This window comes from Mixophyes fleayi, chromosome 6, assembly GCF_038048845.1.
Source record: "Mixophyes fleayi isolate aMixFle1 chromosome 6, aMixFle1.hap1, whole genome shotgun sequence".
NCBI classification, from domain to species: Eukaryota; Metazoa; Chordata; class Amphibia; order Anura; family Limnodynastidae; genus Mixophyes; species Mixophyes fleayi.
The window spans coordinates 152,446,041-152,734,398 of record NC_134407.1 but is presented as its reverse complement, the minus strand read 5'-3'; the positions used below and the strand labels follow the sequence as shown (position 1 = coordinate 152,734,398).

General features: G+C 40.0%; 3 protein-coding genes and 1 long non-coding RNA gene across 5 annotated transcripts; 2 read left to right on the top strand and 2 right to left on the bottom strand.

Moving 5' to 3' along the window:
• The first annotated feature begins 87,695 nt into the window (after window positions 1-87,695).
• STX16 (syntaxin 16) lies at window positions 87,696-98,681 on the top strand. Of its 2 annotated transcripts, none has more exons than XM_075176807.1 (8): window positions 87,696-88,128; window positions 92,532-92,639; window positions 93,270-93,410; window positions 93,484-93,646; window positions 94,039-94,130; window positions 95,305-95,448; window positions 95,537-95,617; window positions 96,419-98,681. In XM_075176807.1, the coding sequence occupies exons 1-8, from the start codon at window positions 88,003-88,005 to the stop codon at window positions 96,521-96,523; spliced, it is 960 nt and encodes a 319-aa protein (XP_075032908.1). In that variant the 5' UTR covers window positions 87,696-88,002; the 3' UTR covers window positions 96,524-98,681. The 2 variants fall into 2 exon arrangements, with proteins under 2 accessions (XP_075032908.1, XP_075032909.1); XM_075176808.1 differs by having other exon boundaries at window positions 87,698-88,083.
• Window positions 98,682-103,648: 4,967 nt separating this feature from the next.
• LOC142094543 (uncharacterized) lies at window positions 103,649-107,532 on the bottom strand. Its single transcript, XR_012677676.1, has 2 exons — window positions 107,446-107,532; window positions 103,649-104,264 (listed from the first exon to the last, which is right to left on the bottom strand). It is a non-coding gene; the product is annotated as an uncharacterized LOC142094543 (long non-coding RNA).
• A 68-nt stretch (window positions 107,533-107,600) lies between these two features.
• NPEPL1 (aminopeptidase like 1) lies at window positions 107,601-118,908 on the top strand. Its single transcript, XM_075176805.1, has 12 exons — window positions 107,601-107,875; window positions 110,960-111,145; window positions 111,697-111,864; window positions 111,944-112,033; window positions 112,519-112,597; window positions 114,090-114,232; window positions 114,818-114,895; window positions 115,766-115,866; window positions 116,780-116,903; window positions 117,069-117,245; window positions 117,709-117,819; window positions 118,292-118,908. Exons 1-12 carry the CDS (start codon window positions 107,726-107,728, stop codon window positions 118,442-118,444), a joined length of 1,560 nt encoding a protein of 519 aa, XP_075032906.1. The 5' UTR covers window positions 107,601-107,725; the 3' UTR covers window positions 118,445-118,908.
• On the bottom strand, window positions 117,490-225,146 carry LOC142095363 (piezo-type mechanosensitive ion channel component 2-like; the record flags this gene model as incomplete). The annotated part of the gene is made up of 52 exons (XM_075178314.1): window positions 117,490-119,626; window positions 124,567-124,795; window positions 131,443-131,522; window positions 134,803-134,919; window positions 137,300-137,469; window positions 137,775-137,867; window positions 139,235-139,423; window positions 142,869-143,016; window positions 144,335-144,493; window positions 152,034-152,248; window positions 152,386-152,533; window positions 152,688-152,817; window positions 157,923-158,124; window positions 158,336-158,524; window positions 161,485-161,743; window positions 163,172-163,396; window positions 163,873-163,998; window positions 164,186-164,379; window positions 164,510-164,676; window positions 164,757-164,825; window positions 168,468-168,582; window positions 176,087-176,199; window positions 177,597-177,665; window positions 178,527-178,636; window positions 179,180-179,269; window positions 185,810-185,972; window positions 186,059-186,155; window positions 186,395-186,638; window positions 187,406-187,571; window positions 187,869-187,970; window positions 188,090-188,294; window positions 188,426-188,626; window positions 189,357-189,500; window positions 190,519-190,695; window positions 191,753-191,910; window positions 195,964-196,064; window positions 197,545-197,577; window positions 198,197-198,238; window positions 198,361-198,534; window positions 199,264-199,412; window positions 202,862-203,043; window positions 205,432-205,537; window positions 205,627-205,890; window positions 208,829-208,941; window positions 215,359-215,488; window positions 216,176-216,259; window positions 216,342-216,504; window positions 216,921-217,134; window positions 218,732-218,939; window positions 221,413-221,575; window positions 223,995-224,032; window positions 225,030-225,146. Coding segments are annotated over 52 exons (7,800 nt in total), but the record flags the coding sequence as incomplete, so codon positions are not given.
• Between the last annotated feature and the right edge of the window lie 63,212 nt (window positions 225,147-288,358).

Sequence of the window (288,358 nt, the reverse complement as noted above, 5' to 3'; positions counted from 1 at the left end):
ATTACAAAGTTCACTGATTCAGCAGTATAAGTCCAGTGGTACTGCAATATTACAAAGTTCACTTAATCAGCAGTATAAGTCCAGTGGTACTGCTATATTACAAAGTTCACTGATTCAGCAGTATAAGTCCAGTGGTACTGCTATATTACAAAGTTCACTGATTCAGCAATATAAGTCCAGTGGTACTGCAATATTACAAAGTTCACTTATTCAGCAGTATAAGTCCAGTGGTACTGCTATATTACAAAGTTCACTGATTCAGCAGTATAAGTCCAGTGGTACTGCTATATTACAAAGTTCACTTATTCAGCAGTATAAGTCCAGTGGTACTGCTATATTTCAAAGTTCACTGATTCAGCAGTATAAGTCCAGTGGTACTGCAATATTACAAAGTTCACTGATTCAGCAGTATAAGTCCAGTGGTACTGCTATATTACAAAGTTCACTGATTCAGCAGTATAATTCCAGTGGTACTGATATATTACAAAGTTCACTAATTCAGCAGTATAACTCCAGTGGTACTGCTATATTACAAAGTTCACTTATTCAGCAGTATAAGTCCAGTGGTACTGCTATATTACAAAGTTCACTGATTCAGCAGTATAAGTCCAGTGGTACTGCAATATTACAAAGTTCACTTAATCAGCAGTATAAGTCCAGTGGTACTGCTATATTACAAAGTTCACTGATTCAGCAGTATAAGTCCAGTGGTACTGCTATATTACAAAGTTCACTGATTCAGCAGTATAAGTCCAGTGGTACTGCTATATTACAAAGTTCACTGATTCAGCAGTATAATTCCAGTGGTACTAATATATTACAAAGTTCACTGATTTAGCAGTATAAGTCCAGTGGTACTGATATATTACAAAGTTCACTGATTCAGCAGTATAAGTCCAGTGGTACTGCTATATTACAAAGTTCACTGATTCAGCAGTATAAGTCCAGTGGTACTGCAATATTACAAAGTTCACTTATTCAGCAGTATAAGTCCAGTGGTACTGCTATATTACAAAGTTCACTGATTCAGCAGTATAAGTCCAGTGGTACTGCTATATTACAAAGTTCACTGATTCAGCAGTATAAGTCCAGTGGTACTGCTATATTACAAAGTTCACTTATTCAGCAGTATAAGTCCAGTGGTACTGCTATATTACAAAGTTCACTGATTCAGCAGTATAAGTCCAGTGGTACTGATATATTACAAAGTTCACTGATTCAGCAGTATAAGTCCAGTGGTACTCTACTGTGCCGCATATAATTTTTAAAGGCTTTGCCGAGTGTGTGTGGCTTAGGGGTACGCTCTCTTGTGCTACATATAATGGAAAACAAAAATTTGGAGGATAAAGTAGGGAAAGATCAAGACCCACTTTCTCCTAATGCTGAAGCTGCTGCCACTAGTCATGACATAGACGATGAAATGCCATCAACTTAGTCTGGCAAGCCTGATGCCCAATCTCCTTGTACAGGGCATGTAAAATCCAAAAAGCCCAAGTTCTCAACAAGTAGCAAAAAGAGAAACTCAAAATCATCTGGGGAGAAACGTAAAGTTGGCAATATGCCATTTACGACACGTAGTGGCAAGGAACGGCTTAGGCCCTGGCCCGTGTTCATGACTAGTGGTCCAGCTTCACCCAAGGATCTAAGCCCTCCTCCTCCCCCCCCTACAAAAAATTTAAGAAAGTTATGCTGCTAGCAACAACAACAAAACAGCAAAGAACTCTGCCTTCTAAACAGATGACATCACAAATCCCCAAGGCGAGTCCAAGGGTGTTGGTGTTTGTGAAGCCTGACCTTCCCATCACTGTACGGGAATAGGTGACTCCATCCAGCATTTGCAGCACACCCTCTGCATATGTTGGAAGGATCACCCACAGTGTAGATCCAGATTTGGATAATCAAGGTGTCAATGTTGTACACCGGGAGGAGGCTATTGATGTAGCTGGCGCTGTGGAGGAACTTGATGATGAGGATGGTGATGTGGTTATTGTAAATGAGGCACCAGGGGGGGAAACAGCTGATGTCCATGGGATGAGAAAGCCTATCGTCATGCCTGGTCAGAAGACCAAAAAATGCACCTCTTCGGTCTGGAGTTATTTTTATCCAAATCCAGACAACCAATGTATGGCCATATGTAGCTTATGTAAAGCTCAAATAAGCAGGGGTAAGGATCTTGCCCACCTAGGGACATCCTCCCTTATACGTCACCTGAATAACCTTCATAGTTCAGTGGTTAGTTCAGGAACTGGGCCTAGGACCGTCATCAGTACAGGGACACCTAAATCCCTTGGTCCTGTTGGATACACACCACCAACACCCTCCTCGTCAACTTCCTCCACGATCTCCATCAGATTTAGAACTGCAGACCATGTCACCAGCCAGACTGAGTCCTCTTCTATACGGGATTCATCCGAGGAATCCTGCAGCGGTACGCCTACTACTGCCACTGCTGCTGTTTCTGCTGTTAGTCGGTCATCTTCCCAGAGGGGAAGTCATAAGACCGCTACGTCTTTCAAAAAACAATTGACCGTCCAACAGTCATTTGCCATGACCACTAAATACGATAGTAGTCACCCTATTGCAAAGCGTATAACTGCGGCTGTAACTGCTATGTTGGTGTTAGACGTGCGCCCGGTGTCCGCCATCAGTGGAGTGGGATTTAGAGGGTTGATGGAGGTATTGTGTCCCCGGTACCAAATCCCGTCGAGATTCCACTTCACTAGGCAGGCGACACCAAAGATGTACAGAGAAGTACGAGCAAGTGTCCTCAGTGCTCTTAAAAATGCGGTTGTACCCACTGTCCACTTAACCACGGACATGTGGACAAGTGGTTCTGGGCAAACGAAGGACTATATGACTGTGACAGCCCACTGGGTAGATACATCCCCTTCCGCAGCAACAGCAGCAGCTGCATCAGTAGCAGCAGCTACACAACGTCTGCTCGTGCCAAGGCAGGCAACATTGTGTATTACAGGCTTTAATAAGAGGCACAACGCTGACAACCTATTAGAGAAAATGAGGGAAATTATTTCGCAGTGGCTTACCCCACTTAGACTGTCCTGGGGATTTGTGGTGTCAGACAACGCCAGTAACATTGTGCGGGCATTGCATATGGGCAATTTCCAGCACGTCCCATGTTTTGCCCACACCGTTAATTTGGTGGTGCAGCATTACCTCAAGAGTGACAGGGGTGTGCAGGAGATGCTTGCGGTGGCCCGCAAAATTGCTGGACACTTACGGCATTCTGCCAGTGCCTACTGCAGGCTCGAGGCACATCAAAAAAGCATGAACCTGCCCTGCCATCACCTCAAACAAGAGGTTGTGACACACTGGAACTCCACCCTCTATATGCTGCAGAGGATGGAGGAGCAGCAAAAGGCCATTCAGGCCTACACCGCCACCTACGACATAGGCAAAGGAGTGGGGATGCGCCTGAGTCAAGCGCAGTGGAGACTGATTTCCATGTTGTGCAAGGTTCTCCAGCCGTTTGAACTTGCCACACGAGAAGTTAGTTCCGACACTGACAGCTTGAGTCAGGTGATTCCCCTGATCAGGCTGTTGCAGAAGCAGCTGGAGAAAGTGAGGGAGGAGCTGGTAAACCATTGCGATTCCACCAAGCATGTAGCTCTTGTGGATGAAGCCCTTCGTACGCTTTGCCAGGATCCGCGGGTGGTCACTATTTTAAAGGCAGAGGAATACATTCTGGCCACCGTTCTCGATCCTCGGTTTAAAGCGTATGTTTTGTCTCTGTTTCCGGCGGACACAAGTCTGCAGCGGTGCAAAGACCTGCTGGTCAGGAAATTGTCCTCTGAAGAGGACCGTGAAATGCCAACAGCTCCACCCTCATTTTGTTCCACATCTATGGCTGCAAGGAAAAAGCTCAGTTTTCCTAAAAGAGACGCTGGCGGGGATGCTGATAACATCTGGGCCGGACTGAAGGACCTGCCAACTATTGCAGACATGTCTACTGTTGCTGCATTGGATGCTGTCACAATAGAAAAAATGGTGGAGGATTATTTTGCTGACACCATCCAAATAGACATGTCAGACAGTCCATATTGTTACTGGCAGGAAAAAAAGGCAGTTTGGAAGCCCCTGTACAAACTGGCTCTATTTTACCTGAGTTGTCCCCCCTCCAGTGTGTACTCGGAAAGAGTTTTTAGTGCAGCGGGGAACCTGGTCAGTGAGCGGCGAAGGAGGTTGCTTCCTCAGAACGTTGAAAAAATGATGTTCATAAAAATGAATTATCAATTTCTCAATCAAGTACAGCACTGCCCTCCAGATAGTACAGAGGGACCTGTGGTTGTGGAGTCCAGCAGGGACGAATTGATAATGTGTGATGAGGAGGAAGTACACACTGTAGGGGGAGAGGAATCAGAGGTTGAGGATGAGGACGACATCTTGCCTCAGTAGAGCCTGTTTATTTTGTACAGGGAGAGATGAATAGCTTTTTTGGTGTGGGGCCCAAACAAACCAATCATTTCAGCCACAGTTGTTTGGTAGGCCCTGTCGCTGAAATGATTGGTTTGTTAAAGTGTGCATGTCCTATTTCAACAACATAAGGGTGGGTGGGAGGGCCCAAGGACAATTCCATCTTGTAACTCTTTTTTTTCTTTGCCAGCTCTTTTTGTGGGGGTCCAAACAAACCAATCATTTCAGGCACAGTTTGGTAGGCCCTTTCGCTGAAATGATTGGTTTGGTAAAGTGTGCATGTCCTATTTCAACAACATAAGGGTGGGTGGGAGGGCCCAAGGACAATTCCATCTTGCAACTCTTTTATTGCCATTATGTGACCATTCAACAGTCGTTTGCCATGAGCACAAAGTGAAACAAAATTAAAACAAATTCAACAAATTAAACCAAAAGTAAAATGCCCTGTCATAATCAAAAACAAGAGGTATTGACGTGCTTGAACTACTGTAGTGTTTATAACTTATAAACACTACACTTGAAAGCTTGAGCCTTTAATAGAAAAAGTCACTCTTCATTGCACGAATATTTGCAACAGCGACAATTTTTTGGTTAACAAAGTCAACAAATAACACTTCGACCCTGTCTGTCTTTCACATACTTGATGGGATCTCAATGATGAATGCTCTGTACCATGGTCGTCTAAAACAAGAGGTATTGACGTGCTTTAACTACTGTAGTGTTTATAAGTTATAAACACTACACTTGAAAGCTTGAGCCTTTAATAGAAAAAGTCACTCTTCATTGCACCAATATTTGCAACAGGGACAGTTTTTTGGTTAACAAAGTCAACAAATAACACTTTGACCCTGTCTGTCTTTCCCATACTTGATGGGATCTCAATGATGAATGCTCTGTACCATGGTCGTCTAAAACAAGAGGTATTGACGTGCTTGAACTACTGTAGTGTTTATAAGTTATAAACACTACACTTGAAAGTTGGAGGAGGTATTGTGGCCCCGGTACCAAATTGGGTACCGGGGCCACTCCACTATGCAGTCCAGATAGAGGCGTATCAGATATTAAACAACGTTGACTGTTGCTGCCAAATCATAAATTAATGAAAATGACCTGTCATCGTCAAAAACAAGAGGTATTGACACGCTCGAACTACACCCTGTATATGCTGCAGAGGATGTAGGAGCAGGCAGCTGTGCAGTGGAATTCAGACCATTTGAAGGCGGAGGTATTGTGGCCCCGGTACCAAATTGTGTACTGGGACCACTGCACTATGCAGTCCAGAAAGCTACCTCGGTGAAACGTTTTGGACTAAAAACAATATTGTGAGGGTTGAGGTGTTCAGAATAGACTGGGAATTAGTGGAAATGATTGTTATTGAATGTTATTGAGGTTAATAATAGCGTAGGAGTGAAAATAAACCAAAAAAACTTGTTTTTAACACTTTTTATGTTTTTTTCAAAATAAATCCGAATCCAAAACCTTAAATCCGAACCAAAACCTTTCGTCAAGTGTTTTGCGAAACAAATCCGAACCCAAAACCTCAAGCAAATCCGAATCCAAAACACAAAACACGAGACACCAAAAGTGGCCGGTGCACATCCCTAGTAGTTAGTGATGAGAGTTAGAGTGGGTTAGGTAATGTGTGGTAGAAATTGGCATGTTGGTGTTGACTTTCTTTTCTTTGTAGGCACGAAAGTCTCCCATATTTGCCGAAGTAGAGATTCCTGTTTTGTCTGAACAAATTTGGCATGCCTGCTGCAACTGAAGAAATGAGACATCTGGTTTGCAGTGCCTTCATCAGGGTCATCACATGGTGCAGGTGAACTCACTGTCAGGTCAGGTAACACCACTTAAACATTTGAAAATACATTGATGGCATTGTTGGTTCAACATGGGGTGGCAGATGATGATAGCTTGCCAAAGTACCTCCTCTTGATAATTAAAGTGTTTAAAAAAAAAGTCTGTGGTCAAATTATGTCCACTGCTAAGTTTTCATGTAATTTTTGGATTAGTTACTGCTTATGGACAATTAATAGGACACTTACTTGGTACAGAGGGGCAAGAATCTTTACTCAAGCTTTTCAGTGCTACAAAAATGAAACACAGTAACTTCAAGAAAGAACTGTTTGGGGACGCAGTGCATTTTGGCATTCGGCATGGAATCCCATTACACGTGATTATGAAGCCATACATACACATCTTTGACTTGGTATAATTTTTTTCGCCTTACTGTTGTATTGGATGTTTTGCTAATTACTCATTTTAAAACTGTATTGCCTCTACCTTGCTTTTATGGTTAATATTGTTTGACTGTTGTGATAATGAATCACTTGAAGTTTTGTAAGTTTTAAAATGTTTAGAAAAGTAGAAGGTAAGTGTAAAGGGAAATATCACCCATACATTAAAAAGCCAAGCTATATATTTAATGCAATAAAATAAAACGCAATCTGCACATTCCAAGTTGGAAATGGCAGCATATGGCTGTATGTGAGTTGTAAATGTGTCACATTATCGATTCACCTCCAATAATATATCGCACTCTTGGATCCTGAACGTTCCTGTTTTCAGTTTGTTTTCAGTGCCTCCTGTCTGCACACATTAGATATATCAATCGTTTTTCAGTGCAGGGGGGTCTTATGGCTTTAAGTTTTAGAAAAAAAGTGTAAACTTTGCTTAATGCTGCTAGTAACGCATACTGACCTTCAGGGAATTAGCTTTTTATTGTACAGGATTAATATGGGGGCTTGAATACAGAGCAAGGGTTTACTTGGTAAATTACATGTTGAACAAGTCTTGTTATGAGGGGGGCGTACAGTCTCTGTTTGTGCTCAAAGATTCTTTAGCCATTTGATTCTCTTGAATCTCATCCAAACAGCTCCACAATGTTTAGATTTTCTGTCTTTATCTCGCCCAAGTCTGAACATAATGGTGTCTAAGTGTGGTAGGTTGAAATCATTTTAAAACAGGAAGTTACCATTTCATAAACATAATTATTTAATAGAAGAAAAGGGCCGCTAATCCTTCTTTTAAGATCACACAGGATGGAGCTCATTCCTGAAATTAAAGTGGATAATTCACCATATATTAACAATTTGTAGCTCACATGCTCTGATACAGAAAGATGACCTAAATTCATAATAACAGTGCCCCGCTTCCATTAATTTTAGTAAGATTAGTATGTGAATAAAATTAAGATAAAGCAGTTGATCCCCTGGCCTAGTTAGTCTGTTAATACAGCAAAGAGTAGATCACAAAGTGTCATTTACAAACCGCAAAATCAAAAATTCTTCTTTGAATGATCAAGTTCCAAGTCCATTTCAGTCTTTGGACACAATCCTTTAAAATGATTCTGTGCCTAGCTTTGTGGGATGGTGAATGCTGAAGTCCAACCTACAACCACTTAATGACCAATCCTTCATTAATTTCAACTTGTCAGTTTTTCTCCTAAAATACTGATCGGATTAGTTAGTATGTAGTCAATATTTTCTATAAATCAACGGTAAAAAGTAGTTGTCATAAGCATAGTGATGAGACTCAGTCTCCGAAACTTCAGAGCTGGCCAAGAAATCTTTTTTTGAGGAAGGAAAAGACTGTTTCACCTCTTGAAAAGCAGGGTTCACCCCTATATAAGGCCCATCTCCACCTGTTTTAAATAAATACTGTCCTTCAAAGGAATGAATCTGCCCAACATGTCCCATCAATTGTTCCAAGCTTGTTCACCCCATTGGCAGATACCGCCGTCTTGGCCAGCAAATTCTTGCCATTCCCTGTGCAAATGTAGGTGTGTTCTCACAAAAGAACATTCACTTTGCATATTATAAATTATTGTTTTATAAATACCTTTCTAATTTAAATGAGCTGGCCAATCCTTACAAGTTAAGTAAACTGCTATGTAGCCCTTTGGGGGGTGTCTACTCACTTTAGCTACTTTAACCACCATTATATACAATTAACCACAGATCCAGCCTCTCTGACAGCATGAAAAGGAGAGCACTATCATCACTGGTATCTTCGGATGCAACTTGCATTTAAATAACGAGCACAGAACTCGAGCATATTACTGACCGCTTGAGTGAAGTTCCCACCATATTCAAAAACAAGTGGATCTCAATATCAGTTTCCATCTGAATATGGGTAGAAGTACGTTCTTCCTAAATGTTACTTTTCACATGTAGATAGACAGAACAGACTGCAGGATACGCATAAGCAAATATATAATATAAAGTCCCATAAGAATGCATGCAAACAATATATTTTATAAAAGAAATTAACAATTCTTAATACTATAATCATTAATAAAATATTTCTAAAAATATTTTTTTTAAAACAGTAAATACATAATTCAGGATGTTCTTAATGTGTACTATATATACAATGTATTTTTATAGTCTACCTTTCTTGCATACACATGTTCTCTGCTATCTAGTGGCATGCATGCATGTAATTTTTACTACAAAGTATATGCCGCGATAGTCATCACTATCAGTCGGCACTTACACCTGCCCTGGAGTTGGAGCAAATGATATGTCTAAAGAACCCATATCTTATATAAACCCAGGACTTGAATCGTCCACATCTGCTTACTATGCCCTTACTGTACACTGTCCATCGGCTAAAGCGGTGGTGGATGAAGTATAGAGTGGGTCAGAAGGGCTTATTTCTAATTTCTGCACCGATATCCTATTTTGGTTCATTACTGGCAAGACATAGCACTAGTTGATACCTCACTGTTGAACAAGGATCTTAAGGAGACACAGTGGATGTGTATAAAGGCTTTAACTCAATAAAACATTGTTCATGATATTGCCCATATTATATAGGCTTTAGTTCACCATCATTTAGATTTGCATATTTTTGTCTCACCCTTGAATAAGAAAACATCTATTGTAGTAGGCACAGAGTTAATATGTAATTTACTTGCTATGTGCCTTTAGCAGTTAAGGGGTTATTTTATGGTTTGCCTGTCAGCTAATTAAACTTCTTTTGCTTCTGCCAGGAGAACTGGCTACATATTGTACTCCATTTTGGCAGCAAGAATAATAGGATAGGATTGTTTATACAGTGTATGAAAAATGAGTTACTTGGTTGCTGCTTAGTATCTTACACAGTACAGATTAGACATAGAGTAAAAATACTTTGTGAGGCACTTGACGTTAATAGCTAATTCTGGCACCCAGTTGCCTTAGCTGCCGATTTCTCAATTCCTCTGTCTGCAGTGACTTAAAAACTTGTTTCTCTTAATGGGTGCAGACCACTAGTATAGGGCAGAACCCCCAACTTTTTAAAGTATTTTTATACTGTGCAGTTACCCTATTTTTCTGTCACCATTATCACTTTCTACGCTCCTGCAATATAATATTTCTGCCGTGTGTAAGTCAGGAGAGTCAAAGCTGAGACCACCTCTACAGATCTATTTCCTTCTACTAAGTTCCTGAAATTGACTCCCTTCTGATATTACTTTCAAAGACTCAGCATTTCTTAGGAGATCACATGAAAAGCTTTTAGAGCGAGTTGGCACTCTAGTGTTATCTATAATAGTTGTCCATGGGTCCTCCTTTGCAGGCACAACCCAATTGTTTGAAGATTTGTTGCTGGAATATCTTGCAGCTAACAGCGTTTCCATTAAATTTTTGGTTTGAATTCCCAGCACCTGTTCATGTTCTTCTATGGATCTTGCACAGAACTGTTTCCTGGTCTGTATGCCATTCTCACTCTGCACTAGCAGCTGCCTAGTCATAGTTCTACACAGGGTTATTGTGTAAAATGTATTAAGGCTGTCTTATATCTTGTTTTCCATGTGTGATATTAATACATCCTTTATTAGTTGTTTTTTTTTTATTTAATTTCATACTAAGCTAAACCCACGCAGGGGCACCGACAGTGTCATGAAAATCAACATACACAGAATAATGACAGCATAGAAAAGAATAACATTGGCAATAAAGAATGCAGTACATAAACAGAGGAAATGATAACGGAGCAGGGAAAACATTGTCCTCTAACAGCCTCTGCCCAGCAATGACCCACTACAGAGTAGGAGACATATATTACATAGTCACCACACATGCCTAAAGTGAGGGATCTTGTGACCTGTATACCGTTGGAAAGCTGAAAATAAGTAGCTGTTGGGTGTCCGCCCGGGGCAGCTGCCTTAAAGGACATCCACATCCCGCAGCTTCCTACCTACATAGAGGAGAGGTCCTCCATCTATACCATATCTCCTCATACTTGTCAACCAAATTACTACTAGTATACATAAATCTTTTGTGCCCTACCGTGCCATTGACAAGTTCTATCCAGTCCCTTAGGGAGTGGCCCTCAGTAGCTATCCATTTCTAGCTATTAAGAATATAGATTAATCCATGATGACGGTCTGCACCTTGATTATATTGTTGGGAAACTTTTAACAGGTTTTCCTTTGTTGAGGTCCAGATACAGGCAAAATCCCGAACCAACGAGTGAGCGGCTGGAACAGTGGGCGCCAATGGAGGAAAAAAGTCAGGTAGATCAAACCGGAGAATCAGGATGGGTCCAAGGGAGAATGCAAAAGAGTAGTCAGACAAAGCAGGGGTCAGGAATCCAATAGACAGTGCTGGAGCCTAGGAAACTAGATACTGGGGCACCCTAGTGCCAGAGTATCTAGTCTTGTTTAAATACAAGCAGCTGAGAATTCATTGGTGGATGTGGGGTTGGTGGTCAGCTGATCTGACAACCAGAGAAAAAAACAAGCCTGCGCTCGGTATATCCCATATTATATATGGTACCAGTTGCATGACAATAAGCCCGAGCTCGGTATATCCCATATTATATATGATACCAGCTGCGTGGCAATATAAATGCCCATATATGTATACAAAACAAAAAGACAGTTGTCAGCGTTTATTCTTTATATGGGATATACCGAGTGCGGGCTTGTTTTTTCTCTGGTTTTGTTTCAAAATATTGCCTTATTGTCATAGCAGCTGTCCATCAAGCTTACTTAAGGCACATTTGGGTGTGGCTCACAAGCCAACCCTTGCTGGATGTAAACCCTTATACCTGGGGGGTAAGTGTATGTGATTTTAACTGCATTTTAATGGTGTTTAAAGCATATAGGTCAATGTAGGACCTGCATTTAATAAGGTGCCCTTGACACTTGGTTGCAGACTTAAATGTTTTGATCAAAATATGAACTAATACCTCATGCTTTCAATTTATTAGATACACAAAGATACGCAGTGTAAAGGATAAGCGCTGACAACTGTCTTTTTGCTTTGTATACATATATGTGCATTTATCTTGCCACGCAGCTGGTACCCTATACAATATGGGATATAATGAGCGCTGGCTTATTGTCATGCAGCTGGTTTCATATATAATATGGGATATACCGAGTGTGGGCTTGTTTTTTCTCTGATTTTGTAGCAAAAAGAAATCAAATGAATAAATATAGCTAAGTGCAAGTGACCCCCACCCCACCCCACTCCCAAGATAAGAGGTCCAGTGCTCACTGTCTTATAACCTGGTCTGGTTATAGATAATGTGGATGGAGGATAGTGTGGCGTCCACTTGCAAAAGTCACATTCAGCACCAGGATGGGCCAGTCACACTATAACAGGGAAACCTGCAGCACACACTGACAGCCATTAAATGAGAAAGCACGGAATATACTAGTGTGTGTGTATAACTACAATCACCAGCATGCCCTGGAATCCAGGGCTCACTGGGACCTGTAGGGCCACATAGCAAAGTACAAAGAAATAACTCCTTCACTCCTTATTGCTTAGGGATATTCTTCCTTCTTCTTTTCTTCTCCAGTAATCCAGTGACTAAAACAAAAAAAAATCTCTTGGTTGCTGATTTATTTGTTTCACTAGGAGTAGCAATGTTAATGTCAGGCTGAGAGTCTGTCCTCAAGTAATCATACAGAGCAGCCTTGATCTGATTGGCTAGAACATGGGGAAGTCACTACTGCGTATAGACTCCCACATGAATCAATGAATTTCATTAATACACCACATAGTTTCTGTTATAGTCTGTTTATATCTCCATAATAGCTGTAACCAGACCAGGCTAAGATCACTTGTGCTAATTTTACTTTGGAGTGTGGGAGGACTACACTGAGCTTTTTAATTTATTTATTTTCTTTATTTCTCACATTTAAAACACCAGCCATCCTCATCAAGTTAATGGTGATGATAGTGCATAATATAATGTACTGTCATTTTATACAGGTTACAGAACTAAAGTGACTTTTAAAATCTTTTTTATTTTACAGTAAAGAGTGCATTATTGTTTACAATACACATGCTTCAATTTGTAACAGACCAAGTTATCTGTATGAGAGGATCCTCGATTTCTGGTGTTTTTTTCCTTCATGTACAGTTATACATTGCATCAGGTAACACTTTCACAATGAGTCATGTAACAAAAGTGACATCACTACATTCCAAATAAAAGTGATGACATACTCAATGAATAAATGTATATATTTTACAGGATATTTTGCATGTATTCATGCCATTTGTGTTTAGTTTTTGAATAAGGTAATACTAATTGCAAAGGTGGAATTATAGGGAGTGCAGTGGTTGCGGTCACTTTGGGACCCAGTGGTTAGGGGGGTTTGACAATGCAGAAATTCCACCCTTTACACCTCTGAGACCTATTCTGAGCCACCGCAGGTACAATGAATGCATGAGTCAAAATGTGTATACTCAGAGGCCCCGCTCTGCTCTTTAGAAGATGCTAGGGTGGCATTTCCAGGACCCTACCTAAATTTTGTATGGGGCCAGGCTATGCGCTGTTCTGCCCCTTATTAATCATATTGAAACACAATTGGCGCAAAACATTCCAGTGTGTATATGTATTTTCAAACTATATTACCACATTCCCACTGTGTAATATATTTTAATAAAAAAATATCAGTACACAAACTGTGAATAAGTTGAGATTCTCCAGGCACCCTCAATTGTCTGGCCCAGCACTCTTTAGATGTAAAATGAATAAGGAGTCAATTTAAAGAATGGATACACTGCGAAGGTCCAGATGTAGCCCAGTCACATACTTCCAGAAATATCTCAAGGCTATACAGAGGAATATCAGAGTGTCTAGCACGGCTCTTTGATCAGATATTTTCCTTCTCTGCTTAGAGATGGAGCCATTAATATTAATGCAGGAATGGGAAGTCTGGCATTTTCTTTCTTGTGAAGCTTTCCTTATTGTCAGAGAAGCTTTCCTCAGTCAGATAACAAGTAGAAAATTAGGTTTTAGATAATGTAATGCATAAGTGTAATACTGTTTGTTGAGAATTACCTGCACATTTTAAATGTCTTCACTTTAAGAATTCTGCCAACGTCACTCTGGATGTAAGCGAGATTGTCTGAACTGCTGGGAGTACAAATTATTTTGAGATCCAGCAATGTCCTTGGAGCAACTCAATGGCACAATATTATTCAACAGAAAGGATCTCCACTGAACTCTCTCAATTCTTGTTACAGCAGATATTTGTTTGGTGCCCATTACTACCTCCTACAGTAGCTTACCAACACTCATTGGAAAAATAATGATACTAAAAGAACATAAATATACAATAACTATACTAAGCTTGTAAGGGATATTGCAAACATCTTTAACCCATCAAAATATAAAATGAAAAATACGGTAAATAAATTAAAATCTGATTACCATTCAAGTTTTGCACAGGTGCTTATGAGCATAGGTGGACTTGCCCTTTCCTCCTCCTACCCTTGCATCTTTGTCCGTCCTAACCTCCCCTTAGATTGTACGCTCCTTCGAGCAGGGCCTCCTCTCCTCCACCACTTTAACTCTGCTCTCCAGCTTGTTGCCTCTTGCGTGAGGTCCTTCTGCCCTTCTACCCCTCTCTCTACCCCGCTAGGGTCTCGCAACTGTCATCTAGCTGTACTTTGAGCTTCTGAGTTACTGTGCTTTTTGTTAACTGTACCGTGCTGTCTCTCTCTGTACTGTGATTCTGTCTGTCCCTGTACGGCGCTACGGATACCTAGTGGCGCCCTATAAATAAAAACTAATAATAATATCAATCTTAACTTGAAAAATGTCTTATTTCAGTCTCCTGGACAAAACCATGTTACAATGCAAGGGGTGCAAATTAGTATTTTGTTTTGCACATAAGTTAAATACTGACTGTTTTTCATGTAGCACACAAATATCAACTTTAAATTTCAGTGTACAAATAAGCTATCAAGTATTTGTGTGCTACATGAAAAAACAGTCAGTATTTAACTTATGTGCAAAACAAAATACTAATTTGCACCCCTTGCATTGTAACATGGTTTTGTCCAGGAGACTGAAATAAGAAGTTTCTCAAGTTAAGATCCTTAATGAATCAGGCCCTAGGTTCCATCTTTGACAGAAGTCAAGTAAACTACCCCAAAAGGGCTGTGGTAGGAAACCAGAACACCCGGGAGGAAGGCCATACAAACACTGGGAGAACACAGAAACTCCACACAGACAGTGTCGGAATGGAACATAAAGGGCCCACTGGGGGAATGCAGTGATAGGGGCCCACTACATTGGGGTGTGGCCAACTGCAAGAGAGGGTGTGGTCAGTCATTAAAGGGGGGTGTGGTCAGCCCATGGAGGATAACGTATAGCACCATAGTGTGGTCTATAAAGAAAAAGCAGATCTTGCAAATGGGGTCACAACCATGAGGCATAATATGAACTGAGGGCACAACTATGAGGAATTATATGAAATGGGGGCACAACTATGAGGGATTATATTAAATGGGGGCACAATGTATGAGGGATAACCTGTATTGGAGCAAGAACTATGAGGGATAATATGAAATGGGGCCAGAACTATGAGGAAAAATGTGAGTTGGGGGCACAACTATGAGGGGGAAATGTGAGTTGGGGACACAACTATGAGGGGAAATGTGAGTTGGGGGCACAACTATGAGGGGAAATGTGAGTTGGGGACACAACTATGAGGGGAAATGTGAGTTGGGGACACAACTATGAGGGGAAATGTGAGTTGGGGATACAACTATGAGGGGAAATGTGAGTTGGGGGTCCAACTATGAGGGAAAATGTGAGTTGGGGGCACAACTATGAGGGAAAATGTGGGTTGGGGCACAACTATGAGGGAAAATGTGAGTTGGGGGCACAACTCTGAGGGAAAATGTGAGTTGGGGGCACAACTTTGAGGCATAAACTGGGGGTCACAGTTTTGAGGCATAATATGATCTTGGACACAACTATGTGGCATAATATGAACTCGGGGCACTATTGTGTGGCATAACATGAACATTTATTTGTTGGTCCCATTAATTTTAATATTATCATGATATTAGCATTATAAAATAAGAAATAAATATATGTATATTTATACAGATATATAGCAGCAGTATGGAAAATGTAAGTGACTGGAGTGTGATAGTGCGGTGGATGGTGCCGCTGGGTGTAGTTAATCACCCCCTGTATAGGGATGCAGCCTGTACATTGGTCCCCGGGGACAGCAACAGTGCCCCGGGGCAGCCAAGAGAATTTTGAGCCTGGTACAGCAAATTCTTGGAGCCCCCTTTATGGATAAATAGGACAGACTTTCTGCACCGCCCCACCACCAAAAGGGAGCGTTGACACATATAGTTAGCTGCACACAACACATATCTTTTGGCACCCCGACATAACTTCGAATATTCCATCTCGATCAGGACAAAGCTGGCCCGGTTGGGATGGCAGGACTGAGTGCTCAATAGGGACTGTCCTACCTGAATTGGCACAGTTGGGAGGTATGCAGTAGTTCAGTAATATCTGCACATCTGATAGTAAATATGGGCAGCACGGTGGCCTAGTGGTTAGCACTTCTGCCTCACAGCGCTGTGGTCATAAGTTCAATTCCCGACCATGGCCTTATCTGTGAGGCGTTTGTATGTCCTCCCTGTGTTTGCGTGAGTTTCCTCCGGGTGCTCCGGTTTCCTCCCACACTCCAAAAACATACTAGTAGGTTAATTGGCTGCTATCAAAATTGACCCTAGTCTCTGTCTGTCTGTCTGTGTGTGTGTGTATGTTAGGGAATTTAGACTGTAAGCTCCAATGGGGCAGGGACTGATGTGAATGAGTTCTCTGTACAACGCTGCGGAATCAATAGCGCTATATAAATAAATGATGATGATGATGATGATGAAGATGAAATCGGTTATATTGGATTAAGTGAGGTGTCAACGCCACTCTGGGTCAAAAAAAGGGTTGATAAACTGAAAAAACATACACATAATACAGTAGATGATTTAACATTGAGAATAAAAAATGTACCACTTTATCTCCAAAGAAATACCCTGCTATAAATTGTTTGAAGGTTTTTCAGGGTTAACTACTCTCCATGTCAATTATGTCAGTGGAAAAATCATATCAATACCTGTATTATTCTTTGCCATTTTCCTAATAGTAATCATACCAAAACAAAACACTAACAAACATGCAGAATGTAAATTACCCCATAAATATTTGTTCCATTCATAGCTAACACAAACAGTAAATGTATGTATATTTCTTACAAAATGTGATGCAACCTGTTAATATAAACGATGCAAACCCATTCCATAACTTTGCATGAATATATTTCTTTTAATAATATACAGTGGTGGAAGTGCGGTGTATACGGTGGTATGCCATACCACCACTTCTCTTACTGCCTTCATTGTAGCTCCTCCCTCTAGCTCCTGGTAGGAAGTGTGGTTAGTGCTTGTCTGATGTCTGGTGAGATACAAATTTATTTTGGACTTTGGTGACATTCATTTTGGGATTAAAAGCTGCTGACAACAGATGAAAACTTAATTGGTGAGTATAGGGGATTTATTATTTTTAATAAAAAATATGTGGTGTAAATGAGGGTGTTTACTGTCATTATTGTGGGTTTATTATTTTAAATAAATGTTAGTGGTTTTAACCAGGGTGTTGTGATTTTGTTAACATTTTATTTTGTGGAACTACAGGTCCCAGCCATCTGTGGGTGTCAGGGTATGTTGGCACTTGTGGTTCTCCAAGTGCCAACAGGCCCTGGCTGCCGTGGGTATCCTGGTGCTTGTAGTTATACAAGTAGCAGCATGCTCACACTATTTATGGCAACCTGGCTGGGACTTTTGGTTCCACAAAACAAAATGGCGTCCGTTTGGTTTTTTAACAATTAAATCGCCGTTATTACCCTACAGCCCCCGCGCAGGGGTGTAGGAAGAGCCCTAGTGCTATCAGCACTGGGATGGGTGTCCCTGGGGGGGATGCTGCTCGTTTTTTTCGGCGGACCCCACTCCCTAGGGAATCCAGCCCAGTGCTCAACAGCCTGGGGTTGGTTAGTCATTATGGCAGGGGTACCCCTGCCGCGTGTCCCCCTTCAATAGTGCCTCCAACCCCGACTGGTTTACCTAGTGCTGGTTCCATGAATAGGGGGGACTCCACGCAAAATTTTCCCCCGATGTTCACGGAACCAGCAGTAGTCTGGCAGCACTAGGGTTAATACTGAATAGAGGGGGGACCACACACTTTTTCTTTTTAACTTTTATCTATTCTTTACAGTTTTTACAGCTGCCGGAGCCCCGGCAGCTGTATGACAGGACAGTGTAACAGTGATGTGTTTATAGAACTCGCTGCTACAACATAGGAGAGTTAGCTAACACGGTAGTGTTTTACATCGCAGCAAATCGTCAGAGATGACCAGCGATTTTGAAGATAAGGGTCAAAATCGCAGCTTGATACATTTGAGAAAATTTTGACTAAAATCGCGGGTGATAGATTTGCTGTGATTTTAACACGCTGAAAAAATCGGACCTTGATACATTTACCCCCTTGGTGTGCAAACGCCCCCTCCCTCCCAGAGACAGAGCAGAACATCTCTGGAAAGACAGACTATGCAAGAAAACCTGTAACAGCAAGTACTTGTAACCAGCCTGGTGCATCCAGGTTGCACTCGATCCCAGTTAGGTGGAGGTGATCTTGGGAACACTAATAAAGTGACAAAGCTTGTGTCAGTGGACCCCCCTAAGCTGTAATCTGCAGAGAAGCCCTTGGTGCCAGTAAAGCAAAGTGCTGGTAAATCTGCAGCTATGACACACCCAGGATCCAAGCTTCAATCTGAAGATTTTAACCATCCAGGAGCAGCAGTGATAGCAATTACAACTTGCAAAACTCAGCAGACTTCTATACCTGTCACTGAGAGAAATGTGGCAGGAAAGAGCAGTGATATAGGAAAAATGGACATTACTAAGGGAAGACATTCTCCAAGGCCAGAAACATCAAAGGGGCTGAGTGGTTTTAAACAGTCAGGAGAAGTCTCAAGGCAGACTCAGAGTCTTAAAGGGGCAGAGCGTGCACCTGAGCTGCACCTAGCAGATAAAATCCCTGCACTTGTAAAAAGAATGGAGGCTTTAAAGAAAACAAAGCTTACAATACAAAAGCAGATTGAATGTGTTTATAAAGACCTTGCAATTGTTGTAAGAGACATTGATTCTGTCTTAGAGCAGCTGGGACCTGTTGGAGAAGTATATAAAAATCAGGAGCGTTTTGATGCATATAAAGAGGTGTCAAACTAAAGACAGAAAAGCCAGAGTCCAGGGGGTAAATGTATGAAACCTCCAAGATGATGTGCAGCTGCTACAGAAAAGACCAGTGTTGCAGGAGGCCAGTTTTTCCTTTAAGGAAGGAGACTTGTACAAGAAGGGACAGACGGTAGTGGTAAAGCAGCAGAGAGAAAGTGCAGGTCAAGTACAAACACCTCCGGTCCCGAGGGAAATTGTTAAACAACAATAATTCAAGTAAATGAGGGTGAGGAAGGTTTACAATCAATATGGGATGTTGAAACCTCTATAAAAATAGAACCATCAGTGGAGCAATCAGGGGATCAGAATACTGAGATAGATGAGATGGAAGTCTCAGTAGAGAATACTACACTAGATTTCCCTGGTTTATCTGGAGTGGGACACTCTCAGGTATTAGCAGATATGCTCACAACAGTGAGTGGTCAATCTGCACTGGATCATACTGTAATGCACGTTTTGTCGCTATCCAATAACGATTGTCGAATCCTGAAGTGTGGTTCCAAAGCACAAAGTAATTTAATAGCCAAAAGTAGCAGAATAACAATGCAAAATAAAACAAGTACAGCCATTACTTATCGCAGGCGCTCTGGATCCAATGAACAGTCATTCAGGTCTGAAGGCTGTGGTCAAAGAAGACTGGTCACTAAGCCCAGAGCCCCTGCTTATATGCAGTCAGTGAATACAGTAAAACAATGCAGTTGCTTCTATTGGTCCAGGCTTCAGGAAGGTCCAGTGTACTGCAGGTCATAGGCCAGTTCAAACCAAAATATCCAAAGGTGGGGGTCATCTCTCCAGGGGATGTGCTCCGACTTTCCCGCCAAGAATCCAGTTTCAACTAGTCTATTTGCATTTTACAGTCTGTATCATTTTAAACATTTATTCCCTAACACCGCTAACTAAAGTATGCAATGTGCGATCTCTCCGGCGAATGAACCGGACAACTGCTGATGAATAGGGGATCAAAATGATACTAAACATGAAATAGTTCCTGCAACCTGAACCTTTGATTTCACTTATATGCATATAACTTATAATATTAAACATAAAGCTGCTCTATTTCAACATAAATAACTATGTGTTGCAACTACAATTAATGTGTACTAATTACAAATGTGTATGTTCGTGTGAATGTGTGTAAAAGTGTAAAACCTGTTATTGCCACGTGTTGCGGCTGGATGCGCCCTACGCATAATTTCAGACAAAGACAATCAAATCTGCTCAATGTTAATTGAAATGACTTTATCCAATTAACTGACTTCGACAATACAAGGAAATAATACAAATAGTGGATCTGGCCAGATTCCTCCTAGGAATGCATGGAGCCACAGGGCATCATCATTTAGTTCTAATACGAACTATACAGGTCAGGCTTTTAGGAGGAGGAATGTGGTCAGATTCAGGAACAAAGGTACCAGAGATGAGTTGCCAGACAGACGATTGTCATACGAGAGTTATTTTGTCACCAAATGGGGTTTGTACCAGCAAACATATTGGCATTTTATTCCAATCTCCAAGTCAGACACAGTCAGTGTAACGAATGAAGCAGTGCCTCCCAGGACATTGTGATCTGGCTCAGGAGGCATTGTGATCTAGTGTCAGACCTGACAAAGAATAGAGATACTGATGGTGTCTGTACTGGTGGTTGGAGAGTTTTGGCAAAACTGCGGCAGTATGTAACCCACCAACTGCCAAATTCTTTTTTTATTAGACGTGCGAGAGGGGTATATTTTTATGCGGGTCAGCCCAGGATATGTTTTAAATGTGGGAAGTCTGGTCATGTGGCCAGTGTTTGCACAATCCTTAAGTGTAATCTGTGCAGTGAGGTTGGCCATGTAAGTGCTACCTGTGTGAATGTTAGATGCAATTTATGTGGAAGAATTGGCTACCCCCATAAGGATTGCATTGCATAACATTTGCAAGGATTCTCCAGATGAGGGTTTGGTGGTAGAAGAAGAGGTTTTGGAAGAGGAGACATTAATGTCAGTGTCAATACTAACACAGCAGGAAGTTCAGTGGGAGATGGCTGATACAGGGCAAGTGCATCACCAGCCAAGTAGTGGCTAACAGCCAACAGAAATGGTTCTTCAGGTTGAGCAACAGCCAGTTGAACCACCTTCTTCTACAACAGTGTCTGTTTGTGAAGAGTGTAAGGGTATAGGGAATAGGAGGAGGAAAAAAGATAAATACTCTCGTAAGCCTGAAGATGAATGAAGTCTTGTTCAAAAACCAGGGAAAAAGAAAAAGGTTCAGAGAAGAGCAGGTGCAGAAGTAACAGTTACTTCCAATAGATATGAGCTGTTATCTGAGTCTGATACTGATGCTTGTTGGTTGGATGCATTAGAATTGGAGCAGGAATTGAAAAGAGTGGCACAGGAATGTGATGTAGAGTCAGAAGATGACCTACCAACTAAAAGAAGGTCTGTTCCTGAGAAGGGGCAAATAGAGTCCGATATGGAAACGGGAGGTCGGCAAGGTGGCTCTGACTCTGACTTATAATGATGAGACTCATTTTGTTGCTGCTCTTTTTGTCTCTTGCTATAATGACAGATTTTTCTTTACGAGTGATCTCCAGTAATGTGAATAGCATTAAGGTCAGGCAGACTAGGCATGCAGTCTATGACCATCTAAAATATTTGGATGCAGATGTGTTCTTTTTACAGGAGACACGCTTATCTACAATAGGGCAGTTAAGGGAAGCTCAGAGAGACTAACAAATAGGACCAACTTTCTGGTTATTGGCTGTGGAGGAGTTGCAATTCTGTTTAACACTCAAGATGTCATTGTACATAGATTGACAGAGGTGTTGATGGGTAGATGTCTGCTTTTGGAGGTAACACATCAGGGCAGGAGGCTCAAGATCATCAATGTATATGGACCCCAGACAGTGCCAGAAAGAATCAGTTTATTCCATGAAGTTAAGCAGTATCTATTTACATCTGTTCCAGTGGTTATGACTGGGGATTTTAATGTAGTTAGGATGCCAAGTGACCGAACCTCTGGTAGAATGTTGAATAGAGATTCTAAGGTCCTGAATAGGATTATTTTGCAAGCTGGCTTATTCGATGTTTTTGAACAAGATGGTAGGAAACCTGGCTTCACTTACTTTTGTGGTGGAAGGAGTAGTAGAATAGATCTGGCTTTTGTGAGTCCTACAGAAGCTGTTAATAGGATGAGTGAAAAAGGAGTTCCTTATTCTGATCATGTATCCTGTATTTCTGCCTGGGTCCTATAAAGTGCCCAGATGTGGGTAGAGGGCTGTGGAGACTTAATGCTAGTTTGTCAGAGGATTCTGTGGTACAGGGTCAGGTAAAATCCCTCTTAGAGCGACAACAGGAAAGATTGGGTTTTTATGAGAGCAGTGCTGATTGGTGGGAGGATGTCAAGAAGAATATTGTTTCTCTGTTTAAGAGGCTGTCAGTTAGTAGGGGAAAGAGTAAGTATAGTCAGTATCTAAGACTTCGTAAAGAATTAGAGTCACTTTAGTCTAAAGGGAGGGATACGGGACAAAAGATTAACCGGCTGAAGTCTGAGATAAGGCACCATCAGTACAGCAGATACAAATCATTGATCCTGGAAAGAGATTATGGGTCCCAAGGGGCACCTGATCCTTTTGAAAATTGCAGAGAGAGAGTTGCAAAAAAATTAATAACAGGATTCATTGACTCCCAGGGTCATTTACAAGAGTCTAGGGTGGGTATTTTGGGAGTGGTGAAATCAAACTATGCTGACTTGTTTCAGAAAAAGGTTTTGGATAAAGAAAAGATGGCTCAATTCTTGAAGGCAACTCCTAAACCTGATACTGACAATTTGGACTTCTCCCCCTTGACAGCAGAATTAACAGTGGAAGAGGTTAAGGCGGCGATTGATAACTTGCGTCAAAAGAATGCACCAGGACCAGATGGTATAGTAGCCGAGTTTTATAAAAAATGTAAAGACCTCCTTGCTCCAATTCTGGTGGAGGTGTATAAAAGCTGTTTTGAAAAGCCCTGGATGCCTCTGTCCATGAAAGTATCATCATTGATTCTGTTGTCCAAAAAAAAAAGAGCCTGGCGACATCAAGAATTGAAAGCCAATAACTCTCTTGAATGTCGATAGGAAGATTGCTGCAAAAATCTTGTTTTCTAGATTAGTGTGTCTGTCCCCAGCACTGTTATCAGGCTGTCAGTTTTGCACAGTAAAAGGGCGGAACATCTCTGGAGCAGTCATCTCAATAAGAGAAATGTTTGAGAGATGCAAAACCCTTGGGTGTGGCAAGTATGTTGTTGGTCTGGACCAGGCTAAAGCCTTTGAAAGAGTAGACCATGATTATCTGTGGGCAACTTTGTCAAAGTACGGTATCCCGGGTTTTAGGCTGATGGTCTGATTACCAACTCACAGAACCAGTTGGCGGAGATCTTCACTTATAGCAACCGCCTCTCCCTTACAGCTTTATACTCTCCCCGTTACTCAGATGTCCCCAGAACTTAACTCCAGGCATAGTGTGAGTTGGTAATACAGGCCCGTAGCGGCAGGCCAGGAGGCTGAATAGAAAGCAGCGGATAGTCAGACGATAGCCGAGGTCAAGGGTCACAAGCAAGCAAGATAGTCAGAAAACACGCCAAGGGTCAGGGTCACAGGCAAACAGGCAAGGTCCAAAGTACAGGCAGAAGGTCACAACAGGAGGTTTAATAGCAGAGTATCCACAGGAACTGGGTCCAGCAAACAAGACAGGAGCAGCTCAGCAAACTGGTAAGTAAGCTCTATAACCGGCAGGGAGGCTAAGCCCTCCCTGCCTTAAATACTGAAGCCAACCAATCAGGGCATTGCCCTGTAATCACACACAGGCCAGGTTAATTACATAATGAGGAGTCTAATTAGCCCGCAGACTGCAGCGCGCGCACCCGGTTGTATTGAGTGGCCGGGACGAAATAGTAGCAACTTCGGCGTCCGGCTGTTGCCCTGGCAACGGTCGGGTCCAAGAGACAGGATGTGATGTTCCGGTCGTCATGGAGATGGTCGGGATGCCAGCACTGGAAGAACGCAAATCGCGGCGGTGTCACCGGGACAATTTGTTGATTGGTTAAAAACTTTATATAAGGAGGCAGAGAGCTTCCCTCTAATTAATGGCTGGCAGGGTGACACTTTCAGAGTTGAGGCGGGGGTGAGACAGGGTAGCCCTTGGAGTCCGCTCTTGTATGTCTTTGCCAATGACCCATTTTTGAGGTCATTACAAGTTTGTGGTTTTTGAGGGTTGCCGGTCCCCCACTGCTTGCCTCTGACTGTAGTCGCATATGCGGACGATGTGATAGTGGTAGTGTCTGAGCCTTGTGAGGGTCGGAGGCTACCTTCAGCCATCAGAAGCTATTCAGAGGCCTCAGGGTCTTTGGTCAACCTTGACAAGAGTGAAGCTTTTTGGACACTGCAAGGTGATCCTGATTTTGTTCTGCCTGAATATGCAAAGGCCTCCTCCCATATTAAGATCTTAGGGGGGAAATTTGTTAGGGAACAAAATGCCAGGTTAAATTGGGAGGACAAGTTGGGAATCGGAAATGCAAAGGTTCAGCGGTGAAAAAACTGGAGGCTGGCCTACAGAGAAAAGATTACAATGTTAAAGACTTTCCTGGTTCCTGTTTTCTTGTATGTTGCAGTAATTTTTCCTTTGCCAGAATTTTTTACAGCCAGGCTCACTAGTCTGTTCTTCCAGCTCTTATGGGGCAACAGACTGAATCCTATAAAAAGAGGGATCACTTACCTACAGAGAAAAGAGGGTGGTTTCGATATGTTGAATCCAGGGGTTTTCTTTGTATTTAAAAATACATTTTGGAAACTTGGACTCAAATGTTGATTATCTGTGGGTAAACGGTATCAGGAATTGGATATTGCCTTTTGCAGAATCTTGGATGCAGGGTGGTAGTCTCAAGAGTGGTAGATGGATGCAGAACTACCTCCCACCGTATCTGGAATCTGGTCTCAAGTGTCTGAGGAAGTGGGAAATAGAGAAATCTTACATTGAGAATAAGTCCAGGAAAGAACTATACAAAGTATGCAGGATGTTCTTTTGTTCCCAGCTTGCACTCAGAGACTGTGTGGATAGAACTTTGCAAGAAAGTTTAAAGTTTTTTTGCCAGCAAAGTTTTTTTACATTGTTTGGTTATCATTGCATGGAAAAATGTTTGTCAGAGGTAATTTAAAGTTCTTAAAAGTCTGATAGAAATTGTCCTCTTGGTTGTCATCAGGAGGAAACAATGCAACATTTTATAGTTGATTGCTGGGTAAGCAGAACATTCTGGAAGGAGATAGCAGATAGACTTAGGATCAGGAGATTTTGGTCTCTGAAATACTCTGATATAGTCTATGGAATTCCATCAACTATAAATGGTATAGACCGAGAGTCGTTATATATGATAACAACTGTAAAATATTACCACTGGCATACAAGAACTAGAGTATCGATTAACCATGAGCCTTTCTTATATCTGAAGGCCACAGATCTAATTATGTCAAAATTAAGGTGGATTAAGTCTCTAGAGGTTAAGAAAAATAGGAAAAATGCAAAACTATGGGAAGGCATTTATCTGAATGAATAACTTCATATAGATCACACATTTTTTTTCCCCCCAACAGCTTTTACAGTTTTCTTGTTGTGTGTGTGTTTATTTTGTTTTTGTATTTTTTGTTTTAATATTGTTATTGATATTTTTAAGCAGGTACCCAATTAGTAAATAAGTAGACATTTGTTGTAATATGAGTTGATTATGGTTGTTCCATTGTATTCAGTTGGTTTTCATCAATAAAAATCGCCTTCATTGTAAAAGTATCAAATTCCATTGACTTACATTCTCCTTACATTTTTCATACCACTAGTTCTAAATTTCTATACCGCCACTTCCTAAATTTCCACTTCAATCGCTGATAATATAAATACAGTATATATAAATACCGTACATACTAAATAAAAGTTACCATTATCCTTTCTGTCTCTTCTGTCTGTTCTTTCCTCCTGTAGGCCCAAGTTGGTAGTAGTGAATGATCCAACCGCATAGGCAGATGTGACTGATGCTGCCAGCCACACACAAACAATTGGGCAGTGGGGCAGTGGGGGTGGGTGGTGGGCAGAGAGAAATACACATGGGGACACAGACAGATGGACATTGGTACACGTACAAAAGCATGGAGCACATACAAGGAGACAGAAGTGGGGAGGGGGCCAGAGGCACGCATAGGGAAACAAAGAGAGGTGTAGAAACAAACAGGATAGGATAGACAACCATGGAGGAATTTGACTGCTGGGACTGAGAGATTTAAGCAGCTAGGTAGATAGAAATATAGCAGATTTCTAAGTGAAGCAGTGCATTTGTAGTGTCCTTTACAGATTTAAACATTTGTGAGGTGTATAGCCATATTTATTGTTGGATAAGGAGTATACTATTTCAGTTAATTGACCTGTTGTGGACATACTAAAATGCAGAAAATAACAATAGAACTCTGACTGATCTATAAATGCCCAGCACACTGTGTGTTTATCTTAGAAGACACATTTGAACATTTATATATAAATGCTGCTTATACAGAGCATCTCAAGACTCTGTTAGAGAAACAAACGGGAGACAGGGAGTGATAAAGAAACCAAATTGGGGATGGGTGGGGGGGTTTGATAGAAACAGAGGGTAAGTCAGATAGGCAAATATGGAGGAAAGGAAAGAGTCAGGGGTGGACCATACCTTGCACATCAAAGACCCATTCTTTCTGGAGAAGCCTCTGAGCATTTCCTCCTCTACTGCACAGCGCAACTCAGATGAAGCCACTCAATAATAGTGCCGGGCAATACAGGAAGTAGGAGGAGAAGCTCTCTTGTGATACATGTCATTTTGCCACATAGAAGGAAACAGAGGTGGAGGCGGGCATTCGCATGTGCACAACAGAACACTGTGCCTGTGTAAAGTAAATAGCCGTGCGCTGCCTAGCTATGGAAATGGGCAGCGTACAGCTGAAGAGTGCAGTCTATACAAATGTCTATGGCCCAACCCCCCTGTTGATGGCAGCCTCCTCTGCCCCACCAATGAAGAGGGCCCACAAGGGAATACTTTGCCCCTCAGCGGGCTAGTCCGATGCTGTACACAGATAGTGCCCTAGTTGGAATTTAACCCATGATCCTAGCACTGTGAGGTATCCATACCCATAGATATGACATAGATGGATAGATATGAGATAGACAAATATTATAAATATATGATCTAGCTATATGATGGACAGATAGATGACTTTGCTTGTGCAAAGATTGATAGGAGTGATGACCTTATAAAGAATGCATACAGGTGAGGTCTCTTAGTCTTAATTGACTTGACCTTTAGCAAAGTGCTGATTGCAGTAAGTGAAAATGTATGTTTAATATCAGTGCACTGTCACCTGTCATCGGTAACTGGTATTGAGGAGAATCCTTACCCATTTCTCCTGCTAGCTGAAGCAAGAGATTTATCCTGGTCGCACACAATATCTGCCTGTCAGGATCTGCTGCAGCTCTCTGCATTACATGCTGCTTTGCTTGGCAGCTCCTGCCTTCTGCACTTTGGACTTTATTATTGTGTGCATTGTATATAGTATGGCAGTACCTCTAGTCACCAGATGTGCTGCTATTGTGCTTTTCCTTTGTTAGTACAAGGGGTTAGTCTGTCTCATTTATTATCTCATGCACCTGGGTGTTCCCTACTTATACCTGCCTCTCTCTCTCCTATGCTGGTCATAGTTGTTTTGCTGTCTTCCCCTTTGGTTTGTTTCCTGGTTCTCCTGTGGTTTTGGACTTCATATCTCTACTCCGAATCCATCTTCATCTAACCATTCCTCCTGTATCTGCAGTATTCCTTGCAACCAGTATCCAGTCATCTCAGATAGTCCTGTGCAGTTTCAGCATTATATGGTTTGTACTATTTTTCTGCATTTTGACCAATAATCACCTATATTCTTTATCACATCCTGTGCTCCATAGCTGTTACTTACTTTGAAGTGTGACACTGCTCCAATATTGGACCACTTTCCTGATTTTATAACAAGCTTGGTCCCAAAACAAACCTAATAATAATCTATTAAAACTAATGGGATGAATTTTGGACTGTGCGCAGCTATTTTCTGACCACACTAACAAACCATTCTGGTGATACCAGAATCGACTTGCACATTCCTGTGGTCAAATTATACATGGCCAGTGTTGTTTGAGGCTGGGGCCAGCGGCAGTACTGAGCTTTCTGTGCCTATCATTAGCCAATTAAGAGATGGCAGTGATTATCTCACCTAGGGCATATGCTTTGGGCATGGACCTCCTCTGCTCTGATACTTGTACGGGTTGTTTTAATATTAACAAAATGTATTGGACAGCTCTTAACAAGGGGCAATTACAATATATTAAATAGTTCATGCTGCACATAAAGGGTTATTTAATGCAGTCTGCTGACATGGTGTGTGTGTGTTTTGGAATGAGTAAGTGATGCTGCTAGTACTTAATAGAAAACATCTGTGTTCCATGGGTTAATGGAGCCTCTGATAAGTAGAGCATGAAACCAGAGGAGTCTGATGGTAATGGAGAGGTTGTGGTTTGATCTGCACTAGTTATTAATCATGTACAAGACCACACTTTGATGCTTACTGTCACCACTAGAGGCAGACAAGATTATATATGATAAACTTTCTCTCTTTCCTTATGCTAATGCAAAGAAAGGCAACCTCTGTCTCTTTAGCTTTTGAGGAACTTAAAGTCCCAGGGCCTGGTACATTAAGGCACACAAAACAAACGTATGTAAATATACGTAAGTTGATGAATACGGGTCTAGGTCCACTATGCTCTAATAGACAAGACACTGCAGAATACGTTCAATACAAATGTGGAAAATAAAGTCACAAAAGTACACACAGAAAAAGAAAATAATACTGCCTATTAATAATATAGTTATTAATGACAAAATATTTCTTTAAAAAAACTTATTTTTATTTTTTTTTAACATAAAATATATTAGGATGTTCTGAATGTCTACTGTACATAAAATGCATTTTCACAGTGCGTTCTGAATGCAAACACATGTTCTAGCATGCATACGTGTCCGTTTTCACTAGTAATTGGCACTTAAACCAGACCTGTAACTGATGCAAGTGATATGACTGAAAAACATGTACCTTAGCAATGCCCAAAGCTTGCTGGCAATTAACTTTACTGAAATAATCGTTCTCTGGTATGGTGATGAGAGAACACTGTACTCGGCCTTGTCTATCACCTAAGCGCACCCTTGTGGTTTAACCTTAACTGGGACAACCATCCCCAGGCTTCCGGAACATAAACCCTTTTGAGCTAATTGTAATGTACCACAAGCCAGCCCAGAGAGGCTGTGCTTGCACTGAACCTAAGCCAAGTCTTCGATGGGAACAGGTTCTAAACGCCTGACTACCATCAATGTGCGCTTCGCCAACCTTGCTTATTCTGTACAGTGTACTTCTGCCACACAAAAAGGCTGAACCATCTGCAGGACTTTAGTCCTGCAGATGGTTCAGGACTAAGGTGTGCCTACGCACCAAGTGGCTCCAAATACCTCTGGGGCTGAACAAGCACACCCGTACCATACCCAGGGCCCACGAACCAAGGGGCCCATCATACCTCCAGGGCTGAACCAGCACACCTGTCCTCTACCAGGGCACGTACATCAAATGGCCAATCATACCTCCGGGGCTGAACCAGCCCACCAGTACGTTACCACTAGCCTGCAAACCAAGAGGCTTCTCATACCTCCGGGTCTGTACCAGGACCTGTACTTGGAAAACTGAGCCTGCGCACCAAGTGGCCCATTCAAGACTTGGAAAGTACCCCCTTACCACAGGGTACATCAGCAGGAAGGTTGTACACAACAACCAGCTAGCGGACACTAAATCCAGGAGTCGGGAATTGGAGGGAGGGATGCTTTCCAGGAAACAAGAGACTGATGCCTCCCTGCTCTTTTATAGCATGTTTTCCTGTTCCTGCCCCCTTATGACACTTGCCTAAGCATCACGACACCTTAACTGCTTTGTTAATACCTCGGGGAGGTGGGCGTGTGGGGCCGGGACTCGGCAAATTGCATCTTTTGACCCCGCCCCCTAAACGTACATAACCATTTGTAGCCTATGACAACAGGGGGTGGGGTCACGATGACGCGAGATTCACATCACTAAGCCCTGCCTCCACCCACTTCACTAACAAAGTGGGCAGAATCCGCAACATTGGCCTGCTCTCCCAGGAGTCCCAGAAGACTCCCAGAAATTCGGGAGTCTCCCGGACGTTCCAGGAGAGTAGGCAACTATGCCAGTAATAACATAGAAATAAAGCATTACTGTAATTTTTTTTTAATTACCATTTTTTTAGTTATAATACAGGTATATTGCCCATCCCTTGGGAGAGTATTAACAGAGGAACTTGCTTCAACTGAAAAGGGATTAAATGTTGGGGGTAAATACAATACATTCTACTGTGTATGTTCTATGTAAAAGGGGTGCTTAGGGCAGCAAAGTTTGTGTGTCTATCAATTCTAGTTAGTTCTGCTGATGACTCCTATTTTCACCTAGACAATAACTATCATTATATTTTATGTCGCACCAATCTTGTTATATAGCGCTGTACAGTGAACAAGTTATTATTCGAGTCAGTCCCTTCCTTATTGGAGCTTACATTCTAACACTTCCCACACTTGTATTTAGAGGGTTAACACAGCCAATCAATCTCTTCTAAACAGCCAGTGAATTTGTTTAGAGCTATAAGGACAGCACTTATTAAATTTTCAATTTAATATACAAAAAGTACAATGCTGAGAAGTTATAAAATAATTAATATAAGATGACATAAGATACCGGAAAAGATGTAAAATAAAAGGATAAAGTTTCAGAATATTCCTTCACCAGATATGTGGTTGATCACTAATTATATTGATTTTAAGTGCCATTTTGGAAACTGATTATATTTGCCTTTATAAAATATAGCAAGTCATCATGTTGTCTCCTGCTAGGAGTGGCTCCCTAGCGTCTCTCTAGGTGTCAAAAAACTCTCCTATGCCAGGATGTAGCTCACCCCACGGGGCCTTTGAAGCTGCTCAGCTTCCCCTAAAGGTGATGCTGTTATATTGTAACATAGAAGTTTGCAGAGCCACAGAATAAACACAGGTACTGGCCTCACATTTTACACCTTAGCTTACAGAGAAGCTCAAATTATGAATGGGCTCATTTAATATACACTATTTACAATGTAGTTATGATTATGCTTTATTCCCCACAATTATCTTATTTGTTAATCATTATAATTGTAATCCATCCCTGTTCACTACAAGAAATCATAAAAAAAATCATATTATAAATTAGACATTTTTTTTTTACTCTGAGAACATATTGGTATTTTAAAAGTTTGGCCAACATTTAAAAGTAAAGCTTTTTGCACAAACAAAATGACAAGAGAGGTCATAAACCAAATGCACTTAAAATCATGTGTGTATGTGTTCTGTCATGCATTTATTTACCCATTCAGGGTTAAGTCTTCTGCATAGCCAGCTAATAATATTCAGAGGGAGGGTCCATAGTCTTTCCTATATATTCTCCCTTGCAAGGCATGCTGGGATTCTTGGTTTTCTTCCCCATGTAGTAGTAGTACAGAATTTGTGTCAGGCTGAGTATAGCTTTACATTTGTTTGTTTTTCTCATATACCTCTATTTCTTTCTTCTGTCTATTTCTGTTCTCTGTTCACCCCTCTTTCACTTTTATCCCTATCTCTTTTTCCCCTCAGCATGTCTACCCTCCCCCCTCTCTCTATCCCACACTTATTCCCATGTCAGTGCCATCTTTTTCTTTTATCCCCTTTCCTTTGTAATCCCCAGCTGCTTTAAAATGCCCTGTCCCAGGCAGCATGTTCCTCCGCTACCACGTTTTAACAATGGCTCCCTTCTGCCAACAGGGAGCCATAGCATCATTTCCCCCACATCTCCTACTGATGCAGCCGCTACCCCCGACACAGGCACAATGGTGAGTGCCAGCAAGGGAGCTGCCACCTACCAGATTGGCCCGGACCCCCTCCTCACGCTGCAGTGCCGGAACTCAGTGAGAGTTCCAGGCGCTGCAATAGAAAGCAAGGCTCGGTGGTCGCTTCCTGACCGCCGTCCTCTGCTGTCAGTAGGAGATTTCATGCTCCAGAATGGGTGTCATGCCTGCGCAGCTCCAGAATTCCCCTTACAACTGCACTGCAGGAACAGCGGAAGAGCCCACACAGCACCATCCATGACTAGGTCCCACTCCTCCTCCACATCCACATCCACGGAGGGGGGGATTCAGGCCCCCCCCCCACCGCACATTTGAGCTCATTCTAAGGGGACATAACCCTAGTATTTTATGCACGTCCCCACCCCCTCAGAGACATGTTTAATAATATGGGGGACACCCAACTCACATCGCACCCCAGCCCTGTCCTTAGACATTCTGTGTTGACACACACCAGGTTACCCTATATTCACCCACCCACCCTCATATCCTTATGGTTGACCAACCCCACCCCTGCCCTGTCCAACATGGCCACATGGATACACCCTGATGACCACCCCTGCCGTCTCAGGTGTGCCCCCTCCTCTTTTCCCTGGATTCTTATGCCACAGCAACTTCCAACCCCAATTCCCGGACCACCGCTTAGAACAGGCACTGCAAATCCATAAGGGTCACTCAATCCTCTTTATCCGGCACCTGACCCTAGCCAGCACGTTTCACAGACTCATCAACCCCCCCTCACTTACTCCTCATATACGCGGCTCTTTCCACCTCCAGTTGAACCCAGTCCCCAAGTCCATCCCCTCCAACTAGGCCCTCCCATACCCCCCTCTCTGCTGAGACAGTGCCCTTGGGATCCCACAGTGGTCTGCCCCTTACCCCGAACCCCTTCCTCACTCTGCTTATATTTTTACGTCCCCACCCACACCCACACCCATGCCAGACAGGGGTTATCAGCATTTTTCTGAGCCCTTTCAGTCAACCCCTCCCCCTCCTTGATTGAATGTGGTGATTTTTCAGCGAGCAGTTTCCAAAACAGGCACAAGGAGAATAAAGGATGCTGGGCAGAGCAGTCATTAAGAGGTCCAGTCAGTGAGTATGACCAACAAGCACTACACACTACACACATGCACAGCACAACTATTTCTATGACCAGCGAAGACCCATCTGAGTCAGACCAGGGCCCGCGCAAGCTCTTGAAAATATTACACGAGCGCTTAAGAGGGAGCACTGTTCCAAGAGTGGCTGATGTAGCAGCTACGCGCTTTGCAACGGCGGGTGGCGAGTTGGTCTAGTGCGAGAATACAGCACTATACAGCGTTTAAAATGTACTGGAAAGAGGCGCTTTTACTGAAGCTAGACATAGAATCAGCCTTTTACCTTCTGCTGCGCCATCAAAATTCATTTAACTACATGGGTTGTAAAATATCAGATGGTACTGTATTGATAGGTGCCTTCCCATGGATTGTTCAGTCTTGTGTGCATTTTTTGAGTCGTTCAGCTCCTTCCTGCATTGGTGTGTACAAGAAGGAATGAGACATCGTGGGATAGCACACTATCTGAATGATTTTTTGTTTATAGGGCCCGCTTAATCCCCGGTTTGCACGGACACTCTCTTTGCAGCGTAAGCCTTGTTTTCTGTCATGGGAGTCTCCATTGCCCAAGACAAGACAGAGGGGCTGTTGCCCTGCTTGTCTTTCCTGGGCATTGAAATAGACACTGCGGTGGGGTACTGCAAGTTACTCATGGATAAAATTAGGACAATGAAAGCATTAATATTAGAAATACTAACACTCCCCACTAGCATGCTACGGCAAATTCAATCACTGTTAGGTTCCTTCAATTTTGCTTGTCGGGTTATCCCGATGTGTAAAGTATTTTGTAGGAAACTCCAGTTATCCACGGAAGGTCTCAGCCAGCCACACACGGGTATGTTTAAACGACAACATTAAAAGTGACCTGCGGATTTGGCTGGAATTCCTGCAGGAATTCAACGGAATCCGCATATGGCCTGGCCCCCAAGTATCTAACTTGATATTAGATTTTCACACAGATGCCTCCAGTGCCCACGGCTTTGGGGCTTACCTCCAAGGGGAATGGTGCACTGTTTCTTGGCTGGCCTTGTGGTGGCACAGTGGTAGCATTAGAATTGTTCTCTATAGTGGTGACCATCGAACTGTGGTCTTGCCGCCTCCATAGCAGGAATGTGGTGTTTTGGTGCGACAATCTTGGAGTGGTGCAAGCGATGAACCGCCAGAGCGCCACCTCATTTCCCACAGTTAACCTCCTGTGTAAGCTGGTTCTGCACTGTTTGGAATACAATATTACATTCCGTTCCCGGTACAGACAACAGTGTGGCTGATGCACTCTCTCATTTTAATTGGCGCCTCTTTAGGGAATTAGCCCCTTCCACAGAACTAAACGGTCTCCCCTGTCCCCCATACGTTTTGCAGATGGTCAAGCCGGCATAAGAGGACTCACGGAGCCATCATAGGCCACCCCTACTGGGGGGCTTACCGAGCATCCTGGCACCCCTGGGTTCCAGAGTTCCCAACTCTTCAGGAGGAAGCGAAAACATGTCTGAGTTCATGTGTCTTTCATATCAAAGAAGGGCAACAAAAACTGCTATGGTCACCACACTTGCAGGCATCTCATTCATGTCCCGCCTATAGGGGGGTGTGGACCCCATGAAGTCATTCCTGATAACAGAGGCCGTCAAAGAATGGGCTAAGATCCGCCTACAGGGATAAGAGGAGACTCATAGACACAGACAACTTGGCCCAATTGACTCGCTGTTTGCCAACAATAACAACGGATAAGTATGAACCACTTCTATTCAGGGCTGCCTTTTCCCTTGCTTTTCATGGAGCCTTCCGGTTCAGCGAGTTAGTTGCACAGTCCAAAAAGTGCTGTGAACACTATTATTTCCTCTTCAAAATTAACATGTAAAAATTGTAAAACCAAAACGGATCAATCTGATAAAGGTTAGTAGTTGAGATTACATGCCCAGGACGACCTGGCTATCTGTCCAGTCGCTCCTTGTTCAAGATTGGCGGGGGAATTCTACTGGTTGGGGGGGGGGTCATTTGTTTGATTACAGTTTAATGCACTGTTGAAGCACTCCTTGGCTTATGTGAGTTTAGACCCTACGCAATACGGCACCCACTCCTTTCGGAATGGGGCAGCTACTGCTGCGGCTGACAAGGACGCTTCCACCGTGACCATTAAATCTTTAGAGCATTGGAAGTCTGCCATGTATAAGAGATACATCAAGCCTCAACCATAAGTTCGATCAGGTGCCTGCCCTCCCCCCTTACGGTAACCTAGCACTATGCTGCTCATTGCTTTTAGTGGGGGTATGAAGGGAAATTTTAAATTTTTTTTTTTACCTGGATCCTGGCCTGATTTGCTACGTGTCTCTAGGGTTTTATGGGCTTTCACCTTCATATGGGTTACCTTTCCCCTCCTCCACCCAGGTTTCCCCACTGCTCTGGCATGGGAGTCCCCCCTGCTGTGCTGTCCGCTACTCTGTGGGTACCTATTTATTATGGTATGCGACCCACTGCTCTGGGGCCTACTGGTCGATATGTGACCGACTGTAATCCAACCTCATACCACGTCTCTTATGGAGACCCAGCATCCCCACCAGTATAAGTACTCTACTCAAAAAACTTAAAAGGTCCATGGACCAAGTCATACAGCCTCTGGGGGGGCATAGTCGTCGACTATGAATTAACCCGTTAATTATGGTGGACCAGGTGCAACTGTTTCGCCCCGACAGCATGAACTTTACTGACCGGGTACTTGGGCTCTCCATAGAGTGGATTTATCATATAATAGGGACGGCAGTGAAGTCTCTGGGTGGTGGGCTGTGATCACCTTTAAAGGATCACAGCTGTGATAAGAGAGCACTGCAGACAGCTACTATTAAGCATATGGTGTTACCGGTGATTGGTAGGGGATCACTGACTCCTTAGAAGCAACATTACTCTTGGGTTTTATGTGTGGAGGACCCCTTGACCTGCTTTGTGTGGGCACGTGATTGAAGAGGTGTAGCCTCTCTGTTTCCAGAAGTTTAACACCAGTCAATCGTAAGAGATAACATCCTGGGACCAGTGGGTAATGGTCTGACCTTCCACTGATTGGCTTTGCATTTAGATTGGCTGTCTGCCCTGCTTTCATCGCCACCTTTTGCTTTTCATACATTTAAATCAAAATAAAACTGTGACCTTTGCCAAAGTTAAATCTAGTGTCTGCATGGTTATTCATATGGTAAATACAGTAATAATAAAAGAACATCAGAAGGAGGTTGGGTACATGAAAAGAGAGACATCGATACTATACAGTTTAAGACTGTGGGGCACATCTGCTGATCTGTTCAACAAATCACACAGCAGGATAGCTGCGCATCTGAGCAGTTTTCTCATGTCAGACCTAAAAGCTGAAATCGCTATAAAGCAAAAGTTTATGTCACTATGCAGATGTCCATATGTAGAGGAAAAAAACTCACATTATCAGCTCCATTGCACAAGCCCCATTACAATTTTCTTAATTTTCTTTTCTTATTTTTGTGCCCACCTCCACCTGATTTTTTTTCTTCAGTTTGATATTGCGTCCTCTTTCCAACTTGTCTTCTCTGTGTCCAGAGCTCTTGCTGCCCATCCCTACTTGCACCCCTGTCTACCATAAAGGAAGAGGTTGCCATGGCAATGCAGAAATGTTGATATTTGCTTTCTTTCCTGCTTTTGAAGAAATATAGCCCTCTACTGTCATTCCATGGTGTAACTGGCATACAGGTGTGTTATTTTATATGTGGGTTTTCCAGATGAGACAGACAGAAGTTGGTCAGTTTATTTTTACTTGCTGTTAGCTGCAGCCAGATGCAGTTCCTGGTTCAGGCTGGGTGGGCCTGCCCCCTCTTACTGCTGCTCCAGGAAATTATTATCACTCTTTGTCATTTCCAAATGCTGGTTCCTTATTTCTCTGTTACCTTTTCCTCACAAACTTTAGATTTTGTTTTGTATAAAATTCTAATTATATGGCAATTACATTGGCTGCTTGTTTGTTACATGGCAGAATCCATTGATTACTGCATAGTCAAATTAGGTAATCCTTTATATAGTGTGTAACCACTACTTAGAAAAGCACTATGGAAACATTTACTATTGTTATGTTAAATAAAACTAGACCCAAATCTCATTGTATTGTACACTTCACATTTGCTGTATTCTATCTGACAGGGGATATCAAGGTACTACAAGTTGGCTTCATGTAACTGTTAGAATGCCTTAGTCTAGTCACACTAGAGAAATAGATTTGAGCCATGCGACTATAGAGCTGATTTAGAATTAGGTGCAAATGTTGCCCCAGGAGTTTGCAGGTGAGTAAAACCATAGTTGCCTACTCTCCCGGAAAAGTCATGGAGACTCCTGAATTTCTGGGAGTCCTCCTGGACTCCTGGGAGAGCAGAGCAATCTCCCGCTTCCCGACCATTTGTTAAATTAAGCAGTGGGGGACGGGGTTATGACGGTATTCGCGCATCATCGTAGCCCCACCCCCTGCTGTAATAGGCCAAAACGTGTTATGACACATTAGAAGGTGGGGCAAAATGATGTGATTCAGATAGCCCCAGCCCCACACCTCCCACAGTTGCCAATTCTGCTTATAATAAGCGGAATTGGGCTTATTTTTTTCCGGAGTTGCGGTTATTTTTTTTTTGGGGGGGGGTGGGGTTCTCTGTTACCATCTTGTGATTGGCGCATTCATTTTTTTATTTTTTTTGGTGGGCGGGTTGTGTAGAGAATTCCTCCAATAAAGCGGCACTTTTGTGGGTGGGCGGAGTCAGAGGAGGACGTGGAATAAATCACAGGAAGACGGATCTGCAGCAATCTACTGAAATAAGTGGTGAGTCTGGTGACAGACCCGATCGCTGCACTTATAGCAGGTAACACTGCTATATAACACCCTCCCCTCCCATTCAGTAAGCTGCTCATGTCAGAAGACTGCTTTCAGTGCCCTATTTTATACTGTTATATCATGGGGCTGTGTGGTATAGACATACCAGTGTCCTAAATTACAGCATTTGCGTTTTCATTTCAGTGTATAAATGTGTCCTCTTGTGTTTATAAAGGTTTTCTAAATGGAGATTCAGTGTAGAAAAAAGTGTTATAGAAAAGGCCGGTCCCCTGTAAGTTGGGCTTTTTAGGATTGGTTTGGGCTTGTTTTTCACTAAGCGGTTGCTTGTTTTTCATTTCAGAGTTGGCAACCCTGCCACCTCCCCGCAATCTCCCGGAGGCAATCTTGCCAAAGTTGGCAAGTATGAGTAAAACATGTTACACTGGAAGGAGTGTAAATACAAGCTTCATCATCACATTTCCTTATCTCCACTACCTCCTTGGTTGCAGAAGCTGCCGCTGAACATGAGGAAAGTTCTGGCTCTGTTTCCAGCAGCGAGGATGATACTAAAGAAAAACTCCAGGCTACATACAGCTACAAATAACACCAAGAGTGGCCATGCCGCACAAAAGCAAAGTCCTGTTACAGGACCAGAAAAGGAAGGAGACTAGGTTAAGATAAATGGTGAAGAACAGTTATGGTTGGCAGAAGCTGACTGTTTTACGATTTCTACAGTGTCTAGTTTATGTTTCCTGTCTCCACCTTCCATTGTTTCTCCTCATATCAAACAAGATGCACCACTGGTAGCTGCACAGAAATGCCAATGACTGATTTAGTATTAGCAGCTGATAATGTTGCTGTCTTACAGTAGCCACACACACTTTCCTGACCAGCAGCTGCAATTGTTATTGTAATTCATGCCATGATCCTCTGTACAGCACTGCATCATATGTCAGTGCTTTATAAATAAAAGATAATAATACAGGGTAAATCCTGCATGCTGCACACACATACTGCCCAGCTCTATTTTACCATGACTCAGGTTGTGCCTTTTACATTTTCTGCCTTGAAGCATTACCTGGATTTGCTCCTAAATGTATATCAGCCCCTATAAGATTAAACTACTTTTGATGATGTGGAAAAGGTTGAATAATATTTATTTGAATGGTGTACCTCTCCACTGTAAGGCCATGCCGTCACACAGACAGAAAAGTAATAGACAAACAATATGCCAAAAATTCACGCCTGCTTTTCCGCTGGTTCAAGATCCGTGGTGATGATGATGACCATCAACATGGACCTTGCAGTAGTAAAAGTAGATGACATACATTTTAAAAAAACAGCATCTCCTCCCAAAATTAGATTAACCAGCCCTAGTGCTGCCAGTCTAGGCTAGTACTAGAAAGACTCAATGATTTTGCTAGTACTGGACTTTGGCTGGTGGCACTATAGCAGGGAAACCTGAAATATGCCCCCCCCCCGTCATAATGCCAAAGCAACTGGTCAGCACGAGATCGGACCCACAAAAATACGGGCTTAATCCTTGGTATAACCAGCTAATTGCTAAAAAGCAATAGGGTGCTTCCCATACCCCCGTTGCAGTGGGTGTGGGTCATTTTTGAAAATTTTTTAGGGGAGTGATGCACTACAGGTCCCAACATGCCCAGCCATTGCTGGAACTTGTAGTACTAGAAGCGCCAGCATACCCATGGCTGCCAGGGTAAACATGAGTGCAGCATGTCCTGGCACCCATACATGCAGCTCAGAGTTCGTATCACACATCTCACCAGTTTAGTTCAATGCAGTTCATTGTGTTCATTGGTTTCCCTTGGTTACCGCTATCTGCTGTTCAGCCTGGCGTTCCTCTATCATCGAGCGCCATCTTACCTAGTGGTCTGCACATGCGCAACCCCGGGAACCTTTTAAACCTCTGCTCCGCAGTGATTGGATCATCGCCAGTTCCCTTTATAAGGGCCCTCCTCCGTTTCATGGGTGTCAGATCATCAGGTCTCCCTACCTGATAGAAGGCATCTATCTGACTTCTGTTCATATATTTCCGGTGCATGTCACCGTTTCTCAGTATTACCTGTGCAGCTCATCGCTTCTCAGCATTACCTGTTCAGCTTTTCTCAGTCAAGACTTGTGGCTTCACTGCAGAGCATTGCTTATCATCGGTCCTGTTCCAGAGTTATAAACACCTGTGTGGATCTCAGTGCTTCTGCTCTCTGCAGTTCATCTCCTCACGGCTACACCTATTCTGCCTTACAGCTATTTGGTGGTTCAGCGCATTATTTGCTCGGCGACCCCTAGAGGACTGCGACCTGGGGTTGAAAACAGCCAATGACATAGTGGAAAAAAATAACAAAAACTGTTTTATCGCTAATGCCTGTATTATTACCAGGTGACATTAATTTAATATATATTTGTTTCTGTGTTCTTTAGTGAGTTTATTTCTTACATAGGTATTGTACGTATCTTGCAGTGTCTTGTCTAGTACAGCAGCGTAAAACTACACCCATAGTCATCACAACAGGTATCTTCACATCTGCTCCACTCGAGGGTTTTCGAGCATGAACTGTCCGTTTAAAACCTTAATTTTGTTTCTATTGAACCATTCAGAGGTGGAATTGCTCTGGTGCTTTGAATGATTGTCTTGCTGCATAACCCAATTGTGCTTGAGCTTCAGATCAGGTTGTGATGACTGTAAATTCACTCTCTGGTAGAGAACATAATTCATGATTAGATCAATTATGGCCAGTCGCTCTAGGTCATAAGCAACAAAGCATTACCATGCCATCACACTACCACCACCATGTTTGATTATTGGTATGATGTTTTTATTGTGGAATGTTGTGTTAGCTTGTCGCCAGAGGTAACGGTACCTATGTCTTCCAAAAGGTTCAATTTTTGACTCATCAGTCAACAGAACAGAACAACAGTCAACAGAACATTATCCCAAAAGACTTGCAGGTCATCAATGTGATTTTTGGCAACTGTGAGACAAGTCTTTATGTTCCTCATGGTTAACAGTGGTTTTCGCCTTGTAACTTTCCCATTTTTGCCCAGTCTCTTTCTTATGGTGGAATCATGAACGCTGACATTAACTGAGGTAATTGTGGCTTATAGTTCCTTAGCTGTTCTTCTGGTTTCTTTTGTGACTTCCTAGATGACTCGCTGATATGCTCTTGGAGTAATTTTGGCAGGACGGTTACACCAGGGAAGATGTACCACTGTTACTAGTTTTCTCTGTTTGGAGATAATAGCTTTTACTGTGGTTCGCTGGAGTCCCCGATCCTTAAAAATAGCTTTGTAACTCTTTCCAGACTGATACATTTCAATAACTTTCTTTCTCATCTCTTCTGGAATTTCTTTTCATCGTGGCATACTATGCTGCTTGTTGAGACCTTTTAACCAACTTCACATTGCTGGAAAGGTTCTATTTAAGTGATGTTTGGATTCAACAAGGCTGGCAGTAATCAAGCCTGATTGTGTGTAGTCTAATTGAACCCAATTATCAATTCAATTTGGTTCATTGAATGAATGAGTATCTAAAGGGGGAATTACTATTTCACACATGGCCAGTTGATGTTGGATATAATTTTCCCTCCAATAAATGAAATAACCATTTAAAAACATTACTTTGTGTTCACTCAGGTTGTCTTTGTCATATATTTTTAGTTTTGCTTGAAGAACTGAAACAATTAAGTGTGACAAATATGCAATAATTGAAGAAATAAGAAAGGGGGCAAAAACATTTTCACACCATTGCAGGAGTGCAGTATAATAAAATGTGTGTATGTATACGTGTGTGTGTGTGTGTATCTAATATATATAAGCCTAGTGGCGTGTGTTAGTCTGTGTGTGTGTGAAAAAAAACAACCAAGCTGTAGCGCCACCTGCTGGGCGGAGTTATACACTGACCTACTAAATTCTTAGTGTGTGGGGGGAAAAACTCAGAAAGGGCTGAAATTTCGTATACTAAGATGTTTTTAATTTGTTAATTTAATTTGTTAATTGGTAAAAGTGTTTATAAAGATTTTAAAAAAATATATATTTCTTGAAGGAGAAGTGACAGTTGGGAGTGGTTGGTGGTTGCCAGGGGTGACAGTTGGGAGTGGTTGGTGGTTGCCGGGGGTGACAGAGCGAGAGGAGTGTGATACTCAGGACCGCTGAGAGAGATCCCTGTGTCTGGATAGACATGTGGATAGATGTGGCGATAAAGATGAAGGATGAGGTGATGGAGAAAAATGATGAGGTGGTGACATGTGGACAAAACCACGTTAAAAAAGGGCGCTTGCGTCGGGAAGTAACGCTCTTCCCCTGAGGAGGCCTGGGCTAGGCCCAAATGCATGACAAGAACCTTTTTAACACCTTAAGTAGCTTGATTTTACTAGAATGCATGAGTATCATGCACGGGTTAACTTGTGTATATATATATATATATATATATATATATATATATATTGAATATTTAAAATAATATCTCTTGTTTCTGAAAACTGGGGATACAACTTTGACATTTGTATCCATTCAATATGATCCAGCCCAATAATCAATATCAAACAGTACTTCCTGATTGCACAGCATGACTAACCTGCATCTCTTCATGGTAGATAAATTGTATCCACAGGGATCTGCAGAAGACAAAATGGATGCCTTAAATGTAGATAGCTGTGGAATGACCAGTCTGGTTCTCAGCCTACAGAGAGATTTGCTGCTCTCCATAGACAGTGAAGCTGGCAGACATCTGGATTAGTTCCAGTTTTTTAATCCTACAGGGAAACTTGATAATAACTCACAATAATATGATTCTAGGAACACCAAAGTTTATTTTTTTAGTACAGTTTTGTCATAAGTTGAAGCAAATAACTTGTAATTATAGATTTCCTGAGTTTGAAGTGAATGCTTTAGATTGGACACTGTGGTGTCTATACTTTCTTCCCACTGTAAAATGTTACAAATGCAAAATAAATTGGAATCCGTACACTTATATCCATGTATATCTGACAACAAGACATTGTCCCTACGCTATTATTCCATGTATCTTTCTGCCATATCAACCTGGGTGTTACCTTTGTAAAATGACCAGATTTCACCCCTTTTTCACCTTAGATGCAAATGTGTTGGGACAAGAACATAGAAGACGAGCAGATGTTTCACAGAAGCCCATGCTGAAATCATTACTGATTATTATGCTGTGAGTAGCAAGATTGATAAATATTGATCATAAAGCAGTATAACTACTATTGTATTAAACACTGCTCAAGTGATTTCATTAATTTTAACTTAAATTAAACCTATAGACAAAACAAGGCAGCTATTTTGCAGGCTGAACAATTCATGAGAATGCAACCTATCACTTTTCTAGGAAATACTGAACAACATCCTAACCAATAGTTATGAAGCACCTATTCCCAGATAGTGTAGGGCAGTGTTTACGAACTCCAGTCCTCATGGACCCCTAACAGTGCTTGTTTTCCATATCTCTTTGCTGGAGCACAGGTGTAATCATTACTGACTGACACATTTTGAAAGATCCACAGGTGGTATAATTATTTCACTTGTGACCTGGAAAACCTGTACTGTTAGGGGTCCCTGAGGACTGGAGTTGGGAAACAGTGATGTAGAGGCTACATGCTGAGAAAAACAAAATGGCTGTCTCCACCATGTGTAGTCCATTCTTGCCAACTCTGATGATCCTGGAGGGTGGCTGCCACTGCAAAAAAAATAACCTCACTCCTGAGTGTATTAGTCATGAGAGGGTGGGATCTTATGCTATGAATGATCAAAATCCTCCCTGTTCACAACATCATATTTCATGTGACTGATGTTAGTATGCTAATCACACTGGGCCTGATTATCCAATAGGCAGCTAGGTTGCATCCTAGGTTGTGAGGCACAGGATTTTTGGGGGTGCAAAATTGTGCCAGGGAATGGTATACACTGAAATTCATTTTAAAATATAAAAGAATAGTTGTTCTCTAAAAGTGAAAAGAAAACATGAAAAATGTAGTATGAATTTAATCATGAAGTATTCCTATGGTAAAGGCTGAAGATGAGTCATCCTTGGGCGGGCACTTGAGTATAAGTCAGTAGGGGAGACAAGGATGGTGACAGGGCAGATGTGACAGCCTCCTCCCACTTCACATCGTCACCTTCAGTATCACTCATTCTGCTATATAAGTCTGACTTTAATGAAAATGAAATGAGCGACAAGGATTGCTGTGACCATTTTAAAAAGCGAAGTAGAACTGAGTTTGAAAAACAAGGGAACATAAACATAGGTGGGGCGGGGTGAATTGAGCCGGATTTTAAATTTAGGACAAGTTCTTTTTTGCCTATCACAAATTATCCTGTCGTGGAAGGTGATGAGGTGCTACAAGTGTATTAGCCTGGGGTGGCCTGAACCCTTAAGCAGACCCTGTAACCACATGATAATTAGCAAATTGCAAATCATCCAAAGCAGTTAATCAAAAACCCTTACAAATAAAAACTCAATGTGCCTTCTTACAGAGTCATTTATGATAAAAAAAAAAAACATTTTTACAGGGGATAGCCAAGGTGCATGTGACTATGATCATATTGTATTTTGTATTTGTAAATACTTTATAGATATCTCCACCAAATTAGTCACAGTATGAATATGTATAAACACTTGTAATAGTCACTTGTGAAAAATTCTATTAATAGACCATTGTCTCTTAGCTTTGGTATGGGATGACAAAAGTCTTTTGTGAAGCTTTGCATGATTTTGGCTTGTTTTGGAAAACAAAATGGCCATTACCATCACTAAAGTTTTTGGTGGGCAAAAGAGGCTACATTTAAAGGCTCATGACTATGTTGAATATTAGTTCATTTTACAAAAGAGCTTGGGTTTTAACAAAACTTTGTTAGCAAGTCTAATTTGTCTATCTATTGTACTAGAGTGTCTAAATACAATTTATACATTCATAGTCAACATACATGTGGAGCACAATATGTAAAACTTATTTAAAGCTTTTGGTCTGAATTCTATTGCATGAGATACATTTGTCTCACACCTCTAATACTACTGACTATTCACATGTGAACCCCTGTTGTATGATAGTATTGAGGATGGATACCAGACTTTGTCAATTCTCTAAAGGAAATTAAAGATCCACATGTGATCAAATTCAGTGGAATTGGAGCATTTGTTGGGTTGTGGGGATCTGAACACTGTTAGAAAGAGACCCCCTGACACTTCTAAACCTTGATCTATAATTCCTTGACCATTATTATAAGTACTATTATAAAAAGAAATTCAGAGGTAACCACTCAATTAGAGATGAGCGCACTCGGATTTCTGAAATCCGAGCCCACCCGAACGTTGCTGATCCGAGTCGGATCCGAGACAGATCCGGGTATTGGCGCCAAATTCAAATCTGCAACTGAGGCTCTGACTCATAATCCCGTTGTCGGATCTCGCGATACTCGGATCCTATAAATTCCCCGCTAGTCGCCGCCATCTTCACTCGGGCATTGATCAGGGTAGAGGGAGGGTGTGTTAGGTGGTCCTCTGTCCGGCTATATCTCGTGCTGTTCAGTTCTGTGCTGTGCTGTGCTGTGCTGTGCTCAGTCCAGTGGTGCTGTGTCCTGTGCTCTGTCCTTCTGAGGTCAGTGGTGCTGCTGGGTCCTGTGCTGTGTCCTGTTCAGTCCAGTGGTGCTATGTCCTGTGCTCTGTGCTTCTAAGGGCATAGTTATTTCCCCAATATTCCCAAGTGTTTAAAAAAATTAAAAAAAGTTATTTTAAAAAATACAAAAAACTAATTAAATTTTTTTTTAATTACAACAAAATTTGCACAACCAATCCTGCAGTATAAGCCCATTGGTACTGCAATATTACCAAGTTCACACATTCAGCAGTAAAAGTCCAGTGGTACTGCAATATTACAAAGTTCACACATTCTGCAGTATCAGTCCAGTGGTGCTGTGTCCTGTGCTCTGTCCTGCTGAGTTCCGTAGTGCTGCTGGGTCCTGTGCCGTGTCCTGTTCAGTCCAGTGGTGCTGTGTCCTGTGCTCTGTGCTTCTAAGGGCATAGTTATTTCCCCATTATTCCCAAGTTTTTAAAAAATAAAAAAAAAGTTATAAAAAAAATTAAAATAAAAAAAATAAATAATAATAATTATAACCAAATTTGCAAAACCAATCCTGCAGTATAAGTCCATTGGTACTGCAATATTACCAAGTTCACACATTCTGCAGTATCTTGTGCTACATATAATGGAGACCAAAAATTTGGAGGATAAAGTAGGGAAAGATCAAGACCCACTTCCTCCTAATGCTGAAGCTGCTGCCATCAGTCATGACATAGACGATGAAATGCCATCAACGTCGTCTTCCAAGCCCGATGCCCAATCTCGTAGTACAGGGCATGTAAAATCCAAAAAGCTCAAGTTAAGAAAAAGTAGCAAAAAGAGAAACTTAAAATCATCTGAGGAGAAACGTAAAGTTGCCAATATGCCATTTACGACACGGAGTGGCAATAAACGGCTTAGGCCCTGGCCCGTGTTCATGACTAGTGGTTCAGCTTCACCCACGGATCTTAGCCCTCCTCCTCCTTCCCCCCCTACAAAAAATTGAAGAGAGTTATGCTGTCAGCAACAAAACAGCAAACAACTCTGCCTTCTAAAGAGAAATTATCACAAATCCCCAAGGCGAGTCCAAGGGTGTTGGTGGTTGTGAAGCCTGACCTTCCCATCACTGTACGGGAAGAGGTGGCTCGGGAGGAGCCTATTGATGATGTAGCTGGCGCTGTGGAGGAACTTGATGATGAGGATGGTGATGTGGTTATTGTAAATGAGGCACCAGGGCGGGAAACAGCTGATGTCCATGGGATGAAAAAGTCCATCGTCATGCCTGGTCAGAAGACCAAAAAATGCACCTCTTCGGTCTGGAGTTATTTTTATCCAAATCCAGACAACCAATGTATGGCCATATGTAGCTTATGTAAAGCTCAAATAAGCAGGGGTAAGGATCTTGCCCACCTAGGAACATCCTCCCTTATACGTCACCTGAATAACCTTCATAGTTCAGTGGTTAGTTCAGGAACTGGGGCTAGGACCCTCATCGGTACAGGGACACCTAAATCCCGTGGTCCAGTTGGATACACACCAGCAACACCCTCCTCATCAACTTCCTCCACGATCTCCATCAGATTCAGTCCTGCAGCCCAAGTCAGCAGCCAGACTGAGTCCTCCTCAATACGGGATTCATCCGAGGAATCCTGCAGCGGTACGCCTACTACTGCCACTGCTGCTGTTAGTCGGTCATCTTCCCAGAGGGGAAGTCGTAAGACCGCTAAGTCTTTCACAAAACAATTGACCGTCCAACAGTCGTTTGCCATGACCACAAAATACGATAGTAGTCACCCTGTTTTCAAAGCGTATAACTGCGACTGTAACTGCAATGTTGGTGTTAGACGTGCGCCCGGTGTCCGCCATCAGTGGAGTGGGATTTAGAGGGTTGATGGAGGTATTGTGTCCCCGGTACCAAATCTCGTCGAGATTCCACTTCACTAGGCAGGCGATACCAAAAATGTACAGAGAAGTACGATCAAGTGTCCTCAGTGCTCTAAAAAATGCGGTTGTACCCACTGTCCACTTAACCACGGACATGTGGACAAGTGGTTCTGGGCAAACGAAGGACTATATGACTGTGACAGCCCACTGGGTAGATGCATCCCCTGCATCAGTCGCAGCATCTACAAAATGGCTGCTCGTGCAAAGGCAGGCAACATTGTGTATTACAGGCTTTAATAAGAGGCACAACGCTGACAACATATTAGAGAAACTGAGGGAAATTATCTCCCAGTGGCTTACCCCACTTAGACTCTCATGGGGATTTGTGGTGTCAGACAATGTCAGTAACATTGTGCGGGCATTAAATATGGGCAATTTCCAGCACGTCCCATGTTTTGCCCACACCATTAATTTGGTGGTGCAGCATTACCTCAAGAGTGACAGGGGTGTGCAGGAGATGCTTGCGGTGGCGCGCAAAATTGCTGGACACTTCCGGCATTCAGCCAGTGCCTACCGCAGACTAGAGGCACATCAAAAAAGCATGAACCTGCCCTGCCATCACCTCAAACAAGAGGTTGTGACGCGCTGGAACTCCACCCTCTCTATGCTGCAAAGGATGGAGGAGCAGCAAAAGGCCATTCAGGCCTACACAGCCACCTACGACATAGGCAAAGGAGTGGGGATGCGCCTGAGTCAAGCGCAGTGGAGACTGATTTCCGTGTTGTGCAAGGTTCTGCAGCCATTTGAACTTGCCACACGAGAAGTCAGTTCCGACACAGCCAGCTTGAGTCAGGTCATTCCCCTGATCAGGCTGTTGCAGAAGCAGCTGGAGAAAGTGAGGGAGGAGCTGGTAAGCCATTGCGATTACACCAAGCATGTAGCTCTTGTGGATGTAGCCCTTCGTACGCTTTGCCAGGATCCGAGGGTGGTCACTCTTTTAAAGTCAGAGGAATACATTCTGGCCACCGTGCTCGATCCTCGGTTTAAAGCGTATGTTGTGTCTCTGTTTCCGGCGGCACAAGTCTACAGCGGTGCAAAGACCTGCTGGTCGGGAGATTGTCCTCTGAAGAGGACCGTGACATGCCAACAGCTCCACCCTCATTTTCTTCCACATCTATGGCTGTGAGGAAAAAGCTCAGTTTTCCTAAAAGAGGCGCTGGCGGGGATGCTGATAACATCTGGTCCAGACTGAAGGACCTGCCAACCATTGCAGACATGTCTACTCTCGCTGCATTGGATGCTGTCACAATTGAAAAAATTGTGGAGGATTGCTTTGCTGACACCATCCAAGTAGACATGTCAGACAGTCCATATTGTTACTGGCAGGAAAAAAAGGCAGTTTGGAAGCCCCTGTACAAACTGGCTCTATTTTACCTGAGTTGTCCCCCCTCCAGTGTGTACTCGGAAAGAGTTTTTAGTGCAGCGGGGAACCTGGTCAGTGAGCGGCGAAGGAGGTTGCTTCCTCATAACGTTAAAAAAATGATGTTTATAAAAATGAATAATCAATTCCTCAATGAAGTACAGCACTGCCCTCCAGATAGTACAGAGGGACCTGTGGTTGTGGAGTCCAACGGGGACAAATCGATAATGTGTGATGAGGAGGAAGTACACACTGTAGGGGGAGAGGAATCAGAGGTTGAGGATGAGGACGACATCTTGCCTCAGTAGAGCCTGTTTAGTCTGTACAGGGAGAGATGAATAGCTTTTTTTGGTGTGGGGGCCCAAACAAACCAATCATTTCAGCCAAAGTTGTTTGGTAGGCCCTGTCGCTGAAATGATTGGTTTGTTAAAGTGTGCATGTCCTATTTCAACAACATAAGGGTGGGTGTGAGGGCCCAAGGACAAGTCCATCTTGGAACTTTTTTTTTTGCATTATATGACCAATCAACAGTCGTTTGCCATGTTCAAAAAGTAAAACCAAATTTAAACAAATTCAAGAAATTAAACCAAAAGTAAAATGCCCTGTCATAATTTAAAACAAGAGGTATTGACGTGCTCTAAAACTACTGTATTGTTGTTTATATTTTATAAACACTACACTTGAAAGCTTGAGTCTTTCAATGAAAAAGTAACTCTCCATTGCATGAATATTTGCAACAGGGACAATTTTAGGGTTAAGAAAGTCAACAAATAACACTTCGACGCTGTCTGTCTTTATAAACACTACATTTGGAAGTTGGAGGAGGTATTGTGGCCCCGGCACCAAATTTACTACCGGGGCCACTCCACTGTGCAGTCCATATTTAGGTGTATCAGATATTAAACAACGGTGACAGTTGATGCCCAATTTTTTAATTATATTGTTGGCGCTGTAAAAAATTGTGTTCCGGGCACACCACACTACGCAGTCCATACCCTTTTTTGGTGGTATTCTGACCCGTGGAGGGTTTTTAATTATATTGTGGCCTCGGTACCAAATTGTGTACCGGGGCCACCACACTACGCAGTCAAGAAAGATAGATGCGTATCATAGATAAAGTACATTCAGTGTTGTGGGGCAAATTGAAAAATATTCAAAATGCACTGACATTATCAAAAACAAGAGGTTTTCACACGCTAAAACTCCAACATGTATATGATGGAGAGGATGGAGGAGCAGCCGTATGTGCAGTGTAATGCAGACCTGTTGAAGGTTTTTTATATATTTTATTGTGGTGGCCAGTGCCCACTACTCTACGCAGTCCAGATACTATTTTTGGGTGTAATGCAGACCTGTTGAAGGTTTTCTATATATTTTTTATTGTGGTGCCCAGTGCCCACTACTCTACGCAGTCCAGATACTATTTTTGGGTGTAATTCAGACCTGTTGAAGGTTTTCTATATATTTTTTATTGTGGTGCCCACTACTCTACGCAGTCCAGATACTATTTTTGGGTGTAATGCAGACCTGTTGAAGGTTTTCTATATATTATATTGTGGTGGCCAGTGGCCAGTCCTCTACGCAGTCCAGATACTATTTTTGGGTGTAATGCAGACCTGTTGAAGGTTTTCTATATATTTTATTGTGGTGCCCAGTGCCCACTACTCTACGCAGTCCAGATACTATTTTTGGGTGTAATTCAGACCTGTTGAAGGTTTTCTATATATTTTTTATTGTGGTGCCCAGTGCCCACTACTCTACGCAGTCCAGATACTATTTTTGGGTGTAATGCAGACCTGTTGAAGGTTTTCTATATATTATATTGTGGTGGCCAGTGGCCAGTCCTCTACGCAGTCCAGATACTATTTTTGGGTGTAATGCAGACCTGTTGAAGGTTTTCTATATATTTTATTGTGGTGCCCAGTGCCCACTACTCTACGCAGTCCAGATACTATTTTTATGTGTAATTCAGACCTGTTGAAGGTTTTCTATATATTTTTTATTGTGGTGCCCAGTACCCACTACTCTACGCAGTCCAGATACTATTTTTGGGTGTAATGCAGACCTGTTGAAGGTTTTCTATATATTTTATTGTGGTGCCCAGTGCCCACTACTCTACGCAGTCCAGATACTATTTTTGGGTGTAATTCAGACCTGTTGAAGGTTTTCTATATATTTTATTGTGGTGCCCAGTGCCCACTACTCTACGCAGTCCAGATACTATTTTTGGGTGTAATTCAGACCTGTTGAAGGTTTTCTATATATTTTATTGTGGTGCCCAGTGCCCACTACTCTACGCAGTCCAGATACTATTTTTGGGTGTAATGCAGACCTGTTGAAGGTTTTCTATATATTTTATTGTGGTGCCCAGTGCCCACTACTCTACGCAGTCCAGATACTATTTTGGGTGTAATTCAGACCTGTTGAAGGTTTTCTATATATTTTTTATTGTGGTGCCCAGTGCCCACTACTCTACGCAGTCCAGATACTATTTTTGGGTGTAATGCAGACCTGTTGAAGGTTTTCTATATATTATATTGTGGTGGCCAGTGGCCAGTCCTCTACGCAGTCCAGATACTATTTTTGGGTGTAATTCAGACCAGTTGATGGGTTTTTAATTATATTGTGGGGAACACTCCTCTACGCAGTCCAGAAAGATACCTCGTTGCAACGTTTTGTACTAAAAAAAATAAATATTGTGAGGTGTTAGGTGTTCAGAATAGCCTTTAAATTAGTGGAAATGATTGTTATTGAATGTTATTGAGGTTAATAATAGCGTAGGAGTGAAAATAAGCCCAAAAACTTGATTTTTACACTTTTTAGTTTTTTTTCAAAAAAAATCCGAATCCAAAACCTTAAATCCGAACCAAAACCTTTCGGTAGGTGTTTTGCGAAACAAATCCGAACCCAAAACATCGCGAAAATCCGGATCTAAAACACAAAACACGAGACCTCAAAAGTCGCCGGTGCACATCCCTACACTCAATATGAGACAGCAGCTGTTGCCTTCAGATAGTTATGGCTAAACCTATTTCCTATTTCAAATTTCAATAGCAATAACAAAATATCCACTACATTGGTTCAAGAATTACACAAGGTAATTTCCACTTCAAATTAGTCTTGTCAAAATCCAAACCCCAGAAGCTTTTTTTTTTTCATGTACAATTTGGGGTTCATTCCATTTAACTCAGAAGCATGATAACCTTCTCTTGTCGGCTCCTGGAGACCCTTGTGTCAGCGTAGGAATTATATTTAGCTTCAGTAAAAGGCCTGATCACCTCACTACACTATCCATGTTTTTAGAAACTTCAGATAGGAAAATATCACACTGTGTGCAACAAGACCCTGGAATGTTTCATCAACCGACCTTTCATCTTCCAGCCATGATGTCAGCTTACTTTACACCACCACATAACTCACATGACGTAGACACTACAATAGCCGTCCGATCATAAAACATATCCAATAATTACAAAAAAAACACTGGCTTTCCCTTCCTTTCATTTCCTGGATCCTGCTTGGCTATCAACAGATGCCCCAGATTAGCAAGAACTTACAAAGTGCTCTGGTACCTAGAGTGACAATCTAGGGCTTACAGCTCTCCTAAGTGCCAAAAATCTTTGCTCATAGATTTGGTTTTCTTTTAACTTGATCAAATATTTATTTTTCAGTTTCCTGTAAATCCTTTGCATGACTTGCGGCCTGTTATTCTAAAAGTAATTATTGTTAGAAAACATTGCCTTTCAGGAGAATTTTATAGGATTGTAAAGTCACAGGTTACTCTCCAAAAGGTGTTTATTCCATTCTGGCATTGAGAAAGAAATTCTTTCAGTTAGTGAAGGTTGAGTCTCTTGGCTGCCGATTTTAACCTTTCTACAACCTTGTGATTTGTAGATGTACTTTGCCACAAAAGCCAGTTTTATTTCTCATACTTAAGATAGTGACAGTGTAGCTGATCCGAATGAATTCCATGACAACCGATTTATTTAGCTTGTATCTTGTTCAAGAAGCTATTTGATATTGGGTTTGTCCTGTTGTAAGACTACTTTGCTACTATAGCTTAACTCCTGGGTGCAAAAAGCAATGAGTTATAAGGGCCTATTTAACAAACATTTGTAAGTCTTAAATCACACAAAACGTTTGCGTATGATTAAGGCAGATATTAGTATTGTTGCTATTTAACAATGGGCTAAAGCAGGAAATATTGTACATATCTTCTGCTTTAACCAAAGTAACACTCAATACTGTTATCCCCATAATTCTCTAAGGAGACAGCTAACCGCAGTACTTTATCAAGCTCCAAAAAGCTCACATTGTTGGAGCTTGTAATCGATTGCTAATGCCATCTGTGACAGGATGACCGCCTATGCCACCCTGTCTGCTGTTGCTGGGAATCGGCTGGGCTTACTTTGCCACCGTTCCCTTTCTTTATCCCAATTGTGCCCTCGTTGGAGTAGGAGGGGCTTACAATGCTGCCACCATTGGACTCCTTAATGGCATTTCAGAACCGCATTCCTTCTGGGTAACTGTCGCTGCTAGTGCACCCCCTTGCTCATGCACCTGGGCCCCTGACCTGTTGCTCTAGATCAGGGTTGCTGTGGATGGATCCCTGGCCTATCACAATGGCCAGAGCTGCTGGATAGCGGGCAGAGCGGTGGTACTAGGAGCTGGGTCCAAACTTCAGAAAAGCCGGAAAAGGATTAGAGTTGGATGTAATCTGTAGATCACAGGAAATTACAGCAGGGAAGAAGTTGTCAAGCAGGTCTTGAAGCAAGTGATGTTTATTTAGCTCCAGTGTCCTGACAAGGACAGTTCACACTGTTTGAAGGTACCAGTGATCAGAAAGTCAGATGGAACAATAATCATACATTTCAGTACAAATCAGTGCTGTTTTATACAGTTTTGGACACAGCAGGGGGGTAAGCCTGCCCCCTGATCTCTTTGCTTGCCCCAAGAGTTATTTTTAGTATCAGGATGCAATATGTTTCCCAAAACATGGATTTAAATGCAATTTACACTTAACAAAATTGTACACTTATCTGTGATATCCTACATCACATGCTGTTTACAATGTTCAGACAGGTTCTAACAAACTGGACAAAAGGCCACTCAGGAACAAAGGTAACAACCTCATGTGGTGCATTTAGACTAAAAAGGACATGTTGGTTACTCACATGAATAGACTTAATTTGCCTTAATGAGGGCTTCCTTTCAAAGCTACACAACAGACTTCCTCAACAAAACCTCATAAAGGAATGCATTTTGTGTACAAAGTGCCACACAATATAGTAAAATCAGTACATTGCAATGATATAAATAAGCACCCTGCGCTATTTCCTTTAAATAAATTTAAAACCATAAGTTATTTATAGTTGATCCAGCCACACCATCTGAAGGCTAAAATGATGCCACTCTAGCGGGTACCTGACCTTATATGTTCAGTTAGATAGCAAACTCATTGGAGCAGAGAGCTCCCCTTTGCGTTACTGCTGAATTAATTATCCTTATATCCTGCACTATTCCCATGTCTATATCTTATATGCCAGCCACAGGTGGGCATTATGTTTGCTCCCAGGGCCAGATTTCTAAAAAGAATACATAGGCTCAGGCCTAAGGATGTTTGGATTTATTTTGCTTCATGAACTTACTGTATTGTTTCTTATGTATTTTCATCAACAAAAACATAAACAATGATCATTTTATAAAAAATGTTTTTGTTATAGAGGTGGGTTATGTTGGCCATTCAGGTGATGGAGCTCTGGAGGAACTGAAAGGTCTTTATGGGAGGGGCAGGAAAATCTGCCTAGGTTGTGACAAAAATGTTAAATCTGGGCCTTCCTGTCCTCTCATATATTTGTGGCAGAGTACACTTATCCAACCTCTATTGGATAAATGTACTCTGGAGGTAATTTAAGTGCACCACCAATGCAATTTCCAAAATGACTTGTAGGGAGCGCACATCAAGGAACATGCCCCATCAGCCTCCAATCACTTTAGTACCACCCCTCATTGATGACTAAAATTAATCATTAGAGTGAGGGGACATAAGGACTGTCTTTTTAACATGTACCAATTGTGTGTTTGTGTGTCTGTTACATTGTGTGGACTGCACCTGGAAATGCTGAAGTGCAACATGGAGAATAATAAAAATAATAGAATGATACTAGAAGATCAGTTGTGAACCAATTCAGAGCTGGTGAAGTTTTTTTGCAGAGTACAAATGGCCGTCTGCTCCTCCATTCAACAAGAAAAACACCCATAAGAAGTGTCTTTTCCACCCCTTTAGCTCATTACAATAATCTTGTCCCCAAAGCTTCTCTAAATGAGACTCTTTGGTGTGCCTCTCCACACTCGGGAATATAGACCCACTAGCGCAAACTGAGGCATGCAGCGTGCCGAAGCCTCCAATGCACTGCATGGCAGACAATTTACTCTTTGCAAATGACTTTCAACGAGTATCGTAAACAGTAAGATAGAAAAGGTTAATTTTTCATTTGCTGTACATCACATGCTCACTATGTAAACTCCACAACTATTTATCTTCCAGTACTTTCCCTATCTGATCTATATGTCAGAACATGATCATGTGAAGTCAGAAGGACTTGATTATACAGCTCAAATAAAACAGAACCAGGTGAAGTCAGTGAATAACGAGGATCCAAGCACAGCTATCAGAGGGCAGCATTGCACAGCGCTCTAAAAAGCATAGAAATAGGGGCAGCACAGTGGCCTAGTGGTTAGCACGTCTGTCTCACAGCACTGGGGTCATGAGTTCAATTCCCGACCATGGCCTTATCTGTGTGGAGTTTGTATGTTCTCCCTGTGTTTGCGTGGGTTTCCTCCGGGTGCTCCGGTTTCCTCCCACACTCCAAAAACATACTGGTAGGTTAATTGGCTGCAATCAAAAAAAAAAAAAAATTGACCCTAGTCTCTGTCTGTCTCCCTCTCTGTCTGTCTTTGTGTGAGTGTGTGTATATATTAGGGAATTTAGACTGTAAGCTCCAATGGGGCAGGGACTGATGTGAATGAGTTCTCTGTACAGCGCTGCGGAATTAGTGGCGCTATATAAATAAATGATGATGATGATGATGATAGAAAGATAAGTCAAATATGTAACATATTACAAGCACTATTTGTTATTAAGCAGCTGCTGAAACCCTCAGAATTTTTAAAAAGCATGTTGTCATTTCAGCCAGATGGCTTATGTGATTAGTGCATTACTACTTGGTAATTCATTAAATAACTAGTATAATCGGCATAGTATGCTCAATATGATTATCTCTCTTATATAAACATTATTCAGTCTTCACTCTAAAACCAAATCAAACTTACTTCTGGAGAGATGTGTAACTGTACTATTATTTCCACTTTTAAACAAATATTTTCAAATTAAATTTTTTAATATACAGCTTGAAATTAAAATTTATTTTATTTTGCAATTTATTTCATTATTATTTTTTGTTTTAGGCTTTTTAGCGCTAAAAAGGCAATATCGCCAGCGACTTATCTCTCAGCTGCTCCAGCAACAATCTGATGGTAAATTGAAGCAAAAAGAATTATCGTTGCCTGATAATAAATAGACCCCTAATTATCAATTTATTCAATTGTGTAGTTGAACTCCTAGTAATTTTATGTGACATTTACAAAAGTTGTTGACACTTTTTCTTTGGATTCCAGTAACTCCTAATGAAAAGATCAGGATCAAATTTGGTCACCCCCCCCCCCCCAATTATATGTGGCCACACCTCTAGTAGACCACAGGGGCGGATCCAGAACTTAATTGTACAGGGGGAGGGCGATTTAGCCCCGCCCCCTTTTTGCCACCTAAGGCTGCCGATGGCTGCACACTATGTGCAGGTCTGTTCAGCAGAGAGAGTTAGGGAGGGAGTCCTGCCCGGCTGCTCTGATTGTGTCAACCAGAGCAGTTGGGCAGGACTCGCTCCCTAACTCTCTGTCGAACAGACCTGCACCAAGTGTGCAGCCGCCGGCAGCAAGCCATTGCAAGGGGGGGGGCCCGGTTTGCTCCCCCCTGGATCCGCCACTAGTAGGCCATGCATTTTTGAGAGTGGGAAATCAGGGCTATCATTCCAATTAATGTTTTTTATACGGGTATGTAGGATCCTGCATACCTAGTTTTACAAACACACTTCTGCTGCTAACTTCATTAATCACAGGATTCTGATTCAACACATCATGTACTTCACTTTGTGAAAGTACACAGTGGTGCAGTTTTTTTTAGCATATGTGATGCAGAGATTTCAGGTCACCAGCATCTTATAGGGGCCTATTTGCCATGGTTCACACTTTAGCCCTTGTAAGTATCATCTGTCATCGCAGCAATGACAGATGGATTAACGGAGCAATTTATTATGAAAGTCATGTAGGGACAGCGCTCCAGATTACCTCCTTCAATGCATTGTCACCTACTCAGTGAAAGTAGATATTCATTAACACTTGGGAGTGTTCGCAATGTATAGTTGGTTCATATTTGTCATCTCCTTTACCTTCAAACACCCCCATCCATTTAATTCAATCATGCGGCTCTCTGCTTGCTTCTAGAGCAGTACCGAAAAGATATATGGCTGATTCCTTTCAGTTCCTCTAGTTCCAGACAACCCTTTCATTAATATCACAAGTCTAGAAATGGTCTGTGGCAAAGGTTGCAAGTGTGTCTTGACTGTTGAGGAGGAAAGATGCACGACTTTGCTCTGCTAACTATCCTCAAACTTTGGATATTTTAGGGGCATCTCTCACTCTAAATCACCACTTGCCTCCTGCCTACAGTTAGTTTGACTTCTCATACTCAACAAAAACCATCTGTGTAGACCAAGGCCTATGATCCCTCACACAGTGGGTATTACGTGGATTGATTGTTGCCTTCTACAGTTAAAGCTTTGTGGACTATCTGTTCCGGCCTGCAAGTGTTATACATCTAAGGCCAACAATATCAGTTCTACATGTCTATATCATCCTCACCTTTAGTGGTAACAACAATCATGCCTCCTACGAACCAGGGTATTCTAGGCAGCCCTTCATATCAGGAGGTCATGCCCTGCAGATATGGCCCACTTACAATACTCAGCTAGCATCACTCTTTCTGCTCTGCTCACCACCCCTGCCTGTGAGGTATACCTACCTCACTCTAGCCATTGGTTTGGCCACTAGGTGGACATTACTGCTTGCAATACAAACTCTGTGGATCTTGCTGCCTCCATCTGAATACTAAATAATGGTACCCCTAACACCTCTGTTAATAGCGGTGCACCCCACAAATCCAACTAAGGCTTCTCTGACCTTGTTACCTTTGTCGGATCATCATAAAGCGACCCCCATATACAGTAAACATAACTGTCTCTCTGACTAAGCAGCTAAACGCTCTCGCCACTGAGCTTGCTGCACTGGCCTTCAGGTCTTCACTAAATAGGGATTAGGTTCAGACATTATTTCAAGCTCAGCAGCGCTCCCAACTGGAACACCAAGCTCTACGGCAGCCTGCACAACCGCTATTTTCATTGTCCATCTAGCGGAGGAGCGCCATGATCAGAGACCTGTGTTCTATGTATGTGAGGGCCAAAGCAATCATTTTGTCAGAAAAAAAAAAACAAGTGGAACTGATTAGGTTGCTTACCAAATTAACATATCTGTGCAGTATAGCCCACCAATTTGTGTAGCAAGTAGCGGCGTTTGTAGTTAGAACTAGTGTGTTAAGCCCTACAGCCAATAAACTTATATCTGAAACAGAAAATTTGGCCAACCACCCACTACACATTATTCTGTGTCTATAGGGAATAACGTTACTATTTAACATACACATCCAATATACTACATACCTGAAGGGGACATCTACCTAAATGTATGTTTTTCATTCCTATCCCACACCTTGGGTGGCTGTTTACCTAGCTGCATCCCTTAAACATGTTAATGTTTTTGGGTCTACCTGTTAAATAAAAAATGATCTTAAGGAAGGGATATGAGAAAGTAAATTACAGTAGATATTATTTTTTCTTTCTATAAAACAAATACACATGATGCTGCTTTCGTGTGCTAATAAGCAAAGCTTATTGTAAATTATTTGTGATCTTTGTATAGACCATACATTACCTTGTGCTGCCACCTAAAGGCAAAACCTAAATGTGCAGAAAGCGATAATAGAAACGAGGATGAATATATACAGTAATAAGCCATTATTTCACCATATGAACTAACATTTCTCTTGGGAAATTAATTGGATAAATCACCACTTAGATTATCTAACAGAATCCTAAAAAAAACTAGAAATAATGTATCTATGGGAAGACATTTGATTCCATAAGGATGCAAAAGGAGAGGTTCGTTTCTGCAGGCTACCTTGGGCTTGTACCCAGAACAGATCATTTTAAGTGTTTAACATACCTTCATAAAGCCTATTATTTGCATTTTAATGCCAATAATCAAAAAAAATAACATAAGAAAATGGATGTGTACATAACCTTTCTGACAAACATTCACTTCTTTTTGCTTCGTGTCAATTTTTACAATACCTGCAGCGTTCAGAAGTGTTAATGGTGTTCTATGGGAGTGATCATTAAGTACATAATACACTATGCTATGGGGAAGCTTTGAGAGTGAGCTTCAAATGTTCTGTTAAAAGTACAATGTACAAGGTTTTCTGTTCGCATTAACAAATAACTCAACACAGCTACTGGGGTGTCCATTAGCGTGGGCGCAATTATTAGGTTTAGAGCCACTGAAAGAGGTGGGAAGACGATGGAGTGGAGTCAACGGGCAGAGAGTCCAAGGAGGAGGTGGGCAGTGTAGTCTGTGAGCAAAAGTTAGGTAATGAGAACAGAAGGGAAGAGGGACCTGCTCACTGGAGCTTACAATCTAAAGGGAAAGATACAGACAAACAGTTGACAGATGTGAGGCAATCTGAGGGCAAGAATGTGAGAGATGGAGGATGAAAGACGGTCATGGTATACTGCATGATGAAATAGAGGGCTGCTAGGGTTTTGTAAAAAGGTATGTATTCAATAACAGTTTGAAGCTATACAGGCTAGGGATAGTCTGATAGAGCGAGGGAGATCGTTACAATGGTAGGGGGCAGCACGGAAGAAATCTTGGATACAGGTTGAGAGGTGACTACCAGAGGGGAGGAAAGGTGACAGTCAATGGCTGACCAGAGAAGAATATAATATAATGAACATAAATATATAGGATACAGTATATCCTATAGTATATCCAATATACTATACACCAAAGAGGAGATTAGTGAGGCCATGGAGGATAGACTGACCACATCCCTGGAACCGTGGTATATTAAAGAGTTTTTGTTTAAATGGGATGCCTGATTGTAAAAAAAAAAAAAAGGAATTTTTCTTGACCCTTTTCGGGTTTTATTTAGTCATGTGTTTGATGAGTTGTATTATTTAATGTTTCTTTAATTTTTAAACTTCCAGTAATCTTGCAAATTGAAAAATAAAAGTCAGCTAGATTTATTGAAACAATATTCTATGAACTGGGTCAATAGTGAAGAAAGCCCATATTAGTAATACGTCTGCCTCAAATAGCATAGTCGGGGTGTCATACTGGAAAATGGAATGAAGTGTAAAAAGGAAGAGCTGGTATATATAAAAGGGTTCAGAGGGGCAGGGCCAGATTAAGAGCCACATGGGCCTGGGCCTGAAAATTATTAAGGGCCTATTATGAGAAGTGCCATCCCACCAAAGTGTGGGTGTGGCCAGTTGGGTGTAGTGGGCGTGACTAGCTCCATGTAGGGCATAGCTTGCATTTCCCTCCAACCACCTACATCTCCCTCCCATCTTCCCTTATATATAGAGTGCACCACTAACTGGTTCACACAGCATGTATGTAAAGTGAAGAGTGGAAATATGTGCCAGCTGTCCGTCATGGCGGGACAAGTTCCTAGCTGATCAGGATAGTCCCCTAAAATCAGGACTATCCTGATGGAATTGGGACAGTTGAGATGTAAAGGTATGTTATTTTATTGACTATTGAAGACAAAAATATAAACAGTGGTTGATTAGAAAAAAAACATTATTATTCTTTATAACGTGCTTTAACAGAAACATACCTGAAAAATTTATATTTTCAGGTTTTTAACAATGAACAAAGTACAGGGTGCATAACATGAACTTAGAAAACTAAAACTTGAATATAATATATATATTAGAGATGTGCGCTGACCCGGTCTCAAAACCGAAACCCTGTCGGCTCTAACCCAACTTTGTGTTTTGGCTTTGCTACCGGTTTTGTCGAATGTTTTGGTTTTGGATCCAGAATTCATTAAAAATTGTGAAAAATAAATAAAATGATGTTATTTTGAGCTGTTTTTGCTCCTATATTACTATTTATAGCATTAACATTCATTTCCAGTCATTTCCAAGCTATTTTCTAATTATCCCGTCACAACTGTCCCAATTCTCAATTGACTTAATGAAGAATTTCATTTTGCTTTCTCCAATTCAATTCAAACAAGAATAATCTGCGTAGTGTTGATATCTCCCTTTTATTGCACCCAAACCTCCTTCCCATGTTCAGACTTACTATTACTGTAATTGAATAAATAAATAACCACTCGGACACCAATGTAAATTTGGAAAAGGTCAGTTCTTGTTTAAACAAAAACGGTGGCGGAGAGAGCAGTGCGAGTCAACTAACAACTAATAGCAATACTAAACAGTGGAAGGTCAGATTGCCATTACACCACTGGCCCCAGGATATAATCCTTTATGATGTTACAACTTCCTAGTAACTGTCATAAGCTTTTAGAACTAGCAGGAGAGGTCTTCACCTATAGCAGCCGCCTTTCCCGTAGAGATGGACGCACTCACAGATACTCGGATGTTACCAGCCGAGAAGCAGCCCTGGAGTCAGAGTAAGTACACCACTTCTTGGGGACTCTCTCTCTGCTACAAGTCTCAGATAGCCCCCTTTTAACCAGGGGTTGGACGTAGCTTACCCCGGGGCAATGATTTCTCCGCCCTCCCTCCCACATAAATGTTTAAGAGTCCCCTAGTTTAATTCAGAAGTGCAGCATTACGGAACAGAACATATAAGAAAAACAAGTTAGGAAAGCCCTTCTCTTGGCTACCGATGAATGCTCTGGCAATTTATTGTGTGTAAATTTTACAGGTCCCCTAGTTTAATTCAAAAGGGCAGCAGTATAACACAGATGTACCTCACTCCAAGGATAATGCCATCTTTTACTTGCACCATTTAACATTGTGCCCTCCCATCATCTTTTAAATTTTTAAAAATGCCGCTGTCCGTAGTTGTCCACTGTTGTCTTAATGAAGGATTATGCAAATTTGCCACTTTGCTTTCTCCAATTCAATTAAAAAATAATTAATCATACTTTACGGTTCTCTAACTCCATCACATAGCATAAATCATCAGGCATCATATTTCCTTCTATACATGTATTCTTTGCAAGCTCCAAAATCTGTCCTGTTAATTTCTCAGAATGTGGACTTCCAATTGCATTGTGAAGACATGTTTTGGGCAACCAAGTCTGCATCAATGTAAGTATTATACATACTTGCATGTGTGGGAAGAGCGACTATTGGCCTATCTTATTTGTCTATTTTACATATTTCTATAACCAGCAAAGGAGCTGCCATTTCTACTTGTACATAAAAATACAGAAGTCTCAGTTGTACACATTTGTAAATGCATGGAAAGCCACCTGCCACTTCACGGCACTTCTGCTAATAGGGTAGTCCTAACTCTAAACAGTGAGAGTCCCTATATTGGGCCATACATATATGTGTTTTTAAATTGAGAGTGCGGTGGAGTGGCCATGAACCTATAAATTGATTGAGCAACTTCCACTTCTGTAATCTTTTACATATTTCTTACACATCACTGTAAGAACTTACCTGCTCTACGCTCCTGTTCCCATCCAGTCTGCCGCGCGGGAACTTCAGGATGTGCGGCTCCGGCAGTCATGAGACCTCCAGCGGTGAGTTTGAACTTCCCCTTCCTATATAAGAATCATGTGATTCCCTGTGATTCGTGCCTGCCTCATTGCTGATTCTGATTAAGTGTACCGTACCTCGGCTTATCCTCCGACTACGCTCCTGGGTTCTCCCTGTGTACTGCTGTCATATGGTTTTTGTACCAGACCTCGGCTTATCCTCTAACTAAGCTCCTGGATTCTTCCTGTGTAGTGCTGTCATCTGATCTGTGTACCAGACTTCGGATAGTTCAGATACAGCACATCTCTACTGTACTTCTATCAGGTACTGTTCTTTATTCATTGGTCTCTGGTAGTTTCTTTCTCCTATCTGTCTCTAACGTCAATGGGCTGAACCAAGTGCTGTGACCGGCGGTCTCACAGCCACTAATTCCATCATGCGGCGGTTTTGGTGAAAACCAGGGAGGCCATTAGACTCTGCGCCTAGCTAAGCCAGCGCTAACACTGATCAGGAGAATATCCTTGCGCATAACAGTTTGCTCTGACCTTAAATTATGGAGGAAGCTGGCAATCCATCTCCGTGAGATCTTCTGGGACGTGTCGAGGAACAAGAAAAAAACCTGGCTCTACTCCTGCAATATCTCTACGCGCCTTGATACATTACAAAACACCTTGGCTACCCAAGCTAATTCTCTGGCTTCCGTTCCCCAAGCGCAAAGTTCTGCAGTAACACCATCTTCTGCATCACAGCTCCGGATCCCTAATCTTCCAAAGTGTGATGGTGATTCTAAGTCCTGTCAGGGATTTTTAAATTGGTGCGCTATACAATTAGAATTGCAGCTGGGAAATTTTCCTACTGTTCTTGGTGAAGACCAGGGAGGCCGTTAGACTCCGCGCCTTGCTAAGCCGGCGCTAACACTGACCACGAGAATATCCTTGTGCATAAGTTACTAATAGAACATATAAATATTATTTATATACATTCATGGGTCTTGGGGACCACCTCCAATGCAAGTCTTGGACAGTCCCCTTTACCCCGGGGGTTGGACAAAGCTTACCCTGGGGGAATGAATTTGCCTCCCTCCCTTCCCATAAATATACACAAGTCCCCTGGTTTGATTCAGAAGGGCAGTATTATGGCACAGAGCATACAAGTAAAACAAGGTAATAAAAGGCATGCCCTTGGCAACCGATGAAGACTCTGGCAATGTATTGAGTGGCTAATCTTTGATTTGGTGTACTATGGGTGCAGGACATCTTTGTCTCTCAGCACCCTCATTTATTTATATAGCGGCAAGGTAATGAAAGCCATGCTCTTGGCAACCGATGAAGACTCTGGCAATGTATTGAGTGGCTAATCTTTGAATTGTTGCACTATGGGTGCAGGTCACATATACATGTCAGCATCCTTATTTATTTATATAGCGGAAACAAATTAGGTTGCTCTTTACCATTAGGTATATGCTTGTGTAGATATCTACTGATGCCTCTGTCCAATTACAATTGTTACTGTATCTACACTCTCCATAATGCCTTTATAAAGTTTCAAGCAGCATTTAAACACCTTACACTAATTTTTTTCTTATTTAATTTATCAAATGGGCTTCCTTCAGTTGCTGTAAAAAGAGATAGGGGATCTGCGCTTCCCATATGAGGGTGAAATGAGGCAGCCAGGGAAACAAAAAGTTAGGAGTTGGTCTATACTCCTAGATAGGCCATAACAATTATACATAATTCCCAGCGCAATCAAGAATAAAAGTGATATCTAACTGAAACAGAGTAAGTAAAATAAAGTCTGTATTAGGGCATCAAAACAGGAATATTATGAACATATATCAAACAGACAAAACAAAAATGGCAAAAAACAATATATAGATATCCAAACCCTCTCGATTGGAATATGTAGATATACCAATGGAGGCTTAGATGTAAAGCTGGAGTCCATAAGTCTTTGATACCAGAAGAGAGCCACCAACCACTGGATATCGGTGTATTAAAACAACAAAGATAACAAAAATACCAAGGCAAGAGTCCTAGCTGCTAACTGGGAAGGGTGGGTAGTGCACTTACCTTCCTCCCCAGGTGGACTTGTCCCGCTGCCTCCGTTGAAAACAACTTTCCAGGTGTAAAGGTCTCCCACAGGCGCTGACCGTTCCTCCGGACCCGCTGGAATGGTGCAGGTAGTTCGCGCGTGCGGCTTGAGTAGCGTTGGCGATCCTATCTCTACTGGGGAGATATTTGATTGAAGCAGTTTTCTTCAGTGGAGTTCGGGAAGCACACCTCTCTGTGAACTTCTTGCAGCCTGGAGCTCAGTGCCGGAACCTGCTGTGGCGCTGCGATGTATTCGCGCATGCGCCTAGGGTAATTTTCGGCAAAATGTTCTCAAAGGAATGGTGGCTGGTAAAGAGTGTCCAACAGTGAAATAAGTATCAATAAAGGTACCTACGCGTTTCACCCCACTGGGGGCTTCCTCAGGGATATTATGAGAGCACTAAAGACAGCAGTGCTTGCGTTATTGCTTAAGTACTTTTTCCATTGATGCCCTAATACAGATTCTGTTATTATCCTATATTACTCTCTATTATTATTATTATTATCATGTGTTATTATTCTTCTATTACCGTATTATTAATCTCTTATTTCCCTTTATTATAATTGCTTCTAAGCTCTATTATTACCAAGTTGTTACTACTTTCTGTTATTATCTTTTATTATAGTTCTATATTAATCTGTTATTTCCTTTCTTGTTATTTTTCCCTTTCTACTTCCTTCTCTGTTAGCCTTTATTATTATTATCTTATTGTGCTGTGTTATTATTACATTTTTACTGCCCTGTTTTATTGGTTTTCTCTCAGTTATTGCCCTTTTTCATTATTCTATTATTATCTTGTTATAATTTAAAATTTTTACCCTGTGCTATTATTCTGTAATTACACTGTTTTAATACCTACTGTTACAACCCTGTTATATTATTCTGTATTACTCACTATTAATATCCTGTATTTTAATTGTTATTACTGTGCTATTTATCTTTGTTACCCTTTGCTATTATTCTGTTAGTATCCTTTTTTTTATAATTCTGTATTCATCTCTGCTATTTTCTTTCTTTTTATTTTTTTCTCATATCCATTATTACCCTGTATGATTATTTTCTTACTATATTATTTTTACTGCCCTGTGGTATTATTGCTATTCTCTCAGTTACTGCCCTTTTTACTAGTCTCTAATCATCTTGTGTTATTAATTTCAATCATTACCCTGAGTTATTATTCTGTTATTACCCTGTTTTAATACTGTTACGACCCTCTGATATTATCATGTATTACACACAATTATTATCCTGTTTTTTATTCTCTTATTATCATGTTATTTTTTCCCTTTTGCGATCATTCTTTATTACTCTCTATTATTATTTTAAATTATTATTTTAATCTCTATTATTACGCTGTGATATTATGTTCTGCTATGTTCCTATATTAATCCCTGTTATTACACTGTGTTATTATTCTACTATTACCCTGTGTTATTAATCCTTGTTATTTACCTCTATTATAATTGTTTATACTCTCTATTATTACCATGTATTACTACTTTCTGTTATTATCCATTTGTTTTATAATTCTGTATTAATCTCTGGTAATTCCCTTCTTATTGGTTTTTTTTTTTTATTATTCTGTCATCATCTTCTGTTATTATTTTCAAGTTTTACCCTGTGTTATTATTCTGTAATTACCCTGTTTTAATACTTACTGCTGCAACCCTGTGATATTATCCTGTACTACTCACTATTATTACCCTGTATTTTTATTCTGTTATTGTCATGTAATTTTTATTTTTTCCCTTTAGCTATTATTGTGTATTACTCTCTATTAATATTCTATATTTTGATTTGCTCTCTATTATTACCATGTGTTATTATGTTCTGTTATTATTCTATATTATTCTGTTATTCATCAACGTTTATTTATATATTGTCAGCAAACTCTGTAGCACAATTGGGGACAAACACAATAATAAACAAACTGGATAAAACATAGAAAGAGTTGAGAAGGCCCTGCCCGCAAATTAATAATGTATGGGAGACTGAGAGTTGGATACGTGAGGTTAAGTCTACATATTGCATTTCGGTCCAGCCATATTGCAAAGATAAAAAAACAAAACAAAAAACCCCAAAAGGGATTATTATGCTACATGATCCAGCCACACAGCAATGTTTGTTAAAGGGTTGTTGTCCTTGTGTAAATTGTGAAACAGGTGGTAATTTAGTGAGGTTAAGAAGGTGGTTGAGGAATATTATAAGCCTGCCTGAAGAGGTGAGTTTTCAGAGAACGCTTGAAGGTTTGTAGACCAGAAGAAAGCCTTATTGTGAGAGGGAGGGAATTTCATAGAGTGGGTGCAGCTCTAAAGAAGTCCTGTAAGTGGGAATGGGATGATGTAATGAGAGTGGATAAGAGATGCAGATCTTGTGCAGAACAGAGTCGTCGAGTTGGGAGATATTTTGTGACAGGTGAGGAAATCTATGTTGGTGCAGCTTTGTTGAAAGCCTTGTAACTTAGTAAATTCTTTTATATTGGATTCAGTAAAAAAACAGGCAACCAGTGAAGAGACAGACAGAGTGATTCAGCAGAGGAATAAAGATTAGCAAGGAAAATTAATCTGGCCGCTTCGTGCAAAATAGATTGTAGGGTAAGACCAGTAAGGAGAGAATTGCAATAGTCAATGCGGGAGATGACGAGTGCATGAATTAAGGTTTTTGCAGTGTCTTTTGTAAGATATGTGAGGATTCTAGAAATGTTTTTTCAATGTATGCAACATGATTTAGATATAGAGTCGATAAGGGGAACAAAGGATAGTTCTAAATCAAGGATCACACCTAGGCAGCGAGCTTGAGGGGTGGGGATTAAGGTTGTGTTGTCAACAGAAATAGAAATGTCAGGTATGATTCTGTTGGTGGGTGGGAATATTAACTGTGTTAGAAAGATTGAGTTTGAGTTAGCTAAAGGACATTCAAGATGAAATGGCAGACAGACAGTAACACCGCATACAGAAGTCGAGAGATTAGGAGAGGCGTGGGAGCTGAGATATGGGATGTTAATTTGAGAAGGAGTATGGGTCAGAATTTTGTTGTTTTCAGAATAGGAGTGCTTGTATAATGACAGGAAGATACCAGTAGAGAGCGAGAGATTACAGATTTTAGTTAGAGGTGGAATGAGCACAGAAGACAGGGATATACCTATTTGGGAGGGAATAGGATAAGGTAGAGTAGGAAGATAAGAACAGAGTAGATATTTCATCTTCATTTGTGAGATCAAATGAAGAGAGGGTGTCAGAAAGTGCTGGGAAGGAATTGAGCTAATTTCTTGTCGTTATTACCCTTTGCTATTATTCCACTATTCCCCTGCGTTATTAATCTATGTTATTTCTCTCTATTATTATTGTTTTTACTCTCAATTTTTACCCTGTTACTACTTTCCAATGTTATCCTTTTTTTATTATTCTGCATTAATCTGTTATTTCCCTTCTTGTTATTTTTTTCCTTTCTGTTATTAGCCTGTGTGACAGGATGGACCGCCTATGCCACCCTGTCTGTTGTTGCTGGGAACCGGCTGGGCTTACTTTGCCACCGTTCCCTTTCATTATCCCAAATGCGCCCTCTTGCCGCAGTTGGAGGGGCTTATAATGCTGCCACCACTGAACTCCTTTATGGCGCTCAGAACCAGTTTCCTTCTGGTTAACTGTCACTGCTAGTGTACTCCTGTGCTGGTACACTTGGATTGGTAACTCCGGACCTTTTACTATGGATCAGTGTTGCTGTGGATGGATCCTCCCTGGCCTATCACACTGGCCAGAGCTGCAGGTAGCAGGCAGAGCAGTGTTACTGGATAAGCTTGGGTCCAAACCTCAGAATCAGCCAGAGAACGGATTAGATTTAGGGTCTAATCGGCAGGTCACAAAATTACAGCAATATTGAAGAAGTTGTCAAGCAGGTCTTTGAAGCAGAGTGATGTTTATTGCTCAAGTGTCCTGACAAGTACAGTCCCACTGATTTAAGGTATTAGTGGTAAGGTCAGATGAAACTTGAGAATGATACATTTCAGAGTCATTCTACATCAGAACACCCAAAAAAACATGAAATGTCCACCACCCATCTCAGATTTTTTGAAAACATTTTAGTCAAGAGAGGAGGTCAAAACAACTATTTCTGCCAAATATCTAGACTGTCTGACAATTAGTTGATTAAATATTGATTTTTCAATTTATTAAATAATTTACTAATCGCGGCTTCTTTATCCACTTTATTTGAAGTACCGCAGGTGTTTATTAAGGAATCACCACACAATTTGGACCCTTAAGGTAACTCTTTCTCTCGAATCCAAAAATCCAAACCAAATTACTTTATCTGCCTCATGTTTTGCGTTACGGCAAAAACGCACGTTTTTCTAATAGAATTAAAAACGCTAGGTTCAATTGACATTAGGGATCCCCTTTTTGGGGGGCTGTTTAAAAAAGGTATACATTACTACCACAAAAAAAATCAGCTGGATACTCTGTTTCATAGTGGAGAAAAAAATAATAATACTCTATTTACACAAACATAGATTTGCATGCATTGCAAAGCCACTAATATTTATACTTAGCTATGAAATTCTTAAAACTCTTGCTGTGATTTCCTGGATCTTATTTCAGAAGCAGGAGACCCACTAGCAAGACTGGCATGAATACTTCAGACAGTCGCCGAATACCAATTCCCACAGAACAAAAAGAAACCCCAAAACAAGCTACTTCCCCACATCACAATACACCAAAGGTTTGGTAAACACAGGCTCATTGTATCAGATATATACATCAGAAATAGGCATATCCTATAGCAAGGTTAAACAAGAGACAAATTTCTTCCCCTGGTTTCCTATGTCACAATGTCAAAAATATATCAATATCAAAAATACATGCACTGCAATTACACAAATAAGTGCTCTGCACTATTTGCTTTAAATAAATTTTTACCAAAAGTTATTTAATAGTGATCCAGTCACAGCCTGTTATTATTCTCTTATTACCTTGTGCTAGTATTATATTTTTACTGTTATTTTACTGCCCTGTGGTATTATTCTCTTATCATATAGTGTTATTACTTTCAATTATTACCCTGTGTTTTTATTCTGTTATTACCCTGTTTTAATACTTACTGCCACGACCCTCTGATATTAATCTGTATTACACACTATTATCCTGTATTTTTATTCTGTATTTACATAGTGTCATTAATAACTTTTATCATCCAGTGTTATTATTCTGTTATTACTCTCTTTTAATAACCTTGGTGGTGGGAATGCCCAGCTCCCAAGAAGAGGTTCCGCCCTCATTACCTCTTTTTGGAAGCAGGGGTGGCCTGTTACTGTTATTACTGTGTATTATTATTCGATATTACTCACTATGGCCCTCATTTAGAATCGAACGCAAGTCCTTCTGAGAAATGCAAAAAGCAATTTTGGCCAAAGATCAGTCTTAGTTTGCACTCCGACTGAGACGGATCTCCTGTTGAACCTCTCTGCACTTAGAGAGGTGGAACGGGGTAGGTAGTGGGTAAGGCTAGCTATGTAAAGGCGTGTTCACACTCTTTATATGTTATTTTGAGTTGTAAGCAACCGCAGATATGCCTTTAGGAGACTTATCTTTTGCGGGTGCTTTCAGCTGGTGCAAGAGACCTTGGTGTATTAAAAAGCAAAGTAAAAAAATAAAAAATTTAAAAGAAAAAAAAAAGGTGTGCACCCCCTCCCAAACAGCATAACCAACCCTTATGCTGTTTGGAGGGGGGCATTTTTTTTTTACACTATTTTTCCCAATTTAATTATCTGCTTTACAGAGCGCTGTGCATGATACACTTGCACGACGGCCCATAAGGCAGATAAAGAGGCATGTTTGTGCAATTTGAACATTATTCTAAGCCGCGTGGATCTAAAGATCCATGCCACTTTAAATCCTGTGTAAATTACGGGATGCAATTTACACTTATGATTTCAGTGTAAATTGCGTCCGACTCTAAATGAGGCCCTATATTATTATCCTGTATTTTTATTGTTATTTTCATGTTATTTTTTTCGCTTTTCCTAACATTCTGTATTACTCTCTATACTATCTTACTCTCTATTCTATAGTATTATTTTTTTAGTCTCTATTACCCTGTGATATTATGTTTTGTTACTATCCTATATTATTCTCTGTTATTTCCCTGTGTTGTTATTCTACTATTACCCTGTGTTATTAATCTCTATTTCCATCCATTATAATTGTTTCTACTCTGTTATTACCATGTGGTACTACTTTGTTATTATCCTTTTTCCATAATTCTGTATTAATCTGTTGTTTCCCTTCTTGTTATTTTACTTTATTATAAACCTGTTATTATTCTCTTATTGTCCTGTGTTATTATTACATTTTTACTGACCTATGATAGTATTGGTACTCTCTGTTATTGCCCTTTTTAATAATTATGTTATCATCTTATGTTATTAATTTCACCCTGTGTTATTATTCTGTAATTACCATGTGTTAATACTTACTGTTTGAACCTTGTGATATTATTCTGCATTACCTACTATTAGTGTCCTGTATTTTTATTCTGTTTCTTTTTTTCCCCTTCCATATTTTTCTGTGTTAGTCTCTGATATAAACCACATTTATTACTCTGTTATTTTGTATATTGTTATTTTTTCCTCTCTATTATCATGTGCTATTTCTCTATTGTTCCTTAGCTATTATTCTGTACTACTCTGTTATTAACCTATGTTATTACATTCTGTTATTATCCTATATTATAACTTTTTTACTCTCTATTATTATAGTGTGTTATTACTTTCTGTTCTTATCCTGACTTACTCTCTGTTATTAACTTGTGGTATTATTCTACAATTACCCTGCATTATTATTCTCTGTTACTTCTCACTATTATTATTATTATTGTTTTTACTATCTATTATTACCCTGTTACAACTTTCTAGTATTATCCTCTATTAGTTTCTGTTACCATCCAGTTATAATTATCTGCCATTTCCCTCTGTTATTATTGTTTTTACTGTCTTTTATTACCCTGTGTTATTACTTTCTATTATTATTCTATTACCCTGTGTTATTATTATATGGTATTTCCCTCCTTTACTATTATTATTATTATTATTATTATTACTATTATTTTTAATTTCTACTATTACCTTGTTTTTACTTTCTGTTATTTCACTGTGTTATTATTCTACTATTACCCTGTGTTTTTATTCTCTGTTACTTCCCTCTATGATTATTATTGTTTTTACTGTCTCTTATTTCCCTGTTATTTACTTTCTGGTATTATCTTGTATTAGTATCAGTTATTATTGTGTGTTTTTTTCAGCTATTACCCTGTTATTATTCTCTGCTATTTTCCTCTATTATTGTTTTTACTCTCTATTATTACCATCTGATATATATTATTCTACTCTTACCCTTTTTTATTACTCTGTTATTCTATATTATATTTTTTTTACAATCTCTGATCTTATAGCCCTGTTAAAACTTTCTATTATTATCCTGCATTACTTTCTCTTATTGTCTCATGAAATTTTCTACTATTACCCTGTGTTATTATCTGTTTTTTTTCTGTCCTATTAGTCTACCATTATCCTGTCTTATTATCTGTTATGTCCCTCTATTATTATTCCTTTTTACAGTGCTTTTTTTGTAAGAAAAAAGGTGCTGTAACTCACATCACGTAGTCAATCAATGTACATACACCCACACATGTCAGTTGTGTAACGAAACATAACGGTAACCACCCGCAGTAAGCTCTCAGCGCGTGACCACATGACCAATCACAAGCTGAGCAGCGCCACAAGCCGAACAGTGCTATCACTACCAGTGCAGATGAAGTACGCATGCATTGGACTCGACACAAGCAGCCCACATGCACCGTTCTAATGATTTTGCGCCGACCTGCTACGCTCGACATTGTGATTCAAGTCCACGTGGACCAAACATCAAAAGTTACTTTTAAAACTTGGAAAATCCATTGAAAAAAGGTGCCGGAACTCAGTTCTGTGAGTTCTATAACAAAAGCACTGCCTTTTTATCTCTATTATTTCCCTGTGTTACTACTGTCTGTTACTATCCTGTATTACTCTCTGTTTAATACCGTGTTATTCTTATTCTATTACCTTGTGTTATTATTATTTCCCTCTATAACAATTTTTTAACGGCCTATTATTACCCTCTGTCATTACTCTCTATAATTAGCATATTTTTTTCCTACTATCACCCTGTGTTAATTCCCTCTATCATTATTGTTTTTACTATCTATTATTAGCCTGTGATATTACTTCCTGTTATTTTCCTGTGTTATTATTCTACTATTGCCCCATGTTATTATTCTTTGTTATTTCGCTCTAGTAATATTGTTTTTCCTCTCTATTACTACCCTGTGCTATTACTTTCTGTTATTACTATGTCTAATTTATTCTATTACACTATGTTATTTTTAACAGTTTTTTTCCCTCTATTATTATTGTTTTTACTCTCTTATTTCCTATATTCTTACTTTCTGTAATTATCCTGCATTACTCTCTGTTATTACTCTTTGTTATTATTCTACCATTACCATGTGTTTTTGCTCTGTTATTTCTCTCTATTATTATTCATGGATGGAACGAACAGAAATAGATAAGCGATATACAAATATCAATCAAAAATGTCCATATAATGATCTCTGATCCCAAGTGAAATGAGAAGTAATTGTTCCACAGCATAGATGATATATTTCAAAACAATGTGCAACTTACCATCACCTAATCGTTTATATGCCTTTGTGACCCAGTGATCTGGTAGGAATCCATCTAATATTACTACCACGAAGGTGATGGGAAGTTGCACATTATTTTGAAATATATCATCTATGCTGTGGAACAATTACTTCTCATTTCACTTGGTATCATTGGTGTTGTCATCTCTATGAAATGTCCACTGACAGTCTCATTCATTGGTGTTAAAAACAATAAAATATTATATTTAAACCTAATAATTTGGGAGTGTTCCCTTTAGGCTGATGATGTTAAACTATATTTTCATACATATTGCAGATGGGCAAATTATATTAATTTGAACAGTTTTCATATAACATTTAGTATAAAAAAATCTTACCTTATAATGTGAGATGTAAGCAATGTGTGTGTATAATACACAGCTCCTAGTCAGCTGATAACTGACTGTCCTGTACCAAGCAGTGACTTATATACACAGCAGAGTGACATTACAAAGGCAGGTTATGATGTCAGTCACTCACATGATCAGCCTGGTCAGCTGTTACATCTCACCTGCTGCATTTCACTGCTCTGTAAATCTGAACCTGGGCTCAAGATGTTTTGGATTTTTACTGCCAATTTTGACCTAAAAGAGCTACCAGCGTGCCCCATTTCAACTTGCTATCTATATACACACACACAAATATCTAATTTTGTTGGTTCAGACAATACATAGAAAAAAATGTAAGAACTGCTTTATTGGATTTTTCAGTAAACTTACTAACTTTTGGCACATTTTAACTGAACATTTCTTCCATCATTAAGAATACAACAGGCCATCAGATCACTCCCTGCTGCTTCTACCTTAATATGTAATATGTCAAGAAGGCAACCATTCTGGAAATTTCAAACCATTCTGGCTAGCATTGATGGGAGCAGGATCTGACATGGAAGCACAGTGCGAGGGGATACTTCTCCATGAATATGCAGTCACTGGTTCTACCTGTCCTCTGGGATGCATTCCTAAAGGTCGCCCTGATTAACAGAGTGGCAGCCATAAAGAATATTTTTTAAAAAAAAAACGCAAGGAGCTACAGTAAGAATACCTTTCAGCACACTCTGAAATGGCTTGGGTCAATTGTCTGGCAGTTAGAAAGGAGTGGGCAGATTACCTCCTAGACATGTGTAAGAGCAGGCTACGTTTGTACTAGGCATGACCAGTATGTGCAAGCAGACAGGAATGGCAGCTTCCTATAGACCAGAGGAACTGCAATTCCAAATACAATATCTGAAATTGTCAAATTTAAAAAATCAGACAAATAATGTGCTAGAGGACTTACTTTAATTTTCAAAAAAACTAGGCTATATCAATACCCTCATAAAAGCCATCAGGGATCACGCGATGAGCTCATAGATCCAGTAAGATTCCCTTTTGGATAAGGCACAGTTAATGGTTGCCTCAGCTACATACTAACTGTATTTCTTCAATTCCCTTAAAACTAAAGTTATCAATGTTCCTACTATATCTAGACAAAGTAATATTCTTATTAATCAGCTTTACCGATATAAGTGAGTCCACAGCCGCAGTTATATAGGGTGAGCATACGAGCGGCAGTTCAACTGTCATTGCAGTCAACGGTCATTGGTCTCTGTGAAATGTTCCGTGACAGTGTCATTCCTTAGAGTTAAAAACCTTTAAATATTTAATGGGATTGTTAAGCCTAATAATTTGGAAGTGTCCCCTGTAGGCCATGTTAAACTATATTTTCATACATATCGCAAATGGGTGAATGATGTTAATTTTAACATTGTTTTCATATAACATTTAGGATAATATGAGCTTACCTTATAATGTGTTGTATGATGTTATATCAGCAGGCACAGCAATAAGCAATGTGTGTGTAATACACATCTCCTAGTCAGCTGATAACTGGCTGTCCTGTACCAAGCAGTGACTTATATACCACAGCATGGTGACATCACAAAGGCTGTTTATGATGTCAGGCAGTCACATGATCAGCCTGGTCAGCTGTTACATCTTACCTGCTGCATTTCCCTGCTCTATAAACCTGAACCTGGGCTTCATCAAGGTGTTTCAGATTTTCACTGCCAACCTTGACCTAAAAGAGCTACCAGTGTGCCCCATTTCAACTTTCTGTACATATACACACACACACATACAAGTATCTACTTGTCCTGGTTCAGACACCACATAGAAAAACTGCTTGGTTTATCAGTAAATCTACTAACTTTCGGCACATTTTAAGTGAACATTTCATCCACCAATAAGAAAATAATTATGATAATTTTACTATGGGATATTTAATTTATTGCTTTTTAAGAAATATTGATGTTTTTCTGATGCTGGTTTCTGATTTGCATGGATTGGGCTTATATAAGGGTACTCTATGCATAGTACTGCCATTAATTATATATAGTGATATATATATATATATATATATATATATATATATATATATATATATATATATATATATTTATTAGAGATGAGCGCACTCGGATTTCGTGAATCCGAGCCAACCTGAACATTTCCGATCCGAGTCGGATCCGAGACAGATCCGGGTATTGGCGCCAAATGAAAACTTGAAACCGAGGCTCGGAGTCATAATCCCGCTGTCGGATCTCACGATACTCGGAACCTATAAATTCCCCGCTAGTCGCCGCCATCTTCACTGGGGCATTGATCAGGGTAGAGGGAGAGTGTGTTAGGTGGTCCTCTGTCCTGGTAAATCTCGTGCTGTGCTGTTTAGTTCTGTGCTGTGCTGTGCTGTGCTGTGTTCTGCAGTATCAGTCTAGTGGTGCTGTGTGCTGTGCTCTGTCAATTTTGAGTTCAGTGGTGCTGCTGGGTCCTGTTTAGTCCAGTGGTCCTGTGTCCTGTGCTCTGTGCTTCTAAGGGCATAGCTATTTCCCCAATATTCCCAAGTGTTTAAAAAATTTAAAAAAAAGTTATAAAAAAATACAAAAAAATAATTTGAAAAAAAATTAATTACAACAAAATTTGCAAAACCAATCCTGCAGTATAAGCCCATTGGTACTGCAATATTACCAAGTTCACACATATAGCAGGATAAGTCCAGTGGTACTGATATATTACAAAGTTCACTGATTCAGCAGTATAAGTCCAGTGGTACTGCTATTACAAAGTTCACTGATTCAGCAGTATAAGTCCAGTGGTACTGCTATTACAAAGTTCACTGATTCAGCAGTATAAGTCCAGTGGTACTGATATATTACAAAGTTCACTGATTCAGCAGTATAAGTCCAGTGGTACTCTCCTGTGCCGCATATAATTTTTAAAGGCTTTGCCGAGTGTGTGTGGCTTAGGGGTACGCTCTCTTGTGCTACATATAATGGAAAACCAAAATTTGGAGGATAAAGTAGGGAAAGATCAAGACCCACTTCCTCCTAATGCTGAAGCTGCTGCCACTAGTCATGACATTGACGATGAAATGCCATCAACGTCGTCTGGCAAGCCCGATGCCCAATCTCCTAGTACAGGGCATGTAAAATCCAAAAAGCCCAAGTTCTCAAAAAGTAGCAAAAAGAGAAACTTAAAATCATCTGAGGAGAAACATAAAGTTGGCAATATGCCATTTACGACACGTAGTGGCAAGGAACGGCTTAGGCCCTGGCCCGTGTTCATGACTAGTGGTCCAGCTTCACCCAAGGATCTAAGCCCTCCTCCTCCCCCCCTACAAAAAATTTAAGAGAGTTATGCTGTCAGCAACAACAACAAAACATCAAAGAACTCTGCCTTCTAAACAGATGACATCACAAATCCCCCAAGGCGAGTCCAAGGCTAATGAAGGTGTGAATGTTGTACACCGGTAGGAGGATATTGATGTAGCTGGCGCTGAGGAGTATGTTGATGATTATGATGCAGACAGATACCAAATTGCCTTCTCAATTTCTATTTATATTCTAGATTATATAACGGCTGAATAGTTTTCTATTTTACTCCTAGTGGAGACGGTATCTGATGCAGACAGATGCCAAACAGCCTTTGTCCATTTCTTTGTATATTTGAATTTCTAGTTCTACAGTCTATGCAGGCTGCTTTTTTTATATTCAACTACAAGTGTAGGGCGGGGGGGGGGGGGCATAGATAGCCACCAAAGTAACGTGGTCCATTTAATTTCACTTTCTAGCTCCACAGTCTGTGCAGCCTGCTGTTTTTATCTTCAAAGTATTTACAAGCCTTGCAATCTAAATTAACTAGAGGTAGTGACATGCTAGAACTCCACCCTCTATATGCTGCAGAGGATGGAGGAGCATCAAAAGGCCATTCAAGCCTACACAGCCACCTACGACATAGGAAAAGGAGTGGGGATGCGCCTGAGTCAAGCGCACTGGAGAATGATTTCCGTGTTGTGCAAGGTTCTGCAGCCATTTGAACTTGCCACACGAGAAGTCAGTTCTGACACTGCCAGCTTGAGTCAGGTGATTCCCCTGATCAGGCTTTTGCAGAAGCAGCTGGAAAAAGTGAGGGAGGAGCTGTTAAACCATTGCGATTCCACCAAGCATGTAGCTCTTGTGGATGAAGCCCTTCGTACGTTTTGCCAGGATCCGAGGGTGGTCAGTCTTTTAAAGTCAGAGGAATACATTCTGCCCACCGTTCTCGATCCTCGGTTTAAAGCGTATGTGTTGTGTCTGTTTCCGGCGGACACAAGTCTACAGCGGTGCAAAGACCTGCTGGTCAGGGGATTGTCCTCTGAAGAGGACTGTGACATGCCACCAGCTCCACCTTCATTTTCATCACTGTTTGTGCAGTTCCAAAAAAAAATAACTGCCATTTCTAGTACTACCTTCTTTCTTTCTCTATTTAAAAGAAACTAAATAACTGCCATTTCTAGTACTACCTTCTTTTTTTCTATATTTAAAACAAAAAAAAAATGCCATTTCTAGTACTACCTTCTTTCTTTCTCTATTTAAAAGAAACTAAATAACTGCCATTTCTAGTACTACCTTCTTTCTTTCTATATTTAAAACAAAAAAAAAACCTGTCATTTCTATTACTACGTTAATTGTTTGTGCAGTCACAAAAAAGAGGAACTGCGCCCTTAACTGCTATGTTGGTTTTAGACGTCCATCCGGTGTCCGCCATCTGTTCCCTGGAATTCTGACCAGTTGAGGGTGTATTTATTATATTGTGGCCCCGGTATCAAATTGGGTACCAGGGCCACCCCACTACGTAGTCCAGATACTTGTTTGGTGGAATTCTGACCAGTTGAGGGTGTATTAATTATATTGTGGCCCCGGTATCAAATTGGGTACCGGGGCCACCCCACTACGCAGTCCAGAATTTTTTTGGGGGGAATTCAGACCCATGGAGGGTTTTTTATTAATTATATTGTGGTGACCACTCCTCTACGCAGTCCAGATACATTTATTGGTGCGATTCAGACCAGTTGATGGTTTTCTTATTATATTGTGGTGACGACTCCTCTCCTCTGGAGCAGAGGTGGCCCCAGAGAAATTAACAGTGGAAGAGCGATTAGAAAGGTAGGCTGAGAACCAGGATAGAACAGTGTCTTGAAGACCTAGGAATTGTAGCGTTTGTGTCACGACCCAGAGTGGTTTTGTATATCCCTTGCCTCTGTCTATAGGACTTGCCCAGGAGTGCGGAGTCTAACAGATAACAGATAGGAGGTATTCACCAGGGATCCCCGCAAGGGGATATGGACTCTGCTGCTCCTATTTCGCAGGTCGCGGTCTCCCAGGCAAGGACTGACAGAGGATAGTGAAAGCAACACACAATGACACGGTGGATGAGATGACACAGAGTAAAGAGTTCAGGATTCACAGGCTTCAGCAATAATGGTAATAAAACACTGGAGATAGTAGCAATGCTGTAAAATAGTATATTGATTGATGGTACAAAGGAAATGGTAGAATATATATATCGGCATGTATTGAATACACGGCAATTAGGACAGAAGCAGGATGCAGATCACATTATGCCACTTCATAATTGGTAACTCTTGACAACTGCATGGGATGAATAAACAATAGTTCAAACATAAGATGACAAATGGAGAATATGTGGATCCGATAATGTAACACACAGCAGATAGATGTTAATCACTGGTCAACAACAGTTCCGAGAGAATGAAAATGTAGAACTGTTGATCCGAAGATAAAGATGATTCTACGTAGCAGGTGGGTTACAGATATCACGATAATTCTCAGAATAGAAGAGCAATAATTGTTGAACTAATGTTCTACTAATAACAGAGATATAGTTGAACAGAAGAAACTACAAACAGTTCATTACCTAGAAGTAGCAAGAATGAAAAGTATCCTAGCCGAGTATAGGACTGCAGATGACTGATGTCTTCCAATAAACATATGAATAAAGAAAGCAGCACTATTGGGTCAGCAGGGTAAAAGCAGAAACTTGAACCATAGAACTAGCTGCAGGCTGTAGTACTTCAGCGGGTAGATTAATCACAAGGAAAGTCTCAATAGAACCCAGCATTGGAAATACAACAGCAGGTGTGCAGGTTTAACCACAGGTGCAGCAATCAACTCACAGTGAATGTTCAACATGAAGCTTGATAGCAACCGAGGAGTTCAGCCGACCAGCGTGGAACTACAGGTACCAGGTACAGTGATGGTAGATTGCAGAAGTCCAGCGAGCAGGTAACAGCAACGAGAGGTTCAGCGGGACAGTGTGGAACTACAGGTACCAGGTACAGTGGTTGTAGATGCAGAAGTCCAGCAAGCAGGTAACAGCAGTGGGAAGTTCAGCCGGACAGCGTGGAACTACAAGTACCAGGTACAATGGTTGTAGATGCAGAAGTCCAGCAGACAGGTAACAGCAGTGAGAAGTGTCGAAGTCGTATAATTGGATGAACGAAAGTATATTGGTTTAATATTGTTTTGCGTGCGATTGCGATCCGTACGCCACGTAACACAAAAAAGTGCAGGAACATTGATGTCAGAGGCATTTACCCAGGAACGCTCTTCAGGGCCAAAACCCTTCCAATCCACTAAGTATTTAATTGTTCCTCGAACCATCTTGAATCCAGAATCTGAGTAATCTCAAAATCCTCTAGTTGAGAGAATTCCGGTATTATTGAAGAAGTAGTAGAAGAAAAACGATTTATGGTCAATGGTTTCAATAACGATATATGGAACGAGTTGGAGATATGTAGTGATGAAGGAAGCTTTAATTTGAAAGAAACTGGATTGATGACCTTCAAAATTTTATATGGACCGATGAATCTAGAAGCAAACTTCATCGAGGGAACTTTGAGACGAATGTTCCGGGTAGATAACCAAACTCTATCACCCACCTTGAGGGCAGGTACGGCCCGGCGTTTCTTATCTGCCGCTACTTTATAGCGGGCAGAAGTCTTCCTGAGCTGAGATGTAACTTGAGTCCAGATAGAAGAGAAGTTCCGAATAAGTTTTGCTGCAGCAGGAACATGGTTGGGCGGGAGGGCTGAAAACTTAGGCAATGTAGGATGTAAGCCATATACAGTAAAAAATGGAGTGGAGGAAGTAGACTCATGAAATAAATTATTGTGAGCAAACTCCGCCCAAGGCAGGAGATCCATCCAGTTATCCTGTGTGGCAGAAGAGAATATACGAATAAACGTCTCAAGATCTTGATATACTCTCTCCGTCTGTCCATTAGATTGTGGATGTTATCCTGATGAGAAGTTAAGTTGAACTCCCAATGCCTTGCACAAAGCTCGCCAGAATTTTGAAGTAAACTGTACTCCTCTGTCCGAAACAATTTCTTGAGGACACCCATGCAGTCGAAAATTCTCCTGAATAAAATGTTGTGCCAAAACTGAGGAAGAAGGCAGACCCACAAGTGTAACAAAATGAGCCATTTTTGAAAACGGTCTACCACGACCCAGACGGTATTATGACCTTTACTGGTAGGAAGATCAGTTATGAAGTCCATGCTAATATGAGTCCATGGTTTAGAAGGTATCAAAAGAGGTAATAGAGGTCCCATAGGAGCCAGACAAGAGGACTTGTGCTGAGCACAGACATTACAAGCAGCCACAAAATCTTTAACATCAACACGAAGAGATGGCCACCAATAGGAACGAGAAATTAATTCATAGGTCTTTAGAAATCCTGCATGGCCAGAAAACTTAGAAGCATGGTACCAGCGTAATATTTTCTTTCGGAGTGTTTTGGGGACAAAAGATTTACCAGGAGGAGATGGAGTAACAGTAGAGACCTGTAGGCACTTGGGTTCCAATATGGAACGACTAGTGGATGGATCAGAATCAATCGAAGTAACAAAAGCTCGGGATAAGGCATCTGCTTGTCACACTTTTACACAGAGAATATCACTGACTGGTATTAGCGCTACTAACCTGAGAGGCGCGGAGTCTAACACACCACCGGTGTTCACCGGGGACCCCACGCAAGGAGGTTTGGGCTTTGCTGCGTGCGATGTGCAGGTCGCGGTTCTCCCAGGAAGTCACCAGTGCAGCGAATAGAGGGTAGTCAGTCAGGCCGAGTCGAAACCAAGGAAGCGAGGTACCACGGAGAGTAGGCAAGAGTAGTCAGGGACGGTCCAAAGGTCAATACCAGTGCGGGCAGCGAATTACAAAGGAAATCCGGAAGAGAGGTCAAACAAGCCAAGGAGTCTTAACACAGGAGGTCAGGAACAGGAATGCAACTAAATGCTGGAGCAGGGTAGAACCAATACCCTGGCACTAGACCTGTGTCAGAGGCTGCCTTATATACCCTAATGTGCCTCCTGATGGGGTTAGGGAGATTTAGGCAGTTTAGACATGCTGGTTGCAGACAGGTGAGTAGAGAAAGAGTTCTGCTGCTAGGCAACAGGACGTGGATTACGGAGAGAAGGTGTCCATCTACGGCGCTTGTGGAGAGCGCGGAGACGGCAACTGACACTGCTCTTTTATTTAAATGTCCAGGTTTAAAGGTGACATGAAGATTAAAACAAGACAACAAGAGGGACCATCGAGCTTGCCGAGGATTGAGACACTGTGCCGTTTGTAGATACAGCAAATTCTTATGATCTGTAAAAATGGTCACTACATGTTGAGCTCCCTCCAAGAGATATCGCCACTCAGATAATGCCAACTTCATTGCTAATAATTCTTTATCTCCAATAGTATAATTCTGTTCTGCTGGTAAACATTTTCGAGAGAAAAAGGCACAAGGTAACAAACGATTAGTAGGAGACCGTTGAGAAAGAACTGCGCCCACACCAACTGCTGATGCGTCTACTTCCAAGAAAAAAGGTTGAGAGATTTGGTTGTTGAAGAATAGGTGCTGAAGAGAAAGCCTTCTTGATAAGAAAAAGCCTCCAAGGCCTCTGCTGGCCATTCTTTTGGATTAGCTCCCTTTTTGGTCAGAGCTGTAATAGGAGCCACAATGCTAGAATAATTCAAAATAAACTGTCGGTAATAATTTACAAAACCTAAAAAACGCTGAATGGTTTTGAGAGTAGTTGGAAGTGGCCAGTTTAGGATGGACTGAACCTTCTCTGGGTCCATTTGCAGACCTGAACCGGAGTCAGTCTCTGGTTGAGAGAGAGGATATACTCGACCTTTAGGTGGACTCTTTTCAGGTAACAGTTCTATGGGGCAATCCCATGGACGATGAGGCGGAAGAGTCTCTGCCCGAACTTTATCAAAAATGTCAGCAAATGATTGATATTGCGGAGGTAACGGTGAAAGTTCCAAGGATACAGCAACTTTAGAGGACCGAAGTGGTTTCACCTCGGTTAAGCATCCCGAATGGCAATGAGGGCCCCAAGACAAAATCTCGGAAGTATTCCAATCTAGTTGTGGAGAGTGGAGTTGAAGCCACGGAAGGCCCAGAATAATTGGAGAGGTAGTACAAGGCAAAATTAAAAAGGAAATATTTTCGGAATGTAAAGCACCAACACGAAGAAGAAGGGGCTTGGTCCGAGTACGAATTACACCTTGAGGAAGCTGAGATCCATCGATGGCTGTGATGACAACGGGAATCTCCAAAGGAACAGATGGAATTAACCATTTATTAACTAAAGTCTGTGAAATAAAGATCTCAGCCGCACCAGAGTCCACCAAAGCTTGGGTAGCATGACCTACAGAATTATACAACAAAGAAACAGGAAGAATACAAGCAGCAGAAGAGGAGGTTTTCCTAGTCCCCAATCTGACCTCTCCGGAGCAGATCAGGGTTTTCCCGGTCTCTTACAACAGGAATTTAGAAAGTGACCTGAGTCACCACAATAAATGCATAACTTGTCCTGGCATCTCCTGTCACGTTCCTCTGGAGTCAGCCGAGATCTCCCAATTTGCATGGGTTCGTCCGGTGTAGAAGAATGTGACACAGGGTGCGGAACTGGCCTATGTATTAGGCAACGAGCTACCTCTTTCTCCATAATTCTCTCTCTGAAGCATAAATCTACGTTATTACACAATGAGATAATGGCATCCAAGGTGGTAGAAAGTTCATGAGGGGCTAAAGCATCTTTAATGCGGTCTGATAACCCTTGCCAGAACGCAGCCACTAATGCTTCATTGTTCCAAGATAATTCAGAGGATAATGTGCAGAATTCAATGACATATTGAGCCACGGTACACAAGCAGGTAGTCAGACGTTTGTCGGGTCGGTACACAAACAGACAGTCACAGATGCAAGAAAGTGTAGCAAATAGTAGGATCCAAGGTGGTTTCTCCTTGATGCCATTCTGGCTATCTTGGATAAGGGCAAATCTAAGGGCAAGTTACAAACACAGAGACCTCTAGTGGTCGGAGGTGGAAATATCAGAGTAATTCCTTACAATGACTGACCGAGACCCTTAGAACAAATCACTTTGCAGAAAGCGTGCAAGGAGTTCTAATTACGGAATTACAGACAACAAATTGGGTGAAGTAGCCCAAATATCCTTTGTATTGCAGTGGCAGATCATAGGGGGCGATCGGGGCTGCTTTGATTGTGTTTTAAAAACAATCAGAGCGGCTGGGCAGCACACTCTTCCTGCCTGTCTCTGCCAAACGAACCTGCACAGCAGTGGCGGATCCAGGGGGGGGGGGGGGGGGCGATCGCCCCCCCTAGCAGGGGCTAGCTGCCAACAGCTGCACACTGTGCAGGTCCGTTCAGCAGTGACAGTGTGCTGCCCGGCTGCTCTGATTGTGTTTTAAACAAAATCAGAGCAGTGGAGCAGCACACTGTCACTGCCGAGCGGACCTGCACATAGTGTGCAGCCGCCGGCAGCCTTAGAAATCAGAAAGGGGGCGGGGCCTACATCGCCCCCCCCTAAAATTGCCCCGGGTAAAGCAGTTGTCTAGATCCGCCCCTGCTGCACAGTGTGTAGCTGTAGGCAGCCTTAGCTGTCAAAAAGGGGGCGGGGAATAAATCGCCCCTGGTGAAATTATTTTATAGATCCGCCCGTTGTATTGTGCACATATATGAAGGAAACAAAACATCTTATTTTGCCAACTAGAACAGTATCTATGACTTGTCACAGCAAGTCTCCGGACGATTAACTACACGTCAGGCAATTCAAGTTCTACATTAATGTTCAATATCTGATTGGAACTGGATTATTATATCCTATTTAAATACTTTGTATCACTCATCACAAAAGGTGCACCTTTGGATAATATTGAAAGACTTTTATTTATTTACATCAAAATGCCACGACATTCCTTAAGAGTCTCTACATGTAATTTTTTTAGTTGAACTTACATTAGTGATCTTGGAGATTACAAAATCAAATGAGTTTTTAACTTGTATCATTTTTCAAACCTATTGGAACAGCGTTGTTATTACAACTTACACTTGTGTTCATTTTTATCATCTTCAGCTCAGATTCAGTCATTTTTTATATGTGTTATATGTGTATTTTTAAGATACTTTTTCATCTATTTAGATGTGACACTGTTTATATATAAATAAATTCTATCTAATATACCTTTTTAGCATTGTGTTTGACATGGCTATATTTTGACCAGTTGCAGCGCTGTTATAATTTTTTTCTTTATTTATAGTTTGCTTTTATTTAGTGGGGCCTTACACACCCCGTATTACAAAAAACAAAATGTGGTCATTGCAATAGGTATGGAACCATCCTCATTACAACATGCATATAGTTATATACTGAATAGAGTTTTGAGGGGGTGCTCTTTCAATATAGATCATAGATATCTTAAACAAGCAACCGAAGAGCAGTATGAGTATATGTACAAAAGGCACTCCAGTTCTCTGATGATCAACAAATTGTAAATTATTCAAACATATATATGGTGACCAATAACTAACTATAGAGATTCCAATCATTGGGCAATAAGCCTTTATAATTTGGATCCCATATAGGCGATATATTAAAAACAAAAATGATAAAAAATGAATAATAAAGAATGAAAAAATAAAGAATTAAAAAATAATTTTTATATATAAAATTCATCAGACCTTAGGAAGTAAAAGCCAATAAAATTATATAGTCAAGGGGATTCGTGAGATATGGAGTTGCTCTATATTATTTATGATTTTATTATACTCGAATGTATACTCCAATTATATGTATCTCATATAAATACATTATCCCAAAGATGTATTGATATGTGATAGGAGCCTAAATAATAACCATAAGGGACATGTCACCTAATTATAGGAAATAGAAAGCTGTAGATGTAAAACATTGCTAGTGAATCATATCACATAGGAATGTAATAGCTATTAGAAGTAATGATCCGTATATACCTCTTATATGATAATTATAACCAGTGTACCTACAGCAATCTTGGGTTAACTTAGGTGATCAAGGTAGGGATAAAGAAATTCCCTCATATGTATCCTGCATGTAGCCTCTCTGCTAAAGCGGAAAAATATCCACATCCATATCAGACAACTATAGAAAGTAATGATAACAATTTGTATAGCATAGAATAGAGAAATCAACCTTTCTATTTACTCATTCTATATAATATATCAACTACAATTTCATTAGGATGTGAAAATATTATTGTCAAAAAGCAGGGCTGCATGCACTTTGCAAACATCACATTGATATTGCTCACCAATACGAGATAATCTCAGTTGTCAATTAGTAGGCTCATACATGTAATGGAAAAATCTTGTCATGAGCCATCCATGTATGAATGGAAATGTTCTGCAATAACGTTCCACTGTAAGTGGGAGTGAAACTACATGTCCCTGGTATGAAAGTATACAAATTGCCCCCAGAAAAATAAAGATTACCCTAATGTAGATGCACATCAATACCGAGATCAGCGGTAACGCGACCGCTCTCGGCTAGTACTTCCGGGTCTGTGACGTCATTGCTGACGTCAACACATCCGACGTACGTTTCGCCTCTAGCTTTTTAATAGGATCGTATGAAAAAGCTAGAGGCGAAACCGGAGCACCTGGAGGAAACCCACGCAAACATGGGGAGAACATACAAACTCCTCACAGATAAGGCCATGGTCGGGAATTGAACTCATGACCCCAGTGCTGTAAGGCAGAAGTGCTAACCACTTAGCGACCGTGCAGCCATATTCAAATGGAAATGTTTCTTGAGATTCGCATATACTTGAATACAGGCGCACGTGTGCATGGTTCGTCGACTTCTTTTTAAAACGCGCGTTGCAATGGACTGCAATGAAGCAGAGTCTAAAAAATTACAATGGAATCCCAAGTATGAATGCAACTGGTTATGGTAACATAATATAAAATGGGGGTTATTTTCACATTTATACATACATTTAAACACCAGTTGGTAAAGGACTAACTCAGCTCAGGTGACAGCAGAGGGAAATCAAACGAGTAAAATAAGCCTTTAAAACGGTGACTGTCACATTAACTGCTCGACACCCAGCTAAATATACTGCTGTAGCTAAATATAATCTGGAAAGGACAGAAACAGGCTTATATCTCAATGTGAGAATGGGTCAATTTGTCAAATATGGATAGTTGGAAAATGCTTCCAATCTTTGTAATATACGTTTTCCCTATAATAGGTTCCGGTTCCGGTTCCGGCACCGGCTGCTGTGGATCACCCCCAGCACGACCTGTCAGAGAGCCGCTGGAGAACCACAGTACCTACGTCTGTAATAGGACTTTATCAGCATCACTGACAACGCTTACTGACCAATCAGTGACAAGGGCGTAGTTCATGCCATATGTTTTCATTGTCTATGTGCAAGAGACAAAATGGTATCAATTGCTAAATGACTAAAATGTGTCCGTACTCTATTTCCATAGCCTACATTATGTGTCGGCGACCATATTTCCGAGCTGTGGAAGAACTCAACGAACGGTCTCCGACAAAATGGCTACAGCAGTAACGCCATTCTATGTTCCAGAGTGCTTGGTGTAGTTGTCGGAAGTTACGGATATTATTCTTAGTCATACCCCGGTTCTGGCGGAAGTGGCGGAGTAGAGCGCTCGGTGCATGTTCCTGGCGGAAGTCCTGGGATGCGGAGTGTCGGTGTCTGTGCCGGCGGGTCCGGCGGGTATAGGCCGCGGGGCCTGGGTATGTGAGTGGCGGGTATCGGTGGGTAAGGGGAGTTCGGTCCGGCTAGAATCATGGCAACTCGCCGCCTGACCGACGCCTTCTTATTATTGCGGAACAATGCCGCCCAAAACCGGCACATTCTGGCCGAGCAAGTGAGTAATCCCAGCCGCACGGGGAGTGCACGGAGCCTCGGAGCGGTGAGTCTCCGGCCCCGGTGATCATATAACATACAGTGTAATCTATAGCACCTGTGAGACCTGTGTAATATTATATACCTGTATATGAGGAGTGGGGATCTCTGACCTCCTGTGTAATATTATATACCTGTATATGAGGATGGGGATCTCTGACCTCCTGTGTAATATTATATACCTGTATATGAGGAGGTGGGATCTCTGACCTCCTGTGTAATATTATATACCTGTATATGAGGAGGGGGGATCTCTGACCTCCTGTGTAATATTATATATACCTGTATATGAGGAGGGGGGATCTCTGACCTCCTGTGTAATATTATATACCTGTATATGAGGAGGTGGGATCTCTGACCTCCTGTGTAATATTATATACCTGTATATGAGGAGGTGGGATCTCTGACCTCCTGTGTAATATTATATACCTGTATATGAGGAGTGGGGATCTCTGACCTCCTGTGTAATATTATATACCTGTATATGAGGAGGTGGGATCTCTGACCTCCTGTGTAATATTATATACCTGTATATGAGGAGGGGGGATCTCTGACCTCCTGTGTAATATTATATACCTGTATATGAGGAGGTGGGATCTCTGAACTCCTGTGTAATATTATATACCTGTATATGAGGAGGTGGGATCTCTGACCTCCTGTGTAATATATACCTGTATGTGGGAAGTGATGTGTCTCTGGCCCAGGGATGGTCATATAATAAGTAACACCTCTGTGATTTATATATATATGTATGTGAGGAGCGGTGTGAGAATATCTCTCTGGTGATGGGTGATGTTACATCTGCTCTCAGTATATTTAAATTATGTTTTTCTGAAAAATGACACAAGAGCAGCTATATTACTTGCTTAATGTAGTATCCTTGTATTAATGGGCAATGTGCACATATTAAGTATTCCCATTACTGAAACAATAGTAAGAAAGCACATTTCCATCCAGAACAGCATTATATTTCTGACAAAATAAATAAGTTGGCATTAAACTGTAGTTTCAGAACATCTGGATAGAACACATGTTTTACTTTAACTTTATAAAACTACATGTGAAAAAGCTTGGCAGCCCAGTTGTATGCTTGCTTGTCACATTGCTTCTAGACCTATTGATTCTATTCACCAGTTTGTTAAGCATCCAATGGAGGAGAATGAGTCTCTCTTCAGCCAGATTATAATATTGGAATCTCTCTATGTAGCAGTGGTTCCAGGTTGCATCTGAGCCCATCTGTAAGAAAATATATTAATTTTTTGATGGCTACTTTTCAGTGTTATTTTTTTTTGTGCTAAATATTTGTCCTTCTGCATGTATCAAATTTCATAATGTCAATTTCATAACCTTAGTTGTCATAAATAATAACATTGCAAAAATATTTAGTGGGGGGGGGAATTTTAATTTGCAGCCCACAAGTTAAGGTGACCCTTTTTCTAGCTGTATTATTTATGTTTGTTTATATATCACCAATCATATTATTCAGCGCTGTACAGAGGATCTGTAGACCTTCACATCATTCATAATGATTCACAATAGAGAGCTGGGCTGTATTGATGTTTAGGCAGCTCAGACATGGTTCTATAGAGTGGATTAAGCTTTTATTTTTCTACTGGATGTGCACTAAATTCTCTCCAGTCCATATTATGATGCAGAAATGTCACAAAATGGCTTTATTTTTTTTTATTCAGTCTGTGGTTAACCCAGTTGCATAACTGACTTCATCTGTAACACCTAAAAAAGGTGTGATCATACAGAATGTATATACTTTTTACTCTGAAACGGTAAATAGGAAATACTGACATTACTGTGTTCTCAGTTTTGTTTTGTTCCATATGCTCCGTAGTCTGAGGCATCCTTGCAGCATAGTGTATTATAGAACAGTAGGAAGTGTAAACCCATCCATCAACAGCCATTCAACTTTTATTTTCCATTTTCATTGCATTGTCTGCTGACGAAGTGTATGTGAAATACAATGCTCATTTATACTTCTGAGTAGAGATAGACTGAAGGAGACAGTATACTGAGGGAGCCCTGCAGTTCTGTCTTATTTGATAAATCATAGCACTATATGATATACATATTTCTCTTGTATACATGTGTAATGTTTACAATAAAATAGGTAAAACATTTCATATATATTTTAAAGTGGAGTGACAGGGTACATATGTCAATTTTCCAAGTCTTTTTCAAGATGTAGATGGCACTGCTACTTTTTACTTTGAAGTGGAACTAAACCCCTAAAGTGAAAGTACATTATATTAAAGGTTCATGTAATAAGCATCTATTCATACTTTGAAAATGTGTAAACTTAAGCTCCACTACATTCAGGGCTGGACTGGTAGTAAAGTCACCCAAATTACTACAGGCACCTGAATTATGTGAGTGTGTCTTCTCCAAGTGCTTGCTTGATTTTCTTTCCCCTTTGAAAGTGAATATTTTTGGCTAAATAATAGTAGTGGTAAAGTTATTTAAAAAAGTCATATCTGTTGACCCTGATTCAGTTTTTTTCATTTGTTGGTACAGTAATTTAGATTGCAGCTTATTTAGAGAAATTGTAGCTCGGTGTAATTAAATATAAAATCTGAAAATCCTAATAGGGTTACTAAATTGTATATGTCATGAAATTGGCATGTTAATCTATAATGTTATGGAAGCTTGCATCAGTGTGAAAAAGACAGCTGTGAAATATTGCTTACTATTCTATCCAGAAATCATGATCTTTCCTAACTAGACATGGAACATACACATAGTGAGGAAAGTCATTTTGTTTTGTGGAAAATAGTGCATGCCTCCGTGCTGTCACTGGTTCCTATGGAGTTGATAAAGCTACATTCTCATGAATATTAGTTAAGCCCACAAAAATAGCTGTTTTCACTTTTGTGTAGGCAATTTTGATGCATGAATAAGGCAAAGCGTTCTCCTAATCTAATTGAGTTTTGCAAGTATTTGCATTTTATAAAACAATAAAAATGTACTATTTTTCATGTTACTTAGTCCTGCTTCTCCTTATGCTGGTCTCTGCTAAGTTTTAATGCAATCTAAAGGCATTTATCCTTCTCGATTACAATGCAGTAAACCTAAATTTTCCAATAATTTGTAAACAATATCTCTTCCAGTACTTGGTGTACTGTTCGTTTAATCAGTAGTAAGTATTTACACGGATATGTTCTTTTAATAATGCATGCTAAGACATAGTATTGGTGATTGCTACTAATCAGCATTGATGATCTGTATTCTGTCTCTCTCTCTCTCTCTCTCTCTCTCATTACTCCTGTACTCCCTTGCTCTCCCTGCCTTCCATCTGATGAATTGCACCCCAGGAACTTGATGAGGTACAGTCTCTGCACCCTAATTCAGTGATTTCCCTAGTTGGTCTTATTCTTTAAATGGTATTTTCAGTGATTTGCTCCTGTTATCTAAAGTACTTGTATAATTTTTAACTTTTGTTTTTATTGTGTTTGGACTTTTTGTTCGAATGCTCCTCTTCTAATTTATATTACTATTTGTGTAGAGCCTTTAGCGAAAACTCTCTAGTGTTACTTTAGCAATAGTGCCTGCATTTGTGCAGCTACTTTACTTCTGTCTTCTGTTTTTTTGTGTTTTTTGATTAGGAATCGCTAACCTAGTTGTTCTGTTACATTGTCAAAACTTTATCCCACTAGATCTCTGTTTGAAAGTTATATTACAGAATAACAAGTGTAGCCTATCGCTTAGGAAATCAGAAGGTCCACATAAAGGAAATAGAGGTGGCAAGTGGTTGTGGTCACATGCTGCACATTCACCGGCACTATAGACCACGTAACAATCAGCTGGTGGTGTCATTCATTAATGTAATGAAACTTTTTTTTTTTTTTTTTCCTGGAGCAATAAATAATCACTTTTATATGCAAGTTCCTCTGAACCCCCTAACTTATATAGCTGTTTATTGGTTACCCCAACTGCCGCAATCACCTGCACACAGCTTTTTGTCTGCTCCTTTGGCAGCAAGATGATGACAGAGCTGACTGAACCCAACCTAGCCATTCAGGCAAGGATAGCGTGTGTGTCATGTATGTGGCCCCTCTGTCAGGTGATCTGCTTTATGCAGTTAGCTGTGCCGATAACGCTCTCCTCTACCTGCTATCAGCATGTGTGGACCAGTATTTCATTACAGTTAACTGTGAGGATTGGGGAGCTACCTATCATTGAGGTTGTCCAAAAGGAAACCATTCCTTTAGCGTACACAAGGGTCCAATATACAAGTTCAATAAAGTTACCTTAGATGGGTATTCACTAAGAAAAGCAGTGACCAGTGTGATGATTTGAGACCATGCTATATAACTGTCATCTGCCGCATTGCATTCTTCCCACGTGACATTTGTGCACTGTATAGTATTATTTTCATACCCGATTACCTATTCTTTTCAGATTGCAGATGACCGCATGGCCTTGGTGTCGGGCATTAGCTTGGACCCAGAAGCTGCCATTGGAGTCACAAAGCGTCTAACTCCCAAATGGGTGGATGGAATAGAAGAAGTAAGATGCACGATGGGGGGGATGGGGCGGAACCTTTCTTCATCTGTAGCAGGGGGGACACCAGTGTTGGGCACTGACAAAAGAAGGATTCTTTCTCTGTTGGGCACTGACAAAAGAAGGATTCTTTCTCTCCCCTATAACAGTTTGCTCTCCTGCTCCTCCAAGTTGTTTCCCAGTGCCAGTACTTTTTTTTTCTTTTTTGTAGCAAAAATAAGAACAAAATACACTTTTTTTTTTTTGCAGTTTATTGGAACCCCACAAATATATTGCTACATTTATTCTACATAATGTTTATAGTTATAATATAATTTTATGTATGCATGTATTTATTGTCTTGCGATTGACCTCTTGCAGCGTCTAGCAAGTACTCTCAGTGTATTTTCAGCCATATATTTATCTGGCAAAGTGGTTTATTTTTGTTACTCTAGATTACAGTGCTGTTCTGTGGTGCCCTTTATATTGGATGTAGTTTTGTGTTGCATCCCAGGATAATAAAAATTAACATGAACAACTCAGAGGACAAAAGGGAATACCACTTTAAATAGCTCTTTGTTGAATCTGATAGTCTTGTGTCTTTAATCTGCTTTCTTATGTATTCTACTGGATGTTCTCAATCATCTTATGTTCTAGATCCAGTATGATGTCACACGTATTAAACAGAAGATGAAGGAGCTGGCCAGTTTGCATGACAAGCACTTAAACCGACCCACGTTAGATGACAGCACAGAGGAGGAGCACACTATAGAAATCAGTACTCAGGAGATCACACAGGTAACATTGAGTGATAACATATAGAGAAAAACTGTTGCTTGCGCTTGTTCTAATGTCATGCACTGTCTTGTAGATGTTCCACCGCTGTCAGAGGGCAGTGCAGACCTTACAGAGCCGAGCACGGAACTGTACAGAGCAGGAGGAGCGAGTGTTACGGAACGTAGTCTCTTCACTGGCACAGTCTCTCCAGGACCTCTCCACAAACTTCAGACATGCTCAGTCTGGTTATCTCAAAAGTAAGGATTGTCTCTTCCATGTCTGAGTGTTTTTTTATGTTTACAATCCATAACGAACATATCAACAAGCTTGCCATCTAATTGGGTAAAAACAACTCTAAAACTTATTTTTAAAGCTTGCAAAAGTGTATTAAAATAATTTTTTGAAAAGTTGCAGACTTTTTAAAGGGTTACAAGAGTAATATCTACCTTTTATACAGTCACAGTGGTTACTGGCTGGGAGCTGCCATGATGGTTTATCTGAGTGTGTGTTATCTGTCTTTTCCAATAACAAGGGATAAGACCAGTTCACTATTTACCACACTATATGACTTTAGTTATACTGTGGATGATCTGGCTCTGGTGTCATTTGTATTGCTGTTACACAATGCTAACCATTATTTCATCTGTAGGGATGAAGAATCGAGAAGAAAGATCTAAACATTTCTTTGACACCTCTGTTCCCCTAATGGATGATGGAGAGGATAATACCTTGTATGATCGGGTAAGAAACAGCTTGTATCAATTGCAGTAGAAGTATAAAATCGCCTATATGTAGTGGAGCCAGCTGTTGTGTGAGCTAAATTGGTATGCAGATTAATTCACTAAGAACAAATTACATGAGTCTGTCATATGATTGGTGCATTCTTCTATTCTCTTGGTGCCTCTGTGAAATGGCCATTATTAGAGAATTACATTCTTAGGGATTTTGGTTCCATCTACAAAACAATCTGCTGCCTCGTGTGTAAGGAACAGGTGCACTTTAATTGACCCTAACTTCTTTAGTCTGATTAAATGACCGCTTTGAAAGACACACTCTTAGGGAGGGTAGATATAGACTGCTAGATAGATAAGTGTAATGAATGAAGTTTAATGGGGAAGTATGTTTTGATATAAGGATTTTAAAGTGTAAATGTATTCTGTAAGCAGGAATTATTCTGTAAACTATATTTATAATTTATGCAACACAGACCTTTGTCTCCTGTCTTTCACTTCATAATAAACCTATCTGTCTGATCTAGTATTCATCTGCATTTTTAGACAATCATGTTCCTTTTTTATAAGGATAGAAATGTTTTATTAAAAAAGGTTAAATATATCCCACCCATATGCAATTGTGATTCAAACATTATCAAATATGCCACTCATGACTTATATATGCATTATTTTGTTTCTTAATTTCAGACCAAATTATGTCTAAATTGCTGTGTGAGGCTTTCAGATGACCGATAATCTTTGATAACATCTGATCAGGATTGATGAGATGTTGATCCTTACTGCCTGCAAATTCAGACTGCTGATGATTGGTGCATGCACCTTTTCATCTGATCCTTCAGATCAGAGAAGATTTTATCTTCTGCATCGGAAAGGGTTCTTTACAGTAACAGCAGTACAGATAATCGGCAAAGATCTATTGACATGGTCTGTTTTATAGTATAGTTGGCATGATCTAGTATGTGTTTAACCTAGACAACAAAAGGCTTGGGTCTATCTGGGATTTTCTTCTGTTTGTTTTGTTTTTTTTCCTTCCAGTTCTTTAAGATCTTTGAAAAGCATGCAGACATGACAGGTTACTTGCATTATACTGCTGTCTGTAATTGGTGCAGCCATTGAGTGACTGCAGGCTGATTATACAATACAAAACACCTTGCTCTGAGTCTTTTCTTTACTCTGTCCAGGAATTCACAGATGATCAGCTTGTTCTAGTACAGCAGAATACATTAATGGTGGAGGAACGGGAGCGTGAGATTCGTCAGATTGTACAGTCCATTTCTGACCTGAATGAGATCTTCCGGGACTTGGGAGGGATGGTGGTGGAACAGGTACCTGGCATTCCTTTCTGTTGTCTAGTAATTGTGATACCCTTTTAATAGACATCCTCCTGAAGTGACTTCTAAATATGTTTTTTAGGGAACTGTTTTGGACAGAATTGACTATAATGTGGAGCAGTCCTGTATTAAAACAGATGATGGGCTGAAACACTTGCAAAAGGTACGTAATCCTTGTATATCTATTGGGATACATTGTATGTTAAAATATTTTTATGGTAACTGACAATCACATAACTATATTTGCCTCACTGTTACTGCCAAGAGAATTGCATTGTTTAAAACGACTAAAACTAGTCCGTTTCCAAGGGGAGGCTTGAAAGCCTTAGGGGAAAATTCAATTCCCACCAATACAACGCTTCGCTAAGTCTATTACTTATTATGTGGTAATTACTGTATTAACGGTAATTATGCACTCTATTAACGTAATATCGGTAATCGTGCGCATGCCATGTTACTTTTTACAGGAACACTGTCAATTGAATTACACCCTTAGAGTTCAAGTCATTGTTCAGATGTTTCTCTGATAACTCTTATCCCAACCGTGTCTAGTGATTTACTCAATCACCAGGAAGATTCTATTTTCTGAAAATTGTGGACAAAGTTGTTATGTCGGGCACAAAATTGTAGAGGATATAAATTCTGAATTGTTTCAAAAGCACTCTTATTGCTTTTACTTAAGGAAAAACACTTTTAACACACAACATTATGAGTAAATGCATAATTGATCTCACTGGTTTGTAGCGAGTCTACTGTCTTGCTGGTACTGTGTGTGTGGGTTGGTGCTGCATTTCCATCCTTCCTCATTGTAAATGCTGTAAAAATGTCTGAGTCATCTGTGCTCATGTAAGGATAGATGCTTAGAGATTTCCCACTTTTTGGTGACACCAGATGGCATGCAGGGTAGAAATGCAGGATTTTTTTCTCAGACTATGTTTAAATCCATTTCTCTCTTGTTTTGCAGGCAGAGCAGTACCAGAAAAAGAACCGCAAGATGCTTGTTATTTTAATTCTATTTGTCCTTGTTCTTGTCTTAATTGTTGTGCTAATTGGTGTAAAGTCTAATTAGGTCATTCTTTAATTTTATTATTATTAGTTTGGACTTTTCTGTGAATTTTTTTTGTTTTGTTTTTTTTGTCGACTTTACTTTCCTTCCCATGTGTCCAGGGAAGAAAAACAAAAATTAAGTAACCATTTTTTTCTCCCAGGGAACCTGAAACTAGTTCCAAGCACTGCTGATGCTTCAAGAAGTTAATGCACATATCTGGGTATCCTTTCCAGATTTGGATACAAACACATTATGGACCAATGCAGTGCTGACCTTAGTATTGTGCACTACTTACTTGTAATGAACACTATTGTTTCTCAATGCTTTGAAAATGAAGGTTGTGGGCCGATGATGATGTACGCTTTAATTGTTATTTGTACGTTTAAGAAATGGTTGTGGTCTGAACTATGGGCACCAATATGTTGTCGATACAAATTCGGCAAGGGGGATCTCTTTAGCATAATCTAGAAAGGCTTTCATATTCATACTTAATCTGTTTTGTTAATCAGTGAAGGGGAGGGGGGGGATTAAAAAAATCCCCGCTAAGTATTGAAGTGTATTGTTGCTTACACGCATTGGCGGTAGTTATTTTGTTGGCTGCATCAATATTCATGAAAATGCAGCCTATTGATTTGTTAATAATTAGTGATATCACGGAGGCATGGGTATAAGTTCTTAGTGAATTGAGGGGAAGAATATTGGTTCAGTCCACTTGGGTAGGCAATGGGTGCACTTTAATTTGGAAAACATGTACCCTGATTATTGTAAGAAAGAGAGACATTTGTAACATTATAAAATGTATGTAATTGTACCCAGTTATTGATGAGCTTGTTATTTCAGTGTTCTCTTTAGAAAATTTTGCCAGCCAGGTGACATTAAAAAGTAGCTGGTGTGGGTACAGTGTAATACTTTAATTATTATTTCAATCATGTTGGAGGTTATTGCCCACACCTGTCAGGACTGGTCAGACTGGTGGTCAGTGGTCTAACACACACACTGCTGGCTGTAGTGCTCACATAGTGCCTGTTCTAATAGGAGAAGCAATGTTCTATTCTATTAAAATAGGACTCTGTTGGGCTCCAAGAGCCCTGTGGAAAGTAAAAACAGCCGAGTGGAGCACCTGGGAAATGGGTGCTGGGGAGAACACTGTATTTAAAAAATGAACAATTTTCTTATGCACTCCTTATATGTAAGCCCACCAGAAAGATAAATTGCTTTCACTCTGCTTACGTGCACAAACCATGTAAAATTTTATATAATGTATGAAAACGTTTTACATGTGTTGGTGAATATCAGGAGACAGGCAGATTGATGTGTGTTCACATGTATCTAGATTTTGAATCTGGAAAGTACATAGAAATCTTACCAATCCGTTTAAAGCCCTTTTTAAAACATATCTTTCACCTGTTTGTATTGGAGGCAGCCATTTAGCGGACTGGAGTCAATATTCAGATTATCAGTTCACTAGTTGGCTCAGTGATTTCACCAATTTCTAATGAAGTGAGTGATGCGCCGTAACTTCATGGATATTTAGTTCACCAAACAAAATGGCTGTCTCCACTGTGAATAGGCAGGTTTGCTTTATCTGTTCAAATATGCATTACTGCATCGGATTCATTCTTGCTACTGAGGTTACCCCCATCAACTTCAGTTCAAATCCTAGAATTTGTGGAAATATCGGTTGCTGATGTTAACACTTTGTAAATACTGTTATTATAAAAGAGAGTTCTATTATTTATCATGAACAGGACTAGTGCAAGCCAGTACGAGTTATGTTATATTTTATTGTAAAAAAAAACTGCAGGTCCGTTAATAAAAAAAATCATTGCATTTCAGTAGTTTTTAAATCTGCTCTTTGTGGCTGCAAATAATGAACTAAACAATTTAATTTGTATCTTACCATTATCATTCAGATATTGTCTTCTCTTGCTAATATCAGAAAGGAGTAATTTATAAGACCCTTATTTTAGTGGGAATAGCTGTAGGTCTGTGTCTCCTCTGTAAAATATGTACATTATGGGAAAATTCTCAGTGCATGGTATAATGTCCTATGCAGCTCAGCCCTGTGCAGTGCATGTTATATGATACTGATTGGTTTGTTTCTTAAACCCGCTTCTTTACTGTCATTCTATTACAACTCATTTTTGTTATTAAACTGTTGGAGTGATTGTCTATTTAACGACTGTGTGTTTCATTTTGATCACAACCCGTATTAATGAAACAAAGGAGAGCCTGAGACTATTTCAGGATACAGGAAAGTATGGGTGTTAAGATCCATAAGGATATTTGATTATAGGTTATTCCCTGCCTTTTTGATATGGGTAGTGGTGCTGGATCACTTAAAAATAACTTGCTGTATAAATGTATTTAAAGGAAATAGCGCAGGGCACATATTTATATAATTGCGTATTTACTGGTTTTTGTTGTATCGCGTGGCACTTTGTATAGGAAATGCATTCCTTCGTGAGGTATTTGTCTCATGCAATAAGCATTTGTTTGAGGAGTCTTGTCTTGCTTCTAGAGGCAGTCCTCATTAAGGCTAATTGAGTCTATTCAATGTGAGTGACCAACACTTGAATACACAACAGGGAGTTGTTACCTGTATCCTGCCTGGATAAAGGGAAAGAAACCTGTCTGAACATTGTAAACAGCACGTGATGTAGGATATCACAGAGAAGTACATTTTATTCAGTATAGATTGCATTTAAATCCATGTTTGGGGAAATATTGCATCCTGATACTGAAAATAATTTAGACTTCTTGGGGCCAGCAAAAAGTTCAGGGACCTGGCTTACCACACTGCTAAGCTGTGTCCAAAACTGTACCAGCAAGGGGTTACCCTAGCAGCGACCGTTACGCAGAAGGAATGTGGTTCTGGAAGCCGTGAAGGAGACCAGTGGTGGCTGCAGCTTAAGTCCCTTCTACTACAATTAGAGGGCGCATTTGCGATAAAGAAAGAGAATGGTGGCAAAGTAAGCCCAGCCTGTTCCTAGCAACAACAGACAGGGTGGCATAGGCGGTCCATCCTGTCACAGGAAGGTTGCGTGATGTTCCAGTAGGGTGAGTTGAAGGTCTAGCAATAAAATTAACCAATACGGTCTGCTGATTGAGAAATAGACTTGTGATACTCCTCAGAGATTAGGTACACAAGTGCAATGATGCGCCAGGCCACAAAACCCTTCAACTTTCTAGTAAAGAACAACAAGGTAAAAGTTACTCATTGGTTTCTAGTGTCACAGCCTGCTGTTTCAGGAGTAGAGTATCTTTGTCTGGCATTGTAAATAAACGTGGAGAACTAAGCCATAGAATGTCTGTGGCTGATTCGGCTACACACAAGTTGAACAAGTCCCAGCATTGGGTGGGTGAACAGAATGATAGGTTGACATGTTTGTCAGCTAATGAACATGTGTATATAAACAGATATCAGATTGTACAAATTATTGCATGCCCTGATAGCTGTAGTAGTTGTAGTTACACAACTGCTAGATAGCAAGTTAAATGATAAGCCATATTTGGTAGACTTCTCAATACTCCTATGCAACCAACTGTTTGAATTTAGACTAAAAGAGATGTATCAGGAAATGATTCAGAGAAGTTCCCCTGAAGAAGCAGCGATTTGAGACACACCACTGGAAAAACTGCCAGAAGAAAATAGGTGGTTGTGAGAATGTGTTTGTTTACATTTCCCATTGTGTATTGTATGGGAGGTGAGTTAGGGAACACAGATGTGAAAAAAAGAATACAACAGAAGTTGCCATGGAGAAATCCATTATAATTTCTATTCATAATAGTGGTCAAATAGAAGATTGATCCAGGATTTGTCACTCCATCTGTTATCAGCCCTATGTGCAGGAAGGGGAACGCAAGTGTATGTATTAACATATTTTTGGTGTCATAGGATTTTGATCATTTGATCAGACTGCATGATCAGTTTGAGCCCAGACATCGGGCATTCAGGACAATGCGGTTGAAAATTGACAGACTGACTAACAAAATGACTGTCTGTACTCTGCATAAAGAAGAAGCATTAAAGAAATCCTAAATGTACAAAATGCTACAGTAAAATGTGTAGCATCCACATGTACTGAACTAAAAGTCCTTATCTGTGTACTTCATGTATTACATGTGCCTTTGTTCTCTGAGAAAGCAGTGTGCATTATACACACTTTTTGAGCTGCTATATGTAAATATATTATGCTGAGGAGGTGTTTAGGGAAACTGTGGCTTTCTAGCTGATATGGAACTGCAAGTCCTGTCAGCACTTTTTTTTTTTATTTATTTTTTTTTATTTTTTTTTTTATACACGAAGCCCGAGATGTGGTGCTCCATAACATCCAGTGCTGGGGCCTTGGCCCTTTGTACCAATCCCAAAAGGCCCCTTAAGGAGAGAATAAAAATAAAAAAGTGCCCATAGATCCCAGCCTAATGGCCAGGGGGGGTTAAAAAATGTTTCTGGTCCAGCCAAAAGGCCAGAACCAAGAAATAAAAAGGTGATGCAAGGCACTGTGCTTGTGTCTTACTGTGCCCAAAATATGACTGCTGCTGCCACCATCACCGGTGCATTTTTAGGGCACCTACAGGCCCTGTCCCCCGGAGCCACAGGCACCTCAAGCTCCTAAAACCCCCGGCCTTCTGGCATCACACTAAGGTTTCACATGGCCCTTTCAGGGCGGCCGACAACCCCTTACTAGGACAGGTATTGCACTTGATCTTAGCGAAAAGGCTGAGAAGAATTCCTCCCCCCCCCCCCCCATCAAATACATTTATTAGGATGTTCTAAATGTCTACTGTACATAACATACATTTTTACAGTTGCTCTTGATTGCAAATGCAAGTGTTACGACTAAAAATCATGTACAATTGATATGCTCAAAGTTTGGATTGTATGCTGCTCCATGCACTTGGCAGCCCTTACTAATACATTGACTATGGGCCCAGTCCCCTCCCTATCCCACCCCTGAAATTGTAGGCGGTGGTAGGAGTCCTTTGTGTTCGAAGATGAATTTGATTCTGCATTAACTGGTGTATGGTCTGGCTCTGGGCAGATACATTGTAATTGTGTGCAAAATAGGTAACAAATAACCATTTTACGCTCCTTAATTAATAAGGCCTGGTGAGTGTAAGCACACAGCCCCAATTTATTGGAATCTGTTCTTGCTGATGTCCAGCCATTCAAATATCCATGGAGCAGTGTGACCTTTTTCTTACAATAGTGAATCTTCCTGTAGTTAAAAGCATTTAATTTAAATATAGGAATTTTTTTCTGGTGCATGTAGCCACTTTCTAGTGAAGAGGACAGGGTGGTGTCCTCCATGACGTGAGTCACGGCAAACCGCGTAATGTAGGCTTTGCCACCTGCGTCATATTGATGCTGCTTCATAAATGCATCGTTGGGGGCTGTGCCAAAATGACATGATTCCCTGCCCCCCTTCGTCCTCATCCTTAACCATCCCTCCAGGATATGTACAGATTTTAGTGTTAATCTGCATTTTAAGTTAAAGTACTTTGATCTACCCATGGTATATATATTGCTCAAGGGGTGGCATTATTAACCACTATTAATGTGTCTGGTGACTCCCTAGTCAGTCTCCTGTCCATGTGCTAGGATGCCTCATCCCTATCCTTAATCCTACTGGAACCATAGTCAAGAAGGGCACTAGGAGTAGGTATAGCAATTATCATAACAAGAGTGCAGAATTGTGAACAATATAAGTTTAGGCAGACAGGAGGAGAAATGATTCCGAGGATGATCTATCACAATAAAATCTTCTATATAAAAATCATTGGTCTGCTTGTCTGTCCAGTTATGCATTCGAACACCCCTGCACCGTGTGAGATGGTCCAGTTGGATCCTGGCCAGGTTTTAGAGAGGTTAGGGTTCCAGTCGAACCTCCCGTTGGTTTATGGTGGGCAGAACTTTGACCTGGTGAATCTGTTCTGGGCCTTCCACTAGATGGATTTCAGTGACATTTAATATAAAAACAAAAATGACACTGGGCAACCACCTAATGGGTATGTTGGAAGACTTGCTAATTATTTTTAAAAAGTTGACAGTTACATCCAGCTCATTGATTATAGCTTGAAGATTTAAACCCAGGCACTGCAGGGTACTTCAGCTAGTAATTAACAAAACAGGATCTTTATTCTTAAGATTATTTGCAGAATTATCTATATTTCAATGCCACAGCTTTTGTTTCTCAGGACTTATTATGGTGGGCACCAACTTACAATGAAAATTAGAGAGCACAGCAAATTTAGAATCAAACACACCTACCGGTAATTTAAAATTACCTGCACTGAAAAAAAGATGTAGTTAGTGGCACACTATACAATTAATCGCCAGTGGGATTATGATGGATCAATTGCAAATCACATTACAAGTTACTTCTTGCTGATATAGGTGCAAAATTAAGTCTATTATGCAGGGACCCTTATAATCAGATGTGGTGCTAAATGCATTTTTTCCCCAAATGTGGACATTTTTCCCCCAAATGTGGACATTTTTTAATCCTAACTGTGTATGTAATGATTGTCAGGAAAAAAGAAATTGTAGGCATTCAATAAAACAATCCTAATATGTGGCACATGGTTCTCATAATATATAGGCAAATTATGTAACTTTAAAAAAAAAAAAAAGATAATTAAGAGAATAGATAGAAGTATATAATTTGTTTCACAATTCTTGGTTCAGCGGGTATATTTTTATGCATTTAACTAATATTTTGACATTCTTTTAGGACAGAAGAGGAAAGCGTGAGAGTCTCTTTCACACTGGTCACATATAGACATGTAACAAATAGCTAACATACATGGGGGGTTTAAGTTGAAACTTATTTTCCAGGTCTGGTGGCTTGTAAGCAAAAGAAAATGTGGTACAAAAATAGCAGTGTGTCTAAGTTGTGGCCAGTGCTCCTACCTTTGTAAGTTACTGTACATTGTGAATTATTGTGCACCATTTTCACAGAGGCTTATGGCATGGTATCATCACTAAACAGAATATTGAAATAATTAGATAACTTGCAGTGCAAGACAATGGGGGGGTGGGGGTGGAGACTTGGTTGGCATGGCAATTACAGGTAAAGTACAGACTTGATATACTACAAATTGAGATGTTTTTGAGAAAGTATAACTGGCAAGACAACAATAGAGATGTAGTAATTTTAATGGTGAAAGAAATAACTAGTTTATTACAACACTTACCTTTCAAATATGCACACAAAAGCTGCTTTCAGCAGGTTTTGTTTACATCACATTATGTATTTCTTACAAAATATTCAAATATTTGGTATATCAAAGTTCAGTTGTCTACAATATTTACTAGCACACACAAATGTTTGAGGACGTTCATTTACAATATCAGGTAATATATTCCACTTGCTGGTCCTCCTCATAACAAGTGACAACATAACTATCACTCTACTTTAAATTCATTAGGCATTATCAGGTGGGGTAATAACATGAAGTTTGAGAGTAGAAATAAAATAAACTGTCAGTGTTAGGTTTCTTGCTTCTTTGTTAATACCGCTTGATAAACTGACACTTTAAAAAAGTACCCCCATAACAGTCCACTCCATAATGTGTCCTTTTACCCACTGGAGCACAGCTCTGGGAGAAGCAAGTCACAAGCACTATTTGAACACCTTAAACAAATGAGTTTTGAGCAGGATCCTGCCGTTAGAGACAATACTTGACAGACAGATTCTGTTGAAGATTTCCAGGGACAGCATTCAAGAAGGGTCGTAGTTCCGAAAGCAGAGGTAACCTGGGAGAAAACAACAAATATCAAAAAAAAAAAAAGCGTCAGCATGAGCAGAGGGTTGGTATGTACAGAGAGTGTGATAATAGATATAACAAGTGGAAATGGATAGGACAGAACAAAATACTTTTGTAGTGAATAGATAATTAAAATGGAAAACAAGATTAATTTGGTAGGACGACAGTAATTAATGATGGAGAGTAGAAAGGTTATTCCTACAGTGGCTATTTGAATGGATTGTAGGGGACCAACATATCATTACAGCAAGATGGAGGTTGCAACAGTCTGGACAGTATGTAACAAAAATTGCTTTGTAGTACAAGAAAAAAGGTTTTATTTCTGAAAAAGTAATCGGGGAAAGAAAACACAGAAGAAATAATAGGATTTTTATATATCCGTTAAATCCTTTTATCTTAGTCCACTGGGAAACATTGCAGTATAGTGTAGGGACCAGTCATACGGACACTTTAAGACAATGTTTCCCAAACCCAGTTCTCAGGGCTCCCTAACAGTGCAGGTTTTCCATATCTCCTTGCTGGAGCACAGGTGTATTCATTACTGACTGACACATTGTAACAGATCTACAGGTGGTCCTAATTATGTCACGTGATCCGGAAAACCTGCACTGTTGGGGAACCCTGAGGACTGGGTTTGGGAAACCCTGGTTTAATTATATCACTGGTCACCTGGAAAACCTGTAATATAATATAAACCTAGTAATATTGTCTAGCTACGGCCCAAATGGGACACCCAAAGGAAAAGGAAGTGACTCAAGAGTCTTCTTAGACTCCATCTCAGTTTCCAAGGACTAAAGCCAGAGAGTCCAACAAGCCAAAATCACAGAGGCAAATATCCATGCCCCAATCAATCCATTGTCCAGGTACTCCGTAGCTTTCTAAATTTTCTCCACCAACAGGAGCAATTCAGATCACAGATTGCCAGCTAATAAGCCCTCAGTAAGCTGCTCGGACCAGCATTTCACAACCTTGGTCACCCAAGCAGAGGCCAAAGTGGGCCTTAAGAAGGTTCCTGCTGTCCCAAAAAAAAAGGACTTAAGGTTGCCCTCAAACTTATGGTTCGCACCATCCTTAAGCATGGCTGCATTAGGATTTGGGATGGTAGTTATCTTGGACAACCGCGCTACAGGTGTGCCCATCTTAGGAGGGGTTTTGCATTTACAAATAGCCTCAGAGGGAAGTAAACAGAACTGTAAGCTACAGGGAAATCTGGAATTTCTGGTCCGGCAAGTTACAAACCTCACCCAACAAATAATCAGAAGAAAATACAAAAATCCAAGCTTTTCGACCTCCGCTTAAACAGAGAAGGCTTTGCAGTCTCAGGGACTGCTATCTCTGGGATATCTAACACCTGGTCCACAGCATGTATCAGCTCCTTCACCCCTAGACAGGAAGTGGTGACTTCCTATCCAAAGCAGGAGTCTTACATATCTAGCACTTTGCCCTCCCTATGGAGAGACTAGTCAGAGTCTGGCTCATTCTAAGGTTGGGTTGTCACCGCCCTCCTGCACTTACGTAGCGGATTCCAACATCCTCTCCAAAATGGTGGAAACCAAAACCAGGCTGCCGCCACAGGACCTTGGCCCAACAGTACAGACACCGAACAAGCTAGACTCCCGGAAGAGCCAAAGGGAAATTACGAGCTGAGCAATTTAAGCCAAAGAGTTTCAGATGAAACAGGTAAACTTCGTCATATAAGTTACCCCAGCAATAGCCTACGTGGATCAACCCCCAATCTGACATATGCACAGACAGAAGCAGCACACAATTACAAAAAAGGGAGCCTGCAAGGCAGCATTAGAGCCCAATAAACCTTTGAAATTAACCACTTAGTAAAATCCGAAAAACCGATTACCTTAAGAGGAACAGAGAAAAGGAGTGCTGGTGACTGCACACATGGAGTGACAGACCACAGGAGAGAAAGTGCAGGGAAAGGAAAGAAGCACTCCCTCCAGAAATGCATTGGTAGCTGTTCAAAAGGACGCACCCTCCACCAGTTCAGTGCCTAGTGGGGGCTTACATATACCCAGTATCCCCCACCTGACCCAGGACTCTTAATGAAACATGAAGCCTACCCAAATACTAAGAGGTACCCATTCCTGTGGCCCACAGCAACTTGCTAAACCTCTCTTCCAGCACTGTGGTGGGAAAGGTTAACACTCAGTCTTGCTGTCCTACAGAGCACTGTGAAGCAGTGACTGCCATTCCTGCAATCACTGCCTGGGAGCCCCTGTAGCGACTATGGCCAGCTCCTCTAGAGAAATCCAGCATTGTGAGTCGGGGCATCAGCGTAAGCACCACCTCATTACCTTCGATCTCCTGCTCAGAGCCTTACAGTCATCCGCTTGGCCACTAAAGTCGCAGACTTTGGAGACCACACCAGTAATAAAAAATATGCCCTTCCATGCTGGGCAATTAATCTAAACTGAAGGCCTAACAGGAGAGGGGTATAGAGCAGGAGGAGTGTCAGTGGACTTCTAGGATGACTTAAATTGGCCTTACACCTGGTCCCTACACTATCTTTCAATGGTTCCAGTGAATGCCTGAAAAATATCAAAATTTAAAAGTTATGGAAAAGTGATAAAGCTGAAGTATGCCACCTAAAAAAAAGTGTGTAGAAAACTGGATGTATTGTTATTTTTGTGAGATAATTAAGAAAAGTCTTATGTACAGTGTTGTGACAAAAGCAACTATACTCAATGATAATATCATCCAAGTAAAATGTGACTGGAAACAGTATTTTTAAAAAACAAAACCACAACATCTATGGCAATAATGATCTCTGTATTATCTCATTTGCTGGTAAGACTCTACTCCTCTTTCAAATAAAAGGTGTCTCTTTTCATTTTGAAGAGAGGTGTCGGGATTGAGGCAGCATGTGAGGGAAAAGATAATGAACATGGGGAATATCAGAGAAAAGCTGGTGAGTGTTGTCAGGGTATTGTTGGTTGAGGAGAGGCCGTGTGGGGAAAAGGCTTCTCCCCCTCTGCCCACATGCCCCCCGTATGCCCTGCCGCTTCAGCCACACATGTCCCCCATATGCCCTGCTGCTTCAGCCACACATGCCCCCCTTCTCTGCCCAGCACCTCTAGCCACACATACCCCCCTATGCCAGAGCAAATTCAATCCCACACACTAGCTCCCCATCACATTACACCCCTTCCTCTTACTTTTTTCTACAGGAGTGACTCCAGGAACAGAAAGAAATGCTTCAGGTCTGGACTGACAATGTACCATGTGACTACAGCGGTCACATGATCAGGTGATGTCACAGTGACGCTGAAGGGGATTTAGCCACTACCCACAGGGATATCTGCCTTCGGTGATTGGTCCTAGGCTTAGTGAGTGCTAAGGTCAGACTGGAGGTGTTAGAGAACAGTGATTGGCTGCGGTGTGCAGAGGGTGACAGCGAGCCTTACCGCGCCGCTGCGAGGGACAGAACTGCCTGACATGGCTAATGTACGGCTGGAGTTCAAAGCGAGCGCCGGGGACGCTGACCCCCAAACTAGGCCTGTGCTGATCCTGGGGCAACTGCCTAACCTGCAGCGAGTGCTCTGGAGCAATGTGAGGGGAAAGCTGCAGCCCAGGGTCACCGAGGAGGTGAGACGATATTTTGCAGGCCGCAGCCATTACAAGGCAAAACTTAGCTCGTATTGTCCCCAGTACTCAGGCTCCACCATGTGCAAGTCATGGGGATACAATATGTATTATACTGTGCAGGGTCCCTCCAAGGGTGGGTATGAAGTCACATCTCCGATACTGTATTGCTAGCCATATTTATGGTAGACCAGGACAGATGTTACGTACTTTATGCATGAACCACACCTATGTGGAAACTCTTGCTTTTAATGTTTGATTAACTTCATTTATCTGCAATTATATTTTATTTTTTCTACTATCTGTATACACTGTAAACCCACGATTACCTGGCTGCCATCTGAAAATAGGCAGAGGAATCTCCCCTTATTTCACCCAGCATACTCCTAGTTCGGGACGTACTAAAAGAAATGACAGCTTCAGTCTGCTAAAAGGAATGCCAATTGACTTCTGTGATAGCAAATTGAAATTTTATGTATATTTTAGAAAATCTTATACTTCTTAAATATATCTTCCACACACTTATTGCTACGGTATTTACTTGGTGATGTTTTACATGTGGAATGACGGACAATTACTATGGAATGACAGCTGTTTTATACGCCATGTCAATGCAGAAATATCAATTAAAACTTGCATTTCTCCCAAAAAAAACCACCCCTACAGCGCATATGCAAAGGGATTAGTGTGTGGGATTAGGGGATATGGGAGAAATAGGGGTGTGGTTTTTTTTTTTGAGAAATGCAAGTTTTTACTGATATTTCTGCATTGACATGGCGTATAAAACAGCTGTCATTCCATAGTAATTGTCCATCATTCCACATGTAAAACATGACCAAGTACCTTAGCAATAAGTAGATGTAAGATATATTTAAGAAGTATAAGATTTTCTAAAATATACATAACATTTCAATTTGCTATCATAGAAGTCTATTGGCATTCCTTTTAGCAGACTGAAGCTGTCATTTCTTTTAGTACGTCCCCCTAGTTCTAAACTACTGTTAGGTCTACATTAGTAGTGGTACACATCCAAGTTTAATGACATGCAGCCTAACGCTGTAATTGAGATCTAGATGCCAATCTGCCTTTAAGCCCCAGGACCACTTCAGTCATTGAGTGGATGGTCATAGCTTTGTTTATATTCTTGCTTGCTTCATCAAACAGGTACATTGTGGGGATTTTTAGGCAAGCCCAGTATTCACTAATGTGCGCTACAGCAAGGTATATCTATCATGGAATACGTGGCCTAAGTGGTGTATGGAATATATTCCTGTCATTCTGGGCACTTAGTACATGAACTCTAATGCGCATAGAATATACTATTTTGATCAAGCAGATGTTATCTCATATCTTTTAGTTGTGACAAGCTCATGATCCTTTTTAATACAGAATTATCAATGTATGAGCCAGTTTATATAAGTCACATATTTTAGGCTTCATTTTTCTTCACAAACAATTGATTGCAGTGTTGGTTAATAAAGAGGTTTGTTTTTTTATTTATCTATGTAAATATTCCATGATTGAGAGAAATTTGATATTTATAATTGGTTTAATTGGTTTACTACTCGGTAGTAGAGTAATTACCCCCATCTGTTCCTACAGAGATCCTGGACCCTTGACTTATTGGGTTACATCAGAATATACCCTGCCATAAACTGTAATATGGAAATTAATCTAGAACAGATCTAAATATAGTCAAAAGTATAATGAATAATATTTTAATTGGCTGCTAAAAGGAGGGTAGATATGGAATATGGAATAATGTACCCTGTAATGTAAATAATAAAAGTAGTTCTATGACATTATATATATATATATATATATATATATGTATATATATATATATATATATATATATATAGCTGCAAGCCATGGATTTTTGTGGTGACTTGTAATCCCTAATGATTTGCAATAAGGGTTGCATTGTTCATTATAATACACATTTTCCTAATGAACACTGAAGTGATGATGACAGAACTCGCTGTTTTATATAGATTTTTTTTTTTTTTTTTTAAAGAAACTTAGATATATTATGTAATTAATTTAAGGATAATAAACTAGGGTACGCGATGGAAAATGGGCAAGTACTGCAGACCTGCATCCATATTCAATGACCATTAACACCTCTGATTATTAAAGTAGTAAAATTGCTTTTGTGTGTGAGCCTTAAGTGTTCTGTCAGAAGGAAATATTTATTACATGAAAAATGTTAATTGCAATAATAAAGGTAAATGCCCTCAAAGTTGGGAAATTTTGGAAAAGCTCCAGATGATCACAGTGGATTCTTCGAATGCATAAAGAAAATTGTAAACGCGTTTTGTAATATACCAACGTCTGCAATTAAAGAGGACTTTTGTAAATTAAATTTACCACCGAAAAAAAATAGCAAAGCAAACCGGTTTCACACTCCTAACTGACCCCCCTCCACCTCACCCCCCACCACCATCACCCACTTAATGGCTTGAAATATATTTGAGGAGCCTCCTTTGCCCCAAGCCAAAAGTGTCATAATGATAGCTGCTGTAGGCTTTACTGAATACTATTCTTCTACAAGAATAGCCGTGCTGGGAGCATAGACTGGAAACTGCCTCTTCATTCTTGTTTGAAGTATTTACGCACTGTGGGGAGAGGCTGCAGTGGACAGGTAACCACAGATGCCATGGAGGAGCCATGATAATAGGTGAGTTTAGATAAGGCCTGACATTGCATTACTGACCTTTAGTGGCAGCCTTGATAGTTTCCAAGCCAGCTCCACATAAGTAACTGATCCTCTATAATAAAAGAAATAGGTGGACCATTTGGTCTGTATCTGCTGTTGGTATTCTGTGGGGGAATTCAATTGCTAGTGATGTGCTGTGGAGTATTTTCAGAACAATCGCAAAGGTACTCTGTAGTGATTTGACATCTCAGATATTTCCTTGCACCCCATAGAGGTGCGCAGGAAAATCCACAATGCTCGGGTACTGTAGTGCCAATATTGAGCACAGCCTGACATGGTGATATCAGATGGTTCATCACTAGCAATTGAATCCCCCCTATGTTTGTTTGTTATACAAAGCCTGTTTTGTTTGTATCTGTTCTCTCCAGGTATGGAAGGCAGCTTTAAGCTCCTTAAGTCCAAATCCCACAGACAACTGTCCGCTTTACCTGAATCTGGCCACAGTAGCGGCTCTTCCTTCACGTGTCAGCCGACACAACAGTCCTTCCGCTGCCCATTTTATCACACGTCTGATCCGGAACTGCCTACCAGCTGGAGCAACTAGATGTATACTTGTAAGTTGTCAATGAAATGAGTTGGTCACAATGGGTCAGGTATGACACGTAGTTGTCAAATGTGTGATTATAAACCTGTTATTGGCTCACTAGAGTAATCATGGAAATTGTATTTGTATGTATTATATATAATAAAATTACAATATTGTATATAAATAAACAATGAGCAATGACTTGTTATTGAAGGAAATGTTCTGATGTCAGTCATTAGTTGAGGACACAAGAACTGGTGCTGACTTACATGTTACTGATGGATCAGGACATTATGAAGGAGCTTACACTGTGTCCTGTTCATGATGCATATGTTTATATGAATCTCTTTACCCTGACCTATCGTAGTGGAGTCCCCCATGCAGTGTGGATAATAAAACTATTTGAAACATTTACAAAAATAATAGACTGATTTTAACTTTTTTGTTTTAAAACGAAAAAAGGAAAGTATCAGCAATCGGTGAAGGCATTATATAGTATTGTACAGTTTTACAGCATCGCCCCAGCTTATTGTTTAATAAACAAGTATGGTCAGTCACAGTGAATATGATCTTCCATAGATGGTGTGTGAACGCTCGGAAGTCTTTGCCAGTGCTTGTGCCATTGCTCGAGCGTTTCCGCTGTTTACCCGGCGCTCTAGTGCCTGCCGCCGTGCAGATAAAAAGTGTGTTACAGTTGAATTTCTGCTGATTGGACAGAACAATGGACCTATGGAAATAACCCTGAAGGTAGTATGAAGTCCATTGTCTAGATGCACCTTGTGTGGGTTTGGCCTTTCTAGTCACGTTCTGACGCTTTTCATACCAGTGCCTGGAGAGTGCGACCGAGGGTGTGAGGCTGGCAGCTCGCATTGTGGATACTCCATGCAATGAAATGAACACAGACCACTTCATTGAGGTTTGTCATTGCCTTTCATAACAGTAAAACATAGATACAAAAGTATTTCTGAAATTGTCCATGTTGAAATGTCTTAATTCACGTTCTGTTCCAAGTTTTCAAAGTGCAATATACTCAATTGTAATTATAGTAAATGGCAATTCACTTAACTTTATAGATGTAATGCAGTGTTATGCTAATTCGTAGGTAAGGAATAGCATGTATAAGTAGAAAGTATGTAGGAATTAGTGTGTGTTTAGCATAATGTTTGCATAAGTTTTCCCTAAGCCCCCTTTACTGCAGGAGGAATGTATGTCTGCAGTGAGCTCTGTTTTTGTTGCCTGCATTCTCCTATGATTGTGATACAATAGTTCAAAATGAGTCTGTAATAATCGCAATGGCATCCTGATGCGAATATTATGCGTTCACGTCAAAGTAAACTGCAAAATCACAAATGGCCTCGCTCTCCTTTAATTTAGAGTATAATTTGAGCATTCATTTTGCAGGAGATTTCAGCCGTTGGAAAGGAGCTTGGTATTACTCCAAAGATTATTCGAGAGGAGTTGAAGGAGAGAGGATTTGGTGGTAAGCATATTGTAAATTATGGCAACAAACTGAAACTACCTATTTGAAAACTCCATGTAAGACCCTTTAAGATAAAAGGATTTAGCACAAGTATTAAAATCCTGTTTTTGTCATCCTATAGTGGTGGAGGTATGATTGTTGCCAAGGGAAAGCTCTTTTTCCTAGCTTGGCACACTGGATGCTACTTGGTTCTACTATAGTGGGTGGAGGAGTAACATGATGTCTCTTTAGACCAGATAGCATGCAAGTTTTTTGGTACAAGCAATAGGAGCTTAGTGCAGATCTTTAGGCTCTCTGTACTTAGTGCAATAGTGCTTAATGTCCACCAGATTGTACAACTCTGTATAAGGCTGTATACCTTGAGACAGACAGGTTGTTCATTATGGTTGACAGACCTAGTTCTTTGATTATCCTAACCCAGGAATTGTGGGGACTATAATTACTCCTGGTAACTGTGGTAAATCCAATTAAATTTACAAAGGATCGGGCAGCTCTTCCATTTTTTAGAGATTTGACATTAAGTGAAAGGGCAATTAGAGACACTATTTTACATTAATATGTATGTGTTTATGTTGTGTGTTGCTGAGTTGAAAAACGCACATGGGGCCTGATTCATTAAGGAACTTAAATTAAGAAGTTTCTTATTTGTGTCCTGGACAAAACCATGCTACAATGCAGGGGGTGCAAATTAGTTTTCTGTTTTGCACATAAGTTAAATACTGACTGTTTTATCATGTAGAACACAAATATCAACTTTAAATTTCAGTGTACAAATAAGCTATCAAGTATTTGTGCGCTACATGAAAAAACAGTCAGTATTTAACTTATGTGCAAAACAGAATACTAATTTGCAGGACATTAAAGATGTGGCAGGGGCTTCAGCTATCTGATAGTGGGCAGGTAATACTAGAAGAACTGCAGTGGGATGGCACTAGATTGTAAGCTGTAACTAGGGCTGTACGATAGGGGCGACTGCCCAGGGTACAACGCTGAAGGGGGGCACAGTTTAGGAATGTTTTAGGTTCATTTGGTTAAAATTGAGCGTTACGGGGGTGGCATTTGTCTTTCTCTCCCCAGGCGCTAGAATTCTAAGCTACGGCTCTGAGCTGTTGTGTACAGGGCCCAACCTACACTGTTTTCTCAAGTAAACTTATTTTGTCTACTACCTTGTACGTCCCTGTTCTGTGTATGTTCTGCTTTCCCCACATCTGCTGCTTTGGTGCAACAGCGCCTTACAAATCAATCCTTAAGGCAGTGTAAAACTGAACAAAGTATTTTACCTTCATGGTTCACATATGAAATCTTTCAATTTGGGGATTTAGTGGCCCTTTTTAAGGTATTTATAAAATTGGGTCATATTATGTTTTTGTTTTGTTTTTTCCTAACACAACCGTATTAATATGGGATTCATGTCTCTCCGTGTCTATCCAGTTGAAATCTAGTTGTGGTGACCAGAACACATGAAAGCAGTTTTATTTTTAATGTTTTCTAGGAATATACGGTGTGGGCAAAGCAGCAGAGCACCCGCCTGCCCTGGTCATACTAAGTCATACCCCAGAAGGTGGCACTCAAACCATTGCCTGGGTTGGTAAAGGCATTGTATATGATACAGGAGGACTAAGCATTAAGGGAAAGGTATGCTGTATGTTTCTGCACATAGCGGGGAAGTGAGATTTCCTCACATCAGATTTAGGAGACCCTCTGTGATACATCTGCAACCATTGCCTCATTGTATTTCTAAAATGCAGATTGTGTAAAGGGAAGTTCTAGTTACAGTAGATCTAGGTTGTCGTTTTTTTTTTTTTTTTTTAAATAATTTGATGGATCGTCACAATACCCGAGGACCATTAGAGATTCTCTATCCTTATGGGTTTCTTTTCATGTGCCTGTTCATAGGTAAGCAAAGTTTGTTCATAAAAGCTGCTCCTATGTGCAAACTCTTAAAGAAACAATGTCACCATTTATGGAAACAAGGCATTTTCCTTTTAAGAATTTACCCTTTGTGTATGTACATCGGAGGCAGATATTTTGTGGACTATTCCTAAGCTGTTTTTTTTTTTTTTTTTTTTTTTTTTTTTTTTTTTTAACCTATTTATGAGCTAAAGATATCAAAACGCATCTAATTATCTGATTATTGCTTCCACTGTGTAAAAACTAGAAGTTCAGTAACTATCCTAAAGAGAATGTTGCCCTTCACTAATTATTATTTTTTTGTAACAGACCACAATGCCGGGTATGAAGAGAGATTGCGGTGGTGCAGCCGCAGTCCTGGGAGCATTTAAAGCTGCAGTAAAACAGGTAATTTTAATACCATTGGAGTAAAAAAAATCTACAACTTCTCCCTTGTATAGTATGTGGAGCCCTCCTTCCCTTTTCAACCTAATCATTCCACATTTGGGCTGCACATCTTGTTTTGAAATTATACTAATACATCACACGTGCTAGTCGGTAAACTCTTCTAGATTCCTCCACCCTTTGAATGATGCAAAACGATATCTCCAGTGTCGAGGCTTGGGGTTGAGCATTTCTGTTCTAGGACTTTTGTTTGTAAACACCCAATCTTGTTTTATCACTGAGGTTTATTCCCAAGTGTATAATAAGTTAATCCTTAAATGTACTTTTTGTATTGATGTGTACGTGATCGTTGGGTAGGCCTACATTTTCAGGAGTTTCCAAAATCATTGCATTATTCCACAAGTTGATCTGAAAAGGAGATCCAGCAAACAGTGTTTGCTATGTGCAAGTTTTTTTGTTATAGTTTATACATAGAGCAAAAGTTTTTTTATGCAGGCTCTCCTGTGTCTGACTATTGACAGTTTCCAGGATAGTACAGCCTCTCAGTGTATGGTTACCACACTTTTTGCATACATTTTTAGTCTCTGGTAAATGAAGACCTTAGAGCAAAAAAATTGAACACCGTCGCCAGTTAAAATGTGTAAGTTGCTTATACCTTGTGCCCTCAGTGAGGTCACTGTTTCCTAGTTAATAATCTGAATTCTAAACAAAAGTGACACATCCCACAGAATGCCTGCTCCCAACTGTATGCAATTGACGGATCCACTATAAGTTTGTCAGTGCACTCTGTTCCGAGCTGCTTCCTGAGTTAAATTATCCCTATAAATTAGTTTAGACTTCAGTAGGTTTTCTGCTTTTGTTTCACAATTCCAGGGTTTTAAAGACAACCTCCACGCCGTGTTCTGCTTGGCAGAGAACTCTGTTGGACCAAACGCAACACGTCCAGATGACATCCACTTACTATACTCTGGAAAGTAATAATCCCCTTTTGTTGTCTCTCTGATGTATATGTGGTTAATCCTGTTTGAATACACTTTTAACCTGCTCAGGGATTTGCTTTATGTAAATGTCAACTAAAATGCCATATACACTTTGCATTTGTGAAAACCATTGCATGTGAACAATGTGGAGCAAGCAAAAAAAAAAAATCTTAACATAAAATACCCAATCTAATTTATTATCTGTGATCAATGTAGTACAAGGTTCATAGGATACAAGTTTAAAAAAATATTTGGATAGTAAAATATAGAAGCCTGTATTTGTGTAACACTAGCTGAGCTGAACAGTTATTTGAGCATCTTATTGGACACATTTTGTCAGCCATCTGTTCAGCACTGTTGATGATTTAATTCAGGCTGTGTATCAACTTTTCAGGCTATTATACCTGGACAAGCAATCATTATCTGTGTCTTCCAAGCCACAGGGACCCCAGCATGGGATCCCTTTGAATGTACTTGGGAGTGGTATTGACAATATGTTTCTCTATTTTATCCTTCTAAGTATTTAAAGAGAAAGACAGTCATCATTTATTAATTTTATTTTAATACTTGACAGACATAATATGAAAGTAAGGAGATTCTCTTATATTAATCAGGGTGGTATTACAGATTTATAAAAGCACCAAAAACATAAGCTTTAATACCATTCAAATTATGGTCTTATCTATAGGCTTCCCCATCGATTATACACGCACAAAAGCTCAGTGGAACATTTTTCTGCACGCCGATATATGCTATCATTCACATGTACATTAAGAAAACAAACCAAAATAGTGCATTCACTATCGGTTTATACTTATAATCAGTTGGATTAATAATTGCTGTGCATATAGCAAAAATGCTCTTTATGAGCAAACATTACAAGTGACTCTCCTGTCTACCTTTCTAGAACGGTTGAAATAAACAACACTGACGCAGAGGGAAGGCTGGTGCTGGCGGATGGCGTGTCCTATGCTTGCAAGGATCTAAATGCAGATATCATTCTGGATATAGCAACCTTGACTGGAAGTCAGGTGTGATTGGTATAAGCCCTTGAAGATGTGGCTGCCTGTCCATATTTTAGTTATATTTACAATTGCCACTCTGTGTTCCGTATTCAGATGTTTGGTTCTAATGGTCTGTTGCTTGGGTTGGGAGAGTATAACGTCAGTGTTAACACTGCACACTGTATCTTTCAGGGGATCGCAACTGGCAAATACCATGCTGCAGTACTGACTAATAATGAGGAGTGGGAGACAGCCTGCGTGAAAGCTGGCAGGAAGTGTGGAGACCTGGTTCAGCCGCTGGTTTACTGCCCCGAGCTGCACTTTAATGAGTTCTCTTCGGCTGTGGCAGATATGAAAAATTCTGTGGCAGTGAGTGACAAAATATTGTGTCCCTTTTAAAAAATCTGATTTTCATTTAAAGGAGATAAAAGTTGCCTAAAAACATTCACCTATAGCTCCCATACTTTAACCAAAGTTGAGATATTTCATACTGTAAGTTGACTGATATACTACTTATATTTGCTATGCAGCGAGTGCTGGCTATTCTTAGCCATTTTCTGAGGCTTGTTATCTCTTTAGTAGGCTACCAGACAAGACAAGACAAGTCCGCCACAGCTGTATCACAAATATATTTAATTCTGGCAAGTTTCTGACATTGGTACTTTAACATTTGAATATTATTAGCCCTTTTAGATTAGCCAACTTGTATTTTAACATTAGTGAACATTTAAATTACAATAAACATCAAAATTGTAATGTATGTTGAGTTGTTTTCAGGACTGTTGTGTGTTCTTATATAGTATAATTCCCTAATCTCTTGTGATGTCCTCAGGATCGGGAGAACGCTCTGAGTTCCTGTGCAGGGCTTTTTATTGCTTCTCACATTGGTTTTGATTGGCCAGGGGTCTGGGTGCATGTGGATATTGCATCCCCCGTTCATGCGGTCAGTATTTGCTCCCAACATACTATAAAATTGCTCCTTGTTCTCTAAAACATTTTACATCATTGACCTTCCATTTGTTTTTTTTATAACGTATAGTCTCTTAAAGTGCACTTGTTGCATGAGTGAATTATCATTGTGGCCATTTTGAGAATGCAGTCTGTGTAGGTGTTATGAACTTTAATAGGAAGGCTTCTCAGATGTCTGTACAATACTGTGTTTATATCTTATTATGAAAACTAATATGGAGAGAGGTGCAAACATATACAGCAGCTTATTACATACACAAATGACCTGTTGCTAGATAAATGCAATGCTTTGTTTCTGGCTTTTTTTGCTCAGCTCAAGGCATTGGATACAATTGTATCCACCAAGCAGATTGCAATCTCCTGTTTAAAGAGACAATTGTCATGTCATAGTGCCTTGTGATGACAGCACTCCTAAGTCTTATTTAATTCCATATTGTTTCTTGCAGGGTGAGAGGGCCACTGGCTTCGGGGTAGCACTACTGCTCTCCTTGTTTGGTCGTGCCTCTGAGGACCCGCTACTCAACATGGTCTCTCCTCTGGGGGAGGACGACATGGTAGAAAATCCTGATAGGGATACCAAAAGAAGACGTCTTGTGTGACCACCTTATCTTTTTGTTCACTCTGAAAAATGGAGCTGGGGTGATCAAGCACAGAGGTTACCTGTCTTGAGCTGAACCTGTAATGAAGCCGATACTCGTTAATGGAAGTAACTGTTGTGTGACTGGAATTTCTGAAGTTGAGTTTAATATGATGATGTGCATAAGGGTCTTTGTCATTCTTTCTAATTGATGCTTTTCTTCTGGAGTAGTTTACGTGGGGCTCGGAAGGCAAAAGCTGTTATCCAGTTTATTGAGCAGAAGTTCTTTCATTCCTCTGTTATGTAACAGCACAAACTGTTTGTCTTTTTCATTGCACTTACTGCTTTTAGTAAAATTCTTTGCATACATCATTTGGCTTTAACCTTAAATATGATTTGCTCCCTGAACTCCAAATGGTCTTTTGATAATATTTGTATGGAATATGTTCATGTTGCAGGAATAAAGAATCTTGAAGAGCTCCCTAATTAGACTGTGGACCATTTTGTGCACTATGACTAATAGTTGTGAGTCACTGGTTCTTAGAGAATGGATAGGCTGGATTCTCATGAATTTTGTTTCAGCCCATTAAACAACTGCTTCGGCTGTGTTTAAGTTACAGGTCCACCTGCTCTGAGCTGTCATATATATAAATCTATCCGGATGTTATTTGAAAACCAAGACTGCTCCCATCAGCCTTTATCCTGAAGAGAAAGCGCAGAGCTATTGTTCCCTTGTTACAGCAAACGTCATGTCTTTATAAACACTCTAGCAATGATTAGTTTGTGTTACAAACAAATTACTTTGCATTATAGCAGCATCCTTGAAAGACATACCAGCAAGTTAAAACTGTATTAATAAAGGTCAGTTCACAAGTTTGGAGATCTGCTCACATCTAGAATCTGCTGTTACGAAGTTACCAGGTTTGCTTCAATGGTTATTTACGAATATCACTCATCATGCCTTTCCCTTGTCCATTTGATCATAGTTTCAGGAGATCGATAGAGGAAGATTAATTTTGCAAACAGTTGTTCCTCTAGGTCTAAGTCTCCAGTCTCTCGAACCAGAAAGATGTCTGTACAGAGTTTTAAAATACGGTCAACACAGGGTAGCTCTTCAAACATGATGGAACGTGAAATACCATTAAAGAATTCTCGGATGAATTTGCCGATTACCAGGACAACAGACATGTAGAGACCCACAATGCTGTAAAGTTAGAGAAAATTGTTATATTTACAAGAATTAATAAACAGTTGACCTATATTAAGATACTATCTTCTCACTAATACAAATGTCTCTTTTTCTGCTCTGCAAATACAATGTAAAAGGGGGGAACAACCCTGCCCTAGTAAAATATAGGTTTCTGTATTTATTTTATATCCATTTTTCAATCTATTGGAACCATGGGTTATAGAGGTGCAGCATGGAGGTCAGACACTTTAAGGAACAAACATATATGAGCTTTACCCCCTCTATATCCCTTAGCCTGTGGTTATTCTAACTAAGCCCAACCGAAGATGAAAGAAAAAGGAAGACTGTTCTCCCACAGCTTATAATATAAAGGGAAGAAGCAGCGTGTAAAGGGTGAGTGTCAATTACCTCCCAATGGATTTTGAGAACTATTTAAGGGAAGTACAAAAATCTATTTCTCATACATCCAAACGGTGGCATCATGGGTGTGTCTGAAAGCTGCTGAGCGCAAAAACCAGTCCAAAATTATCTTATTTTAATAAAAGACTATTGAATCTGAAAATATTTGTAAACCTCGACAGAAGACCAGGTGGAAACTGACACAGCTGAGGCCCTCTGCCCGGATATCTGGTGGTAGATTGTGCTTACAATTTGAGGAATAGACTTCTCTGCTACTATGTAAGCCTAATTAATTGCTTAAGTGATCCATCTAGCACTAGTCTGCTTGGGTGCCGGCCAGCCACTCTTCTGAGCATCATAAAGAACCCCAAGTCCATTTGTTTTTCGTAAAAACCTGAAGTTCTATCAAAATACGTCCTCGGGCCCCTAAAAACATCCAATGGGCTTCCCTTCATTGTAAATCCAACCACGACCCATGGTCAAAATGATTATATACAGAATGAGATGAAAACTACCACAGGTTGAAAGTTTTGTAGCCCTGTCTTTATGAAAAATAAGATATGGCAATTTGAAAGACATAGTGAGAATATTTTCAGAGCGCATAGCTGTCAAAATTACAAATAATCAACATGGTAGAAAACCCTGACTGTGTTTACACGTATAGAATTTCAGCCAACTCTAATGGTTCAAAGGGAGGGTGTTGCAATGCTGTCAATAAAAAAAATTTGGCCCCAAGAAACTACAGGAGGAATATGTTTGGATTGCACATGCATCGTTCCCTGCAGAAAAGTCTGTACTTCAGGTATCCATGCCAGTTTATTCTGTAAGAAAGTATACAGGTGAAATCTGGACCTTTAAAGAACCATGTCTCAGACTGCTGTCTAGATCCACTTTGTAAAAAAAAAAAAAAAAAAAAACCTTTTCACACTAAGATTAATATTCTCCTTTTCTGCCTGGTAATGTGTGACAAACACTGTTTTTCTGTTAGAGAGGCCGTTTGCTTTAAGGATCATGGTTTTGACAGTCACACCATTATAGCCAGCTGAGCTAAATCTTGATAGAAGAAAGGTCCCTGGCTTAACAGGTCCTGTCTTAGTTGAAGCCGCCATGACTAGACAGTTGCCATCCCGAGAACATCCGTGTACAAAAATATTCATGTAATTCTTTTAGAACACCTTTTTGTTTACCTTTAAGACTGCTCGTGAACCCAGGCCCTGCAGGCATGTCTGAAGAGCCACATGCTCTCAACCCTGAAAACATGGCATCCGATGTCACAATTGTCCAGTCTCAAATGGTGAAGGGGCCACCTCTGTTATAATTTTCGATTCGGAGCCATCAGAGAAGTGACTGGTTCCCCTTTGAGAAAACCTGATGATTTGACTTGTTTCTCTTTAATAAGTATTGCATCTGGAACTCCCTCGAGTGGAACGATGCAAATTGTACCACTGCTACTATTGAGACCATCTTCCCTAAACCATTTATGCACAGATAATATATGTACATCTGAGAGCCAATAGATACTCTTCAAAGAGATAATCTTGTTTTATTGTAAAAAAAAAAAAAAACTAGTGTCAAATAGGCTATTGAACAAGTACTAGTCTTGATTTCTGGTAATTGATTGTCCACCAATTTGGCTCTAAGGTCTGAGCCTTCATCTGCATATGGGCCTGTAGTAAAGTCAGTCATCCTGCCTTGACTAACAGGTCATACAACTAAATTCTAGTCCTTTTATTTGGAGGGGTGGGGGGCACTGATAACCACACCCAAGGAGACTGAATGGCCTCCTGTAGGGCAGGTCTTTTTATTTGGTCTCCAGGAAGAAAAAAGCCTCTTAGAGAAGATATCTAAGATGTTATCCTGGTCTATGATTCCCCTCACCAAGGTATCTGGCATGGAACTGAAGCACTGATCTCTGAATAGAAGATGGCCTCCCACCACAGGTGCTCCAGGATGGGCAGAATGTACATCCTGTTGATTTTCTGAAGGTTTCAAGGCGGGTTTTTTTTAGCTGTCCATGCCCGTCTTCCTTCTTGTTGTCGTCCACAGGCTGTGAAGTATTGCCGTCTATAATTGGAACCCCAACATGAGCGTGAAAGTCCCAAAATCTAGGAACTCTTGAGCATTAACGGTGGCAAAAAACGATCCCTTTTGTTAATCTGATAAAGTTCAGAACCAAATGGCACATTAACCACGAATGTAATGAACGCGAGTCTTCTTGGACGCTACATCACCCTCCCCTGCCTTAAGTCAAACTACGGAGGCAGAAATTGTGGCCCCAATGACACTCTCATCAAGAGTAGCATCTCCCAGATACTCTGATGCCTCTCGCATATATGGACAACTATTGTCATTAATTCTAACCACTTTGATAACTCAGGCTGATGCTAAGATGGGTCTGAAGAGAAGCCCCAGCAGCGAGATCTATAATTTTACAATAGATTCACATTTCCTATCTGAGACATCTTTTAGAGTGACTAAATTAGAAATTGTGATTTGCATCCACCTACAGGAGATTCACATTTATCCCTATCCCCCCCCCCCCCCCCCCAGAAAAAGGATAAAGAACTAGTCGATGTGAGTCCTCAAACATCTTATTCAGTTTGGTTCACGCCTCACAATGCAAATTTTTCAGCTGTGGAGAAGAAGGGAAAGAAACTGCCTTTTGAACAGTTACAAATCTGGAGAAACTGGCTGAGAGCCCATTTCGCGGCCCAAACTAAGTCTTCAATGCCGTGTTGCTTAGAGGAGTTTTCAGCAAAATATGAGGAATCCTTTATGTCCAAATACTCAGCAACTTAGTTCTCCTGGGCAGTCGATCCATCCCAGGACTGGGCCACTAGCGGGCTATGGCACTTGCCTTGTCTTGTAGACTTAAAATTCTCTAATGAAGAGGACACCTTCACCAGGCCTTTTACAGATTTGTCCAAGCTAAACGTCCCCACTGGCACAAGTTCAGTACCTGAAGAATTGGGGAAATGGAAGGACTAACATCCTACCTCACCACCCTGAGACGAGTTGCAAGTTGAGTAAGCTCAGCAATAGACTAGACCAGTGGTTCCCAAACTGTTCGCCGCGGCTCCTTGGGGTGCTGCAGCGATCTCACATGGGTGCCAAGGCCATGGCTGGTGGTAAGCAAGGCGGGGGAGTATAATTTTGGCTTAGGGGTGCCTTAAAAAAATTATGGAGACCCTAAGGGTGCCTCAAACTAAGAAAGTTTGGGATCCACTGGACTAGGGTAAAGATTTTGCCCAGGCTGGTGATGCATACAGACATATGCAGCAGGAGGTCCTCAGTCATGCATGCTGCACATAGACCAGACCGTCCACTCAGCGTGGCATCTTGAAAGACTATTTTTTTTTTAATTTTTTTTTTTTAAATAACAAATGTCATTCACACCAGTTCCAGTTCTTGACCACACCCCTTATCAGACATGACAGGGTGAGCAAAGTAAACAGATGTAATACAAAATGTTGGTAAGTAAGAGTGAAAACTACAACATAGTCAAGTGCCCACATAATAAAATAGGGTAACAGGCAGAAAAAAATGCAATATTCATCTCTTCTCTGACTAGGAGATATAGAGGAGAACAGCAGCAGAGGTGGGTTCTCAGCATCTGTCCGCTTTATGTGGGTTTTCCTGTGCGAGAAAAGAGTTTTGTCAGCTATAGGCTACTCCCCTTCCTCGAGCTCAGCACTGTAAAGACTACAATCTTTCAATGAATGGCTCCCTGCCTTGTGTCTAGTGTATAAACTGTTTTATTACAGTCCCTCACCTATCTCCTTACCCAGCACCAGAGGCTGTTTCACTTCCTTGGATGACAGCCCCGATCACTGAAAGCAGACCGCAATTCAACACACTTATCTTCCTCTTGGGCAGGGAGAGAGGAGTGGAATATGAACTACCTTGCCTCTGGGGCATGGTCTTGTCTTCATATGGCTATTTGCTGGTAGGGCAGGTACCACACAGGGTCCCCGTTCCTAGCACACACTGTGTGCCAAGCTTCCTCTCAGCTGTTGCCATAGGCACCCCAATCGAATAAAGTGCCCTGCTTCTGAGACACTTAGAAAATCCTGGTGTCCTGCAGGCTAGGGGATATAAAGAAGGAGGAGCTCAGTCTCTTCTGCACCTCTATACGCCATGGTTCTAGTGCCCGCCAATTGGATGTATGAGAAATAGTATTTTTTTGCAATAATATTTGATGCATGGAACAATTTTACTGCAAATTTAAATTAACATTATTAATATTGATACATATCTATTGTGACAATAAACAGTAAATTGGACAAAGTTGATGGGCTAATTAAGTAGTGGTCAGTGCTCTTTTCAACTGTAACTGCAGCCATGATAATAGTTACAGGCCATCATGTAATGTAAGGTGTAACATTAATTGGCAAAGCCCTGTTTGACAACATACTTTTTAGCATTTTATAGCATCATAGGTCCTGGAACACTGGACCTGCTCAGTCTGTATGCATAACAGATGGATGCACAGTGAAAAACAAGATTGAGGGTAAAACTCTGGATGGATATTGTAGTGATATAAAGGAATTTCTTACCCGTATCCAGCTAGAAATCCCAGACTCTGAGGGCTGGCTTTATCGTTGTATATAACAAGTTCAATATTCTGACTACATCCATTTGGGCTGCAGGCTGGATTCCACTCCTGAATCAACCACCACTCTGTCACTTGGTTTGAGGTGTTACTAACAGATAACTGCTGTAATTTTAGGGTTAAGTTACGGAAAAAAGCATATTTGTGGATGTCTTCCGGTTTCTCTGAATACTCTGAAAAAAGGGACACATGAATAGTCATTTAAGAATGCGCAAGAGTATGGGTCTGCAGCAAAATGCGATTGCACTGCATCATGAGTCTATTTTTTCACAAATGCACCAGTTTTATGGGGAAGTGTACAAGTTAGTGGGATCTGCATGGTGCTTCTTCTGATTGGATGGGCTGGTTGTATTGAGTTGTCAATTTTTAGTGCAGATTATGTACATTAATCCTCCTAGTTGTGCACCCTCATACACACATCCTCTGAGAGAGTGCAAACCAGACCTATAATTTCAATGGGATTCCTTTTGCACCGCCATGCACACTTTTTTGACCAATGTGCGTTTTGACCAATGTAAAAAAACAAACGAAAGTGTCACCTAATAAAGAAACTACCTCTGAATAGTTCCCTCACTTATGATTCACCAAGCAATATTTTAGGTGAAAATGTTTAAATAAAGGGGGAGGTCCTTAATTATTTGTAGGATGAGCTGTGAAGTGCACAGAGTACAATTCTGTTTCTTTGTGCGATCCAGTTGTCCTCCATATAGCACTGTGCTTGTTTAGACCAAGTATAATCTACTATTACCCAGTGGTAGCTCAGCTGAACTGTAATCTGCTAGTAGTGGAACTTCAGGAATGTCACCCTCCATTTAAGGAAATTACTTCTGCTTAAGGAAGCGCTGTACTGTCAAGATTGTGCTGGGTGGTATGTTTTGCCAGTTCCTGTTGGGAGGGACATCCTCTTTGTCCTCCCACACAAAGAAAGACATGATATTTCCTTCCCTTTGCAAAGAGCAGTTAGAAATCAAACCTGCAACCAGCCACACAGCTGCTCTGCTTACAGGCAGAGCCTTCCAACTAAGTTCTAGTTTGCTTGTAAAATCACTTTTTTTATTTTAATTTGTTTTTGGAACTACATGCACAACTATAAGGAGCAGTTACCACCCAAGCCAAAATGACTCTGCTTTACACAACATTACTGGCTATAACAGGCAAAATAATACCCCCTCTGGCAATGCTGCTTCAAGGGTGACTGATTATGCCATGTGGCTCATCTTCATGCACAGGTGTTCTCTCCCCAAAAGCCCATGGAGATGGCCTGGATTTGTGCAGTTTGCTCAGTCTCCATCAATCTATGCTCAAACAGACACTGCCAAGTACAGTTTTGCCTTTTTTTCAAGGATATGAAAGCAATTGGTGAGTAGGCTATGTGAGGATACTAAAGATTAGTTGATGGCGTGGCAAGGACAATAAGGCATACATTAGACTTCAAGATCTTGGTGATTCCTTCATCTTTTTTTGCTTTACCTAAAGAGGGTAGTCTGGGTAGGAATATTATCTGACATTTCCACCTCCAGCCAATAGAGGCTGCCACTTACCCTTGAACTTGCCCTTAACTAGGATGGCCATTATTAATTCAGAAGAACCAATCTTGATTCCGGTTTCTTGTATAGCACCTCTTCAGTAAGCCTTTGAGTATAGGATTTGCTTTGCTTCTGTTACCTGAACCTGCTCATGTTGTATTCCCTGCTACTGTGTATGACCCAGCTTACTCTTGACTACCTGCTTTGTGTGCCAACCCAACTTACATCTTACCGGATGATCCACAGGTCACAGGATTCCAGGTTAGCCACGAGACACAAGGCACTGGATGATCCACAGATGCCAGGCAAAAGAATGATCAAACAGGCCAGAGGTCAGAAGCCATAAAATCCACAATGCCAGGGAATGAGCTGGAGCACGATCAAAAAAGAAGTAGGGGTCTCAATTACAAGACAAGGTGCAAACCGGAGGGACTAGCAGGAGTCAATACCAGGAAGCAGGTCAGGATCAGGTCACAAGAATGCACAGAGAACTTGCAGCAGCAATGGCAATTGATGACTTGCTCAGACTGCTTGGAAAGGCAGTCTCTTAAAGGCCTGACACTGGTGGCTGGGATCCAGAAGTTATTATGAAAGCTTTACCCCTTGCAGGCAGGGTCAGACGTGGCAAGGGCCTCTAAATATATTGAGACTAATAGTCTTGATGACTTCTTCAAAGCAATGAGCCAAACTTTAAATGATCTAAATCAGAAATATTCTGCTATCACAGAGGAAACTCTCCATAGCACAATATATTACATCCTTTCGAAGATGCATTATTGACACCTTATACAATTCTGAGGCACAATTATCTGTTTATCATAAGGGACTGTCTGATATGATATTATAATGAGATTGGCTTAAGCAGATGTACCCACTGAACTCAAACCTTTTATTAGCCATTGTATTCATATTGGTGCTCAATTAAACGAGAGACCACATGAGAAAGTGGGTTAAATCTAGATTTACCCCGATTGTCAGTAACCTACAGCCTCAAATTATTCATGGAACTCTGGGGTTAAACCAACTAATGAATTCAACCCTAAGCCTATGCAGGTAGAAACACTTCACAAAGTCCCAAAGAAAGAAGGGAGCAACAATATCAGGAGCACCTGTGTCTATATTGTAGCTAACCTGAACATTATGTACTAAAATACCTTATAATACAGTGGCCACTATGGCAGAGGTTGCCTTTTCCAATTAGGAGTCTGTGATTTCTAATATACCTCCTCAGTTGAATGCAATTATCTCTAATATTTATTCAGCACCAACTGAAAAAAAAAGGGAAATAATAGCTTACATACTTCCATTCCAGTTCTATTCCAGATCAGTTCTCCTTAAATTCCCACTTCAGTCACGGTGGATTCCCAGGGTAAATGACAATTTTATGAACAGTACATTTGCTCATAGAAAAAACAAGTATTTAATGGCAACAATGATTGGTTCACCTTTGAATTCTGGTCCACTTGCTCATGGAACAGAGCTTCTGAATATAGTAATTTAACTGAATCAGCTTAACTTTTTGCTTATTTTGTCACCTAATTTTTGTGAATTTCTTTGTTGGCTGTAAAACAAAACTCATCTGTAAACTGACATTTCTTTCCCACAGAAGATTGTTGCTTCCAATATGAATTCTGAATCTGCTAATGGAAATTAATGAATCAACTCCACACCATAAAGAAGTCTATGAAGTTTGTGATAAAGAAAAATGCTAAGAAATGACCACCTTATTGGTTTTATGATTGTCAGTTGGATTTGTTACCAGGGGCTGTCATGCCCTTCAAAAATACCTACACATTACCTGAACCTGGATTAAAGGTGTTTAAGGATTAAGATTACAATTAAGAATGATGATATTCTCCGACATAGCTCAGAATTCCTAGAGAGGCTAAACTAGCCTGAAATTTTCACTAAATTAGATTTGAAAAATGTGTACAAATTGATCCACGTACAGTCTGGTAATGAATGGAAGCCTGCTGTTTGGACATTACGAATGTCTGGTGAAACCTTTCCAACTGTGCAATACATTCTATAGAACAGGATCAAGAACAAGTCAAACTGTCCTAGAACATGAAATTGGAAAAGTGTGATAGGTTCACTTTCTAGGCTAATTCACCTCGCCTCAAGGTCTACAAGTGAATCATTGCAATGTCCAGGCTGTAATAGATTGGCAGAGTTCTAAATAAATTAAGGAGATTCAGAGCTTTATAGAATCTTCCAAATTCTATGTATGCTCCATCAAAGACTTTTCTAAAATTGCTGCTCATATCACTCAATTCACTAAGAAGGAATTACCTTTTATTTGGCCCCCAGGAGCTGAGAAAGCTTTTTCTTTGCTGAAGACAAGGTTTACTACAGCTTTTATATTGATGTATTCCAACCCAGATCTCCCTTTGCATCGTCCGAGCAAACACTTCAAATTCTGCTGTTTGGTAAATATTCTGTTCGACAGACTAGTAGAAAAGATATTATTGCACCCTTGTGTCTTTTTATCTTGTGAAATGACTGCCACAGAAAGGAATTATGATATGGGTACTAAAGAACTTCTAGGTATCATGGCTGTTGTTGAGTGAAGACATCTGTTAGAAAAAGCTGCACACCAAAAAATTGTGTTGGAAGACCACCGTAGTTTAGAGATCCTCAGGTGTGCAAAAAGACTGACCTCAACAAACCAAATAGAGTTTATTTTCTTAATCATTATGACTTTCTTATTTCTTACAGATCTGTATCTCGGAATGAGAAGAGTGATGCTCTGTGTAGATAGTACAGTCAGGGGCAAAAGTTTTGAGAATTACACAAATAATTGGTTTTCACAAAGTGTTCTTAGGCAAAATTGTGAGTGAGCCCACTCCCACCAGTGCAGTGCTTGCTCAGGAATGGCAGCAGGCAGATGTGAGTGCATCTGCATGCACAGTGAGGCGAAGACTTTTGGAAGATGGCCTGGTGTCAAGAAGGCCAGCAAAGAAGCTATTCACAATTTTGCCTAAGAACACAGCCATGTATAAAGAATGATACCAAACATCCTCCAAGAGCAATTTCTCCCAACCATCCAAGAACAGTTTGGTGACAAACAATGCCTTTTCCAGCATGATGGAGCACCTTGCCATAAGGCAAAAATGTTAACGAAGTGGCTCTGGGATCAAAATATCTAAATTTTGGGTCCATGCCCAGGAAACTCCCCCGACCCATTGAGAATTTGGGGTCAATCCTCAAGAGGCGGGTGGACAAACAAAAACTCACAAATTCTGACAAATTCCAAGCATTGATTAGGCAAGAATGTGCAGCCATCAGTCAGTATGTGGCCCAGAAGTTGAATAACAGCATGCCAGAGCAAATTGCAGAAGTTTTCAAAAAGAAGGGTCAACACTGCAAATATTGTCTTTGACACTTAAGAAATGCTTGTAATTTTACTTCAGTATACCATAGCAACATCTGACAAAAAGGTCTAAAAACACTGAAGCAGCAACTTAATGAAAACTAATACTTGTGTCATTCTTAAAACTTTTGGCCATGACTGTATATCAAGGACTCTCCTCAGGCTGAGTCAGAAAAGACAATCCAAGGCAATTTTTTGGAAGCAATTGGCTCTGGTGAAGTGTTTCCGCAAAGCTGCAGCAGTCTTTAAGATTGGCGATGAAGTTTGGTCTCTACTTAAAATCTGAAAGATAAATTAAAGAAAAAAAAATCATAGGCCCTTTGAAAATTTTGACACAAGTCAGTCCATGTGCCTTCCAGCTTGCGCTCCCGGCTTTTCATGTTTTCCTACTGAAAGAGATCCCAAATCCAATTTCTGGTTGGAAGTTGACATGAGTTTTTCGTAGAACGCAATTTGGTTGCGATTTTCTAAACTAACTCCACTATTTGAGAAAACCCAGTCAGGCACTGTCAAGAGGACATCATTGAGAGGAGAGAATACTATTAGCAATATTATCTTACATTGTCATCTCCAGCCACTAGAAACTGCCATTTACTCTTCAAATTGCCCTTAACCATGATGGACAATATTACCTCATTCAGGAAGTGCATATTTGTTTGATGCATTCCTCTAAGACTTTGCTTTGATATTGTGTTTGCACTGCTACTATCCATGTGCATATAGTCCTTTCTGTAGGACAAAAAGTAATTGTTGACATTATGACACATTTGTTTGAGTCCAGTTATTACTCAAGCCTCGACTTGATGGATGTTTTCACACAATCCTGGACTTCATAGCTCTTCTTTTTTCTGGAACCCATTCACAATAGAAATCCCTGAGGTCTGTGATCCAAATCTTATCTCTAGAGGAATACATGGCCTTAAAAGACATTGAGGATGCCAATCTGCACATACAGTACTCATCTGGAATGAGCATTTGTTCCTATATTTAGATATTGTTAACTATTACCAAAAGTGCTCCTCTGGTTTGTCATCTGCCACATGGCTAAATAATGACTGCTCTTGTTTGTGTATTTTCATCACCATTGTTCCCAAGTTTGATGATCTATTGAAGAGTTAGCCCTGAAATGTCCACACAACATTTCAGTAACTGGATAGGCACAGCTAGGTGATCAATCAACCAAAGTAATCGCTGCAGTCTAGCATTCTGAAAACATTGTTGGTCCTTACTGACTTATCCAAACTTTCTTCCACTAGAGAACATTTACACACTCTAAAACCTTGTACTTTAAAGCTGAGGAATATTTTTATGCGGAATTATCTGCAAATAATGATCTTCAAGAAGACATCCCTTCCTAATTAAGTGGCTTTGGGACATCCATATCACTGTGTCAAGAACCACAAAACGGAGAGTGGGGGGAAACAGACCTTCTCTGCCTTGGATGCCTTACACAGTACTGTTGGTCCAGTTGACTTTGAAAACACTTATTTTATTACATTAATTTTTCTCATTAGGCATAACAATTATTTTCTTAGTTCCTTATATTTATTTGTAAACTGGTGCTCTCCAGCAGAGAAGTAGGTTAAGTATAGGGAGGGAGTAACAACCTGACCTCTTTTCAAAAGAGCCCTGCCTCCTGAAAGTGCATTTCCCACCACCTTCTCGGTGCCCCATTGCCTTTGGAGAAAAGCATTCTTAGTCACTAAATGAAATGCCTTTTTCACTTTTCAGAGTGGTTGGTTTTACTGTTCAATATAGTAATGCCCCATAATTCTGCAACTCCCACCACAAAATAGTCAACAAATATCCTGTATACATTGTGAGATACTTGGTGTGATATCTGGGTTTGGTCATAAAGATCCTCGAGTTGTAGATTATGCTTAAACTCAAAACTGTGAATCATGATCTGGATTAATCTTACCTGTTTGAAGCCTGTGGGCAATTTTAGCTTCAGGTCCAGCATTTGCTCTGAAGTGTTTTGGCAACATTTTCTTCAGCATTCTAGCAAAAAGACAGTGACAGAGAGCTGCATTGCTTATAATATGTATTTACAGCAACCCATATGAAGCTATATAAACTTAAAATATATATTTTTCAAAAAGAAGTAATCTTACTTTACCTGTTGCAATATAGAGGGATTGATTAAACTTTTTCATGTACAACAATTATTGCTGCAGAGTGTACCAGAGTAGTATAGATGGTAGTCGGGTAGACTCCTAAAAACATGTGGGTTTTCAAAAAGTGCTTAAGGATTTTAATGCCGGGGTAGGAATTCCAAGGATGGGTGACAGCACAGGAAAAGTCTTGCAGATGGGGGTGAGAGGTGGCGGTATCTGAAAAGAGGCACAGCTCAGAAGCAGTGGGGGAGACTATTTTGAGATGTATGAAGTGGTGGTATTGTTGAGGCAATTGTTAGTGAGGTTGAATAATGTGAATTGGGGTCTGAAGGATATGGGGAACCAGTGTAGGGATCTACAGAGTGGTGCAAGGGTTTGTGAAATAGCGAGAGAGGAAAATCAGTCCAGATCAGATAGAAGTGGGGATAGATGGGTAATGAGAATGCCAAATAGAAGGAAGAGGATGAAAGAATGTATCAGAGTTTTGGTTACATATTGGGTAACAAGAAGTCATATTGTAGCAATTTTATGAAGGTGCAGGATGAATGACTCAGACAGAGATTGTACTGCATGTGGATATGTAAAGCAGAGAGCGTCAAGAGTGATACAAATGCAGCAGGCTTGAGAACTAGGAAATTGTGGTGTTGGTTATAATAAGGGAGATTTGAAGGGAGACTTGTGACTCTGTAAGGAGGAAATATGATATGCTCTGTTTTGGACAGGTTTAGTTTCAGGCAGCGTACAGAGATCCATGTGAAACTAGCAGAGATACAGTTGATGATATAAGATAGAAAAGACAGCGAGATAAGAAGAGGAGAAACACTTTTTGGTGGCATTAGCAAGAAGTGGGACTAGAGAGCAAATTAACAAAATAGTTCACCCAGAGAACAGGTATACAGTGATAAAAAACAGAGAGCTGATAACAGAGCCTTATGGGACCCCAACAGATAGTGAAAGTGGACAGGAGTTATCAGAGATAGAGACACAGAAGAAGTCGTTGAATAAGGTAGAAAATTAACCAGGACAGAACTGTGCCACAAAGCCCAGTGGAGGAAAGGGTATATAGGAGAAGAGAATGGTTAAAGTTGTTAAAAACAGCATAAAGATCTAGGGGGATGAGTGTAGAGAAGATTCCCTTAGATTTTTCTGTAGGTAGATCATTAAGCACCTTTGTAATGGCAGTCTCAGTGGAGTGTTGAGGGCAGAAGCCTGATTTCAAAGAGTCACGGAAGTGAAAGGAGCGAAAGTTGGGGCAATAGTTGGAAAAAGATGTTGCGTGAAGAAATGGTTCTTTAGGCTTGATGAGACATATGTTTGTGTGTTTAAATAAGGATATAAATGTGCCAGTGAAAAGAGACAAGTTGTAGATGTAAACTAGAGGCAGGCATGTAATGGGGAAAGGGGGGGGGGGGGGTGGGAGGGAGTGGAGCAGGTTGTATCGTGAAACAATGACATGAGTTCAGAGACTTTGTCCTGTGTTACGGATGAGAGTGGATTGAGGAGTGTAGGAGAAGTTGGGTGAGGAGTTGGGTATCTGGCATGAGGAGATATCTTGTCAATTTTGTCTTTCAAGTTGATGGCAAAGTTATAGGTTGTGAGGGAGAAAAGAGTAGGTGATGCAAATGGGCAGAGAAGTGAGTTGAAGGTAACAAAGAGGCTTTGAAGTTAGATTTCCCCCCAGTGGCATTCAGCAGTGCAGAAGCATTTTTTGCAGGTAACCGGTATGTTTCGTGTGCCATGATTAAGGTTGGGATCATCAGCAATTGTAAGTGGTGGTTGAAGTTTCTTTGTGTAGGGCTGAAGTGAATGTGTCGATTTAGAAAGAGGCGAAAGTTCAGGGCAGGAATGGATAGTATAGGAGAGAGGAGTATCTTTAGTGAAGATGAAAAGTGGAATGGGCCAAGAGCATATCGGTATCGCTGTGTGCATGTGGATTTCGGTTTAATGGGGGTACATGAGGTAAGGTGATGCTTAAGAAAAGGAGATTGTGGTTGGAGAACAGGGAGGCTGAGTTTGGAGGCAGAGGTGAAAGAAGACAAGGTCAAAGAATCATCCATCCAGTAAGTGGAAAGAATAGATGGATGGTGTGGACTTTAAAGGAAGAGGAGAGGGAAGTTTCAGGGGTATGACTTAAAAAAGTTACTTTGCAAGGTTGATGGAATTGATGTATGTTCATAGGCTCTATTTTAAAGCTGCACTACTACCTACTGTAAAATGGTCCTAACAAGTACATCCCCCTATCTGGAGCACAGAGGATTGCAACATGCAGACGTTTTCCCTCAGGGTTCTATAATTTCAGTTTGCCTTTTAAAATGCTGCACCAGACAGAGTGTTTTTTTGTGTAAGCGCAGGAGACTCAGTCACAAATTGCATTTACATGTAGTAGCCCTTGGACATTGGTTAGGAGGATTAGCACTAAATACACATTTCCATCTCCACTTGCACATTTAAGCAGAATATTTTCATAAGCACAAAGTGATCTAGCTACAAATAATTAAACTGGAAACAAAGTAGTTGGATATTAAAGAATACCTAGAGGCTGAAGAAGAATGGGGTGTATGCCAGTACATATAGCGCATCTTGTGTGACATTGCTCTACAAATGCCCAGAAAGTGGATACGCACGTATGCACCTATGCACCTATGCAGATGTGCAATACTGGCACTTGCTCATCGAGAGGCAGGGCAGGAAAGGGGAGTACTCATAAGCAGAGTACAGTAAAGGCATGTTTATGTAAATGTATTATGTAAATATGTTAGGAGATGTATCTTTTGTACCTGTGCCACAGGTCAGGCGCAAATACATGATAATCATGATGACTTATAGTAAACTGGGCCCATATGCTGCCAATGTAGACATATCTTGTGATGTGTACAGCTTTACATATGGAAATACGCTATTTTTCTGTGGTCTTGTTTTAGAGTAGTTTATGCCTATTTAGCCAACAACTCTGCATCAGCCCCCCAGTATCTACACACATTAGGAACAGCTAGTGACATTGTTAAGGCAAGAACGCACTTTGTGCTGTGATGTTACTGATTCCTACTGAATTAATAGGCTGCTTTCTCCTCAATATTGGTTCAGCCCAATAAATGGATTTCCATACTGTATGGGCAGCACATTCCCTGTAAGTAAACCTGTATATAGAAAAATAAAATACATACACTGGCTCTTTCCTCTCTCCTCTTAACATCTGAACTATATGATCACGGGTTTCAGTATCCTTATAGCGCACTGTGTGTTTCCCAACACTCTCTGCACTCTTTACGATAGATGCATTCCTGGAAAATAGAATATTACAATACTTGAGAATATCAGTGTATGTATAAAATTTAAATAATAATCATATAAATAATACATACAGTTGATGCTAATATAGGTATACACTCTGTAGAAACAACGAGTTCTGAAGTAATCTCTTCATTATGAAAAAATGTGTATTTTAAGGAACGATGTAGCCCCTACTGTAAATTATTCTTTATAGTCGATGTTCTCTCGGAGATCCATGACCTGTTTAAAAGCATGCAGCCTTGTTCCTTGGTGACATCTAATATCCTTATAAGTAAATAAATGTTTTTTTTTAAAAAAAAAAGTCAATCTGTCAGGGGAAGCATCAGTTGTAGGGCATACCTGTAGGGGAGTGGGCTATATAATTCTTTTTTTGAAAGTCTGTTTGATGTAACTAAGAATATCAACAACATGCTTGTCAAGCACAGTAGAGATAATGGATAGCTGAACAGAGCAAGGGACTGAATTCCTATTTTGATTCAGTTTAGCTGATTACAAACTCCCCTTTAAGGAATAAACAGCGGAGGTTGAAATAGAACAGTGTGGCTTTACTATCTACTTTGGGAGTTCCAGCTGTCCTTAAAAGGTAACTTGCTTCCCTGCTGCTGTGGAGTCTACCATCTGCTTAAAGAACGTAACTAGCATATAGTGAGGTTAGCTGGCCACTGGCCTCCTCTATTTAATACTGATCTACCACTTACCACTTCTGTTACTGAGGACATTGTGGATGCTGTGTACATCCAGCTGTGGATTGCAAGCAGCAAATTAAACTATTGGTCTTACTCATTTCTATATGTTTGGACTATCTCTCTGAGCAGCAATAGTATTTAGTTGATTATGTATGTAGGAGTATTCCTATGATATGATGCTAAGTTATTCCTGATCTCAGAGCGTGATTTCTGTATTAATGCAAATGATTCATTTGCTATACTTCCACTAATAATGCAGTTTTAGCCCTCATGTTTATACAACTTTGGTTTAGGTTTTTATAACATATACTGTAAATGGTTTCAAATAAATTACTTTTTTTTTATATTAAACTAGGAGCCTTGTTTTTCTGCCATATTCATCAGATATAATTATATTTAATTTTAGCTAATTTTACCTTTGTTACTTGGCATTTATTTTGTTTGGTTTAGTGTGGTCTTTTACTGAGGGGTGGGAGACTCCCCTCCTGTAAGGAGCAGACTCGTAACATTTAAGAATATAGATAAATCTAAGATTCAGAAGCACCTAGAAATATTGTGTTTGTGGTTTATTATTTAGTAATATATGCTTTTTACTGCCCATTTTAGAACAATTATCTGTTAGTGACCTCTAATATCATCTCTAATTTACAATTTGTAAAATATATTGCGTGTGTGTTTGCTTGAAAAGCCCCAGCAGCAGAACCTGTTTTGAATTTGGCCACATGAATGAGCAAATGGGTCACATGAGGGCCTGTTACCTTGGTTAGTAGATGACTGCACACACAGACAGATCATCCTCTGTAGTTCAAATTTATGAACATGCCTAAAATCCACTTTATTTCAATCGGATTTCTCTTGCATATCTTGATGGGTTACCGATGCAGCATTATGAGAAAAGTGTGGCAATACATTTGTTAATATCCACTATAGCTATTGTATTCCTGAAACAGCTGCAATGAAAAATTATCCAGAACTGCCTGTTTTGTCAGTGCTTTTGCAAATTCCTACTGCTTTGGCATACAGTTTTTGCAAAATCCTACAGTATGAAAGCTCCTTCGTAGGTTTGTTGATATGACTGATATAAGCTTTAACCTCTCAAATCAGACTGCGACAATTCCCAGACACTAGGGGCCTGGTTTATCCAGGACCATAAGTCCTTTTGTGTGCCGTATCTTGGGTAAAATTGCTCTGCGCATGCTCAGAAACTGACTTTTTATACCAGTGAATGCAAGTGCACGTAATTAATTTGTGAACGCAAATTACACTTCCGACTGCCTACAATTTGAAGGGTGGAACAGGGGAAGGGAGGGGCATACGCACATTAGTAATGTACAGTAAGGGCTTCCCAAGGTCAAGTGCATGCACATCTGTGGTTTTCAGCCATATCACTCGCACCAGCTACAGGACAGGTGTAAGACACAATTGATAATGATGACGGATGCATATGCATGTCAGTAATAGTTGTGTATGTATATCAGCTTTATAAAAATGATTGTACTTCAATCTGATTCCTAATTTATTTGGCTGACTCCTAGATTCCAAAATAATTGTCAAGACCTGTCTTACTCTTAACCAATTGTCTGTATTGACCTAATGACTTCATGAAAAGGCCTCATTGTTTCTTTTAGTCTGTGCTAAATGCTGTACATTAGGTATCTTCCTACATGCTGTGACCCAGCTGTACCTGAGAATGCTCCAGTGAATGTCAAAGTATATTTGAGAGGATTTGGACAATTCCTCTATCATCGCCTCACGGCTTGCTGGGCTTATGGTCCATAGGAGGCTGGCATTACTCTTTATCTTGGCAGTAACAATGTCCTCTGGCATGTAATTAGCAATGAACTGCATGGCCGACTGGGGAGAGAATAGGAGAAATACAAGATATGCAATGAGACCAAGATGCTGACCTTCTACAAGGCTTTAATGCATACATTTTGCGTCTAACACAGCAGAAAATATTCCCAAATGCAGTCAATTCCCAAATATCACACATTGTGAAGAAGAAGTCAATTGGCTCTGCAGCTTCCAATAGAACCAGAAGGATCACTGGGTAAAAGCTGGGCACTTAATCAGTAATATTACTGCAGAATGAGTCAAATGTCTTATTTTGCTCCCTGTTCCATGTACACTCCACTCTTTTCATATGTCCATATACTCACAGGATGTAAGGCGTATCTATACGTCAATTCATCATATGCTGCCTGGGAATAGGGGATGAGATTCTGTTGCTGAGCACTCATAGTGAACAGCGGCTGAAAGAGAAAAATGAACAAATAAAGAAACAAATGTTTCCTCTTGTACGCAATGTTCTTGTAGTATCAGCACACACCTTAAGGGCAGCCCAGCATCATTAGCAAAGTCACTTAAGCGCTATCCAGTGAGAGCACCCTGATTGTAGCACATGGAAAACATTTTACAAATCATTATATAAAATGAGCCCTTAATTAAAGGATGATGTGTGGTTGTTTATTCTTCCGATGGTGGTGTTATAAGACTGCTCTACTGCCAATGAATGAGAAATGACACATAAGAGCGGTCAGTATAACGTTACAGCAGTATGATGATTCACAGCACTGTATACTGAACATTACCATCTCCACTGATGTCCAGAATACTCTAAGCATGTTTACAAGCTGTCCAAGTATTTGCATGTTCACTTAATACCTGCATGGGTAAAATACTTTCTCAAATAATATTTGATGACAGGCAATATTCAGACTTGCAGTGCACAAATTGTTAATCAGTGTGTTTTCTTGTGTGTATCACTATATTAAGGTGGGTGTATTACCAAAATCAGGGGTGATAGGGGGACTGTAGTTTGATTGGATTTATGAATAAATGTAAAAAACGTTCAAGAAAATTATAAGGTTGCTTTTTAAATTGCAATTGTAATATTTTAGCAGCTTCATTACCAAAAAATTTAAATAATTAGCAGGTTTATCATCTGGTGTTTAACAATATGAAAAAGTGGGAACCAATATACAAGTATGTCAAAGTTCATTTCCTCCTAACCTCACATTTGCCTACACTTCCAGACTGTCTGAGAGACTCTAGAATTATTGGGAGACCTCCTGATCTCCCAATAGAGCAGGTAGTCCTCCCGCAATTGCACTTTCCTGCCTACAAGGTGGGCAGGATAGTGCCATTATGACGCAAGCTGTGTCATGCATCACCCACTTCAGTGAACATTGAGCATCATCATACGATTTACCCCACACACTTGATGATGCGTGTACTGTTGTCAAGTTGTGCACACATCTTTCATAATGCCCATCCGCATTCCCAATACAGGAGGTATGAAAGCAGGCAATTATGCTTAACATTATGAATATACTGTACTGTGCTACAGATTTTAAACAGGTTATTCACATTTGGACAACCCCTACTTTTGTTATCCGCTCCATTTTTATGGAGATCCCCACTGTTAAATGGAGTGAGCTCGGGGGGCGCTGAGTTTGGTACCAGACACAGCAGAGCTGGTGAGCTCAACCTACAACTACAACAGTACCTTATGTGGTGTTGTCCATTAAAAAAAAGAACAGTAAAGATGGAAGTCCTATGGAAAGAAGAACTAATGCTTCGAAGTATGATACCTGGTGCCTTTTTGAAACTTTGTTACCTCATAGCCGCTAATGCTGATCTGAATGGAGACATCCAAGGGCTGATTGGTCACCCCAGCCACAGACTTCACCAATGACATAAAAAGGAGGGGGAACCAGACAATGCAAATAAGGGCAAAAATTATCACTCCGCCCATTCCATACTTGACTATCTTCTTCTTTTTCTGTCCTGAAGGTTCCGGGTATTTCTGCAAATTTTAAACAAAAGCAATCCTGTAATTACAGCAGAGGTAGGCGACTTCTTGTCCTCAGTTGTTTTAGAACTACAAGTCCCAGCATGCACTACAGAAAATATTTTAGGGAACATATGGCTCTCCAGCTGTTGAGGAACTAAAAGTCCACAAAAGGCTGGCATGCCATGCTGAAAAACAGATTCAAGCAGATATCAAGCCACAGGTTTCCTAACCCTGCAGTTTCAATAAATAGCTCTACTGATTTTGCAGTAGAAGAAGCTAAAATAAATGTGTATTACATTAAGAAATAATGTTTTTATCTACTGTGAATTCCTTTTTTCATATGCTTATAGGAGCACACAGGAGATGGATAAAACTCCATGCTAAAAGATGCAGGGCACTGAGCCACAACAGGACCTTCTCACCCCTCTAACACCCCTTTATCCACAGCTCCTAGTTTACCATTGGCCAAGCACGGAACTGCAGATCAGCTGCAGAAAAATACAGGTAACAGTATTCCTGTAGGAAGCACTGTGCCACACTATAAATTTCAGAAGAAGGATTTAATGAAAAGGAAAATAAACTTCTTTTTATATTTCAGTTCAAAGGTACACAGATTGTGATATATCCAAAAGCCACTTATTATGCTAAATGTAACCTCAACAGATACCCAGACTTATGAACTTGCTTTTCAAAGCTCCTTGAGGAAAAGCCCCAGAGGGCCTAACAGCACGAGTAAAGTGAGTCATAAGACAGCAGCTCAGTCATCATCTAAAATGCTACATGGAACTAGTACAATATGGACTGCAAAATTGTTTTTGTGGGTCCCAGAGACAGCCTTGGGCTGAAAAGAAGGAAGTGTCAAAAGTTCAACTTTGTCCTCATGGAAGGCTAGAGACCCATTTCACTATCACAATCACCAGAAAGTAACTGATATTAACAAAATAAAAAGGAGCAGAAAAGAATTCAAATGGAGCCCCCAGCAAATATTAAGGTTCCATGAACATTTTCACAAAAGGGAGGTGAAATGTGACACATCCTTGAAGATATACCTTAGTTTCTGGCATGTGGCCACTCTGATGTTTCATATATGCCATTATATGTAGTACTAGCACAGAACCCGAACTATGGAGCTATAGAGAAGAGGAATACATGCACTCAGTGCTAGATTACAGTATTTAATAAGCAGAACAGATTCCGCCAACACAACCCTATGCAGAGGGACATTTTGCCAATCTGAGAACACGAGAAACCTGTACCAGGTGAGAAGTCGGTATCCACACCACAGAGAGGTAATCGTCCTGGGAGAGTGGAATGAACGGTGAAAGCTAAAGGAGAGATTTGTTCCAAGTTCACAGAAAAGCATTTTGTAAAGGATACATATGGAATTAAGCATATGGGACCACCCCCATGCTAGAGACAACAGTCTTCACTATCCTCATGAATCATTGTGCATGGGCCCTAAAGAAGTAAAGACACTAGCCCTGAATGGCATGGAACATTTCCTCCACAGAAAAAACACCTTCTTTTGAACAATATTGAAACTTAAACCCAAAAATATTACAAACTACAAATAACTTGGTTTGGTTTATGATTTGGCTATGCTGTTACATAAACTAGATAATCACCGGAAGTTGTATAACATATCTGAAAGAAGAAATGAGAAATGCACCATAATCCATCCATAAAAACCATAAACTTGGCAAAGACCCCCAAAGCTAATAAAACCATGGGGGAGGTACTGAAAATGGTCATGTTCTCCTTGGAAGAAGAGGATCTTAAGGAGCTTTGCTCACCTTCTGTGATGGGGAAATGCTGGTATCCAAGGATGTCTGAAATGGTCCCACCCTAATTGATAAGATTACCAACCTGACCTGATATCTTGAATTACTCCTGCTTTAGAAACATGTTTAGGCCTTAAGGTCCAGGGATTCATCCTTCCTGATCACTGGCAAAAAACTGTAAAGAACTCTGAGCATTTCAGAAAAGTTTCTGATGATCCCAGTTTTTGATGTTTATGGTCCATGGTACAGACACTAAAAAGGACACAAGATAGAGAAGAGGACAGGTTCCCACAATTTCCCACTCCAAATTAATTGGTACACTAGAGGATGTGAGAGTTTCTGAGGATTTTAAATTAGAATATTTACTAGCATAGAAAGGTTTCTTCAACTACTCCACAGAGATGCTCACAGCTAGGTAGAAGTACTATTCTGCAGAGCAGCTATAAACAAGAAACCAAGGAATGGACAGGTTAAAATGCTTATGTGACTCTGTCCATGATTTCACAAAGGGATAATTTAGGATACAAATGGGAAGAGGCCTGTTTTCACACTGTTTTCTAAATCTCCCATGTCTTTAAAATTCAGTATCAGTATCTTTTTGATAATAGACGCTATGGACATTAAATGGTTTCAGTCACTCTTTTTGAATCAGAAGAGTTCCACATCGGCTTCTAAGTCTTTCATTTCCCTGAAGTTCACCCTCCTTATCCATAAAGGAATGATTCTCTACTGACTTGTTCAGACTACTTGTCAGGGATCACACAAGTGACAGGTGGGGATTTTTTCAAAACATGTGGATCCCTGACTACTTTAGGTATGTCTGCGCTAGACTGGTTAGTGGCCACAGAGATAGTAAAGATATGATAAAGTTCAGGAATTTAAGAGACCAATATAGCTTAATGGCACATTCTGGAGAACAGTGTGAGTGGATAATGACCCTCCTTTTGTAACTGACAATCAACCCATGGAAATTCCTGCACCTGATGTACAAGCAGACAGGAGCCATCATATTCCGAGAAGTGCAGAACCATTCACAACTCCAGTACAACGCATTACTGTGTTCTCCAGCAACTTCAACTCTAACTAATAGCACTGAGCTCGCTGAACATTTCTATTTCACCTGACGCTAGGGGATGCATTGCTGTTGTTTAGCATTGCCTGCGCATGGTACCCAGTAACGGAATCACTTTAGCAAAAGCTGCCATAGCAAGGGTAGTCTCGCTCTTACTCACACTGGGAGCCAATGCTTCACATGGCTGTGGACAGAGCTTGGGATGAAGGAATCCAGTGATAGAGAAGCCAGGCAGAAGTGAAATAGACAAATCCCCTCACTAATCACTAGGAACAGTTGAGGATGTCCTTTCAGTATACAATGAAAAAGATAAAATGTAAATTACATTATTAACTAAGAGCAGAAATCCCAATGGTCACTTCCTTACAAAGGCACTGAACACGTGGAAAGGAGCTGTGGATGTAGTGACGTTATTTTCTCTGTGTCCTGCCCCCTAGAGGGTAGAGACTTACCCACCCTCTGTGTTTCTCTAATGCAGAAGAAAAAAAAACTTTTTATTAACAACTGTTAATAAATAATACATATTTCTTTTGTTCTTGTCATGTCATTACAGCATGTTTCAGATAAGTCAGGAGTTTTTAACCTAGGCAGTTAGAAATTATACCTTCTCAGACTCCCGCCAGCACTTCATAATGAAGATATTAGCATAGATATCCTCCACACATATCCAGCTAGACAGGCTGAGAGTGGTGTCTGTCCATATCCAATCCATGACAGCCCTCATTTCAGTCAGGAAAGGGACCATGCGGAAACTATGGGATGGAGAAACGTAATATTTTAAAAAATGCACTGCAGTATATTTTATGTATCAAATGGCTGTTAAAGAAACACTGAATATATTTTCCTCATGGTTAAATACAATGCTTCACCTATGTTGACCACCCTGAAAAGAACAGAGAAAAGCTTAATTTAATGAGAACTGCAACCTGAAGTGCAGCACTGAGAATATGCTGCACTATGCAACTATGTACCATGTATCTTTTATTTAACACTATAATATCCAAATCACTCAGCTTAGAGAAAACAGTCACTATTCTCAAGTCAACAGTGTTCTCGCTAAGCTGAGTGACCTGGAAACTGTAGTATGAAAGAGTTTGTTAAAATTTTAAACCATTGTTTAGTATTTTTAACCTTGTTTCTATTATTACAGCATTGTCTTACAAAATAATTAGAGCCTGATTCATTAATGAAAATAAGGCCACAAAATGAGTAAGTTTGCTTCTGCACATACCATGTTACAATACAAGGGTGCATATTAGTTTATTATTTTGCACATAAATTAAATGATGGCTATTTTTTCATGTAGTACACAACTACTTAAAAAGTTTTATTTTTACACTGAAATTTAAAGTTGATTTAGGACATGCCCTATCCCAACTATAAATCTGCCACCACATTTTAAATTTACCTCCCCCTCCAATGCAACAAGGTTTTGCCAAGGTGCAAAGTTACTCTTTTTTTTTTTTACTTTCCTTTCCTTAATGAAATAGGCCCTTAGTGTATAAATGTTATACATTCAATGATGATCAAATACAGAAATGAACCAAACATGTTTTATCATTATTTAATTTTTTAAATTTTAATTTCTAGTTTGCTCAGTTTAGAAGGGACATTGGTCTCAGATCACAGTAGCTAACTCTGCTCAAATAACTCTTGAATGAATAAGCTTGATAAAGGACCAGCTAGCTTGGCTGATAAATATAAATAACCAAGACACTATTGGGACTATATGTCACCTCTTCTGCACTACCTGCTACCATCGTACACAATTCATAACTAGTCAGACTTTGTCAGGCAACCAATGGAGGAAAAACTTTTTTGTAGCTGAAGAAAAACTTGAAGAACGAATATAAGAATATAAAACAGAAGAATACTCTTCCTTCAAAGACACTACATTCAAATCCAAGCCTGAGGATTTTGCTCATAGGGATACATATACACTCCTAATAATTGAAGTATGAGTAATGAATCTTAACAGCAGGTATGATATCCACAGATCAGAGTTCCCTGCTAAGCAGCCAGAGCTGGCACCCGCTACTTTGTACCACTCAATGAAACATTTTTCCTCACCCCTGGAATAGGAAGAGGTTGATGCAGTTGTAACTCTTTGTTAAGAAGTTCCCCAGTACTCTGTTAGGATAGCCGCACTTGATCTGGTAAGCAGACAGACCAAAGTACACACATTTCACAAAGTACCACAGCTGGGCCACATGGTTTGTGTTAAATCTCCTGCAAAAAACAAAAATGGTGGAGAATGACAATGTGATAACTAAAGCAGCATAACAAAAAAATAAATATCTAGCCCTATACGGGTCTACATGAAGTCATTTCGGTAGTTTAATCAAATATTTTAGGGGTACCTAGAATTAAAGCAGCAAATCTAGCAATACTAATAGTTTTCTCCTGCTTTTTCATCTTGTCAATTGGATAAATAAAATTAAACTGAACACACACACAGCAATCTGTGATTGGCCAAGCTGAAGTGATCGGGTTGATCAGGCGGTCAGTTGTACATCTGGATCGAGCTGCAGAATATGTGCGTCTGCTCTTTTTATAGTGGATCCAGCAATACACATCATACCAACACTTGCGGAGCTTAGAATGGACCCACAATCTCTTCCCACCTTTTTTGGTCCACCATGGCCTGAGACTCAAAGGCTCTTCGCCAGCGATTGGAAGCCTTATCCCCAAAAACTACTTTTAGTTGTAGGCAGAGCTTCTAGCCCAACTAGGAGAGCTTGATTGGTCACCCAGCCCCAAAGCAGTAACATCTACTTCAAATTTGTAAAGAGCTTTTGCTCCGTAAGTCAACACCTGGTGTGTTCAAGGAGGCTGCTCTCTCAATTCAAATGAACATACAGATTTGAACTTCAGCTGAATTTGTGTTTTTTTTCCCCTTGAGATTGATATATATATATAAAGATGCTTATCAAACTTATTTAATGTAAAGGCAATCTGCACAAATGTCTTATTATTTAGAATTAAAATATAGGTCAAGTAGAAAGTATTTTTTCAAGTAAAATTGTCTGACTCATTCGGGGTTTGAACTCTGGGCTGCTGGTCTGGAGCTCTGTCATTTGAGCTATTTGAAGCCCAGTTTCCATGAGGCAAATTTGTTGTATGAATGGTCATTATGATTAAAGGATATAGAAACCTTAATATATTTATCTATCAATACAACCTATACTGAAAACAATGTATATAAATAAAATATTTATATTTAATTATTGGACTCATACATTAAGCCATTTATAGCAATTTGGGTAGCTCTCTTGAACATCACTATATTTTATTATATGAGCAGAAAACTGTCAAGTCTGAAGTTGTTGGAGTATATTTTTTTTTTAGGTTTTTTTTTTAAGTTAATTGCAAATATAATTCAGATATTTAGATAAAGAGATCCCTCGATACTTTAATGGAATATATGTTTAGTTATATTGGAATGTCGAATTCCTTCCTTATTTCTTAACTCAGGGCTTGATGTGTTTGTGAACACTTCTGTGTTTAATTATACACTTAACATGTGATTGGCCTGCTACTAGCTTAAATAGAACAGGGATCCCATCCAGTTATTTTAAACCCTTCTGATGAAAGTGCATAGAGCACTGAAACGTGTTAATGATTTTGAGCTTGTTCTTATAATCTATTGGACACACCACTCTTGACATTAGAGAGTTTATTGGCAGTCCAGCACCCAGTGGCCTTCGTCCCGACAACACCTGGTTATTTTGAACAGTTGAATTCTCTGGAACATAATTCCTTTTGCCTCTCAATATCAGCATCACGCAGCTGCAATAGAGTGGTCGCAGTCTTAAGCGAACTGTGTGCCGAGTCCACTAAGTCCTATAGACACGGGCTATATACCTGTCCCTGAAGGTGCAATCAAACTGCCACCAAATAAGGTACTGTCAGCTGTATTTATACTTTATCAGGGTTTATGTGATTGGAATTGCTTCTATCATCTGTATAGCTGTATACAACATACTGTATTCCAAATATTGAGGAGCTATTGGACCATATGATATCCACTGCACTGATCTGCCACTAAATAAGGTACCGTCAGCTGCATTTATACCCAAATCAGGGCTTATGTGATTGGAATTGCTTCTATCATCTGTCTAGCCATATACAATGTACTAACCTCTAAATACTGAGAAGCCATTGGACTATGTGATATCCACTGAATGCTTTTATATGCATGAGTAACGGCATACACAGCCACTGATATTTGAGACTCAACACGCTGCCTCACCATTGCCTACTGCGGCTAATACTAGTGAACACATTATTCTTTATATATAGAAGGAGGACTACTCATTTGAGATTGCTCTTCTTCTGCTTTATCCAATTTTACAGGCCACTTTAAGCTACGGGATTTTGAAAGTGTATTGAACATCTTGGTTATTAATTGCTTTTTTTATTATATTTTATACTTTTTATTGTACTTGAATAAATATTGACAGTCAATTGTAAAAGGACGACTATTGCTGTTTTTTTTTTACCAAATAAGAGCGCAGTTACTATTTTTCTTTTGCTCTCTCGTTTCACCTGATTGCCTGTTACTCCTCTTTGATTTCTATCTCTGCTGGTCCTCCAACCTTCTGCCGGCCCAGGGGACACATGTGGCCCCTTGATAATCGGAAGAGAGATGGCGTTTAGGAGACCCATCTACAACATTTGCCCTCCAAGCACCAACCCACCTCGTTGACGTAGCCTACCATTTACTCTGCAGGAGATGCAATCCATTTGCAGACCATGAGCTGATCTCCCAGTCTGAATCTTTCAGATTCAATTACTCAACTACTGGAGCCTCTCTATGTCACAATAGTAACATCTGCACACCACAAATACTACATTCCATTACTTAGACTATTTTGTAATTACATGACTGGATATCTGGTATTTATGTGAACTATACATACTATGCATCACGGTACCAAATACTTTTACATTAAGAGCTGCATTTGTGTGTATTTTGAGTATGAATTCAAGATTTTTACTCTAGTACTTGTAACACAATTATTGGTAACTAAATACTGCTTAGTCCTGAATGATATTAGTATGTTATATATCTACTCCCTCCCCACTCTAGGTGCAGATGGACACTTTGTTCTAACCTATCACTCAATGTGGCAATGCCAAACACGCACCTACTCTTCATCTTTGTTTGATTCAACCATCATAGTGTTGAACCTCAACTAGATTCTTCCCTCCAAAGGTTTTTGATCTTTTGGGATCTATAACCCTTACATCCTTTTACACTAATTTCATAATTATCTTCATCAGATTTACACATCTACACCTCCAATCAAGGGGGACACCCACAAGTGCCTCTCGTAGATCTAAGAACTACTTCATAGAATTCCCTCATCCTAGGTACAGTATGACTTTAAAACTGTTCTCAGTTAATGTTAGAGAGCTTAATTTTCCTTTGACGCAAAAAAGGCCTTTTACCGTATATATTCACTTTCTCATATGGGCTTTGCAGGAGACATTTTTAAAAGGAAATGAACTTTATTATAACCCATCGTCAACAGTCACAACTAATGTTTATTCACCCTCTTCTTTTACTACAGCCATTGGCACAGTACAAGGTTGACCCCTCTCATTCCTTATTTTTGAACCCCTTACAATGAAAGTCAGATGTACTCCAGACACTGTGGGCATTCACTTGGGCCACATCAAACAACAAAATGACATCTTACTTACACTCTCCATGACCTCACTACCTAACTTGTTTCACAAAACCAATATAGCTTCTTATCAGGATATAATGTCAATGCAAACATTAAGGTGCTGAACATAGATATCCACCTTACTACAAAAACTGTTAGAACTAATTTTTAATTTCAAATTGCAGCCGCACTAACTTACATACATAGGCATCTAAATCACCAAACATGGCCATCAATGTTTTCAAGTCAGTTATCCCCTCTCCTCCCTAATGCATAGATACGTTTTTGGATTAGAATGGAATACAGTCTAGTCCTTTACTAATTTTAAAGTGGAACGAGGTTGATCATCTGTCTATTTCCTTCCGGACAGTTTTGCCTATGGACACTGCAATTAAAAGTTGCCATTAGCACGGCACCGGATCATCACAAAATAAAAAAAATACAGACATTGTAAGTTTGGTTGTTTTTTTCAGAGTTCTTCTGGCTCCTATTGGAACTGTTACTAACCAGACTGTTACTAAGAGTGGCAGCCTCCAATGGCCAAATATATCCCCAATGTGGCGTTCTCACTGCTCCAATACATCATTTTATTTAGCTTCTAATTCAACCCCTATTCTACCATTAAGGAATAATACCTTATGTGACAGACCTGGGCCTTACATTAGGAATATCGTGCCAGCCAGTCTGTCATCAGTGGGCCAATTAAACAACCGCAGCCCACTCTGTCATTAAATCCCACCCGGTGTTAAGATTATTGCTGTGGTGTCCAGAGCAAGGGGGGAGGCAGCTCAAGGAAGTATGAAACAGCTGTGAACCCTGTGACATAAAAAAAGAGTGGAAGGGGTTAAAAACAGGAGGTAGACTCTACCTGTTTGCTAACTAGTGTTCCAGTAACTCTTCAACCTAGACTGGATGACACAGACACAGCAGGTGGGATAACATTGATGTCATGCTCTACCTCCATCCCTGTTACTACCCAAACTCTTCACACCACCAATCACAAGGGAACAATGAGCAAGAGGGGTTAACCCAAGGAGGGGGCCAGGATCAGGTGTCTTTTGAGAAGGGACAAAATGGGATGCCCAGGGAGGGAGAGGGGTTGTTGGAGGATCTTGAGAGAGCAAGGACTTGAACTGATTGAGATTAACCGTATTCTCTCAGGACCAGAAAGTATTGCTATAGCAGGAGCTTCTTCAGACAGAGTGGGTAGTGTACCTTTTGGACTAATTCTGTCACCAGTCCATCGGGAGACACTCGTAGATTCTGGGGAATTAGAGAGCCTGCATCGGTAGGGAGACTAATACCCAGGGTCCCACCAAGCTGGTGGAAAGTTGGCCAAGTGGCCGGGATCCTCATTGTACATGGACGTATCTACAGACCAGAACCCCTGGTCCACTTGGACTATCTTCTGTGAACTGTTATTGCCGGGACTTTGTGCCTTCTAGGACTCTGTGTTGGGTAGGTAACCCGCTGGGGACTTTGTTGGGGAATTTACTTGCACTGGTGATTGTTTGACAATTTTGGTGGGGAAACATGTTTCTCCTTGGGGAGCACTGTTTGTTTTACTAAGTTTGTGCACTGTCTTTAATATGTAACCAGGCTGGCTTATACTAAACAGCCAAGTGCTGAGGTGGCTTTGAAAACACAGGGTGAAGCAGCGGACAGCCATATCAGAGAGTCTGTGAGGAGAAGATAGAAAGGCAGGAAGCAGAAAGCTGACAGGAAGAGATGCTGGGAGTGTGACATATGTCACAGTAACAAGAGAAGGAGTGAAGTGTGCGTAGAAATCAGAGTCTGCCAAAACGACTGAGTGTATGGAGGAAGAGAGGGATATCCAAGCTATACAAAGTGCACAGAGAGGTCTTGTAGCTAGATAACTGCAGAAAATCCACTATCAAGTCGCCTAAGCAGCCTGAGGGAGATTACACAGCAAAGCAAGCCTATGTGTGGAGAGGGAGCTAGCAAGAACTGGCTTACAGTTAGTCCACGACCCAACAGTGGCTAAGACCCTCATCTTCATAGGAGAGAAATAAGTAAAAAAAAACACCAAACACTGTCATCATCAGCAGCTATTTATATAGTGCCATTAATTCCGCAGCGCTGTACAGAGAACTCACATCAGTCCCTCTCCCATTGGAGCCCACCAGTATGTTTTTGGAGTGTGGGAGGAAACTGGAGGAAACCCCCGCAAACACGGGGAGAACATACAAACTCCACACAGATAAGGCAATGGTCGGGAATCGAACTCATGATGTGCTAACCACTAAGCCACCGTGCTGCCCACTGTGACACTATTAATGCTGCACAAATATCAGAGACTGTGTTACCTGTCAGAGATATAATGAAAGTTATCAACGTTTCATCAAGTGCACCAATGTTAATTAGTTAACCTCAAAACTATTTAATATTCTCAGGATCGTAATTATTGTTGATTTATATTTTCATACTGTGTGTGGGTGTGTTGTGTTGAGTTTGGGGTGCCAGTGAATGTATGTGTGGCGGACATCTTGCCGTTTAGTTATTACTTTACTGTTGTTTTTGATTAATATCTTACCTGCTGTCCCTTTTATCATTTATTGTCCCCAAAATAAACACCCAGTTGATTGTTTGCAACCACAGTGTGCAGTATATTGTCATTTAGAGGGTTAGTGTGGTCGGGTACAAGGGGCTTCCCAAGTCTACCCCTGATGGATTCAGTCACAGTCCACATCCCACCATACTGTGCAAAAAACTCAGGTGGAGGCACTGAACCGAGAGAGAACATTTCACCACCCCTTTCGGTGTGCTAGGGAAAGGGGTGCTACAAATAAAAGGGATTATTATCTCTTTCCTGTCTCCTTACCTGTGTGACCTGTGAACCTAGATGACTGGATATCTAGTGAGCTTCTGTTCCAACCCCGGTGTCCTCACATCTTATTTCTCCCTGGGAAGATATACAGCCTTTCAGGGCCTGACTGACAGATGGCATTAGATGATTTGCTGCTTCTACAGACCTTTCCGTCCTTCCCTGACATACAATTGAAATTCCTCATGCCATCTTCATGCTTTTATCAGTGGCTTTTTCCATTTTCTCATTTCTCAAAACCTCTTTTAATCAACGGACCCACAACAACTATCACAGCGCAGTCCACCATCTATTTGATTAAGTTTCTCAAGAAATACAAACAATTATACATAAAGTATAATTAGTTTGTTTAATTAACAGACAGGATAAAGGAAATTTGTGATACAAGCTCTCATCAGAGCCACTGGCTTATGAAACCACAGCACCCAGAATCCCCAACAAACTCCCTGATATTGGGAAGATTGAATGCTGCAGTTATCTCTGTGTTATGAAACACTAGTCCCCAGGAGCTGGCCAAAAGTAAGTGATAAACAAGTATATGCTACATAAGGATTGATATTAATAATGCTATGCAAATTACTGGATATAATGCTGAACTACTGCTGTGCATTACTAATGGGCATTTTACAGGGCACTATTTAATATTATGCAAATTACTGGACATACCATTTGCTTTATATTTGCAATACATAAGCTCTATTTCCCTTGGTACAGAGATAAGTAGATGTGTTCTTAATTTGGGTAATAGATGAGGAATAATAGGAAAAAATGAAAACCAAAATCTGTTTTCATGATACTACCCTTGTTCTCAAAATTAGTTTAACCTATGGAACATTTACAACTTATATTATTCTGCAACTTCTAACATTTACATGGATACCAAATATATGTACTTTTCTGAGGATTAGTCTTTGCTTTTGACAATAATAAAATAATTATGTAAAAAGTAAATTTACAACGCAAAATGCAACACCATAGGTTTGGATGTTATAGACAACCAAACTAAGGTTGGAGAGATTATCAGAATTAACTGGACCCAAATCACCTTTCTCATGCAGGAAACCCAAGTGATGTTGGCACCAGAATTTTCTGCCTAGGTAACCACTGGTTGTCCAGAAGCATACCAATAGTAAACAGGAATGCAAAAATATGATCAGACTGGAAAATTTTCACCTTTTTTAAAAATGTTTTTTTCTAAGCATGAAGTATGGAGTTTTTATGCATTATTATGCAAAACTGAGTACTGTACCTTTCAGTAACTCCGGGTAAGATAAAAAACATCCAAAAATGAATTCCAAACACGAGAACAACCTGGAAAACACACTTTCCGAACATCGTCTTTCGCAAATAGATGGCTCTGTCAACAATCATGGTGCCGAACTGCAGGAGAAGCATAACTAAAAAGGCCTCAGGTACCTGGTCCTCCGACAGTGACTCAGTGATATCTGCTGCAGCTGAATGTTTCTGTAAAGAACAATTGCCTGTTTTCAGTGTCTAGATCCATGTATAGAGAGACTTTAGTAATTAATTTTATAAAAACATTTGATCAGAAACATGGAAATAGTGAACAAATCCCCTGACCCTGGGTAATACATTCTTACCCCAAATGCCCAATATCCAAAGATGACAATAATAAAATTGATGACGTCGACCAGAAACATAATAGCATAAACATCACAGACGGGGCTATACTCAGGATGTATGATATCATAGAAGAACTGTCTGATTGGCAGGTAGATCTGCAGAGCACTGTAAAAACAAAAGAAGAGAGGCAGATAATGGTTCATAGCGCCTGTTTACAAGCCAAGAAAACTAGAGAAATCTTTTTAGATGGTTTAAGAACTGCAAAGAGATCTGGGTACATGGCTGGGTTGTCCCTATGTACACAAGTATGTAATGTTACATTTTCACCGCCAGTTTCTTCGCTTTGATCCACTGCTGCTTTAGTCTCTCCTTCATCGTTTGCCGTTTTTTTTTGGGGTCACGTCTGAAACAATTCCACTTCCTCTTGGCGTCTTTCTTTTGGGGGTTACCTAGCAGGCAATAAATAAAAACAAAAAACAGTTGGAAGTGTGTTTGTCACTCATGAGTTTAATAAATACTTGGGACTTACATGGCTATGTAGTTATTCATCAAATTTCCAAAGGACCCATTCACATTTCATTTTACAAGTGCCATCCATGTGGAGTGGTCACAATACACGACTGTATACTTGCTGCATGTAATGCTCTTCTTGATTTTCTATCACTGATGTTACCACACCAAGCGATTCACATATTCCTAATGCACAATTGCTTGCTGAGTGAACAGAGAGGCGAGATGACTGTAGGGATTGATGATCTCAAAATCAGTACAGCACAGCACTGATAGTGGTTTTTTTTATCTAGCTTATACAATATCTACATAGCACTATACACAGCTGTCGTGCACAACGTCCCTGCCTAGTCAAGCTTACAACGCAGTTTCTGATGACGGAGACACAGGGAGATAAATTGTATATGGAGCTGACACTGTAGTATGGATTGGGTATCTCACACATCTCTCAGCCAGAAACATATTTATGTATTTGTGTGGAAATAACCACACATTGGATGAAGCACAACATATCTAAAATTTCAAATGCTCATTGGATTAAGAGCAAAGCAACTAAAGGTGTTTTCCACTTTAGGCCCCTATCTACTCCTAGGCAGCATCGGAATGATGTTGTAGGTAGGGCCCATTACAGGGTTCAAAATAATATTTAATGCTATCAGAGAGCAGTAATAGAGATTTTTATACTCACTATAAAATTTATTTATCTGAATCTATTTGGGGGACACTGCTTAACCATGGGTATAGAGGGCACTGTGCTGGGAGTATGGCACTAATTCCACACTAAAACCTGTTCTCTACTCCTTCCCCTATGCCCCTTCTACTATAAGGCCACAGTTTTTTAACTAGCAAAGCCAAGACAAAGACATTGAACATGCAAAACTTGGGAAGGGGGATGGAGGACTAATGTGCTGCCTGAGTCTGACACATCTGTTCAACCGAAGGCTCCATGCTGTGCTGCCTAGGAGGCAGTCACCTACCTGGTAGCAGAAATGCAGTTCCCTGTTATAATCCTGACGGAATATAGCTTTGATGTACCCTCTTTTGTGTGTGACATAAAGAACAAGGAGACTATATATTGTACACAAGGATGACAATCTCATTAAAAACAGAGAAAAACTTCTTAAGCACAAGGATGCAGTCTAGCTCAAACAACCACAGGTGCGACCCAACCTGATACACATAAAATAAAAAACAAGGTTTGATTCGTGGCTAAAGATAGATATAATTGGGATAAATAAATATGCAAATAATGCCCCTGAATAATGTATATGCAATTTGCTGTTACAAAAAAGGATATAGAGTCCTAAGAGGATTAGTTAGACCATCTTCCTCCAATCATTATTTTGTGGGATATATGTAAAGAAAGGAAAACACCATACTGCAATAATTTTCAGCTGATCAATAAAACACCCAATGCAGAAATGACCAAGAGTGATTATTCCAGGTTCCAAGAAACCACATGAAACAAGCACCCCTTGTAATTGCACTCACATGGTGGCAGAAAGAGCAAACATTCTTAATGTGTTCCACTTGATGTAAATCATATCGTTGGGTATCATTCCTAAGTCTCCAAATGAGACTTATAATATATATTCAACAGAATTAAGAGGCTCTAATGGCGGATTCTGTGGCGCCTAAAGGACCAACTTTAAGTCGTACACAACTACTGGTAGTACATAGGGTGGTTTGATATGAAGAAATCAATGAAGAATCGTCTGCACCTCGGGAATAGTGGCCAGTGTTCTCTGGAAGAGGATAGATAGGGCTGACACTTGGGCTTTGAGAGAGACCAAGTACAACCCACTGTTAAAGGACAATGTGTAAACGCCTTTTCTCTAACAGCTGTCAATGTAGGTTTTCCATGATCATGCCTGGTTCCCTGGCCTTAATCATGGTCTGAATGACCTTCTTAGATAGCCTGATCATAGACCTAAACAGCTGTGCCTTCAATGCAACTTCATTTAAGTATTGATGGTAAAATGGGCCTCAGGTTAGAAAATCGTATCTTAGAGGCAACTTCCACAGTGATTCTACTATTTTGAATGTCAGTGTACCGTAATCTTCTCAGCCAAATTAGTGCTATGAGAAATAATGGGATACCCTCTTTATTGGCCTTCTTTATTACCTGAGGAAGCATGGGAATTTGGCTGAAAGATAAACTATTTGATATTTCCATGGGACTGTCATGGCATCCACTAGGAATGCCTTCATATCCTTGGTTCTTGCTAGGTATCAAGCAATTTTGTGGTTCAGCCCCCGGATGGAGGGACCATTCCGTGGGATCAAATGAGGTCAGCCTACCAATTGTATATCCCTGGATGTAACATCCGCCATACATTATCTTGGTGGATTCCTTCATCATCAGAGGACTCTTAATCTCCCCCTTGGTAGGTTATGTAAACCACAGCCACAGTCTCTGTAGACAGAGGTCTAGCATTACTGCTCCCCATCCATGCAGGCTGGCATCCATGATCATGATGGTCCAGTCACAGATGGAGTAGGTACGGCCCTTGCTAAAATTTTGCCTCTTCAGCCAACACAGCAGAGACTGTGAGTCCATGGTGACAGTCTGAAAAATTGTGTTGCGAAATGAGGGTTGGACTTTGATCACCTGGCTAGAAACTTGCTCTGGAAAGTCAGAGAGTGGAAGTGAGTAAACTGCACCAGTAATACACCATTCTCCCCATCACTTTCATGCAATGGAGGATTTAGGCCTTTCTGAGAGACATCAGTACTTTCACCTGTTTCTGAATGGCCAGAATCTTCTCTTCCTGTAAAAAAAATAATTGACAACTGGTGTTGAAGAGGAGACCCAGAAAAACCATGCACTGGGCTGGGACAAGACTGGACTTTTGATTATCTTTGACTGAATTTATCACCTAGCCGTGCAATTCAAACGTTCTGCTGTGAAGTGTAAATAGGCCAGGAGACGAGAGAGAGAAGGTGCTTTATGTAATAACCCAAACCTTATTGCTTCTTTGGGACTATCACTCCCAATGACAATAGAGTCTTTTATTAGGTTTTCATCTGCTGTGCATTCTGCTTCTTACTCAGACCTGGTATGCAGTTCAGGTGTGTCTCCCTATGAGTGCTGATTGGAGAGCTGCACTTTATAGCTCTCACCTGTCCTGCACTCATTGCCAGTGTTAGCATTACATGCTAGCCTCCCTGTTCCTGAATCTTTGTTCTGTGTGCTTCTGACCTTTCATCAGTACTTCCTGTCTGTCTTGTTTGTCTCCTAGTTCCTGATACCTGGCTTTGCATGTTATTCTGTGCTGGTTCCTGGCTCTGCTTTCACTTGTCTGGCTGCTGCTGTTATCTAACTTTGCATCTGCACGCTATTCATATAGCTATACACAGTATCCCTATTATGGTAATTATCATTTGGTTACTCTGCGAGGATTTGGAGTGATCATTGGACTCTGTGTTATATTCCTGCATTGTCTCAGACTGTGAAAATCTGCAGCAGCATTACCTCAAACTCTGTGTTATATTGCTGCATTGCCTCAGAGACTGTGTTATACTCCTTCATTGCCTTAAAGACTGAGGGATATATTTACTAAACTGTGGGTTTTGAAAAAGTGGATATGTTTTCTATAGCAACCAATCACATTCTAGCTTTCTATTAGTACATTCTACAAAAAACTGAGGAATACACCACATGTGGTGAAACGTGTACTGTTTATCATTTACTCAATTTTATTGTTATTTATTTTATTTATTTTATTGCAACTGACTTGTGGTTTTTCCTATTTCATTTTCATTAATTTTAGTTATTTTTGTGTCTACCTATTTGTCAATCCTATACACCTACCATTTCACCCACTTGCACCTCTCAATTTTTACCTCCTCTCCATATTTTCAACCCTGCCCCTTTCCCACCAAACATTACTGTCCAAAATCCTGAACAACCTAGAATCCATCTTCAACTGTTAAACCAAAATTAATGCTTATATATTTTCAGACAATTAATCTCAGACCCTGTTTATACAGATTCACACCATACTTGATCCCTCTCCATTTATCTCTACCTCTCCTCTATATCCACTGGAATCCCTCTGATTACACTTACACACTCACTTCTCTCCACTATCATGTACCTTGATGTACACTAACTGCATTATTTCTAATACCTTTTCCTCTACTTTCATCCGTGATATATTATCCTATATTAAACATACCATTATCTTTTTGTACATCTCAATTTTCACAATCTTATTCTATCTACTTCTTCCCCTGCTATTCAACTGTAATTTCTACATCTAGCCCCCTCCACATAATCTATCCCAACACCACTGTACCTCTCCGCTACCACCCTTTCAATACAAACTATTATAAACCTTTATCTGAATCCCCCTATCTGCTACCACACACACCCACGCCTTACTCTTAACACCATTATCCATGTACACCACTCCTCTCTTCCACCCACACCCAAATTCCTACCTCTCCTACCCCGACCCGGCCCCTCCACACCCCACCAACATCCTTTTCTTTTAGTTTTAACTATAACAAACTCTACTTTTATTAACCTTGAGCTCGACGCATAAAGAAAAGCACCATTATCTTTATACCAACATCATTTTTTGTCTTCCTGAGAAGACCAAATTCACTGGTACAGAAAAAGCAAGAGACAGGCCCCCACCATAGATCTTTCTAGGTGAAGAGGGGACCACCGCTCCTCTGCCCCTACATTTATTTTTTACAAAGGAGGGATTGGTGTATAAAAATGGGCATTTTGTGCAAACAACCTATTTTCTCACCTTTTTTGTTTTTATTAATCTGAGTGTTAATTTCCATACAGCTTTTTCTACCAAAATAAATTTATCATCATCACCAGATTCTTATGGGAACATCAAAAAAAGTGGTAGATATGTTTTGAAAAACATCTCTCACAGTTACAGGTGTATTTGTTTTTCATTCTACAAGAAAAACAATCCAAAGCATATTGTTATAAGAACAAATATTTTTTAATAGAAATAAACCCACTAAATTTTACCCCTAACGAGGGCAACACATAGTGCACTGTTTTGACATCTAGTACCTTCAGTCACTGGCTTTTGTGAAGCTCTCCTTTTTCTAAATACGTTCTTTGAAGGGTTCTGATGTTTAAATAGATTCCATGGTACAAGCCCAGACTGTGTGTCATCCTCTCCCTTACTCCCTCGTTTCTTCTGCCGCCTAGTCTTCTTCTTCTTTTTGGACTCTGGTAGACAGACTTCTTTGTTGTCCCACAGACCATGGCACTACACAGAACATTTATCATTATTATTGCAACAATTGACAGCAAAAGTAGGCAACCTGCTGCTCTTCAACTATTGTGGCATTAGAAGACTCAGCATTCAATGCCAGCCTTTAGAGTTTCACAATAGATGGAGCCACTGATTACCCAAGCCTGATTTATATTATGCAATGCCTCTTTTCCTGGTAGGACAGCCTTTAATCTGCTAAACTTACTTTCTGGATGGACCTGTGTAAAAACAGAGCAAGAAGCTGGATTAGGTCAAAGTGTACATAGCCATCTTTCTTTTCAATGCCGATTATGTTGGGAAGCCGGAATGGCTTATCAGCATGCATACTGCGATACACTGTGGATGTCCATGGAAAGAAGCCAAACTGGAACGAATACTTCAGGACAACGGTAATCTAGTTATTAGAAAGATATCAGAGAGGAAAAAATATATATTTTTAGTGAACTGGGAAAAAAATTAAGCAGATAGAAAGCAAAAAAGAGAAACGGTTATAGAGAAGTAAGAAGACAAAATGGCATTGCCCAGGCAGATTATTCCATGCAAAATGGATGTATTACACACTATGTTCTATATAAAGAATTTGCATAGAGCACTCAATATGGTTATAGCAAGTTAGGCTAAAAGAATCTTGGCGAGCCACCTCGTCATCCCCACAAACTGCCTTAAAACTTGTCCCAAAGATGTTGAAGGAATATAGAAGTGATAATGCAAATAGATTAGTTAAAAAGTTAGAAATATGCAGTTACAATGGTGAAGAAAATAGCTTGTAGAAGTTTGGAGATGGTGAATTATGTTAAATTGACTGTTGAGGTAATCCCACAGTGTGTAAAATAGTGAGTAAAAAAGTGCATCTAGAATCAATATTAGGAGTATTGAAATAATAGGAATAATTGAAATAACCAAATAAGTGAGAATAATTATGTAAATATAGAAGAGGGAATTGCTATACACACAAATGTAAAATTGGCATAAAATATTTTTATATTACAAATTATATAAAAACAGAACAAAACAAAAATGGTTAAACTATAAACAAGAAATAATAGGATTGTATATTTAAAGCCACCATTAATGGGAGAGAAGACATCCTTATAAACAACCACCTGGAGATCCTGCCTACCAAAGATGGCCTCTGCAGAGACAGAAATACTCACTTTGTAAAATATCAGGTATGATGTGGGGACAACCAAGTGGTCCTTTTGCAAACCTGGTCTCAAGACCTTAGAAGACTGCCCCTTGTGAGTGTGCTGCCAGCCCAGAGCTAAATGGTACACCCATCACAGAATCGGACAGCAGGATTTTTAGTGGGAGGCTTTTCAAAAACTGTAACCTCAGAGGGCAGAAACCCTCACCTTGAGTGAACTCTGAAGCAATAAAGAAGGAAAATTATGTTCCTCATACTAGGTAGGATTTCCAAACACTATAATAAATACAAGAAAAGGAACACTTCCGTGCCTTCAACATGATGTGAATTATGGCGTCGACAAGGCCCTTTACCTATGGAATAATAGCTTTAAGAGCTATGTTAATAAAGCAAGTACTTTTAGGCCCTATCGAAAGAAGGTCCATCTAAAAAGTGAGACACTGTTTGAGAAATCAACCAGACCTGTGTACCAGAACCATCTGTGCCAATCAGGGGTGATGGACAGTACCAGCACTTTTCTTGTTCTTGTCAAAGAGGGGGACATAGTTACTATGCTAACAGATCTATTCCCCAGATCTGCACAAGGTTCCAAAAGAGTTTGGGGTGGAGGGACTATACTCCCAGCTGTCCACTTCCAAATTCAAGTTGTTTAGATGGTGTGAACAAAATGCTCAAGCCACTGCAGAATGGGAGATACTTGTCTGGGAGATGCAGGTACCCTCATAATGGTTCTGATATGCATCTGAAGTGCCCCAGCAATGTACTGTTGCCCAGGTCCAGATAAGTATAAGAAAACTGTCCACCATTCTAGGAAACTAGCACATGCAGTGACTACCTACACACTGCCATCCCATGGGAGATTCACCCACAACCTCAAGGAGTAACTTAATGTATGAGATAGACAAAGGGGACTATCGGGACGCAGAACTGCATATTAAATAAAGTGCATGTGAGATGAGAGGATGAATTTAGAGTAAAGGAAGTGACTTTAAATCAAAATTTCCGTAATAGCAATACCAAAGCACATTTGCAGGTAGCATGTATGTTTGGTGTGCCATGGTTGGGATTTGGACCACTGGACACTTTAGGTGGTCCTGCATTGTCTAAAGTACTACAGAGTGTTGTTTTAGGAAAAACCAAGGGGATCAGGGCATGAAAGTAAAGTTATAGGAGATAGGAGTAGTTTTAGGGAATATAAAAAGTGGATGTGGTCACTGTTTGTAGATTTGGGTACAAGTGTGGGGCATAAGATGAGGTCAGGCTAAAGTAAAGCATGTTGTGGTAGAAGAGCAGGAGGACTGGAAACAGGGAATACTACAGATGGAGCAGAAGTGCAACAAAATCTAGAGAATGTCTATCACAGTAGGTGGAAGATAAAGTTCACAGGAATATTCCAAAGAAGGAATTAAAAGAAGTTTTGTGGCAGAAGAAACTGGGGTTATCAATCAGAATGTTGAAATCACCTAGTATGAGAGTAGATAGGCCAAAAGATAGGAAATAAATGAGCCAGGCAGCAAAATTGTCAAGGAACTTAGAAACTAAACCCATTGATGAAAAATGACAGCAACACAAAAGTGGAGCTCAGAGAAAATATAGCTAGTGTGGACTTCAAAGTAAGAGAAGGAGAGAACAGTCCCAGGTCTATGACTGAGAAGGTGTAACATGGAGAAATTATGATGACTATTCTGTCCCCTTGTCAGTCTCCAGGTTTGAAAGTGTGGATGAGGGGGAGTCCCCTGTAGAAGAGAGCTGCAGATAACGTAGTGTCAGAACCATGTTGAAGCAGTAAAGATGTGAAGAGATTAGGAAACAGAGCAGAGTGAATACAAATAGTAATGAGAACATAGTATATGGTAACAAAAAGGTGAGATGGGGTAACTAAAGGAAAATAAATGGAAGAGGAGAAAAATTATTACCAGAATATAAAGAGCTTGTGAAAGAGAACATAGGAGAGGACATTTCAATTAGTAGAAAAATATTCAGAGACTTGTGCAATGATTCATTAAGAGAGGAGAAACATCAGGAAAATCTGGTATTAGAAAGAGCAAAGGCCCTTTAGCGAAGGGGTGACACTGAGAACTACATAGACTATAACTAGCAGAAACATATGCAAAGAATGTATTACATAATGTAATATCAAATCCTAATCTATTTCATCCACTAAAAATCACATTGGGTATTTACTTATATGAGTTTTCGAGAGCACATACCTCAGTATAGATTATGGCAGTCATCCAAAAGCGTTTAGTAGGCCTAGGTACAGACAACATGGCCCAGAGGAAGATGAGGATGGGTAGGATCAAGGAGAGGATGGATGCAGACACCATGTGATTGAGAATGATGACAAAGTAACAAAGCATTTCAGATTTGGACACAATGGTGTTATAGAGGGCGAAGCCAAGTCGCAGAGGGCGTGGGAGAGTCTGATAAAACTTATCTGACTCATCCAGCTCCTCATCATAATACATCCTGTGGAATAGAAAAGAGCAGAACTGACTTTGATTGCAAACACTGAACAATTTAGTTATAGGCACAAGAGCTGCTTAAGGGCTAGAGTGATAGAAACAATGCTCTTTTTTTTAAATATCTGCTACTATGACACATAGAAATACTGGGTGAAGGCTACTAAACACACACCTATATAACATATCAATAAAAAAAATCATAGTAATATAACATGTACCAGATGTACCCTTAGCAGTCATATACATATTAGTTAAATTGCCATCATAATTATTCTACCATGTAACATTAGCAATCATAAATTCAACTTAACGTACAATACATCCAATACTGTATTAGGCTAGTTACCCACTGGCATTTAAAGAATACATCTGACTTGTTTTTAATGCAAGTGCAAAGCATACAAACACATGTAATATTATAACCTATTCTATGTGTTCATATCCAATTGTGTTCATTGTTGCACCTGCATGTGTTTCCCTTGCAGTGCATTTGTTTGGATGCTGCTTGCTCAATTTAAGTTCATTCAAAGCATGACGCTGCACTTAAAAAATTCCTTTCATATATGGAAGTGCATTGTGTACATAACCACCAAGGACTAACACAAGCGGTTTAACCAGCGATGTGCTGTATATTTCCAATTCATGTTAATGGCCCTTTCACTCCAATGGAGTTGTCCACTACATTTAGGAACTCCCAATGAATCGCCCAATGACATAAATGGAGCTCTCCAGGATTGTTAATTTGTTTTTCCCATATAAATAGAATCAGTTCATCTCTGTTAATGCGTCATCAAAGCAGGCAGTCTCTAGAACTCCCCTTACCGCCAGTTAATCTCATTGTAACTAGTGTGGGAAACCACTTGTGATTGGCTGGAGGGGCTTAGACACATTTGGGTCAATTGAGTTTGTTGTCATTTTAAATGTGAAACAACAGTTTGTGTCCTCTCTTTGTAGTTTTATTTTTGTTTCCCATGGATTACAATAAATGATTTGCAAGTGTATTACAATAAAAATACCCATTGCATTATAATAAGATGATCACCTTGAAATTCAAGTGGGTTTTGGAAGTTTGTATTACAAAAATATTTTAACAATTCTGCCTGTGTTTTATTTACATGTCATTACTATTTTAGAATAATGCAACAATGTCTTATGCAATAGGATCAATATGTATTCAATCTGCTCCATTGTATTACTTATTGCTTTAATTACATTTGAAAGGTAAATAGAACATGGAAGCCCTGTATAGCAATAATGTTTTTTTGCTCTTATTACCGATGGTTTATTTCTAAAAAAAAAAAATACATGGCAAATTCAGAAACAAAAATAAGATTTTAAAAATGCTATCTAAGAATATATCATATTTCAGCATATTTTAAATATATTTTAGTTACTTTCTTTCAAGAATTAAATTATTCAGTAACTGTCTTACTTGTTGAGTAGTAGTTCACTAGCAGTTAACAACTGTGGGACATCTGCAAGTGGCCGGCTGCTCTCATCTACCTCAGCTTCAGATGACTGCAGTTCTTCTTTAAGAACAACTGTGCTATAAGAAGGTGGGATATCCGTTCTTGTCTGTTCTGTCATTTCTTCGTCCCCATCATAGTCCTCGTCTTTCTGATCCTGTGCTGATCGATCGTCTTCATGCTGGTCATGACTACAAGTGGTCACGTTTACATGAAAAGTGTGCATTGAAAAATTAGAAAACTTAGAACATATGATATCACCCTGACATCACCAAACATACAAACTTTGCAACTTTATTCCCCGGCAAAAAAAAACCTTGCAGCCGCCTGGCCATTTGAGTAAAACTGAAATTCTTTTTTTTTAAAAAAATATACATAAGTTAAAGCCAGGGTAATTACAATTACACACCTAGGGGTATGTATGTACTTATGATGAGGCAGGCTGGCAGTGTTTCAGTCAGCATATTCATCTTGCAGCAAAAACTTGAATTGGTGTTTTTTTTTCTGTGTCAGCTATGTGTTTTCTTTCCTTTGCTAGTGTAGAATGCTGTCGTCCCTTTCGTTACCAGTATGCCAGTTGTGTGGCTGCCTTCTATATCAGTGTGTCAGTAAAGTGGGGGTCTCCAGGGATCAGCACCTTCATAAGTGCAGATTCTTCTATATTTACCTTGAATCTAAACTATCAAGAGAAGTTGAATCAAAAGCCAGCATGCGTCGTGGTTTCCGACTTTTTGGGGTCTCCCCAGGGCCAGGAGGGTCTTCATAGGACAAAACCATATCCTCTGTGGCGCAGCTGTCAATACAAACATTATGATATCATGGTTTGTTATATAATCCATCTCCTCTTTCACTTAAACATATGTATCCCCATGCACCAATATCAGACAATGATACAATAAATACTACACATCATAAGCCAATTTGTATGTTTAGGACAAATGTCTGAGCTATATGGCCATCCAGGGGTCTCTAGTCTTTACCTTGAGATAAAGCTGTCCTGAGACTGCTGTGACTCCACACTGAGCATCTTACAGATTTCCAACCTCTTTAACTGCATTTTTTCTTCTGTAAACCCATTGTGGTCTTCATTTTCCTCACTGGATAAGGTCTGAGTTCGTGATAACTGCTTGGTCTTGTAATATTCTGTTATAGTTTCTTGTGAGGCTTCTTTACCCTGAAAACAACACTTTATTTTTAGTCAAAGTTGAATATATGCTATTGCTACTTAGTGCAACTATTGTACAGTGCCCCCCACAAATACTCAAGCAATAAACATTTCTTTAAAAAAGCTCCCAAAAATGTACCTTGTCCAGGTTCCTCTGCAACATGCAGCGCTCCATCCTCAGGACAGTGGCGATGTCTACACTGTCTTTGCAGAAAGCGTTGAGCGTTTCAATGATGTCATCTGAGAGCGCTTGGATGAAAACCCAGGAGAACTTGACGATGTTGATGATCCTCTGAACAATGTTCTCTGCCACATGGGAACACATGAAGTGTGAGCCAGTGATGGTTGTGTAAAAATAATGTGCAATATACAGTAATATAGCTTACCAGGTCCATCTGCATTATCCTCCTGACTCTCTGTCTCTGGTTGATCTTCTGGTGTTTCCTCAGACTTCCCTTCAGTTGACAACAGAAGAAAATTGCTTGAGAATGAACATGATTGTACGCAAATAGTATTGAAAATTGGCGTGTAAAAATTGCAAAAATTGCAAAAGTTTGCAGAGAAACTTAACGTAGATATGAGCAATATCTTCAAGTCTTTTTTTATTTACTTACTTAATGCAAGTTTTATGTGTTAGGAGGTAGGAGGTGGGGGTGATGAGTTTTGTGGAGAAGGGTGGGTAGGTCATCACATATAGGGCATATCAGCTATTAAAAGAATTACAGGAACAAGGGTTAGAGAAGGACACAACTTGAAGTATTGCTAGGTGGTGAAATGTTGAAGAGGTCGTTCATATATCACTCTGGGGGATAGATAGGAGTTTACTACAAATATATCCAGGGGGCTAGATCTGGTAGAATTTATCTTCTTTATCATGCAGGTAGTATGTAATCTTATTTATTAGGCTATAAACCAAATATAGGATTTTAATGAAGAGATGTGGTGAGGCTGATTCTACAATTTGGCAGTTAGGTGTCGGAGAGAATACGAGAGGCTAGCTTGCTTAGTGATTGTCCGCATCTTGGAGAGGTTGACAGATGAGAAAGGACCATGGAACTTTTTGGACTGGACACGAAAAGCAGCGAGGAATATAAGGTCCTGACTTTATTCCAAAGAGAATATATCTTTGGGCAGGATCACCAGCTGTGAATGAACATTTCTGCTTGACCACAACGTCGCCAGCAGTAGAGGAGGTTAAAGGGTATATATTAGCAAGTTTGTCTGGAGAGAGATACCATCTAAAATAGACCTTATAAGCATTCTAATCATAGTAGAGATCCAGCTAGAGGCCATCTGTGCCCTGATAGTTTTAAAATAGTCCTCCTCCAGAGGAAGCCCTAGGTCTCTATCTAACTCCTGAATAAAACCTTTTTATAGTACAGCATCTTGTATTATAACAAAATATAAAAATCAAAAGCAGTCACACTCTCACAATTTAATATGCTCAGAGATAAGATGACATATAGGAGATATTTAGGGTCCCAGACCCTCCAATCCAGAGTGATCTGCTTCCAAATTCCTTCATGCTTTACTATTGCAGTTACCTGGCTCCATTAATTAACTGACATGAATGGTGTTTTAAAGCATCAATTCATTATTTCAGTCCAGATTACTGCTATAGGGAAACGTGGAAAGTTTTCCTAAAAGGTGTTAGTGATCTGGAGTCCTTTCACTGCTCCCATTGGAATCATTATTTTATGGTAATGTGCTAGGGATGAGAGGGATGGAGGTCCCTAAATGGGTGATTCCACATTAGGTGGATTTAAAATCCCCTCATTCCACTACTACTTTGATCAGGGTACTTCCCTTGGGAACCTTACTTTCCTTTGCCGTTTGTTCAATTCATCTTATTCATTGTCCATATAGTTTCTGAAGACTACTGCTGGCCAATCTCAGTAATAATTTCTAAGAATTGGAGTAAGAGATGGATCCTTTGCAAGGCCAGAAATGACAGTGTGGAACTGACTCCAACCCGGAGTCAGCTATCCTTTCTAGCCCTGTATTGGATGACTTGGCTCCCAGAGATGATTCCAGAGGCTAGCCAGTGCAGGACACCGGTAAGAACTGGGATCCAGATGAAGTGAACACATTGCAGGGGTCTTATCATATTAGACGGATGTAGCAGAGGATTTATAATCACTAAAAGGAGTTCACCTTTCTTTGTACACTTTATTTTCCTAAATAATACTTAATAGACTCAAAAGGTTTACATTTTTAAACATAAGTCCTAAATTGCTTAAATATACTATGTAGAAGGGTGTATTGAACACTATTTGCAGCTGAGGATTCTTTCCTACAGAGTGATTGTGCGTAGTCTTCTATATACATCAGGCTCCCTCCTCTGCATTATCATCTAATGTCAGCTGGACCGTTGATTTATCAACCACTAAGGTCGGACAGATGAAGTGGTGGCGGGAGGCAAATGTATACAGAGGGACTACACTCCCCATACCAAAAAAGTCTTTAGATAGAGGTAACATTAGGAAGATGCTGCTGGAAAGTTTATCTAGCCAACTAAACAAGCTAGACAAAGACTAGGCAAACGAGTTAGGCAAAAATAAAAATAATGTATTACTTAGGAAAACAAAGAAACAAAGACTTATCCTTTAATAGCTTCAAAAAAAAAAAACCTTTAAAGGGTTTTAATGCAAAACATACAGTATGTTTGCTTGGTTTTAATGGTAGTAAAGAAGACGTTTAGGGTTTCTTTTTTGTAATCGTTATAAAAATATTTTACAATGCGTAGTGATTTCACTAGTGGACAACAGTTTTCTCCATCACACTGAAAGTGGCATTCTGTCTTAATGTTTTAATCATATTTACTTAATATAAATTTACCCTCATGCATTTTAAAAATGTTTTGTTTTAATAAGTAATCTGTGAAACCAACAGGTTAATAGCATACTGTACATTGTTGAATATAGTGCAGCCTTTATGTTCTGCTATAGTGTAATACACTATGTGCTTATTTAGTTTTCACATAAAATTGCATTATATATTACTGATTGTTATCTCTTCAGCATGCTGGAAATATCGAAACTGACACAAAGCAAAATAAAGCATATACTTGTCAGAAAGTGTTTGTGTATGGGTTCACTGTTGTACATTCTTTTTCTATCAGCATTAGGTAGAGTAATAGAATTTATGTTGAAAGTATAAAATAAATGATTGTAGACTTCATTCAAAGCTAAAATATGCCTTGAACATAGACGCAAAAATAAGCCTGCATACGTGCATGTTTACATCTGTAATTTGTTTGCATATTTCTCATGATACATTGAACTTAAAATCTTGTGTATACATGTGTTCATAACAAATATACGCTATCATTATCAACTTTTTATCAAGTTTACTTACCATAATACTGGGATGCTGGGGTGACAAAGTTATACTCCAGGACTCCCTTTTTTTCCCATTACCCTAGTACCCACAGCCCAGGGGGTCCTGGATGAGCTCTAGCACTTTTAAGTACTTGGTTTGTAGTCTTCCCACAGAATTTTAAGCCCTACAATGACCAGTCTACGTGTGATTCCCACAATAACAGGGGGACACCAGACTGTGGCTTTCCCTGTTATAGGTGACCCCAAGCTCACTGCACCCTTGATTTACTGGAAACTAGCTCAGGTAGCATAGTGTTGGTTATGCCTGTATTGGAAAACTAACATATTTAAAGGTGCTTTAAACTGTAAATGGGATGCAACACTATGGGGTGTGCATGCTCTTACTGTACTGCACATGCAAGTAAACACCCCTGATCCACCTCTCCCGGCACACAGGTGCTAGATATACTTAATTTTAAATACGAACACAAGATTTGGCACTGCGGCAAAACCTATTTTTATATCACCAAATAAATTTAAATACAACTCGAGATGAGGCCTATGGGTATATTTTCTAAACTGAGGTTCCAATGAACCGACGATTCTTGTTGCTTTCCGGTCATTTTTGTTTTAAACAATAATTTTAATATGGCCATTTTAAAGAAAATGTCTGGAAAGCTCAGTCGGCGGTTCGTCGGAACCAGTTTAATAAATATACCCCGTAGTGTGTACAAACCTTTCCATTAGGAATTCCTTAATACTGAGACAACAATGTACCTTCTGGCTGTTGTTTCTCCATCTCTTTGCGGATCTGCTCTCGGATGGTAATCTCATCGTTCTTCCGTAGTTTCAATGCAGATTTAGAACTTATGGTCCATGCCTCGTATGCTAGCTGGAAAGAATTACAATACAATTTAATTATTATCTTTCACTTGTTTCAGATTTGATTTTAACTGTAATGGGAAAATGACTCAAGAGCAAAGTCCCCTGACATTATCATCTTGCTTCTCTGCAGTTCTTGTTTCTAAAATACTGCTTCTACATCACTGTATAATAGAGAAAAGTAACTCTAAGAGCTAGATTTACCAAACTGCGGGTTTGAAAAAGTGGAGATGTTGCCTATAGCAACCAATTCGATTCTAGTTATCACTTATTTAGTACATTTTACAAAATTTTACAAAATGACAGCTGGAATCTGATTGGTTGCTATAGGCAACATCTCACATTTTTTCAAACCTGCAGTTTAGTAAATATACCCCCTGGTCTCAACTTCTTGCTGTTACTGTTCTTTATTTTCTTTAATTTTGCATATTTACATTTTTTAGGTCCTGAATAATGTATTTGTCCATTGGCTTGTGTTTAAATGCAAGTTTACAACTCAAAACTTTCAATTTACCAATACTGGTTGCAACCATATATGTTGTATATTGGAATAAACTGGAATACATTCTTACTAAACCATAAAAAGAATAATTATTACTGTTAATTTTATTTCCTTGAAAAACTCCATGGCAGCCATAACTTATAAATGAAAAGCAATATATGAAAAGGGTGGATTAACATAATCAACAGTGATAGAGCCATTACAGCAACAATTTTTTTTAAAAATTTTTTGAATCACTATTTGAAGGTTTTTCCTTCGAAACTGTGCTTCAGTAGAAGATGTTGTCGCCTCCACTCTTATAGAATGTGCCTTTATTACTCCTAGCACATCACATTACACTTGTAAGCCTACACAATGACTTCTTTGACTCATTTGCAAGGGTATAGTTAGATAGAGCACATCCTTTACAGTGTCTTGTAGGCAGAACAAAGAGTTGATCAGTCTTTAAAAATTAAAATTGTATTGACAACACCAAGTGTACGTAACTGTTGTTCTGTATTGTTAGTTGGTTGTTGATAGAGGGAAGGAAATATATATATATATATATATATATATATATATATATATATATATATAATTTCATGATTGATATGAAAATTAGAAACTAATTTATGTAGAAAAGTAGAATTGTTTGGCAGTACCACTGTCCATATATATGTTTGGAAAATATTCCTTACACCTTAGAGGATGTTGTTCTCCCACTCGACCCACTCAATGGGCGGATGTGATTGCTACCAAAAATACCACTTTAAATGTCAGCCATTTGAGGAATACTTCTTACAGAAAATGTATCAAGGCTCCCAGCGTTTTAAAATCGCGGAAAATCGTAGGTGATAACCCGCGATTTTAGTTCCCAAGTCGCCATATGTATTATACTGCGATTTTTACTCTGATCTTAAAAATTGCTGGTCATCTCTGGCGATTTGCTGCGATGTCAAATACTCCCGTGGTTAGCTAACTCTCCTGTATTTCCTAACTGCGTGATTTGTAAACACATAACTGTTACACTGTTTACCTATACAGCCAGAGGTCCAGCAGCTGTCAGATGTTTACAAATAGCTAAAAGTTTAAGAAAAAAAATGTGTGGGGTCCCTCCGTCCAACCACTATTAATCCTAGTGTTGCCAGCCTATTGCTGGTTGCGTGAAAATCGGGGAAAAATTTGCGTGGGGTCCCCCAGATTTTCACATAACCAGCACTAGGCAAATCAGCCTGGGGTGGGTGGCACTATAGCAGGGGGACACACGGCAAGGGTCCCCCTGCCATAGTGACAACCAACCACAGGCTGTTCAGTGCTGGGCTGGATTCCCTAGCACTAGGGCTCTTCCTACACGCCTGGGCGGTGGGTGTAGGGTAACAACGGTGAAAATTAAGTTAAAAAAACAAACAGATGCCATTTTGTTTTGTGGAACTACAAGTCCCAGCCAGCCCGGGCTGCCATAAACAGTGTTGGCATGCTGATGCTTGTATAACTACAAGCACCAGCATACCCATGGCAGCCAGGGCATGCTGGCACTTGGAGAACCTCAAGTGCCAACATGCCCTGACACCCATGACTGGCTGCGACCTATACTACCACAAAATAAAATGTGTACAAAACCACTACACCCTCATTCAAACTACATACATTTATTAAAAATAATAAAACCCCAATAAATACAGTAAACACCCTCATTCATACCACATATATTTATTAAAAATAAGAGAACCCCAATATATGAACTAATCAGATTTCTTCTTCTTTTGTCAGCAGCTTTTAATCCAAAAATGCTTGTAAACCATGTCCCAATTTGTAATTACAATAGTCACTGCTTGAAATGTCCACAATAGATTATAATTCCAAATGTCCTTCTTGAAAAGTCCAAAATAAATTGTAATTCCAAATGTCCCTGCTTGTAAATATCTTCTGTTCTTCTTGGCCAGATAGGCCCCCTTGTTGCTTGCAGTCTTCTTATCTTCAACCCATGAGGGGCCCCATATTTGTAATCCAATTCGGAACATGATTGGTTAGAAAAATAAAAAAGAGGACACACGACGCAGGAACAGCTTGTATAGTGTGCAAGCTCCGATACACAATTAACTTAGCACAGCCGCGAGGTCTATTTATAGTATAAGGGGTTTCCCATGACAGCGTGGGAAAATCCCTTATACTATCAACTTCATTGTTGTTCACCTTTATTTTCGCCTTAGACCTCGTTCATCTGGATCGGAGCTTCAAAGGGTTTGCATCATTATATCTCTTCTACAGGGTGGTCCTGGCCATTTAGTCTTGCTCTCGCGAGTCCTCCATTACAGTTCCGCTTGGGCCTTTCCGAACAAATAAAAGACTCTCTGGTACAATATCCAATACCAGCTACACTTGAGAATCTAATGCTTATTGATCAAAATTGACCGCAGATTTAAAGAAAGAAAACCTGAGAGGGATACAACTGTTTCCTCATGCTCTCTTCTAACTCCTTTTGCTGCACCACTTGAAGCCACTGAGCCCATGCAGCTAGGTGCTTATCGCCTCAGTTCGGAAGAAAAAATAAGGAGACGTACTTTAGGCCTTAGTCTATATTGTGGCAACAGGGGCAATCTCCTCCGAAGCTATCCCAACAAGTTGGAAAAAGAAAAGGTCTAGAGAACGTGGAAGAGGTTTGTCTAGGTCTGCAGATAATATCTTCCAAGAATGCACTCCTGGCTTCAACGGTGATTTCCTTTGGTGCACATTCTACTTATGTCTCTGCTTTCCTAGACAGTAGTGCTGTTGGGAATTTTCTGGATCTTGACTTCAGCCGTTCCTTGAGGATTCCTGACATTAAGTTCAAGTCGCCCATCACAGTCTGTGCCTGGATGGTGGTCCTCTCCCGGGCGGAAAGATATGTTCACAGACACCTCTGTTGCAGCTCACCATGGGACTACATTCTGAGACCTTGTCGTTCAATCTTATTAATTGTCCTTCTGTTCCTGTAATCCTGGGACATCCCTGGCTGCAGCTCCACAGTCCAGTTATCGATTGGAATAAAGGGGACATCATTCACTGGAGTCCTTCTTGCTCCTCATCTTGCTTACCTTTGTCGGTCAGATTGCTCCAGGTCCCGCTAGATCAGTTGCCTCTACCCAACCATGAATTTCGGGATGTATTCTCCAAACAGGTAGCTCACACATTACCTCCCCATCACAATTGACCTAGTTCCCGGCTCTAAGCTCTCTAAAGGAAGATTATAATCTCTCGGTACTGGAAATGCAAGCCATGGAGCATTATATTAAAGAGAATCTTAAAAAGGGCTTTATTAGGCCTTCTAAGTCCCATTTAAGAGCCGTGTTCTTCTTTATGTCCAAGTAGGACGGGACTCTTTGACCCTGCATAGACTTCTGTGGGTTGAGTAAAATCACCATTAAAATACCTACGCGCTTCCGCTCATATCAGTCCTCTTCGATCAGCTCAGAGGTGCTTCAGTGTTTATCAAGATTGAATTACGTGGAGCATATAACCTTATATGTATCAGAGACAGGGATGAATGTAAAACCACATTCAACACCCACTCAGGTCACTATGAGTATTTGGTCATGCCTTTTGGTCTATGCAACGCTCCTGCTGTCTTTCAGGACCTAATCAATGATGTTCTTAGAGAATTCTTAGGCCACTTTGTTGTGGTATACCTGGATGACATCCTGATTTTTTCTCCGTCCATGTACCAGCACAGCCTTCATGTGAAACAGGTCCTCTTTAAACTTCGGGAGCATCAGCTGTTCACCAAGTTAGAGAAGTGTGAATTTGAGGACCGTAAGGTCTCAATTCTCGGGAATATTATCTCCCCAGATAATATTAATGGATGCCACCAACTAATCTGAAGGTCATCCAAAGATTTCTGGGCTTCGCAAATTATTATCAGATATTCATCCATTCCTTCTCAGACCTTGTAGCTCCTCTTACTGCTTTAACCCGTAAAGCAGGTGCGGGCTGGCAGGCTTCAGCACGGGGGGCGCACAGGCGGCCGCATCACGTGTCACGCGATGTGGCCGCATCATGTGATGCGGCTGCCTGTGCGCTGACGCAGCCGCATCGCGTGACAAGTGATGCGGCCGCAGGTAAAATTAAGCAATTACTGCATCCACGGGGGGCGCGGGGGGGGGGGGGGGGGGCGGCCGGCTGGCCCGAACAGCTGTTAGACTGAGCAGCCCGGGGCCCGCTGCCCCCCTGTCCCCCGGTCCAGCCCGCCCCTGCCTTAAAGTCTCATGTCTCATTGCTAGATGACCAAACAAGCACAATTAGAGAACCCAGGGATCATGTAACATAAATCTTTCTTAGTAGAAAAAAGTATCTTGCACAGGTGCACTTTTTCCTTTGTTCAGGAGGCTGAGCTGTGGGTTATTTGTGTTGAGGTATACAGTCTACACATAAAGTCCCATCATAATCCTCATCTAAATATGTATCACACGCTGCACACACATGAAAATGGGATTAGCAGGTCTTTTTTCCTTCAGCAGGCTTTGAAAGGGTTTGAGAAGGAAATATGTAACGGGGTGGATGGTGGGAAACCCAAAAGAAGTGTAAGGAAGGATTTTACAGGCCTTGTGGTATGGTAGAAAGGCAAAGGTCCTCCAGTAGTTTTGGAATGAAACAAGGAACACAGGGCTAAAATTGGAGCGGTAGTGTAGGGAAGTAATACCACAATACCATAAAAATATCTAGCGGGACCTGGAGCAATCTGACTGACATATAAAATGTTATTCAACATGTCACAAAATAAATAACATTTTAGGAAACTTTTTTCAATAATAGGAGCAGTATACAAACATAAATCACTACAATACTTAGATCACTGATTAAATATACCTCACTTTGAAGTTAGACACCATGCTTCAGTGAAATGGGTTTCACTGGATAAATAGTTTGAGAGATAAATAGTGACTAACGGGTTCATTAGACAATTATAGTAAATGCTGCTGCAGCAGATTATCTACACAAATTTATAACAACAGACTTTTAGTGCAATTATATAACATAAATCAGTAGAGATGCAACAAGGATTAATCCAGCATGCTCAGGTTAGAAGATATGACTGTAGAGTCACTTTACAATAGGCACAACCCGCTTGTAAATTGTAATCCACATGTTAAAGCTAAGTTTCCGCTGGACACGTGAAGCTTATTCACTTGTACAAGATGAAATCAGAAATCGACTTGAAGCAAGTGTAACTCCTGAAGTCAGTGTAAGCAACAGTAATTCTGCACAATAAGTGTTAGGAACATAATCTTATTTAAGGATATTACAAATAGTTTCATTCAAATTTAAACAATCAAAAACATGTTGACAAGCACCCCTAAAACTGTTTTACCTGGAATGGGTGTTCTTTGGATTTTTGGAGGTGGATTCAGGCTCTGCGATGTAGAATTTCTGAAGAAAATTCAGTTCCAACAGTTGTATCTCTTCAGCGTTTCCTATGGTTTCATTGTTAATCAGCACACAGTGTGACTCAGAACTGACAACATATATTCGCCAGTGACCAACCGGCGTACTGCTTGGTGCAGAAATGGAGGGCAGTGTCTCCAACCCTGTGTTTGCTATGTAAAAGTAGCAAAGAAAGCATCCCCCAGGGAGCCACCCATGTCTCTGCTTGCACTCTCATAGGTGCATCGCAGGGACCATTCAGACGAAACCAGGAACACGTGAACCACAAAGGCAAATAAAAAGAACACTTTATACACACTTGCTCAGTTCAGAAACAGAAGAAATACACCAAAGGGAAGAAGGAGTCACATTATATGCCTTCTGGGAGGTGGTATATATTGTGTGTGTGTGGGGGGGGGGGGGAGGAGTGTTGTGGCTGGATCACATATGAATAGCTTATTGTATAAATTTATTTCCCTTAGTGGCGTAGTGTGCCAAGGTATATCATTGTAAATGTAATGATTTTTGTATTGGAAATTTATTGATTTCTAATGCAGTAGGCATATGTTGCAGGCAATTTGTTTTTGTAAAAAAATGAGGAAAGAAAATCCCATGCTAATAAAGTTTTTCATATGAGTGACCAACACATATTTTAGCCTGAATACACAGCAGGGGGTTGTTACCTTTTTGTCCTGTGTATCCTGTTCTGTTAGATAGTTTAACTAAATGAATAATGTAACAGCAAGTAATTTAGGAAATCACAGATTGATGTGAACTTTGTTAACTTTAAATTGTGTTAAATCCAAGTTTAGAGAACATATTACATCCTGATGCTAAATACTGAATGTAATATCTCAGACTTTGTGGTGCCAGCTAGGATCAGGGAGCTGGGTTACACCCTGACAACATGTGTGCCAGAAACAGTACATAAAGAGCCCTGTTTGACCTTGTAATGTAGTATACCATTTGTACTTCTGTATGATCACTAGTGCCTCTAACTCGTGTGTAAAGGTCCTTGTCAGGGTCCTTGAGCAATAAACATCACTGTTTGAAGATTCTGCCTGATGCCTATTGCCTGCTGTATCCTGTGACTACCAGATAATTGTTTACACTCTAATCCATTCCTCTGCTGTCATGTGTCATCTCTGTGTCAATGCTCTGCCCACTACCCAGCAGTCCTGAAACATAGTAAACTGTCAGGAGGTACCAGCCAACTCACAGCAAAGAGGCGCTGCAGCAGCTATACCAGCTACCCAGAAGCAAGCAATTTCTAGGTGCCATGAAGGAGCCTAGTGGTGGCAGCGAGATTCTCCTACAATTATTGCGCAGTTGGTATTTGCAGTCGGTGAGTGTCTTGTGGCAAGGAGACATCAGTAGGAGTGGTCAGAGTTGGTTTATGACGGTAAGAAACAAACTCAGATAAACTATGTAAGAACAAATTCCCTTCATCCTTCTTCCCCCAACAGACCTGGTGGTGAAGTAAGCCATCCAGTCACATGTGTATTCTCAGCTGACTAAGGACTTAACCCGTAAATTATGGCAGCCATGGAGTTTTGAAGTTTAAAAAATAAATAACAAATTAAAACCTTATCTCTCTATTTGGTTGTTACTGAATTGTGTCAGAGCTACTATGTACCTGAAACGCTGTTTTCTTTTTAGGAGCCTCCTCTTCTCTCTTCTCTTCACGGGTCTCTTCCTCTTCATCCTCGCTATCTGTATCAAACAAGCTGTAGGTCCCACTACGAACCACTGAAAAACACAGTTATAAGTACATTATTTAACCTTTGGATTTTAAAGTGACAGTATGTCTTTACTGAATATTACAAACGGTTCCACAGATAACACTGGATAAAAGGTGGTTTTGATTATAGCAACTAATCAGATTCTCTAATTTTTCTAGTAGAGTTTCTAGAATGAAAGCAAATGTTGGATTGGTTGCTATGGACTACGCCACATTTACTTCACAGCTTGCTATGGAACAGCTTTCATGAATGTCCAGAAATGTATTTTCTAGAACTCATTTTGATTATTAACCTAGGGACAATCCCATATTTGAGAGAGGAGATTTTGGGCAAACATATTTGACATAAGAAATCCTGCTACTACTTTTTAACTCTCTATTTTTTACATTTTCCCCCCAAAAACTAAAACAAATTACAGCCAATATAATGCAACACATGTATAGTAGAGGGTAAAATAGGGAGAGTGGGGTTTAGGGCACTAGGGGTACTGTACTGGAGCATATTGTTGATTTTACATTTTCCCTCTTCTGATACTGTAGTATGGACTCTACCACTCATGTTATTACTCTACCAATCATCTTATTAAATGCAAATATGCAGAGAGATAAGGTCTTGTGTACAGAAGTACAGAACAACTGACTTATGCCGATAGGTTTACTCAACATTAACCGAAAAATAAACAGTACATAAATGTGGTATAATTGTGATCTACATATTTTTTTACAGTTTCATTATTTTAGATCAAATGATTCAGAATAGCAACCACAGCAACCCATGTGTCTGAAAAGCCTCAAATATAAATCTACCCAAGGGCAAATATTTAGTCCTGTGACCACCTGACCTGACTAGAGAACAAGAACAATAAAACCTATGCATATAATTGACCATTGATAGACTCTGCGGATCCAGCATTGGCACAGAGGACGACAAACTAAATATGACAACAAGCAAATGGTGACCCTTTGCTCACAAAACCATTTCCTCAGTTCTTTCAAGGGTGGAGGTTGTAAGAGATAGAACTGACAGGTCATCTCTTTATGGAAGGGGATTGTCCATAGAAGAATACCAAATCAAGGCAGAAAAGACAGGTTCAACAACAGATGAAGTTACAGAAATTAATTTCAGCATTTAAAGAAAGTCAAGGAAGGAATTACATTACATTTTGAGCCCAGTTTAGACATATTTATGGGGAAGGCAAAGTAGTTTCACTTATCGGTCAATAAAAAGAGGAAGGTGTGGTAAGTTAGAAGCTGACTTTAACAGGTTGGTGATGTCCTCTTTCCAGCCACAAGAATTACATAATTGTGAAACAAGTCAGAGCTATTAACAAATAACATTTTAAAGTCAATGTATGAGCAGTGTGCTAAACCATTTCTCTACTACCCTTCTATCTCTGCCACTTACTTGTTGTGTGGGTTACCCAAGGCTGCCACCATTTCTTTTTTCCGTCTTTTTCTTTTTTTTCACTGCTGTCTGTGAGACAAAACAGATGATAGCACCACACAGAGAAAGGGCATGCTCAAGGAAAGGCCTGGCCAACCTGTGGCTGCCAGCCGATGGCTGGTAGAGTATGCTGGGACTTGTAGTTTCACAACACCTGGAGAATCACAGGTTGGCAAGGCCTGTTCTAGAACATGTATATTATGCATTGACATTGTAAAAAGAACAGCTGTCAAATATTTCTTTTTTAAATTATAGACAACATGTTTTTGTTCTTATCTTTTGCTTTGCACGCTGGCATCTGTTCTCCTTAAGTACACTGGAAATCTTTTTATTCGGTAGACATTATTAATATTATTTTAATAGTCGTTTTATTATTATCTTTCAAAACTGTGTAAGGAGAAAAAGTGATGTATTTTCTTCACGTCTGTCTATCATGTGAAAATTGAAAAATGACTATATTTCTTTCTGTGTAAGCTAAGCAGCCAATGGAAAACCACAAGAGCATCTCTAATTTTGTACCTAAATATCAATTTTAGATAATTTGAAATGATAGTAATATGGTTGCTAAGCAGGCAAGCAGGCATGGATAGTGTGCATAGTACTTCCCATCAGTCAAAAGGTGTTATCTTTCCTGCAAGTTTGTGCAAGCGGTACTCAGTTACATGGTAACAGAGTGTAAATCAATAACTGAAAGGACAATTAGACCATATTTTAAATCTGCTTTTACAAACTAATACAATACAGGAGAAACACTTTAACTTTTTATTTCGGTACTTTAAATTTAAATACTTGATCTATTACCTACAGCACCCCTTTCCAACGGTGCTGCAAATTAAAGGTAACACCATATAAGACTAATAAAGCCGCCAATATCTAAGTGGCATCTGTCACCTTTGTCCTTTGGGGATGGCTCAGAGTTGTCCTCGCTTGCACAGCTTACACTCTCTTTTCTTTCTTCGTCTTCATTTGTTGCCTTCTGTTTGGATTTGATCTGCTCCATCCTGTCAGTTTAAATCAGGCATATACGTATGTCTGCAACTGAAGTGCACCCCTCCACCCACCACTGTATAACTGAAGTATAATTTATCCCATTTAGCCGTACAATTTTAGGCATTTGCAGATTTAGTCTGATTACAATGTCTGTGTTCTCTTACATTAGTAACTACTATTCTTTGCATAGACACACATTGTACTGTATATTATTAATCTACACATAAACTTAACAATACACTGCAAATTAAATAAAGTTTCATATGCAGGTTTTTTTTTTGGGGGGGGGATCATATATAACAGGAACATTGCAGATAAATGCAAATAAATACAAACACACAGGCTACAGTATATTAGGAAACGATGGCAATCAATAGACATTGAGGCTACAGAAAAATCTTGGAGACTATGTCAGTCCTCTAGCCTACAGATGGACAGCCCTCTTCTATCCCTAAATATTGTATTAAGGAATCTAGCCCTAGCCGTAAGACCTGTCTCAGATCTTACATTGCAGGAACAATAAACACAAAATATGTGGAGTTAGGATGACTTACTGTTTCTTCATTGCCTGCGCACACTTCTTTTCTTCTTCTAGACGAACAGCCACCACTTTCTTAATTTTCTCTTCAAACAGCTCTGCTCCTCTAGGTGTTTTAATAATAAAAAATAAAAAAATCAACCTCATCTTCATTTATACCACTTTCATACTGCCGCCCCGGCAATATCCCGGGTAGTTAACCCGGGATATTGCCGGGGCACAGGGCAGTAAAGATAACAAGATTCCCGGGTCAGGCGGGTTCATACTGCACCTGCCCGACCCAGGTTTTAGAAAAAAAAAAGTGTTAAAAAAGATTTTAATGAATAAAAAAATACATAAGAAATGTTTACTTAACTTATTTTCAGCCAGCGGTGTCTCCGGTGCATTGCAGGCTGTCAGGGGGACCTCTGGGTACTAAAATGATGTCATTTCTAGTCCATTAGAAATGACATCATTTTAGCACCCAGAGGTCCCCTTGACAGCCTGCAACGCACCGGAGACACCACTGGCTGAAAATAAGTTAAGTAAACATTTCTTATGTATTTTTTATTAATTAAAATCTTTTTTTTTTACTTCCACATTTTTTTTTTTTACAGTATGAATGGTGAGACCCGGGAATTACACGGGTTGCAGCATTCATACTGCAGGCGAGCGGGGTCCAACCCGGGAATTACCCCTCGCAAAATCCCGGGTCTAAGTCCCGGGATTTTAGACACAGGATTTTGTGGTTGGACTATTCATACTGCACCAAGACCCGGGTTTTTCAGCGTGCCTCTACAAAAACCCGGGTTTTTGGTGCAGTATGAATGGGGTATGACTCTTTAAATCCAGAAATATTTACTATTAACTATACCCAGGATAAGACATGCTTAGAGCTTCTGGCATAACCTGGTGGCACATACAATGTAAATCCCGCACTGACCATCAGAGTTGAACACAATATTGGCACTCACGTTATTCTCTAGGAGAGAAAATGTTTTGCTCCTGATTTTTATGTCTGTCTAAAAGTTTAGAAAATCACCTTTAAAGTTAAGGAATCATATTCAATGCCAAAAACTGACAAGCGGGTACAGACCATTCCATCAGAATACAGGGAAAATCAAGATAAATAGAACTAGCTGACTTTTTTCATGCTAGCATTTAACTATTCCCAGATTTCTCAAGTATCATGACCCAACACAGAGCTTTTAAACCTTTCCTGGAGCATGAGGACATGAGCGCCAATGGCACTTACACTTCTGGATTACCAGAAGTTTATTTCTAAAATGAATGGGAAAATTGCAATTCTCCGAGATCCCTCAGATCTCCAGGAAATGTTCATGACACTTGCTGTCAATCATTTTGTCAGGTTGGCAGTACCAAGATATAACAGAAAGATAAGGTATTAGAACATAAAATAACAGAAAATATAAGATATCATTTATGAACATGAGATGAATGAGGATGCAGCTTTAGACAGAAGCCCCATAACGGTGGCAAAACGTGTTTGGACCTGCTCCTGACCTTCTAACAAAACTTTATCACAGTATTAGGAGGATACTTCATACATTAATATCTCCTGGAGGCCGCGGCATGGAATGACTAACTGATATTGCGTATATCATGAGGATTCATAGTTAGCAAAGCATTACTTACCCTGCAGATATATAAACATTTGACTTTATAGGAATGTCTCACATGATGCTAACATCCTCTCCCTCTGCTATTTGTCTCCATACTATAACTCACTAAAACTAACAAAATACCTGGGGTGAAAACCTGTTCAAACAAGTGCCATAAGATTTAGTAGAAGGTAGTTATTATATCTCCCTGAATAACATCATATTGAAGTAGAAAGAGACTTATGCAGATACAAATGCCAGTAGATCATTGCATCATATATAAATAAAGCAAAACCTTCTTTTAATAATTAAAAAAAAAAGCTGTAGCGAAAAGTAGACTCCTTGCAATAAAGGAATCATTGATATACTCCTCTCTTCCCCTCCAGTGCAACAGATTCTAAGGAATAAGGAACCAAGTAAGGAGGACTTTGTGTTGCTGGTTGACAAAGCATCATTTTTTCAGTTTGAACAAAAATACTTTTTTCCTCTTGAGAGACAGTATTGTCTGCTTGATTCTTGGAAGACTGATGACAATGTTGACATTGGATGAAATGACAAAAAAGTACTTCAGAGTTGAAACAGATAAGTTATTCTGCAGCAAAAAAAAATGTTTTTAGACGTTAGTTTGGCTCATGCTTTTATCTAGCTCTAGGGTAAACAAAAATACTGCACTAAAGAAAGGAATGTCCTCACATTTTCATGAATCAGAAGCTCTGCTCTAATGCAAGTCTGTTTAATTATGGAAGTAATCTATATAGCAATAGTTGGTTTAGATGCAGCCAAAAACTCTCTTTTGCGCATCATACAGGATCAAACGGTTATATGTTTTCCAAAACTTTGAAGTCCTATCCAGGTATGTCCTCAGAACCCTGACAACAACCAACCAATAAAAGGGGTTCCCCTCTTTGGAAGACTGAACCAATATCCGTATTGAGGTGTGTGAAGATACCAAGGTTTCTGGTCCAATTCTACCCACTTCACTCTGGCTGGCTACCCACGGGTGCCTTCCTGAGCCAGGGAAGCCTACCCATTATCTTCTAAAGTTTTTATTAGTCAATCAGGCAAATGCAGTTAGAAAAGTACAACAGTACATTTATTGTAATAAAAACAACACTAGAATGTTATGTACAGGTTTTGCTTTATTGGGCAGCTGTGTATAATCCACTCAGATGGACCTCTCCCTGATTAACAGACTAAGAAACCCTTTTTTAAAAATGTGACAAAAGATATTGTAATTGACATTTTTCAGTATTCATTCGATAACACTGATCCTGCCACATTTCCGTTTCAGTAAGTCCTTGTCGCCATACTTCGTCCTCTGCTTCTTCAAAACTCTGTTGCAGACATTGCATTTGTTCCCAGAGAGGTATGTGGGGACCTAAAGTGAGCATTCGTTTCCTATAGACACTAAAGACACTGATGGGATTCTCCTGATCTTTTAAAAGAAGTTTGAGGATATCCTTGAGCGTGCACTACAGGTACGGTACACCCGAATCTGGCATTCTCCTCCATAATCATTGTCTCTAGTGGATCTGTAGAATCTGCTAATGGGGCAAATTCTATTTGTACATTTGCAGGGGATTCATCAGGTATGTCTCTGTGCTGTATCAGTCCATTTGTGTCTTTGCTTTCCTCTATATTGGTTGTGAATAACATTTTACACGGGTACTGTTGATTATTGTTGTCACTGGATTTTTCCTTGGCCAAATTATGCATAGTACAAATAGCTTCATTTGTAAACTCATCCCATTTTGGTTCATCCCAAAAATTCCAGGCACTTGCTTCCTCTTTCAACATTAGGGAAACATCCAACAAGTTCCCAATTTCTCCTCTAGGCTGGCTCCTTTCCACATAATAATCTTTGGGCACTCCTCATCCCAATTATCCAAAACGTGCTATATTGATTGTGGTGGGGTGGAGCAACACTTCCATATCCTCATCCTGCAGACACTGCCACAGTCCTTCATCCCAGAAATCTCTTTCCCTGCATGCACTGAACTGTTTCATCTCTTCTTTTGGGACCTTTTTCAACACTGGTCTGTGATCTGCTCTCTTCTTCCCAGAGCTCACACCCATTTCACTTCCAGGGATCACCTCACTGTGATTTCCCCTCCTTGAGACACGGTTATATCTTCCGTTCTCTACTGGCGAGGTGCGCCTCCCCTTATTAAATCGGCACTTAGGCGTCATCTTCCCTTGCCTAAAGCCCACAACGCTCTTTGTGACACTTTCTACCTTAAAGTCTTTAGGAGTAAGTTTAGGATAATGTGGTAACTGGTTTCTAGTGCTAACTGCTTTCCAGGGCCCTGGAATGTATCAAGATACAGTTCCCCTGCAGCTCTACCCAGAGAGAACCTGGGACTGAGTGACCTCAAAGCTCGCCACCAAAAGGTCTTCTGGCCCAAATCTACTCACTTCACTCTGGCTGGCCACCCATGGGTGCCTTCCTGAGCCAGGGAAGCCTACCCATTACCTTCTAAGGTTCTTATTAGTCCAATCAGACAAATGCAGTTAGAAAAGTACAACAGTACATTTATTGTAATAAAAACACCACTAGAATATTATGTACACACAGTATATAAATGCCAGGCAGCCTTACCACATCACCTGTCCCTTACCCCACTAGCTTAAGGAGCTACAATCACCTGGAGGTACTGACTTAAAGACCAATGGAGTTCTTCTCTTAGCTGCAGCTGTAGTCCATTGGTAGAGAGCGAAAACTCAAACCTAGCTACACAGCACCTTCCATGAATCAATTCTCAGACTAAATATCAATATGGAGTGGCTCCTTATATCTAGGATCTAATTTCCACAAAAAATCCCCTGCCAGATTGTAGACCAAATATCTGGAGTAGTCTTGTGAGAACAATGGATACTAATTGGCCTTCCCCCTCACCAATATCTTGCAACCTGATCTCTACCCATAAGCCCCCTGGCTTCACTTTAATGACAATAAATAACAACCTCACTGCCACATCAACAATATACAATGAACAATATACATAATTGCAATGAGCTACAATGTCCCCTTATCCACATGTAATTAGACACTGTAGTTGTACTCTGTTGAGCTGGGGAACAAAAGCAAGGGCAATTAAATGTACATGTTATAATCCACATTTTGTGAGAAATGGGGGACAGGCTGGTTTGGGTGATATTAGTACCTCGTTTCACCACAAGGTGTAAACTGGATACTAATTTGAAAAGAGGGCTTTGTTCTTAGAAGAGCTTTATCTTTTATCCTTCATGAAAAGTTAGATGTGGCAATCTGCAAGACAGCGATCCTAGTTCCGAAACTCTGCTCGCTTTAAAGATAGCCAAAAAAAAGTCATCATCCACATAAGAAATTTCAACTTTACCAATTCCAATGGTTTGAAATGAGAGTGTTGCAATGCTGTCAACAGTAGGTTTAGGTTCCACAAAGCTATGGGAGGAATATGTGGAGGCTGCACACGCAGCACTCCCTGTAAAAAAGTCTTTCAGGTAACAGTGCCAGACTCTTCTAGAATAAGAGTAACAGGGCTAAAAACTATACCCTTAAGAAACAAACAATCAGTCCACTTTCCAGACCCTCCTGCAAAAACAGAAGTAACAATGATACTTTAAAGGAACAAGTAGAAAAACCCTTCTTTTCAAATCAAGATATGTATCATCCATACTCAATGGTAATTGCTAGCCAAGAACGGCTTTCTAGCCTTCAGCATAGTCTCTACCATTCTTTCAGAAACACCTATTCACTTAAGGATCATGGCTTCAACAGCCATGTTGTTAAAGCCAACTGAGTTAAATCCTGATGGAATGTTTATGGAATTAACAGATACCATTTTTAAGGAAGCCGTCATGACAGGCCTGCTGCCACATCACCTGGGTACCATGATTTTCTTGGCCAGTCTGGTGCCACAAGAATTACCTGGACACCTTTTTGCTATTTTTAGAACCTGTTATTTCTTGATTCTGTGTTGTTGATGTGCTGCTCTTCTGCTTTGATGTAGAGGTGCACTTCCTCTCACTCTTTCATTCCCTTCCTGAAGTTGCGGTCAGGTGACCACTAATGTCATCAGCCCGCCAAAATTCAAACCAGGAGCTTGTATTTAAAAATCACTCTAATCTCTTTTCAGGGCCAGAGTATAAGGATTCATCTTTACTCAGGCATCCTGGGTTCTCTTGTGCTTTCTTATGTCACTGTCCTTTAATTTTAATTTGCTTCATTTATTATCCAGCCTACTAGTAGCAGCCAGTCATACCAAGAGACAGATCTGAGGGCCTGGTCCTGTCGATTCCCTGCAGCGCCAGTATTCGTTGCAGGGGTTCTTGCTAAATACCAAGGGGTTGTTGAACTCTGCGCCACTATTCTGCCAGTGCTATTCTTAGTTGACACTAACAATCTACAACCTCCTGACCAAAATGTGTGACAGACTTCATGGAAGAATTGCTACCTGAAGGAACAGGCAAACTAGTTGAAATTTCCAATGAATTGACATGTCTGATAGAAACTCCTTAGAAACTTGTCTTTGAGCAATAATACTCCACTTTATAGTTCAAGTGAGATGCCATCATGTTGACATCTGGCTGTTCCCACTTTCTGAAATTGGGACTTATAAGTATTTCTGTGAGATATTACTTCTTGGCATTATTATTTATTTAAAGTGATGTCATTGTGGGTAAAGAATCCATTTTTCATGCCCACCGAACTGCCTACTGGTTGTTAAACCTTGCATAATCTATTGATGTATAAATAAAACCCACATAGAAATAATGGGCTTTGATGCAAACATTACTTTCCTATAATTTGGTGTACAGCCCTCTATAGTAGTACATTTTACAATAACCTTTCAGAACTACCAATGGAACAGCCATGCATCATCTGTGTCACTTGGATTGGCTTTAAGTCATTATAAGTACTTTGATAAAAATGGCACTTGTGAAAATAGATGCAAATTTGAAGGAAAATCAACTTGCGGGAGAGTTAACTTCCACAGAGGTGGTGTGCAGTGTTTCTATATCTGGATTTAAGGATTATAAATGGTGTAAGAAAAAAGTGATACCTTGAAGCCAACAGTTTAGAGGCCTTTAGATCTGCCACGACATAGAGAAAGTAATAGCTGGAGAATACACGGCGCTGGATTAAAAGGAAGGTAAAACAGATTGCATCCCACACAATACCCGCTTCATTCTCAGGCAGCTCACACATCTCATCCGAAGGGATAGCTGTAGAGAGAAGGCAAAGTCAGCCCCTTCTGAAGATACATACAATACAAAGCAGTCGGTGTTTAAGAACATAAGCAGATACTTACACAGGTCATATCCCTTGATTGTGCAAAACATGCTAAATGTCTGGATGAGCCAGCAGTTATTCTTCATCAGCTTATCAAGATAGGCACATGCCCCAATCTGCAGGAATTGGAATACAAAAAGTTATGGTTAATACTATTTTTGCTGACATTCAGTCAAAAGGGTTGAAGGCCACCTTTGTCATTCTTAGAAGACTCTGTATGGCCACACTATATAGAAAATGTTCCATGGTGGAATATAAAAATGTTTATAAGAAACATATGAGCCATCATCAGTCATTAATACCTTGTGTTACTTTTCAGTGGACTAACCCAATAAAGCTTATTAAACACACCTACCGACAGAAGATTTTTCATAGTGATGACAAAGGCAGTATAGGTTATGAGATAGTCCCAAAGCTTTAGAATATGCCGGACTGGCTTCAAAATAAGGCTGCCACCGAACAGCATGAAATGGAAACAGGCCATCAAGTATCCCATGCACAGTATGTTTATGCGGGTCGTCCCAGTGATGAAGATCAAACACAACACAAACCAGAAGTGGAAACTGAAAACCACCACTTTTGCCATATCCAGGTAGGACCTGCATGAAATTCAACAATAATATGTTATTGAGGTTAGTAATCTTTGCTATATTGAAAAACATAAGAGGTCCAGGTTTTACTCGGTGGCAATCGTTTCTACAATTACCACAATTTCGACACAGAGAATCCCTGCAGAAAAAAATTTAAATAATGAAAACCCGAATGATAATTAAACAGAGTTACCTTCAATCCAACGATGGAGATCTCCAATTGGATCAGCATGCTGACAACAAGTCATTCCGATTGAAGAAGTGTTCGGCACTGCAGGCTGATGTCATCGCGACGTCCGTCAATCCAAAGCGGCAATGTGGGGACCCCTAAGGTTAAATGTTTAAACACTTAACCCAACATTGCCACTTTAAATTTGGATTGACAGATGTCACAATGACATCAGCCTGCAGTGCCAAACACTTCTTCAATCGGAATGGCTTGCTGTCAGCATGCTGATCCAATCGGAGATCTCCATCGTCGGATTGAAGGTAAGTCTGTTTAATTATCATTCGGGTTTTCATTATTTCGGATCTTTTTTGCAGGGATTATGCAAGTCGGAATTGTGTAAAGAGATAAACTGTACCCAACCCAAACGGGCTATAAATGAACCAACCAAAAATAAAACCTGTATTTTATGTTAATTAAATTTTCAGCAATGGATATTGACAAAATAACTACCATACACGAGAGAAACGTGTTAAAATGCATGCAATGAAAAGGTAAGAAGGTCATCAACACAACAACTGCAATATATATTTTGCAGGTCAGTACTTACCTGCAGTGTATGAAATTGGGTACTGGGCTATACTGGCTTAGGTCTCCTGGATCCAAGTCTTTGCTAATCTCAATGTTATCACCAGCTAGCAAACGAACACAGGCCAAGTTTTCATCCTCAAACACCTGCCACTGCAGAGAAGCAAAGAGCAGGAGCAGCATGTCGTCTGCACAAAAATTAGGAAGGAGATGTAACAGTAATGTTCTCTCTAAACAGCAAGCTTAACATTAATGATACATGGATAATCTGTTTGTTTTAATTTAACATCATTACACAGCATCTAAGAGTAAGGAGTTCCATTACTAACCAAAGAGAAAGAAAAGAAAATATGTTAAAGCACTAAAAAGGACAATGATGGAGAAACTATGCTGTAAAGAAACTATGCAGTTACTCTTTTGCACATGTTCCAAAGAGGGAAAATACTACAATCAGAGTCCTCGTTGTGCACTGTTAATTTACGTACAAAGTAGAAATCCTGGATCAGGGCTTCTGGCAAAGTCTGGAAGATAGAGCCACTTGATAAGGTTGGAATTGGGTTTCAATTGCAATGTTCTCCATGGATAATCTGTACCAGAAAAAAATATTAAATCATTACTGGAATGTGCTGTGTATTGGTGGCCATGTATACAGCTGTTACTGCCGTGAAAAACTAAAGAGTGGCAGCATTGTAGTGAATAGAGTTACCTGTGCAGAATGCTGGGGGGATGCCAATGCAGAGCAGGTACTGGAGAGTCATAATACTGGCTATAAAGCAGCAGTACCTCGGCCAGGCCTCAGCAATGGTTTTTCTACGACGCAAGTATAGTAAGTATAGCAGCCATCCCGCATACAGAGCTGCGTAGAAATCCATCCTCTGCCCAACAACATTTACTGCGATGACAAAACAAATCTGAAAGAAGAGAGTTCATTTCATAACTTATTCTATGTAAGCTTGTTCTAACACGGTATATAAGAAACAAAAACGTTCTATTGAATAATAAGTACATAGAAAGTGTAAACTTGTCCTGAGACAAAACTTACCTCCAGCCCAAACTTGTAGAAAAAATAATTGATATAATACTTGAAGCAATTGACCATTCCGTCATCAAGTGCTTTCCGGGTGATGTTGTCAAAGATGCTCCCGGTGATGGGGGTAGTGAGTTTGTTGTGTGCCCGGTAATAGACCTGGTGCCGATACACTGTAACCTGAATAGCCATCAGTGCCAGAACAATCAGATGGTTCTGTTAGGGACAAACAGACGTCAATGTACTTATCGTTGCATATAGTATTACAGTAAAATGTATTAATGTATATATGTGTCACCTCTATGTGTGCCTATTGCCTCAGTGATGTCACTTGTTCCTAATAAATTGATAGGCTGAATACTGGTGCAACACACAAAATGGCAGCCTTAATTATGAAGAGCAAAGCAGATGTTCCATGGTGGAAAACAATCTTTAGACTCATCACAGGCATATCTAGATTTCCAGCAGGGAACATAGAATTATAGAGCAAAATGGAGGCACACAGGCAGAGACCAGGAGTTAAGAGGAGTGAGGGAGTAGGTGCACCGGTGAGCCAACTGAGATAATTGAAATGAGATAAAGAGGTGCAAAGGGCAGATTTTCAGGATTGTGCACCTTGAAGTGCTGTGGGCTAATCATTGAGGAGCATTCTTACAAAATCTAGGTATTTTGGATTGCGCATCAGGCGCACTTCATGGCAGAGGCTGAACTAGTGAGTTGTGGGCCCTGGTTCAGGGGGGTGGGGAGGCAGGAACCTGGGACCCCGACCCTCTGCATCTGCCATGCAGCGTGCTCCATTATCTCCATGGACCCCGGTGCATGGCACCTGCTGCACCAATGGTAGTTCCGCCACTGCTTCGTGGAGATGTGTAGAGATGACAGGTATATATTAATTACACACATAAAGAACACTATCAATATACATACATATAGAGCAGTGAGTTACCTGGAGGCAGGGTAAAACGCTATCTGCACACTTTCGCAGACCCCCACACCAAAAAGCTGGATCCACAGGGGCAATATACAGTACAGACTTCTGTAGCAACTCATCTGCAATAGCACTGTGAAGACTTCCATTGTGAAATAACCCCTGAGAGATTGATCAAAAAACATAAACATTGTTCCAATGAACAGAGAAACTAATGAAACACAAAGAAAGTGACTGGCAGGAGACATAGTATGTACTTAAAAAGGATAAGAAATGTTTCAGGGTGACTGATTAGTATGTAGCAAGCAACTAGCAAATGAGAATGGGGTCAACATTTTACATTAGACTATTTTTATTGTAAGAATTTTTGTGTAAAAGATATAATTTGTAAAATCAGGGAATAATTGGACATACATAAATGAAAAGCACATGAACTATGCACTTGGCAAAACATACCTAAAATACAGCCTATAGCCAGCAATTAAGCAACTACTGAAATGGGCACAAAGGTCAAATATCAAAGGATATCAAGGATCATTAAATGTCCCTGCAATAAAAGCATTAATTGCTGATACCATGTGAGGTGGCAGATATGAGACATGGGAACAATTGACTGTATTCGAACCTTAGCCCCACACCAAAAAATTTAGAGCAAGTCTTCTTGAGTCCAAGGCAGCTGCCTCTTTTGTCCTACTTGTTGCATGGAGCCCATTCAAACTTGAAGTGACATATCCACTGATCACTGCTATAACCTTGAAAACGTCAAATTGCTCAAACCTACAAAGCTTTTATTCTCCTTTTTGTTCATGCTGGACAGATTTAGTTGCAGTACACTTCAGTTGTGTCAAACTGCGGATTTACTTGCAGTGTATTACACTGGGGACACAGGACAATTGACATAGGCTGGAGGTTGGACATCTAGTTAGAATGACCAACTTCTTTAGTGATCTTCAGGCACAGATATTTTTTTCCCCTTTGAGAGCCAGACTTCATTAAGGGCTGTGCAGGTTCCAGGGACCGCATTAGTCCCTGGACATATGACAGGGTTTAAGTTTAATTGGCAAAATAAATACCCTGTTCCCTACCCTGCCCCGGTCTCTTATTTCTAACCCCTAGCCCAACCCAACTACAGAACATTTTTGTTACTCCTAGTGAAAATTATCAGTAGAGAAATACTCACTTCAGTGCAGTTGGAGGAATACTCTAATGGTTTCACAAACTTCAACTGATACATCATTTTGCAGATGACCATCACACAGGACCACACGGTAGAAATATTTGAAGCATATGGACGGAGGTGCGAGTACGGCAAAGCAAACACCCAGGGCACGTAGAAGAGGCAGTTCATAAGGGAGACCTAAGAACACAGAAAGGCAGAGTGTAAAAAAAATAAAAGTAGGATCATTAATAAATCCTTGGAAAGATACTTCCAAGGATTCACATAGTAAGATAAACTAGGACCAGTTGACCTGCCCTACATGAACTAATGAAGCCTTAATGCAATTAAATTTATGAAACTGCTTCAATTTGTAAGATCAACATACAAAATGTACTGTAGGATAACAAAACTGCCTTGTTCTCACATTACCATAATTTATCCCAATTGTATACAGCAAGCTTACATGCAAACCAAATTAAAAAATACAACAAACAAGAGTCACTGTGACAAATCTCATTTGTGCAATCACATGCAGGTATTGTGCCCATATTAACCAAATCTGTTGAATTTTTATGAGGATTTCACCCAAATAGAAACAAAATGTATAAATTTGAAGTTACCCACACACAAAAAATATCACCAAATCTACAGAGACAAATGTGAAAAATGCCCTCATTTCCTAATGAGTTTTTACCGTACTTTTTTTGTGTATGAGAAAAACTTGCTTTACAAATGCAGGAGGAGCACGCTATGTAACCAAAATTATTCTTGGTTTAAACTCATCTGTTCCTTGCACATAAAGTCATCCACTTTGTAGCATGGACCAATACTGATAAGAATGCAGCCTATCAATTAATTAGCCAGTGACATCACTGAAGCACGAGGTCCTGTGTACTGACAACAGTACAGACTGACCCAGTTTTTGACTAATGTGCATTAAAAAACTGAAAAGTTGCGAACAAACCATTTGTCAGAATTATGCCTGAATATAGTTTTATTATATGATTTGATGATTATGGTAAATTAAGAATATTTATTTTGAAGCTTTAAAGGTGACATGTGCCTAAGTGGAATAGAGATCAGGTCGGCAGGAGCACGGAATGTGCGGCAGCCAGTGCACTACTCTCCTTAACTTTCTGTGCTCTTTTTCTCCTTATATTATTCTTCCAAAAAAAAAGTAACTTTTCAGTTATCTTTTAATACAAAGATGGTGCAGACTGTTGATATTTTTATACTGTAAAATAATCCATAATACCTCCTGGACTGCGATCCAGATGATTATGGTGGACACAATCTTGATGATGTGCAGTTCCAGTAGTCTCCACAATAGCACTTGGACATCATGTACAAAATTCAGCAGAGCCAGCAGCAGGGACATTAACTTGTCAATTACTAGAAGCCATGGGTTATTATCTGGAAAAAAAATGTTGATATTTATTCCCTGAATATAATCAATTTGCCAATGAAATCCAAGGATTTCAATCCTATTTACTCCTCTTTCTCATAAGATATGTGAGGCTTTTATGGGACATGAAATCATCTTGAACATGTAGACTACTCATCAGGATTACCTAAAAACAAGTATATAGAATTGAATAGCGTAGGAGGTAAGAATTGTTCTTCTACACTACCTGGTTGCCCATGCATTTTGGTGTTGTGCTCTGCTTCTTGAGGCTCCCAGTTTCCAGTCCTTACTGTAGCTTGCTTGGTAGTCATACCCGTTTGACAGGCACTTGATGAAATACTCCAATGTTAGCCAACTAAGACTTTTGCTACGCAAGCTAGTGGTTATATACATTTAATTTTATGTTAAACCCTTTAAGCTAGAGTGACAAACTGCTTGTTTTCACAGCAACCACATTAATAACTTTATCACTGCCTTATCTTTGTGTTCTGTCCACTGTCCACTGCCCGAACACAGATAAGCATCCTGCTGAGATGGTAGTCTTCAAGCATGTTCTATTATGCTGGCATTGTAAAAAGAAATCACTGACAGCCTATAGTTCCAGCGCTGCAACCAGGAAACATCTGATACTGTTCCTATACACTCAACTGCTAAATTATCGTCTAAATTATCCCGTCTCATGCTTCACAAAGTGGATTTCCTCCACAAAGGGAAGGAATTATTAGGGCACAATCGAAAAAGCTATTAAAAAAATCTCCACTCTAAGGATTTTTGCACACTGGGTTGGAATATCATCAGGGTAAAAGTTTTTAAAGTTAAAATGTATTAGTTTTGTATTAGGCCAAATTGCTACATCCAACCTTGAAAAAAGTACACATTGCTTTACACAAGTATACACAAGTACTGTTTTATCGGGATAACTAAACAATTACATTGGGGGCTAAATTTCTGGTGCTGGTACAATAATTAAAGTAAGGGTAAAAAGCTCTGTACCCACTGCTAAGGAAAAAGAACTAAGGAGCAGCAGAGGAATAGATGGGGGTTATAGCAAGCTGGAGGAACTTTACTCTTTTGACCTGTTATCTCTAAAAAACAAACAATTAATCTATCATTATATCAACCATATACAACCCAGGAGAACAATAATTCTGCCAATGGCTTTTGTCCCAACTTACAAGAATGATTAATATGCTCACTTATTGTGGACAATTTGACAATCTGAAAAGAACTGTTAGAGCATCTCAAACAAATATGCAAACATGTTTTTCATTTTACAGATATTTAGCGTGCATTTTGTAATACGCTTCCACATCATCTTGTTCCTATGTGCTCATGTTTAATGCTACTCCTCTAAGAGTGACATACGTTATAGTTTGCAGACTACTGAGACAAACATGGGAATAGAGAAGATTGTGAGTTTAATTTCAGATAGATTCTACTGTCCGAAAATGGAGAAAGACATTGAAAGTTATTGTAACTCTTGTGGGACAAGCATATTCAGGAAATCCCTCCCAGAGAAGGCTGCCCCCTTAAAGAATATATCCAGCAATGGGCCCTTAGAGTTAGTCTGTATTGACTTTCTGTCAGTGGAACCGGATGAAAGCAACAAGTGTAACATTCTAGTGGTGACAGATCATTACACCCGTTATGCTCAAGCCTACCAGACAAAAGACCAGAGGGCTGTGACCGTGGCAAAAATCCTATAGGAAAAGTTCTTTTGTCCACTATGGACTGCCTTCCCGCATTCACTCGGATCAGGGTCGGGATTTCAAGAGCATGCTAATAAAAGAACTGTGTGAGGTTTGTGAGATAAAGAAGTCCAGGACTACTCCTTTCCACCCCCAAGGAAAGATTCAATTGGACACTTCTCGGCATGATGGGCACTTTTGGACACTAAAAAAAGGCACATTGGAGAAGGCACAGCAGCCATTTGGTCCACGACTACAATTGCACGAAAAAACGAGTCCACGGGGTACTCCCCATATGTCTTAATGTTTGGAAGGGAGGCTAGATTGCCAATTGATATCTGTTTTGTAGTGGACGCTGCTGATCCCCAAGAAAAGCCCCATTTGAAATATGTGGAGCAGCTGAAACAAGAACTAAAGGGTGCCTACAGACTAGCGGAAGCAGCTGTATCAAAACCTGGACAACGAAACAAGGGTTGATACAATCTACAGGTCAAGGAGCATATTCTGGAGCCAGGTGATAGGGTTTTACTTAGACACTTGGGCCTCCCAGGCAAACTCAAATTAGCCAATCATTGGCGAGAGGATCCTCATGTTGTGGTTGCGAAATTGCCAGACATCCCAGCCTACCGAATTAAACCCGAGGGGTGAACAGGCCCTATAAAGACATACCATCGACAACATTTGCTTCCCATCGGAGCTAGTGTCCGGTTCTGGGAGGAGCCTGAAACAAATGAGCCCAAAGTGTCCACACCCAGAAGATCACGATGATTCAGAGAACCGCTCACAGAAGATGAAGATGAGCAAGGAGATGATTGGGGTTATGATGCTCCAGGGAAATCGGGAGAAATAGATTGGAGACAAGATATCAAAAAGCTCACTAGGTCTACTGAGGGGGCCGCTGTGAGACCTCCATGAGCAGAAGAAAGGAGACCTATGGCTGCCATTTCAGATGAAGGTGTCAACCCAAGAGTAGCTGGACGGTTGGATTCTCAGTGTCTAGAGGAAGAAGGATCTAACTAGAGAGTTGACATGGATGGGGACGTGGTTGATCCAGATGGAGGATACATTGAACACCCCAGAAGGGTTTTGGGGGGAGAGGAAGGGAACCCACCAGTTCAGGGTCGGCCCAAAAGGACCCCTACAGCTCAATTGCTTTGTATTGCTTAGATTGGATTGCTTAAATATCTAGTTCTCAATTGTTTGTGTCATAATATTATTTTTAATGCATGACATGTCCCTGGAGCTGGGAAGATTATTGCTGATGCTTTACTTCACTTCACTTTGATTAAGTTAAGTTCAGTTCTTGAGAATTCTGTCCCTAATCAAGGTTAGTTTGGGTGCACTGAAATACTGGTGGTTCATTTGCAATGACCTGGGTAATTGAAGGTTTTTTACTTCATCAAGCACATTGAATCGGGATTTGAGATTATTCTGTCCCAATGGCCTGGAATCTGTTTAGTCTGGTCAGTTATTATTTATAGGAGGACTTGGAGAAGCACTATTAACCCAGTTTTCCTCAATAAGGTCCATTCTAAAGTTAACCTGGCCATTGTGAGGTTTCTGACAGTTTACGGGGGTCGGTGGTTAGCCATCCAACCATTAAGATTACTCTTCTGCTCTTGTACCTGTCAGAAGAGGGACATTTGTCTGAGGAGGCTGTAGCTTGTTACGTGGAGCAAATTTTTAGGGTTCTTGTTTGACTTTGAGAAGTCACTGTGGGTGGCTGGCTTCGGTTCCTTTGGAGAACCTAGCTGTGACAAAAAAACATGCCAAAGAGCAGCCATCATTACACATTTGGGTTAGTTGGGCACTCTCCATTAACAGGCAGGTTCAGTTGGTAATGCTACTCCTCGGGAAGTTATGGGACACCGCCTGGTTGGGCGGTCCCAAGATAGCAAACCAAAACGGGGTAGAGTTGGGCTCCACCGCCTATAAGTGTCCAATTATCTTAGTGTGCTCTAATTAAGGTTTTATAATGGCTGATGGCTAATTGGTCTTTGTTTTAGTTGACACCACTTTCATTTTAATTTTCAACAAACAAGTGTCTTTATTTATTTAGGTAAGGTAACTCTTGGTTAGTGCAATCAGATAAAAGAAAACGTTTATATAAATTGCTAGTTGGTTTATGTGAATATAAGTAAATGGAATTTGATAGCTTTACAGTGAAGGCAGTAGGAGAAGTGGCCGTATGGCATACCACCGTATACACCCCCACTTCGAATACTGTCCCTATCAACACATTAGATTATATCAGTATATAAAGTGGAAGCAAACATCTGATTTGTTGCTATGGGCAACACCATCTTTTTGTGCATCAATGTTCATAAATGTCTAAAAAACCCATATAGTATACAGGAGTTTTTTATGTTTTACCTTCAGACTCTGGACTGTCCTGTATCACTCCATCTGCAGAAATATTATCAATTCTATCCAGCGTAATCTGACTTGAACTGTTCTTTTTCTCAGCTTCCAGCCTGCACAACACATGCACATATCAGGATTACTGTTTACACTTGGTGTAAAGTACATCTTATCAATGTGAGTTATGAAACACATTATTACATTATTACTTTCAGTGGGGGGAAGTATGCTAGTTTTCTGCTGAAGTGATAACATGATTAAGCAGTCTTCTTTTGGACTACCCCTGCTATTTAGATTATCCACCCTCATGTAGTCCATCTCTGGACGGATCCCCAAACCTTACCAGTATTTCACTCCCAGGCCAGCCAAGTTGACAGCTTGCAGAGAAGAGAGCTGTCCGTGTAGTAGAGTTGGAGATTACTATTCCGGGCTCTTTGGGGTACGTTGGGGTAACATGCATAATTTGAAAAGCCATAATCTATTGAAAATATTCTAACATTATATGAGCTACTTCATTCATCTATATAACTGTATTATAGTATATTATATTACTTAGTATAAGGTATCAGGCTACCGCTTCTCAATGACAATAGCAGGATGTTATAGAACTGCAGGAGGACTTGGACAAAATAATGAGTTGGGCATAGAAATGACGAAAAGATTCAATATAGACAATCATAAATGGGATGCAATTGTGGTGATCTGAAATAGGAATGGTCTTAGGCCTACTAGTAGACAATTATCTGACTTAGCAGCAGTCAGTGTCAGGCATCTGTAGCAAAAGCTAATAAAATCTTGAGAATGTTTAAAGTAGGCATAGATGCATGAGAAGCAAAATGTAATATACATGGGGTACACAGAACTTGAGATGGTTCAGAGATGGGCTACCTTATTAATAAATCAACTGAAAAGTTTATTTATAATAGAAACCTTCACACATTGGAGTTGTTTAATTTTGTGGAAAATGTGCCTCAGAGATGTCCTAATTAATCTCTACAAATATATTCAAGGGCAATACAAAAATTTGTCTGACAAGCTTTTTTACATTAAGTACAGTACAGTACAGGAGAAATGAGGGGATTCACTGTAATTGTTTTTCACTGTAAGGGTAGCTAGACTGTGGAAATCACTGCCTAGAAAGGTAGGTATTAGCAGAATCATTTGATGGAGTTAACAACTGATTGGATGCTCTTTCTTTGGTATCAATGGTATAAATAACAAATTAATATGTTGATTGATACAGGAATGAATTTGACTGCCATGATTGGGGTCAGGAAGAATTTTGTTTTCCCCTGTGAATTTAAATTGACAGATGCTTCTGGGGTTGTGCTCTGCCTTCCTCTGGATTAATACGTTTTGAATTTATAGAAATCTTGGTAGACTTGTGTGTTTTTCAACCCCACTAACTATTGTATGTAACAAACTAACTACGTTAAAATACAAGTAGGATCTAACCCACATTAGGTATTTGAAGCGTATATACTGCCCACCCCATGAAACACTTGTGTAGCATAGAACTACAGCGACCCTTGGAAAATAAGCACTTTGTTCACGTGTTGCGTTTCAAGAGATGAAAGTCAAGCTGTTCCTTACGTCTTGTGCAGACTGCCAAGGTTGTCTTTTATCCTGTAAAGGCAAAATAATTCTGAGATTTTTACTATGCACTTTATTCACAATAGGAAAACGTAAAGGTGTAAGTAAAGAACAGTCTGTGTGACTCTAACCTTATATCGAAGCTAAATTTAGAATTGGGCTCATTTGGCCCCTGTCTATGTACACTTACAAGGCAAAGATACCCCATCTACTGTGGCCCTCCAATTTATTCATTAGTTCCACTTATGTCTGCTCTTTAGTCGTTCACAAAATCTACACCTACACTCCTTTTGAATATACGTTCACCGATTTCATCTCTTTTCTTGTTATTTAAATGTTCCTGTTTAATTATTTCTACAACTATTTGGGTCTGCTCAAGTGCGCCAGTGGTTCCTCGCGTAAAGGTACTTTTAACGCAAGGCCACAATAAGAATGCTTATAAACAGTTCACAGAACTCTGAGTTGAGCTCTAATATCCCTGTAATCTACAATTGGGAAAGTTACTCCTTATCAAACACAATTGTGCATAATAGTCATTAAAGTGATTACATCAACAATCACCAGTTTACTGCGCTTAAATTATAATTCAGTATTTTATTTTTAGTTTTCAAGTGTGAAAGATATATATATATTTATGTATGCTTTTACTCACATGTTGGACAGAAGGAGGACACGGTTCTCCAATTTTTTCTTCCTGTTTACAGAAAGAAACATATACAAATATATACATATGCTACAATATGAAAATTCTTTAATTATTTTATAGCAGTCACCACTCGGGAGCATGCCATAGACCCATACCTTCCTTATACAGACCTGTCATAAATGCCTCCTTCATTAATCAGAATATTGTTGAGGTCTGTCAGCTTCAAGAAGTCATCATTAAAGTAGTAGAGCTGTAGAATACAGGCCAGCAGGAAGGAGGAGGGGAGCAGTATACCAGCAAACAGCTCCACAGTGCTGTACTGCTCCAAACCCAGGTCTCTCAAGCTGTATATATTAAGAAAGAGAAGAAAAGGTCACTATTTGCTTACTATAATTAATAAGCTACTATCAGTCAAAGTACACCTGCTCTTATAAACAATAGAGCTATTTGGTTTACTAGGATCCAATGGCATCACTGAACGTGTGAAACAAATCCTGCAATGTCATAAATATTGGTTACACTGATAAAATGTATACCTCCATTACGCAAGCAATGGGGACACTCACAACAATCTCATTTCAATGCCATACATATGGAGCAGAGTTAATGTAAATTATGTTTCTCAATTATCTTGTATTTCACATGTCACAACATCTGTATTACAATCTTTGTTCTTCAACACAATATCTGGTAATTAATTGGTAAAGCAAATAATACAATAAATACTACTATTGCTGTCCAGGATTCTGTATAAAGTTGGGATCTGTCTTTTTATCATAAATCAACCAGGGGTCTAAGAAGCATCCCTGACAATTGGATGTAACATGACTTCCCAGTGTCCGCTAATTGTGAACTATACTTCCATAAGGTCTCCATGTAATGCCCAATGACATAAACAGGGAAGGCAAGTCCCACTATCTGTGGGCCCCATAGCAGCTGTGCCCCCTGCACTTATGTTAGTTACACCCTTACTGATACCCCATAATTGTCTCTACCTATTTAAGTTGCAACACTGTTCAAAATTATTCTAGTCAACAGTACTATGTTTGGTAAAATACCTAAGTGTTTCTCACCCTTCTTCTGACATGCCCAGAATCTGAAGGAAAAAGCCAGAAATGGTCTTGAACTGATAGACATAGACGGCAATTAGAACCACCATTGAGTAGGAAACCACTGTGATCCAGAAATACTTCAGTATTTTTCTCCACCACTCATAATGAATCTGCAAATTAATCCATGATAGTATTGCATATACATAAAAATATTTCCTGTGTCACTACATAGATCAAAGTTATACATGGGCCATACAATTAAGAACAGTATATATAATATAATAATACACCTTACCATTTTCACAAATATTTATGAGCATTAGAATACCAAGTAAGACTGAGATGAACAATGACCAATGCTGTGGTAGAGGTAATGTACACTTACTAGCAGGTTGCAAGAACAGTATACATAATAAGCCGGGAAAGGAAAGGGGAAAAGCAATGAATTAAGCCCTTGACAGGATGGTCATTGAGATATTTTCTTCCAGGTGGAAGTCCTTTTGCTACAATAAGGTAACAACAGGGTCCAAGCAGATGGTTTCCTTAGCTGGAATTAGTTAGAAAAAATTGAATAATTCACTTACCATTAAATCATTTTTTTCAGTAGTATATAAGGTACAGAGACATGACTTTTGGATTAAGCCCCACCAGCTTGAGGCATGATACTTTCCATCTATGCTAAATTAAGGTTCAGTTTACATGAAGCAATCTTTATCTTTATTTATTTTTTATGACAATCAGAATAGTATAGCAGAATGGATTTGTGAATGAGTGTTAATAAGCGTGACGATAGAGTGTCTCTACTACTCACTTTCCTGAAGCGTCTGCCCAAGGATGACTCCTTGTCTTCAGCTTTTACCATGTGAATATGTCAAGATAAAAACCGTATTACGTTTTTCTTTCATGTTTTCTTTTTACTTTGGAGAACAACTATTCTCTCAAATTTTAAAATTAATTTAAGTTTATACCGCTCTCTGTCACGATTTTGCACCCAAAAAATCTTGAGCTTCACTCCAAAAGCTTTGCACCCTAGTCAGCCCTTTTGAATAGCCATGTCTTGGTTATGTTTGAAAGTTAAAATGATACTTGCACATATAATTTCAGTTGGCCGACTGTTAAAAATCAGAAAATGCTTTCTGCAAGGTATTAGCGCCCTCTTCTGTAATACCTCATTTTTCAGCAATGGCTTGATGTCAAGCCCTTCTAGCCTCGCCAATGGTAGGGGTACCCAATTTTTATGCTAATGTTTATACTTATTATTGAACCTGTGGCCAACATAATCAGATCTAATCTTGACATCTCAGGTATAACTACCAACAACACACGACAAGCTGTATTTGCTGACAATGTCCTCCTTTCCCTTACTAAACCCATTACTTCTTTGACCAACTTATTTAAGGAATTGCCAGAGTTTGGCATGGTCTCATGATATAAAGTGAACAATAACAAGTCAGATCCATTCACCTACCTGACCACTTCATAAAGCTTCATAAATTAAACTAGTGGAAGCTCGACTCGAGTGAATACTTAGGCATCATCATAACTAAATCCTAAACAGCTCTATAAAGCAAACTTCCCATCTTTATTCCAGAATATAATTGAGACCTCTCTCAGGTAGAATAAAGACAATAAAAATGAATTTCCTCCTCATAGTTCCCTAACCATTTCAAACTTTGCCTGTGGCTCTGCCGAATGGGGCAATTTACAGACTTCAGACAGTATGCAACAACTTTGTAACTATAAGAAACCTCATATGTGGATGGTCCACTTGGCCAGGTCTTCTGTAGCAGGTGGATTGGCAATACCCATGTTCCTCAAATGCTATAATGCTACACACCTTAGTAAATTCATGGTTTGGCATATTGACCCAAACATTAAACGCTGTGTCGACCTGGAGAATGAGTTAGTTGGCAAGTGCTCACTGGGATTCATTTCCTGGCTTAAGAAAACAACAGAGACCAAAAAAAGCTCTAACTGTCCCATCCGTGAACTTAGTGTTATCCATCTGGGACAGTCTTAACAGAAGTTTTTGCCTGTCAGTTCAACCCTCACCCCTTTCTCCCAATTGTGTTCACCCCCTATTCCCATCTAGCAAAATTGAATCTATGGCCTCTGAGTAAAGGGTGGTTGGGAACACTCGTCTACGTCACATAGCAGGACAGGTAGTGCCCATCTTATTTGCGGAGCTACAAGAAAAAACCCAACTACCCCATAACATTTTTTATCAATACCTCCAAATTTATCACTTTGTCTAATGCTCAGACAAACATCACTTAAGCAGTTAACCCAATTAAAGCGGCAATGTTGGGACCCACCTTCTGGATTACATTATACAGGCGGTGGGTCCCAACATTACCGTTTTAAAAGCGCCGTTTCACTGGGTCCATGACAAGTGACGTCATTTCTTATTGTACACGTTTGGAAAAGTTTCAATGTGGAGGTCATTAAAGCAGGCCGAAATCCTGGATGTCTGTTACATAGTATGTCGTTTTTATAGCAATTATTATTTTTTTTGTCATTGTCACTTCTGTCGGCATTGTCAGTTCTGCAGAAATGACTACTACCACCGAACCCATTTTGTAACACAATAAAAACTGTTATTGCCAACATCACAGAGCTGTCTCTTAGCCTGACCCCCAACTAACTTACTACTTTGAGCCCCTATACCACACATAGACAAACATCTAGATACACTCATACTACATATATACTGCTTTGCAAAGCATCAAATTGCAAGCATCTGTAAGAAACCTAATCCTCCCACACAGCAAGAAACCATTAATAACATCTGGTTTGTCTCCAAAATGAAGTTTAATTCTAGTCTTCAAAACAATAAAGTTAAACATTTCCAAAAGATCTGGGAACCCTGATATTCCTACCACAGCACCCTACTCACTGGCATCTCATGAGCATAAGATATCACAAAGGACGTCCCATGACTCATTTGCTACTCATTTACACTACTTCTTTCAAGCTGATATATTAGGCATTTTTTTCACTAATGAGAGGTAATCTGGGTCATGTCAGACACAGTAGCTCTTATTCAGTGGTCAGATTGACATTCAATATGCAGAAGTAAAATATTAACTATGCTGCATAGTGTTTTATTGAATGCTGTTCAGGAGTGATCATGTTCCTGGCAGTCTCTGGAATCTCAGGCTTCAATGACAGTCTGTCTCCACATGTAGAGCCTCCTATCAGGTGAGGGCTGGAAAAGTTTAGCCTGGGGGGCAAGACTCGAAACAGCAGCCTATTACGAACATTTTACAGGAAAAAAATGCAGGTGGCCCAGTCATCCAGCCCAAGATAACTCACAAAGGGACCGGTCCAGGGGCTGTCCCCCAACCCAGCCTGCTTCTGCCTCTTCTGGATTACACAGTGACCATATTTTGCCATTGTGGATTCTACTGCAGGTGGTTGTTATCAGTTTAAAGAGAACCAAATGCCCTATGGAAGGAAAACACTCAGTCCAGGCCAAAAATCAGCCTCTCTGCTTAACGTAATGGGAACAGAGATTTTCAATGGACCAAGCCTTAGAATACAGTGACTGCATTGTGAATGCACATGTGTGTGTTATAATCAAAGGCTCAGCTTTACAATTATACTATACCTGGCTCACCTTGTACAAAGACACACAAAATAGGAACAGCACAATGTAGAGGATCTTGTACACCACAACTTTGCCACTGAAACTGACGACAAAAAACATAGCTCCGCAAAAGTAAATCCAGTACTTCACCAGTGTACCTCTCACCAAGGAGCCAAGCATTTCCATGAATGCATTTGGAGGTTCATCTGTTTCTGCAGGTATCAAAACAAATGTTATCGAAAACTAGACAAAAAATATAGATACTTAAAAACTTCGCATTTTCACTGAACAGTACATTAATTTTTCTATTGAAAGTATCTAAATAAAGCCACCTACACAACAAGTGATCAAGTTTCAGTTGTGCAAGACTCTAGCCTTCTGCCCCTTAAACCAGGAATGCACTGAATACAGGACTATATTACAAAATCATCAAAATAAAAGTATATATTTATATATATATATGGCCTAAAAAATCCTTATTTTGTAAGAAGGGCACAGAGTTATTGATTCAAAGCAATAAAAATTAGGAGAATTCTAAATGTTCCTGATTCAATTGCATAAGCTACTTTGGGTCTATTTTTGACATGGTAATTGGAAGAATCCCAAATTTTAACTGACAGGCAAGACTGAGCTTTAATGGGATCATAACAATGTAATATTGAAGGTATTCACTCCTTGCGGGGTCTACCCTTTGCCATCGAGCTGGCAGTACAAGTCAATTAAAGATGCAGTAAATTGTGATTTAAATTAGTTACATCATTTTAGTCCTTTATAACAATACAAATGATATTGCTACTAGCACCTTTACAAACTGAAGAAGTCCTTTCCTCGACGGACTCCATGGCAGCAATTACGATTCAGCTGACAGGTAAAGGAAACACCTCACCATTGAGTCATAAGCTTTTCAAGCCAAGGATGTAGCTACTGCTTTTGTTGAATGAGGTCTGAGGATTTCCGACACCTCATGCTACTTCCCCTTATATTCCTGTATAATAACTTCTTGGACTCATCATTCTAACACTTTACCCTTTCATATATTTATATCCATTCCCAGAAACGAAAGCTGTTGTGTGGGTACCAGCTGGCTTTTGGTCATATTTATGATCCAACCATGATCTTGCAAAAAAAGTGATTGCTTTCATTGAATTTTTCTGAGTGATGCTTCTTCATTTCACAAGATGTGATCTAGGTATGGCCAAACTGAAATCTCTTGTTTTCTTAATGCTGCCATCAATTTTGCCAGAACTTTGGTGAATGTTCTTGGGGATGTGGAGAGACCAAAGGGTAGGCATAGTAACTATCCACCTGTTCCCAATCTTTACAGATGGGATCCTTAATTACTTTATGCACTATGCACCTGTACGTACTTTGTAGATGTTACTTCTTGCATTCCCATCACCTTATAAATATGTTATAGTAGGACTTCTACTGTTTCCAAATTTAAAGGCCTGGACATTATTATTTCCATTTCTTCACTTTCAGATAATCCATTACGCTCATGTAATGACCCCTCTATGTCATAATTTCTGTAAAAACATAAGGTTCTAAATGTATTTGAGACCTTGCTTTTTTCTTTCATTGGCAAGCATAGAGGTTTTCCTTAGTTGCAAATGCTTTCATCATCCAATTTTTACGACCTTTAAATTGCTCAGGAGGCTGGTCTATGTCTTCACTGGTGTGTGATATAAAATTACTGCACACACTGTTCACTGTTAGGTCCCGATCACACATACTTATGGTGGGTTTTCATAGTTTGCTTCCCTACTGAAGGCTCTGAAATGGTACTGGAGAGGAAAAGAATTACTAACTGCTCTAATAGAACAAATGCACCCCCTCTAGGGGCTTACTTTGAGCTGGTGCTTTTTGGCTCCTTTGGGGTTATATTACTTCTGGAAGTAGCTGGCTATGCAACTCCACTCTTCATATGCTGGATAACCCAGAAGAGCGTGGCAGCCTGGCTCCTATTATTGAGTACTAAGTTGCATCCTCTGTACTCTCCTTAGCGAGATATCCGTCATGTCCCGCATTTGCTACATCAGAGCTAGTATACTGTGGCCTGAGCCATACCAATCTTGGACTAGCAATCCAACATCATTGCAACACCAAGATCTTCTGGGAATCATCCAAGGACAAACAAGGTAAATCCCTTAATAAAATAATAAACCTTTTTACATTAACATCTGCCTTGTTACACTTGAATAGACAGGAAAAGACACATGGGTAACAAGAGCTAGGTTTTATATACCTGGTGAGGTGTTCCTGTCTCTGTCAGCTGAGCAAGGAGTTAACCCATTCATGATGGCTGCCATGGAGTCTTTCGATTAAAGGAATGAATTATAAATAATTTACTTTTTTTTACTTCTTGAGCTTGTGAAAGTGCTAGTAGCAATATCATTTGTTTTGTTATAAAGGACTAAAAAGATGTAACTGATTTTAACCAAACTGCATCTATTAGTGGGAGTTCCAGGAGGAAATATCAGTTAAGAACAGATAATGGATGGTACTTTCACAAAGCTTCTCATGGTTATTTACAAGATATGGAAATTGACTCTAGTGGGCCCGTATTTTCCCTCCAATCAAACTACCTATTGTGTACTTACCACTCTCCTCCACCAAAACTTCTTTCAATGATTCCTGATCTTTATCCTGTTCCCGTTCTTTTAAATTCTGCCGTAGCAATATCCAGAATATGAGGGCATAGGAGATCTGAGATAAAATAATCTACTATTAGTAAAGTGTCAATAAATCTCCAAAGCAGTACCAAGAAGGGTGCTACTGTAGTTTGTTTGCCTCACCTTCAATCCAAGATGCACACACGGCATTGTGTATGGCTTCAAGTCAAAGTCAATGAGAACATTAGTGGGCACTCCAGGGAACAGCTCTTCCTGGGAGATATTGAGTCCCACAAAAAAGTTCTGGATGACTAAAATGTTGGCGTAGCAAGCCAAAAATGGGGCACTTAGCATGGCATAGCGTCGGCGGTCCCGAATCATCCAGATTACGCATGACCATATTAACAGGACAAACGTCAACCAGCTGTTATGTGTGATGCTCCAAACCTGGTTAAAATAGGTGTGTAATGAAGGGCTGAGATAATACAGGTTTAAGGTAATGAAATATAAAATGAACAGTCAACATCTGAGACAAGATAATTCATTATGAATAATGTATTGAGGCCGTATATTTAACAATATAACAGGATTTTTTTTATACTTATTTTAAATCCTTCTCTCTGAATTTATTGTTGGGCACACAAACCTTGGGGTATAGAGGCTCAGCCAGGAGTTTGGACACTTTAAACATTTCTACGCAAAGTCTGAAACTCCTCCTCCTCTGTATCCCTTGCAATAATTTGCTTTGATGCTCCCCAACCTCTCTTATGGGATCATAAAGGATCGAAAGGTCATCCATTTTGCGAAACTCAAAAGTCATAATAACATAGGCAGAGTCCTGACAACAACTAACAAGTGAAGGGATCCTCCCTCTTTCAAAGACCCACCTCAGCCTAAAGTGAGGATCACAATAACATGACTTAAATGGAACTTGGATACCACTTTACACTGAAAGGAGATTCCATCAACGACATGTGGCTGATTCCATTTCTCCATCTTCCATTGGAATACTTCCAGATGTAAAGACAATTCTCCTTGATGTAGGGCATCCCTCTTGAGAAAATCTGCTTCCCACTTGACTCCTCCAGAATCCAATAGCCCTAAAGGCAATACTGAAGATTGATGGCACCACAACCCCAAAGGCTGACGTCCATCATCATAATTGCCCAGGCACATATAGCAAAAGGACAATCCCCTGTTGAGGTTGTTGACATTCAACCACCAGAGAAGCCACTGACACACCCTTGGAGACAGTCTGATGAAATGACTGGTTAACTGATGTGTGACTTTTTCCAGTTCAATATGAGCTCAAGCTTCTCTTGAGTAAAACCATACAAATTCCACTGCCTCTAAGGTCGAGGCTATCTTTCCTATGTCCTTCATTCAAAACAGCACAGTCATCTGTCTGAGAGCTAATAGAGACTTTATTAGTCTCTGTAATGAACATTTAGTCTTCCAGCAAAAACACCATCTTTTGTCCAATATCGTATAGTAGCTCTATTAAAACAATCTGCTGGCTAAGTATTAATTTTGATTTTTGATAATCCAATCCAAACGGACAAAGATTTGGGCTGTCTCACATGGGCCTGTCGGGGACCCTGCCTTAATAAACAGACCATCCAAGGAAGGAATCATAGTTGTCCCCCTGAACTTCAGAAAAGCCATCATAACTGTCATGATCTTTATGAACACCCTCGGCTTTGTTGCCAGGCTGAAATATAGAGGTGAAAATTGAAAATGTTAAGCCTGAAGTGTAAATATAAGAAAGCATTGGTGAACTTTCAAGATCAAAACATGCAAGTATGCATTATTAATGTCCATGGAGAGCATAAACTCATTCTGTACCACGCTTGTTATAATAGACATCGAAGATTCCATAATGAATTTGTGCACCCATGTTGGGAATTTTGGCTCAAAATGGACCAAAATGATGCATCAGGTTTTTGAAGACAAAGAAATTTGAATAGAATCCTAATCTTTACTGCTGTTCCTGAACTGTTATAACCACCCCTGAGGAGACCAATGGTTGGAAAGATTCCCACAGAGCTAGTTGTTTTGTCTCCAGAAGGCCAAAGGTGAAGGGGAATTCAGGAACTGTATGATATATACTCTCACTCAGGCATCTGAAGTGGAACTGAATGACTGATCCCAGAAGAGAAGAAAATTGCCCATCATGTTGACTGTTTTTTTTAGGGTTTGTAAGGTAGTCACTTAGCTAGCCAAGTCTGTTTCCCACAAGGAGCTGAGGAATGTCTTCAGGAAATTGGACCCCTTACCTTACCTGTGGAATAATAGGACCAGAACCTAGAACCCGCTAGACTTTGGGGCATTAACCGTCAAACTGGAACTATTTCCCATATTGGCCTGAGTAATAGTGTTATCCAGTTTTGGACTGAATAATACATAACCTGAGAAAGCCAGGGACTCTAAAGTCCACAGACTCTGCATTCACTTCCCAGGCCAGAGTATAAGCCCAACAGAGACCATTGGGTCTGAATCCCTAGCCCCCAAGAGTCCAGCATCAAGAGCCACATCCCGCAGATAGTTGGACATTTTGTGGATGTTCTCAACCAAGATCTGTAATTCTTTCCTTAATTAACCTGGGTGCAAGCCCTCTAAAAGCTGGTCAACCACCTCTCCACTGCTTTGTTAACCCAAGCTGGGGTTAAGATGGGTCTAACAAAGGTCCCAGCCACAATATATATAGATGTAAGTATGGCTTTGAATGTTCTGTCCATGTTATTCCTAAGAGCACATCATTCAGGATCAGAATGGTGGTGGACTTGGACAAGCGCAGTATTGGAGTAGCCACGTTTGAGGGGATTCCCATTTAACAGTAAAAAGAGTCTGCAATTTGTATGAAATCAGTCTTCAATCTGAGAGGAAGAATGAAAGGAAACTAATTGCTCCTTCTTCCATTTAAACTATAAATTTTTCACATCAGGGGCTGACCATGACTACAAGGCTCCAGTGGGAGTGAGGAGACACTTAAATGAAGTCACTCTTCTAGTGAACAATCCAGTGCCTGTCTTGCTGACCAGTGTTGCTATCTGCACTGTGTTTTCAGGCACTGCCTAACAGGAAATGTGCAGCTCCTCATCCTTCTTCTGGCAACCTGCAGCCTAGTGCAAGGCTCCCTACTCATTTGGAAACCTAAGAAATGAATTCCCACCATGATAGGGGATATAGAGGGGAAGGAGTTTCAGACATTGTATAAAATTTTTAAAGTGCTCAAACGGTTTGCTGAGCCTATATCCCCAAGGTTCCAGTGCCCCCCCAAAAGAATGATAGCGAAATTGAGATGAACTGTTTCACTACCTTGTAACCACACCCACACCTTATTAGTCCATTACTGTTCTCTCCAAACATGCCACCACCATCTTACCATCATCACGATTAATGCGCTGACATAACTCTGCCTCATGATAAACTGGCCGAGTACAGTCATACCACTAGGCTTCGACTCTGCAGCAGCCAACTCCTCTGATTTCTCTTTTACTGAATAACATGCACAAATATAAAATAAAGAAGACATAAAGCACATGAGAAAGTATAAAATCTGTGGACAAAATATTATCTTTGACTTAAAGAATCTGACATTGTTAAGATGAAAAGGTCCTTAGGTTAAGTCTGTTGGCTGTGAGAGTAAGAGTGTGATCAGTGTGTATGCTGTGAGAGTGAGAGTGTGATCAGTCTGTATGATGTGAGAGTGTGATCAGTCTGTATGCTGTGAGAGTGTGATCAGTCTGTATGCTGTGAGAGTGTGATCAGTCTGTATGATGTGAGAGTGTGATCAGTCTGTATGATGTGAGAGTGTGATCAGTCTGTATGCTGTGAGAGTGAGAGTGTGATCAGTCTGTATGATGTGAGAGTGTGATCAGTCTGTATGATGTGAGAGTGTGATCAGTCTGTATGCTGTGAGAGTGTGATCAGTCTGTATGATGTGAGAGTGTGATCAGTCTGTATGATGTGAGAGTGTGATCAGTCTGTATGCTGTGAGAGTGTGATCAGTCTGTATGATGTGAGAGTGTGATCAGTCTGTATGATGTGAGAGTGTGATCAGTCTGTATGCTGTGAGAGTGTGATCAGTCTGTATGATGTGAGAGTGTGATCAGTCTGTATGATGTGAGAGTGTGATCAGTCTGTATGCTGTGAGAGTGAGAGTGTGATCAGTCCGTATGATGTGAGAGTGTGATCAGTCTGTATGATGTGAGAGTGTGATCAGTCTGTATGCTGTGAGAGTGTGATCAGTCTGTATGCTGTGAGAGTGTGATCAGTCTGTATGATGTGAGAGTGTGCTCAGTCTGTATGCTGTGAGAGTGTGATCAGTCTGTATGATGTGAGAGTGTGATCAGTCTGTATGATGTGAGAGTGTGATCAGTCTGTATGCTGTGAGAGTGTGATCAGTCTGTATGATGTGAGAGTGTGATCAGTCTGTATGATGTGAGAGTGTGATCAGTCTGTATGATGCGAGAGTGTGATCAGTGTGTATGCTGTGATAGTGTGATCAGTGTGTATGCTGTGAGAGTGTGATCAGTCTGTATGATGTGAGAGTGTGATCAGTGTGTATGCTGTGAGAGTGTGATCAGTCTGTATGATGTGAGAGTGTGATCAGTCTGTATGCTGTGAGAGTGTGATCAGTGTGTATGCTGTGAGAGTGTGATCAGTCTGTATGATGTGAGAGTGTGATCAGTCTGTATGATGTGAGAGTGTGATCAGTCTGTATGCTGTGAGAGTGTGATCAGTCTGTATGATGTGAGAGTGTGATCAGTCTGTATGATGTGAGAGTGTGATCAGTCTGTATGATGTGAGAGTGTGATCAGTGTGTATGCTGTGATAGTGTGATCAGTGTGTATGCTGTGAGAGTGTGATCAGTCTGTATGATGTGAGAGTGTGATCAGTCTGTATGCTGTGAGAGTGTGATCAGTCTGTATGATGTGAGAGTGTGATCAGTCTGTATGATGTGAGAGTGTGATCAGTCTGTATGATGTGAGAGTGTGATCAGTGTGTATGATGTGAGAGTGTGATCAGTCTGTATGATGTGAGAGTGTGATCAGTCTGTATGATGTGAGAGTGTGATCAGTCTGTATGATGTGAGAGTGTGATCAGTCTGTATGCTGTGAGAGTGTGATCAGTCTGTATGATGTGAGAGTGTGATCAGTCTGTATGATGTGAGAGTGTGATCAGTCTGTATGATGTGAGAGTGTGATCAGTCTGTATGATGTGAGAGTGTGATCAGTCTGTATGATGTGAGAGTGTGATCAGTGTGTATGCTGTGATAGTGTGATCAGTGTGTATGCTGTGAGAGTGTGATCAGTCTGTATGATGTGAGAGTGTGATCAGTCTGTATGATGTGATAGTGTGATCAGTCTGTATGATGTGAGAGTGTGATCAGTGTGTATGCTGTGATAGTGTGATCAGTCTGTATGATGTGAGAGTGTGATCAGTCTGTATGATGTGAGAGTGTGATCAGTGTGTATGCTGTGATAGTGTGATCAGTCTGTATGCTGTGAGAGTGAGAGTGTGATCAGTCTGTATGATGTGAGAGTGTGATCAGTGTGTATGCTGTGATAGTGTGATCAGTGTGTATGATGTGAGAGTGTGATCAGTCTGTATGATGTGATAGTGTGATCAGTCTGTATGATGTGAGAGTGTGATCAGTCTGTATGATGTGAGAGTGTGATCAGTCTGTATGATGTGAGAGTGTGATCAGTCTGTATGATGTGAGAGTGTGATCAGTGTGTATGCTGTGATAGTGTGATCAGTCTGTATGATGTGACAGTGTGATCAGTCTGTATGATGTGAGAGTGTGATCAGTCTGTATGATGTGAGAGTGTGATCAGTGTGTATGCTGTGAGAGTGTGATCAGTGTGTATGCTGTGAGAGTGTGATCAGTCTGTATGATGTGAGAGTGTGATCAGTCTGTATGATGTGAGAGTGTGATCAGTGTGTATGCTGTGAGAGTGTGATCAGTCTGTATGATGTGATAGTGTGATCAGTCTGTATGATGTGAGAGTGTGATCAGTGTGTATGCTGTGATAGTGTGATCAGTCTGTATGATGTGAGAGTGTGATCAGTCTGTATGATGTGAGAGTGTGATCAGTGTGTATGCTGTGATAGTGTGATCAGTCTGTATGCTGTGAGAGTGAGAGTGTGATCAGTCTGTATGATGTGAGAGTGTGATCAGTCTGTATGATGTGAGAGTGTGATCAGTCTGTATGCTGTGAGAGTGTGATCAGTCTGTATGCTGTGAGAGTGTGATCAGTGTGTATGCTGTGATAGTGTGATCAGTCTGTATGCTGTGAGAGTGAGAGTGTGATCAGTCTGTATGATGTGAGAGTGTGATCAGTCTGTATGATGTGAGAGTAAGAGTATGATGAAAAGCAGTATTAGTGATTCATCATGCAGAGCTGGTTGCAAAATGGTAAATTATTGTTAAAAAATAGTATGAAAAATAGCATATTTCTACCTGTATACAGAGCCGTACACATGTTAATGCATCAGCAGCATATGCATCTGTCATCATCATCATCGGCAAGTATATGCACCTGCCCTACAGTAGGTGCAAACAACAGGCTACACGCAAATATAGATGTTTCTGCAGGTCTGCATGAGCCACATTTGAATAAACACGCCTTTACTGTACTTGGCCATAGTAAGAAAAGCCCTTCACTCCCCCGGCCTGCACTCCAGATGTAGGTGGGAACTAAGTGTGAGGCTGGTGCAAGTCTGCATAGATGTATATGAGTGCACCCACTTTCTGGGATTGTGCAGCGCAATTTCATGCAAGATATGCTTTGAAAACTGGTGTATGTCCCACTCTGCATCAGCCCCACAATGTTATACGGGTAGACCCCCTTCTACATTTATTAACAATTGGTGTAAACTAGCAAGTATTTAAATAATAATAATATTACAGAATGCATCATACCAAAACCTTCAAAAGTAATAAATGTAGAATATGCGTATAATAAACATAATTTCATTACAATGGATCAGTACTAATATTTTCCTTTTAAAATTGTAAGAAATTGTGGATTTAAAGAAAAAACGATAATAATCCACTAGAACAGCCTAACTAAAACCTTTCCACATAGTATTAAAATGCGTGTGGTTCGAGTGTGTGATTGATAAAATTCCGACAATACTAGGAGCGACATGAACATTGCGAATGGTGTAATTACGACATGGAGGAAATAAAGACCTGATAATAAAGTGACAGCCAAGAATTCCGGCAACACAACATACAGGCACTGACGTTGACGCCAATTCAAATGGCGACAGTTACATTTCTGCTATTAAGGGGACAGTACGAGGACCCATCGGCTGTCTAATGTCCAACCCTTTCTAAAAGAACATTATATAGCCGTTGGGTCCTCGCATTGCCCCTTAATAGTAGTAATGTAACTGTCACCATTTGAACTGACGTCAATGTCAGTTTTTCATCAAGTCTGTATTACCTCCATGTCGTAATTACACCATTCTCTTTGTTTATGTCACTTCTAGAGTTGTCAAAATTCTAAGAACTGCAAAAATGTCTACCACTGATTAACAGAGAGGATCATTATAAAAAAAATGCTCTATGTAAAATAACTATTTAAAAAAATGACAACCAATTGTTACAATAAGTATGAAATGTATTGCGTTTATAACAAATATTTAATTGATTAAGTTATGATTGTTAGTACAGAGGGCTATTCCATAATGGTTGGAGAAACTTATTCGACATAAAATACAAAGATTTTACTGTATATAACTGCAGTAAAAATGGTTATATTAAGGTGAAATAAAGCGTGAATAGAAATATTGTGCTGTAGAAACAGCAACACAAAATAAAGAGACTATAGTGCTAAAATTGGTGAAAAAATCTTCAATGTAGTGATAGTTTTTGCAGTAGTTACAGGTGAACTGGGACAATAATTTGCATATCTTCCAAATAGCATGTCGCCTTAAGTGGATATTAACCGCACTTCAATTTATATGCCTTGATGTAAATTCAGATCACATGCCTAAAACCTTTCAAATACCTTCTTAAAAAAACAAGTCAATTAGACCACAGCAGTAAACAATTTTTCACTATTTTGAAGGCATTAACACATAAGTCTTGTTACCATAGTCTGCTTTTTTTTTCTTTTTAGCTCCTCTGTTTCTACAGCATTGCTTATATATACACACTCTATTTCATATTGATATAGTAATTTTTATTACACTTAGATACAGTTGGCCTTATTCATTAAGGAAAGTAAGGTAAAAAAATTAGTACGTTTTCTCCTGGACAAAACCATGGTACAATGCAAGGGGTACAATTTAATTTATTATTTTGCACATGAGATATAAACTTTCTGTTTTTTTCATGTAGCACACAAATACTTGATAGCTTATTTGTACACTGAAATTTAAATTTGATCTAGGACATGCTCTACCCCAATTCTAAATCTGCTCTCACATTTTAAATTGACCTCCCCCTCCAAAACAACATGGTTTTGCCAAGGTTCAAAGTTACCCAATTTTCCTGCTTTACTTTGCTTATTGAATCAGGCCCAGTAATATCTATGTATTTTATGTAGAAGAAGTTCCCCTAACCAATAAGAAATAGTAGAAGATAGTAGTAATAACTGATTAATTCATTGTTTATTGTGAGGAGCTTGAAGTCTTTAATTGATTAACATATGATTGCTAGTACAACATTGAAAATGTATTATGAACTTGATACATTTTATCTTTTTTTTGTGATAATAATTGTAATTTGTCCTAATTGACAGAATGAATACAGGATTTTGAATAGTTTTTTCACAGTAATAATTCATTAGTCGTATTTTGTCTTAATTGACAGAATGAGTATATAGGATTTTGAATAGTATTTCACAGTGAATATGTGTATTTTTCATAATAATGCTCCATTTTAATACTATATGGAAAGATAATAATTAGGCTGTTTCAATGTATTGGTGTTATGCATATTTTAAATCATTGATATCTTACAATATTCAAATGGACACTATGGGCTATGGGCTAGATTTACTAAAGTGCGGTTTGGGGAAACTGAGAGTTTTCAGTGATTTTTCCGGTTTATTTTAAGGGGACACTATTATTGTATTATATCATGGGGAAATGTGAATATATAATAATATAGACTGATTGTTGATGGTGGATATAATTATTTATGTTGCACAATTTGGCATTACATAATGCCCAAATAATACAATAATTCAATAATTTTGTCCCTTTAATATAATGAAAAATACAATTTAAATTAATTTTGCCCCTTAATCAGTAAAAAATGATTGCCCCAATAACTTAAATGTCAATTGTGCTTCTGTTTGTGCTCTGAATGGCAAAACAGGATGTTTGAGCTATCAAGCCATTCAGAAGCAGATATAAAAAAAACCTGTCTTTTGGATAGTAGTTTTAATGGCATTTTTAACCAAACCATTGGCGGTTTAGCTATTTTCAATCTGCCACACATCACCAGACAATATTACATCGCAGGTCTCAAAACACCCTATAGTAAATGTGGAGGTTTGGACCAGTTATCCGCCGGCGATGTTTAAAACCACCACCGAATCTTAGTAAATCTTAGCCCTATGAGTGATTTTGATCCACTTTAATGAAATACAATTATGTTTTTTATATGTATTCTCTACATGTATTACTTTGTGAAGCTGACTAATTTATACCAATTACTATTAACACCTGTAGAAGGGGGACTGCCCCCAAAATGCGGTGTTCTTTCCTGTGCTTGCATCAATAGACATAAACACCTATTTTTGAGAATATAAATATTGGAGACAGAAGGGCATAGGCACTTAGACCTTGTACACCATCAGCACTAAATCCGTCTGAGTGTTATCACAAGAGCTGCAGGTAATACTCACAGTCATGAATTGGTAGAAATGAGAAATCTTATAATGTCACACTCACCTGATCCATCTGGGACCTTCTCATCATCAGTGTAAACGGGCACTGAGAAGTCAGTGTGTGCCTGCTGCACTTCACATTTCAGTAGGGGTAGTTCATGCCACCCATTATGCATGAGATATTCAGACTATAAGTTAGGGGAAACAGGCATGTCAAAGATCTTTCAATACTCCAAATACTTCTGTTAGTAGTCTTTATACAGATAATAAATGCACATGGATCATATTGGTTAAACCTGTCACTGACCTCACATTAGTGCTCACTGCTTACAGATAAAACTTATTTATTCTAAGCAAACATAAGAGAAATACAAATGTGTATCAAAGATATGTCATTGTGCCTCATGAAGCCACTGGCTCCTAGTGAGTGGAATGGCTGCATATTTACAAATAAGGGTTCAGGTATGTTATACCTAGGTGACAAATACATTTAGGTAACTGTACAGTATAGGAAAACCTACAAGATGCAGGAATTCATCAGCATTTATTAACATGATATATATTGTGAAAGAAGCATAGCATAAAACCTGGGTGGAGGTTCAATCCCAACACCTCGCCCTGCCACGTTTCCCACCTGACGGCACTCATTTGCTGACTGGTTAATGAGTAGGACCATTTTACTCCTTCATGAGATTGGACCAGCCTGGATTTTGATCATTTAATGGAAGAGACCTTTACTATAGTCTGGAGCAGTCTACTTCCCAAATTGGATAACTTTCCTTTTGGTGAATATGTATCAGATCACAATATGCACTTCCACAGGACAACTGCCTATTAATCTCTCGAGTTAGGCATCATCTAGTCTGAACACTCACTTGTACCAGCTCAGGATTCGAGGTCCACAGCACTTCATTCAAATTGTTATCATCTTTGGGGCAGTTTATTTCTGCAGATTCCTCCTTAAAAATACAATTTCTGAAATTGTAGATAACTCTAATTAAAATAACAAGCTTGAAACAATGTGGACATGTCATGACATACCATTGGAAGCTTGGCCCATTGTTGCAACAGCATGATCAATGTATAGTATAGAATTAGCAGCATAAATGGGTTCGTGAAAACTGGCCAGTGCAGATCCTGGTGAAGATGGATGATCCATGATTCTGTCTCATTGGTCCTAATAATTGCCGTCATCCCAAAAAGCCTAGAAGGGCAGAATAGAGAACAAATGCTCTTTTAGTAACTATCAGACATAACCACAACAAGATGGACGTATAAACTTGGCTTCCAGTAGAGGCATTGGGCATCACAATCCCCCAGCATCAGTATAATAGGAACCTTAAACTATTACACTGCTGAGGTTAACTTTTAGATGACTTGAATAGTTACACATTCACTTAGCCGCTTCCACCTTCCAGACATGTAGGCTTTGGCGGAGATTACATAGTCTGTGCTACTCTTTAACACCCTGCTTCTCCACAGGTTGTTCTAGCCTTTCCCACCATATCTCCTACATGATAATGTGTACCCAGCTTTAAGCAATAAATGGGATTGACACGCTGAACACAAATTCATGACAATGTTTGAAAATTATGAATGTGTAAAAAGTTGTGACCTTACCTGGCATACAAATCCTGAGGAGGGATGATTTCTTGAAAGTAAGGGAGTTGATACAGGTAGACAGCCGTTAAGTGACCTGCACTAAAGATGGCAGCCATGACACAGAGACTGCTGAAAATCACTAGACTAACACTGCGGTTACATGCCCACCAGGAACATAAAAACAGGAAGATGAAAAAGTAAAGGGCAGACGTCACGGAGGGTAAAATTATACCTGCAAAAAGAAATCAGCAGTGGCTGAGACATTCCTGGATAAAACAGTCACACTGTATACATCATTATCATCATCAACATTTATTTATATAGCGCCAGCAAATTCCGTAGCGCTTTACAATTGGGAGCAAACATTAATAAAACAATACTGGGTAATACACACAGACAGAGAGGTAAGAGAACCCTGCTCGCAAGCTTACAATCTATAATTTCCTTATAGTTTCCTATAACATAGTTGTGGATTACACAGGGGTGCTAAGCCGGGGTGGGGGGAGCAGGCCTTCCTGTGTACTGGTAGAAGCCACCAACCTGGTGTGGCCACACGCTTTTTAGCGGCTAGGGAATGTTGCTGCACTGGGGCCCAAATGTCCTCTTTCCGACCCTGATTACACTTATCATTCAGGTTTGGGTATATAGTTGCCTCTATAACCGTGGAAAAAGCTATTTTGTAGGATAATATATACAGTATATACATATATATTCTATGAAACTGCAGCCTGTGAATTTTCTAGAACCAATAACAACAAAGAGGCATTTATAACAGTGTTTTTTAGTGAATTGACAGAGATTGTGAAATGTATTTATTACTAGCTCACAAGCTAAAATTCAGTTTGGTGTTCCTGTTTACTTTTGGCTTTATGGAATATATTTATGCATATTTGTATTTTATATGCATCTACTTGCTTTCTATATGCCATGGATATCATATATTGCAATTATACACTACAAATATGCATACATACACTTGTGTACATTTGCTGGATACCAAGGCAAAAACAATGAAAGATGTCCAAAGTGCTTTGACTTCCTAACAGGAAGTAGACTGTACAATCTAAAAACGTGAGAGCAGCCTAAAATAGATTTTATCTAAATTGTTTGCACTGCTATTTAAACAGCCCTCTGAGCACTGTGTAGTGCCAGAGTATTAGGTCACTGCATTACTCTATTTACCAGTAATTTAGACCTTGGCTTGTCAGACTATGCTGCCTTTGTTCCCCTGCTGTGCTCGCCAGTGAGTTAAACCTCAGATTGTCAGAATAATCTTCCAGATTGGCACACCAAATAACAGATCTGAGCGCCTCAACCTGCTGACCTCCTACAGTGAAGCCCAAACACCCTTGCTGGAGTTTCTGGTGAATACCAGGGGAAGGTTAGACTCTGCTCCTCTGTTTTTCCCGTGGAAATCTTGGTTAGCAATAGGGAATTCGCTCTCTCCAGATCCTACTTTGTGACAAGGAATCTTTACCATATGTAATGCAAGCTGATATAGCAGGGGACCATTGATCTATATTAACTTCAGTCCCTTGGTTTAGATAAATGGTATGATCATGTACTGTGTGCTCAGCGCAACAAGGCCAGCTTGACCCTACTTCTTTTCAGAGATAGATATTCCTTTGTGTGCATGTTTATAGGAGTATTTAATTAAATTATTGATGCAGCCACTCATGTTTACATTTACCAAGTCTGTTCCTTCTATATGAAACAATTTAGGAATTTAAGAACAATGCAGTTATTGTCCATAAAACCTTTTTTCATATTTCGATCACTTACTGTACAGATCCACAAACCTGTCCAGATTTAAAAAATGAATTAAGTACCTGACAGACCCAGAAGAAGAGTGACCACCACCTTTCCAGCTGTGTTAAACAGAGCCTCAAATAAGAGCTTCATTCCAGAGATGAAGACAGTAAACTTCTCAATCAGTTTTGCCCGTGTGTCATTGACGTCCTTATCCAAGGTGTCCCCATCAGTGGAAAAGTCTGTCTCGTTCTCACTCTCCTCTGTCTCACTTTCTGTCTCAGATTCCTGTGGGAATATAATTCAAATCAGACAAAATAATTCAACAGTGGATTTTCATGTTAATTAATTTAAATTTAAAACAAACATTAATAAATTGTTTGCAGGATGAGTTGCAGAGAGGCACAGCACAATATAACGTTCAATGAGTTATAAATGCAAAATATAACAACACGGAGCTGGTGGATTTAAAAATAATAGAACACATTTACAAATCAGTACTCTACACTATATACTAATCTTATGTAAGGTTTACAGTACACAAATAATATCTGTCTATGGTGCTACTACAGTACATGTTGACACATTACTGCTGTAATTGTAATATATGATCTTTTACTAATGTTCAGTTATGGAAGCAAAATCACTCACATGGGATTTTTTTTTTATTTCAAATATATAAACTGTATATTAAAAGCACTTAAAAAACTAAAATATGTTTGCTACTTTTTTCAAAATACATTTCAGCTACTCAGATCTGTAACACTGTTTCACAGAAGTATATGAAAGCGGTTTCAGTACTGATGCAGCACTGTGCTGCCATCTTGTGGACAGGTGCAAGAATTGTGGTGTAACATTAATAATAATGTTTGAAGAATATGTTCAAAGAAAACATTAAAAAAAAAAAATGTTTTATTTTATGTAATGAAACAAATGCCCTCCCCATGACTAGCATAACTAATTCCCTCTGTACTCCCTCCTGCCTATCTGGTTAACAGTAAGTTCTCCAGGAATCAACACCCTCAAGAACTTTGAATGAATACAGCAAGCAGTTCACGAGTAGCAACAGCTGAGTACAAAGTTGAACTGGGAGAAACTCTATAAAAAATGGTGAGGAAGTGATGTTGGGATCAATATTATAAAATATTATATCACATATGTATGAGAGCTTTATAGCTCAATGGACACACCACTTTTTCTGGAAAAAACAGGGCTTTCTTTTGGTAGTATATTTGGAATAAACAGTGTAAGGTTATACATTATATAGCTGCATTTCACATGAAGTTATACAAAAACTATACAGAGAATAAACCTACAATGCATGCGACGCCCCCTCTTGCATTATTATTCACACCTCCCAGTAACTGAATGTATGGCCCCAGCACTAGGACCCAGAGGAGACACACCAGGAACAGTTGTTTAGGATGGTATGAGCTGAGGAGAAGTGTGTGAGGAGAGTGTGACAGTCAGGGACCTTGGACAGAGGGGAGGAGGTCCCGGAATCTCACAGCAAATTTGGTCCCCATGTGTAGAGAGGGGTGAGCATGTTAAAAGACCCTGTGGAGAGGGATGCTGCAAGATGCTGTATTCAATGTGACCCAGAGAGTCAGAGAGGAAACCAGAGAAAGTATTACAGCCCAAGGGATGAGTGAAAAGGCTGCACGAGGACACTAGTGTCAGATCCACCAAGCCATGCTGAGAGTGCACCGGACGTAGAAGGTGTCAGAGTCTGTGCAAATTCAAGTGAGTGTGCGAATATCTGCTCTTACTGCAGGCACAACCTGTTAGTTTGCTGGGAAGAGCTATTGAGAAATACTAGTGGTAATTTCTGAATGATCAATCATCACCCTGAGAAAATTGTAATAACAAGTAATAGCTCTAGGGGTTGGGTGCAGGATAATATTGGTCTAGAGAGTTTTGCCAGTCAGGTTAGAAAGTGTCCATATAACATTGCTGATATAATCTTGCACCTGTAAGAATGTCATTGGGAAGGACCATATATTTTTGTATTTGACTGAAGCCTCCCCATATGTTAGGCTTTTTTTTTCATTTGTCTATTTTTTAAGTGGTGAATTTAATCATTTTAACACACTCTCCAGACTGTGCAGGAGTAGGAAGCCACACCACACTGGAATTCAAGATTTTCTAACTACTACTGGTGGAGAAAATACCTTATATCTATATCAAGTAGGAAATTTCATTCTAAGGAGGTATTATATTAAAATAACTATCCTGCCAATGAAGCCAGTCTCTAAGGTATCTTAGCATTATTGTGTGATTATAATTTAATATGTCAAGAAAATTATGTCCTCCATTTGATTTTGCTTGGCTCAGTTTAGTCATGATAATTCTTGGTGAGTATACTGGTTTTATATTGTGTCAGAGTTTGTAATGGAATTTCCATACAAATGTTGTCCACATATGAATATATTATGCTGCTTGACCCAAGTGAGAAATTGAATTTCCTATCTGTCCAGACATGTAGATGGGGAAAATGGCTGTAAACCTAATGGTCAGCACTTGGGCTGAACGGCTGAATAGATTCTGGCTTACACTACAACGTGACAGAAGAATGCACATACAGGTTGATAGTGGTAATCATTTAACTGCATTTTCCACCATGCCCAATGTTGATCTAAACTATTTTAATGATATTACTATCAGGCCTAGCACTAGTTTTGGGGTCACAAATGCAGCAATAATGGGTGAAAATGTAAAATGGGTTCGTCAGAGAGGGTGGCTCAGGGAGTTGTGGTCTTACCTCATCTTCTTCTTCCTCCTCGCTGCTTACACGAATATTGATTTTGGGGCCTCCTGATCTTACTAGCTTCTTGCAAGTTCTTCTAATGAAAAACCCAGAGAAAAGCATCCCAATGTCTGAGGCTAGCAGACGGATAATGTTCCAAGCATCTACATTGCTGAGTCTGGAGATGGAACGACAAAAAGCAATTTCATCATGCATGGTGGCCAACGTAACTTGTGCTAATTGAAGGTAACCTTAACCTAAAATGAAAATGTTCATTTGTGAAGCATGAAGCACAAAGGTAGTATGTATTGTTCAGTCCTAGCCCAAACTTCCACTGCAGCTCTAGTAAACACAGTTTATGAAGTATTTCTTCCCGCATCTATCACAAACAGATATAGTTTATCCTAAAATTCTTACATAGTGGTTAAATAGGATATGATATAGGAAAATAAGCTTAAATATTATAGCATAGCATGTCAGTTTTATATACGATATCCCTGTATAGGAATTTCCCAATCTGGCTACTGATTTGCTCCAAAAAGATGTAAGATAGATCAACGCCACTCTCCTAAACAATGTTTGGTTCCTCTAAATATTAATTTGTTAGATTTAGTTTATATTATTTAGCTTAGTAATGTGCAGCAATTGATTTACATTGCTGTCCAAATGTTGCTTTACTTGCCCTATAAATGGTATAGTTATGGCAAATGAAAGCATTAAAACATAATCTGTTTGCATTATGATGGTTACATTTTAATACATAGTATTAAACAATGTTATAGTATACTTTACTGCTAAATTTTCACTTGTAATACTTTCAGTTCTCAAAAGCAGGTTTTTTTTAACACTATTTATGCATTAATTTTATTTCAAAATACCCCTTACAACTAGCCTTGTGTATGGTTCTATTATTCATTAATAAAGTCTTGCTTTAAGTTATATTTTGCAAACTGAAGTACCCCTTGAATCTGTCTGAAGGACCCAAAGGGGTAGAAGGACCCAAAGGGGTAGAAGGACCCAAAGGGGTAGATTTTCCAAAGTCTAGTTCCTAAAGCAGTTATTCTCAAAGTTTTCACCAGGCCTTAAATATTTATTACAAGTCATACCTGACCTCTATAAGTAACTATTGCGCGCACTTGTACTTTGTATGTACTAATACTATAATTTATCGTATGGCTAAAATCAGCAAAAAGTACCCTTCACCATTTTAATGCAATGCTCACATAAATGCATATATCTAGATCAGTGGTGGATCTACCATTGGTGCAGCAGGTGTGGTGCACCAGGGCCCATAGAGATAATGGGGCCAGCTGTACGGCAAATGCAAAGGGTCAGAACTAGCGAGATGTGGACCCCGTTTCCCCGTCTCCCCGCTTCACTGCACGTCTGATTTATTTTATAGATTTTTTTCCCTGTGAGTATCTTGGACGTGCATCTCCTCCATCTGTACTCCCAGTAGGTGCAAGAATGTTAGGTCTATAATAGACATGCATACCAAAAACAAGATTCTACTTTGCGGTACAGGTTTAGAGAGTGAATGGATGGTTAATGGGGTGTTCCCTGTTGGCCGGTCACAGAGCCATTTTCTTTACACTAATTGTTTGCATCCTTGGAAATGGTAGAAACCAGGCTTTGGTCTATATTTAAAATGCATTTTGCACCCTCCAAGACCACTTTATATGATACAACAGAACTTCAGGCAGATTTTTGAATGTAATAAAAACATTGAAACCAAAAAAAGTGACACGTGATAAACAGTCCTGGGGGTAAATGTATCAAGCTGAGAGTTTTCCGGCGGGTTTGAAAAACCAATCAGATTCTAGCTATCATTTATTTAGTACATTCTACATAATGATAGCTAGAATCTGATAGGTTGCTATTGGCAACATCTCCACTTTTCAAACCAGCCGGAAAACTCTCAGCTTGATACATTTACCCGCTGATGTTTTGAGACTGAAAAGTTTAAATTAACGGAAGAGTGCCAGCCTAAGGTGGTAGTAGTATGAACGGTAAAGTGACATTATTATTATTATTATCCTTTACATTTTAATTCTTTTCACTGTGCTTTTTCAGTTGAACCTGCAATCCTGCAAAAGTAGACGTACATTGATTTTCCTTGAAAAGTGGGCTTGTATGTAAACACACTTGCAAATGGCCTTTACAGTGTTAGTTAGATGAGTTGAACGGGAGAGTGCAGAGGCAAAGGAAAGACATTTGTTTTGTTTGAATTTGTTTCAGAAACCTATTGGTGAATACACCCATTACATTGGGGAAGAGCTCAACCTATAGTAGGCAAGGTCCTTCATGTAATTGCCTGCTTTTATACCAAGGGTATGAACAAAGTCCAAAAAGTATATGAATGAGAAGGTTAAACTGTGTGGTCAGTATTTTCTTGTCATGAAACCTGCAGTGGACAGAAGAAAATAATCTCTTGTATTTACAATTTTAATCATATTTCTATCAAATTTACTAAATTTGTTTGATCGTGCGCTAGAGAATGTCTTTTCCCAATGGAAACAAAGTGACTTACACATGCTAAGAGAATAAAATAATCATCCCATTCCTGCCATTTAATACTTAAAAAGTAACCCGCTCACCTTAAAATTCCAAAGTGCTTTAGAACCTCTTCCCAGAAGTAATCTGAAAAGACATCAATGATGTACTTGATTAGTATCAAGAGCTTATTCAAACACATATTTCTCCACACACAATTTACATCATGATAAATGTTTAACTGCATTATCAACTTCAAAATGCAAAGCAGTCTTATTGGGAACAAAATCTTGTCTAATATGAATAGTTGACCTTATCTAAGGTATTTTTTCAGACTGGCCTCACACTCAATCACCCTCTATATATCACACTCAATGTAGCAAGGTACCGTCCACTATAGCATTCAGACAGCCTCTCACACTCAATAAGCAGCTGCTACCAGGGCCGGATTAAGGGAATGGAGGCCCCTGGGCTAAGGGGGCCTCCATTCCCCCGTGAGGCCCCCCCCCCCATGATCCGAGCCGCCTCCAAGGCACTTACCTCCTTCTCCTGGCATTGCGGTCCTTCCCCGGCGCCCTGTATGCTCTTTACTGAGGAGATCTCGTGAGAGTGAGACTCACGAGATCTCCTCAGTAAGGAGACTACAGCGCGCCAGGGAAGGACTGCAGTGAAAGTGCTCAGCAGCATTGATCGGGCCGGGGGCGCCCCCGCCTGATCAATAATGCTGTTGAGCACTTTCAAGGGCCCCCTGGATGCCCGAGGCCCCTGGGCTATAGCCCAGTTAGCCCTATGGTTAATCCGGCCCTGGCTGCTACCCATAAGTTCAGTACTCAGCCTCCTTTTTGTACATTCTCATATTAAGCAATCCACTTCCCATTATCTAAATGTCAGGTAGACTCCCTTAGAATCCCTCTTTCACTCTAAAAAATGCAGTGAACAGTTTCTGGCTCTCGCACAATATATGTAACAGTGTCCCTGTCCCTCTCTCTCTAACTGCAGCAGACAGCTCCACTCTCTCACCTTAAATATGCAGTAATCTCTCTCATTGTAAACATTCAGCAGAGAGCCTGTCTCTGATACCCTAAATATGAAGCAAGCAGCTTTGTCCTATATCAATATTCTATAGTATCCAAACTTATGTTACCTTCAGGAGGTATGTAGTTGAAAGCAATCTGAAAAGACGACTGTACAATGAGTAAAAAGAAGCTGGTGTAGTAGATTGCTTTTAAGAACCTTCCAGTATGTCCTAGAAATGAAACAAAATAAAACACAGTAAGGTAGTAAACATTACATCAATAACTACTTTTCTTCATGTGTTCATAACTGTGTTCTTGGCAACAAATTATACCAGAACACTGTCTCCAGCATTAGTTTATGGATCAGATATTACCTTCATTTTATTGCAAGGGTTTTTAACCATTGGTGCAATAAACATTTTTTGGATCGATTAATTTGTAAGAGATTTCAAAGTCCAATTGGATCCCACCACTTCCTTTGCACAAATCCTTTTATATAAGCCCAGAGTAGGGTAAGAATTGTACAACGGAGTGAGAATGATTTCTAGTTCAGAAGATGGACTCGGAATGTAGCTCTAGGAGGCGAAGCCTAAACCGTCTATAACCGTCTATAGCACTATATGAGTCGGAAATCTCTCTATTGACCTCAAGATGGCTTAAATATTTCAATAATCGTGACTGTCACGAACGCGCTCCCAGCTGCCGTGACTTTGGGGTGTTTGCTGTCTGAGGTCACACACGATTTCAGCCCGCAGTCTCTCTTTACATATCACACAGGTTCTAGACCTACGGAATCGCCCCCAAACACAGCGCTCTCACACCCCAGACACCTCAAGGATCAGCCACCACCTATTGGGTACGGGCAACAGGACCCCAATATACTGTACCCCACAGGCACACAGGCTTCTAGTTCCACAAACTAGCAAGACTCACACCAGCACACACAGGGTTAACTCTTCACACCCCCAGACTGTTACACAAATGTTAATACAAGCACACACAGCTTGTTCATCACATGTGTCAACAAATCACACACAGGGTAACCTGGACGAGCAATCTCTCTTCTAAACAGGCTAATGAATCCGTTAGAGTATCAAGGACGCAACTTATTAAATTTTAGATTTAATATACAAAAGGTACAGGGCATTCAGATATAAAGAAAAATGAATAAACAATTAATATATTGACATAACAAGCAAAAACAGTTTAAAATAAAAAGGATTACATTCAGATTTGCACTTACATGAATTGCATTTCTGGCCAAGGGAAATGTGGCTAAGAAGATGGACAGCTTATCAATGTCAATTGATTTCCCAAAAAGTCTGACCCTTTGTCCCTCCAGACACAGGGTTTTAAGCAAACTAAAATGGGACGGCATTCATAGGGGCAGCGTAAATGCTAATGTGGGGGGCGGAAATATCCCCTGGGTGTTACCTCAGGTTTGGTCAAACTATTCCTAAGTTTTGACCTGTTAGTAATTCTTTACAGATATACCTCAGAGAAATAACACCCCCCTCAATAAACCGGTCATAATCTCCCGCACGTTTAAATACCAAACATAAGGGAATTACAACAATATCCAATCTCATCCTGAAATACATGTGCCTATGGCTGTTCCCTGTGTAGTGGGTATCTATCTTTCAAGACCCTTGTGTGCTTTTTGCCCCTCAATACAGAGTGGCATCCAGATTTCCCAAAATATGAAAAATGAATTCATTTCCTTTCAAGTTCACATTTCTATATACCTGTATAGGCTTTCACATGCTGTCTACCAGGATCTCCTCTAGGCATATGGTTCTCCAATTTACACCAAGGACTTAGTTTGTGTTTACACTTCCTATTGAAAGGAAGTAAATTAACTAGGGAAATATATGATCAAATACAATGGATGTCTGTGATCTGCATATCTAAAGCTGGTCTCTGCACACAGGGTTTGCTTAACTCAATTACCTGCTCCTGGGCTCATTTGGTCACACCTTTATCTGAATTGACGATCAGGTTAATTTAGGTATTCATGCCAAGAGTTATTTTGGGTCCTGACATCCAATATTCTATTTTAGCATATCAGATTTATGCTCTCATCCTGACAGTGACAAATAAGGGTTTATGAATCATGTAAAGGTGTGGTTTATAAGTCATAACCAGTGGTAATCGCATTACCAATGACCACAATTCCGACATCCTTCATCCCTTCAAAAAAAAAACCATTGCACAGAAAAATTAAGTAAATACAAGCAGACTTGCCTGAAAGCCAAAGATGCAGATGTCCAATGGCAGGCAGTGATTCCGAATGGACAGCTCTCCGGCACTTGAGTGTGACGTGTGCGTGACTTAGATGAATCTTAATTTAAAGCAGCAATGTCTGGACCCTGCAGGCTAAGTGGAAACACTTAGCCTGCGGGGTCCAGACATTGCCGCTAAAGTGCCGGAGAGCTGTCCATTCATAATCACTGTCTGTCAGCCTGCGGTGCCATCGGACATCTGCATCTTCGGCTTTCAGATAAGTCTGCTTGTATTTACTTAGTTTTTTTATGCAATCGTTTTTTTGTAGGGATGAAGGATGTCGGAATTGTGATCATCGATAATCCGTACCCAACCCGTCATAACAGCTTTGTGGATTGCAATAGACACAATTGTGTCTTGGATTGACTCTGTGATCTCACGTTATATAACAATAAATACGAGATAACTTTTTCCTATAAGTGCACTGTAGGTGATTTTTTATAAAACTTGTGATTATTATTGATCCGGATCAAGGGTTACATGGAGTCTGTTTACTTTTAACCTATTTATGTATATATGTTGTTGTTGTTTGTTGTGATTTATGTACATTTTAATTAGTATCAATTTATCCTACGGTGACAGGATCTTTCTTGCGCTTCTTTTTGTTGGTTTCTCTTATAATTTCCCTCTCTTTTGAAGCGGATACACAACAACTTCCTAAATTAAGCAGAAACCTGATGCTTTTCTAAGTAAACTTATTGGCTATTTAAATAGGTATTTTATTGATTTATTATATACATATAACACAGACTGTGAAGTCACCGTCAGGTTTTCCTTGCCGATTGTGGGTTTAGAAATATAGAAATTTAATTTGAGTTTAAGTGATAACACTCAAGCAGACTGAAGAGGGATAAGTGAGGATTTTATACAGGTAAGCTCTGTTTAATTTATCAATTGTATGCAGTTTATAATTGAGAATTTTATATTACATGGTAACTATGAGCACTCTCGGCTCAATTTGTTTCTTTATCTTTAGATTTTTCCCTATCTGGTTGGGGTTATTGAACTGAAGTAGCTGCCATCAAACTTATGGATTCAATATTTTAGAGCAGTTATTCTAGAACTTTTGCTGTGTATATATATGTATATATATATATATATATATATATATATATATATATATATATAGCTCTCAAGGCGAATGCATGTGCTATGCATTCACGATGATGGGGGTGCCTTGTGCATTACGGGTATACAATTCTTAACTCAGTCTAAATAAAGAGCTACTTGGTGTAGCGTCTCTTGATAAGCACTAAAGAAGTCCAAAATCTTTAAGGGATGAAACACATAGGGGATTCCTCTAATGCCCTATCCTCTTTTGATATTGAGAACTTTGTGATGACTGATTTCCTCTCACTACTTCATAAGATTTTATAAGGACATTATATCAACTAAGATCTTATTTCATATGTTTTGATCTATGTGCATTATTGTTTTTATTTTGTTTAATAAATCTTCAATCTTCATTGCGGCTAATTGAATTCTCCACTATGTTGTTATTATATATGTAAAGAGCAAGGGGGGGGTTATAAAGAACAAGGGGGGGGAGAGGGGGCTATAAAGAACAAGGTGGGAAAACGGGAGGCTGGAGAGAAAAGAGGGTGAGAGGTGGCTGAGAGGTTGGAGAGAAGGAGAGTTTCTTTGGAGTACATAGATACATACTACATTAAGACAATAAAACATAATAAATAATTCATTTTAAAAAAGAAATAAATATTAATTCAAAAAAGGCAGTGTCAGGTGCAAGCTAATTTCTAGGCATATAAAATTGCAAATATATGTTTGTGAATTAATTCCTAGTAATATCTTGATATGGCTCAAAGGTTAAAACTTTCAAACTGAAACTAAATCAATGTGTCCCTTTGATCACGTTAAACGCCTCTGTCCTCCCCAGATGCTGCTTGTAGTAAGAACCCAGATCCATCTGTAGGGATGAGCACCTTGTATCATTTATGTCGGGTTGCAAAAGTGGAAGCCTTTAAAATATCTCTTTTAGGACAGTAATATGCACAAAACTCAGACATCTTGACCTTTTCAACAGAGTCATAAAACCTAATTTGCATTTACACAGTCTTTTCAGTTCTGACATCATAGGAAGGGGGGCTGTGGGCCTTGTAGCAGGTTTAAAACTGCAATACAACTCTAAGAAATTGTTCACTTTTGTGGAGTCAATCTGATATTGAAGAGTGTCCCATTTTCTGCTACTCCCAGAAACAGAAACTTGATTATACGTGAGTTGTATCTATTCTGTGTTTATCGTTTTTATTTAACAAGAAACCATTGCATTATACCTTTGTATGTCATATGTTAATTGTTTTAGCTTAAGCATTGTGGATTTATTTTCTATATTAAATCACACTTAATAAGTTCAACTCTCTGTGTTCTTACAAATTCACGCAACAGTTTGGTCAAAACGCTACATAGTTGAAACAGGTGAGAACATTGTGGTTTATGCTAACTCTGATTAAAGTAAATTGTGTTATTAGTTTTAACGAAGAACCTAAAGCTTTCTGAATAAGAGTGCCAGCTCTTCACAAAAATCCTTGGTGGTGGCATAATTGGTAAGGCAAAGCTAGTGTGTGGCATAGATAGGGAAAGATTTAATCAATTTAGGCAGACCAGGTGATTGTTTTTGATTAACCCTTTGTCACACTCTCGTCTCGCAGGCTTAGGTGAGTGCTGATCGTGACAGGCGGTGATGTGTTTATTAGTAATAATAATCTCTATAAAATGTGGTGGAAATTAATAAGCCATTCATTTAATTGTTGTGGCTTGTGGGGGAAATAGGCCTTTGTATTAAATGGGAATGTTATTAATGCCGTGGCTCTTTAGAGGTGAAATTGGTCTGTTTATTAAATGTGAATGCTATTAATTTGCAGTCAGGGTTGATGAGGGGTGAAAGAAGTCTGTTAAATAAATAGAAATGCAACTAATTTATTTTTGTGGCTAAAATAATGGGGGTATGTCTGCTTACTAAAGGGGAATACTATTAATTTAACATTGGTATTGTTGAGGGGTGAAATAAGTCTGTTAATTAAATGGGAATGTTATTCTATTAATGTTGCAGCTGGTTGGGCGAGAAATCGGTTGGTTTATCAAATGTTAATGCTATTGATTTAATGTTGGAGCTGGTTGGATGTAAGGAGGCTTTTTTTATTAAACGTAAACACTAATGTCGGGCTAGTTAGGGGGAAGGAGGCCTAATTATTAAATTTGGGTGCATTTAGTTTAATGTCGGGGCTATATGGGAGGGAATAAGAATATTTTTAAATGTGAACGCTATTAATTTAATTTTGGGGCTGATTGGGTGCAAGAGGACTGTTTCTTGAACAAAAAAAGCAAATGATTTAATGGCGGGCTGGTTGGGGTTAGGGTGACTTAGTGTTTAGTCACTGCTCAACTTTCCAGGGGGGTGAATAGTAACTATCTTTTTTCCTAACAGGGCCTGAACATTCCAGGACTCAGACAAACAGCAACTGAGTTTAAGACATTGGCAGTGGGTAAGAATAGCCCCTCTGGCGGTGCGTTCCCACGAGTGTGCAGGATGTATCTGGAGGGGGGAGGGGTCACACCAGTGTTCTGTCTCACACAGAGAACCAAAATGTTTAGTTATGGCTCTGACCTTGATCTACCCATACCAGGTAAGTTTTGGGGTAGAATGCCCCTCGCAAACAAACACTTTCACTAGTATTTACAAAAACAGCCACAAGGCCAAGGAAGATGCAGCTAGATTTTAGAGGCTGTCTGTCTGTTTCACTCAAAAACCAGGGGGCTGGTTTTCACCATGTATAAAGTTATGATTGCTCCATTCCCACTGGAGAAATTCCCTTTCAAGGCCAAGTGGTTTATCGTTAGACAAAGATGAGTGAGTTGCAGTGTGCCAAGTCTTATCTAAAAACTCAATTTGCATAAGGATCAAAGAAAACCTTTATAAACTATACTACAGGTGGGACAGTTCCCTCTGATATACATGTGTTCTCTCAATCCTCCTTGGCCTATGCTGACGCCATTGCTCTCTGGTGGGCACTTCTGCCCACAGCTTGTAGAGTCGTCCCAAGCTGGCAAAGCTCTGGATTGGAAGTAAGGGCCCTCTATGGCTCAGTTATAGATAATACTTCTTTTTGATCACCCAATCCTAAGTGCCCACATACACTTTAAAAACCTGATCCAGCATATCTACAATGCCACCACCTGCCAGATTGTGGTAGCTTGGTGGTTCTCCAAGTCTCATGTTGATGATAAATCACGTTTGGTATATTAAAAAGTTAGAGCATATAACAAGTATCTTGAATAACTCTTCCATGGTGTCTGAGAAAACATGGAATCCCTGGCTGCTGTTTTATAATGCCTCTATTGCCATATAATATGGCCTCCTCGTGTATCTGGTGATTAGCGCATTCTAAGCGACCCTTATCTGTCCCTGCATTACAATTTTTAACTGTTCTTCACACGCTATTGAGCTTCGCTCTTCCGGACCCCTTCCTCTCTTTTTCCTTCCTTGCCTCCCTTTCCTTTCCTTATGCTTCTTATGCTGTTTTCTATTTAGCTCTTCCACAAAAGAGCATTGCCATCTGATGATCTGATGGTACTCGTTTGAATTGGCATTGTAGTCTTTATAAATGTTCTATTATCTTCCTATTATCGCGTTCTTGTTCGTATTAATACCCTGTATATGCTAACTACTGCAATCAAGTTAATAAGGTAAAAATAAGTAACATAAGTTAAAGTTAAAAAAAAAGTTACAAATATGCAATGAAATTCAGTGTGGAATGGAACAGCTCACTGGTGCAATATTCCTAGATTGTGCAACAGATTTGTGTCAGCCACAATATACTTCTATGCAAACTTTGGTGCTCAGGTATCATCATCATCATCATCATCAGTTATTTATATACGCTGCGGAATTAGTAGAACTCACTCACATCAGTCCCTGCCCCATTGGAGCTTACAGTCTAAATTCTCTAACATACACACACATAGATAGAGAGAGAGAGACTAGGGTCAATTTGTTAGCAGCCAATTAAGCTACTAATATGTTTTTGGAATGTGGGAGGAAACCGGAGCACCCGGAGGAAACCCACGCAAACACAGGGAGAACATACAAACTCCAGACAGATAAGGCCATGGTCGGGAATCAAACTCATGACCCCAGTGCTGTAAGGCAGAAGTGCTAGCCACTAAGCCACCGTGCTGCCCATGGTATAGGTATAGGAACATTTGCGCTAAAATATTCACTACTATTTATCATTAAGATGTCAGTTTTTTATTAATCTTTTTCTCCAACTCTATCCTCCAACATGTTATTTGTTGGGTCCCTCAAAGCACTGTTGTAGGATCACCACTGTTTTCTGCATTTATAAATGACGTACCCTCATTCTGTAAACAGGTTTCTACTCATATGTGTGCAGATGATACTATCTTGTATACGCACAACTCATATGTCTTAGGTCTTAAAAATGCACTTTAACACATTCCTTATAAAAACATATCCTGTCTAAATACTATAGCCAGAAAGGGGACTGTCATCAGGTGATAATGACAAATATAAACTATGGGTCTATTGTTTATGGTATAGACCCTCAAATTCACCTTAGCAATATACTTTACAGCTCTTCCTGCCATTCTGCTTTGCAGTGTAACTACAAATCATACCATAGCGATCCTGTCCCTATAAACACTTTCTGGATAAGTTACCCAATTACATGAACAGACATCTTACGTAAAGTTCGCTTTGCCTATTCATACTTCATATCAATTCTGGACAAGTTACCTTATTACAGCTAACAGCACTTATCACTTAAGAACCACTAATGGTTCATAATTACAAGCTGTACTTAATGAATAGTCTAGACAAGCATGCTTTTCACTACATTTTTATCTTATCAGCCCTAGTTATTATTGCATTAACATGGACGGCACGTGACTCGCAGTGTTTTTATAAATGGATTGATTCGGTAAACGAGTCTGAGAGTCATTATTACTCAGGAGTACTTACACTAGAAGAAAATTTGAAAAAAATATGATTCTATTGGATCCAGACTTGTTATGCGCTAAACTCCCAGGGGAACACTGTGTGGGGAACCTTGCAGAATGTCTACTTAATAACCATTTAGTTATTTATGTCTTCACAATCTTCATTAATTTGCTAGTATACTGCCTTCTGTTTTATTTAAATTCTCAATTTTAGCTGTCTATTTCCTTTCTTTTCTTTTTTGGGTGGAGAGGTGAAGTTGTTGTCATTTGTTGTTTGTATGTCTATATGTCTATAGATTTTGCCTTTCTGTTTATTTTCTTAAAAATATACACTCAATATAACAGAATACAAACAAAAAATGTAATTTAAATTTGCCACTGATCTTTAGAAATGTCTGTCTTTCAACTCTATGAATATATTTGGATTGGTAATGCTTAGTATTTGTGTACATTAGGTTACAATTGTATACAATATATCCAGGACATACTTGAAAATGACTGGTGATTCTTGGTAGATTTATTTCTGGCAAAAGTTTTTATAATATACATGCTGCTCGGAAAACTCAAACCCCACTGTCTTCTGAGATAAGCCATATGCTATGGGTTATAGTGCGGGGCTAGAAACGGCACTGAGACAGTTTAATTTTAATACTATTTTTCGGGTCTAAAAGGCCAGGTATACAACAGTACTTTCCTATGTAATTTCCCTGTCAGACAAATCCTACTGTAGATCACCTATGTGCTGCAACATTCTCTGGCTACTCATCTCTTACAGACAATATTTAAAGTCCTTATTTATCTATCCTATATCTTAATTCATTTACCCTCTTTACCAGTTTTTCAAATTTTCTCATATACTCTTAAAATTATCTGTCATAACAAACTGTCACGATTTTTAAAGCAATTAAAGAAAATACAAAAAAAGTTTACTGTTTTGACAAAACCCATCGACACAAATACCATAAACTTCATCTCTCAGTGAAACACCAACTTAAAATTATTGTAAGGAATAAACATAATTATAAATAAATATATGTACAGTGTGTCTGGAAGCCTAATTGAATTACAGCTGATACAGTTCTAATATCACTTAACTCCAGCTTCTTTTAAAAGTTCTTGCGCCACATCTAAACTGGAATTGTGATTCAATACTGTGTTCTGACACACTGGTTGGAATCATTGGTATAACTGCATGTTGTTATATAACATGAAACAAGTAACACCCGTTCCACCTATGTTACCAATACCACCCTTAAATACCATTTTATATTACCGACCTCACCCATAGGAAAAATAATTAATCACTGTATTTGTTTCTTAACAGTTTTTCCAAATTTTCTTATATGCTTTTAATTTTTTTTGACCTGACAACCTGTTGTGATTTTTAGAACTAGAGAATTAAAGAAAATAGAAAAAAACTATTAATGTTGTTGCTTTCTGACACACCCATCAAAACAGATACCACACAATGTTTCAGTGAAACATCAAAGCAATGAAGAATCGCTAAAAATATATGTATGTCTAAAAACTTACTTGAATTACAGCTAATGTAGTCTCTAAATTTCTTCCATTACATATATGTAACTTATTTTAAGAATTTAATGGTTGGGAATCACTAGTCTACCGGTATGTTTTAAAATGGGTACATACCGTCTCCATAACTTGTCGTACAATTCTATATAAATGATGTTTGTTTTATGCTATTTAGGTACATTAGTAAATCAACAATAAATCAGTTTTATTCATTAACTAGAAAATTATGGTCAACCCACAAGCATCAAGTTACAAACTGCGAAATAGAACCGTGAGGAACAAAACAGTTGTAAAGTATCCGTAATAATAATGTATCATTATGATTAACACATCACTGTCAATATTCAGCATATAAGAGTTTCTTAATCTGTGAGTCACAACCCAAATAATGGGTCCTACATTGTAATCTACTTTGTACATTCTTCCAAATGATAAACTAGGCAGTAAGTATATTTCAAAATACTTTACAAATATAATATACTAATAATTAATTATTTTAAAAAACAATATACTTGCCGCTGACTGCCATTTAAAAAACAAACACATTATAAATTAAAAAGTGAAACAAAAGATGAAGACTCATTTGCTATAAGCTGTCACCTATGCTGCAGCCATTTGCATACGGTAGATACAGAAACCTACCTTTTAATGTGCCATAAGTTGGTTTTGACAAAAGAGGAATGAGCATCAGGAAAACAAAATAGATGACAGAGAATCCATTGAAACGAATACATATAGCTGCAAGACAGATAAGGGAACACAATCAGCTTAGTGTAACACATGTTTTTTTACAGCTAATGACAAACTTGTGGCAATGCCCCCCACCCCATCGCTAACCCCCCCAATAGTAGCAGAATGTTAACTTATGTACATATCTGGACTAGAGGGACACAGAGCAAACTCTTTTTGTTAGAAGGACTTGTCAAATATAAGTATACAATCAGCAGAACATTACAATGTAACAAGACAATGTTGTGTCAGATAAGTCAAACAGACACACTCAATGTTTACAAACAAATTTATTTTGCCAGTAACATTTGTTATTTTGCTAAATATTTTACAGCTGGCGACAGATAGCATGTGAAACACATACACACACACACACACACACACATATATATATATATATATATATATATATATATATATATATATATTCAGATGTATGTAGGGGTAAAGATTGATATTTCATGTATATTACATATGTTATGAGACTATAGTTATGTAGCTGATTTTATTACATACCTGCCAGTAAGCAGACTGGGAGGAGGAAACGGAAGACGAGCCCGCACAACAGTTCATTTGCCATTCTTTAGCACAATCAGGGCTGGTAGGTCAAGAAGGACCCTCCAGTCAGGTCACAGTGGATCAGACCTCATGATCACCTAGGGATATGGTATAATGTTAATCACACTGTGTCAAAGATTGACTGGTAACTTCAGGGACTTACAATGAATAAAGATGAAAAGAGACTCACCTGACTGTCCACACAGGTCAGAGGAGAGCTGGGAGTGAGCAGTCCTCAGAGTGGTGTGGGGAGGTGCCTGTGAGCAGAGGGAAGAAATATATTGATCTACATGCCCTCATATCCCACTGCTCTCTGGACAATTCACACTGCCAATAAATCTCACTCCTCGTTTATTTTCCCTTCTCTGTTGTACACAAACAAGAAGCTACTCACAGTAAAATAATGCAGAAAGAGGTAATGCATCAGACAAGTCTTATATCAGGCAAACTCAAAAACACTCCACAATGAAAACAAAAACAATTTATTGTTTCAAACATGATTCCTGGTGGTTAGATCCATGGATGTACTGTTATTTTAAGATATTTTATTTTTTTAGCAAGTATTTGTGAAACAAGAAGAATTGTTCTTCTCCATCCCCATAAGTGGATTAACTTTGCACATATGTTTAGTCGATGCAGAAATGCCTTAAAGAGATCCAGTGGTGGTAAAATGATCATTACCACACATTACCTTTGTGGAGAAAGGTGAGATCTCATTATGCAATTAGAGAACCAGCAATGAGTTCTCATATGGATGGCAAGTTAAACTAATGCTAGATATTGTGGCTGTACAAGTGGGCAGAGCTTACCCTGTGACACTAGGATTACTAAGAAGAAGATCAAAGAGAAAATTATTGTTGCTAGCATTGCCTTGTGTCACCCCTTTGCCATCTTTAGGCAGCCAGTTGCCTTCTACTGACCTAAAGACTATGGGCGTAATTCATTAAAGCAAGCAAAACTAGCGTCATGTACGGTTTTTGGTTTTTTTAAACGCATGTGGAACAGATATACACACTTCTGTATTGGACAAGAAGTGGATGTGAAGATACGTGTGGTGTTGAATTCAAATGTAGGTCTGCTCTGCTCTACTAGACAGGACATGGAAGGATACGTTCAATGTATATGAGGAATATAAACTCACAAAAGAACTCACAGAAAAAAAACCCTATTCAATTAATGTAACCTGTTAATCATATAGTCATTAATAACAAAATATTAAAATAATAAAAAAAGTGTTTTTTTCCCCATGAAAAATATTTATTAGGATGTAATTAATGTGTACTGCACATAAAATAAATTTTTACAGTTGCTCTTGATTGCAAACACATGTTCTAGCATGAAATACTCAGCCTTCAGCACCAGTAATCAGCCCTTATACTAGACCTATTGCTGGAGCAAGGGATACGGCAGAAAAGCAAGTACCTTACAAATGCCCAGAGCATGAATCGGATGCTGCTGCATGCGCTCGAGCTTGGCACGACCTTACTGTACATTGCCTCCGGGCATAAGCCCTTTCCCCACCCTGTTTCCTCCCTGAAATTGTAGGCTCTTGTAAGTGTCCTTTGCTCTCAAATATGAATTGAATGCTGCTACGTTCTGTGGTTTATGGTCCGGTTCTGGGCATGCAGAAACAAAGCCAGTTATGCTCGTTACTGAATCAGGTCCTATACGACTATGAAGTATTAGCAATGAACATACAAATCTTTAAATGGACATTTTAATATTAAACTTTAATCATCTTGGCAGAACACTAGAAGCAGACCTAGTTGATAGATTTACTAAACTTTTTAAAAGGAAAAGTGGAGATAACCAATCAGATCCTAGCTATTATTTTCTAGGACGTAATAAATAAACAATAACTAGAATATGATTGGTTGCTATAGGCAACACCTCCACTTTTCCGTTATAGGTTTAGTAAATCTACCACCTAGACCCTAAGATTTACAGAGTGCCACTAATACCCAGTGAAAGATATTCTGCTATTATTATTAAATAACATTAATATTAAAAAAACAATTATATGGGGGGGGGGGGATTTATCAAACTTATTTTATATGTTTTTAGTGCTTTGTTCGTCTGCTCCTCTTTAATGTGTCGACATTCTAGCTATAGCCTGACAATGCCAAACACTCTTCATGGAGAACAGAAGAAAGATAAACGTAACCTTTCTTGCTAGGTCCTAAAACTGTGCTCAGACTCACAAAATCCTAACGTTTCCCAAGAATTGCAAACACAGTTATGATCAAGACAAGACTGAAATGTGACTTGATGGTTTAAAAAGGAGATTTTAAAACTGTGGAATTGGTAAGATCTATCTAATTGGGCTGCACAGGAAAAGGGGATATAAACTCGCTAAGCAGCATCCATTTCACAATTAGGTGAGATCTAAAATATGACACTGACACTTTTTTGGGGAGCAATTTGATCTGATTTACTATAGTTGTGTCCCATATAACACCAAGTAAAAACAACCAGAGGTTATTCCTGAGGGTGTACAGGTGAGCTGGCCACTCTCCTTAACCAGGTACTGTTTTCATTTAATTTATACTTAGCACGCTGCAATATGAGACTTCCAGAAACACTAACTTTTCATCCATACAGGTTATATGGCAAGAGACTATGTTATTTATAAAATCTGTTGGGCAGCACAGTGGCCTAGTGGTTAGCACTTCTGCCTCACAGCACTGGGGTCATGAGTTTGATTCCCAACTGCATGGAGTTTGTATGTTCTCGCTGTGTTTGCGTGGGTTTCCTCCCACACTACAAAAACATACTGGTAGGTTAATTGACTGCTATCAAAATTAACCCTAGTCTCTCCCTCTCTGTCTGTCAGTGTGTGTGTGTGTCTATATTAGGGAATTTAGACTGTAAGATCCAATGGGGCAGGGACTGATGTGAGTGACTTCTCTGTACAGCGCTGCGGAACTAGTGGCGCTATATAAATAAATGATGATGATAATTATATATGATTGCAACACTGCATATGTTTAATATATTTTACCAGTATATTCTATTGTGCTATTGGATATCACTGTTTGGTATTTTCCTTTTTAAATCTTTGTAACCATTTCCATGTTTTTAATAAATGTAATACAATTTAGACTATTAGGGGCATATTCAATTGTTTAGTTCTCACGGCGCGTAAAAACTATTACCGTTAATACGGTAAGAGTTAGCTGGATTTCAGCTCGCGGCTCAGGGAGCTGCGAGCTGAAATCCAGCGAGTAAATTACCGTATTAACTGTTTTTCCACGCACAATTACCGTAGTAATGGTAATCGTGCGCGGACCGCGAGATTTTCGGCGTTTCCGACGAGAATTGAATATGCCCCTTAAATTGGAAGCCTGCCATATATAACTGTGGGAAAAATGTAAACTAGTTAATTTATTCAATTTTTCTGTCCTACAGCACCCCCATTTGTTTTGTTTTTTTTTGGGGGGGAGTGGGGGGGGGGGTTTGTCACTACCAGGCTATTGTAAGGGATGTTTTTTTACTTCTTTTTCCTAAAAATGTTCTGTTTTTCACTTGAATTGTGTACTTTGCAGGGTCATATTAAAGGTGGAAAAATGTCTGTCATGATTATTTGGATTTCAGGCTTTACATCACAAACACCTACAATTTCAATAAGGGTGTGGAGACTTTTTATATCCACTGTACTCATCCGCATCTTTTGCTAGTTAAAACGGGCTGAAAACTTACAAGGAAAGTCATACTGTGAGATTTCAGGAAACTATGTCGCTGTTTGCTTCAATCCTCACTGGAGCTCATATAGAAAAAAAATTACAATTATTTTTATATCAAGTAAGCATTACCTGTCCAGTACTCCTAACATTTATCTAACACATACTTGCCAACTCTCCCGGAATGTCTGGGAGACTCCCGCATTTCGCGTGAGTCTCACGGACTCCTGGGAGAGTGTGGCAATCTCCCGGATCTGCCCATTTCCTAGTGGGCAGAATTAGGTCCATAATTTGCCCCGCCCCCTGCTGTAAAATGATGCTTTTGCATCATTACGTCACGGGGGTCCAAAATGACACAAATTTTGGAGCCCCGCCCCCCATCACGCCCACCTCCCCCGGCTGGCTCCCGGAAGCCAACTTCAGAAAGTTGGTAACTATGATCTAACATGGTATCTGCGATTAATCACTTGTACTGTTAAACTCTATAGACAACAGGGCTCACTTGAAGCTCATGTGAGAAGATTAAACTGCTGCATTGTTAAACCATTGTTTCTACTGTTACATTATTAATTGGCTTTCCGCTTCAGTCGTGTTTTTTTCGTACAACACTCTCCCTTACGATACTGTGATCTCTAATATGCTATTATGAATGCACAAGAAAGCAGGCAAAGTGTAGATAGGTATGTCACCTGAATGAACCCCAGTCACTAGGAATGTTTTCATGGAATATCACACAAAATATATTTGTGTCTGGATTGATCAGAAATATATTTCTTTTGGATCCATTCTGTAAAACAACATGCTAGCATATATAATACAATGACTCTCCTTTCTCCTCTCCCCAGTCTTTATAAAACATAAGTTGCAAGTCCATATATACACATATGTAAGTACAAGTTAACCTGTGCATGATACTCATGCATTCTAGTCAAATCAAGCTACTTAAAGTGTTAAAAAGGTTATTGTCATGCATTTGGGGCTAGGCCAGGCCTCCTCAGGGGAAGAGCGTTACTTCCCGACGTAAGCGCCCTTTTTTAACGTGGTTTTGTCCACATGTCACCCCCTCATTATTCTTCTCCATCACCTCATCCTTCATCTTCATCGCCACATCCTTAATCTCCATCGTCTTACTGTTCTAAAACCTCTCGATACACGTTTCTGCTAAACACCTTATCGCTGTGCTCAATCAGTCTTCCTTGAAGGGCAGTATTCATAACCTGCACTTTCACATCACTGCTTCTCCGTACTCGTGTAAATGCGACATACAATTGTCCATGACCAAACACAGGCTCTGGTAAATAAATACCCACACGGTCAAGAGTTTGAGCCCTCAACTCGTAAATTTAGCCTTTACTACCCCTCCCACGGGGGGAAAGGGGGATGATGGAAGTTAACTGACTTCACTATTATAATTTTTTTGTCAAATAATGTCAGTATACCAAATTTCAGGTCAATTGGATGAGCCCTTTCTGAGAAAATAGTTTTTCCCAAACACACACACACACACACACACACACTAACACACGCCGCTAGGCTTATATATATTAGATAGTTATAAAATAATCTGAGTTAGTGCAGCACGTTTATAAAAAAAACACATCTTACAGAACCAACACTAACGGCTAAGTGATCATTTCAGAACAACCTCATGCAAAATCTGGAAATTTACATGTAAGATTTTTAAAACATATTACACAAGCAAATAACTTAAACCTAAATAGGCATATGTCTTTAGTTTATATCCCCCTTATAGTTTATTACCATTAAATCAGGATGATCTACTTGATTAATCGGTAAGGAAGGACAGTCATAGAAATACAGTATGGCAGCACAAATAAGCAAAACTGTGAAGTCACTGGTTCCAACTGAAATGATTTCTTATGTTTATTGGCTCAGACCAAAAAACTGTGTGACGGTAACGCATACTATTTTAAATTAATTTAAACCACTGACATATTTACATATTGAGCATGGGAGTAAAATATAACATTTGTTATCATGCTTAATATCCAATGACATTCTAAACCCATTTAATACATCAAACATCTTGACTAATTTATTGGCTTGCACATGCCTTCATACTACATTTACTATATATATTGTTTTAGCTTTTTTAGCTTTCTAATTTGTGTATGTGCTCTTTAGACATATATCTAGATCAGGCAGAGTAGTTTATTTTCATTGCTCTGGCACCTGACCCAAAGCTGTTATCTGAATACAACTGTATCCAAAGTGGAGACCACAGCTGAGTTGTGCCGTATCCCGTGGCAACTGAAATAAACAAATCTCTAATTATTACAATGATAAAAAAAACACAGACAGAAGTAATAAAGGTAATGCAATGTATTTATTACAAATTTTAGTAGTGCATGTTCAAATGATTTAAATAATATGACTACAGACAACCCCTTTGCCGTAAGGTGTGATGTATTATTACTAAAAAATCTCCAATCATTGTTATGTGGAGCATCATTAGCTAACTATTCTACAATTGGGATTTACATACACACTAGCTACATAACTTTTTATTCACATCAAGTATCCACAAACTGTACAAAGCATGGGAGACTATTAGCCATCATTCTAATCTGCCATTATTTATGCTTCTGTTCACCATTCCAGAATGAAGCAGGATAGGGGGCTCAGGATTAAACATATAAGCTGTGTGTAAGGCCATGGCAAAAAGAGCAAGCTGGACAGACAGATTTAGTTACAAACAATTAGATACAAGGCAGCCTTTAATATAAATGAACCTCCGATAGAGAGTTTAGTTCCTTTTTAGATTTAGATATGCCTTTATATGTACATAATAGTCTTTATCAGTGTTTATGTGTATTTTAGACATGCTATGAACTTTTTACTACATTTAAGAGCCTAGTAACTATGCATAACACAATAGTGAAAAAAAAGTAATCTTTACCTGGTCTACGATCAGCAGTTAAAGCACCAAACAGGGGTGAGGACAGTGGGCATACCGCGGTCTGTGCACTATCATTCTGCAAAGAATATGGAAGGTTATACTTAGCTGCAGCCTTTACTCACAGGAGAGTGAGAGAACGGACTCTGTAACTGTTTGGACTGGCCTCAAAATGCTTTTAAATAACCTTTAAATAATAAAACACTCTTTGGAGATGAGAAATACAATAAGGCTAATTTGACTGCATGATGCACATACAGATTTTTAACAGTATCACCAAAAGCTTGATAAACTTCTACTTTCCACAATCCATGTATAAGAACAGAGACCAAAAGTTAACATTTATTTTAGTGAAAATGTACCCTAAAAGGTAAAAGTAATCTTGCACATATCCAACACATTAGCTTCTGGTAAGCAGCACCACAGTTTAACTGTTCTGTTTAGAACTTCTAATCTGCAATTAATTACACTACTTAATTACACTACTGTGTAACCCTAATAAAGTTATGAGAGCATATTGGGGTTTTTTCAAATTAAAAACAGATATTTTTTTTAGATCCATTCAGTTCTGGCACTAATGCACAGAAAACACAATACTAAAACATTTAAACCACTTCACATTTCAAGTATTTGGCTGGTTAGATTAAAGTGGATTGGTGTCTTTAAAATGTCAGGTAAGTGTCACAAGCCGCGGCGGTACTCACAGCCGCCGCGGCTCGCTTCCTGCCTGCCCCTGCGTCCCCGCCGTCACCATGATGACCAGGACGTCACTTCCCTCCAACTCCCAAACCGTTGCCGAGGCAACGGCCGGACGCCCTGCAGTGTAGCGCCGCGTCCGGGCAACAGGGGACAGCCGGGCGCGTGCGCAGGGGGACCTAATAGCCTGCTGGCTATTAGGCTGTGATTATTTTATTAGTCAGCTCCTGGGAGTAAGTTGCAGAGCTAGGCTCTGATTGGCTCACCTGTACATTTAAGGCAGTGAGGTCTGCAGCCTCACTGCCGGTTATAGCTTCTGCTCTCCAGTCTGCTGACCTGCTTCTGCTGATCTCCCGTGTATGACCCTTGGCTTGGAATTGGACTTCACTTGTGTATCCTGTGACCCTGACCTCTGGCCTGTTTACTGTTTCTGCTATCTGCTTTGACCCCTGACCCCGGCTTGTTAACTGGAATTGCTACCTGCTGCCGGCCCTTGGTCTCTGCGTGGACCTCACTCCGCTTGCCTGGGTTCTCCCCAGCCGGTACACACTTCACGACCCTCTGTCAGTCTGCAGCCCAGTCTGTCCCCACCACCAGGGGCTCCAGTGAACACCTGATTGGCAGAGTAGATTCCGGGTTGTGTTGTGCCGGCTGGAGGGGTTCCTAACAGTAAGTAATTATCAAATTCAGTAAACGTGTCCATACACACTGCAATGCTGCAGTCTTATTAGGTTGTACAAGACCTAAATTGACTCCCTGTTTTAGAGTGTGTGGACCCATGCTAAACAACCCAAGTGGATTTGACCCATCATGATGGAAAATCATGCTGGCAGATTATCCCCATTAGTAGAGTATTGGCAGACTCTTACATAGTAGGGTAGCATGTGCAGACAGTTTTTGCATATTTCTTTACTATTGCTTATCCCCTATGTACATACTACATACACTATATTACCAAGGAGTGAAGAAAAACAAATATAACTTTATTTACCTATTAGCAACTAATCAGACTAAAACCTAAATATAGTCATATTAGTTCATATTAGTAATGATGTACAAAATGGAGTTCTAGGGTATTTAGCGACACTTTATTTCTAAGAAAAGCTTTCGAAGGTCTATCTCTTCTTCAGGTCAAATATATATGTGTGTGGTATTTATTTTTTGTTTTTATTAATTATTTAAAAACAGCGAAATAAGTGACATGTGCAAAATAAAAAATGTTAAAAAAACATGTCTGACTTACCAATCAAGTACTTGACATTGGCTATTCGGTTATTGGAAAATGCCTTGGTGGCACACGTAGTTGTGGAACCCTTGTAAACGCTGACTGGCTCTGAGCCTACCTGCAAAACTGACAATAGGGGTAAAATACATTAGTTTTCCATCTGCTCCATCTGGTATGCCTCGTCCACACATTACCCATTTACCTGCAGGCCAGGTTTCAGCCAAGATGCTGTCAGCAAGGAAGAGTACTGTTGTAAGGTTTCTGAAAGCCAATGCTTCATTTCTATTGTATGATCCTGAGCTTCTTGTTACAGAATGTTCATCGCATGGGGACAAGGGCATAGTGAGACCATTTCCTTTTCAGATATGCTCACAGCAGCTTCTGCTACTCTAGGTTCGCCATTGACATAACAGTGGTGTGGATTTAGATTAAGGTGGTTAAGGGCATAATACTCCTTAATAAAACAGGGCTTACTCCCACCAGAGAGAATTGCACAACATAACCCTATATATAGGATGTGTCCATGTTGACATTTGGCTTTGGACTTTTTATCCATTAAAGGGGAGACTGCTAAGCTGAGGGTGGAGGTTTGCCCTTGTTTACCGGTTCCTGTTCTGCTAGGCCAGGATTGACTAAACTTTCTTGCCCTTTGTGGAGCTGTGAGAAAAAGGTTGTTTTGTCAGCCACTGAGTCCCCAGGAGAGACATTTCCATTCCACCTGATTTATTTCTAAGGCAAGTAAAAACCCCTAAAACACGGGGGAAGAAAAGAAAAGACTACAAGGAGTGGGTCTCATGAGAAGTTCTGATAAGGTTTTGCTTGTGTTACCCACACAGGGGAATAAACTGTTGGCTGTATGGCAAGGATCCTCTGAAGTGATCCGCAAGGTAGGGGATGTTAATTTCGAAATATCTCACCCTGACACTCGGAAAGGGAAACATATTTACCATATTAATTTGTTAGAAGCCTAGAAATAGCAGGAAAATTTATTGATACACCCTCGCGAGGCTGACATTGATCTTGATTATCAGCTACCTCTTAGCCTGCAGCCAATGTGTGAGGATCCCTGTGAACCAACTTTAGCTACAGGGCAAAAAGGTTCCTTAAAGGGCCAGGTGGCTGAGTTTTCAGACATGTTCTCAAATACATTGGGGAGGACTAACTTGGTTCAGCATGAGATTGTTACTTCAGCCGGTTTGGTGGTCCATCAAATGCCATACAGACTTTCTAAAGGAAAATGAGAACAGGTGATAAAGGAAGTACATGACATGCTATGCTTAGGTGCCAGAAAAGAGTCTACTAGTGACTAGTGTAGCTCTATTATACTTGTCCCTATATCTGGAGGAAGTACCCGTATTTGTGTGGATTTCTGCAAGGTGAATGGGGATGAACTCCTTGATCAGTTTGGATGAGTATATTTTTTACTCTCAATCTTACAAAAGGTGCAAAACAGCACTTTCTTCTCCCCCTAGGTGTGCATCAATTTGTGACTAAGCCCTTCGGACTTAGCACACCTGCCTCTTTTCAGAGCCTAATGGACCAAGTCCTATGGCCTCATAAAAAATATGCTGCTATCTAGTTAGATGATATTGTCATCTATAATGAACATCTTAATCATCTTCTTGCTGTTCTTTAGTCCCTGCAACAGACATGTTTAACAACGAGAGACAAAACATATGGGATGCACTATGGGCGGCGGTTGCCTATAGCCCCTGTTTAATAATGTCCAGGCCCTAGACAATGCCCCAGTCTCTTGTACAAAAAAAGTTGCACTTCCTTTCAGGACTGACAGGATCCTTTCGAAGGTTTGTTCCCCAGTATTCAATATTGGCGGCCCCTTTAATCAAACGGCTGAAAAATTCAGTTTCAAAGAGGGTAGAAAGCTCTTATGAGTGTCAGGCTGCTTTTGTTACTATCAAACAGATCCTTTGTGAGGTTTTGTTTTACGGTCTCCGGACTTTTCTAGACTATTTGTAATACAGACGGATACCTCTGATGTGTAACGAGAGGGGTTCTGTGCAAAGATTTTGAGGGGGTAGAATATCCAGTTTTATATCTCAACCAGAAGCAGTACCCTCGGGATACCCGGTATTCAGTGGTAGAGAAGGAGGGCCTTGCAGTTAAGTGGGCCGTAGAGGCCCTCCTTTCTTACCTTGATGGGTACACTTTGTTGTGGTCACTGATCATGCCCCCTTAAGGTGGGTCCATTCTATGCGAGAGTCAAATGTTACCCTCACAAGGTGGTACATTGCTCTCCAACCATTCTCTTTTGAGGTTCGTCACCACCCAGGATGCTTGCGTATTGCATATGCAGACTTTTTGTCCCAAAACAAGCAATGCCAGGCTTCTGCCTCAGGTAGTCGGGGCCCACTCTTTAACAGGGAGTAATGTGACAGGGTAGGAAACTGTTACATCTGAGGAAAGGGTTAACCTCCTGGGAGTTAGGAGGAAGTCCCACTCATTTCTCATGGGGGAGGAGTTTGGGCAAGTTAAGGGCTCAAGTTCAGTTTAGTCTAGGCTGTTGTCTGCGGAGGGTGGAAGTCTCACACCTCTCCACTGAAGGAGTCAATAAGCTCTGAGCTTTCTGCATTCTTGCTGTTAACCCACTACAGCAAGATATATCGTTTCTGCCCTTGATTGCCAACAACCATTACAGACAATAGCTTGACAAGGTAAATATATAAAAAAAACTGCTTCACTGCCCCACCGACTGGGTGTTTGAAATTATTTGTCACCAAGGAAAATGGAGAAAAGTTCAGTAGGGCTTTCAAGAGACACAAAAAATTGCTGCAAACCATAGCATCCACTTAGACAGTAACTATCATTAAACAGTAACTATAATTTTTGAAGCACAATTTTGAAAAAAAATAAACATCCAATTGAATGCTATGGGTTGTAGCACATTTGTGCAATTGCACCATGTTATTTCATAAACCCGTGTGCTCAGTGAGCTCTACCATTCCTACTTGCACGCAAGGCCACTTCCTCAAGACCCACTCACCATTTATTTTAAATTGTTGCCAAATTCAGTCAGTTCTTGGGCCTGCAAGACATTGCAATAAATGAGTGCAGAGAATATGACAGAGCTCTGCAAATATGAATTTTCTGATTACGATGAGCAGTTGAGCATTATACACTAGCTGTTAATCCCAAGTATTTTTGCATTTAAAGGTATTCTTTGTATTAGTTATTGAGCAGGACATACTAGCAGGTATAGGATTTAATATTTTCATATACTGTATTGGAAAATGCTTTAAGTGAACATTTCTTCCCTGGCTCCAGATGTCTGTATAGCTGTAATAACAGATCCCGGATAAATGTAAATCAGCAGAATAGAAATTGCCGATGATCAGCATTGGGATGTCTAGATATAATTGACAAGATAACAGATACAGCACATTTTAAAATGGAAAGGAAACTCAAGTCTTTCTCATCAGGGCAGATGACAGGCAGAGTAATGAGAGCATTTTATTGCACAATATGGAGGGTGTAATGTTTAATGTAAGCCAACAGTAGACTTGATATGATGACACTGCATTGTATTAATGTGAGATACAGCACATATTGTCAGAAAAGAGAATGAAAAACCCATGCACTTAAATAATATTTACCTTTTTTAGATTGTTTTTTTCATTGATTTGGACCATTTTTTTTAAAAAGTAGATATTACATTGTTTAAGGCATGGTATACAAATCATAGGTATAGAGCAGGCTTAGGCAATCTGTGACAATTACATTCCTAATGGAACTAAAAGTCCCAACATGTCTTGATAACTAAAAGTAGGCAGTACATGCTGGTAGTTACACAAAAGCTGAATACTACAGGTTTGACCACCTCTTATATAAAGAGCAATACGTGAAAGATGACTTTCCAGTTACAATTACTGTATACTTAAAATCTCTGATTTACTGTCCATCACGAGTGATGGGAAAAGCTTGCTTACTGTAAATAATTCAAATGTTATATTACTGATTATTCCATTTCAAAGCACAGTCATTTAGTCAGTGAATCAAGGACCAAGTTAACTATTTGCCCACTGCCCACAGGGTATTAAGAAGCTTAAAGGGATCTATGATGAGAAAATCGTCTATTAGGAATAATTGTTCTTACAAAAACTTGATTCACCACTTCTATACAAACAATATGACAATAGGTTTGTTTAGTAGTTAACAGTGTTATCGAATTTGAACAGAGCTGTGCTGTAAATATCTTTATTGCTGGCTAAAGGACGTTAACAAAATGTGGTCGTCAAAATAAACGCTTTTAGGGATCACATCGGCCAAGTGTGTTCCTTACAGAATGTTTTGGTCCCTTGTACAAAACCATACCATAATCCCCAATTCCAAACCAGGGCACTACTTGAGTGATCATCATCATCAGCAGCAGCTATTTATATAGCACCACTAATTCCGCCGCGCTGTACAGAGAAATCTCTCACATCAGTCCCTGCCCCATTGAAGATTACAGTTTAAATTCCCTAACATACACACACAGACAGAGTGATTAGGGTCAATTTGATAGCAGCCAATTAACCTACTAGTATGTTTTTGGAGTGTGGGAGGAAACTGGATCACCCGGAGGAAACCCACACAAACACAGGGAGAACATACAAACTCCACACAAATAAGGCCACGGTCAGAAATCGAACTAATGATCCTAGTGATGTGAGGCAGAAGTGCTAACCACTAAGCCACCGTGCTTCCCATATTGTTGTTTTGTGCCCACATATGTTGGAGTTATATGGCAAATTCGGTGTAACACAGCCTGACTGGCCATAAGAATTGCAACGTATAAAGCAGTGATAGGTAGCATGAAACATGCATGACGGGCTCCCTGGTGCCCACCGCCAGTATATAGGCATCTTACATGTAAAAAACATGTCACACGCCGGACCAAAGTTCGGTGAGCAAGGCTGGCCTCTTCCGTCAGGCTCCTCTGCGGTAGATGTGACCCCCGTCTTCCAATGGTGCCCATTATCTTGGATTGCGATAGAGCTCAAGCGCACTTTCATCTTTAATAATCTACCCTCTCCCAATATTGGCTGCTTGCCTTCCACTTCCCCTTTCCCCCCAGCCTATTTAAACCTCCTTGTCTGTTTATATTATGCCAGATCTTCATGCCCAGATAGCATGTTGCTGCTGGATCATTTGGTTCCTGTTCCCTGAGCATTCTAGTGTTTTCTGGTGTCCTGAACTCTGGTTCTTCTCAGCTATTCCAGATATCCAGTGTCCTGTACTTCTCTGCATATCCTGGTATCCAGCGTCCTGTGCTTCTCAGCTAATCTTGGTATCCAGTGTTTGCTACTTCTCTGCATGTCCTGATATCCATCGTCCCGTGCTTCTCAGCTAATCCTGGTAATCAGTGTCCGTTACTTCTCTGCATATCCTGATATCCAGCGTCCTGTGCTTCTCAGCTAATCCTGGTATCCAGTGTCCCCTATATCTCTGCATATCCTGGTATCCAGAGTTCTGTGCTTCTCAGCTAATCCTTGTATCCAGTGTTTAGTACTTCTCTGCATATCCTGATATCCAGCGTCCCATGTTTCTCAGTAATAAGATCCTGAATCTCTGAAGAGTGAAAACTAATAGTTCAATAAATCATACTGAGAAATCAGTTTTGAACATCCGAGCAATTTCACCACCTATTTAATTAAGAAATCTATCAGATTTTTCTACTATTACATTTACATTGTGCTTTATTCTACAAGCACAGTTTGAAGCCCTGGGGGTAAATACCCCGTTTTTTTCAACTCGCGGGAGATTGGCGTCTTCGCAGCTAAAATTTAAAGGGGCGATGGCTTGTAAAGGCAAATTTTAGCTGCAAAGATGCCGATCTCCCGCGAGTTGAAAAAACCGGGCTATGATACATTTACTCCCTGATGTTGTTTACCTCTGTACAATTATTTGCCTGCATTTACATGTTGATAACGCCAACCCGTTTTTATTTTATTTTTACTTCCATGTTTCGATTCATACACATGGCGTAAATACTTAAGACACAGGGGTCCGTGACTAACTGCAATTCTCTATGAAAAAAACGGTTGTATTAATTCGATACACTTCTGATATTGTTACTTGGATTCTCAAAAAGGGGAAGTATTAAAAAGAGACCTCACCTAAACCAGACATGCTTCAATTTATCACAGTGCCCAATACCACCGCGAGTCCTAACACTTCTATTCAAGTATCTAATTCAGATTCACATCGTGAGACAACTGAAGTCTCCACTGCAACTGATAAAGGAAATCTCTGAGAAATTCTCCAAGATTTAATATCACTTCTTACAAAACAGGACTTTCAATAAACTACAATAAAGGATCAAAACAGAAATGTCTAGTCTACAATCTGATAAGTGTTAGAAAGTCTTGATATGTTCTTTATTTTAAATATTGGTTTTTTTAGAAAGGTTAAGAAAGAAATCTAATGAGGAAGTTAATTCTGAGAGTAACAAGCACATTAAATATTTATAATTGTTCTGGGCAATGTTTCCAAATTACTCATAAGGAACTTTCCTTATACCTTTCAAACAAATTGATAGTTAGTTATTACTAAATATCTCAAGATGTAACCATTTTTTTCAGATATTCTAATATTTTTATAGTTAGTCTTAGATTTGTTTAGATAATACGTGCTATATTTGTGATCAGTAAGTAAGTTTTTACTTCAGAGAGGGATAAAGTTCCTTCTTATTAGTTATAAGCCAGACAGGCAAGGATTTTGTTCATGTTTTGTTTATTTACATGCTGAAATGGGGGCATTTTGACAAAACAGGGCGAAACACGTGTCAGTGCTTTAAGGCAGTGTGTGTTTCTAACACTGCCGATGGGGAAGCTCTTGCAGTTATGACACTTCTAACATAAAATAATGTGAAAGCTTGCAGCAGCGCAAGAATTAGTAATACCTCAGATCAGATGCGAATAGAACCCATTGTACATCTGTTCATCTAATGGGTTAGAGATTGGGAGCCCACGTGTAGCTATCCCTGTTTTGGAAACACATCGCCTGCTTCTCTACTAAGTTGCCAGATCTTCAGGTCTCCTTACCTATACATGGGGATACTCATTAGTATGTTACCGCTAAAGTGATGGTTTGATGCAATATTGTGGAGAGATTTTTTTCCACTTCTGGAGACTGCGGGACACCCAGTGGTTAGCACTTCTGCCTCACAGCACTGGGGTCATGAGTTCAATTCCCAACCATGACCTTATCAGTGTGGAGCTTGTATGTTCTCCCTATGTTTGCGTGGGTTTCCTCAAGGTGCTCCGGTTTCCTCCCACACTCCAAAAACATTTTGCTAGGTTAATTGGCTGTTATCAAAATTGTCCCTAGTCTCTGTGTGTGTGTGTGTGTGTGTGTGTGTGTATGTGTATGTTAGGGAATTTAGATTGTAAGCTCCAATGGGGTAGGGACTGATGTGAATGAGTTCTCTGTACAGCGCTGCGGAATTAGTGGCGCTATATAAATAGCTGCTGATGATGACGATGATAATCTGGACCTGTTTCATAATGTTATGGATGCTGTGGCAATGGGAGTGTTCCCTGAGTCTGAAATGTTCCCTTTCTCAAATATGATTGGCAGTCAGAAAATGACGGGGGCAGCAATAGAGCGCAGGATAATGTACCTTCTACGGAAGAAGGAAATGTTGTTGAAGCAGTTCACTGTAGATCATATCTTGAAGTGGGAAAATATATTTTTGCCACAGAATAGTTAAAAGACCCCACTCTGGTAAAGGCTAGAGAAACTGTAAAAGTGGTTGATGGAGGCCCCGTAGAGCCAGACTGTAGGTTGTTGTACCCTCACATGAAAATGAGTCAAGGGTTGTTGCATCAAATGTCCAAATAGGGAGAGGATATTGTGCAACAGCTTATCAATCCTAAGGCATATTAAAGAACGTGTTAGACTTGACTCATGGTCACCTAAGTGCAGGGCATCTAGGCAGTGGTGGGATTCAGCCGGTTCTCACCGGTTCGCCAGAACCGATACCTAATTTTCGGCTCGGTTCGACGAGACTACAGGCTGAGTCCACCCTCTTCATTGGTGGGGGGAGCAAGCTCCTTTAAAATGTTTTTAAAAAACTCACCAGTTCGCAGCACTCTTCCTCCCTGCTCCGTCCGCACTGAATGTCGGATGTGACGTCATCACGCCTGATGTTCAGGGAGGAGCAGAGCAGGGTGAAGTCTGCAAACAAGAAGAGAAGAAAAGAAAAGATAGAAAAGGAAAGTGAAGGAAGGAAGGAACGGGGAGCAAAGGCAGCATGGCAAAGTGTTTTGAGGGGCAAAGCCAGCATGATAGAGTGGGAAGGGGGGCAAAAGCAGCATGGCAGAGTGTGAAGGGGGAGCAAAGGCAGCATGGCAGAGTGTTTTGAGAGGCAAAAGCAGCACGGCAGAGTGTGTGATGAAGAGGGGCATTACTGTGGCATAATATCAACTGGGGGCATTACTGTGGCTTAATTTGAAATGGGGCACTACTCTGTGGCATAACATGACTCATTACTGCTATTATCTCAATATTAGCAGCATAAAATAAGGAATATTTTATACACACACACCTGGGTTTGACTAGATAACTGCCTCTTGATATTGACATCTTTTTGTATACATAATACGGTTATTAGGGCAGAGAACCAGTTGTTAATTTATTTGAATCCCACCACTTCATCCAGGGGTAGAAAAAACCTCAGAAAGAATTTTGCAGACGTGTTTTTGTCCAGGGGTCCAAAAGGATGTATCTGACTACTGTGTATCCTGCCCTGAGTGTCAATACCATGCTCCTAGGCCATATTATAAAAGTCTGCTTGTCCCATTACCCATTATTGATGTTCCATTCGAAAGGATAGCCATGGATTTGGTCATATCCCCTCTAAAGTCTTCCCATCAGTATATTCTGGTGATACTGGATTATGCTACCAGATACCCGGGAGAGATACCATTATGCAATACGTCACCAAAGGCTATTGCTAGTGAACTGGTACATGTAGTAGAGTAGGGATACCTAAGGAAATCCTCACTGACCAGTTTATGTCCAGAAATATGAAAGAACTGAGTCGACTGTTTAAAGTTACTCAGCTCAGGACCTCTGTGTATCACGCTCAGACTGATAGTTTAGTAGAGAGATTTAACAAAACTTTAAACAGTTAGGATGATTTTTTACCCTATTTATTGCTGGCCATTAGAGATATTCCATAGTCCTCCACGGGAGTCTCACTTTTTGATTTGCTCTATGGGAGACACCCTAAGGGATTAATGGATATTGCAAAGGAAACATGAGAGGGGCAAACCAGTCCCTATAAAACTGTGATTCAACATGTTTCCCAGATGCAAGAAAGAATAGCTGCAGTTGTGCCGAGAGTGAGATAGCACCAAGAATAAGTCCAACAGGCACAACCAAGAGTGTATAACTGCAATGCCCAATTATACACCTTTGCTCCTGGGGACAAAGTACTTATTTTAATGGTAGAAAGTATGGTCCTTGTCATTTATGGCTAAATGGCAAGGACCATTTCAAATAATGGAAGTGGGGGAAGTTAATTATAAGGTATACTAGCCAGGAAAAATAAAGTCGGAACAGATCTACCATGTAAACCTTATAAAACCATGGAAAGGCAGAATAGCTTTTGTCAGCAACTCCGGTCACCATGGTAACTATTATACCTCTGGTTCCAGAAGTGACAATAGCTAAAAACCTCTCAAAAACGGAGGCTAAAGAGTTTCTCATAGGAAACAGACTTGTTTTTGGATGTACCTGTTAAAACAACAATCATTAAAAATGACATAGTCACTGAAACGTGGCTTAAGGTCAATCTAAACCTTTAGAATACCTGAGGCCCAACGAGAATTAGTGTCTAAAGAAATGTAAAAAATGTTAGAAGTGGATGTAACGATTCACATAGTGAATGGTCAAGTCCCATTGTGCTAATTCTAAAACCTGACATGAGTTTATGTTTCTTCAATGACTTCCAACTAAATATGCTGTCTAAGTTTGACGCATACCCAATGCCTCGTGTGGATGAGCTTATTGAAAAGCAGAAGACAGCACGGTATTTAACCACTCTAGAACTAACCAAAGACAACTGGCAAGTACCGTTGACAGACAGAACAAAAGAAATGACAGTTTTTTCTGCTCTAGAGGGTCTGTTCCAGTATAAGAGGTTACTATTTGGATTACATGGGCATTGGCACCCGCCACATTTCAGCGAATGATAGATAAAATTCTAACGCCCCATAGACAATATGCTGCGGGTTACCTTAATGATGTAGTCATCCATAGTCTTGATTGGCCAGGGTACAAGCAGTGCTGAACTCCATTTGGTGGGCAGGATTAACAGCCAGCTGAAAAAAGTGTTACTTGGGGATGGAGGAGGTAAAGTACTTGGGGTACACCATAGGCAAAGGTCTGATAAGGCTCCAACTTAATAAAATTGAGGCAATACAAAAATGGCCATGACCCTTAATTAAAAAGCAGGTGCAAGATTTTTTGGGGAATCACAGGCTTTATAAAAGATTTATTCTCAATTTTGACACTAAGACTGTCCTGTTGACTGATCTTACCAAAGGCAAGAAGTCAGTTGTAATTAAATGGAATTCTGAGGCAGAAAACCATCTTAATGATGCCTGATTTTAAAAATTAATTTGTTGTGCAGACAGAGGCATCAAATGTAGGGACAGGGACGATGTTATCCCAAAGTAAAAATGGTGAAAAGCATCCTCTTATTTATTTAAATGGCAAACTATGCCGCTATTGATAAAGAGGCTCTGGTGGGTCTTGGTACTGCAAAATTTTAAATTCTCTGTAGAACATAGGCCAGGAAGCCAACTGGCCAATGCAGATGCATTGTCCCGAGTTCACTGTTTGGGGACTATAAGTGTTCCGTCTGATTGGTTGAAACAAGGTGGGGAGAATATGTGCCAGAAGCGCTGGGAAAGAAGTAAATGGCAGGGACATAATTTCTGAATTTCTGTCATTTGTATTTTAAAACTCCAGGGAGATTGTTATATTTAGGAGGTTTCTCAGTTTGTTTCAACTTTAGGAAAAGCTGGTACATGGGTCCCTGGGGTATGAATGGAGAGAGAAGGGTGGGCTTAATCAGTCTCTCAATACCTGGTCATGAGGTCAGATGGCTTCAATTTATAGTCTGTAAGTTCTGTTGTTTTGTATGTGTGCAGACCACTAGGTCCCTCACTTTAGAGAGGGAGGTCCTGTGTATTAGTTAGAAGTCAGACAGGCAAAGATTTTGTTTACTTTTATTTTCATGCCAATGAATAAAACTATCTGAGTTTATTTAAACCAAAGTACTGGAGACAACACCACTGCCTCATCATGTGTCATCTACATGTGCATATATAGACAACTGAGATTGAGGTTGTAGATTTGTCAGGCCTAAGTCCCCTATGGTCTGCACTGTCACACGCCGGGCCTGGAGCCCAGGGGCTTACTTAGCGGGTCTGGCACACTACTCTAGCAGTGGGTCCTCCTACATTTTGGCAGCAATGGAAGTTCCCCTTCTGTTGGGACCCGGGTCCCTGGCTACAAGGGACCCCTCTCTGTAGTTTGCTCTACCTAGCGGGCGGCGTTCAAAAAGGCTGGTCTTTTTCTAAATTTCTAACATGTGACCGCAGATCTCACATTCCCTGCCTATTTTAAAAATACCTACTCTATTTATTCCAGCTCTGAGCATAGTATGGTGCCAGAGTATTAGGTCTTCTTTATTCCAGCTTTCCTTATGAGTCTTTACCTGTGGGATTTTAAGTGTACCAGTTCTCAAGCTTGTTTCCTGACCTTGAACCTCTGCTTGAACCTGACCATGGTTTGTCCTGACCATTCTTCTGTCGGCTGATTTTGTACACCTGTACCAAGCTGTTAACAATCTGGATTTCCTGACATTCCAAATTGGCTTTCCCTGACACACGTGTCATGTTGGAAACCATGGCTGAGTGCCACGACCTGCGAGTCACCTGTAGTGGAACCCATTATCCCTTGCAGTGGTCCTTAGTCTGTCTCTATCTGGCTGATAGTATAGGATTCTTAATTTCCTAGAACGAGAGTGACAGTGTGGACTATCTGAGCTTTATTTAATCTGATGGAAAATACTTTTGCCAGTATTTTAACAAATTGTAGTGAGATAGTAATCTGGGTAAAGTATATCTTTACCAAGTTTTGGGATTAAAATGAGGAAATATTTCCCCATATACCGATTTAATCAAAATTGTCAGAGATTTTGGTAATAAAAAAGGATTTAAATGTCTTGTATAACTCAAGTGGATTTACATCCAAACCTGGCAGTTTATTATTAATAAATGAGGTGATTGCTGTATCTATACTCTCTACTGGAATAGGAATGTCAGAATATTCCATGGATTTTGAGGTTAACTTCAATTTGTCCCTCACAAATTGATTGGTGCCAATCTGCATTTGAAGGAGGTTGTCGGAATTTTACAAAGCAGAAACCGTTGATCAAGATAAAATGATGAAGATACAAGTGAGAGCATATTAGCTTGCCAAATCATATATCCATCATTTATGCATTCAAGGTAAATGAAGAACAACCTCCATCAGATTTTAATTATAAAAGGGATGAGATTGGCTGTGAGGGTAGAAAGGAACGACAGTGGAGGAAATGGGAGGGTGTCCAGGGGGCATTTGGCCAGGAAAACTGGCACAAGGCAGAGCAATATCAAAACCTCAGGGCTTTATTCATAAAGGAGAGAAAAGCAAAAAAAGGAGTAGAATTGCTTTGTGGCAAAATCATGTTGCATTGGAGGAGGAGGTACATTTAAAATGTGGGAGAGATTTATAGTTGGAGTAGGGCATGTCCTAGACCAACTTTAAATTTCAGTGTAAAAATAAAACTATCATGTATTTGTGTGCGTCATGAAAAAGCAGCCAGTATTTTACTTGCATGCAAAATAATAAAGTAATTTGCACCCTTTGCATTGTAACATGGTTTGTCCAGGAGCAAAGTTACTCTTTTTTTTGTTTTGCTCTCCTTAATGATAGAGATGAGCGGGCTCGGATTGCGCTAATCCGAGCCCCCCCGAACAGTGCGGATCCGATGGGATCCGAGCACTGTTCGGGTATTTCCGGCAGGCAAAAAAAATGAAACAGAGGCTATGACGTCCAAGTCTCGCGTCGGATCTCGCGAGACTCGGATTGCATAAATTCCCCGCTTGCGGCCGCCATCTTCAGTCAGGCTCAGATCAGGGAAGAGGGAGGTTGTAGTTTGTAGTGGTGCTCCTGTGTCCTGTGTCCTGTGTCCTGTGTCCTGTCACTCTGTCCTGCTTAATCCAGTGGTTACTTTGTCCTGTGCTCTGTCCTGCTGAGTCCAGTGGTGCTTTGTCCAGTGCTTTGTTCTGCTGAGTCCAGTGGTGCTGTGTCCAGTGGTGCTGTGTCCTGTGCTTTGTTCTGCTAAGTCCATTCATTTGTTATTTTAAAATTATTTAAAAATCATAAAAAAAAATTCTACAAAAATAATTAAAAAAAAGATAAAAAAATTATACAAAAATAATTTTAAAAAAATATAAAAAAATTATTAAAAAGTATAAAAAAAATTCTACTGCAATATATAAATACGTTCACTGTTCCTGCAGTCCAGAAATATTAGTACTGCAATATATAAATACGTTCACTGTTCCTGCAGTCCAGAAATATTAGTACTGCAATATATAAATACATTCACTGTTCCTGCAGTCCAGAAATATTAGTACTGCAATATATAAATACGTTCACTGTTCCTGCAGTCCAGAAATATTAGTACTGCAATATATAAATACGTTCACTGTTCCTGCACTCCAGAAATATTAGTACCAGAGATTAAACTACGTTCACTGTTCCTGCAGTCCAGAAATATTAGTACCAGATATTAAACTACGTTCACTGTTCCTGCAGTCCAGAAATATTAGTACCAGAGATTAAACTACGTTCACTGTTCCTGCAGTCCAGAAATATTAGTACCAGAGATTAAACTACGTTCACTGTTTCTGATTGGTTTGTTAAAGTGCGAATGTCCTATTTCAACAACATCAGGGTGGGTGGGAGGGCCCAAGGACAATTCCATCTTGCACCTCTAACAAACTCTTGCAAACTGCCATTCTGTCTGCCACTGCAGTGCCACTCCTAGATGGGCCACGTGTTTGTGCCGCCCACTTGTGTCGCTTAGCTTAGACATCCAGCTACCTCGGTGCAACCTTTTGGACTAAAAACAATATTGTGAGGTGTGAGGTGTTCAGAATAGACTGGAAATTAGTGGAAATGAATGTTATTGAGGTTAATAAAAGTGTAGGAGTGAAAAAAAAAACAAAAATATGGATTTTAGCACTTTTTATGCTTTTTTTAAAAAAAAATCAGAACCCAAAATCAGAACCAAAACCTTTCGTGGGGTGTTTTGGCAAAACAGATCAGAACCCAAAACCTCAAGCTAATCAGAACCCAAAACCCAAAACACCAAAAGTGGCCGGTGCACACCCCTACTTAATGAATTAGGCCCTGATTCATTTATATTTTATAGCTCTTGCAGTACCCAAGTTCCACCAGAAGTGCTGCTCTAGTGATCTACTGGGTCAGTCAGGATGTAGTTGATCTTTTTCAGCCATGATCATCCCCACCTTACTGTCCTTTCTAAGCCTAGGCTCGGCATAACCCTTCTGGTGATCATTGTTTGCTACCTGGAACTTGTTCCTGCATTCTCCACACTGCCCCTTCATATTATATAAGCTCAGCTATTTCTTCTTGCAAGCTCAAGCTTATTTGATATCCTGCCAAGAACCTGTGTTCTTACTCATCCTGTGCTTCACTCGTGTTTTACATTTGGGACTCAATTTGCAACGCAAACCTCTTTAATATCCTACCAAGGACTGTTTATTCTGCATTTCTGTATACATTTATTTAATGCATGTGTGGCTTTTATATAGCCGAGTTCCTTCTAGTCCTTGTATTCTCTTTTTCCCTGTGTTCCAGTATTTTGTCTGTACCATTCCAAAAAGAACTCCAGGTTGATTTTGCAGAACCACGCAGTTACTGTTATGATTCCTAGTGAATTCAGGACACGGCACTAGCAGTAGAAAAATCAAGGGGTATATTTACTAAACTGCGGGATTGAAAAAGTGAAGATGTTGCCTATAGCAACCAATCAGATTCTAGTTATCATGTATTTAGTACATTCTACAAAATGACAGCTACAATCTGATTGGTTGCTATAGGCAACACCTCCACTTTTTCAAACACGCAGTTTAGTAAATATACCCCCCAAGTGTCTTTATTTAGGCAAAATATGTGAAGAAGGATTGAGTTTATGGAATATGCAGATTTCAGTTAGTAGAATAAACAGGTATACTCCAATACACAATTAAAAACAGGTGTGATAAATGGCAGGTATACTTCACAGAAGCAACAGGTTCCAAGCTATGACAAATACAGTTTAAATGCAGGAACAAGTTTATTGAATATAAACAGGTGTGATGAATGGCAGCAGGATCAGCGCTAACATTAGGCAGTGTTATGCAGCTGCCTAAAGCGCCGGGCTCTGGGGGGCGCCACTGAAATATTCCACATTGTGTAATGCTGTGCGGCGGCCACTGAGTTTACCTTTCATGGTCGCCGCACAGCTGCAGATATATGGTGGGAGTGGGGTGATTGATCGCAGCCCCCCCCCCCCCAACGATGGGACACACTGAGCCTCCCGCCCCTTTCCCCTCACTGACTGTCGGGAGTGACGTCATCTTCATGTCCCGACAGTCAGTGAACAGCCCGGCAGAGAAGAGCAGTAGTATGAAGGAAAGGTCCAGCAGGTAAGTAAAAAGGCATGGCAAGGCGGTGTGCTGCCGGCTGGGGGGAGGACATTTTTAAGAAGGGTTTGGGCGGTGTGCTGCTGCGTGGGGAGGACATTATTAAGAAGCGTGGGTTGGAATGCTGTAGGGGTGCATTGTTTAGCAGGGGAGGAGCATTGTTTAGCAAGGGGAGAGCATTGTTTAGCAGCAGGGTGTGTGCTGCCGGGGGGAGGGGGGGGGGCTGTATGCTGCGGGGGGAGGGCCAGTGTGCTGCAAGGGGGGGACATTATTAAGCAGGGGAGGGCTGGTGTGCTGCAAGTATTGATAACCAGGGGGTGCTTCACGGGGCCACATTGTGATGCAGGGGGGCCATATTGTGATGTAGGGGGAGCAGTGTGATGAAGGCACATGTTAGGGCATAATGCATACAAAAGAACTCAATTCATCACAAAAAATGTCTGTTATCAGCTTATTGTGTCAAGTTTTTTGTTCCAAAATCTAACACCTGTGTACCTCTCCTCTAGAAATCGTGTGCTTGCCATTGGGCAGCAGTTGAGTCTGGACAGTGTTCTGCATGAAACATCACTGCATCTGGAACGCTGGTGAAAGTAAGGCTTATACAGTTTAAATGTATTGCCTCTCTTCCCCCCTTATAACCTCCTCCCACGCGCGTATCCAAGACTTCGCCCGCGCTGCCCCCCTCCACTGGAACAAGCTCCCTCCCTCCATCAGAACTTCCCCTAATCTGTCCAGTTTCAAATGGGCCCTAAAAACCCACCTTTTTCTTAAAGCCTTTCTGTCTCCCACTTAACTTCCTACCTTATCTTCTGCCTCTGTTCCCCTACTCTCCCTCTTTCCCCTGCATCTCTCTGTCTGTCCACCCCTCCCCTTAGATTGTACGCTCCTCTGAGCAGGGCCATCTCTCCTCCTGTTTCCACCACTTCTAACTCTGCTCTCCAGCTACTTAGCCCTCCTCCTCGAGGGTCCTCCAACCCACGTCCACTCTCGCTCCCTCCTCCCCCATGGGGGTCTCCCTGTCTTCCGCGCCCTCCTTCTTGGGCCAGTCGTTTGCGGATCCTCCCTCCCCCTTCCCCGCCCTCTCTAGCTGTGCATTGAGCTTACTGAGTTGCTGTGCTTACTGTTTACTGTACTGTGCTGTCTCCCATTGTATTGTAATTTGTTTGTCTCTGTACGGCGCTGCGGATGCCTTGTGGCGCCTTATAAATAAAAATTAATAATAATAATAATAATAAATGCAGGAACAAGTATATTGAATATAATCAGGTGTGATGAATGGCAGGAATAGTCCACAGAAGCAACAGGTTCCAAGCAATGACAAATACAATTTAAATACAGGGACAAGTATAATGAGTTACCGAATTGCTAGGAGGCACGAGGCTCCAGACTAGGAAGCAGGGGTCAGGATTCCAAATTGCCAGAGGCATTAGGCAGTCCAGGGGAGCAGACAGACTAGCTGAGTCTAGTGAACAGGCAGAGGTCTGGGCAACAAGAGTTCAAGCAGAATCCAGTATCCAGGCAGAGGTCAGGGTCACAAGCAAACAACCATAATTCAGTAATCAGGCAGAGGTCAGGGCAACAGGCAAACAAGCAGGGTCCGGTAATCAGGCAGAGGGTCACAACAGGAGATCAGACAGCAGCAAAGCAAAATTGGAACAGGGATAAACAAGAGAAAAGTAGCAGCCCGGTATAAATGATGAACTGCACAGAGCACAGATTGAGGCAGGTATTTGAAGCTCTGAGACAGGTGCAGTTCTAATCAGGTAAGGAGATTAAATCCTACAGACTTGGTGTAAAGTTCAGGAGCAGAACAGCAGCACCTCTGGTGGATTTGAGGTACTGCTGCCACATACAAAGTATAGGCAGAATCGTAACAGTTACATTTAGAAACTATGCAAATTTATGCTTGTGTTTCTTTCTTTATACTGTTGAGCTGTGTACCAATTTCCAGTACTGGGTCTCCATATCATTTAACTTACATTGTATGCTTGTACCAAATAAATATTACCATCATCTACCCCTCAATCCCTGTGCAATCCTGTCTTTGCCTTCAAACAGTATACAGTGTTCGTAACACTCTGGAGTCTGCCAAGGAGGAAGTACAGGGGCTCCAAACACCCTTTTAGCACATTTGGGCCCATAAAAAAGGAGGAGACTTGTTGAAATGTGATAGCCAGGGGCTCCATGTTGCTGTAACGCAATCTCTATGTCCCGGGGAATACTCGTCATGCATTTCACAGAATAAATCGACCAGATTCTACTAATTATCATAGAAGCCTCCAGGGGGTCAGAATTCTTCCATTTAGAGGCAATCCAACAGGTTGCGACTGAGCAGATGTAAATAAAAAGCTCGCTAGTGTGTTTCAACATGACACAGACTGAGTGGGAAATCAATAAGTATTCAGAGGAGTCAGGCATTTAGATGCCCATGATAGTAGGGGCGATCCCACCAGATATGCTTGAATATGCCTGTGATTAATATGTAGTATATCTAATGACTGTTATGTTCTGTTGAATTAATGTATGACAATGTGAATATTTTATGTAACCTTGTAATGTAATCTCAGCGTGTGCTTTGCTACATGACATGAGTTTGAACCTAAGCAAGTGTCATTAATCTTTTATAATTATCCAGAGATAGATAGGCATCTCTGAGGAGTTTATTTTGGTATGCAGAGGATGTGGACCTGACCAGCAAAGAAAAAAGAGCAGAGGTGAGAAATCAGGTCCTGAGTACATTCCAGAGCTCAGGACATCCCTAGCTCACTTCGAAAGCCCTGTGACATCTGGGAGATCAATCTGTCCTTATTGACAGCTAAACTCCAAAGGTGGGGGATGAGAGCTATGTAGAGAAAGGTTTAAAATATGTCTCATATTTCTCAATTGTGTTCCCTCACACAGCAGGGGTAAATGTATCAAGCTGAGAGTTTTCTGGCGGGTTTGAAAAACCAATCAGATTCTAGCTATCATTTATTTAGTACATTCTACAAAATGATAGCTAGAATTTGATTGGATGCTATAGGCAACATCTCCACTTTTCAAACCCGCTGTAAAACTCTCAGCTTGATACATTTACCCCCAGGGTCTTAACTAGTAAGTAGTGACTTATTTTATCTCCTATTTTATTTTCTGAACCTTATTTATGAAACATATTGTATGTCTTGTTATTAACTTTTGTAACTAAACCTTGGAAACATTTTTCTGATTAAATAAATTAAATCTGTGATTCTTTGTGAACTTACGAAGCTTAGGGAGGCTAATGCTACATGTGTACGTGATTTAAGTGTGAAACATTAATAAGTGTTTCTGGTGAACGTAAGGACACCATAATAAATCCTTCATGGTGGCAGAAAAGGTGTATTCATTGCTTAGGTGACTCCAGTCATGGCCAGCTGTTCAGATTCCTGTATCTGGGACAGGCTGGGCGTTCATAACAATGCTCTTTTGGCCACTCATTCTCCAGCAAAAATTCTGAAGTGGAGGGATAAATAGCATGTAACCTGGAGAGGACCAGATACTAGCCATAGTAAATTTTATAGGCATTCTCTTTGACACAGACATATAGCAATGATTTCCTTGTCTGGTTGTTCCTGATCCTGACGCGGTCCTCAGGGTTTAAGATCACCAGCATTATGGGAAGGAGACACAATCTAGTAGCACAGATTCAATATCTACCCAGATCCTGGTGTCTAAGCAAGCATCCAAATGCATTGGGGAAAGGGGAGAAGGAAATTATAGTTCTGTATGACAGAGACACCAAGTCTGCCATTAAGTGCACGCTTATATAGTATGAACAGTTTATCACTGGGCCTATTTTTTTTCCCAATGTGAAACTGGATAATTTCCTTTGTAGTGTTAGGGTTCCCAGTATGAATATCACGGAAAGTAGTTGTGAATAAAACAGAGTATCTTTATTTTACATACAGGTGACACAGGTATAAATTAAAAGCAGTCAATAGAAAATCAGCTATCACAAGGCCTTAGAAATAACAGGAACAAATGGAGAACTGCAGGTGTAGGATACCAGGATTACCAGGTTTTGCTGAGAAGCAGGATTCACTGGATAATAGGGACAAATTGTGAACTGCAGATACAGGATACCAGGATTAACAGGTTTAACTGAGAAGCAGGAGTCATAGGATACCAGGTACAATAGGCTGGCTGCAGGCACAGGATACCAGGATCTCCAGGTTTAGCTGAGAAGCCAAAGTTACTGGAAAGCTGGCACAATAGGATAGCTGTAGGTACTGCATCCCTTGAATGACTAGGTTTAGCTGTGGTAGCAGGAGACACTGGATGATCCAGAGAAGACTGGGTGAAGGTCAGGCAAGCTATGGTCAGATGCCTGGAGGTCCACATCAGTACCAGTACCTTTTCACTAGATCAAATGATGAGGGCTTACCCCCTTGCAGGCAGGATCTGGTATAATCAAAGCAGCCATCACAAGAAAGATTATGTACTGCAGGCAGAGGAAGATCATAGCAGCAAAAGCATAATGATGGTATTCATCCAACTTATCCAAGATATGAAGCCCCTGATGTTGAGTTGGACAAATGTTGGGCATAGTTTAGCCATAAAAATTGCATATTTACTCCCATATGCAGAGGCATCTCAAGTTGCGCCCAGCTCTGCACCTAAAGCATATGCACGAAGTTTATATCAGGAATACATACATCCTAATATGCACACACACAACCCAATTCTAAATACAAGAAAAATGTATTAACACATAATTTGATAGGGAAAAACATATTCAGCATTAGGCTTGACATAATACAGAAAGTATAACATTACTTCTCACATAGGAATAAAAGCAAAAATATATTTTCAAAATACTCCCACAAAATCTTATAATATATGCACAATCAAAGAAGAAAGCACCTATCAGCTTTAGAGGTGAATTAAAAATCAGCCCATCAGAAGCACCTAGCTAGTGCTGGCAACTGTCATCATCACCATCTCTTCCTATTGGCCCAGTGAATTTTTTTTATCAGACAGTCTGTGATAAACTCAGCCTGGTCCAGATTAAAAAATATGTGATCACTTGACTATGCCTAGCCACCAGAAACGTGACAAAGTCATTAAGGTCTAAATTCAAGAGGGAGATTGTTCAATATATCGGTCTCTCCCTATGCTGCTTACACTGTAGTGCAGGGGTCAGGGAACTTTTTTACCTTTTACCCCCAAATATATTTAGATACGCCGACGTTACTCCCTTTATTTGAAAGGAAGAAAATCATATATTATTAATTATTGGAATTCAAAATTTTATTGAATCTATTCAAAATTTCTTTGAAAGCTTCAACGTCAAAACTTCAGGTTTTGGAGAAATGATGTTGCTTCATTTTTGATACGAGAGCATCAATATTGGGGCAGTTTGATGTCAGAGCAATTTGGATACATTCTTCAGCGTCCAATCAATTTCTCTGCGTTGTTTTTATGTTCGTTAGAGTCGAAATTCCTTGTTCACAAAGGTAGGTTGTTGCAAAAGGCAGCAACTTTTTGACTGCCTATTCATGTGCAATTTTGATGCCTTTGCAGCTGTTGACATCCAAAAATATGACAGATCTGCTTTATTTTCAAATGCAATACGTGCTTCATTATTGCATCGAAGCTCAAGAAGTGCCTCTGCCAACCCTTGAGGCTCTTCTGGTACAAAAGCAATTTCACATTTAAAAGGGTCTACAATCCAACTGACAGCATGTGAATCGGCAGCATTACCCCCAGGAACTTCATTTTTACCCCATTTGGGGTAATTTACCCCTGTTCCCTGACCACTGCTGTAGTGCTTTGACACTGATCAGATTTCCTGGATAATAGACTTATAGGCCTCCTATAAGTTATTAAAATATTGTAAAATGAGCAGAAAGTGGTGGGAGTTTGTCACATATAGAGAACTCAAGGTTATGATTAAACAATGGTATTTATTTACTTCAGTTAAAAAAATTTAGACACCTACTGGGAAGGTCATATAAGTGGGAAATGTAAAGGAGAAATATACAGCATGGACTTTTCATTAGAAGAATCAGGCCATAATGGGTGTGGCTTAAATGCACTGTGGAAGGGGCAGCTAAATGAAAAGTCAATCTCTCGAGCGCACCCATGCGAGACCAGGATGGCCACGCCGGGTACTATAGGGTTGTGCCCCAAATTCAACTAAACCATATGGGAAAGAGGGCACAATAAATGTATCCACCTTTCTCCTCTGCCAAGGAGATTTGGCTTGGAAAATTAGCCTCTTGACGAAATTCTGGTATGCCAAGGTGAGCCTTGTTCTTGGGATTTGTGTGAAAATCCTGTCATCCCTGGATACTTGAAGTTCAAAAGAGAAAACTCCCCACTTGTACTTGATGTTGTGATTCCATAATGTTTTAGTGACATTTATTATATCTCGGTGCTTGAATGCAAAGGGCGCTAGATCAATGAAGAGCTTCAAGATCTTACCTTGAAATGGGAATAGACTGTTTGCAAAATGCAGGCATTATATATTGTTTGAATGAATAATAATGCAGTCGAATGATCACACCACGTGACGGCTAGTCTGAATCACCTTTGGGTCTGAGATGTAATTGGTTTAGTAGCAAATCTTCAGCCTTGGCTACTGAAAGGAGTTTTTAGAACAGGGACTCCAGGTTGGTAGGAAGTGCAGGAGTAATAACCGATTCCAGAATTTGACTCCGTCCATGTCTGATCTCAGTGAGATCAGCCACTGATTTACGACATCATTCAAATTATACACGTCATATAACTTGGCTTCTATTCTATTACCTAGAAAAGCCTATGCTTTGTTTTTATACATAGACCAAAAAAGCTATAACATTAACATATCTGACATATGTAGCATGCTTTTTATATAGCATTTTGAACTTTAACTATTTATATAGTAAAAGTATTTTTACAGCAGCATTAAAACTAATATAGTGAGTGCAGATTTTTATTCTCTATAGCCAACAGGACTTGTTGGAGACAAGGTTTTCTCCCTGCTGGTTGAGTTGTTGGCTCTGATATGGTGGCGGGATGTTGCTGTGGTGCTGGCATATCTCCAGGATTTTTGACAGAGGAAAAGCATTTTATCTCTGCAGTCTTTCCGCTGTGGACACAGCCTGACAAGTTTTGCCTATTTTGACTGAATATAATAAACACTGATCAGCAACAACATTAAAACCACAGACAAGTGAGGTGAATAACACTGATTATCCAACGGGTTGCTTTATAATGGCATCTGTCAAAGGGTGCGATATATTAGGCAGCAAGTGAACAGCAGTTCTTGAAGTTGAAATTGATGTGTTGGAAGCTGGAAAAATGGCCAGTCTGAGTAACTGTGACAATGGCCAAATTGTAATTGCTAGATGACTGGGTCAGAGCATCTCCAAAATGACAGGTCTTGTGGGGTGGCCCCGGTATTCAATGATTAGTACCTACCAAAAGTGGTCCAAGGAAGGACAACTGGTGAACTGGCAACAGGGTCATGGGTGTTTAAGGCTCATTCATGCGCGTGGGAAGCAAAGACTAATCCATCTGGTCTAACCCCACAGAAGAGCTACTTGTTGTGGTTCCCTAGTAACTGTCATAAGCTTTCAGAACTAGCAGTGGAGGTCTCTACCTATAGCAGTCACCTTCCCGTAGAGTTAGATGCACTCACAGGTAAGCTGACTTCAGTTGCTTATATGCTATATATGAAATAGATATATAAAAACAAATATCTTTATTACCAGATATATCTGGCTTAAAACACATAAAAACATTAAAATCAGCAATCTTCAAGAGCAGGATCCTGTCCCTTCAGGGTATACGCTTACCCTGGGTATAAAGATGTTATAGCATGTAGAAAACACATCAACTTCTGCAGATAGGATGTTATACAACCTGAGTGGGAGACTGCTTCCTCTGCTCACACGGAAATGTTACAGCTGCTCTCGGATCCCCACTCACACCAATGGGTTTCGAATCAAGTTCTTTATCAAGATGTGCATGTACACACCGGAAGAATAAAAGAAGAAATCACACTTCAAAAGAATTTTACTTTGGATACATTATTATTGCCTGTTTATTTGTTAATGTCACATCAGCGCAATTGTTACTAGTATAGTAACAGGACAAAGTCTTTAACATCCGAAGACATGGTAGGCCACCAACGGAGCTTGAGAGTGTCTCTGTGGTTTTAAAGACACCGGGATATCCGGCGGTCTTATTTTCACAGCAATATTATTATCATAGCCTTCCTAAAGTGGACAGGTACAAACAAGTGGTTTGCAGGTGTTTCTGAAGGAGCCAATTTTTGAAAACCTGCGAAGAGTTATACCCAAGTCTTGGGCCAACACAGCGTGAATAACAGAAGATGGTATAATAGGCAATGGTTCCGGAGCAGGTACATGAAACAAAACTTCTGGATAATGCATCCGCTTTGATATTCTTAGATCCAGGTCTATAAGTGATAATGAAGTGGAAGCGGGTAAAAACAATGACCAGCGCACTTACCTAGGATTCAACCGTTTAGCAGATTCTATGTACTGGAGGTTCTTATGGTCAGTGATTACTAAGATTACATGAATGGCCCCTTCCAGCCAGTGACGCCATTCTTCAAAGGCCCATTTGTGGCCAAAAGCTCTCAAATGCCTACATCATAGTCTACGCAGCAGAAAATTTATGGGAGAAAAAAAGCACAGGGATACAGTTGGTGATTGCAAGAGTCCTTCTGAGATAGAACACCTATATCAGAGGCGTTAACCTCCAGAACAAAGGGTAAATCAGGATTAGGATACCTCAAGACAGGAACGGAGATAAATACTCTTTTAAGTGCTTCAAAGGAACTCATAGTCTCTGGGAACCAGTTTCCAGGGTCCACCTCCTTCCGGGTAAGGGTAACAATAGGAGCCACCAGATCCGAAAAAGCATGGATAAATCTTCGGTAGTAATTAGCAAAGCCCAGAAACCTTTGGATGACTTTCAGATTAATGGGTCGTACTCAATGCAGGATGAGTACAGGAGAATATATATCCCAAGAATGATACTTTCCAAACTTCAAGCTCAAGTTTGGCAAAGAGGTGATGGTCTCGCAACGTGTGGAGAACCTGCTGAACATGACGTCGGTGTTGTGACAAGGAGTGGGAGTATATTAATATGTCATCCAAGTAGACCACAACTAACTGATGGAGGAAATCCTAAAGAACTTCGTTAATGAGGTCTTGAAAGAAAGCGGGCACGTTACAAAGGCCGAACAGCATGACCAAATACTAGTAGTGGCCAGAATGGGTGTTGAAAGCCGTCTTCCACTCATCACTCTCCCTGATGCAAATGAGATTATATGCACCGCGAAGATCAATTTTGGTGAAGATAGTAGCACCTTTTAGTTAATCGAACAGGACTGAGATGAGGGGAAGTGGATAGGTGTTCTTTATAATAATTTTGCTAAGGCCTCTGAAATCGATACAAGGACATAGCCCGCCATCCTTCTTTGAAACAATGAAGCATCCAGTTTCCACTGGAGACTTTGAAGGCCTAATAAATCCTTTTTGCAAATTTTCCTCCACATATTCCTGCATGATTTTGGTTTGGGAACCAGAGAGCAAATACAACCTTCCTTTAGGCAATTTGGAACCCGGAATTAACTCCTTTGCACAATCAAAATCCCAATGTGGAGGCAGAGATTCAGTCGCTTTTTAGAGAACGTGCCCAGGGAATTCATGGTATTGGGGAGGAAACTGTTCAGAAACAGGTTGTAGAATCTGGAGAGGCAAGGTTAAACAGGACTGCGAAAAATGGGAGCTCCGTTAAGTAATTTCCCCTTTAGCCCAATCCACTACAGGTTTATGGAGATAGAGCTAAGGATGACCTAATATTAACGGAACAGATGGACAATTGATGAGGTAGAATGACAGGGTTTCTGAGTGAAGGGCACCCACAATTAACTGCAGCGGAGGCATTTCATAAGAAATTTTGCCGCCAGGCAACAGACCTCCATCTAGGCCACATACAGTGACTGCAGAATCAAGCTTCAAAGAAGGAATCCCAGAGGAATGAGAAAATCCGGAAAAGTTACCAGTGGCACCACTATCTACAAAGGCTGAAACAGCAGCGGAACATGAATCGTGAGTGATTTGTGCAGGAACTAACACTACAATTTTGGAGGAGATTATCTGCAGACCTAGGCGAAGTCCCCCTTTATTCCCTAGGCCTGCTCTTTTCCTGATTTGTCAGGGCAGGAGCTGGAAAAGTCACTCTTGATGCCACAGTATAGACAAAGGCCTTGAGTCCGTCTTCTGTTTTTTTTCCTGTGGAGAGAGACGATAGGCACCCAATTGCATAGGCTCTTCCGTATCCATTTGGGCAGAAACTAAAGTAGATGATGAATAAGAGGACATTTTTTTCTCTAACTTTATTTCCTTGATTCGTCTAACAATTTTGATGGCGCGTAGTTTGAGGGTCTCCAAAGATGTTAGAGAAGGATACAAGAGCGCCTTTGATCTGTTCCGACAAACCTAAGCGAAGTTGACTGCGTAACGCAGTATCGTTCCATTAGCTGTCAGAAGGCCATCGCCTAAGTTCAGTCCGGTAATCCTCAGCCGAGCGCCGTTCTTGTTTCAAGGCCCTGAGGTGAGCCTCAGTCGAGGCCACTCAGGTCCAGGTCATAATATAGATGACCCAAGTCCTTAAAGAAAGCATCCACTGATTGCAAGTTTGGACTTGTCGTGGCTAGACTAAAAGCCCAGGATTGTGGATCACCTTGGAGAAGGGAGATGATAATACTGACCCTTTGCTGTTGTGAGCCAGAAGACCGGGGTCTCAAACGAAAATAGAGCTTACAGCTCTTCTAAAAATTGTGGAACAAAGCTCTGTTCCCAGAAAATCCATCTGGCAGATGGAATTTAGGTTCAAATGCGAGTGCCATAGCAGCTTGTGAAGTTCTGGAAGCTTCTTCTTGTGCAAACTAGCCTTGAAACACCTGGGACAAGATCTGAATTTGACCAGCCATAACCTGAATTGGGGTTGGGTTGGTCCCGCTTTCATCCATCCAGACGGTTCCACCCAATATTTCTTTATAGGCCGGTTATAATATTAGGGCTAATGACCACCAAGATGTGCTTTTAAAACGGGTAGTAACGAGGTCTTCACCTTTAGCAGCCGCATTTTCCGTAGAGCTTTATGTGCTCACAGGTACTTGGATGCTCCCAGGTCTTAAGCTCAGTGTAGTAAAAGCTCATCTATGATGGCCGTAGCGCAGATGGAACCAGAGGCGGTAGCCCAGACTGGAGCGGGTGGTCAGTAGCAGGCCAGGGGTCAGGGATCCGTAGCAGTCTGAATAGAGTGAAGTCAAGGGGTCAGGGCCAGCAGCAAAAAAGCAATTCGGTATTCAAACAGAGGTCAGGGCCACAAGCGGATCGCCGCAACTCGTTACAGATTCCAGAGCTTTAAGCTTTTTCCGAAAACTCATCCCATTAGGCAAGCTTAATAAATTCACAATCCACCCTCTTATCCCCACTAGGCTATTCTACTTGATTACCACCTGCTACATATTTTACGCAAACTTGCAAGTATTCTCTTTCTATACTCAAGCGATCATCTGACCCTAAAGTCAACACTGATGTGTGATTGGATCATATAGCCCCAAAAAGCACTTTTTCCCACTGCAATCTGGCAGGACTAATATGCATTATTTGACACTTACCCTTGTGTATCAAACTACTCTATTTTCTGAAAGGATCAAATGTGCTAAAATAGGTGCAAGAACGAGCATCTATTAACAAAGAGGGAAGCCTACTGGTTATATAATCTTGGTACAGTTTGGGACTAAATTAAGATATTTACTTTGTGCCTTGTTTGATAATTCAATTTAAATTCCATTTTATTTCCTGTAGCTTTGTAGAAACATATTAGAGAGGCACTATATTCTATGTATTCACCAGATTGGGATATGATCTGCGCTTAATATTGAATTAATTATTACTATTATTATTATAAGGCTTATTTTATTATTAATATATATATATATATATATATATATATATATATATATATATATCATCATCTTTAAGTAGCCCATTGTAGTTTGTACCAGCCATTTCTTTAGTATGTGTTACACGGTACTGGTTGATTTAAATATAATCTTTTTTATAATATTTTGATATTGTTCAGTTCCATATATTGTTAAGTTTATGCAATAATATGTGACAATTAAATAGGTATAAATATATATCCAGGGGCGCACACAGGGGGGGTTTCTGGTTCTCCAGAAACCCCACCCCTACGCAAAGATCGGGAGCTAAACAGTGCCCCTATATAGTACTGTACAGCCGCCGCGGCGCTGTCAAAGAAGCGTCCACCATGGACGCTTCTATAACAGCGCCACGGCTACTGTACAAAACAGTTCCGCCTAAATGGATCTGCTGCCCGCAGCTCTCTCTATTTTTTTTTCCAGTGGGGAACCCCCCCTTTTAAAATCCTGCGTGCGCCCCTGATATCTAAGGTAATTTTGTAAGTGCCTTACAAGTTACAACTCCTTCTGATAGAGGCTGTAGAACTACATAGTATAGTAGTCCAGATTAATTTAAAATAATATTGTCACCTTAACATTATAAGTTAACTGATTGTACACATTGAACTAGCTTTATTATTGCCTTAATTTAATTTCTTTATTTTTTTTAAAAGATATGCCATTGCCGTTATAAATATAGGTGCATACATTTCACACTCCATTTTGGAGAAGTTTCTTATTGCTATTTTAATAAGCCACAATGTATATCTTTGATGACTCCATTATTAATTTCTTCTTACTAAGTAACACAAACAGACAGCTGGACGTTTGCCCATTTGCGCATGCCCAGAGAGCGCACACATATGCACACATGCAGAGTTTCGTGTATCCTCTTGTACCTCCTTACGACTGGAGAGGCGGGACAGAAAGGGAAGGGAAAGTCTAACGTAGGCTGTGTACTGTTAAGGCCCACTTACACAAATGCGGCTGAAGCAAACCTGCACAGAGACAAAAATACACCAACCAGGAGCTAGAGGGCAGGTGCAAACACATGCTGATGATGATCGCCAGCACTAGTTAGCCACTTTTGATTGGCTGGCTGTGAGTTCACCGCTGAAGCTCATAAGTGCTTTATACATTGATTGTGCATATATTATAGCATTTTTGCGGGAGTATTTTAAAATACATATTTTATTCTACTTTCATACATGTGTGAGGAGTAAATATCTGCTGTATTATATGAAGCCTAATAATAAATGAAATTTTCGTTATCGCAACAAATGTTTCTTATGACCTGGTTGTGAGTATGTGGGTATAGTTATGCCTGACATACTGTAATGCTACAGGTGCAGAGATAGATACATCTTGAGATGTCTTAAATAGGCCGTTTTTTACGGGTGGCTACAAAACATGAGTCCATCTCAGCATTAGGCCCAATGTATGTGGCCTTTATATGCACTGTATGAGATTGTAACAATATAAAGTAGCAATTATGCAGATATATTTACATATAAAATCACTGTTATTCATTATTCAAGTTGTATAAGTATTCATTTTCTGTAGCAATATCAGTAACTAGCCAAGGTTTCCTTAGACCTACTATTTAAACTAGTCATTGTAATTATGTTGTTGCCCCTTTTTCCAACACCCCCAACTTCTATTGTTTTTATTTGGGATAACAAAGTGCTTAGCCAATACGGCATATACAGCCAGTAGCTACCACAAAGCTGTTAGTAGGGTGTGTTGCTTTTAAACTCCTTTCTTGAATGCTCATTAATAGATTTACGTCTTGTTGTGCTAAGCCTTAGGACAACAGGGGCTATATTTACATTCCCTACGATCGATGGGTCCCCCAGCAGTCTGGTACCAGGACTCACAGACAACCTGAACAGTGTGTCCCCAATGCAGAACCTGAACTTCAGTATTGGGGTTGCTATAGAACTGACATCTTAGTCCACTGGCACTGTATTCCCTTTCTACCACCATAATAACTTTTGCACCCATTTTATTTACATAAACTACAGATGGAGCTAATTTATTTTAGACTTATGGTTCAGCGTATCTACCATGTTATGATAATATTGATCATAGATATAAGACCATCAAAGAAATGCAATGAGCAATTTTGCTTCTATCATGATCATCATTGTTAATTTACAAAGGCTGCATATTTTATCTAACAGATTTTACATACATAAAAGCAGAAAACATAATAACATGAATACAATAAACATGATAACAGATACATAAATGTAATTAAGCATAATAACAGAAGCATGGATTGTCATGAGCTAGCAATTACAGCAAGTAGGAATAAAATTACAAATTAAATGCAAGTGTGTGAATAAACAGCAGAAGATTCAGCATAGGACATGATGTCAAGGTCATAAGAGGTAGACAGATATGAGACATAGGGAAAAGGGGACCCTGCCTGTCAGAGCTTACAATCTAGTGGGAGGAGGTAATAAGAGACAGGAGGTGCAAAGGGACAGAGGTGGATTCGGTGATATAGGGGTAAAAACACAATACTCTCCAATTATGAATGTCCTACAGTATAATGTATTGCACGTACTGCTCTCTGATACATTACATATTATATTACATGATGTTAAACTAAGCCAGTTATTTATTACAGTTATAGTGTGTGCTTACATAAGGTTGAATAATATTACTATAATGTACCAGTGTTTACAGTTTGAAATTGTAAAATTGTATACTGTAGTGTTAATTATTATATTCTATGTTATGTTATTACTGTGAGGATGTAGGTGGCATGCTGCTATATGCCAAAATGCCATAGTCATCTGCATACAGTAAGAATACTGTAAGTGTTACCTGGTCAACAAGCGACGCACATTCATATGTACCACTGTATTCATGAAAAGTTAGAGGAGGTGGATCAGTCACATACTCTCTCTTATTGTGTGAATAGTGGCACATTGGTTAGCATTGTAGTGCATATGGGTGTCTTAGGGAATTTAGACTGTAAATTAGACCAGAAATAGCACTTTTACAGAAGGTGCAAACCACCAGCGATTTTGCAGTTTGTGAACCTGCACACATTGGGCCTGATTTTGAATTAGGAGCAAAACAGCAAAGAAAAGGAGCAACTTTGCACCTAGACAAACCATGTTACAATGTAAGGGGTGCACATTGACATATTTTTTGCATGCAAGGAAAATATTGGCTGTTTTTTCATTTTTCACACAAATACTTGATAGCTTTATTTTTACATTACAAATTAAAGTTGATCTATGACATGTCGTATTCCAACTATAAATCTGTCCCAATATTTTAAATTTACCTTCCCCTCCAATGCAACATGGTTTTGCCCAGGTGCAAAGTTACTCCTTTTCTTTGCTTTGCTCCTAACTCAAAATCAGGCCCATTGTCGGCAGTTTGAGTTATCACATTTTAAACCATTGGATCGCAAACCAAGCAGATTGGAGCTGAAAATCGTTGCCAATATGAAAATCATATGCCGATTTGCAAAGCCCCCCCAAAAAATGAGAGCTTAGTAAATTACCTCCCAGGAATAAATATTCATATTCATTAAGCAATAAAATGATATGGAGTAAGCTGAAAACAGCTATTGCACATAACCCCTTACACCAATTGGATCCTCAGCTCTCACACAACATGGGCATTATTACTAGCATTTTTAATGCTTGTAAAAATGCATAATTGATGTAAACGCATTTGAAACACAAATAGCAGATCTCCCGAAGGGGAAGTAATAAAAGTTTGCAAGTATGATTACAAGGAAGTCATTTATAATTACTCTTTTACATTTTCTTTTTTTCCCAAAATATTTTTATTGCGGCATTGAAAGTACAGAGAAGGAAACATCGCATAAGGACATAATAAGTGAGCTGGCAATACAGGTAGTGAGAGACGGAGTGTTTCCAAAATGTTGAGGATCAGACTTAGCAAGACAGATTCCAGTATTAACATATGGTCAATCTGGGTCTCAAGAGATTGAGAAATATCTATAGTTTTTTTCATTTTTATTTGTAACATTAGAAATGTGAGTATTTAATGTATCACATGTGGTATCATATAGTATCAGTCAAATGTCTTTTTCAAGCAAGCTGAAAGACTAAATTCAAACCATAACAGTAACAAAAACTATAACTACAACAGTACATCCATAGAGTTGGTAATTGGATTTATTATTATTATTATTATCGTTTATTTATAAGGCGCCACAAGGTTTCCGTAGCGCCGTACACAGTATAAACAATGGACCGTACAGGGAATAACAGTACAAAACAATAAATGAGTAGTACTAAGACTTCAGAGGCTCCAGGCAAGGCAAATATATTGAAGTAGGAGCAGAAGATAAGGTAGCGAGACAGGAGGGAGGAGGGCCCTGCTCATACAAGCTTACATCCTATAGGGAGGGTAGACAGACGGCAGGCACAAAGGGAGTCGGAGGAGGGGAGCGAGTGCTCCCCACTACTGAGGAGGAGCGAAGTGAAGAGAGTGAGGGTGGAGAGAGGATTAGGTGGAAGACTGGTAGGCTTTGCGGAAGAGATGAGTTTTGAGTAACCGTTTGAAAGAGCACAGGTTAGGGGACAAACGGATGGAGCGTGGGAGGTCATTCCAGTGCAGGGGGGCAGCTCGGGAGAAGTCTTGAATTCTGTAATGGGATGAGGTGATCAGGGAGGAGGAGAGGCGACGGTCATTGGCCGATCGCAGGGACCGGGCGGGAGTGTGGATGGAGAGGAGATTGGAGATATAAGGGGCAGTGGAATGGGAGAGAGCCTTGTAGGTGAGGGTAAGAAGTTTGAAGAGGATTCTGTAAGGGAAGGTGAGCCAGTGAAGGGCAAGGCAGAGAGGGGAGGCAGAAGAGGAGCAGCAAGAAAGGAAGATAAGTCTCGCAGCCGCATTGAGTATAGAACGAAGGGGGGCAAGGCTGGATGGATGTAGGAAACTTGTATGTGTGTAAGTAAAAGAGGTCAGTGTTAGGTAATGGGTAGCGATAGGAAAAAATAATTAGATGATGATGGAGTTTGGTCCTCCAACAACTGATAGGGGTACCAAGAGGTGCTTTGGAAGCATTTCTTGACAGCAAGTTTTGTGTGTAAGGATGAATTTCCCCCAACATTGGAATAAAGCCAGGGTCAAGAGTTCCTTATTGTGGGTAGTCTTTAGCCAATCCATGCAGAAAGAAAGAGGAGTCTGGAGGTGGCCATTTCTAGGGTTGGTGTGGTAGTATGATGAGGAGGGCCTTGTGGTCTTAGCCGCTAATATCAACAAGACTTTTTTTTTATTTTCAAGGTTGGTCCGGCAGGTGGCCCCATATGGCCTATTGCAGGGATTTTTTTTTCTTCAAATATCTTTTTATTGGAAAGATTTACAAGCAGATTGGAACAAACAGATACCGAAGAGGAGATACAACCAAAAATAAGGGGAGAAAGAACAAGTCAGTCAAGTATCATATATATTTAAACAAAGTCAGCTCGGCATGTACCAGACAAGGAGCAAGAAAGACATATGAAAACATAAAAAATCTCATATCAAAATACTCTTCCTCTCACCTTCTTAGATTAACCTCTGACCTGTACCTTGTCTCAACTCTGTAACCACCTCTCACTTCCACTTACGAGACTTCCGTGCTGCTCTCCACTTATAGAATTCTCTACCACATCCAATCAGGCTTTCTCACAGCCTTCAAATCTTTAGTCACTCTCTGAAAATCCATTTCTTTTTTAAGAGCTTACCTTATCCCCGATAATACTACTCACATTAATACACCCTCACAGCCATCGCAATCTCTACTCTAAGGCACATTTGCCCCTCCTGTTTCAGCTGTGCCCTAGTTCACTTGAGCAGGGTCCTCTATACCCTTTGTTTTCATGTCTGCATTTATTTTTTCTGCTTGTATGTCCCTGTTTTATGTATGTCCTGTTTTCTCTACTGCACGGCGCTGCGAGCACTGTATTCTAAGATAATAATACTAATAAAGACAAATATATACTTGTGTTTGCATTAATTAAAATTATTTAGAAGAAAACCAGGGAAAGAGCGAAGAAGGGAGTGTTAGTAAAGGGAGGAGAGAGGGGGGATAAGAGCATGCAAGAAGTAAAGTTCACAGGGTATGGAAGAAGAAGGAGCAGTAACAAAAGTAAAACAAAATCCCCTAAATCATTAATTGTCAACATTGCCAAAAGTAGTTAGTGTGTCCTAGAATGTCCATATATGCTGACAAATACTGATATAAATCGGCCTTAGGTCTCCTGTATTTTGTACAAAACCTGTCGGAGAGGCCAATTATGTGTCTTCGTTTTGGAGGTAGTATAGTCTGGTGCAAGATCTTCTATGTCATGTCCTGATAGCTACAGGCTGGTATGGTTTTGAGCATGAGTTGCAAGGTATGAAAGATATCTAGTGTTGTCAAGGTTAAAGTTCATTGTGAATCTTTGAATTCCCGAAATCTCATCTTCCGCGATAATTTCAGGTTTAATGGCTGTATAGACTGATTGATATAAGAGAATCTAAAGGGTTTATGAGATCATGTTAGTGTAGGAGTTGAATGGATGTTATAATGAAGTGAGTGGCTTGCATATATGCAAATCTGTCGTAAAAAAATCAAACTTTTCTAAGTGTCTTGGTACATGAGGGGTTGTTTAGATGAATTTAGGAGATCTTTTAGATGAATAAGTCCCTTCTATGCCCATCTGGTAAATGGGTGAGTGACCTGTGCATCTTGAAAGTACTGATTACCCATGAATGGGAGAAATAGCAAATGATTGTGGTAAATTTTAAGGGGTATATTTCCTAAATTGCGTGTTTGAAAAAGTGGATATGTTGCCTATAGCAACCCATAAGATTCTAGGGCCTGATTCATTAAGGATCTTAAATGAAGAGGATTCTTATTTCAGTCTCCTGGACAAAACCATGTTACATTGCAAGGGATGCAAATGAGTGTTCTGTTTTGCACATAAGTTAAATACTGACTGTTTTTTCATGTAGCACACAAATATCAACTTTAAATTTCAGTGTACCAAATAAGCTATCAAGTATTTGTGTGCTACATGAAAAAACAGGCAGTATTTAACTTATGTGCAAAACAGAACACTCATTTGCACTCATTGCAATGTAGCATGGTTTTGTCCAGGAGACTGAAATAAGAATCCTCTTCATTTAAGATCCTTAATGAATCAGGCCCCATGTTATCATTTATTTAGTACATTGTACAAAATGATAGCTAGAATCTCATTGGTTGCTAAAGGCAACATCTCCACTTTTTCAAACCCGCAGTTAAGTAAATATACCCCTAAGAGTTTTTCTAGCCATCTTCCAAGCTCTTCTAGTGTCTTTAATGAGGATGTTGTGAATTCTGAGATCTTTCAATTTATTCAGGGAAGCATGAAGAGTATAACTGAGGGAGAGAGGGGTGCAAAATTGAGAGTCTAATAATATGTCATTGTACATAATTTTGCCCCTGATCCAGTCTACTGCAAAGCGAGACCGACAGGCAAGACTATAGAGCTGGAAATTGGGCAGATTAATTCCTCCCTTCTGGGGTATACTATCTACTGAGGTATATAATATGTCAATAGAAATTTAAAGCGGCAATGTGGGGACTCCTAAGGTTAAGCGTTTAAACACTTAACCCAACATTGCCGCTTTAAATTTCTATTGACAGACGTCACAATGACGTCAGCCTGCAGTGCCGAACACTTCTCCAATCGGAATCACTTGCTGTCACATGGTGCTCTCATCGGAGATCTCTAGTGTTAGGTTGAAGTTAAGTCTGTTTCTTTTGCAATCAGTTTTTCAGAATTTCGGATTTACTTTGTAGGCCTTCTCCATGTTGGAGTAGTGAACAACGGTAAAGGGTACCCAACCCATTTTGAGGTCGATTGCACTATTATTTATTTGTCATAAAATAAAATCCCTGGCATTACTGCTTCTATTCTTTGACTCAAAAACTGCTTTGATGTCCAGGGATGGGGTTGTTAAAATTCCTACCTGTTGATTAAGAAATCTGCAATATTATTTGCTTGTTATCGATTTCATTTTTGATTTCCAAAAGATTCTGTGCCTAATAGTTATCTATCTATCTGTTTGCCAGTCATGAATTCCTTTTATACACTAACTAGCTACTCTACCCGTAGAGATAAAAACAAATACAAGCTTTTTCTAGCTGGCATAAATTAATTTACTGAATTAAAATTCAATATATTAATTACTATAAATAGATCATGTCTGTTTGGCAAATTGTGCAGCTGAGTATTTGTCACTCAATGCATTTATTGTATTATTTTCACTTAACCGTACCATGCTCCCCTTTTTAAACAAAAGGAATGGTACATTTACCAATACTGTAATAATGTTTTTTGCACCATACGTCCCATGTTTGATCCATATGCTAATAAAACATAAAGAATAATCTCACCTCTAGGTTGGAACATTTGCAAAAATATCACCCACCCCCCCAAACCACTTGTTCCCTCTTGCTTGAACTGTATTGGTCCTGCTTCCAGCATTTATGATCATGTTGATGTGGGCTGCTGACATTGAGTGCCAGTGAGAATCATTATTGTTCTGGGACCATTATGTTGGCAATTCTGTGCTGCATTATGATTGGGAAAAGAGATAGTTGTCTGTATTTTTTTATTGCCTATTGCTTACTCTAAAATCATACCTCCTTGTTTATTCAACAAAGCTATCTGTGTCTTTTTTTTCATGTATATTATTATCTCTTTAGCAAACTTGACTTGTTTCACTTCAGCATTTCCACTTTAATTCTGAAGTCAAATCCAGATTTTGGATACGTAGGGGCTGATTTAGGATTTGGAGGAAATCCATTTACTGAGTTTAAAACTTGGATAAAACATTATGTGCAAGGATATGTAAAATGCACATCCAGATTTAGTTTTGAGGATTAGTCCAACTCCAAAATGCAGTGTAAAAATAAAGCTGGCATGTTAGTGTGTATATCATGCAAAATTAGCCCGGCATATGAGAAAATGTTTCCTTGTGTACCCCTTCCAAAGCAAACATGATTTGCTTGGCTGCAAGTTCTGCACCCAGGCAAAAATTGCACCTAATATTAAGTTAGCCTCATAGTATCTATACAGTAAGTTCTTTTTCCTCTAAAAGAGTTAATGGAAAGAATAGGAGATTGACATGACACATCAATAATAAGACCCTAGAGACTAGTTGAGGATGAGCTGATTTCCATAATGCTTCTTTTGTAATATGCTGAATTGTTGGTCTTGCTGCATTCCTCTTGTTTTCTTTTAAGGTTACATTGTATCTAGATTTGTAGTGTCTGGGGACCCACTAAAAGGTCTATAATTGAACATTAAATATTAGTGAAGTAGAGGTAGGTGAAGTGGTTCCCAAAGGCATCTTATGGACATCTACTGATAGATTTTGAGCAGAGCAGTCAGGGGAGCACCAGGGGTCTTTAGACAGAAGTGCTTGTTAGAGTAGCTGTCACAAATCTTCATTTCAATACATGTATTTTTTATCACCAGATCCTAAGGCTCCCTTTGTTTTATATATCTTTTACTGAAGGTTAGAGATGTGCGCAGACCACATTTTTTGTTTTGGTTCTAAAACCATCGTCGTGTATTGGTTTTTGTTTTGGCCAACAATTCTCATGTGTTTTGATTTTGGATCTGGTTTTCATTAAAAATTGTGAAAAACAGACAAACATATAATTTTGAGCTGTTTTTCTTCTTCATTAGTATTTATATCATTAACATTCATTTACAGTCAATTTTTAATGACCACCTCATAACTGTCAATATTTTCACCAATACTGGCTAAAGACTGCAGCAAGCCGACTGACTAAAAATTGTGACAGAACAGCAGCAAAAATACATAGTAGTTTAATAAAAGATATGATCCCTATGAAATATGGTGGCAGAGCACTGGCTGATAGGATGGTAATTTCAGAAAAGAAGATAGACCAAGGTGGGCACCCAGAAATTAAATGGTAGGAGAAAGACCACAGACACAATATTTTCCATGTTAGACAGCATGTGTGACATAATTTAGAGAGGCAGCAACTAAAACTCATTAGATGGAAAGCAGCAGCAATAGACCTTTTAGACAAGTAGATAGACCAAGGTGAGCTGCACACAGAAGTTAAATGGTGGGCGAAAAACCACCAACTTATTTGTAATTCTCAGCGTTAAACTGTTAGGAACCCCTCCAGTCGGTACAACACAACCCGGAATCTACTTTGCCAGTCAGGTGTTCACTGGAGCCCCTAGTGGTGGGGACAGACTGGGCTGCAGACTGACAGAGGGTCGTGAAGTGTGTACCGGCTGGGGAGAACCCAGGTAAACGAAGTGAAGTCCAAGCAAAGGTCAAGGGCCGGCAGCAGATAGCAATTCCAATAAACAGGCCGAGGTCAAGGGTCACGAGCAGACAGGAAGGTCAGTAAACACGCCAGAGGTCAGGTTCACGAGATACACAGGCAAGGTCCAAATCCAGGCAAAGGGTCATACACGGGTAAACAGCAGAATATTCAATGAACAGGAACTAGGCACAGAGCAGGTCAGCAGACTGGCAACAGAAGCTATAACCGGCAGTGAGGCTGCAGACCTCACTGCCTTAAATACACAGATGGCCCAATCAGGGCTTGCATACACTCCTGCAGGCTAATTGCCTGTACAGAGCAGGACCAATCAGGGCTTGTCCCTGAAACACACAGTTGCAGACTAATGCCTGTAAATTCAGCCCCCTTCATTTAATCAGCCCACAGGCTGCCTATTGCGCGAATGCGCCCGGCTTCCAGCATTGCCGGGACGCAGCGCTACAGAAGAAGTGTCCGGCCGTTGCCTTGGCGATGGCCGGGCAGGAAGGGGGAATGACGTCCTGGTCATCAAGGTGACGGCCGAGACGCCAGAAGGAGCCAGAAGCGAGCCGCGGTGGCTGTGAGTACAGCCGTAGCTCATGACAGTACTCCCCCTTGAGAAGAGGTCAAGGAACCCCGACACCCAGGTTTCTTCGGAAATTTCTTGAAGGACTCCTTCAGCTGTTTAGGAGCATGGAGTTGTCTTTGCGGAACCCAAGACCGCTCTTCCAAACTTCGATTTTTCCATTGCACCAGGAAGTGCACCTGGTCCTGTACCTTCTTATAATCAAGAATCTTCTGAACAACCGATTTTTTAGTCCTGTTCCAATTCTGCCCATATGAATTTGGAAGCTGAGGTTGACTTGGATAAAGTACAGGTTTGAGCAGGGAGCAATGGAAAGTGTTGGGGATCCTTAATGACCCAGGAATTCTCAACCTAAATGCCACGGGATTAATCTGCTTGACAATGAGAAATGGACCAATGAATTTAGGACCCAATTTCCTGCAGGGCTGTCTGAGCCTAATATTTCTCGTAGAAAGAGACACTTTCTGGCCCACTTTGAAGGAGCAGGTGGTCAGGTGGCGATCTGAATTTTTTTTTGCAGAAAATAAGGCCTGTCTTAAAGAGGATTGCACTTTTCTCCAAATGACCTTCAGATCGGCAGCAGTAGCATGAATTTCCGGAATGCCAGCGGACCTCACTGCCTTAAATACACAGATGCCCCAATCAGGGCTTGCATACACTCCTGCAGGCTAATTGCCTGTACAGAGCAGGACCAATCAGGGCTTGTCCCTGAAACACACAGTTGCAGGCTAATGCCTGTAAATTCAGTCCCCTTCATTTAATCAGCCCACAGGCTGCCTATTGCGCGCATGCGCCCGGCTTCCAGCATTGCCAGGACGCAGTGCTACAGAAGAGGCGTCCGGCCGTTGCCTTGGCGAAGGCCGGGCAGGAAGGGGAAATGACCTCCCGGTCGTCAAGGTGACGGCCGGGACGCCAGAAGGAGCCATAAGCGAGCCGTGGCGGCTGTGAGTACCGCCGCGGCTCATGACATAAACAACACGTGTGATACATTGTGAAGAGGCAGATTTGCAGCAGTAATAAAAGTTCATTAGATGAATAGCAGCATCAACAAACATTTTAGAAAAGAAGATAAATCTAGCTGTCCTGCACCCAGAAGTAAAGTGGTGGAAGAAGGTCCACGGACACAATATTGATATAAATTTGGTATAAATGGTAGACATCATGTGTGGCACATTGTAGAAAGGCAGTAATAAAAGCTCATTAGACACGATTGCAGCAGCATCAATATACATTGTAGAAAAGAAGATGAACCTAGGTGGCCTGCACACAGAAGTGAAGTGGGAGAAAGAGCACAGACACAATAGTTTAAATGCTAGACTACATGTGTAGCACAATATAGAGAGGCAGTTTTTGTGAACATAGTGAACTTATTTATAAGGGATAAATCATAACAGCAGTGTAAATATGTTATATTAAATGAATCTATTGATATGTTTAGCTAAAGTGTAAAATGTGAAGACAGAGAGTCTGATGTAAATGTATTTTATGGCTTTGCACATCCCAGTGTGAGAAGATAGGAGTGTCACCTGGGGCAGCTTCAAAGAGCTCCTGCGGTTAGATATAGCCTGGTTGTGACACCTGAATAGACGTTTAGGTACCATTCAGCATGTGTTTGGGCTCAAAGAGGCCATGTGCTGACGTAGGCTATATGTAATATAGACAAAAAGAATTCAGTTTTTTATATGCCACTTAAAATTAATAAAAGTAGTGATCAACCACATAAGGGTTTTAAAACATAGACACCAACTATACAGGGAACAGCCCTAGTCACATGTATTTTAGGACGAGATTGGATATTGTTGTAATCCCATCATATTTTGTATTTAAATGTGCGGGAAGTTATGACCGGTTTATTGAAGGGAAAGTTATGTCGCTGGGATATATCTGAGAAAAGCTAAGACAGGTCAAAATAGTTTTGAACAAACCTTAGGTGACACCCAAGGGACATTCCTGCCCCACATTAGCATTCACACTGCTCTTGTGAATGCAGTCCCATTTGTGTTTGCTTAAAAACCTGTGTTTATAAGGGACAAGTTGTCAGCTTCTGGGGGATCAATCTAGTTGAAGGACTGTCCATCTTTTCTGCCTGCCCCAGGCATACAGATTATTATATGCAGGCGCGGGCTGACGGACGTCAGCCCGGGGGGCACACGCCGCACAGGCGGCCGCATCACATGACACGTGATGCGGCCGCATCACATTGATATTACTTCCGGGGAGCGGGGGGCCCTAACAGCCGTGATTCTGAGCGGCCCGGGGGGCCGATGCCCCCCTGCCCTCCGGCCCAGCCCGCCCCTGATTATATGTAAGTGATGTTCTGTACTTTCATCCCATTTGTTTTTATAACTGTTTGTAATTTTTTACTTGTATGTCAAATCTTTATCTAATTGTTTTTTTTATTATCTGTAAGAATTGTAATTTTTGTATATTATATCTAACAATTTAATAGTTCTGTCCTTATTGCTCTAAAACAAATTCATTGCCTGTTTAGAAGAGACAGATTGATTGGCTGGATTAACTCTTTAGAAACCAGTGTGTGAAGGGTTAACTGTTTAGCTACCAGAGCACCAGAGCAGAGTGGGGACAATTGGGTGATTAAGTCATAGGTTTGCTATGGGCCTTATACGTAGCTGGTGGCAGTTGCTGAGAGGTGTGAAACGTGCATCTGTTTTGGGAAAAAGGACCAGCGAAATCTGTAGCCTTAGAGGAAGAGGTGAGTTTGAGGTTTAGGCTGGAATCCTGTGTGTTCCCTTGCAGTGAGCGTCCAAGTCACAAGTGCGCAGAGTGTGGTTTGTGACAGATAAAGGATTCAGGATTGGCTTCCTGACAAAATAGAGGGGATATATTGAATGATTGTTGGAATATATGATAATATATCTAATCAGGGAGTAGCTAGAGGGGCTTATCCCTGACTGTAGTAATACAAGCTTATTAGACAGATAGCTGCATCAATAGACATTTTATAAAAGAATATAGACCTTGGTGACATGCATCCAGTTGTGAAGTGATGGGAGAAAAGCCACAGACACAATATTTTTAACTTTAGACAGCATATGTGACACATTTTATTTGCTGGTTGTTAAACTGTAGAATAGATAGGGATTTTAACTTTTTACTAAAGGCTATTACTGCGGGCTAACAGACATCATCTTCCTCAATGCCCCGGCTGTGCTCAGAGCTGCCACCAGAAATTGCGGGGCCCAGTACAAATGTAACAGGCAAGTCCCCGCTCCTACATTTGCCTCCCCCCGCCCCATTCTCTACAGTCAACCCAATTCCCGGTTCCACCTAACCCCTGCAGTAGTATACTTATCTTTCTGCATCCTCCTGCTGTCTCTTTTCGGCTCCCCTCTATTGACAGTGCTGTGACGTTATTAATTACATAATGTCAGCGATGCTGCAGGGAGCCTCGCTACCTTTTCGCAGCTCTCTGTCCGGGCGCAAGACACCTAGGTGGCTGCGGCTGAAGCAAATGGATACACCCTTTGGGTAAGAAGTGATCTTTTATTGCAAGGTAGTGATGAATTTCTCAGAACCTTTAAGAGAATCTTCGACAAACCTGGCCGGGTCTTCAGTGAAGCTACAGGAATTCTTTGCCTATGACAAGGTTCTCAGTCGGTAGCCCAAAATGCCATTCAATTTAGGACCATGGCATCCGAGTTGCATTGAAATAATGAAGCACTCGTGGCTACATTTTGGCAGGGTCTGTCCGACAAGATAAAGGATGAGTTGGCTCCTCGTGATCTCCTTTCCTCTCTTGATGACCTCATGTCTTTATGTGTAAAGGTAGACTTACGATTTAAAGAAAGATCACAAGAGTGAGAACAGATCCAACGTACGGTCTGATTAACCCCTCAGTTCCAGACGGGAACCTTACCTCCTGAGGGGGCAGGTTCCATCTCTTCCCACAGGAAAGAGAGAGAAAATGTAAAAATAAATTACGTCTTTACTGTGGAGGGAATGGTCGTCTCATTGATATCTGTCCCATCCGCCTGGGAAACGACAAAGCCTAGCGGGACTTGGAGAGGTCTGCTCTTCCTCTTTTCAAAAGAAGAATCTTCTCTTTACTGTTCTTCTCTTTTATGGGCAGCATTCCATTTCTATTTTAGCTCTTCTGGATTCTGGAGCAGCGTGTAATTTTATTTCATTTATGCCTCTGTGATATTCGGTATTCCTACCTGTGACAGGATGGACCGCTTATGCCACCCTGTCTGTTGTTGCTGGAAAGCGGCTGGGCCACCATTCCCTTTCTTTATCCCAAATGCGCACTCTAACCTCAGAAGGAGAGGCTTAAGCTGCTGCCACCACTGGACTCCTTCACGGCATCCAAAACCGCATTCCTTCTGTGTAACTGTCACTCCTGGTGTACCCCCTTGCTGGTGCACCTGGACTGGTACCCCTGACCTCTTCCTATAGATCAGGGTTGCTGTGGATGTAGCCCCCTGGCCTATCTCACTGACCAGAGCTGCTGGGTAGCGGGCAGAGTGGTGGTACTGGAAAGTTTGGTCCAAATATCAGAACAGCCGGAAACGGATAAGATTTGGGTCTAACCTGTAGGTCATAGGAAATTACAGCAGGGAAGAAGTTGTCAAGCAGATCTTGAAGGAAGTGATGTTTATTCGCTCAAATGCCCTGATAAGGACAGTTCATACTGGTTGAAGGTACCAGTAATCAGAAAGTCAGATGGAACAATAATGATACATTTTAGTACAAACCAGTGCTGTTTTATACAGTTTTAGACACAGCTCCGCAGTGGGTAAGCCAATCCCCTGAGCTCTTTGCTGGCCCCAAGATGTCTGAGTTATTTTTAGTATCAGGATGCAATATGCTTCCCCAAACATGGATATAAATGCAATTTGTACTTAACAAAATCTACAATTATCTGTGATATCCTACATCACATGCTGTTTACATTGCTAGGTTTCCTGTCTGTCTAACAAGACCTGCACACAGGTAACGATCCCCTGCCGGGCCCACAGGCCAATCTATCAGCAAAACACATATGCCTAATTGAAGATTTCCTCTAGCAAAGTTACAAACCAAAAATGAATCTCTTCTCTGGCTCTCTCTCAGCAATAAATATAAAAGAAAAGTGCACACAATATAATAAGAATCAGCACATTGCAATGATACAAATTGGTGCCCTACGCTGTTACCTTTAAATACATTTATACAATAAGTTATTTATAAGTGATCCAGCC

What these genes read in the sequence shown, in the direction of transcription:
- STX16 (XM_075176807.1), top strand. Translation starts at nt 88,003, where the DNA reads ATGGCAACTCGCCGCCTGACCGACGCCTTCTTATTATTGCGGAACAAT. An exon ending in TCAGTCTGGTTATCTCAAAA is followed by an intron (nt 93,647 to 94,038) that starts GTAAGGATTGTC and finishes TTTCATCTGTAG; the next exon opens with GGATGAAGAATCGAGAAGAA. An exon ending in GGCTGAAACACTTGCAAAAG is followed by an intron (nt 95,618 to 96,418) that starts GTACGTAATCCT and finishes CTTGTTTTGCAG; the next exon opens with GCAGAGCAGTACCAGAAAAA.
- NPEPL1 (XM_075176805.1), top strand. Translation starts at nt 107,726, where the DNA reads ATGGCTAATGTACGGCTGGAGTTCAAAGCGAGCGCCGGGGACGCTGAC. An exon ending in GAGCAACTAGATGTATACTT is followed by an intron (nt 111,146 to 111,696) that starts GTAAGTTGTCAA and finishes GATCTTCCATAG; the next exon opens with ATGGTGTGTGAACGCTCGGA. An exon ending in ACACAGACCACTTCATTGAG is followed by an intron (nt 112,034 to 112,518) that starts GTTTGTCATTGC and finishes TTCATTTTGCAG; the next exon opens with GAGATTTCAGCCGTTGGAAA.